Source organism: Chelonia mydas, chromosome 21 (genome assembly GCF_015237465.2).
Source record: "Chelonia mydas isolate rCheMyd1 chromosome 21, rCheMyd1.pri.v2, whole genome shotgun sequence".
Taxonomy (NCBI): Eukaryota; Metazoa; Chordata; order Testudines; family Cheloniidae; genus Chelonia; species Chelonia mydas.
The window spans coordinates 8,845,531-9,083,746 of record NC_051261.2 but is presented as its reverse complement, the minus strand read 5'-3'; the positions used below and the strand labels follow the sequence as shown (position 1 = coordinate 9,083,746).

The following is a 238,216-nucleotide window of genomic DNA, read 5'->3' as shown; positions in this document are numbered from 1 at the left end:
ACCATTGATGGACCTATCCTCCATGAACTTATGTAGTTCAAAGAGTTCCAGAGGTAGACTGTGTGTGGTGTAAGCTTTCCTCTTCTTGCCAATTGAAATAATAGGAAGGGTAAGGCTTCCAGGAACTCTCCAAGATATCGCTACTGGTCTACACTAGGAGTTGAGGTCGAATTTAGCAGTGTTAAATCGATTTAACCCTGCACCCGTCCACACGACAAAGCCCTTTTTTTTCGACTTAAAGGGCTCTTAAAATCGATTTCCTTACTCCACCCCCGACAAGCAAATTAGCGCTGAAATCGGCCTTGCTGGGTGGAATTTGGGGTACTGTGGACGCAATTAGATGGTATTGGCCTCCGGGAGCTATCCCAGAGTGCTCCATTGTGACCACTCTGGACAGCACTCTCAACTCAGATGCACTGGCCAGGTAGACAGGAAAAGGCCCGCGAACTTTTGAATTTCAATTTCCTGTTTGGCCAGTGTGGCAAGCTTGCAGGTGACCATGCAGAGCTCATCAGCAGAGGTGACCATGATGGAGTCCCAGAATCGCAAAAGAGCTCCAGCATGGACCGAACGGGAGGTACGGGATCTGATCGCTGTATGGGGAGAGGAATCCGTGCTATCAGAACTACGTTCCAGTTTTCAAAATGCCAAAACATTTGTCAAAATCTCCCAGGGCATGAAGGACAGAGGCCATAACAGGGAGCCGAAGCAATGCCGCGTGAAACTTAAGGAGCTGAGGCAAGCCTACCAGAAAACCAGAGAGGCGAACAGCCGCTCCGGGTCAGAGCCCAAAACATGCCGCTTCTACGATGAGCTGCATGCCATTTTAGGGGGTTCAGCCACCACTACCCCAGCCGTGTTGTTTGACTCCTTCAATGGAGATGGAGGCAACATGGAAGCAGGTTTTGGGGATGAGGAAGATGATGATGATGATGAAGTTGTAGATAGCTCACAGCAAGCAAGCAGAGAAACCGGTTTTCCCGACAGCCAGGAACTGTTTCTCACCCTGGACCTGGAGCCAGTACCCCCCGAACCCACCCAAGGCTGCATCCTGAACCCGCCAGGTGGAGAAGGGACCTCTGGTGAGTGTACCTTTTAAAATACTATACATGGTTTAAAAGCAAGCATGTTTAATGATTAATTTGCCCTGGCATTCGTGGCTCTCCTGGATATACTCCCAAAGCCTTTGCAAAAGGTTTCTGGGGAGGGCAGCCTTATTCCATCCACCATGATAGGATACTTTACCACTCCAGGCCAGTAGCACGTACTCGGGAATCATTGTAGAACAAAGCACTGCAGTGTATGTTTGCTGGCTTTCAAACAACATCCGTTCTTTATCTCTCTGTGTTATCCTCAGGAGAGTGATATCATTCATGGTCACCTGGTTGAAATAAGGTGCTCGTTCCTGCTGGGCTGTTTGCCTGTGGCTGAACAGAAATGTTCCCCACTGTTAGCCACAGGGAGGGGGAAGGGGCTAGCCATGCGCTGGGGGGGAGGCAAAATGCGACCTTGGAACGAAAGCACATGTGCTATGTATGTAATGTTAACAGCAAGGTTTACCTTGAAAGAGTGTACCCATTGTTCTATAAAACGTGTCTTTTTAAATACCACTGTCCCTTTTTTTTCCTCCACCAGCTGCATGTGTTTCAAGGATCACAGGATCTTCTCCTTCCCAGAGGCTACCAAAGATTAGAAGGCGGAAAAAACGCACTCGCAATGAAATGTTCTCTGAGCTCATGCTGTCCTCCCACACTGACAGAGCGCAGACGAATGCGTGGAGGCAGACAATGTCAGAGTGCAGGAAAGCACAAAATGACCAGGAGGAGAGGTGGCGGGCTGAAGAGAGGGCTGAAGCTGAAAGGTGGCGGCAGCGTGATGAGAGGAGGCAGGATTCAATGCTGAGGCTACTGAAGGATCAAACCTAATATGCTCCAGCGTATGGTTAGGCTGCAGGAAAGGCAGCAGGAGCACAGACCGCCGCTACAGCCCCTATGTAACCAACCGCCCTCCTCCCCAAGTTCCATAGCCTCCTCACCCAGACGCCCAAGAACGTACTGGGGGGGCCTCCGGCCACCCAGCCACTCCACCCCAGAGGATTGCCCAAGCAACAGAAGGCTGGCATTCAATAAGTTTTAAAGTTTTAAACTTTTAAAGTGCTGTGTGGCCTTGTCTTTCCCTCCTCCACCATCCCTCCTGGTGCTTCTCTCCTCCACCACCCCTCCTGGGCTACCTTGGTAGTTATCTCCCTATTTGTGTGATGAATTAATAAAGAATGCATGAATGTGAAGCAACAATGACTTTATTGCCTCTGCAAGCGGTGATCGAAGGGAGGAGGGGAGGGTGGTTAGCTTACAGGGAAGTAGAGTGAACCAAGGGGCAGGGGGTTTCATCAAGGAGAAACAAACAGAACTTTCACACCGTAGCCTGGCCAGTCATGAAACTAGTTTTCAAAGCTTCTCTGATGCGCACCACACCCTCCTGTGCTCTTCTAACCACCCTGGTGTCTGGCTGCGCGTAATCAGCAGCCAGGCGATTTGTCTCAACCTCCCACTCCGCCATAATCGTCTCCCCCTTATTCTCGCAGATATTGTGGAGCACACAGCAAGCAGTAATAACAGTGGGAATATTGGTTTCGCTGAGGTCTAACCGAGTCAGTAAACTGCGCCAGTGCGCTTTTAAACATCCAAATGCACATTCTACCACCATTCTGCACTTGCTCAGCCTGTTGTTGAACAGCTCCTGACTACTGTCCAGGCTGCCTGTGTACGGCTTCATGAGCCATGGCATTAAGGGGTAGGCTGGGTCCCCAAGGATAACTGTAGGCATTTCAACAGCCCCAACAGTTATTTTCTGGTCTGGGAATAAAGTCCCTTCCTGCAGCTTTTGAAACAGACCAGAGTTCCTGAAGATGCGAGCGTTGTGTACCTTTCCCGGCCATCCCACGTTGATGTTGGTGAAACATCCCTTGTGATCCACCAGTGCTTGCAGCACTACTGAAAAGTACCCCTTGCGGTTTATGTACTCGCCGGCTTGGTGCTCCGGTGCCAAGATAGGGATATGGGTTCCGTCTATGGCCCCACCACAGTTAGGGAATCCCATTGCAGCAAAGCCATCCACTATGACCTGCACATTTCCCAGGGTCACTACCCTCGATATCAGCAGATCTTTGATTGCGTTGGCTACTTGCATCACAGCAGCCCCCACAATAGATTTGCCCACTCCAAATTGATTCCCAGCTGACCGGTAGCTGTCTGTCATTGCAAGCTTCCACAGGGCTATTGCCACTCGCTTCTCCACTGTGAGGGCTGCTCTCATCTTGGTATTCTTGCGCCTCAGGGCAGGGGAAAGCAAGTCACAAAGTTCCATGAAAGTGCCCTTACCCATGCGAAAGTTTCACAGGCACTGGGAATCGTCCCAGACCTGCAACACTATGCGGTCCCACCCGTCTGTGCTTTTTTTCCGGGCGCAGAATCGGCGTTCCACCACATGAGCCTGCCCCATTAGCACCATGATGCCCACATTGCCAGGGCCTGTGCTTTGAGAGAAGTCTGTGTCCATGTCCTCATCACTCTCGTCACCGCGCTGACGTCGCCTACTCGCCCGGTATCGCTCTGCCAGGTTCTGGTGCTGCATATACTGCTGGATAATGCGCGTGGTGTTTACTGTGCTCCTAATTGCCAAAGTGATCTGAGCGGGCTCCATGCTTGCCGTGGTATGGCGTCTGCACAGAAAAAAGGCGCGGAACAATTGTCTGCCGTTGCCCTGACGGAGGGAGGGGCGACTGACGACATGGCTTACAGGGTTGGCTTACAGGGAATTAAAATCAACAAAGGGGGTGGCTTTGCGAGAAACTGAATGGCCCCCTCAAGGATAGAACTCAAAACTGGGTTTAGCCGGCCATTGATTTCACAGAGGGAGGGAGGAGAAAATGAATACAAAACAAATCTGGTCTATTTCTTGTTTTGAGCCACTTCATCTATCTTTATACATCTTGCCGGCAGCAGACTGTGCAGTACGACCGCTAGCCATCGTCATCTCCTGGGTGCTCGGCAGAAGACGGTGCAGTATGACGACTAGCCATCATCTTCTGCTAGCTGCAGATTAAAAGACAGTGCACTGCCGGTAGGACTCAGTCGCCATGAGACAAAACAAGGGAAATGACCTGGCTGAGTCACTCCCATGTTTGCCCAGGAGCCCGGTTAAAAGAGCACCCAGGACTATGTCGACGACGGCTACCAGTCATACTGCACCGTCTGCTGCCAAAAGGCAATGAGCTGCTGCTGTGTAGCAATGCAGTACCGCGTCTGCCAGCACCCCGGAGACGTACGGTGGCGGTGAGCTGAGCGGGCTCCATGCTTGCTGTGGTATGGCGTCTGCACAGGTAACTCAAGAAAAAAGGCGCAAAACGATTGTCTGCCCTGGCTTTCACGGAGGGAGGGAGGGAACGGGGGCCTGACAATATGTACTCAGAACCACCCGCGACAATGTTTTAGCCCCATCAGGCACTGGGATTTCTACCCAGAATTCAAATGGGCGGCAGAGACTGTGGGAACGGCGGGATAGCCACCCACAGTGTAATGCTCCGGAAGTCGACGGTTGCCTCGGTACTGTGGACACACTCCGCCGACTACATGCACTTAGAGCATTTGTGTGGGGACACACACAATCGACTGTATAAAAACGCTTTCTACTAAACCGACTTCTATAAATTCGACCTAATTTCGTAGTGTAGACATACCCTCAGACTATCCTAGTGAGAGAAGGCCCATACACAGGCAGACTGTGATTTTGATTCTTTGTTTTTACACCCCTGTAACTAGCTAAGTGATAAAAATACCTAAGTTTTTAAAGTATAGGCTTTCACAGGCAGGCCTATATATCTATATTCTAACATGGTATTGAGTAATTTGCAGCAGGGCCACGATGGCCGGTTGCTTCCCCAGTGGGTAGTCAGGTGTCAGGAAAAAGTCTCTCAGGAGAGCTTCAGAGAACTGCTCTAAAGTACGGTCTATTATCTAGTCTTTTTATAACTTAACAAAACACAGTGACCCTCTACTGGACCATCACCTCTCCTAACTTCAGTAAACTACTTATCAACAAACATTCCTAACAATCTTAGTCATAATAAGCTTCTCTATCAAAGGCGCCCAAATTCAAGGTTTTCATCCACTTATTTTCTTTCAGGCTCAATTTGTTGACTCTTTTCTCCTCTCCTCCCATTCTAATTAGCAGAAACTGCAAACCTACAGGTAACTTTGACCTTGCTTCCAGGAGCTCTGCTTATTCAAATTAACCCTTAACTATGTGGTGTTCTGTTTTATTAATTCATGGTGGCTGAATGAGCACAATATGGTTGCATGACCAAAATCTGGGGTACACTCCTCCCCCCTCCCCCAAATCCAGGGCAACATTAGCACTCTTTCTCAGTTTTGCTTTGGCACATTCATGCCCTCTGACTAGTTTATGAAGCACTTTCCTTTCCCAGCCTTCAGACAAGGGAGTTTCCAACTCTCTGCTCCCTATAGATACTGCCACAGCAACACATGCTCCTCAGTGTGCCACCACAACGGGCCAAGATGCTCCCTGGTGGCAAATGGTTGGATCTGAAATGAGGGGCATTGGGAATTGAAACAAAGAAGCCCAGCTCACAGCCCTTGCCCTGGCACATTTCTACCTCTAAAAGCTTTTCATTCCCTTCCTTGTGCCAAATATAGAGGCCCAGGGACTTTTCTCAGTGGTAAAATGATGGGGCCAAATTGGGCTTTCTTGCATCTGTGAAAACTGTGAGTAAAGGAAGCCCACTAACATCAGTGGAATGTTGCTGGTTTTATGCCACTGTAAATGAAAGCAGGATTTGACCCTTTGGGTCCTTTATGCTGATTGTTTGCATTCAAGCCCGCAGGCTTTGAGGTCACCATGTGCTTCCTTTCCCTCAGACAGAATGGGCTGAAGAAGAATGGGCTGGGAAAGCAACATTTATAGATAGACTCCGAAAGCACTACTAGAATGCAGCTGCTTCTGGGGTGGATGGCAGCAGCTAATTAGCACAGAACACAATACACAACTATGAGGAAAGAGGATATTTTGACCAAGAGGCAGTGGCTAGTGCACCGGTCTGGGACTCAGGAGACCTGCATTATTGTCCCAGCTCTGCTGCTGATCTGCTGTAAAAATCACTGTGCCTCTGTTTCCCCTCCCCCCTTTGTGTATTTAGATGGTCAGCTCTTTGGGGCAGGGACTCTCTCTTCTATGTCCATACAGCACCTAGCACAATAAGACCTCAGTTTCAATTGAGGCCTCTAGATGTTACTGTAATATAAATATTAAATGATAATAAGCAAGTGCTCCGGGGTAAATCCTTAACCTTACAAAAGTGCTCTGGAATCCAATAACTATGGATTATAAAGTCTTATCTAATGGACCCACAGACATAGTAAAACACACACACAATGCTGGAAGGGCTGCATTGCATCTTCCTGGAAATTCTAGTCTAGTCTAAACAGGTTCTTATACCATGCTCATCACCATAATATCAGAGCGCCTTCCAGTAGCACACTAAGCGACAACATGGTTTAGACACGAACTGAACTATGCTGTGGACTGTAGTATCTAATCTCTCTCACGCTCTCCTGCCCAGATTCCCCTTCTCCAGTGGTAGACAAAGGCTGATTTGCAAACGCAGCATTCGCGAGCAAGGCAACCTCTGGTGGACGATGGCATTTCAGTGGACAGTTCCCCACACCCATCAGCTTCATCACGTGAGAGAACCCCCATCCGTCCTGAGTCCTCAGCCATCCTGGCAGCTCTTCTGCCGGCCTGGGCTGCACCTCCGAATCCTGATTCCACTGTAGTCGATGGCGGAACTCCTACAGACTTCAGTGGGAGCAGGTTTCGCACAGCTGCTGTCTGTGTTTTATTCCTAGTCCGTCACCTCTCTAAGGCTGAGTTTGTGTTTCCGTATTAGGTTCTGCACTGGCAACATGTGAAACAGTAACCAGCCTTTGGCAGAACTAAAGCTCCTTAAGTGCAGTCATGGGAAATCAGGAACTCCATGTACTAGGGCTGTTGATTAATCGCAGTTAACTCATGTGGTTAACTCAAAAAAATTAATTGCGGTTAATCGCAGTTTTAACCACATTGTTAAACAATAGAATACCATTTGAAATTTACTAAAAAAAAAATGTGGATGTTTTTCTACATTTTCAAATATATTGGTTTCAATTTCAGCACAGAATACAAAGTGTACACTGCTCACGTTATATTATTTTTTATTACAAATATTTGCACTGTAAAAATGATAAACAAAAGAAATAGTATTTTTCAATTCACCTCATACAAGTACTGTAGCGCAATCTCTTAATCGTGAAAGTGCAACTTTCAAATGTAGGGTTTTTTCTTACATAACTGCACTCAAAAACAAAACAATGTAAAACTTTAGAGCCTACAAATCCACTCAGTCCTACTTCTCGTTCAGTCAATTGCTAAGACAAACAAGTTTGTTTATATTTACGGGAGATAATGCTGCTCACTTCTTATTTAAAATGTCGCCAGAAAGTGAGAACAGGCATTTGCATGGGACTTTTGTAGCTCGCATTGCAAAGTATTTACGTGCAAGATGTGCTAAACATTCATATGTCCCTTCCTGCTTCGGCCACCATTCCAGAGGACATGCTTCCATGCTGATGATGCTCATTAAAAAAATAACGCATTAATTAAATTTGTGAATGAACTCCTTCGGGGAAAATTGTATGTCTTCAGCTCTATTTTACCACACTCTGCCATGTATTTCATGTTATAGCAGTCTCAGATGATGATTCAGCACAAATTGTTCATTTTAAGAATACTTTCCCTGCAGATCTGACAAAATGCAAAGAAGGCACCAATGTGAGATTTCTAAAGATAGCTACAGCATTCAACCCAAGGTTTAAGAATCTGAAGTGCCTTCCAAAATCTGAGCGGGACGAGGTGTGGAGCATGCTTTCAGAAGTCTTAAAAGAGCAACACTCTGATGCGGAAACTACAGAACCGGAACCACCAAAAAAGAAAATCAACCTTCTGCAAGTGGCATCTGACTCAGATGATGAAAATGAACATGCATCAGTCCGCATTGCTTTGGATTGTTATCAAGCAGAACCCCGTCATCAGCATGGACGCATGTCCCCTGCAATGGTGGTTGAAGCATTAAGGGAAATATGAATCTTTAGCACATCTGGCATGTAAATATCTTGTGGCTCTGGCTACAACAGTGCCATGTGAATGCCTGTTCTTATTTTCAGGTGACATTGTAAACAAGAAATGGGCAGCATTAATCACAATTAATTTTTTAATTGCTTGAGAGCCCTACCATGTACTATTCCACTGGTTAGGGTAGTCTTGGATAGGAACAGAGCCAGCAGCTCAGGACATCTATGTGATGGTAATAGCATGTAAATACAGAGCACAAACAGGATCTCTGCCTTCTTCACAGCAACCACATTTTGGCCTGCTATCCCCATCCCATCTGAGAATCTCAAAGCTTATTGCTAACATCAGGGGATGAAACTGCCCACATCCCCTTGCCAGCTAGTCAAGCATCAGCATCTCCATTACAGCTGTGCAAAGAAAGGTCATTCTGTGCTACAGAAGATTTCCTAATAGAAACAAAAGGGGGATTTAATCCATTGTTCTCAATGGGAGCTGCTATGTGCTTAGCTGTTTTGAAATTGGGGCAGAAATGGATCACCGAGAGGTTAATTTCCTCCTTTATACCTAGGTAGCAATTGGTGTGTGTTAATAAGGTTGTGATACCACAAACAAACAGCTGGGCTCATTCTTCACTCAACAAACTCCAAAGGCAACAAAAAGCAATTTGACTCTTTGCAGTTTATTCACAATAATACATTTGGAGAGCACTGATTGTTACCCACAAGCAAGCTAAGGCTGTATGAATCATAGAATATCACGGTTGGAAGGGACCACAGGAGGTCATCTAGTCCAACCCCCTGCTCAAAGCAGGACCAATCCCCAATTTTTGCTCCAGATCCCTAAATGGACCCCTCAAGGATTGAACTCACAACCCTGGGTTTAGCAGGCCAGTGCTCAGACCCTTGAGCTATCCCTCCCTCGCTTGTATGCAAGGTACATTAAGAATGATTCAATCTGTCCATATGAACTCAGTCTGATCCCAACAGTGTCCAGGAGAGAAGCTTTAGACAGGAAAGGGAATGCCTTCATCCGGTTCTGGCGAGGCCTGGTTTGGCTAGGCTGATGGGGCAAAGCCCACTCTGTTGTTAGCCATATCAAAGACAGAATAATATTCCCTAAGGAAGATGTTACCCAGGATCCAGATTGGCTGCTCATTCTGAGAAGATACATAAGTGGTCTCAACCGCAACTCTGCACTAGCCATTGTTCTGTAAGGGGGAAAAAGAGAGAGACACGTCTGTAGGGATGTATAAGCTGCACTCTGACACGCCAGTGGAATTTTTAGAAGCTTTGCAATGGTTTTGATGGGAGCAGGAGCAGGCCCCCATAAGCTCTCATTGTGGGAACACAAACACCCCATCGGTTTTTGAGTGCTGTTAGAAATGACAGGCAAACAGGGCTGCAATGTGGTGGGATGGAGCGGGAAAGGTCTCTGTCTTTGCACAGAAGCTCTGACCCCCTGTCTGACACCCGTGCATGGTTCATTGTCTCTGTAAGATAGAAGTTGGTTTTGCCTTTAAAGTGATACATACATTGAGGGCGTAGACGGAGGGGGGCAGCGGGAACTGGGATCCGTTAATGACGAAGGTGGTGGTCGGCATGTCCTGGACGTTGCTGCCGCCAGCCATGTACTGTGAAAGAAAAGAACAAGAGGGGGTTGAGACAGTTACAACCTAGAGCAGAGGCTGCTCCCAACAGAGGAGAATGGGCACTATACAGCATCTACCATTCCACCCAACTGAGGGCAGAAATTAGAGCTGGGAGAATTGTTTTGCTGAAAAATGGACCAAAACTATTCATGAACTTGATCTGATAGTTTCAGCTGGGGAAAGTTTTCTCAGGGCCAGGAAACCATGTGCCAGTGCTCACACATGTGTTCCCTCTTTATAACCTTTGGTGAGAGCCCTTTCCTGGAAGGTGGGAAATCTACATTAAGATCCCCACCCTGTAGCAGGGACTTGAACTCAGATCTCCCCTGTGCCAAGTGAGTGCTCTAACCACTAGGCTACTGCAAGGTGTGTTTCTCTCAGTCTCTCCTGTTGAAGCTGTTCCATTTCAACATGAGAATCAGGCAGAGAATGATTTAAATCCACACCTCTTACCCATCAGGTGAGTGTCAATAGAGGATTCGCACTCATTCTCTCTCTCTCTCTCTCTCTTTGGCACTATAAATATTTAAGCATTTATACAAAGTGGAAAAGCTTCAACAGAAGCGATCGAGAGCAACCCAGCCCTAAGCCTGTGACTTGACTCACCCCTATACTAAACTAGCCTTGAGTGAAACTCAGGGATTTCGCCACTAAAATTGAGAAAAAATTATTCCAGTACTTAAGGCATCCCCACCTCAGGAATGCCCCTAACCAGAGTTATAACACCAAGGGCTGTAAAATAGAGACACCCAGGTGTTGGGAAGTTTTAGGGGGGATACAGAGAGACCCCAACAAATGGTAAAATAGATCAGATAAGCTCTGACCAGAGAATTTATGCTGACCATCTGCACAAACAAAGAAAGTCATAAATAAGTTACAATTCGGGCATGAAAGATAAAGCACAAAAAAGATTTGAGCAGGGAGGAGGAAACATAGGTGCCAGTGCACAATAGGTTAAATTTTTCTGCCTAGGGGGATCGTATAATGTAATAGGGTTAGTGACGTTAAAGGCGGTCGCTAGTTTTACCTATATAATGCAAATAAAAAGCAATGCTCTTTGGGAACCATCTCCAGAGCTAGAACTCGGACCCCTCTGCACGACCATGACGTGCAGAGGCATCAACCGGCGCCCTCAGACGAGGGAATCCTGATGGGGTGAAGTTTGTCTGTATATTGGGAGTGGTGAGCATAAGAGATTGGCTTGGCGTGTGTGTTCTCTGTACGTTGCTAATAAATAGATGTTCAGAGCGCAGCTGTGTAAGGCTCTTCACTGGGAAAAGATCCCGTGGACCCGTATGGCCCTGAGCACCGTGGGTAAGGGCGGGTACTTAAATTGACCAGGTTTTCCTTGAGCCCCATGAGTAAGGGTAGGTGCTTTACACCTTAAGCCCTTGGTAGGGAAAAGGTGGGCTACCTAAATGAACCGGGGCACGTCTTGAGCCCTCAGTAGCGTATAGATGCAGTGCCCTAGATTTTTGCAGGTAACAGCCCAGAATAGCCTGGCCCTGGCGGTTAGAGCACTCCCCTGGGAGAGAGGAAGATCTGAATTCAAGTCCCTACTCCAGAGCAGCGATTCAGACCTGGGGCTCTCCCATTCCCTAACCATGGGGCTATAGCTTATCAAGGGAAACGCTCACACCAGGTATGATGGCCTGACATGAACTCTTCCAATCTGCTGAACAAATTAACCTTTTTTGGAACAGAACCAAATATTTCCCCCGAATTTTTGGTTGGCTGGAGAAACTGCAAAACCAGTTAGTCACACAGCTCTAGTAGAAACCCCTCTGCAGCACTCTGCCATTACATGGGCAGCAATTCACCAGCCTCACACACGCTCTTCTGTCTGACGTGTGGCCACCTGCAAGGTTACGCCCAACCGGCCTGCTTCAAATCTCATGCTGACTTTACACTGGGCCAGCTCTTCAGAGTGTGTAAGTCAACGTCACTCCAGAGCTACACCCATTTACACCAACTAATGATCTGGCCCACTGACTTGGGCAGAATTGCTTCTGATTTACACTGGGGAAAGGGAGATCAGAAGCTCTCCCCCCAAACTCAGGGGAGACTTTCTGTTCCCCAGATGGAGTTAGTGCTGTCACCAGCTTTAAACCTCTGGTTTAAACCCCTGAGCTCCTCTAGGAATCCTTGTCTGATCACCCAAAAACCCATCAGTCTCATCTTATGTCTTGGATTCCTCGTGTCAGGCACTGCAAGATCCCTCACAGATGTCCTCGGCAGTGTGGCCAGGCACCTCTTGCTCCTCCCTCTCCGTTGGATTCCTGAGCACCCACAGCCTCCAGGAAGTCCCCCATGTACTGCTCTTGGATGGTGAGCAGAAACGTCCCGGTGTCCACAATGCCCTGGCAGCCTTGGCTGCACCAGCCAGTCACCTGCTGTCCAATAGCAAACCTAAGGAGGGAAGCCCAAGAGACTTCACTGTGCACGTCTGTCAGCCACGAGAATGCCTCTGATGCAGGCTGAGCCAAGAGCACAAGGCTTCAGATATTCCGTAACGTGCAGTTCAGAGACCCATATTCTACAGAGCCAAGCACTGCCACTGGCCCCGATTCAGCAAAGGACGGCAGCACACGCTTAACTTTCAGTGCGGGCTTAACTCCCTCTCTCTTCAGCAAAGCACTTAAGCATGCCCCTATCTCGAAGTAGCTGCTTCAGGACTTCAGGACATGTTTAAAGACAATGCTTAAGACCTTCGCTGAATTGGGGCCTATAATAGGCGCTTTTAGCATTACTTGAACCAAAACCCTGGATCCAAAGTCTTTTGAGAGAGTGTCTGAAATCCAGACCCCACCTTTATCCTGGGCCTAGATCAGATCTTGTGTAAGTAATAATCTCTCTAGGCTAGCTAGAGAAGGACACAGAATTCCTCCTTTTTTCAGCCTCTGGCACAGAAAAGTTGAGTTCACAAAAGGCAGCTGACTTCATTAATTACAGCTGGAAAGGCTGCCCAGGGACAACCAGGAAGAAAGGCTCACGCCCATGTTAATAAAGGGGGAGATTGCAAACAAAACTTACTCCTCAATACCAATCTTCCAGTAAACTTCTTGGGTAACAGGAACCCAGGTAATCTGGTCAGAGAACAGCTGGGTGTCAATGCCTCCCAAGATGACTTCCCCTCCGTAATCATACGTTGGTTGCCTGGAAACTCAAATAGTTAAAATATCAGATTCTGACCTCTGGAGCATGGGGCATAAAATACATGTGGATGGGGGGCCGGGTGATTGATCCACTGTAAGAAACCAGACTAAGGGGTAAATATATGGTCAGGGAGAGAGATGGAAATATAGACCGAAAATATATAGGAGAGGTGAGAGAGAGATCTTACCGTGAGAAATAGAAACTGAAGGTGGGTTCAGTAAGCTGGCCCTGCTGCAGCATCTCCTGCATAAGTGTGTTGTACCCCGGTATGGCTACAGAAGGATAAGCCATTCCCAAAATCCCATCGAAATATGTGTAATAGAATGGGCTGCTAGGCTCATCCTGACTCAGACCAAATTCCTGGTGTTCAATGGTGATGTTCTGGATCTACCAGGGAAGAAAATCATTGCCCGCGGGGAGAATTTTATCCTAAATGTTGACAACAAAAACAAGTAACCATTTCATTCTCAAGGGTGGCTGACGCTCAAGACAGTCCGATAAAGCACATCATTAGGGTTAGATCTGATGCTTCTCTAAGCAGCTGCATATGCTCCATATGGGGTGGCAGTCAGTGGAGGACAGTGTCTCAATCAGAGAAGAAATTCAAGGCACAGCAAAATCGGGAAAAAAAACATAGCCATAGAATTTGTGCCTAGTAATGGTTAGTATAGCTAACGTTATTCCTAACTGACCTATGCACTGGTTAACTCGAGGCTTGTCTACGCAAGAAAGGTGCACGAGTATAACTTAAATCACTTTTTAAACCAATTCATATAGAAGCTCTTCTCTCGGTTTAAGAGTGGCTTTATGTCACTTTGCTTAACGAAGCTAACCCACTCTTATGTTCCTGATCAACTTTAATGACACCAAAATAAGCCATTCAAAACAACACAAGGGCATCCACACGGGGGTTTGCGCGGATTTAACTTAATCGGTTTTAATTCACACCTTAAGTCAAAATTGGTGCAAGTTTCTCATGTACACAAGCCCTTATTATGTCCTGTATTAACAGGGTCTAATTAACAACATAAAAATCAAATGTACAGGACCAAATTCACTGCTGGTGTCACTACACTGAGGCCAGTGGAATTTACCTCATAAAGTGTCCTCAGATAAATGTTTCCAAGCCCACTGCAGTTAAACTAGAAAGATGTATCATATTTTCCTGCTGCTATGTGGGGTACACGCTTCAGTAAGTTGCATTCAAGACAAGACATTACTAACTACAACCCCATTAATCCCAGTGACGTCCGATGATGCCAGAGACACAGCTCGAATGACAACGCGTGATGGGGGTGGCGCAAATTTCACTTACTGTCACTGTGTCATAACCTAAAACCACAGTCAGGTCTCCAAACCCATAGTCCAGGGTGTAGGTCACTCCAGTGTCGGGAAAGGTGGATGACTGGCTGGGGTTGAACCTTGCATGATTGGCTAGATTAAAAACAAGATTGCAACATCGTGGTCATCCTCTTTGGTGGCTGCAATGTGATTTGAGCCAGTCCCATTCAACTGCGGACTGAGTGCCCTGACAAGGCAGCATTTCCCAACAGCTGACTTCCCGTGGAGTGAAATGACCAGACAGCAAATGTGAAAAATCGGGACAAGGGGTGGGGGGGCAATAGAAGCCTGTATAAGAAAAAGACCCAAAAATCGGGACTGTCCCTATAAAATCAAGACATCTGGTCACCCTAGAAAGAACAGGGCCAAGAGTCAGCCTGGGAGTTTTGATATGACTTTTTTTAATGCCCATCTTCTTTATTTGCCTACCTTGTACCCAAAACCATAACCTTTAAGAATTATGGGCCAGATCCTCAACTGGTGTAAATAAGTGTCGCTCTACTAAAGCCAATTTATACCAGCTAAAGCTCTGGGTAATAGTTTTGCCATTCATAACATTTGTTGTCTCCCAGCATGACTGCTTAAACTTTAGTATACACACTACAGTATTCTACAGTGCAGTATCTCAGCTGGAGAGTTTTGGACTACTATTTTACAATATTGTAGTACCTTTTTATAAGGAAAGAGTGATCCATACCGTATTCAGGGCTTAGAAAAGAGCTCTAGGAGACTAGCCGATACCTTAGTATGACATTCACAAATACTGTCTGAGAGGATCATTTTTGGTTTGCAAGATGCTGTATCTTCTTGCCTAGTTGGAATTGGACTCTGCTTCTCAGGAGCCATGCACACAGGACATGCATCTACTGAATATTTAACAGCTGAGCAGTACTCACTGCAGGCTTGGCTCTGGCAGTACGTAGAGGGCACCCACAGGTTGGAGGAGCCGGTGTCGAAGAGAACCAGGAAGTTCTGGGGCGGAGTTCCAATGCTGATCTCTCCAAAGTAGAAGGACTGCAAAAGAGAGGAGACGTGTGGGCAGGTGGATTCCTTTGTGTTCTTAATCATTTTCCAACATTTTGACTTCTCTAGCATCTTCCATTTGAAGATGCCAAAGGTCTTTACAGCCTTTAAGGAATTAAGCTCCACAGGGGTGGTCCATTATTTTGCATACGGGGGAATCGAGGTATGAAGAAGGGAAGTGACTTGCCCAATTCACCCAGCAAGTCAGTCGCAGAGTCAGGAACAGAACTGTGACTTCTTGACTCCCAGTCCTGCACTATAACCATAAGCCCAGTCTCTGGAGAAGACACACAATGTGTCCCAGGGAATACACAGCAAACATTTGGGAATGATAAATTAGGGGGGGGAAACAGGGCAACCTAGACTGCTTTTTCTCCAAACAGAAATATAATTGGACGCAGAACTTGTGTGTTCATTGTATTCCGTGAGATTTTTTTCATCCAAACCACTTCAAAATAGTTACAGATTTCCAAAGATTGAAAAGAGGGATCCATTGACTTGTGACCACAGAAGTACATAGATTGACTAGGTAATAAGGTAGGAAAGAAGGCTAGCAAGACTACATAAAGAAAGAAGACAGACGGAGAGAAAGCCTTAATACTCACATCCAGATAGTGGGCTATTGGTACATAGGCGACATTGTAATTATTGAAGTGGTACTTCCTGGCAGGATCAACTTTGTGATGCTTCAGAAAATCCTCCAGAACTCCTTTCTCCTTCATCACCTCTCGCATAGACTTTCCTTTCTTCAGAGTGACTCTGCACAGAAAAAGAGCAGCTCAGGAAATGGTTCGTCCTCCCAAGTATCTCTCATGTTGTTCCCCTCTGTATCCTGCCATAATGCTGTTCCTTCCTCATACAGCTCAGTGTGTTACCACCCAAAGTGGGAACGCCTGAGCAGAGGCAGAAATAGATTTACAAATATCAACAATTACTAGTACTTTGTAAGGAACATAAGGACATGACTTAACAGAATACAGAAATGCTGATCTATTTACTATGTGGGTACTTCTACGCACTCCTCAATACAATATCTATTCTGGAATACTGTACTCACTTCACCAGCCCTTCTGAGAGCCAGGATGAGCCACTTCATGGTGCTCGATTTCTCCACCAACTAGCTCCTGATCCGAACACATTGGTCACTGCCACAAAACTAGGCTGATACATCTGATCAACAGTCCCTACTTTTATATCCTGGGCACTGCCCCCTGCTCCATTATCTGCTGGCACCCAAATTCCCATATCACAGAGCTCACCCACCGTCTACACTTGGTGTATTTTATTTCTCCATGAAGTATGAAGACGTTTGTTTCTTTTGTCGGGTGCTCAGATTGTAAAGCAATTAGCACCTTTGACTGCAAGATCAAACAATTAAGATCTACTCAGAAGCAAACCTCTGCTCACAGCAAAAGAAAAGTGTTGTCAAAATGTCACCACACTGGCACGTTCTGTTTTCTTCAAAACTTCCTTGCCAAAAATGAAGAAATCCGCCGCTGGCTGCAATGAATGGAAATTTGATACAGTTATCTCTTTTTGACCCTAGTGGTTAGCCAAAATTCAAGGCCTAGCTGATTGGTTTGCTTAGGAGAAGAAAGTCACGTTGGAGTCAGGTATTTCTTTGATGCAATCTGGTTCACTTACAAAGACTGTACGAAGTCCTGTTTCCCTGAAAACAACAGGAATCAAACATCAGGAGACAGTTTCTTTGCTCACAGTTCCAAGCCCCTTTCTAGCTAGCACTTAGCCCCAAAATCTCCCTCTTTCTAGGCTCTGTCTCAGAGCCATGCTCCCAGGCTTTTTCTGAATTTGTTTCTGTGGTGTTTCTCTTCTTCCCTCACACACACAGACACACCACTCCAGTTCAATCGATCCCCTGGTCCTGAGTTTATCGGATCACAGTTAGAGCTGTGTGAATAACTGATTTGTTTTTTAAATCATTGGATGTACCAAAAAAAAAATATTTTGGGCCAAAGTGCCTTGTTCAACCCAAAACAAAGCCTTTGGTTTTGCTTTTGAGCTTTTTAATAAATAAAAAACAAATGAACAAACTAGGAGTACATTTCTAAACAAAATTTGTTGTGAATCACTCAAAGTTTATAAAATGTCATAACTAAACACTTGTTTGTTTGTTTTTTCAACTGAAACAATTTGGTGAGTTTGAAACAAATTTTCAAAACGTTTTGGCTGAAACAAATCTGCATTTTTCCTGGAAAATTTTCAGCCGAAAAATTCTGCCCTGCTGTGATCGCAACAGAACTCCCTTTGGGCCTCAAAGCTGGCCCCTACTCCAGTCTTGCCCGTGGTTTTGCTTTGGGTGGAGGCTTCTATTATTTCAAGTATTTATGCCTTAAAGGAGTTCCATCCTGATTTACATTTATCCTGAATGAATGGCCGCTGTTATGCCTACCAGCTTCAAGGAGGTTTAACCCAACCCATAGCAATCCTCATGGTGGAGCTGAGTAGTTATATGAGGTTACATTAGCTAGATTCTGCTCTCACTTGTGTAAATCTAGGCCATCTCCATGCTACCACATGTCGGCAAAACTTATGTTGCTCAGGGGTGTGAAAAAAAACACACAATCCTGGTGACATACATTTCACCGGCATGAGTGGTAGTCCCACCGACATAGTTACCGCCGCTCATTGGAGGTGATTTAATTATGTTGATGGGGAAGCTCTCTGGCACTGGCATAGAGCAGCTACACAAGAAATCTTGGTACAGCTCTGCCACTGGAAAGTCTTTCATATAGACATAGCCCTAGAATAGAATTGGTCGGTTCATTTTTTTTTTTCCTGTAAAAAATTTCCATGTACATGGAAACATTTTATTTCCATCAACATTTCTTCGACTTCCTTAAAAAAACACCCAAACTTTTAAATATTTCAATGTAAAGGTGCTTCGGGGTTAAAACAAAAAAATTTCAAAGAAATCCAAATTTTTGAGGGAGACGTTTTCCATTTTTGTCAAACCAGCATTTGTTATTAGTAAAAAACAAGAGACAAAAAATTTTCAACCGGCTCTGGTCTGGCATACCAGATGTTGTCTTCACGGGAAGCCCTGGTCTTCACTAGGAGAGAAGGTGAGTTCTTAGCTCATCCTAGCTAGCATGTGGTGACTAACTGAGGTAAAATCCCAGTGAAAATAGTTTTAACCCTTGGCTCCCCCACAGCCTTCACCTCGAGACTTGCTCACTGTGACCGGAGTCTCAGGGGAGCCAACTGAGATCACTCAATTGCGGTGAACTCCAACGAATGGGGCAGGCAATCCCCAAAGCTGGTGGATATTCCAATACTTAGATTTACCAAAACAGCTTCTATAATACCCCGCTGGTTACCCAGAAGCCAGCAACACAGTTCCCTTGAAGTAACCCAGCGTTCGGCCTCCACCCAGACACCCAAGTCAAATATGATGAGGATTACTGAAAATCTTATTCATCATATAAAAAAGTTCTACCAATCAAAGGATCGGACACATGACCTCCCAGGTTAATGAATATTCCAGACCTTACCCAAATACACGCTTACAGCCAATCCTTATTAACTAAACTAAAATTTATTTAAAAAGAAAAGAGCGAGAGTATTGGTTAAAAGCTCAGTATCCAGACAGACAGGAGTACAGTTCTGAGCTCAGATTCATAGAGCTTTGTAGCTGCAAAGAGTGCTTTCTGAAATAGTCCAGAGGTTATAGTCCAGGGTCCATATTCAGGGTGAAGGACTGGAGATCTCAGCCTTGTGGCTTAAGCTTCCCCTGCATGAAACATCAAGCAGATCTGAGATAAAAAGAATTAGGACACAAGGCATCTTTATACAGTTTCAGGCCTTCTTGTGGCAGCTCCGAGTCCTTTGGTGAGCAACAGACAATTATGGGGACTTTTGAAGTAGATCCATTTCCTAAGCATCACCGGTAATTAGCTATATGGATTAACAAAAGGCAATTGCCCGTTTTCCATCATTCTCAGGTGATTTGCTATACATTTCAAAGAGACAAACACGGTGATGTACTATGTTTACAATTCATCTAAATATTAATATATCCTTTTGATCTCTGAATCAATAGCTATAGTGACAGACAGGAACTGTCTGTTTATATGGCTAGCATCAAACAAAATATGAGTCCACACATACAATTAGTATCACCTCTAATTTGTAACAATATAGGTTTTCATTTCAAAGTTCTAGCCTATCTACCATGGAATGGCCTTAATTACCATTTACATACTGTTCTAACATCTCTCTAATGGTTGACTTTGAGTCAATTATCCTGCAGGATGCTCATCCCTTTCTGGGCATACATCACACTTTGTATAAGATTTGTTGCAATTATATAACAGTGGTAGCAACAATGATTTGCATGATCATATTTTAATTAGATGACATCACACTCCCACACATGAAAACCACACATTGCCTTGTCTCCACTAGGACTGTACCTCATGTTAGTTACCATGTGTTAGCTAACCTGAGGTAAGAACATACCATCTTTTCAAGTGAGCCAAATCACAACAACTGGTGATGAAGATGGGTCCCTCATCCTGGGGTCCCTGCAACACAGGGACTGGTAGTGACCTGCTCATGGAGATAAAAAAATTAGTTTAAAAATGTTTGGATGTCTGGGGGACATTTATGTGTTTGATTGTTCAGTAGAGGGCTGAGTCAACCGTAGTGCGAGACCGGATCAGTGCACCAGAGCCAACGATATCCAGGAGGAAAAAAGGTTGGTGGTTTTACTGAGCGTAATGGCAACTAAAACCCGTAACTTGCTGCCCAGCCTTACTCCTGTTAGGCCAACCGATGAAAGGTTTGCTGAGATCATGGAAATTCTGTTAAGTCTCTGCTCCTCAATGCTTCCGAAAGCAAATATAAAAGACATAAAGGCAAAAATGGTGCTTAATGATGGGAGCTCATCCACTAACCTTTTGTGATAGGGCCAAAAGGTAGAGGAAGAGCTGCGGCAGTTACAGGACGCTGAAATTGTATCCAAGGTTAACTGCAGTGAATGGAGCCCCCTTATAGCGTCAGTAGGAAAAGAACGGGGCTGTCCGTATTTATGGTGATTTCAAGGTAACACACATGAAAGCAAAACTTCGCCAGGGGGCAATGCCTACATTTTTTCAAGCTCATCCACTACCATTTGCAATACAGCCGGGGACAGAGACACACTTACCGGGCTCTGGAAATCTATCCAAGGTTAACCGGAGTGAATGCAGCTCTGCTACAGAGGCCATTTCCAGGACCCCATAAAGCCAGTATTGCACGTGGATCAGCGTACTTGACATGGGAGAGAGATTATTTTTGCCTCATCGGTTGCGAAGAGCATTTCTCCATGATCAACCTCGCCCAACCCTATCTCCAGATTCACACACATAAAGGCTTACTCCAATATAACAGGCTAGTGTTTGGAATAGTTTGTGCACCGACCATTTGGCAGTGAGCCATGGGCTGGGTATGATAGGGCATTCCTGGCACCCGGTTTTACTAAGACGATAGACTAGTCCTGGCGATAGTTATGAAGAGCATTTTGAGAGTCTCCAAAAGGTATTTGTGAGGTTGGCTGTGCAGGGGCTTAGAGCAAACAAGGGGAAATGTGAACTTTTCAAAGAGTCACTTACATCTTGTGGCCACGCCACTGACCAAGAAGGATTACATAAATCACAAGAGAAAGCTGAAACTGTCCTTAGCACGACCCAGCCACAAAACATGCCCTGTGGTTACATTCCTTCTGGGCCCTGGTCATTTAGTACCATAGGTTCTTACTAGAGCTGGTGGGAAATTATTTGTCTGAACCATTTCCCAAGCAAAACGCCCTTTTTTGCAAAATCATGGGAAATTTTCAGGTTTTGCCAAAAAAAAAGTCAACTCCCTGTCAAGAAAATCTAAGTGACAGCTCCCCAGCAGGCAGGGACACTCTTGTCAATTTTATTTCATCCTGCCTGCAGCTGGAGGGGGCATGGAGGCTGAGCACCCAGGCTTTCTGCCCCTCCAGCCCCAGAGCTGGGTGGGGAGGCAAAGCTGCAGTCAGGATCCTTGTCTTCTATTGCTGAAGCCACTGGAATCCTGCCAGAGCAGCACCATACCCATTGAGCTTGTCTTTGTCTATCTGCATGCAGTTAGTAAACCTGGTTCTTCAGAACTCAGTTGGGGCTGTGTGGTTTCCACATATTCTTAACATTGTGCAGAGAGCAAAGACACAACCGTCATGTTCCAATGTGACTTAATTTTCCAGCAAGGAGCAGCCCGGTGTTAAATTATTCTAGGTTATGTGGGTGTAGCAGAGAGAAAAATCCTCTCTTCAGAGTTCAAAGTGCTTTCACAAATGTCAAAAGAGGAAGCGGCAGGGTTGCCCACCCTCCAGGATTATCCCAGAGTCTCCAGGAATTAAAGATGAATCTTTAAGTAAAGATTATGTCCTGTGATGAAGCCTCCAGGAAGATGTCCAGCCAAAACTGGCAACCCTAGGAGGCTGTGAGGGTAAATTAAGTAAGGAGGAAAGTGTTCCTATCCCCAAATGGCGGAGAGTGAAAGTGACTTGCCCTCTGTCGCATCAAATGTCAGCAGTAGAGCCGGGACTGGAATTCTGGGGCACCGTTACCCCAAGACAGCTTACGAGCGATTCCCACTGATTGCAGCTGAGCGCACTGTACCTGAGAGCAAAATTTGGCCCCTAGGTTTGCCAATGCTTGGAGCAGCTCATCAGGAGTGGCTAGATGTTTCTGCCCAGGAGTTCAATGTCCCATTGACATCAACTCAGATTCTGTAGCAGGAGATTAGGGGCCAATAAGCCCCCAATTCCAGGGTTTTGAAATGTGCCGGGTTCCCTTAAGTTCCACCTTCCTGGTTCCGTTGGCTCTTTGGTGAAATCAGGCCAGATTTGTGAAATGTTGTGGTTTTGCTGAATCAGCAAATTGTTGAATCAGAAGTTTTTCTGACCAGCTGTAGTCTTCAGTTAACAGATGGGCAAATTGAGGCCCACAGCGGGGCCTGAGTTCAGATAAGAATTCAGTGGCAGGGTCAGGAATGGAACCAGCACTCATGATTCTCAGGCCTTTGCCATAACCACCAAACATTCTTTATCGACCTTATCTTAACTAAAGGAGGGGCAATCGTTTTCTAAGTGACCAGCGTTCTGCTTAAACCTCACCCTCCCTGGGCCTCTGTTTCCACATGTCAGAGTGCTTTGAGATCTACAGATTCAAAGAGGGGCATATTATCAAGCCACTAGTCCCAACAAAGGAAATGAAGGTGCAGTGAGCCAGGTGGCGTTTAAACTTGGAGACGCAGCATGACTGAGGCCACTCTATCCTACATCACCCTCTTAAGAGTAGGTGGTATTTAAATGGAATTCCTGTGGTTGGTTTAGCTTTAAATTCACCCTGCTCAGAGCAGCTGCGTGTTTCTGCCCATGACATACCGTTTCGATGCCATGCTTCCCTCAGCCATGTGTTTATTTTGCACCAAGAGATCAAACCAAAACACATTTGCTTCATGGTTTTAGTGCCTTTTATTTATTTGCAGTCACCTTCGAAGGGGAGCCCAGAATCTCATAGCCCAGATTTCACCAAAGAGAGGCTTCAGAAATTTGCAAAAGTTCAGTACAGAGAGACGTTCAAAATCTTTGGAAAGAGGCATGTGGGGGCCACAGTCTCAGCTCAGCAGTTTGGAGGAGAAGCACAAGACGGTTTGGAGCAGCATGGAAGACAGTCGGTGGCGGTTACGCTGCTGGGGCAAAGCCCATCTTACTGTTGCCTACATCGTAAACAGAGTAATATGACCGGAGGAAGACGTCACCCAGGATCCAGAGGGGCTGCCCATTCTGGGATGGCAGGTAAGTGGGTGAGATGCCCACGGCACACTCCCAGCTATTGCTCTGTTGAGAAGATAGAAAGCTGAGTTAAAGCCCTTTGGTTTTGGAAGCTCTGGTCGTAACCCATCACATGGATAACACAAGTATGGGTGTGCCCAGCAGACCCATATCAAATATACAGCTCTCCGGGAGCCCACCCAGAGGAGACTCCACAAGTAAAGGAAGGTGAGGATAGCGCACGGCTATGAGAATCCATACCTGGAGCACGTAGGCAGAGGGGCTCAGCGGGAAGCTAGTTCCACTGATGGTGAAGGAGATGGTAGGCATGCTGTCAATGCTGCTGCAGCTAACCACGTACTGTGGAGAGAGAAAGCGAGAGCAGGTTTACGTACTGTGCACAGCCGCTGCAGGCAAAATGCTACGTCCCGCGTGCCTCTTGAGCCCACACTTCTCCACACAGAGCCGCCTTCCAGCAACCCGGGAAAGCTCTTTATAACAATCACACGGAAAAGGGAGGCAGTCACATGTTTTACTACACTCAAAAGGCCTCAACACCCTGAACAAGCAGAAATTATTAGGTCCACCTTACAGATGGGCAAACAGGCACAAAAAGGTTAAATGAGTTGCCCAAGACCCAACTGAGAGTGAGTGGCAGATCCAAGAATAGAATCTAAGAGTCCAGACAACTAATCACCTGCTTTAACCACTAGCCCACACTTTCTCTGAGCTGTTTCACCTAACAGAAACCAGCTTAGAGGCAAGGTTCTTCCCTTCTTCCACTTTTAAGCCTCCCTTCCTCTCCATACCTCACCGTAGCTGTTCTCCTGAGCACCAATGTCCTCCATCAGCTGCGAAAAGATCGCTTGTGGAGCAGTGAGGAGGGAAGTTCCAGTGTCCACAATCCCCTGGCAGCCATCGCTACACCAGCCAGTGGACTGTCCGTCAACAGAGAAACTAAGGGAACAAAAAACAGGACACTTCAGCAGGAAAATTCAGCAGCAACGTACCCATCTCTGTTGTGTGATGAACCAAGAACATGGGGGTCCTGCCATTAGAGATGTTCGAGCCACTGTTTTGTGTTCTCGTGGGATCTCTGGAACTTGTGAAGTTTGGGTTATCTAAGGTCCCACAGAGACTTGGGGGCAGAGTCGGGAATAGAACCCAGGAGCCGAGTCAGGAGTAGAAGCCAGGAGTCCAGGTCTTGACTTCCAGAGTCCTCTGTCTGATCATGGAGGACAGGTTCATCAAAGGCTATTAGCCAAGACAGTCAGGGATGCAATCCCATGCTCTGGGTGACCTTAGCTGCTGATTGCCATAAGCTGGGAGTAGACGACAGCATATGGATCACTCAGTGATTACCTGGCATTGGCCACAGCTGGAAGACAGGCTACATAGACCATTCCTCCTATCCAGTATGGCCATTCTTATGTTTCTTATTATGACCAAAGCATGTTCCAAAGCCCAATGAAATTAATGGAAGGACTCCCACTGATTATGATGGGATCAGGATGAGGCCCTACATTCCTACAGAAAATACCAATGACAACAATCTTACCCTTCAATTCCAATTTGCCAATAAGCATCCTGGGTGACGGCCGTCCAGACAATCTGACCAGAGTACAAATTGGAGTCAACTCCTCCGAAGAGAAGTTCACCACCATCCTGCATGCCCTCTTGCCTAAACAAACGCACAGGAGAGAAAGTGCCTGGTTATTTATAGCCATCGACAGAGTCCAAAGACAGCCTGTGACTGGAACATCCAGGATCCTAGCTGGAGTTATAGCACAAAAACCTTCTCAGAGATAGACCAAGAACCCTGGTGGCAATGGGGGGGGGAGGGGGGGAAATCAAGCTTATGCAGAGCTTTTGATCATCATGCACCAGACACATTGGTGCTGTGACACCTGCACATTCATCCAGTGAGCTGCAAACCTGGGCAGTCCCCCGATACCATGACGGCAGGGGGGTGCCATTCAGTTTGTAACGGGGTGTTGCAGAAAAGCCTCATCTACTGTTTGGAGGAAATGAATCATCTTATAACAAGGGTGGAGTTGTCAATCTAGTGCCCGGCGTTCAAAGGTGCCATGGAAGTAGCTGAGAGTACTCGGCATCTGGGAGAAAGCTGGCACTGAGTGTCTAGCGCGAATCGTAGGACTGGAAGGGACCTCGAGAGGTCATCGAGTCCAGTCCCCTGCACTCACGGCAGGGCTTAGTATTATCTAGACCATCCTTGACAGGTGTTTGTCCAACCTACTCTTAAAAATCTCCAATGATGGAGATTCCACAACCTCCCGAGGCAATTTATTCCAGTGCTTAACCACCCTGACAGTTAGGAAGTTTTTCCTAATGTCCAACCTAAACCTCCTTTGCTGCAATTTAAGCCCATTGCTTCTTGTCCTATCCTCGGAGGTTAAGAAAAACCATTTTTCTTCCTCCTCCTTGTAACAACCTTTTACATACTTGAAAACTGTTATCATGTCCCCTCTCAGTCTTCTCTTCTCCAGACTAAACAAACCCAATTTTTTCAATCTTCCCCCACAGGTCACGTTTTCTAGACCTTTAATCATTTTTGTTGCTCTTCTCTGGACTCTCTCCAATTTGTCCACATCCTTCCTGAAATGTGGTGCCCAGAACTGGACACAATACTCCAGATGAGGCCTAATCAGAGCGGAAATGGTACAGTGAGGCCTAGAGACCGTAGCCCATGAGGAACATGCTATGTCTGATTGGGTAGAACCTTCACCCCAGGGAGGGGAAGGTGAATGACCTCAGTGAGCTTCCCCATACTGAGCGGTTTGCCCAGCTCTGAATGGGAGAAGAAGGGGCTGCAGAGAAGGAGTATGCACTTGCAGGGGAAGGGATGAAGTCTGCTCCTAACCATTATTCTGCCGTTGGCCCTCCTCAGGGTATGGGAGACCAGAGGAGTCAACACAAAGGGAAAAGGATCATGGGAAACAAAGACAGCACAAGGGCTTAAAGAGACAGGGGAATGGCCTCCTCCTACTTACCCGCTCAGGTAGAAGCTGAAGAGCGGGGCACTGATGAGGTTCTCCTGGTTCAGACCTTGCATCACGGTGGTGGCACCGCCAGCAGCAATGGCAGGGAAACCCAGACCGAGGATCCCATCGAACTGAGCATAGACAAAGTTGGTGCCAGGCTCGGTCTCACTCAGGCCAAATTCCTGTTTTGTGATGGAAACGTCCTCGATCTGCGGCAAAAGAGATAGGAATAGCCATTACAACCAGACAGAGCAAGCAGGCCACTGAACCTAGCAAACCCAGGAAGGAGAACTTTGGGTGCACTTATCTAACCCGCCAAGAAATCTCAGAGCACTTTCTGTGGGTATCATCACCTCCATTTTACAGATTGGGAAACAGGCACAAACAGGTGAAGCTATTTACCCAGCCCATCAGAGGCAGAGTTGACAGTAAAAACCAGGTCTCCTGACTCCCACCACTAGACCACGCTGCCTCTTACAATATTACTACACCATTGTGTTGTTACTTCACTACTAGGACGACCCACTGAGGCTCAGACATTCCTCCAAAGCTCTGCAACTAGTGGATGTCCACGTAAAGAAAGGCTTTCCAGCTACAGGTGCCTCTCCGTACACAGCCCGGGAGTCCGAAGGTTCACGGGGTTGAAAAAGGAATGCTGAGCACCTTGGGTTTTGTTTGAAATACTTAGACTCCCAAACATCCTGTTCCTTTTCTCCAGCCACCTCATTTCTGAAAGCCCACTTCAAAAGCCCAGACTGGATCCTTATCATCTGGAGATTAAAAGTGGAATAGGCGTCTCCGTTTTGGCCCTCGGAAAGGCACCGTTTGAACAGAAAACTCCCCAATGAGCCGTCTATTCACTAGCTAGAGTGAGTGATCTCAGCCCCCTCGTGGCAGGGCCTACAGGGGAAATCAGAGACTTTCCACCGCTGCCTGCTGAAGGAGTTCGGATGCCAGCGCCTGCCAGCCAATGCTAAGCTCTAATAACTACGTCATCTCCTCGGCTGAGGCTATTACTTACTGTCACGGTGTCATAGCCAAAGACCCCAGTAAGGCTACCGCTGCCATATTGCAGAGAGAAGTTCTGTCCATCGGAAGAGTAAGTGGAGGAGGCGCTGGGGTTGAACAGAGTGTGGGTGGCTAGCGGTAAACACAGATCAGCATCAGCTGTCAGCTCGTGCAAATGACAGGTTCGGACTCAGAGTTGAACCTCCCCACCCCCACCCTGAATTGAGCCCGCCATTAATCCCCTCTAGAAAGGTCCAAGAATGGCAAAACTTGACCTTTCTGTTGCACCTTCCCCCGGCAGTTCTCAAACACTTTGCACCCAATTCCTAATCAATGAAGCCTCACCGCTTCCCTTCGAGGTAGATCTAATCACCCACACGTTACAGGTGGGGGATGAAGGCACAAAACAGGGTCGTACCTGCCACTTGACCATTCTTCCCTGGCTTGCCTCTTTCTTCACGTGCAGCCTTCTGAACCTGTCACTTCTGCCTACTCTGATTAAAATAGCTTTTGGGGACCCCAGACACCTCCGCACGCCGTTCTGCGGGGCCGTTATGGAACTGAAAGCGTTGGAGTAACAATTTCTCCCCTTTGTAATACACAGATTGATTTTATTTTTATAGACGTCTAAACCGGGCTAGAAATAACACTGCTGCAGAAGATCCAAGACAGACAACTGCGAAGGGCTGGACACGTGTCTAGAGCAGACGCAGAAAGGGTACCAGACAGGGCGAAAGATGCAAGCAGGCAGAAAGAGAGGAAGACCAAGGATGCGCTGGATGAACATGGTGAAGACTGACAGACAACAAAAAGGTTTAAAAGAGGAACAAAGCCAAGAAGCTGGGACAAGATAGGAAGAGGTGGACAGACTTCGTTCGGCCTCAAGGGTCACAGCTGCACTGACGAATTGGGAACCAAAGAAGAAAAGAAGAAGAATCTGTGTGTCTGTGTGTGTATTATATAATCAAACACAATCTATTTTAAATTATTGTGTGTGCATGTATATCTGTGCCTAAATCAATTATTATTTGAATTCCCGTAAGAGCCTAGGAGCCCCAGTCATGGACTAGCCCCCCACTGTGCTAGGCGCTGTACAAACAGAACAAAAAGAGGGTCCCCACCCCACAGAGCTTCCAGTCTACGTAAATGACGTGCACTTCCACAGCCTGGGCTATCTTTCTGTTTGCAGCGGGACTTCAGAACACTCCTATCATATTGGGATTTGAAGGGTGTCTACATTATTCCTGACAACCAATCCGGATTAGGGCTCGGTCAGTGCCCAGGATGGGATACTGTGATCGAGACCCTCCCTCCATGGTAGAGACATTTCCCTCGGCCCCTTGTGCATGGGGATTACTCACTGCAGGCCTGGCTCTGGCAGTACGTAGAGGGCACCCACAGGTTGGATGAGCCGGTGTCGAAGAGAACCAGGAAGTTCTGGGGTGGGGTTCCAATACTGATCTCCCCATAGTAGGACATCTAGAGAAAAGGGGGCATTCTTTTCATCACAGGTTCTCCTTCTCATGATCCGTGTCACTTGCCAACCAATAATACTATTGAGCATGCTTAAGACAGTCACTGCCGTCTGCACCACATACGTAATCTCAAATCAATGGGGCTGCCAGGTGGGTTGATGGTGACAAGAGACGGTGGAATCTCATGCAGTTAGAGGTTTTGCAAATGACTCCAGCTCTGCTAGAGGGTTTCCAAAAAAGGGCAAGCTTTCCCCCCTTTCATTTTAACCCTTCCCTCTCCCCCAGAGAGATTCAATTTCTTAAATATATATTCTAGCTAAGCGCAGCCTGTGCTCTTTATTAGGGCCGGGAGACCCGTTGGGTCTTTTACTCCTCACGGAATAAAAATCTATATGGAGGAACCACCGGGCACAGCTGAGTCCCAAATAACTGTGTTTACTCACTACAGCAGAACCTCAGAGTTACGAACGGCAGAGTTATGACCTGATTGGTCAGCCGCACACCTCATTTGGAACTGGAAGAACACCGTCAGGGAGCAGAGACCAAAAATAAAGCAACTACTGTACTGTACGGGACTGTGTTAAACGTAAACTACTAAAAAAATTAAGGGAAAGTTTAAAAAAAGATTTGACAAGGTAAAGAAACTGCTCCGGCGCTTGTTTCAAAATGGCTAAAAGCGGCATTTTTCTTCTGCATCGTAAAGTTTCCAAGCGGAGTTAAGTCAATGTTCGGTTGTAAACTTCTGAAAGAACAACCAGAATGTTTTGTTCAGCATTACGAACAACCTCCAGCTATACAGCTCTTAGCTATATACATGTGGCTGCTCTGGGTGGCTGCTTTAGAACACGGTGACCACCACGAGAGGGCCCACAAACTATTTAAGGGGATACTACCCGATTCCTGTACACTACAAGAACCAGCCCTACAGAAGATGGGCTGGTGCAAGTTGGATACCGTATTTTCCATTTGAATTTCTCTCCTCCCATCCCTGCTCCTCAGTTGACAGCCTCCATCATTTCCTCGTCTCTGCTCCATTTTTGTCATTTTTTCTTCCAATCAGGCTCATACTCACATCCAGGTAGTTATCCAGGACCTCATGGTCAATAGCGAAGTTGTTGAAGTACTTGCTGGCTGGGTCATACTTGTGGTTCTTCAGGTAGTCCTTGAGGACGCCCTTCTCCTTCATCACCTGCCGCATGGATTTGAATTTCCTCATGGGAATTCTGCACAGAATGAAAAGACAGTGACCAAGTCTCCCCTCTTCGTTTTCCCTCTTGCTATTCTCCCTCTCTCCTTTTTGGTCTCACTCTTCCGGCTTCTCTTCCATAGCTTCAATAGGTTTGGGATGGGGTAGTTTAGCGGTATGTTTTCCAGCCACTCAAAGAACCCAATGCGCTAGGACTAATTAGTTGGGTTCCACAGGGACTGACTTCATTGTAATTGCAGCAGGGATAAATTTGACCCAATCTCTTCCATAGTCTTGGCTCTCTTAAGACCTCCTTGAAATACGGAAGTAGCACACTGGAAAGCTAAGAATGGGAGATGGACACTGGGGTAATCATGTCAATGTTCAATGTTAAGGCCAACCCTGGACTATTGTTTCCTTGGTCTCTGGGAAAATGCAAAGCCATAGAAGAAAAAGCCGAATGTTCTTAAGAATAGTACTTCACACTTGTACAAGCTCTACTGATTCACCAATCTGCAAGTCTCATAAGGTCAGTAGCATTGTCCCCATTTTACAGATAGGTAAACTAATGCACAGAGAAATTAAGTGATTTGTCCAAGGTCATAGAGCCTGTCAGTGGCAGAGCCAAGGACAGAACCCAGGAGTCCCACTCTCCTTCTCAAACCACTCCCCACAACATTCCTATTCTTTCCTTCACGCCGGCATAATCAGCCGTCACTGTCATGTGGCCATGCTCTTATTCCATGCTCACCTCACCAGCCCCTCCGAGAGGTGGAGACACACCAAGGCGAGGATCAGCCACTTCATGATTCTCTTCTTTTGCAAGCAGTTTCTAAACAGTCCACCACTTCAGTCCTGGACACCAGGCTGAGGTTGGAGTCCCAGGCTCCCTGCCTATATATACCCAAAGGGTGCACTGTTGTCTCCACCTCCTTCTGCCACTATCTCATTCACATATCAGAAGCTTATCAACTGTCAATAACACTTCATGCTGAGGCTTGCACTAACAGGGCTAAGGACCCTTTATCTCAAGAACAGCTGCTTAATCAGAAGGCTAATTGCCATTTTATTTTTAAATTACTCCTTGAAGGGAAATGTTGGAATGATCAGGGGAATCGAAGTTCTTAAACTCTCAAAACACCCAACAACCCACCAGCTTGTTCCCCTTTATCTTCCACTTGCTTGCAGTCTGATAGCTCTATCGCATGTTTTCTCCAAAGGAGGAAAAGTTTGATCACACACAGCAGCTGACTTATAATGGAAAGAACAACAAGATTATAACCCTTTTTGGGGGACCTGCGGTGTGTGTGCAACTGTAGGCTTAATTTGCATTTGCAGTTACACTGAATGTGTGACAGTCAATCAAATCTTTGCACGTAAGCACAGTAAAAATTGGAGTATGGAGGCCAGCTAAGTACTTAAAAGAGATTACGCAAGGTTAGGTGAGACTCTTACATGAAAAAGACCAAACATTTAAGTCATCGTTAGCTCCGCAAATTCCAATTTGCCATCGAACATATTGCCGGGGCAGTGGTAACTCTTAACCTTAACTCTGCCCAGTAGTTACGCTCATGGAGCGGTGGGAGACACACAAAAAGTGTCTTTAAGCATCAGCTTTGTCTAAGATGGGATACCAAACCCTAAAATGCCTTAATCGTAATCTTATTGCTATTAAAAGGTGTCACTGCAGAGCAGAGTTAGTTATTTGGGTTTCTTCACCATGCATTTCCATTTCTTAATAAAAATCTTAACTCTGAATTTCTTGGGCTTGGAGATGATCACAACATCACTGTCATGTTTTTTACCCTGGCCTTCACTGAGACGGACTCTACACCATCATTCCATTTTAACCGTTTTTTTTGGTCTGGGACTTAATACAATACTTAGGATTGCCAGCATGGTATTTCAAAAATATAGGCCAGTTTTCAAAGCGTGCACACACATCGATCCTGGGCCAACCCTGCAGAGAGGTATTCATTTGGGGCGGGATGGCAACTTGCCAAAATTTGGTGCCTGTAGTTTACATATTAATTATTATTATTAAACAACACTCACCGGGGTATTTCTTGCTGCTTTTTGCAGCACTCAACAGCTCCTGATCCTGTTGTGCAGTGAGGAAGAAATCTCTGCAGGGTGCCATTTCAGATTTCAATGTGGGGTGAAGGGCCAACTTTCAGCAGGGTGTCCAGAGGCCACTTTGGCATGACGGAGGAGTAGCCGGGACTAATTTGAGCAGCGCTGAGGCCCCATACGGCCAGGTCAAGTTGCCAACTGGCGGCTCTTCACGAAGTGCCATCCCGGAGGTGGAGCACGGTTCTGCCCCTGATTTCTGGTGCCAGAGTGATGCCCCAGACCACTCTGGCTGCAGGCCGTGCTACACTCTTGGTGGAAATACTGGAGAAAAGGCACTTGGTACTGATTTTTTATTTAAATAAGGGGCATCCCTTATAACATAGGACTGTTATTATCCCTGTGGAGGCACAGCCCAGCAGACCACCGGGGGAGGAGAGCTCTGATCATAAACTCGATCACCCTTGGATCTGCAAGGGAGACTTTATCAATGGCCTTGCTCGGCATTGGAGAACGAAGCCCCCCTGTGCACAGGACAGGAACAGCAACCCCTTCCCCACTCCTCAGCAGCATCTAGCTCAACTCCTGTGTCTGTGAGCTTGAGCCATCACTTCATCATCCAGTTCCCATCAATATCCTCCAGCGTCAACCCCTGCCCTGGTCATTATCACTGTTCTCTCCTGAGCCCCAGGTAACGTGGATTCGGACACGAGCTGCTAGGGGAGCGAATTCCAGATGTGCATCACTCACTAGGAGAAAAACCCCTCTGGACATTTCGTCTAAACTTCAGAGGTTCCAGGTCCAGGGACATCCGTGTTGTCCTGTTGCTGCTAAGTTCAAAGGGAGCTTCACCTGCAACCTTGTGATCGACCGTGATGGGTCTTCCAAAGATTTCACAGGGGGAAGGGTCAGAAGGGACCGTTTCGATCATCTAGTCTGACCTCCTGCATAACATAGACCACAGCATTTCACCCAGTCATTCCTGAATCAATTCCAGTGTCTGGATCAAACCGCCAGCGTGTAACCCTGTTCTGAGCCCATCGTACCTACTTCTGGCAGATAGCTGGGGGTGGGAGGTGTCTGTCTCCCCTCTTCCCCCACCCCACTTTCTTTTTAAACTCACTTTGTCAACACTTGAAGAACTTTTCATGCCAATCAAGTCTTATGGAATTGCTTCCTCCATAGTCTCTTTTCCTAACTGCAGAGGGCTAAACTGACCTAAGAGCAGTGCCATACTTTGCACCAGGTTAGATGTATGATCACCTTGATATCTGTGTGAACAGGGGGCAGTGCAGAGCAGCAAGGAGAAGGAAGACTCTCAAGCTTAGCTGTGCAAGCAGCAGCCCTTACTCTCCACCCCCAAAGATTGTGACTGTTCTCAGCAGAGGTCTGTGCTACGTGGCCCATATCCTGGTCTCTGGATTGTCATTGACAAAGGGCAAATATAAAGATCAGCTCACTCAAGGGGAACTTTATCACCAAGGGCCTAGATAAACAGTGGAAACTGCTCACCCCATGGGCCAAAATTACAGAAAAGCAAATAGAACGTGGGTGGGAAAGGGGCATGGAATAAACCCTGTTCCCCCAACACACATACTCAGATCTGATTTGGTCTTGCAGAATGTTCCTTTCTCCTTCAAGCTTCATAAAAAGAGGGCAAGAGGCCAGGTGCCTGGTTGTATCAGCTAAATTTATTTATTTATTTATCCGCTGATTTATTGCCAACACTAGAAATGTAAGAATTGCTACACTGGTTCAGAGCAATGATCTGTCTAAGTCCAGGATCCTGTGGCCATCATTAGCAGATGCTTCATGGGATACTGCAGTGAACATCATAGTGGACAATTATGGAGTAACCTGCTCCTAAAGAAACTTTATTCCTGACCCTAGGCAGTAGTGGTTGACCTATGCCCTGAAGCATGAAGGTTTATAGTCCTCATACATTTTCTATCGTGTTTGAACCAAACATCGATGTTTCATTATTGATTTAAATATCTACTCATCTGACATCCTACCAGATTTTTTAGGTTCAGCGATCTTTTGTGGCAGAGACCCATACTTTAATTACATACGGTGTAAAAAATGTATTTTCGTCTCAGTTCTAAAATGCACTGCCTTTCAGTTTCATTGGATATCGATTTGGTTTTGTCTTAAGAAAGAGGTTACTAGGGTACATAGGACCACCTGAGACGACGCCTCGATTGCATTCATTATTTCATATTCCTCTCTCATGACCCCTTTTATCCAACTCCTCTCCAAAACAGAGAGTCCCTGCTCTCTTTTCACACCGATGCCTTTCCAGGACTCTTCATTCTATCACCCAGCTCTGCCCCTCTCTCCTTCCGCTAACATGCTTTTTGGAGACGGAGAGACCAGAACGGAACAAATCAGTGAACTTCAGAGCCATCTAGGCCATTTGGCTACACAGCACTCATTTCAATGAGCGGGGGGTGGATGAATCATAGTCAGCTTTGACAATCTCAGCCAGAATCCCAGGTGTGGGTGTAGTGTTAATTGAGAAATCGGCATAACTCCACAGCACTATTTTCAATCTCTATCTTTAGAACACATTGTTTCGTTTTCTGCCCACCACTATACACCAAGCCAGGGTTTTCATCAAGTTGTCCACTGTAACACCGGGGTCTTTTCCTTGCCTTTTTCCATCACTTTAAAACCTAGTAAGCTGAATTTTATCTGCCATCATTAGTTCTTTGACAACTTCTCTGGTCTTAACTAACCTAAATAATCATTGTGTCTGCAAATGTTGCCACTGCTTCGTTCATCCCATCCCATCTCATTAATATAATAAACACTAGCCTTAGCGTAGACTTTTGCGGCACACTGCAGTGTTAATCTTTCGACAGGTTGAAAATTGGCCATTGACTCCTCTTTCTTTTCTGTCTCTTAGCCAGTTTCTGATCCATGAAAGAATTTTCTCTCTCCCTCCTGTGATCGTTCAGTTTTCTTAAGAACTTCTTTGTGAGGGACTTTGCCAAAGGCTTTTTGAAAGCCCAGATAAGTTCCATCAACCAGTCCTACTTATTCACTAGTTGGTCAAACAAGCTCAAAAAATTCCAGTAGATTAGAGAAGCATGATTTTCCCTAACTGGAACTGTCCCCAAGTCTTGTGATATTTGGTGGTTTCCTTAAAGGTCACACCACTGAGATCAAGGGACTCTCAGATTTCATTAAAAATATATATTTATAGCGCTCATGTTTGCAGAGAAACCCTGAAAGCACAACCCCTAAAGGCTCACACATCCGAAAGCACAAAGAAAGTCCCCCAAATACTTGTTATTTTTTTAAAAGTTTAAGATTTTAAGCAATCTCAGGATTTTGGGGGGGTCTGATGTGATTTTCAAATGCTTGAGATTGGCAATGCTGCTACTGCCTGCAGTTTGACCTATTCTGGTACATTTCACCAGCTGATAAGTTCAAACAAGAGCCTTCTATTAAGGGATAGCTCAAAGCTAAATAGATTGTAGCTAGTCTCTTCCTCCATCTCCACCCGTTGTCCTTTTTATGCTTTGCTCAAGGGTGCCCCTTTGTGCTTGGCACAGCCCCTAAAATCCCACTAGCCAAAGAGCTCCCCACAAATAACTTGGAACACACCTCTCTTGCAATGCCCCTTCACTTCCTTTTGTTGGAACCAGTGGGCTCTGTATTGTATTATCCAGGTTAGATTTAAGCTCTTTTGGGCAGGAACAGTCATTCATATTCCACAAAGCACCTTCTATAAACAATGAGAGATTTTCAAGGGCACACATGGCAGGCAGGTGCTTCAATTCCGTTTTTCCTTTGAAAGTCTCCCCCAACACAGCGAATAACCAGGCAGAGGCCATTGCTGGAGGCAGGATACAGGATACATGGAGCAATGGTCTGATCTCACATGGAAAAGCTTATGTTCCATTGCTCGGGAAAGGCACAGGGCTGGAACAGCAGGTGGTCAGAATCGAAGCGCATTGGGGTAACAGTTTGTGGGGAGCCCAGGACTGGTAAAACAGAGCGTAGTGCAGGTCAGGACTAGGGGGCATTGGCACAGCTGGTCACGAGATCAGGAATAGAATAGCAAGTAGTGCTGCAGGCCAGGATTGCCGGATACCGGCAGAGCTAGAGGTGGCGTCCAGGACTGACACAGCAGAGGCTACAGGAGGTTGGGATAGAGGTGCGTTGGCAGACCCGTGGGGGGAGGCCAAGACTGGCATAGCAGGTCAGGATTCGGAGCACCGGCAGAGTTGCATGAAGGAAAGCGCCTACTTACGCTAGGATTGATTCTGGCCAGCACGCCGGGTCTCCAACTTAAACGAGCAACTAAAATTCATCTTTAAACTGGACAATTCTCTATTTAATACCAAACAAGCCACACCCTCCACCAGATAGTCGTCAGATTCCATTTATTCTGTATACATTCTTAGTGCACATTAGAATAAGACAGGAGCGCTCCTCAGCTCACACAGCACTAAGGCTCTTTGCCTTGAAGGTTACACCTGGATGAAATATAAACAGGGACTGAATGGATATCCATAGTAATAACCCATAGAAATAATTACACAGAAAGACCAATCTCTATGGACAGAGCAGCTTTGAATCCCTGGTGACCAGAGCCCTGAAGTGCCTTTGCTTTTCCGCCACGTCAGAAATATTTAGTATCAAAGACACCAGTACAAGTAACAATAAGGAGAATCACACAGGATAAGAGCTTGAGGTTAACACAGATGTGCCTGGGCCTTTTGACTTTAGTCACACACACAAAGGAAGGAAACAAATAGGATCCCCTCTTTAGAACCGGCGTGTTCCCCACACTCACTGCCTGGCTTTCATTTCCCAACCTCCAGCCTACCCTATCCCTTAACTTCTTCCCATTTGGTCCTGTTTGGTAGCAGGAGTCCACTCCCCTTCAGCTACCTACACACAACACTCAGCTTCAGATGAGCCAAGCATGGTGGAAAGACAAACTCTGCAGACAGACAGGCTGCAAGGGTGCCATAACAGGTGAACTGAGATTACTACTAAGCAATTGATGAATGATACTGCACGGTAAGGGTGAAGACAGATGGGGTTGGATAGCATCATGCCTATGGAAAATGGGAAGTGGCTGCGGAGATGACTAAGAGACCTTATGTTAATAATACCTAGCTCTTGTATATCACTTTTAATCCACAGATCTTGAAGTGCTTTACAAAGGAGATCACTATCATTATGCTCATTTCACAGATGGAGAAACTGAGGCATGGGGAGGGGACGTGATTTGCCCACTGTCATCCAGCAGCAAAGCTGAGAATAGAACCCAAGCCTCTTAAGGCCTAGCCAGTGGGCCACGCTACACAGAGGGATAAACAAACAACTGACTGCTCGAGACACACATACCCTCACCTGTCCTAGTGTGAGGCACAGGGGTCTCTGGTGTGAGAGGTATAGAAACATTCCCCTCCTAGTGTGGGAGGAGGAAGATTCTGAGGGTTAGAGGTATTTAGACGGCCACTTCCCACTGGAGGTAAAGACAGCAACAGCTGGGAATTTTTTCCAGTGGACACAGTGGCTTACATAATAATACTTCGTATTTGTGTAATTTTTTTTGTGTTCAAACCACTTTGTAAACATCAATTAATCCTCACAATACCCTTGTAAGGCAGGTAACTATTACTAGCATTCAGACCAAAGGCGTTACAGTTCCTCTCCATTCCTAGAGAGAAAAGTAGGCATCTAGACTGTATAAAACAAGCTAGAAATAGACACGGTCCTTAAGATGAGACCTATTCCCTGGCAATCACATAAATAGATGGCGAGGGAGAGGGAGTCCAACTGCGTAACTTCAAAACCCAAAGAAAAAACACTTCAAAGGTTAAGCTACTCAAAAACTTAAAGAAAATCTCCTCGTGCCGAAAGCCTCCTGAGGACACATGGTCTTTTCCATGTTATCAGCCCCACACAGAACAAATCAGTGCAGGGACGATCCCCGAGGAAGCCCTCCATCCACAGGACAAGCCTTAAGAGATGATGTGCTCCTCATCATGGAGCCAATTCAGTTCAGGGGCTAATTCCTTTTTGTGTTAGCACATGCGAGGTCTCTGGGGCAGGTACTCATCCGTTTACGATGCTGAGCTCCTTGTGTCCAGCGGTGTGCCATGAGCCAGATATATAATGCTTTGGAGAGCACCTTTGACTCTGAGACCAAGAAGGTTTATGAAGGCCACTACAAAAGATGAAACATTCTGGTTTTTGCCTACATTGTATTAGCTGAGGTGGTCACAGCATGTTCGGAGTGGAGACATTGGGATGTGGATGATGGTTCCTAATTTAACCCACATCCAAGATACAGGTGCACAGGCATTTGTATAGTCCAATAATCTGTTCCTTGCAAGGCTCACGGCAAGATGTGCAAGGAAAAGAAAGGCAACCATTAAAAGAACACGATATGGAGGCAAATATAGTCTTATGGAATGAGATGTCCTGTTTTCTTGTCATGAACTAGAAGGTTTCTAACAATGATAATTGGGGCCAAATTCATCTCCTGTGTGACCCCACTGAAGTCAGTGGAGTTACAGCAGGACTGAATTTGCTCCACAGATTACCTCCTCAGGGCAGGGATCTGTGTCTTATTTTAGATCTGTAACAGTGCCGGGAATACCTATGGTGCTCCATAAATATAAATAATTCCAGACCAAAAGAGAATCATAGGATAAGAGATTCCAACAGAATTACCACTGGATTACAGGCTACCTACCATCCATTATCCAAAGCAACTTCTAATCAAACAGATCAAGGAACTTGATGGTGAGAAAAAGTCAAATAAAAAAGGTCCAAGCCTGTTCAACCTGCCACTGAAAACTCCCATCTTCTACCTGAGAATGTCCCACATCGGACCACTAGAGGAAGCTATGAGGCTGGATAACACCACACCACACTTATTAACATGGAAACCTCATCAGCAGGGGCTTCCCTTCTGTTTCTGATCCCAGAAGCTCTCATGCAGCAGAGCTCACACTGTGCTCCGTGAAGTGTTCTCCTGGCTGTCAAAAATGAGGCAACAGGATGGAGACTGGGAAAGGACCTTGTCCACGGAAGGAGATCTCACCCTTATGAAGCTGCCAGAGAATGAAAGAGCAGTGGAGCTATTGGTCTAATACATTCCTGGCTAACTCAAGTCAGGTGACCATGGCTGTGTCTCCCCCAAGCCCATGAGATGACTAACTGCCTTAAGAAGCCTTTATCCATTCACAGTGTGGCCAACTGGTTCTCCCACTTTGCCTGCACAGATTCTCTCTCCATCCCCGGAAGTCTTCCCACCCAGCTCAAAAGCTGAACTTGACCTTCTGTGCTATGGAGACATGGTTCCAATGAGCATTAAATTGTAAATTCAATTCTACTCAGCCATCCCCTAGAGCCAATCTGTCCCTGGCACTTCTCTCTTGAACCTCTTCATGAGATCGGCAGCTTCTCATGAACAAAGCCTGCTGAGTCAAACATTGCACTCCTCTTACACAGGGATGCCATAAGGAATGGAGAATTCGAGAGACAGTAAATCAAGACACAGCCAGACTGCAATTTGTAAAATCAAACTCCAAATCAAACCACAAATGTACTAAATCAGAACCACCCAGGGTGGAATCAGAGGCTTCTTTTCTAACCTCAGTGATGAGAGAACTTCTAGCTACTTCATCTCCCGCACTTAGGAGGTGCATCATCCATTATCAACCACTATAAACTGGATTATAGCTTTGATAAGGCAACCAACTCAAAGTGTCAGAATCTTTATGTACTTATATGGCCTTCATCGCCACAGTACCCCAATCACAAGTGCCTTACAACACCCCTGTGAGATAGGGAAGTATTATCCCCCTTCACAGATGGGAAACTGAGGCACAGGGTAGCGTGACTTGCCCAGGGTCATCCAGGAAGTCGGTGACACTAGACTATCTGAATGGCATTCCAGACCGGGGCATATTAGGGGCTTCAGCCTGTGTGGGTGCACTGGGGGGAAGCCCCACAGAGCCGTGTTGTTAACAAACAGCGCCTTGAAGAAACCAGTCTGATTGATTCCAGCCTCTTGGCTCATTTAGAGTTTTGGAAATACTCATTCAGGTATACTGGCTGTTCCCCACAACTCCCCCACTCTAGAGAGAGAACACTATGACAGCAAACTCTACAACATGGCCCCAGGCCTCACCTATTACATTACACCTGATTTGACTTTTCCCAAGACAGGTAAACTGTACAGATCTGTACTCAGATACAGTTTTACCTGTACAGATGAGTGGCTTTGTGTACACTTAAAGGAACCCAATGTTTCTGTCAAAAGGCAATGAAAGGCCCCTCCCCTTTCCATGGGAAAGGACAGGGTCTGAGATATCTTATTCCAATGCCAGGAACCATACTGATCTTGGGTGTAACCCTACCAAAGCTAAAGAGGCTGCAACCAGGAGGAATTTGGTCCAATGGTCAAGGAGTCCTTTTCTGCTATTGCCGTAGTGTCAAGAGTCCTTTGTGATCTTGAGGTAGTTCTAGCCAATAGCAAGTAGCAGGCCCACATGGGGCAGAATGAGGAAATTTACCTTTTTGTCTGGGACTAGATTAGCTTTGCTGTTAAACCTCCTAGGCCCTGATCCTGCGAAGCAATGAGACTCAGTGGGAGAGGAGGATGCTCAGTGATTCATAGGCTTAGGCCCCACATCACCTGAGGTCACTTCCCATGATTTACTGAAAGAAAGAAAATGGCACAAGCCTTATAAGTGCCTTAGCACCAGATCACATCTGCCAAATGAGTGAGTGCATGACAAATAGCTTACAGGATCTTCTTTCTTATCTCAATCCTTCTCACCCTTCCCTCTTAGCCTTTCATCTCCATCAGGAGATGATCCTGAAGTCCTAGGATTGCCACCACCAGCCACTCCCAATTTTAATATATTATATGTTCTTAAAGAGAGGCACACTTTCTAAATCTTATCAGAGTCACCAACAAATACAGGAAACTTCACAACAGAGTGGAGCTACCACAATTCAACAGGGATGATGGCTCCTGTAACATACTGGTTTTTCCTCTCTCCCCCTTACTCTCAAAGGTGCTGAGACTGTCCACAGTATGACTTACACCATGCTAGTAAGAGCTCCTCTTCAACGTGGGTGTTGCTAGGACTGTTTCCTAGGCCAACGTGGACAGCGACTTTTCCATTTCACCTGCACTACAAATACAGCTGTAAACAGGGCATCAGACACAGGCTAAAGCCTCAGACATTTCCCATCTGCATTACAAGACCAACTCTGCTCTAACTGCATGGGCGACAGGCATGTTGTAACCAGATCCCCTAATACTGTCATGGTGTAGATGGACGCAATGTCCGAGAACTATGTTATAAAATCATGCTACATACAACAACGGAGAGCTAGTCAGCTGGGGTATCCTGTGGGTGCATCTGAGCATGAACTAACCAACCTAGTTCTCAGAAAACTATTGCTGATCAGAGGAATTGTGATAGAGAGAGAGATAGGGCCCTGCTAAAGATGCTTGTTAGCACAACAGTAATGTGGACAAGGCCTGAAAGTCTGCAGTTCACGCAGGCTAAGCAAAATCCAGGACAGAGGGAAGTCAGAGAACATGCTGTTTCTTTTATCCCGATGTTAAGAGCACTCATCTAGCAGCAGGCAACCACTTTCTACTTCGTGGTCATTTGTGATCAACATTATTTGTACACAGCCCCGCTAATCACTTTTTAAAATCCACGTTAGATGTGGTGAAATAAAAACGTTTTATCCTCTCCATTAACTGAATAAACCTGTTAGATCAATACATTTGCTACAGACCAATGAGGAAGTGATCAAGGTATTAGAGGACTAGATTTACTGCTGTGGATGTGTGCCAGGCTCCCTACATACCTAATCATAACAACACTAAGCTAGATAGTTCATCATGCCAAATGCTAGCAACGAATTCCGAGAACAGACTCTGATCCGGGCTGCAAGTGAATGGAATGGAAGGTCTCAGCAGGCTTCAGTGAGTGCTGGATTGGTCCAATAAAGCACTGTAACAGGTAACATTTGCCCATAAAAGGGCAATTCAAAGCCCACCAAAGACAGTGGGAGTTTTTCCATTGACTTTGGTGGACTTTGGACCAGGGCCTACATGAAGACAGATAAAACTTGGCATGGTCAAAGTGGGATGAAATTCATGCTCCAAGATTTGACCGTGAAGGGGTCCATGAGTGCATCTGCAGCATCCGCTGCCATGTAATTCTAACACATTCGTATTGTGACATTTAAAGACATTCTGTCAAGATCAAGCACACATTTAACAAAACCTATATCCTGACTTGTTTTACAAATAATTTTTTTTTTTGCCTGGATGTTTTGCACATCTCTCAGCTGGGTGAGCAAAACTAGACAAGTCAATTTAAATTCAGCAGTTAGTCAGTTTCAGCTAAAGATTCTCAGGCATTCTCCAGCGCTGTAATGTCTGAGATGCAAAAGCTGCAGTGGAGGGTGATATTTAAACCTTTAAAAAAAGCCTCTTAATTGAGATTTTTCATGAAAATATTTTTATACAGTTACTTAAAAAAAAATTCTTCCTCACCCCTAATGAAAATTAAGTTTGGGGCATAAACTACTTGACAGTTTCCCTATAAATAAAGTCAGTTCATATATTAAAAATAATTAGCTTCTGTTATAGAACAAAAAAAAGAGATGGAGGGAAGCATGGAAGACAAGAGGTCAAAGGCTTGCCAAAACTCACTCACTTCTGAAAGTGGTGGTGGTGTGTTTGCTATTTGTAATGCAGACACCAAGCCATTGAGAAGAATCATAACACTACAAATGATAGGGAGTTCCTGACCTGAGAGTAAAGAGATTATGTGGATATCCATCAGTTTTACTTATTTGTAGCACTGTGGCTACATACCTTGCCATTGCTCCTAGAAGGCTCACTTTTCAAGGCAGCACCTCAGCACCAAAAAGAAGCTGGGTCTGTTAGCGCTGGAAAGAATCTCAGTAATCGACAGATTATGTTTGTGACCTCCAGGGCTGAGATATGAGCAGATGATCCCGCTTTTCCTTTTCACCAACTCTAGTCTGCTAACATACCAATGGCAAAGACATCATAGGAAGGTTTGGATGGCTCTGTTTGCCAACCCCGAGAGAGCTTTCAGAAAATTGGATGGCATGATTCAGATCCTGTGGAAGAGGGTGAGGAAGTTTCAAAGCGATAAGGCAGAAGTTAATATAATTCCAAGAGCTCTTTTATGTCTCTCAGAAATGAGAGGGAATAGCAAAGTGGAACCAATGAATGCCTCATGCTGCAGAGATTGGTGTGGCCTGTAGCAAGTGAAACCATATACAGAATGTTATCACTGGACCATCCCACAGTGGAAGAGAAGTAGAATGTCATGCGCAAGTTTGTTTGGTTTTTTTTACAGAAGGGCCTGATGGTTCACATCAAATTCAGCCCTGGGGTAACTGGTTACAACCACTCAAAGCCAATGGAGTTATAGTAAAGCTCAGTTTAGTACTTTGAGCCTACAATACAAGGAAACGAGCCATGCATTTAGCCAAAACACTAGTCAATTATTTCACATGGACTCAGCGAGGTGGTGTGGGAGCAGGCAATGCTCCTTAGATAGGACTCCAAGCTTGGTTGCCTCGCAGTTATGCTCACACTTCCATGTGTTCTGCACTCACTCCCACCAGTGCATTCCAGGTAACTGAGCTTTGAGTCACAGCTACTCTTTTCCCATTTGTGTTCCACAAAGCATCTGGATGTAATACATCACTCTTTTCACCATATCTCCCCCGCCCCCGCCCCAAAAAAGGAGTTGAACACCAAGCAGATCCATTGCATGATGCCACTGGCTTGGCACTTTTAACTTTGATGCAAAAGAACGTTCACAAAATAAAATAAATAGATAGAAAAATAAAACAAATAAACGGGCAGCTTGAAAACATTTCTGAATATCTACAAAAAAAGACAGACAGAGACGTACACACCAAGGGCTCCCTCATCCCAAACCTCAAACTCCACTTGCATTCCCCGTCTTTCCCCCTGCTCCTATGGTTTTTTTTTTAAAACGCTCCCAATACGCTCTCCACCCCTCTGCGGTCTCTGCACCGGCTGCTGACATGGAGGCCATGAAAGCAGGGGGATTGACCCTGGTCCATGAATGACCTGTTCACGTTTATACTCTGCTTGGTGCCATTTCGAATGCTGGCCCCCCACAAAATAACTAAAATAAATAAATAAATAAATAAATAAATAAATAAATAAAACGTTTTCTGCTGCTCTGCAAGGCTTTGAAAACAAAAGACACAGGAGGAACGGAGAGACGGGGAGAGGCAGGCAGACATTTGTAAAGTCTGCGTGATGGAGCTATCCCAGGACGCTGTATTGAGCAATAAGGTTAATGGGGCATCAGGGCAATAGAGAACAAAAGTCACGCTACACGATACACTGAAAGGCAGGTACGAAAGCCACAATGCAGCGCTTGCACTCAGTGTTTCCCTTACACAGGCAAGTCGGTGCTGTTATGCCGAGTTTTCCTTGAAGTCCCATCGTCTCTGGGCAGCGCTCTCTGCAAGTTGGACATGGCTGCTGTCTTTTTAAGGTCAATGACCGCGTAGGAGTCCACCCTGCTGGCCGGATGGGTGGCAGAAAGCGGGGCACAGGGCACCTGGTGGCTCTGGCGCCCCCTGTGGGGGTCAGCCTCCAGCTCTACCTGGATGTAGTTGAGCTGCCGCTGTTGCTCCGGGCCAGGCTGGCGGAAGTCGAAGCTGAAGACGCTGGGCGTGCAGTTGTGGCGGTGCTGCAAGAAGCCATCCCGACGCAGGCCGCTGCGCAGGGCAGCGTTTTCCGAGTTCACGTAGTTTTGCAGGGGGTCGTCTTCGTCTGGCTCGGGGTAGCCATTCGGAGAAGGAGTCAGCACATCCCCAGAGTCCTCGTCCTGCTGCAGCGGCTGGCACTCCCACACAGGAGGCAAGGAAGGCAGGTTCTCGTAGTGCAGCAGGGGCGTCCTGCGGTGAGAGCAGCTGTTTAAGCCCTGGTCCTCCCGGGTGAGTTTCAAGCGCCCGCCACGCCGGAGAGACGCGCCCCCAGCAGGCAGCAGGCCGTTCACATTCTCGTACACACACCTGGGCACGAGGCACTCATCCTTGCACTCGTTGTTGTTGTTAGGGGCGCAGATGTGTCCACCGCACTCCCGATGGTAACGGCAGGAGCTGTCACGTTTCACCATGTGCCTGTGAACTGGGGCAGGGCCCAGCACAAACTTCACCTCCCCTGGCTGCAGGAAGACCTGGGGGTTTCGGTCCTCCAGAGAGCAGCTGTGGTTCCCATGCAGGAAAGGAGGGTGGACTTCAGGCAGCGAATGCATGCAGTGCCGGCCTCTTATCTCCTCCTCACCATTGGTTGTGTTCACATAGGTGTGGGACTGCAGGGAGAGAAGATGCATTTTAGAGGCAGAGGGTGATGCTGGGGAGGGCGACAATGATAGGAAGAGATCAGAGCCAAAAATACAGGGGGTGGAGGTGGGATTGAGTGTAAATACAGCTGATAATGTGAGTGAGGAGACTGAGGGGTCTGGCAGCTGATAAACTGGCGGGGCGGGGGGGCGAGGAGGAGTCTTGAAAAAACTTGGAGGGGCAGTGTGCCGAGAAAGTGGGGAGTGAAACTTGACTGAAAGGGATGCAGCTTTGATAAAATTATGTTTACACATCAACTGTTGCAAACCGAACACCCAGCACCTGGAGACAGGACTGAGTTTTGTTTTCTCTCATGGATGTGAATTTAGTTTCTAAGGGGCAGGATGAGCAGCAACTTATCAGATTTCAATTGTGTTCCCCCTCATACTGCTCATCTAGAAACTGCCCTGAAGAACTGCAGTTATAAAGGGGAAATAATATGGCTCTAAAGCTTCCCCGTTAGTCTGGCCTGATTCAGTTCTGCTCCTCGCTCCCATAAGTCCCCAGCTTCTCCCTTACGATCAGAGCCACTATTCATCAGGGAGCGACGTGTGGCTCTCCAGGGTCAGAGGCCAGATCTACGCTAGAAGTGCTTTGCTGGTATAGTTATGCTGGTATATTACACCACCAAAGCGCTCCTAGTGTAGATGTAGCTTACACCAGCAAAACTGTGCTTTTGCCAGTAAAGCTTATTCTAGCCCCGCCCCCCGCCCGCCCCGCCAAAATGAGCTATACCAGCAAAATTGCAGTTTTCCCAATACAACTACATCTAGAGTAGGGGCTTCTGCCAGTACAGCTTTGTCCGCCACGGATCACGCGTCACCACACCCCGACTGACACAGCCGTGGTGGCAAAAGTTTGCAGCACAGACTTGCCCTCACACAGGCTCCTTTCAACATGAGCAGCTTGTGCACATGAGATGGTTTAAAACAAAATATCGAGGATACATTTTTAAACAGGTCTCAAGTTGAGTTCAAACTCTGATGTGGAGCATGTGAATTTCCACCTACCCAAGGGGAGGGATCTTCTTGAGCGGGCTATATAAAGTATCCTAGGACACAGCAATGACATGAGGAAGGAGCCCACACCTGCCTAGGTTTGTGTGACTCTGAAGCAGCAGCTATCAGACAATGATGGCGACAAGACACTGGGTCTAATGGACTGAGCTGGTAGGATAAATCCATGAGCCTAAACGCAGAGAACGAAGATCAGCTGCCCCAGCAGTGTAGTGGTAGCACACCACCATGCAAGAATCTGAGTTTCGGTATCCAGCCTAGCGTTTAGCTTGGGGCTGGCAGAGACGTGGAAGCAGCACATACAGGCTCAGGAGGGAATTGCACGCTGCTGTCAAACAAGGGGCAGATCATTACTGATCGACCGGGGAAGCTACACCCAGCTCTCAATAAGAGCAGCTGTTTTAGCCAGTAGTCACGGGGGTGCAAATTTGCAACAGTGAAACTAAGTAAAACAGCCAAGAACGAGCAACTGACAAGGTAAGAGGGTCCCTGGGCTTCCTTAGCATCGAGCAGATGTTTGAGCCTGGCACCCCACAAGAATCCTAGAAGAGAAGGGGCGGACATGCTACGAGTTCCCTGCAGCAATGGAGATCGGGAGACCTGGGCTTACCTGCTCATCCGGCCCAATGAGGCCATGTGTGGAGTCCTCCCCAATAGAGGAGTGTCTCAAGCTGTTCATGGAAGGGTGTCGGGCTGTGGAGTAGGATGGGGCTTCCCCAGGGAAGCTGTGGAATCCGTTGGGGAACCCTGGAACAGTGTATCCCAGAGCTGGAGGGAGAATTCAGAGAACGTGCTTTAGAGGCAGAGTATCACACTGGCCCTGCGTACAGATGCAGCTGCATCTGCACCATGGGACAGCTTCTCAAAGGGCCTTATTAAACAGGCATGCTGGAAAGGCAGAGCCTGCTTGGCTGGAGAAGGCTCCTACCATGTGTACACCTGTTGTAAATATACAGGCTAGGTCCCCTGGGTTAAATTTACCAGCACTTAAGTCACGCCTATGAAAGTGGGAAACAAACACACATTCTTCTAGTTGAGGTTCCCCTCAGGAGCCCTCTGTTCCCTAAAGAGGCCACTTGGCAGGGCTCCTCCTGGAATCCGACTGGAGTCAGAGAACAAGCTTGATATTTGCAGTTTTTGTTCCCATTTCCTTGGGAACAAGGTATCACATCTGCAAACGAGTGGGGCTTTAAGCATGCTGCACAGAACATACGTGGACTCGAGGACCCAGCTCAGAGGCCAGACAGATCACACCAGCTGCTTAGGGGAACGTAGCCTGGGCTTGAAGACCAGCACCCAACACAGAGATAAACTTGGAGAAACTTCCTCTACCCCTCCATTCCCCTGGACCTAGCACTCTGGAAGCCTTACTGTTGGGTGTCTGGGGTGTCCGGGATAGCTCCAGCTCAGAGGAGTGACCGCCCCTAGTCATGATGACTGGCTCCTCCACCACATTGATACTATTACACTGCATCAGGTCCTGCAGCAGGTTAAAGATCTCCTCCGCCCTTGAACACTTGAAGGCAAATATCCCTGTGCATATACAAAGAAGGGGGGTGGGGAGAGAGAAGTACAATCTTAGTTTAATCAGAATGTAGTCTCATCCTTGGAAAGCAACAAAACCTAAAATCTGATTGAAAAAGGTTTCTGTTTAACACAACACAATTAACCTGGGGAACTCACTGTCACAGGATAAGGTCGCAAGCTTGGCAGGATTCAAAAAGAGATTAGACATTATATAGGTAATGAGAACATTCACCCTTCCATTAGATAGTACACAAATATGTAAGAGGGATAAACCCTCATGCTTCAGGGTACAAACCAAATACTAAATGTCCGGGGTTAGGAAGAAATTTCCTCTATAAACCGGTTGTTACACAATTGCTCGTCATGAAGCTTCTTCAATTTTCCTCTAAAGCTCATGGTGGGAGCCAATATTTCAAACAGAATACTAAATTAAATTGACAACTCCTCTGACCTTGTTGGGCAAGTCCTGTATTTCTCTACACACAAATTTATGATTTACAAGGAAATATTTTGTAAGATATTGTCAATATTAAAACACCCCCTGAGGTGATATTTCTGTATAGTGTATCCTGTTGTTACATCACTAGAAACATAACACCACAGTTGCTACTGATCAATTAATTGGTGCATCTAATGCCACCTTCACATTAGTTAACTCATCTGGAGATAAGAATGGTATACTGGGTCACAGATGAGGCTCTTCACCTGTAATTTCCATTCTTTTCATTTTACCTGGGGCCTGATCCAACTCCCACTGTCAATGAAGTCTAATGGGAACTGGATTGGGCACCTGGAATGTAGGTGGAAGAGATAGGCAACTGCACCCCACTTTTAAAATGTATCAGATGACACGGTGGCTCCCCAGATAAATAGTTTGACCAATAGCCAGCATGCGCAGAACTAACCAATCACATGCTGGTGCGCACACACATGAATGCACAAAAGCCATAGCAACAAGGACAACAGCATGGCAACAACTGCTGCTACTCTGAAGAAAAATTTGAAAAAATATTCTTGCCAGAAAATATATGCAGCCGTCTTATTCACTGGGTCTAGGGAGGAATGATCCAAACAAAATCAATTAAGTGCAAAAGTCTCCTATGAGCAGGAAAAGAACCAGAGGAAATGTACGCGGATCAAAACAGTATGGCTTCCATACAATTTATCTTTGCATATAGAGGACATGGATGACTTAGCCTGTGCCCTCTGAAAGCTCTCTTTGTAGGTGAAGAGTGAATGTCTCTACCCTAGCTGTGCTATCTAGAGCTCCGTAGAAAACCCGAGTAAATGTAACAGCATTCCAACGACTGATCGGAATCCTGCAAAAGGGAAAGTAGACACACACAAAAAGACACAGGTCCCACCCTGCTGACAACCAATAAGCATGCAATTCCACTAAAGGCAAATCCTGTTTATATAAATATTATAAAAGAGTAGCACACAGCATTGTAAACGCACACAGTACTTTATAAACAGACGCAGAACAGTGACGTGGACTTTATTCAGATATCGGAGGACTTTTCCACACACATTATGCTAATTGGGGGACATAACCGGATTTTTTTTTCTTTTGCTGTGTGCCAAGAATATGCTCATATCTTTACAAGTAATATACAGATAGCCCTTATGCCAAGAAACTTACAGTTTAACAGGCAGCATGGTATAGTGGGAATCAGAAAACAGAAGGCTCTATTCCCAGCTCTGCCGCTGACTGAATGGTGTGTTCTTGGGTGAGTCATGCCATCTCTATGCCTCAATTTCCCCACATGTAAAAAATGGGGCACTTTTGGAACTACCCTCCTCCCACCTGGCAAAGTGCTGCGGGATCAATGGATAAAAAGCAGTCAAAGTAGCAGTACTGCTAAACAAGGCAGATAGAGAAGACAGAATACACTGGAAAGACCAGAACAGAGGACAGGATTTTTTTAAAAACTAACATTGACTCACTTTTTTGGGTCATTGTGCAACAAGCAAGCCTTTTAGAAGGGACCTAAATGAAGACAGAGCAGAGGCTTGGCAGACAGTAGTACAGAGGACATAGATGATGACATGCATGCAAAAGCAAATATCTGAAGTTGAAATATGCTAGGAAACCAGAGCCAACAGCCTCACCCTTGCAAAAAGCACCTTGTGGGACCTTGGTTTCACATCCCATAGAAAGGTGGCATTTCTAGCACCTCATAGAATCACAGAATATCAGGGTTGGAAGGGACCTCAGGAGGTCATCTAGTCCAACCCCCTGCTCAAAGCAGGATCAATCCCCAACTAAATCATCCCAGCCAGGGCTTTGTCAAGCCTGACTTCTGCGTCGGCACTGAGGAGGAGTAAGCCTACAGAATCATTAACTTCTTCCTGGGTTTTCTTTAATGGTCTCTGATCCAATTGAAACCCCACTCCAAAACTGCTTACCTTAAGGTACAATGAGAACCAATTCTAGATGTGTTTCTCAATAGCCTAGTTACTTTAAGTCTATAAACATAAACAAGAGAGCCACAATAGGCCACAAGAGTGATAGCACATGATGTCTCTGCCCTCAGACACAAGCTTCCAACATTAATGTCTTAACTGGGAGTATTAAATGCACATGCAAACACACTACAGTACCCTAAGGGCGTCCTATCGCTTGTGCGTGAAGCAGGGTATAAAGCCGGTTTCCGAGACGTGATAAGCAGGGGAGAAATCAGCACCAAGCAGTTACAGCACTCTGCAACTGAAAGCTTTAGACAGGTTTGTTCCCCCAAAAGACATGACACCTTGTCCGGTCTGGCAGCGGCGTCCGCTCTCGAAGGAGAAGAGGTTGGAGTCATAGCCATAGCGGCGCAGGCAAAGGTACGGCCACCGGACAGCATCGCGCTTGTGTGTGTGCAAGATGAGCTCCATCTGCGTTAGCTCCATAATCCCAGATCCCAGAGCGTTACCCTCATCATCCACGTTTGTTACCTGCAGGGGCACCAAAGCTCACATCAGGAGGCTCACACAAGGAGATGTGACAGATGTAAGTTTGCCTGGAAGCTACTGGAGCCCCAGCACTCTCTCCCTTGACTCATTAACACGCCTTGCTCTCGGATGATAGGGGGAGGTCATTTGGGTGTGAATTCATTGCTGGTGAAAGATGCCACCTTGACAGCCCTGAAGACTGCAGCCCTCCGTCAGCTCAGCTAATGTGCCTCAACACAGGCATTGGGGTGGGGGGCGGGGAGGAGGACACCCTTGAGAGGGAAGAGGAGAGTTCAGTCTCTCTCCAGTTCTTGGCCTCTCTGCTAAGACTGTCAAATGGTTCAACCACTGCCAGTTGTGCTGGTGCTTTTACAACCTGGAGACCTGTTTACGGCCAGTTAGGCTGAAATGCACTCACTCATTTCACACAAGCCACCACATAGCTACCATATGGTGGTAACTTTTGATGCCCACTCACTTGGGCCCAATTTGAAAGGTTGCACAACACATGAGCCATCCAATTTTCCCTTCCCATTGCATCTGTTTCTTCTCTGGCACGGGGAGATTGAATCTCGATGCCAATGCAAATCCTTCTACACGACAGAGGACGGAACCAGCAAGCAGGGGATTCCCTGCTTAAAAATCAGCAACACTGATATATAGAAGAATTCCATATAGAAGAATTCCCCCATAAGAGAAGGGGCTTTAATGTGTAGGTTCCATGACATTTGGATTGTACTTTGCAGGCCTTGATTCCCAGTGGCTGCTGTCAATTGCAGAGCTCTCCCTCTAGGATAAAGGGTATTACCTTAAATTTGGAGGGGTGGTTGTTCGGGACACTGTCTCTGCACAGGTAGCTATAGCAGCTCCCCATGACGTTAGCATACCAGGTGAGCCCTAGAGGGATGTTGGGGGAGGAAAAAAAACAGAGGATAAGGGCACAATTTCATTTGTGTTTTTGATCCATAATTATCGTTTCATCCCAACCAATGACCCAAGCTTTTGAAGTGGTGGAGCAAAGGCTGGGATGGCTCAGCGGAGCACTGTAAGTGTCCTGGAAGTTAAATGCCTTCAATGAAGGGGGGAGTGGGTATGCATGCCAGGGTGCAATGCCACACGCAGGCCACACAGTGCACATATGCATCACCCGGTGATTTTTCTAAGGGTACGTCTTCACTACCCGCCGGATCGATCTATCGGGGATTGATTTACCGCATCTCATCTAGACGCGATAAATCAATCCCTGAATCGACACCTGTACTCCACCTCGGCAGGAGGAGTAAGCAGAGTCGACGACCAGGTAAGTCAAACTAAGATACTTCGACTTCAGCTACGCAACTAGCTGGACCTAATAGAAAAATATTTGGCCTAATAGAAAAATATTTTCATAGTTATGCACCGATGGAGCAACTAAGAATGTGACACAATGGGGCTACAGCAGCTGTTCATAAAACAAAGTTACTCTGGAGTTTCGGCACCAACTACCCTTCTTATGACTAACCACAACGAGGAAGAATTCCTTAGGCACTAGCCAGCTCCACACTAGGAGTGTTTCACCAGTATAGCTCTCCCTGGAGGGTATAGCAGCAAAGCACTCGTTGTGTGGAAACAGCTTGTACAAGCGAAAGCACAATCTTGCCACGATAACTGTGTCTAGGCTAGAGATCACAACGCTGACCAACAAAGCCATGCCAGCAAGAGTTTGTAATGTAGACCAGTGGTTCTCAACCATTTTGGGCTCAGGACCAATTTGTAAATGTTTATGGCTTGTTGTGACTCAGTAAATAGCCTGGGGTGGAGGCCCTGAGGGGTTTCGGTCAGGTCCTGCCCAGCACTCACCCCACAGCGACGGCTCCTGCAGCTGCTGTGCTGTGGGGCTAGCTGGGCTTGGTTCTCAGCTCCGGATATTACAACCTCCAGGGTTGCAGCGCCACTCAGGTTTGGCCCCGCCCCCCTGACTTGACCAAATTTGTGTGAGCGGAGTTGTGACCTGACTCATGGGGTTGCTGTGCCACTCACTCAAATTTGTCCTATCCAGACTCCCGTCATCATAATGGCTGGGCCAACCCTGAGTGGCTGTAGTGTCTGGAGCAGGGAGGCAAGCCCAGCCAGACCTGTGGGACAGGAACCAAAGGAGCTGCCACGCAACCCTTTGAAACATTCTGGCGACTCAATTTTGGGTCTCGACCCCCAGGTTGAGAAACGCTGATGTAGACCTAGCCCTAGTGCAGTGCCTTTGCGATAATCCGTGAGGACAGAAGAAAGTTTGTAACTCTTTAGTCCCGCTTGATTCTTACCCAGTTGAGGCCATTAGGTGGTTTTTGAGGGCGGGGAGGGATTCCCACTTTATTCCCACAGTCCTCTGCTGAGTGTCATGGTAACCCGGCTGTCAAGAAGTCACCTAGAGTTCCGTGGAAACTGTGCCATGTTTCACCTGACAAGAATACAATCAAAGAGATTGGCAGAGAAAAGAAAGACAGAGAGCTAGATTTTTATCATCTCTCTATTAATCTTTCTAAAAAGTTAAGAAAAACATAAATTAAAGCAACAATTTATAAGTGTAAGTTTATGTAACACATTGCATGGACAAATCCAGTGGAGACCCAGGACCAAATCCAGCGGGGACCTGACAAATAACACACACTTTGGGGGTAAATTAGAACGTAGGTGTAAACAGACTAATCCAAAACTCACTGGGTGAGCAAAATGAGATGTACGTCAGCAGGAAATGCAACTAGCAGTTGCTTACTTCCACCTATTGGCTGCTTTTTTCCCCACAACCCTCTCTTGGTTTGTAAGTTACACTCCCTTTGCCTGTTCAGCACCAGGTACCCTACTTTGCCACTTACATCCATTTTCCACCCAACAAATGTCGCTACTGAATTTGGCACAGACATTCACGGGAGTTGCACCACACCACTTACAGCAGAACGAACAAGGCCTGCCAAGCATTTTCAAAGACACACCAAATGTGTGTGCAGCTATTAAGGAATTAGCTCAGCACCATTCATAAATGAAGTGGGGCTGGAAACACAGACAGGCAAATAAAATTTCAGACAAAGAACACAAGCAACTTTCTTTTCACTGGGCAATACTGATCTCCAGAAATAAGACAAATTTTATCTTTTAATTATGGGATCCTGATCCATTACTGGGCCTCTGAGCACTACTTCAATATAAACGGATTATAATACTAGTAATTAGCATCCAAGATACTAAAAATCACATGTATCTGCTGCTACATAACGGTCAGACTTGATTCTGCTCTTTTTTTCTCCTTCCTTATCCATATCTGGGTATCTCTCCATCACACCTCTGAAACACTGCCTCTGCCTGCCACTGCCCCAATCCTACCTCTGATGAATCCTCATCCAGATCTTAAGCCTGATCTACACTTAAAACTTAAGTTGACATAGCTACAGCACTGACACCCCTGAGCTCTGCAGTTCTACTGACCTAAACCCCCAGTGTAGATGCGGAAGAATTCTTCTGTCGACCTAGCTACTATTGCTCAAGGAGGTGGAGTTACTACAGGGACGGAAAAAACCCTTCTGTCACCACAGCGTACATCTGTGCTCCAGGATTGCAGCAGTCTAGCTACAGCACCAGTGATGCCACTGTAGAGTAGACAAGCCTTAAGTATCTTCTCAACTTCATTCTTGCAATGACCTTCTCAATGGCTTTTCTTTGTCCCAGCTCCCCCAACTCCAGAAAATGCAATATTCTGCAGCCTGCCTTCTTACAACCAATACAATCACATCATCCTCAACCCTGAATAACTCCATAGGTTCATGACACAGTTCAAAATTGGCCTCCTTGTTTGTAAAACCCTCCACGAACTTGCTCCAGCAGACCTCACAGACTTCGACCACTAATCTAGCATCAGCCTCCTCTCTGCCTTTCAACTAATCTGATCACTGCTGGCACAAGTAGCCTTCTCTTCTACAACTCCTGCCATTATCAACATCCTCTCCCACCCCCCACCCACACACACCTTATCAATTTTCCACCCTATTTTAAATCTCAGTAGAAAACTTCAACTTTTTCCTTTGTCTCTTTGTTTCTCTCTCCCTCTATGAGTATTTCTGTCACTCAGTTCTTTGGCTCTGTAAAACGTTTGGGATAGAGAGTTATGGCTTCCACTGAAAGGCTGGAAGGCTCAGAACTGAGAAAATGAGATGATAAAACTACCCATGTAACGATCTTTGCAGATTTCCTAGTCAACTAGTCATTGCAGACAATGCCTTGCTGCTGACCATTCTAGCTGTATCCATTTGATGCAGATACCTAGATTCTTAAGACTATATCTTCAACGAGCAATCCTTTGAAAACATGCCATTTTCTGACTATGCTACACATCCAGAGCATATCCTAGCTGACCGAAACAACTTATCTGCAACTGAAAAAACCCACAAGCCAGTATATCCAAGTGGGACATTTTTAGGAAATATTTCATATTGACTACAACATATTTTAAACATCACTTTCTACAAGACAGTGGAAAGAATTCAAGAACCCTCCTTATTTACTGTCTGCCTACATACTGTACACACACAAGTGCTTCAAAGCTCTTTCTGAGCGTCCATCATCCAGCTCCCTTTGCCCACACCAGCTGCTCCAGCCATCTGCTAAATTCCCCCATAGCCTATACACAAGCGAAGCAAAATGCTGCTATCCTTTGTTAAAGACCCAGACGTCAGTTGTGTCTTTGGCATATAAATATCTACAATACCATTTCTCATGGTTTCTTGCTCACCATGCTTAATTGGCTGTACTTTCTGGGGGAAATGAAACCAGCTAGCACTCCTAGCCCTATGCACACCTGTGACTACCTGGGTCAGTGACAAGTGTCCCTACACTGTAGCTGGAAATGTGCCTGCCAGCCAAGCTCTGCTTGAGTTACCATGCTAAAGGTAGCAGGATGGACAGCTAGCCACCCCAGCTCGTACCCACAGGGTCGGGAGGATTTGGACGCAGGTAGCTACCCAGAATTGCTGCCAGTGCAAAAAATTCACACTGCTATTTTTAGCACACTAGCTCAGCCGGGAGGCGCTCTCCCAGCTACATACCCAAAGGGGAGAACTGCCTACAGCCAAGGGAGGGGAGTATTCTCAAAAAGATACAAGATTCCAAGGTTGTCAAAACGCCCAAGGCAGGATTTATATCGTTTTCCATCTTATTGTGAGAGAGAGATTCTGAAATCACAGATGGCAAATTTTCTTGTGATACTCCTGTCACCTTATCAATAAAGGTGGAGATTTTCAAAAGCATAAAATGGGGACTGGGCACCTAACTCCCATTAACTTTCCATGGAAGGTGGATGCTTAACTCCTGCTTGTACCTTAGAAAATATCCTCTAAGCATTTTTTAAAAACTAAGGAAAGGAAAGGAAAGTCATCCACATACAAAACTCCATCCTCTCTGTAATACTCCCCAGCTCATATCTCGGTTCTTCTTATTGAGTGTCCCAGTGCATAGCTCAACTCTTCGATTCCCTTTGGTGTGAATTTGGTGGTCAGCTCAAAACTGTGACAGCACCAAACACCCTCCAGCACTATAATTCACAATAGTGCCATCACCTCCTCTTCTTGTAATCTCTTCCTGTGTTTTTAATATTAATGTTTTTGAGAAACGCGGGTTGAAAACAATCACGTGAAATGTTGACATAGCTCCTTTTCCTGGGAGGATGGCAGATGAGAAATAATTTAATCTTCATTTTAGAATGACACTTTTTCAAGTTTTACCCAACGATGACAATTTTAGGCAGAGGCCAATAATTTCTCCAAGGAGCTTACAAATAAAAATGCACTTCTAACTCAAACGAGTTGACATGTACTGTGTATTGCACCTGCAATGCTAATCTATTGCACGGCTTTGTTCTGTTTCCAAAATTATTATAGACCCTATGTTTATGTGCAACACACAGGTGGAGAGCTCCGGTCACTCCTCATTAGGAGCAGTGGATACATAAGGCTAAATTGAAAGCTTTTGGTTTGCAAGCCAATTGACAGCCAGCATTGAACATGTGAGCGAATACCCTTCCAATTGGCACAACACTACCAGCAGAGACCATGTTAAGACCGATACCAGCCCTGGAGCAAAATGTTAATAAGACACAGACTTTCAGGAGTCTTTAACCCCTATTTATTGTGTCTTCAAATCCCAATCTGGAGATTGCCCACTCTGTGGGTATGTCTACATTGCAACCAGGAGGCGCGACTGCAGCATGCATAGGCATAGCCAAGCTAGCTTTGAAAACAGCCGTGTAGCCGCCAGGCAGGATCATATGCAGGCAGCTAGCCCATGCTGCCTCAGCTACACCACTATTTTGAGTAAACTGGCTTGAGCAAAGCTAGCTCGAGCATCCCAACACGTGCTGCAATCTTGCCTGCCTACTGCAGCGTGAATGAAGCCTGCGTGAAATGCAATGCCTAATCCAGCCATTTGTATCTGGAAACAAGGCGCATATCACTCCCAAGCTCAAAAATTTTCACTGCCTTCCTATCCATTAGAATTCAGATCCAAACCTCCCGGTGAGTCTTCATGCTCCTCCATGGACTCCCCCAAACTTGAATTCATCTCTAATTAACAGTTTTCTTCCGATCTCTAAATATCTCACATTTGTGTCCAACATTCCCCGTCTCTCCAGTGCCGGGGGTGTCGGGGCAGGAGGTGCTGAGGGGTCAGAGGGAGGGGATAACAGGGTGTCGGGGCAGGAGCTGCTGGGGGGGGTCAGGAGAAGGGATAACGGGGCTCAGTGCTGGGGGGTCAGTGCAGAGGGTGCTGGGGGTAAGGGGAAGGGATAACGGTGGGTCAGCACTAGGGAGGGTCGGGGCAGGAGGTGCTGGGGATCAGTGGAAAGGATAATGGTGGGTCAGCGCTGGGCGGGTTGGGGCAGGGGGTGCTGGGGAGGGGATAATGGGGGTCAGTGCTGGGGGGGGTCAGGGCAGGGGGTGCTGGGGGGCCGGGGGAAGAGATAACGGGGGTCAGTGCTGGGGGGTCAGTGCTGGGGAGGGGATAACGGGGGTTCGGCGCGGGGGGAGTCAGTGCTGGGGGGTCAGTGCTGGGGAGGGGATAACGGGGGTTCAGCGCTGGGGGGGGTCAGGGCAGGAGGTGCTAGGGGGAGGGAATAACGGGGGGCCAGCGCTGGGGGTGGGGAAGTGGGTGCTGGGGAGGGGATAACGGGGGGCCAGCGCTGGGGGTGGGGATAACGGGGGTCGGCGCTGGGGGTGGGGATAACGGGGGTCGGCGCTGGGGAGGGGATAACGGGGGTCGGCGCTGGGGAGGGTGCTGGGGAGGGGGTGCTGGGGAGGGGATAACAGGGGTCAGCGCTGGGGAGTGCTGGCAAGGGGATAACGGGGGTCGGCGCTGGGGGGGTGATGGGGAGGGGATAACGGGGGTCGGCGCTGGGGGGGTGATGGGGAGGGGATAACGGGGGTCGGCGCTGGGGGGGTGATGGGGAGGGGGTGCAAGGGAGGGGATAACGGGGGTGGGCGCTGGGGAGGGAATAACGGGGGTCGGGGCAGGAGGTGCTGGGGGGCCGGGGCCCGGGGGTCAGGGGCGGTCCCATAGGGGTGGCGGGTCCCAGGTGCTCCCGGGGGGTCAGTGCTGGGGGGTACTGGGGAGGGGATAACGGGGGGTCGGTGCTGGGGGGTGCTGGGGAGGGGATAACGTGGGGTCGGCGCTGGGGGGGGTCGGGGCAGGAGGTGCTAGGGGGAGGAGATAACGGGGGTCAGTGCTGGGGGGGGCAGGGGGTGGGGCAGGAGGTGCTGGGGGGCCGGGGCCCGGCGGGGCAGGGGCGGTCCCATAGGGGTGGCGGGTCCCAGGTGCTCCCGGGGGGAAGGTGCCGGGTAGCGGGGAGGGGCGCCGGGGGGAGGGGCTGAGCGGGGCGGGCGGGCGGGGGGGGGGCCGGGGGGAGGGGCTGAGCGGGCCGGGGGGGGGGGGTCGGGGGGGGTGCCCGAGGGGCGGGGGGCCCTGAGAAGGGGGCCGGGGGTCTCTGTACCTGCGGCGCTGCCCGGCCTCTGCCGTGCGGGCGCTGAGGGCCGGGCCCGTCCCGCCGGCCGGCGCCGTGGGCCCCCGTTCGGGCTCCGGGACCCGCCAGCGCCGCCTCCCTCCCCCCACCCCAGCTCGGGCCGGGGCCGGGGCCGGGCCCGGACTCGGAGCCGCCGGGAGCAGCGAGTCCGGCAGCCGTAGCCTAGAGCGTCTCTCGCTGGGAGGACCCGGGCGGGGAGGCGGTCGGCCGCTAGGTGGCGCTGGGGACACGCGGCTCCGGCCCTCTGGCGGGGGGCGGGGCTCCGAAGGGGGCGGGACCTTGGAGCGAGCAGGGGGCGGAGCTTAGCTGCGGGGCGGGGACATAGGGCTCTCGGTGTGGGAGGGGGAGCTCTGGGCCTGGGGGCCGAGTGAGGGGATTTGGGGCTCCGAGGGGGCAAGGGAGGGGTCCTGGGGGGCAGAGAGGGAGGGAGAGCTGGCCCTGGGGGCACAGGGAGGGAGGGAGGAGGGAGGGAAGCTGGGGCTCTGGGGGGCAGAGGGAGGGAGGGAGGGGGAGCTGGCATTCAGGGGGGCAAGGGAGCGGCTCTGGGTGGCAGGGGAAGGGGAGCTGGGGTTCAGGGGGGCCAGGGAGGGGCTGTGGGGCAAGGGAGGGGGAGTTGGCCCTGGGGGCAGAGAGAGGGAGGGGGAGCTGGGAATCTGGGGGGCATGGAAGGAGGGGAGCTGGGGTATTTGGGGGGACAAGGAGGGGAGCTGAATTAAAAAATGTTGCACCTGAAGAGAGAAAACAGCTGGAGGAAGGGGCCATGCAATGTACAAACCCCATCCCACCCACCCCACGCTGCACCCAGCTCATGCCACAACAATGTACATACAGCTCACACGCAGGCTCCCCCAACACAGACAAAACCCCGTGTGCACTCCCACGCCGTATACACAAAACAACCTGTACTCCACGCACACTAACCCCACACCACCCACGCACGTTTCAGACGGATCATCCCTTTCTTCTAGCAAACTATTACTATTACCAGTTAAAAACCTCCCTTTGTCCCCATGAATTTAGATGCAGTTAAAAGGTGTGTCCCTGTTTTTCCTCTCCATATATCTTGTTTATAGCTTTCAAATACCTACACACTCCAGTAGCCTCCAGTAATGTCGCAATATTAGCATAAAAGAATAATTCATATTAATAATCGGTCATCCCCACACACCATGGTAAATGCCTAAACAGATGAGATAATATTAATAATATTTTTACAATATTCTTCACTTCCTGTAGTGTAGATTGCTGTCTGCTATTAAACAGCTATCAGAAGCGGCTATATGTCCATGCTTGTCTAGTGATCTCTGGATTGTGTATTGGGGGCTCCTGTGTGATGAAAGATGCTGTAGAAATGCAAGGTGATGTCATGTATTAAATCCTGATTCGGTAGGACTGTTCCCTGTAGTGGCAAAGTGCCCACACATGGTCCATTACCCATGTATCTTGCACCACACCCTTCAGAGGCTATGGGATGGCCCAGTATTCAAACATGTGCTTTTTCCATTTTTTTGGTGGAACGATTGCACGTGGCCAGAGAGACGCACACAACAGATTTCCCAGGGCACTATGTCTCCTCCCCAGCCATTTATCTGCCAAGTACAATATTCCCTGATTGAACTAAAGTAGCAGACGTAAACACGCCAGCCAACCGTTGCCCTGTACCTGCTCACAATTTCCCTACAACCTCTCAGAGTAGAATTACCATTGCATGCAGTCTGAATGCATGGGATACAAATAATAATAATAATTAATAATGCTAGTGACAATTAATTAAAGGTGGGCTTAACATGTTTTCCCTGACTTATGGACAGGGATAGTTTATGATTGTTCTAGCCAACCTACTCTACAACTTCAGAGTTAAATTCTCTTCTGAAGTCAACAGGTGTAACGGAGAAGCTTTTAATCCTGACCTCTGAGAGATCATGTGCGTTTATGTTTTAAACAGGTCTTGAACATGGCTCAGACAAAATATCCTTGTCCACACCAGTCAGGGGAACTAATGTGAGACTTCTGCTGGCAACGGCAGCGATGGAAGTCGCCCGGAGTTGGCATGCTTCTGATCCCGCAGTGAAATTCACCCCTGCAGAGGGGGCCGTCTGAAGGCATATGCGCTACATGTGTCTTCAGAATAGGGCATAATAAATCTGCAAATATGGTTCAAGCCATACTACAGGGATGGTAGGGGGCTGCCTTGTGAGGGAAAGTAGGGAGGTCTGTACATCTGACAAATTACTTAACTATTTCTGTTTTCTCTATGAGGCTGTAACAATGCTATAGACAGAAACTGCCTTTCATGTTTTGTACAGCGTTTACCACAACAGGGGGCCCGGCTGCACTTCAGGCTCTACTGGGGTACAAATAATAACAAACAGCACAGCGTAATGAAAGGGGTTGACTAAACGATTATATTTTCAGGGCTGTAACACAGGTCCCTTAAAGTGCTTAGAACACAGACTGGTTCTGTCTAGTGAGGCAGAATCTTCCACGCAACGGTTGTGTTGTAATGTTGCCAAGAAGACCAATGGCATTTTGGGATGTATACGTAGGGGCATTGCCAGCAGATCGAGGGATGTGATCGTTCCCCTCTATTCAACATTGGTGAGGCCTCATCTGGTGTACTGTGTCCAGTTTTGGGCCCCACACTACAAGAAGGATGTGGAAAAATTGGAAAACGTTCAGCGGAGGGCAACAAAAATGATTAGGGGACTGGAACACATGACTTATGAGGAGAGGCTGAGGGAACTGGGATTGTTTAGTCTGCAGAAGAGAAGAGTAAGGGGGGGATTTGATAGCTGCTTTCAACGACATAAAAGGGGGTTCCAAAGAGGATGGATCTCGACTGTTCTCAGTGGTAGCAGATGACAGAACAAGGAGTAATGGTCTCAAGTTGCAGTGGGGGAGGTTTAGGTTGGATATTAGGAAAAGCTTTTTCACTAGGAGGGTGGTGAAACACTGGAATGCGTTACTTAGGGAGGTGGCGGAATCTCCTTCCTTAGATATTTTTAAGGTTAGGCTTGACTAAGCTCTGGCTGGGATGATTTAGTTGGGGATTGGTCCTGCTTTGAGCAGGGGGTTGGACTAGACGACCTCCTGAGGTCCCTTCCAACCCTGATATTCTATGATTCTATGACTCTATGAATGTCTGCGCTTGGAGGTGGGATCTTAGGTGTGACCGAAGTGCTCCCCTTTCTGGGGGAATAGACACAAGTGACAGTGAGTGAATGGACAAGGAGGACTTAGAGGAGGCAGCAATACTTCAGATTGTGCGGAAACTACACAGGAAAAGTAAAGAAAGGCCCAGCAGCTCAATGGGACAAAGTCCGGAACAGCGAGTAGTCAAGATAAAGCTGACACCAAACCCAAACATAGTAGATTAACTTTCACTGGGTACAAGTTGGTTGAATAGTTCCCTTTAGGACTCTGGTCGAGCTGAATGTGCCTGGATTGAGGCTCCTTTTAGAAAGCCGCCCTGGGTGAATTGAGAGGGGGTAGTATTCTTTGATACACACCTAGGGACTGGCACAGGTCCCTTCTTCTTGTTGTTTTTGACAGGCGGACAGCGCAGGAAATAAAATGCTGTAGAACAGGCATGACCAGATGTGATGATACATATAGGGCACACTGGGGAGGGCTCTTCCCACCTCTGCTACTGCCTGGCTGCATGGCCCAGGGCAAGTCACTTCACAGTCAGCAGCAGCGTTTGAGTTATTTGTGTTGCCGTAGTTCTTAGAGGCCCAGCCCTTCTGCTAGGTGCTGTAGAAATCAACACAAAGGCAATCTGTGCCCCAAAGACCTTACAATGTAAGTATGAGACAACAGGTAATGCAGCCAACAGAGGGGAACCCAAGGTATAAGTATCAGGGGGGAGCCATGTTAGTCTGTATCCACAAAAACAATAAGGACTCTGGTGGCACCTTAAAGACTGACAGATTTAAGGTATCAGTGAGACAATTATGATGAATGTGATTAACCATAGTCAGGGCTCTCCATCTGCTTAACCACTGTTCATTTAATTATTTTAGGCATCATGGCAGAAGCGAGTTTTAAGGAAGGAGTCGCTGATCCGTGCCTCAGTTTCCCCGTCTCTAAAAAGGGGATAATTATCTTGACCTTCTTTCCTGAGGCCTCAGAAGAGTTTGCGATCTGTGTAGCATAATAATCACCACAGAGAGGAAAAGCAACGCACCAGTGAAGCAGGGGGATCAGGCACCAGATGGAGGGAAGGAGAGAGGCAGAGGACAGAGAGGTGGTGAGCCGCAAAGCAGCGCCCAGATCTTTCCCCTGCAGGGTTAACAACAGTCTCCTCTCGCCTCCTCTGCTCGTTTCCCTCCCTGCCTGCTGCCATTGGCTGCCTCTGTAGGTTTAAGCTAAGAAGCCCCGTAATTAGGACCCCAGCTGACACAGGGCCAGGTTCCTGGGCAGGCAGATTTTGAAAAAAAGAAGAAAATCCCTGGTGGAGCCTGGGTGTTTTCCTTTCGCTTTGCTGCGCAACCTTCCCAGCCATTCCCCCTCTGCCCGCGGCCCTTTGAAGCAGGTGGAGAAGGGGGTGACCAGCCATCCCAATGTTATGGGGCTGTCCCAATATTAGGGGCGTTGTCTTGTATAAAGCCACTATCCTCCCCTCCCTGGGAAAAAAAAGTGTCCCGATTTTTTCACCCTTGTTTTCTGGTCACCACTAGCTGGGGCGCGACAGGAAAAGGGCAGGAATACAAACCTCTTTGCGTCTGGGCGAAGCAGATCTGGGCTCCGGCGCTGGAAGGAGGGGACCCCAGGAAGCGGCAGGTATGTGATCTCTTGGGGTGCTGTGATTCCCGGCGGGCAGGTCCTTTAGGGGTGGCATGCTCCGTGGTGCTGGAACAATTTATATAGTGGGGGGGCTGAGAGCCACTGAACCAAACTGTGAACCCTGCATATGATGGAAACCGCTTCAAGCCAGGGGGTGCAGGAGCACCCCCCGTTCTGGCACCTATGGGCATGCTGCGCCAAGCTCCGGGAGCTGGGCTGGCATATGGGGCAAAGAACAGAAGGCAATATCCTAGAGTGGGGGAGATCTCTACACTCCCTGCCTGGGAAGTTACTGCAGTGTGATGGCAGGAGAAGGGGGAAGGAATTGGGGAGGGGAGTTCCCCCTGTGAAAATCGTTTCAGGGTGTATAATAGAGGCAACCCCTCGCTCTTGGGGAAGCTGAGGGAATTCCCACAGAACAAGCCTCAGGAATCCTATGTGGAAGAGGGGACTCCCCCTCACATAAAACAGGAACTGGGTGGCTCAGCTGCTTAGTTGGGGGAGACCGAACTTTTTCACTTCCAGCTTACCCGTCTGCCTGTTTCTGAGTGGGACAGGAAACACCACTGCGACTGGCATGAATTGTTCCCCCTTGCCAGCAGGCAGGCCGAGCGCTGAATGGGCAGGGGTGGACAAAACACCACCCTCCCTACTCCCCAAGAGGTGGTGAGACAACAGGGGCCAGCTATTCAATAGAGCTCAGTGCCCACGATGGGGGCCAGGGCTGTGTATTTGCAAAGAGCCCAGGTCCTATGTAGGCGCTACTCGATTTTCAAAAGAGCCCAGCATGTTGGGCAAATCTGGCTGTAATTGTCACAGCCGGGAGAGGCCGTCATTGGGTGCTGAGTGCTTAAAATGGGCACCTAAATGAAGGGGGGAGCTAAGTGGGAAGGAAAATCTAGCCGTGTGTGTGAGAGAGACAGCGCTGGGTGGGCAAAGGCCATTCAGTCCTGCAGGGATTTTGATATTCTGAACGTTTGCTTTCATTCGGAATGAAAACGAAGAAATTTGAAATATTCCACCAAAGGGAAGGGAGCCCTGGCTCAGGTCTACCGGGTGGGCTGTCTTGGAGCCCCGGGGTCCTTCTTCCAATCCTGACCACCAAGTGGAATGCAGATCTCGAAAGGTCCTGACCCCAAGGCAGTCCACCCCTGCATAGTCACAGCTAGGGTCCCTGAGGCAGGCTGCCGAGAAAGCAGGGATGTGCCAAAACTTAGTGGAAATTGTTCCACGTCCACGGAACATTTTGATGAAACAGCAAATGTTGATTTTTTTTTTATTTATTTTTTTTCCAAAAAAAGTTTCATTCAAATTTTTCTGACCAGCATCAGCCGACACCTGCTCGCACGTTGCTATGGATTCAGAGCTGCCAGCCTGGATCCTTTCACCAGCACTCAACTCAGCAGATTGCTCAGCACAGCTACGAACAAACCTCTTGTTATAATGAATCACAGTCATTTCCCCTAGAGCTTTTAGTGTAGTAGGCAGGTGACAGTAGGTGGTGAAAATGGAGCATAGATCTATATATTCAAAAGTGGCCTGGGATTTTGGGTGCCCACCTTGAGACCCCGACAGCCTGATTCGCAGAGTGCTGAGTAGCTGCAACTCCTGCTGACATTGGGGGTGCTCAGTACTTCAGCAAATCAGACCCCAGGTGCCTCAAGTTGGGCACCCCAAAATGCATGGACATGTTTGAAAATGTGGGCTGTAGTGAGTTTGCAGTAGACAGTACGTAAGCCCCTTCATTTTCTGTTTAAACCAATTTTTACCAAAAAGATTCTGGGTTTTACAAAAAGTATTATTCCCCTTTTGTTGATTTTCACTCTATTTTTGTATCATTCAAATATTATAAAAATAACTTTTTATTAGGACGATACCGTACATGGCATGAAATATATGTGTTATGATAATACGTTAGTCCAGGGATTCTCAAACTGGGGTCGGGACCCCTCGGGGGGGGTTGCAAGATTATTACATGGGGGGGTTGCAAACTGTCAGTCTCCACCCCAAACCCTGCTTTTCCTCCAGCATTCATAATGGTGTTAAATATATAAAAATGTGTTTTTAACTTATAAGAGGGTGGGTCGCACTCAGAGGCTTGCTATGTGAAAGGGGTCACCAGTACAAAAGTTTGAGAACCACTGCATTAGTCTGTGTGAACATGCAAAGCTGCCTGTTGAAGTAAGGTTATGCATTAGTCTAGAAGATACACACAGCAAACAAACAGGCACGCACGCAAGCTCTGAAGTGCGTGTGCATCTGAACGTACTGACGAATCTCACGCCCACCACGTACACATTTGAAGCTGTTAGCAGATAACTGTTTCAAGAGCTGCCACGCACTAAAATGGGAAGAAAACGAAAATCTGTCTCCGAATACATTTCAGAACACAAGGAAGTATTCGAAAGTTTTTAAAAAACAGGAGAAAAGGATGAAGTTGAGGGTATGCGTTGCAAATGGTGTGGCCCAATTATTAAACGTAAATATTTATAGGCTACTAGTTCTAAGGGTACAACAGTAAACTGTTTTTTCAAATGAAAAGTTTTATTTGGGGATTAGAGAGCTATTGTTTTCTTAAACTCAGAGGTGGCGTTGTGTTTTGAGTTCTGTTTTCATTCTGCAGCAAACCACGCTGATGAATGGAATTCAAAACACGAATCTACTGAATACTTTTCCCCCCGTCTTTCCGTCCACCAAAATAAACCCCAATATTTACCCAGAAAAAATTATTAATAGTTTTTTGCACTGATTTTCACCTGTTTTTGTTCTTGTGATAATAAACATTGATACATTCCCCGGAAAAATTAAATAACAAAAACTGAAATGGAAGGGCCCTTAGATTATGGTGTGCACAGAAAGAGAGTGATGAAAGATGAAGGTAAATCCTTATTGTTTTAGTCTTAAACTGCATTTGGACCCAAGGAAGGAGTAGGTTACACTGAGCATGAGTTGAAAGTTAACGTTCCGGTCTTGGCATAAGAGAGATGGAAGGTAGCATGCGTGGCCCATGGGGAGCTAATGTAGGAAAGCAAGATACTATTTCACATTCATGTAGTGCCTTTCATCTGAGGATCTCAAAGTGCTTCACAAAGGTTCATGTCACTACTATTGTGCCCATTTTACAGCTAGGGAAACAAACTCCAAAGGGGGAAGTGACGTTCCCAGGGTCACACAGCAGGTCAGAGTCAGGAACAGACCTTAGGAGGCCGGCCTCACCATTTTGGGTTCCAAGCCCTATGGGCAAATTCAGGCCTGGTGTAAGCAGGAGAAACTCGATGGTGGAGCTGTACCTCCTCACTGCAGCTCTGATTTGGGGACGTAGCTGTTGAAAAGCCCCAGCGAGGCGTGTGTGTGGAGACAACAAGGTACTCTCCCAAGGGATCCCATGAGCCGCCCAGCACCTCAAGTTCATGGCTAGTCTAGTCTCCCCCAGATATTTGTCACTTCTGTGCAAAGGAATAAGCATGCCAGCAAAGAGAACAACCTTGCACCAGAGGGGCGAGCCAGACAAGGTCATTAAATCCTCTTTCACATGGAAGAGCGAGCGCCAAAGCCAGTGATTAATGGGGCTGCCTTCAGAGCGGGGTAGGGGACAGGACGGGAGAGAGACAAGGACATGGGGAAGGAAGGACTGAGCCAACAAATTGAGGAGGGGGAAGGAGCTGAAGAGAAACAAAGGAGATGAACCTGTGGGAGCTGCCTGGTTCCGCCTAGGGAGGTGCTAGCTATTGTTATTCCCTGCTAATTGTGGGGAATTGTCCAGATGGCCAAACTGATTAGTCACATAAAACCCAAACACAGGGTAGGACTCCAGGGGCTGGATTAATTTCTAGCCTAACCCTCCCTGACGGCCTTACTCCAGTCAGGGATACCACCCTGTTATTTGTCGCTAAGCAACATTTACTGCTCTGATGGAAGGTCCCATCCTGCCAGCCCTGAAGTCTGACGTCTGTACAGTGTCAATGCCAGCTCCTCTTATGTTACCTTCACCCCTGAACTGGAGGAAGAGAAGACCTCAGCCTCCAGTCCATCCTTGGCCTCTCTGCTGAGACTGCCAGGAGGATACAACTGTGATGGAAGGCCCAGTCCCTTGGAAACTGGCGTGAAATCACCAGTTGGAATTTCAGTATGATGGCAGCCCGCACCCCAGTGAGAAGCCACAGTAGCAGGAAGAGAACTGGGTATGGTGGCCAGGGTGCAGAGCCTGGGGAGTTTGCTATTTGGAAGGCCACAGTTGGAAATCAAGGGGAAAGGCTGTTCCTGAAACTCTACAGAATTATTAAAAACATAAGAATGGCCATACTGGGTCCGACCAAAGGTCCATCTAGCCCAGTATCCTGTCTTCTGACAGTGGCCAGTGTTGGGGCCCCAGAGGGAATGAACAGAGCAGGTAATCATCAAGGGATCCATCCCATCGCCCATTCCCAACTTCTAGCAAACACAGGCTAGGGGCACCATCCCTGCCCTATTGTTATTTGTAAAAAGAAAAGGAGTACTTGTGGCACCTTAGAGACTAACCAATTTATTTGAGCATAAGCTTTCGTGAGCTACAGCTCAGAAGTGAGCTGTAGCTCACGAAAGCTTATGCTCAAATAAATTGGTTAGTCTCTAAGGTGCCACAAGTCCTCCTTTTCTTTTTGCGAATACAGACTAACACGGCTGCTACTCTGAAACCTATTGTTATTTGTGTTTCAGTAGCACCTAGAGGACCCAATCACGATCAAGTCCCATTGTGTTAAACACTGTAAAGAAACATAGTAAGGCACAGACCCTGTCCTGCAAAGCTTATAGACAAGACAGACAAAATGTGTGAAGCATTATCACCATTTTACAGATAGGAAAACGGAAGCACAGAGGATGGCCCTGATCCTCTAGGCCAGTGTGACTCAAGACCTCGGTGGTTCAGGAGCCAAATTAGTGATGAACATTACCCAAAAGAGCCACAGGAGTGTGAATTCATGGTTTCCTTTACTAGCTGTACACATACATATATATTATTCTCACAGCAAAATGACCAAGTATTCTACAATTGGTTAATAACATAGTCAAAGCATCCTGTTTGGTTAATAATTAAAATCACACATTTTAATATCGTGGGCTGCAAAGAGCCGCAGGAGACACATTAAAGAGCCACTTGCAGCTCCCAGGCCTCAGTCTGAGTATCCCTGCTCTAGGTATTTAGGTGCCCTTAACATTTTCAAAACTGCTGCTCAGCTACTGCCTAACCCCGTAGGTGCCCAAATCCCCATAACCCCTGCTGGACAGCATCCACAAAGCCCTAACGCTGCCCTGCAGCAAACCAGCCGTTTAGACCCCTGGAAGCCCTGAAGCAGGATTCTCAAACCAGGCAAGGGAATTCCTATCTTGTTGGGGGACCTGATCCTCTAGGTGTGCACTGAACACACCTATGACCTGCTACCTGTCAGACCCCACAGTGGAAGGACTGGAGGCAGGCCACCGGTAGGACAGCACATGCAAAAGAGAGTTGGTGGCACAGGGAAACCGAAGGGCAAACGAGAGAGGTACTGAGTGTGAGCAAGAAACAGCAGAGACTGCTTCAGCTGTCCAGGCATGGGCTACCTAAGCCGCTGAGCTGACCTAGGTGCATAACTCCAGGATGGGGTTCAAGGTTGAGGAACCCGAGTGGAAGGAGGCACCGATCTCTGGCCCAACAGCCCGGGGCATCAGGTTAGCCATTTAGGTTTCCAAATCCCTCTCCTCTCCCCAGCATTTCACTTCTGGCGACCATAGGCAGCTCCCCACTCAGGTTGTGGGCTTCTGAGGATGCCTTGCTTAGGTGCCTAATGCTGCCCAAGGGCTGCCACCGCCAAGATGCAAAAAACCCCCAAAAAGCGGCCACTGGCCACCCAACCACCACCAAAAAAGGCCCTAGTACCGCTGGTGGGCTTGGAGTCCATCCTGCTTCCCAGAGCGCTTGAGGGAGTCCCCCTATCCTATTCTCCCCATACATTGTATGGGGAGCTTGGGCACCGTGGGCTGGGACCACAAGGCAATATGGCCCCGAGGGGCCGGGCTAGGTGTTGCAATACTGAGCAGAAAATCTGGGCCAAAGTGGTTTGCCCAAGGTCATGTAGCAGGTCAGTGGCAGAGCCAGGAATAGTGTCCAGATCTCAATCCCAGTCCAGGGAAAGGCTTCTGTCCTCTGAGGCTCATGCACCGGAGATGGAGTTCTGAAGTGCAAAGCTCTCCCTTGCTGGCATTGCAACACCAGTGCCATCATATAGTGATGCCAGCCCAGCCAGTCAGGCGTGCCATTTGGTCGACAAAATGCAGAGATTGGTCAGGCAAGTTTGTGTCTGTTCCCCCCTTTTTTCCCCAGCGGTAACTGTGGTCTCTCTGGAGGAACCACAGATCTCCCTTCCCTCCTCCAAGTTTGCAGGGAATTCTAGAGCCTGCCACTTGCTGCTGCCTTCCTGGGAGCAGGGTGCTGGGAACAAGGCAATCAGTCCTTTTTGTTTTTTCCTCCTGGTCATCGGCCAGTCTGCTAAGTTAATTATTGACCCAGGCATCCAACAGAGAAACCTGAGCTCCCTGTGCTAATTACCTTGGAGGAGCGGTCTCAGGCCCTGAGAGGCATGTGGATGAGCCTCAGAAAAAGAGCCATTCCCTCATTAAAACCAAGAATTCCGAAAAGCTGCACCAGTGGCTGGATTTAAAAGCCCCAGTGCACCCCTTGAGCTCTCCGTCCAAAGCTCGCTCTCCTAGGCACAGCTGGAGCACTCCGAATTCCAGGCTCTTCTGAATGGCGTCACAAAAGAGGGATGGGGGCGGGGGAGAGATCTACTTCACATGCCTTCTGTAAGGCTGATCCTACTCGTGGATGATATTTCTGTGCCTGAGAAAGGTGCAGGTTATCCTGGGATGTGGGCGACAGGGTAGGGGAGTATGTTGCAGACACAAACATTGAAGTGCGGTCTACATTGGAGTAGCATCTGTATTGCGGAAGGGAGTTTGTTGCAGTGGGATAGTGTAGCAGAGGGGCAGGCTGAAATGGCATTGCAGATGGGTACACACTGGTCATCGGGCAGATGCCAAAGGGACGTTGCAGAAGGGGATAGAGAACAAGATAAGAACAGCCATGCTGGGTCATACCAATGGCCCATCTAGCCCAGCATCCTGTCGTCCGACAATGGCCAATGCCAGGTGCCCAGAGGGAATGAACAGAACAGGCCATCATCAAGGGATCCATCCCGTGTCGTCCACTCCCAGCCTCTAGCAGTCAGAGGCTAGGGACGCCCAGAGCATGGGATTGCATCCCTGGTCACCTTGGCTAATAGCCATTGATGGACCTATCCTCCATGAACGTAGCTGATTATTTTTTGAACCCCGTTATCGTTCCGGCCTTCACAACATCCCCTGGCAACGAGTTCCAGAGGTTGTTGGATAGCTTGTTGGAAACGGCCTGGGAGCACAGAGAAGTGCGCATGCTGGAGAGGGGTACGCGTTGGGAATATAGATGGGTCTGCCCATTGCAGAGGGGTGCACGTGGGGAACGGGCTGGGATCATGGCGTGCTGCACAGGTACATATCTCAGGCCGTGCAACTCAAGCACGGTTCACTGGAGTTGGGAGCCGCGTGTGCTGGCTTTGAAAGTTACAGTGTGACTCCCGTCTATTAGCCAAGTCAAGGGAGTTAAGATGGACCCTTTGCTGGGCGCTGACACCAGGCATATGTTACAGCAGCTTAGACTCCCTCTCTGACGTGGGCCTCATGAATGAACTGATTTTGGGGGGGGGATCCAGGAAGTGCTAAAGGATCCCCCCCCCAGCCTAAGAGGGGGGTCCACAGGACCTGGAAATGAATTAATTATGGGGGACAACTAATGAAAGAACAGGGACAGGAGTGCGGTTAAAGGGTCAAACGAAGGGAACCAGACAGGGACACCGAGCAGAGAACCCCGGACAGCGCCCACTGCTTCTCAAAGCCGTCAAGAGAGTCAGTGGACGCCGCCCAGAGGAACTCTGCCCGGAGACGTGAACGGACGGAGGATCAGAAATAGGCCTCACAGTCACAGGAGACTCCATCGGCCAATCTCCTCACCCTGGTTTTATAGATGGCCACTTTAGCCAGGGCCAGGAGGAGGTTGACCAGGAGGTCCCGTGGCTTAGGGGGCCACGGATAGGGAGTGCGTAGATGAGGAGGTGAGGGGAAAAGTGCAACCAAAATCGTAACAAAATATTTGTGAGGAGCCGGAATAGGGGCTGCAGCCTGGCGCACTCCGGGTAGACGTGCGCCAGGGTTTCCCTCACGCCGCAAAAGGGGCAGGTGTCCGGATTGGGATGAACCGCGCCAAGTACACGCCCGTGCTCACGGCCACTGAAGGAGCTGCCAACTGATATCCCCAGCGGGCCTTGGGACCCGGGTGGAATATAGGCCGGCCCACCGGGGCTCCTCATCCTCTACAGGTGGCAGGAGGTCCCGCCACTTTGTGTCGGGGCGGGATGCAAGGGTGACGATGGGATGCCGGTGAGATTTCTCACAGCAGCTCACTTTGTCTGTCCAGCTCTGGACTCTCGCCCAGTGGGGTGACTGGCTGGATACAGCGTAGATCAAGAAATGCCTTACAACCCCCACATGCTGCAATCTGTGTCATATGGCTCGTAAATTCCTCAGCTCCTTCCCCTGGCCAGTGCTGCTGATCAGTCATGGCCCTGCAAACCCACCACCTCTGCTCTTCCTCAGCCCCAGGCTCTCTGGTTTCTCTCTGCTCAGCGCTAGGACAGGAAACCCAGCCGCGGAGCGTCGGCCTCTGGGAAGGCATCCAAGGAACTGCAGGAGCTGAACGAGCGAGCCATCACATTGACATCTCGGCTTTGTTTTGGAAACCGAAGCGCGGAAGGAAGCCAGCGGTGAAAGAGAGACGCAGGGGGGATGGGGCTGGTTTCCACAGTGTAACCATTAGCTAGGAGAGGTGCCCCGTGTCTGCTGGGTTAGGTGGCTGCTTGGGCTGGAGGGAAGGATGATTAATAACAGGCCCGTGGGGGGCTCACAGGGAAAAATAATCATTTTCCACCGAACTGGAATAGACAGATTAAAGCTGCTTCCTGCTGCTGCACTGAGTGACAGGATGCGAAATCATGGGATAACTATGGGAACATAGGGCTCTCACCAGCTGGGGAACTCTCCCCTACCTGGCCTATGTGCACCTCAGAGTCCATTCCAGCTGGGTACAGAAATCCAATTCTGGTTCCCTCCCACCTCAGGGGCCGCTCCCAGGGTCTGTCACGGCTCCCTTTTAATTCCTTCCAGCCATGGCTCAGCACAGAATCCAACCCTCCTCCCCCGGCTTTTCAAAGCAACATGCACCCTTTCCACAGTCATTAGTTGAGCCAGAGAGCTCCTGTTATCTCCAGCTAACTTTCCAAGGTCTCTCTGAATAATCCTTCCTTCAGCTGAAAAATTCCCTTGCCTTTCACTGAAGGCTCAAGACACGGGAGGTTCGGTGTACCCCCGCATTGCTTTGCCTGCTACTGAAATGCAGCTACCTCTGGGGTGGAATTGCTCAAACCCCCCCCCCCCCCCCCGCAGTAAAGACGGAAGGTCCTCTGCTTTTTTTTGATGCCATATGTATATACAGTAGGCTCCATATCAGTTCTGTAAGGCGGTAAACATACGTCACTAAGCACTCATGATACAGGTTCTCCATAGGCTCTCAAGTGTTCTGTATGGGTAAAGGCACCAGACCAATTCTGCAATGCTACCAAGCACCATATAGGTTCTGTATGGGGAAAGAATCCAGGCACTGTACAGGTAACTATCCCATATAGATACCACAAGAGTTCTGGTTCCATATAGGTTTTGTATGACCAGCTGGACCTGGCCTGGACAGAGGTACCATAACAAGACTTCAGGTCCCATCTGAAAGCCCTCCAAGCAGCACCAGCCTGCCTGGACGTCCTGCCTGCCCCATTAACAGCCCTGTCCCATCTCACTTTAGCTTTGTTTCAGTTCTTGCTTCCTGCTGATGTCCCTGCCGAGCCCTACATGGCCCCAGAGAGACACACCTCCCTGCAGTGGGACACTCGCCGGCCTCGCACCCACCTCCTCTTCGGACAGTGACTCCGGCTGCGCCCTGGAAGAGTACCTGGAGCCCGCAGCAGACGCTGCCCCAGCAGAGGTATGCAGAAGTCCTCCTTTGGCTCAGCAGCCCCTGCTGCTTTTCCTCCGCTCAGTGTCCTGTGAGATGGTATCGGTGGGCTGAGACTTTCCCCTAGGATCTGAGCCTGGGCTACTGCACGTGCCAAACAGGCCACCTTCGCTGCGCCTCCCTCAATGAAGCATGCCTCTTCGCTGTTGCGCCCACCTCCGGTCCCCACTGGGTCGCTGTTGTCAGTGCGTCTGGGAGCCACCATGTCACTTACCCCCAGTCAGCTCTGCCACTGCTGGGCCCCCCACCCACTCATTCTACTCCCGTGCAAGCCCTACAGTGGCTCATGCCCAGTGGCAGCCAAGAGGGGAGAGGGCTGCAACCGGTCCCGCTTAAACCTCCCATTCCATCACCGGGTCGCTCGATTGGCTTCCCGGGATCCCCGCAGCACCGAGGACAGAGCAGGGCTAGTGCTGTGTTAGTGGGGTGCAGTCTCGCTGGGCTTCTTTAGGGGCTTGTGTCAGTGGGCGCCTGCAAATACAAGGGAGGGGAATAGTGCTGATGGGGACTGTGCCGACTGCTCTCCGACGGCCCTGCCAACGCGTTTATTTCAGGCCCAGGTTTCTCCGGCAAGCAGGCTGCTAACATGAAAGAAACAAAACTTCCAGGCACATCCTGAGACAATCCAACTCCCTTTATTTGGGACCTAGCTCAGGTCCACAGCACGCCCAGATCTGCATTCTCCTTTTGCCTGTGAGAGATTAACCCAGCAATGGAACTCAATAGCCTTGTTGACACTTAAAACAGGCCAAAGAATGAACCTGGGGTTTGCTTAGGAGCAAGAGTCCCATGCTGCTTTGCAGTTAAGCTCATTTTAAGCAGGGGTTTTACTAAGCAATAACTTTAGACCAGTGGCTCTCAACCTGTCCAGACTACTGTACCCTTTTCAGGAGTCTGATTTGTCTTGCGTACCCCCAAGTTTCACCTCATTTAAAAACTACTTGCTTACAAAACCAGACATAAACATACAAAGGTGTCTAAATACACTTGTACTGAACCATTGCTGAGACTCTCATTTTTACCATATAATTCTAACATAAATCAATGGGAATGTAAATATTGGACTGACATTTCAGGGTATAGAAAATAGAGCAGCATAAACAAATCACTGTCTGAACTTTTAGTTTGTATTGATTTTGCTAGTGCTTTTTTATGTAGCCTGTTGTAAAACTAGGCAAATATCTAGATGAATTGATGTCCCCCCTGGAAGACCTGTGCCTACCCCGGGTTAAGAACCATTGTTTTAGAAAACGGCTGCAGCCGATAGTGTAGTGACAGTAACCACAAAATGTCTTCAGGTGGTATAACACGACGTTACTACCAAAAAAAGAACAAACAATCTCTAATCAGATCTTGCTGAGGCAGCTGGAAAGGTACAAGGGGACAGGGAACTTAGAAAAGAACCTAAGGAGATGTATATACCAAAAGAGGGAAATAGATATGGATTGGAATGATAAACAATAAGAGGTAAGGGTATAATTAGCCTAAGAAATCACAGGGGAAGTAAGACCATCTGCAGAGTGGACACAGGTTGTCAGTGACCGTCTGCCTCTCTGGGTTTGTGCTGTCTTTACTAACTGTTAAATCAATGTATCCACTCAAAGCTGATCTATTCGAGGCTTGTTGTTATTGCGCTAATCCGGACTCGAGAGAGCTCCTCTCACTAAACGGATCATCACCGTTAACATTTGCATCAATTATTGGTGATCGATTATTGACCAATTATTAATCCTTGATTTGTCATTATTAACACCCTGGAAATCTTTTCACGTCTCTCCTGTGTGAATTCCCCAGGTATCTTCGTGCTTCGACTCTCCCTCAGCGGACACGGTGCCTGCTGCCATCAGGAGCCAGCTCCGCATCAAATCCCTCCTTCGGCAGCTGCCCCCGCAGGACTGCAATGTAAGATGGGCAGTGCCTTTCCCATGGGGATTCTGTATGCTGGCTATGGTTCATGCATCCATCACTCCACAGCATGAGCCAAGCTCGCTCTTCCCCACCCCACTGGGCAAAGCACAGGCTTTGCCACCCTCTGCTACTCCAGCCTTAGCTCCCTCTCCCATATCATCCTGTGCACCTCAATCCTGTCCTGGAGGAACCAGTCCTCCCACTCCAAAGACAGCTTTGATGCTTCTCAATCCTGCTTTGCAGCCTCTCTCCCCCCCCAGTACTCCAGTTCTGGGATCCCCCATGTTCTGCTCTGCCAATGCCTTTTATCCCTGGCCTGCTGCTGCCCCTGCTATTCACAGTCCTGGCTCCCCCTGGGGCAGGGATAGCTCAGTGGTTTGAGCATTGGCCTGCTAAACCCAGGGTTGTGAGTTCAATCCTTGAGGGGGCCATTTAGGGATCTGGGGCAAAAATTGGGGATTGGTCCTGCTTTGAGCTGGACGTTGGACTAGATGACCTCCTGAGGTCCCTTCCAACCCTGATATTCTGTGATTCTCTTGAGTAGAAGCCAGTGATGCCAAATTCTGCACTGGCTCTGCAATGTAGACACGTGCCCATGGCGGCCAAAGCTGTGACCACTCCAACCAGTGCTGGTTCGAGGGGCAGGGGAGCAGGGCCTCATGCTGGCCCCCAACTGCTGCTCCATTCGGCTTAGTTCCTCCACTCCTGATTGGCCAGCCGGCCTTTTAGGTTTTTTAAAATTATTATTTTTTGCTCGGCTACCTGGGCTCCCAACTCCATCCAAACTCCTGGCACTTGTGCCTATGCTCCAATGCGATGCCCATCACCACAGCATCCAAGCACTTCTTCCACATTTGAGCACTGGGTTGCAGGGGTGAAACCCCCAGTGTTCCTGCTGCTCTGATGCTATCTTCTGGTTCCTTTCCAGGACAGGTACTGCCCCGGCCTTGGGGGGGAGGACAGGAGGCGACTGCAAGCATTCAGCGCCTGTCGCAGGCAGGAGTCACTGGGGCAGGGATTTGCATGCCTTGTGCCCTCTGCCCGCCTTTGTGAAAAGGTAAGACGTTGCCATGCCCATTCCAACCTCCTTTGTTTCCAGGACATGCCAGGCTGTAGCCTGGGGCCCATCAGCACCTGCAGCTATGCCCCTTTCACTGGCCAGCTCACAGGTCCCGGGACAATTCTCGGGGCTGATGATATCCATTTGCCTTGCAGTGCGGCAGGAGGTTGAACACAGGGGACCTGGGGGTTTTTGCATCCAGGCTGGGAGACCGGTCCTGCTGGCATCCCTCCTGCTTTGTCTGCCACTCCTGCCACCAGCCTCTGGTTGACCTGATCTACTTCCACCAGGAGGGGAAGATCTACTGCGGCCGACACCACGCGGAGCTCTTCCGGCCACGCTGCGCCGCATGCGATCAGGTAGGCACACAAGTGACTGCGCAGGCACCGGGGGCCGTGTCCCACTTGGAAGTCACCGGAATTGCTATGCCACGCTAGGCCTCGGCTCCGTTTAGTCCGGTATCCCTGCCATACTGCACCAGCCCATTGGTCCCTCTACTCCTGCGTCCTGGCTCCAGCCAATGATGCTCAGAGGAAGCTGAAGATGCCCAGTTGTACAATGCTGTCCATGGGGTGTACAGAGGCAGCGGGGGGTTCCTTCCTGACCCCGGCAACCACCCATTTATGCCCTGAAGCATGAAGTTTGATGATCCCCATCTTAGCATCAGAAATAAGCTCAAATCCCACAAAATTTGCAGGAGGAGGGGTTCCAACCCAGATCCAAATGCTACCAGCTTGGGGGCTCCGTCTCCACCTTTGGTGTCCGGCTGAGGTCTCCCTTGTGCCTTCTCTCGCCAGCTGATCTTCACAGACGAGTGCACGGAGGCTGAGGGCAGGCGCTGGCACCCGGGGCACTTCTGCTGCCTGGAGTGCGACCTGCCTCTTGGGGGGCAGAGGTACGTCATGAACGGCGGCAGACCCTGCTGCTGCAGCTGCTTCGAGAGCCTCTACGCAGAGCTCTGCCAGGCCTGCGGCGAGCTCATCGGTAGGTAGCAGGCAAACCGGGCACGGCTCTGAGCTGGCCAATCACACCAGGCGTCGGAGGGGGTACAGAGTAGGCTGAAGGGTTCTGCGGGGGGCTTGGAGCAGCCAGCGTTCCCGGGCGGAGGGATTAGAATGAATGGGAGGCAGTGGGCATGGGGTGGCCCAGCTGAGACCTCCCTGGGAGAGGACGGGCACCACCTTGAGGAAGAGCCTCCTACCCTTGTAACGGCTCTGCGTGGGCTGTCGCTCGTTGTGCTGTCCCTCAGGTGTCGACAGCGAGCAGGCCACTCACCAAGGCCGGCACTGGCACGCCCGGGCCTCTTGCTTCTGCTGCACCCTCTGCCAGAAACCGCTGCGAGGGCAGCCGGTCACGTCCCACCACAACCTCCTCTACTGCTCCGAGGCCTGCAGCTTGGAGAAGGCGACAGGGGCCTCCACAGCCTCGGACTCGTCCGACTCCGCCTTCGTCTCGGCTCCGTCTCCCGACTCGACGCCCGTCTCCCGGGCCAGCAGCGAGGGCGGCAGGAGCGCCCCGGGGCCAGGGAGCGCCCCTCCGGCTCCAGCAATGGGTGGCGATTCCTGTCAACGGAGGGCAGAGGCGGAGGGTACAGTCACGCGCGAGCCGCTTTCGAAAGCGGGGGCGGGGGGCGGAAATCGGGGGCAAGGAGAACGTTGATCCCGAATGGCCAGGACAGGGAATTTTCCCTTAGCAGCTAGAGGCCAGGGCATGTCCTCCTGCCAGCACGTAGTGTCCAGGCTGGCTCGAGCGTAGGACCATTCTGCTCTTGCCCACACCAGTGAAGTCCCTGGGAGGCTGCATGGTCTGCAGGATCAGAATCAGGCCCATAGGCTCTACCAGGGCAGATCAGCCGGTCGGGCCTCGGGAACATCTCCAGCGGTGGCCAGCAGCTGATACCACAGCGTAAGACGTAGGGTGGGGACAATCCTGCCCTGATTTACGCAGCCCCATCGGCTTCCATGTACATGTCAAGGCAGAACTCCGCTTGGGCTCCAGCATTGAGCGGCAGTTGTCATCAAGCGGGGATGGGGGGCATGGTGGTGAGGGGCACATTTGGATCCTTTTCTTTCTCCTTCTCCCCTCGTTCAGAGATGGAGAACTCTCCAGATCAAGCCTCCACGCGCCCCACATGCAGAAGCCAGGATGGCCACGGGACAGCGTTCCAGGAGAGCAGTAAGGGAACTCCCTACCCCAGTGCGCTGGCACAAGCAGCTGCCGCTCCCCTGGGGCAGGAACGATCCTCCACCACCCTGCCCGATGAACTGGGTCTGAATGGACCTGGGGCCTTGGGCGACCAGCTCCCAGGGAGCACGCTCGCAAGGCTTCCCCCAGGCCGGGGAGCTCCGCGCTTTAGAATCAGTTCATCCACTGACCCCAGTCCGGCAGCACGACAGAGCCCGGGCCCATCGCTCAAGGGTGCCCGCCCACCGGATGTCATGGAGGAAGAAGATTCCTGGTGCCCGACCTGCTCTTCCTCCTCGGACTCAGACTCGGAGCAGGAGGGCTTCTTCTTTGGGAAACCGATCCCGAAGCCTGGGCCAGCCCTCCCCGACAGGGAACGGAGCGGCCTTGGCAGGGCGGCAGGAAGGAGCAAGCACTTGGCCAGGCTGCAAGGAAGCCGCAAACACTGCAGCATTTCCTAGCATGGGGAAGGCTGGGCAAAGAGCAAGGGCTCCCCAGGCAGCATGGAAAGGACAGAAAGGGGGTGGACAGCAGGAGGAAGAACTTGTTACTTAGCCAAGTGTATTTAACCAGAGGGTCCCCCCAGCAGACAAGCCAGGGGACCAGAAGTAGCCCCATGATGAAGAACAGGTACAGCAAGCCGGGGAGGGGAAGTCAGACAGCCCTCAGGGGGAGGCACAAACATCCCCTCTCGTACCTCACACCCAGACATGGGAAAAGACAAACCAGCCAGCCCTGTTTGTTCTCCAGAGCCTGATTCACTGTGAAATGCAGGGGGGGCGGGGTTGTTAACACAGCAACGGTGCCTGCAATCCAAATCTCTCCATTGCCCCATCGAAGGATTTTGCAAGCACTGGAGAGCTCCGAGGGGCAGGACACAGGTGGCTCGGTTTGGCTGCTCCGGCAAAGGGGAACTCTTGCTCTGAGGACCTCCCTGCTGAGAATCCCGTTCAGGCAGGTGCGCACATTCAGGGGTGGCTTGGCCCCTTTCGCCAGCCCACCGGGACCGATCAAAGATGGACACCGGATCCTTCAGCTCAGGGCCAGGTGCGGCTTTCTCCCCCACGGTGAAAGCTCTGAAGGAGGATGACTGGACTTTGGAGAGGGAAGGGGGGTTTTGAAATCCTACAACCAAACTGTAAGCAACGAAGCGCCCCCAGCCCGGGGCTGGCGAGGGGCAGACTGTGAATGTGCCGGAGTATTCAAGAGATCAGTTCCTAAGCTTCACCAAAAAAGCTCAACATGGACCTGAAAGGGGTTGGGGTGTGAATAAGAGAAGCAGGTCTGGGTGGGACATGTTCTGCCACCTGCCTGACTGCTGCCTGCAGGAGGAAGAAGGAAAGGGCCTCACTGCATTAAGGGGGTCCAGTCGCTGCTCGCAAGGGGCTTCCCTTCCACTCAGGGTACGTCTACACTACAGCTGCTGTAGAAGCCCAGCTCTGTAGTGCTTCCCACAATCGCGGAAGGAATTTTTTCCGTCCATGCCGTTAATGCACTTCCCTGAGAGGCGATAGCTGCCTTGATGGAAGAATCCTTCCGTTGGCCTGCCTGCGTCTACACAAGGGGTCGGGTTTGGCCTAAATTTTAGGCGTGGACCAGATCTAAATATGCTGGCGGTATAGAGCACAGCTTTTAAACAGGAGGGGGTGAGAGTGCTGCAGGGCCAGCAGAAGGAGCCCAGGTATGGAAGAGCAGGGGAGCTGCAAGTCAGGAGCGAGGTGCATCAGCAGAGCTGGGTGGGGAGTCCAGGATTGCAATCACAGAGGAGCAGGGCAGCCATGCTTCCGTGGAGCTGCCTTGGGACTGAGGATTAAGCTGGCCTAGGGCCATATTTTTAGAAGAGTCCAGCTCCGATTTAGGCAGAAAATTAAGCGGACAGAGGAGCCCAGCACACTGGGTGCTGAGGGCTTGAAAATAATCCAGCCCTGAGCTCCTTTAAAAATCCCACCTCCTGTAGCTACCTGCATCACACCTTGCGCCAAGCAGAGCCACCAGTTCCTCCTACGGGAGAAACGCCCCAAACTGAATGTTTTGAAACAAGCGTGTAACGGCCTCAGCCGAACAGCTGCTGCTTTATTTACCAGCTTCCCCGTTAACTCCCCTCAGCGGCTCCGTCTGTGAGCGGCTGTATTCACACTCGAGCAGACTGACACAGGAACGCTGATGGCGCAGGGGCAGCTGCAGGGGGCGCTCTGCCCTTCACCTGCCATTTTATTTTTCAGAGATAAAACAATTTTCTCCAGAAACAAACAAACAAAGAAACATTTCAAAGTTCAGGGAAGCCAAGCGGGGACTCCTCTCCTTCAAGGAGACCATGAGGCTCAGGGGCCCCGATCCTGGCCGGGTGAAACCGCTGCAAGTGTTATCCCGAGGAGGCTGTCGCTCATCACTCACAGCCTCGGCTTCTGTCAGCCCCGCCCGAGAACCCTCCACCCATCCCCAGCCCCTCTGGCACCACTTATCCATCCCCACGGCTACTGACCCCTTCGGCCCTACCCCCCAGGCAGTCCCCCTCCCCTCCTAAATTACGAACCCTCCCTGCTACTTCAAGCCAATGGCCCCTTTCCCATTCCGTGCCGTTGTCCCGCATCAGCACCGTGATTGCAGCCCTCCACGCTGGGGGCTCTGCTCCACCCCGTCATCTCCAGCTGCAGCCGCACAAGTCCGCAGCTGCTGGTTTCTCATCCCAGCCAGGCCCGCTGCTGGGGCTCCAGCCCCAGTCCTTAGTAGCGCTCCCCCCCCTCCCCGCCATCGCTCTCACCCACCACCCATCGGGCTCAGAGCCGGAGCAGACGTTGGCCGCTGTGCTGCCTCTCACAAGCGGGCGGAGCCCGAGTCGTAGCTGCTAATGAAGCGCTCCAGCTCCCGCAGGCAGTGGCCCCCGACCTGGCGCAGGTTGGCCCGCAGCGCAGAGCCCATCGCCGCCTCCATGGAGGGCTCCTTCTGCAGCAGCATGGCGGCCACCACAGCGAAGGCCAGGCTGGACTGCTGGTAGGACTGCAGGGAGGGGAGAAGGGGAGCTTGTCAGACGAGGCGGTGGGCAGGCAAGTCCCTAAACTCAACCTGGGTGCCTGAGATTCCCCCCTGAGGCCCGACGGGCAGCCCCGTGAAAATGATCAGAGCTACCCTACGACTCAGGCCAGTGGCACCCCCTAGGGCTGGGGCAATAATTAGTGCTTTCGTTGATCCCTGCCACTGTCATGACACACCTCTGCTGGGCGGCCCGAGGACCTCTCCCCGCTTCTGTTTGGACGGTCCCTCCCTCCGCCCAGAACATTTGCTACCACCAGAGCCTTGCAAGGGATCAGGCTCTGAAGCCTCAGCCTCAGGGGCGGACAGATGGGCCAGCCAGGCAATCACCAGGGAGTGTTAAGACAACAGGGCCAGCCCTCAGACTGCCCCCAGCCCCTGGCAGTTTAATCCACTCCCCAGCGGAGTGTGAATCCAGGAGGAAGAATATTTTTCGCATGCCGTGACGGCCACAGGCACAAGAAAAAGCAAGGAGGAGGACGAGGGTAGGAGTGAGGTTGCTTTGACTTCCTGGCACCAAACTCACTCGTCCTGAACTGCTCCGGGCTGGCAGTGGGGTTTTGCCTCCAACCTCATTCTTCCCAACCCAGGATCACGCTGGTCATTCATGGATAGCAGACACATGAAGGTCTGAGAGGCCCCCCCGAACCTATTGCACCTGCTTTGAAGCCCTCACTGCAGCTGTTGCAAGGGATTTGGGGCAAGCCATGCAGATGGCGGAGGTGGTTCGAGAGGGGAAGGGAAACCTAGATTCTGCACACATCAAGAGCCTCAATGCATCTAGGTCCTACCCTGCTCCTGGGTGAGCAAGAGGGGACAGTTAGAACTTACCAGCTCAATTTCATGCTTTCTGGCCAGTATGGCAGCAGAACGAAGGTACTCCATGGTCTCCAACGGGGCAGCCAGAGCAGAGCAGGCCTGGTAAGGATAGCCTGCGTCCTCCTGATGAGCGGCCAGCTGCTCCTGCGTTGATTTCAGACAGGGTGAGGGAAGGAGGTTAATCTGCTCGGGGGGAAGACAGGGTTGGGCGTTTGCAGGTACCTGAGTGAAGAGGGCTACTGACAAATTAAATCGTCCCAAAGTCAAATCCAATAGTCATGAGTGGAGAAGCCAGGGATAAACTCTTCCCCCTTATCGCTTGCTGAAAGTGGGAGCATTAGAGGGATGGCTGCAGACTATTTTAAAGCATTTTTCTGAGCTTTACGCCACTTGCCCCAGCTTCCTGTCTGGGTAGCAAGGGGCAGTTTCCCTTTAAAAAAAGAACAGGGGATGCCAGAGACGGGCACCAGTCCAGGTCAGCTGCGATGCAAAATCGCTACAGTCGGATCGCTGGTCTTGTCCCTTGCGTGAAGGGAGGTTGTGATAAATGAAGCGGGAGGCAGCTCCCTTTTATGGACACCCAGCTAGCCAGTTAGCTATAAAATCCCTCTTAGTAGCTGTTCTCTACTTGCTTTACCTGTAAAGGGTTAAAAAGTCCACAGGTAAAAGGAAGGGAGTGGGCACCTAACCAATTCCCTTTGTCTGGTCTGTTGTTCTCTGGAGAGAGGGGACAGAGCAGAGACAGGGCTGTAAAAAGCTTTTTGTCAGGTATGGAAATCATAGGATCATACCTAAAACCTACTCATGAATCAGAAAATGTCTAGAAAGACACAATTAGGTTTATTTCTGTTTATTTCTTATTGGCTTGTGGACTGCTCCGTGGTAACCCCAAATGCTTTTGTTTGGCTTGTAACCCTGAAGCTGGACCTCAAGAAGGTTATTCTTGATGTTTAATTTTTATAAGTGGGTTTTTTAAATCTAGCAAAAGCCTAAGTTCCAGATGTATTTTCATTCTTTTTGTTTTTAATAAAATTTACCTTTTTTAAGAACAGGATTGGATTTTTGGTGTCCTAAGAGGTTTGTGCACATGTTGTTTAACTAACTGGGGGAAACAGCTAATTTCCTTTGTTTTCTTTCTCAGCTCTTCCCCGGAGGCGGGGGGTGAAAGGGCTTGAGGGTACCCCACAGGAAGGAATTCCCAAGTGCGCCTTCCTGGGCTCCAAGGGGTTTTGCATTTGGGTGGTGGCAGCATCTACCCATCCAAGGTCAGAGAGAAGCTGTAACCTTGGGAGTTTAATACAAGCCTGGAGTGGCCAGTATTAATTTTTAAAATCCTGGCAAGCCCCCACCTTCTGCACTTGAAGTGCCAGAGTGGGGAATCAGCCTTGACAGAGGTCGACGGCTCTCAGCCCAGTTCACAGTGGGCAGGCACCCCTGGCAAAAAAGCCAACACCACTGGCAGCCCTAGCAGAGCTGCCGAGAAATTAATGGCTCACGGGGGATGCTTCCCAGAATCTACTGCCTTGGCACCTGCTTTGAAGCACCCATGCAAAGGATTCTGGGGGTGTTTTAGGAAACAAAAGTGGGCTGGACAAGGACTTAATCCCTCCCAGGCCTAAGGTGCCAACCTGGGAGAATGGGGGCAAACAGGTCAGTTCATACCAGCTCAGTTTCTTCCTTTCCCACTGGAGGCAGCTCCTCTGTGATCTCAGACCAGACTGGAGGTAAAGTAGCTAGAGCAGAGACAGCCTGGCTGAGAAGATCCGGGGCCTTCAGGTTGTCTTCCAGCTGGAGCTGTGGAGATTACAGAGGGGGCGAGGGAGGTTATGCCATTCCAGAGCATGGGGGCTGTGGGTTTGCCAATGCACAGAGTGAAACGGCGGCAGCAAAGACACTGACAAATCAAAGCCAAAAGACTGGATGGGCCATGGGAACGTTCCCCAGAACCCTTCAGGCGGGTTAGTCTTCTTGCCTCCACTGATGCACAGTTGGGATAGTGCAGAGGATTCTGGGAACTACAAGCGTCAGTTCCACAGGATGGGGCAGGCAAATGGAAGCAGATAATGTGTGGGAAGAGGGCATCAAACCCCACCTTATCCTAAGGCCCCAGAGCATCTGATCCAAGGTGAAGGAGAAGGGTCAGTTCATACCAGCTCAGTATCTTCTGTTCGGATTGGATAAAGCTCCGCTGTAGTTTCAGGTGGGGCTGGTGGCTCAGCAGCTAGATCAGAGCCGGCCTGGCTGGGACGGTCTGTGGCTTCGTGGCTGGCTTCCAGCTGGACCTGTGGAGTTTTCAGATGGAGGGAGGAACAGTTAGATTGTCCCAAGGGAGGGCGGGGCTGTGCATGCATGAACGAAACAGGAGCACCAGAAGCTTCAACAGTGCAATCAAATTTTGCAGCTTCAGGGGCGTTTCTGCAGGAATAAAATCCCTTTGTTGTCTCACAGCAACTGGGAGACTACTGTAATAACAATCCCTAGCGCTTAGCTAGTGCTTTTCATCCCTAGAGCTCATAGTGCTTGACAAAGGAGGTCAGTGTCATGAGTCCCATTTTACAGACGGGGAAACTGAGGCACGGGGAGGGGAAGTGACTCGCCCAAGGTCACCCCGCAGGCCAGTGGCAGAGCTGGGAACAGATTCCAGATCTCCTGAGTCCCAGTCCAGTGTTCTAACCGTTAGACAACACTGCCTCCTGTTCCACACCATGGAACACATGAAACACACTTGTGACCCATGCGCCCTTTTATCCATTCGCTACGTTAGCAGAGGGGGCAGACTCCTATCTCAGCAGCCTTGCACCTCGACATCACCAGGGATGGAACGGTGCGACTGCTGCTGCTGGACAAACGCCCACATCGCATTCCCCATCATCCCTCTTGGCTGCACTTAGCTGTCTCCTGGACTGCCTTAGCGGAGTCCAAAGGACTGAATGGACCATGCAGATGCTACCCACAAACTTTTGCGCCAGTCGTCTTGGAAACTCCTTTGACGTGCTACTGCAGCTGGTGCTAAGGATTATGGGGGGCGTTTGGGAATTAACGGCAATCCATTGTCAGTCAATGCCAGGTGGGCACGAGGAAGGGACTTCAATCGCATCTCTCGCTAGAGCACCAACACGTCTAGCCTCGGGGAAGAGCTGAAAGTGGGGGACGGATTAGCTCATACCGTCTCTATTTCTTCCTCCGGGAGACAAAGATCCCCCGGGGTGTCAGCCAGGACTGAGTCAGTCGCCAGAGTGCAGCCAGCCTGGCTGTGATTGTCTGCAGCCTCCAGACTGGCCCCCAGCTGGACCTGGAGAGATTTCAGATGGATGAGGACTGTCCCAGGGCAGGATGGGACCTGTGGATGCAGGACTGAACAGTGGCCCTGGAAATGGTGACAGTCAATCAGACCAGGGAGCTCTGGGGTTCTAGAGGAGATTCAGCAACCAGAGAAGCCCGGAATAAAATCCGCCCCCATCCCATTACTCTCTGCAATGGGGAGTGTTGCAGAGACGCACGCAGAACATTCTCTGTGTACGATTTCCAGCTTGCTGCTGCACTGGGAATTCAGGCTCCCCCTGAAAACCAGCCTATTGAATCAGAGCCATCTGGTGGTCTGCGTGAAGCGAGTTCGGTGGGTCTCAGCCCGAACTGCCCCCGGACAGCTGCCCACGCCACAAAAAGCTGCCATCATAATTAGCCTCCTTTACAGTCAGTCTTGGCAAAGTGTCCAAAGATTAAAGGGGAAGACGCTCCCCAGAATCCTTCACACTGGCTACTTTGACACCCTCCTTGCTGCACTGCCATAGACATCACTAAGGATGCTGGGGTGCTTATGAGATCGAAAGGGGAGCCCTGCACAAGTCAAGGTGAGAGAGTGAAAGGAAGCGGCGCGTAGGGACAAGGAGAACCAAATTCCATCCTGTCCTCCTTAGACTGCAAACGCCTTTGGGCGGCAAGTGTCCCTTTGTTACAGGTACATACAGCACCTAGTGCGAGGGGGCTATTGCAATGCTCTAGGGCACCAACACATCTGCTCCAAGCAGAGTGAGAAGAGCTGGGTTAGTTCCTACCAGCTCAGTTCCTTCCGTTCTCATGGGATGAAGATCCTCTGTGGTTTCAGGTGAAGCTGGGGGTTCAGTATCCAGCGCAGAGCCGGCCTGGCTGGAAGGGTCTGTGGCTGTCTGGCTAGCTTCCGGCTGGACCTACAGAGGTTTCAGATGGGATGAGGGAAGGAGGTTAGACAACCAGAGGAGGACAGCAAGCAGGTGAGCTTGCCTTCCCTCTGCCCAGGCTACAGCTTCACGCCATGATGTTGGCCATGAGGCTGCCAGTCCAGCACCTTTCACCAGCACTTAATTCACACCCTCGCTACGGCAGAACAATCACCAGCCTGTACCTGGGCCTAAGAAAGGGGAAACGAATCTCCCCCTAGCAGGCTTCTGTACCTGAGGTTCACGCAGCATCTCCAAGAACTCGACTGAGCCCTCAGCAAGGAGATGAAAGGGGAAACCGCACCAGGGACTTCTCAGCTGGAACAGAGGGAGGTGCAGCCAGCAGCTGCCTGCTGCAAAATGGCCCTGGTAAGGTTGCTGCTGCTTGCCTTTGCCAAATATAGAGGGCCCATCCCAGCAAGGCATGCTGGGAAAAAGAAGTTCCAATAAGACGGTGACCTTGCTCTAAGAGAGTGAGTAGGCACCAAAAAGTCGCTAGGGGAAGGGGCTGTGCCGGTTATCTTCTCCTATGGCCCCACCTTAGATTGGATGCTCTTTGGGCAGGGACGATACCTGCCTCTCTCCCCATACCCTGTAGCACCTGAGTGTCACACAAATCCCCCTACACCCAAGGGACTTAAGACACAACCTCGTCCTTGGGACCCATCCATTGACCAGGAAACCCAGCCCGTTCCTGCCCCGCCGCCCTTGACCTGGGGCGGTTTGGGTTCTTCCACTGGAGCTGCGGAGTCTTTCTTGGATTTTCCAGGCTTCTTGGGCGCTGCTGTTTTCGCTTTCTCTGTCTTAGATGAAACACTTTTCTTTCTACTCGACTGGAGGAAGGAAAAAGAGCAGAGGCTGGAATCTCTCTCTCTCTTATGTCTTCCTATGGCCCTCTATTACTGCTCTATCTTAGCCCCTCAAATTCTTTACTGTGTTTATCCTTGCCACACCTCTGTGAGGCCGGGCTAAACACAGAGAGACTATGTGACTCGCCTAAGGTCACACAGCGACACTGTGGCAGAGCAGGAATTGAACCCACGTCTCTGAAATCCAAGGCTCAGGCCCTAACCACTGGGCCAGCCTTCCCCTCCTTGGCTAGCAGCCTGCAGGCTTTTCTAGCTGTGGTTGGGGATTCCAGTGAGACTGTGGGCATCTCCCTTCCCCTCCCTGGCCCACGGACTGTCCTCGGCTGAAAGACAGCGGGTGAGACTTCCCAAAGCCGCCTCCAGGGGTTGGCTACCCAGTCCATATTCGATTGCCGCAGGAACCAGACATCCCAATCCCTCAGTCAGCTTTGGAAACGCCAGCCCGTCTTTCCAGGCTGCAGTTCACCGGGGGCAGCCAGGCTCTAGCTTTGTGGGGCTTACTGCTCTGGGGAATGCCCACCACGACCAACTCCACAGCAGCTAAGGGCCAAGTTCTCCTCTTGGTTACGTTGAGGCAGCCCCATTGACTGTGACATGCTCGTGTAAGGGGGGGGAGGATTTGGTCATGCATGGGGGGTGCCCACCCTGCGTCTGCTCGGTGGGTCCCCACGGGCAGTCACCCTTCAGGGCTGGCCAGGCAGCGCAAGCAGGAACCCCAGCCACAAGCGGGTTGGGTATAAGACCAATTCCTCCTCACCGGCCCCTCTGCCCCCTGCCCGGCTGGGGCGCAGAGAAGCATGAGGGGCTGGACTCCAGAACCTGGCTCATCCCCTCCGCCGCCCTCCTGGCGGGAAGCAGAGAGACGCCGCTCTCCTCTTACCGCCGAGCGTCTCTCTGGGGAGCGGGAGGCTGACGACCTGGACGACTTGAACTCTTCTGCAAAGAGACCAACAGGGACAGAATGAGGCAGACAGAACCAGGGGGCAGCAGGGATGCTGGGCCTATGGGGGCCGGGCCACGTTCCTCCTCCTGAGTGAGGGGCAGGAGCTCTGGTTTTAACACTGCCCTCCAGTCCCAGCCCCATGCTGGGTGGAGAAAAATCAGATGGGTCCTCCTGGGCCACTCCTCAGCCCAGGCAGATTCTGCCACCCAGCCTCTCCTATGGGCTTCAGTCTTCCTCCTTCCACCCCTGAATCTTTCTCCTAACAGAGCCACGTGCTGACAGTCAGCTGTGCTCCATACCGCCCTGCTTGCCGCTCTTCCTGGGACCCCTGCGATCGATCCCCGGGGATCCAGACCCTGCTCTCCAGGCCAGAGAGACCTCCATGGCAGGCAGAACTGGCAGGACTTTCTCACTCAGTGCTGAGACCCTGGAATGCAGCTCAGGATGGGGCATTGCCACCCAGGGGCTGTTTCCGGGGCTAAGGAGCCCATATGGTGTATGGCCTAGGCCCCCCAAGGGACTGACCTCTGGAGGAGCAAGACTGAAAGCGCTGGTAGTGAGGGTCGAATTTCCCCCGGTAGCCGCCTCGGAAAGGGCCGCGATGATGCTTCCAGGCGCGGCCACGATACTTCCTGGGGAAGAAGCCTTGCTCCCTGCGGAAGGAACAGGTGGCCCTGTGAGTAGCTTCTCTCGTTCTGGTCAAAAGCAAGTGTTAGCCCTGGAGGCTCCATCCGGGGTCCAGACAAAGGGCAGAGCCAGGTCCCCACTGGTATTCAGATCCCACCCTGGCGCTCCAACCTCCAGGGCTGGCCGGCTGCTTTTACCTTTCCCCAGGCCGGCACGCCCATTTCCTCCTTCCCCTGGTATTTACCCCCCTGGCAACCCCACCCGTGTCCTTCCCCTTCTCCCTCCAGATGAAATTATCCCCCTTAGAGTGGTGCTGCCCGGACAGTCACAGCTGAAAAGTGGCAGCGGTGGGAACAGCCCAGCCAGAGATGGGCCTGGGAGGAGTGGGCTATCCTGGGATCACTTGACTTGAGTGCAGATTGTGGGTCACGCCAGCACTGCAGGGTGATTGGATGTGCTCTTTGGGCAACCCTCGCCTGGGATCCGGCCCACTCAGCGAACCTCTCTGTAGGCCAGCCTTGGAATTTCAGAGCCTCGGCCCCAGGCAATAGGCCCATCCCCGCCAGCCAAAGCACCCTGCTCCCGCCGACACCCACGTGCGTCCCCTGCCGACACCTGCCTGTCCCAGGAGTTGCCATGTTCCTCCCTTGATATTGACTTCGGGCAGTGCTGGTTAGGTGGCGTGGCCTGAGAAAAGGGACACGTGTTACACAGGTTGTGGAGATGGCGGGGTAACTCCGGGTGCTTTGCACAGGGTGCTTTGCAGAAGCTCAACAAGGCAGAGCAAGGGGAGACCTGCTCGCTCACTCCGCCTCCCTGAGCAAGGAACAGAGCCCAGGCGTCCTGGTTCCCAGTCACCTGATCTAAACACCAGGCAATGCTCCCCTCCCAAGGTCTGGGGATAGAACCCAGGTGTCCTGGTTCCCAGTCCCCTGCTTTATATAGAGTTGACCATGCTACTTCTCTGGAAGGGACTCTTCTGAAATTTGACGACGCAGAACAACAGCAGTGGGAGACAACGCGCCAGCTACAGTGCAGTGGAAGAGGGGCGAGGGGGGGTGCGCGCACACTGGGGACACGTTTGCTCAGCTCCAGTCCCTCAGCAAAGAGCCCTCAGGACATGGATGTACATGGGTCGTGCTCCAGGGGTCAGTGCAGGGAGCTAGGAGCCGGGGGCAAGGCAGATCCAAGTGGCAGACGGACAGATCTGCAGGCTCGGACTTGCCACATTCACCAATGTACAGTGTGCCCCATGAGAGACTGTATACAGTGATAAAGAAATCAGCTCCAATAGGTCTCCTGCAGAACATGACAGAGGACAGACTACATGGCGTTTCTCCCCGAGTTTGCAGGGTGGGAGCAGAACATCCCTCTGGTTTGTCCAGCACAGGAAGGCTCCGTTCACTTGGGATCCCCAGCACTGTCACCAGCCCTGCAGAGATTATACTAGTGTTATCCTTTTCCCGCCCCCCAACACCAGTCTGACCGCTGCCCACCTCTCGCTGTCTGCATGGGCACAACGGTGCCCTGCGCACCAAAGCTCAACCCCAACCCCACTTACCAAGTACCACCCATCCCTGAAGCCTTCCTCGTGCCTCCCGGGTTGGTTCTCCCACCTAGCTGGCTGCGGATGGTCCTGGGGTGCCCAGCACCCACTGTTGTCACCCCCGTAAAAGTCAGCAGGATAGGGTTCAATGTCTCGGGAAAAGGGCTGCAAAGACAACACGTGGGGTGAGGGCAGTCCTGAGTGAGATACGCGGGGATGCATGACCTGCCCTTGTGTCACAGGGACAGAGATCTCATTCGCAAAGATTGCCAGACTGGATCAGACCTGGGAGGGGGGCCATCTACTCCAGCATCCCGTCTCCATCAATGACCAGCACCAGCTGCTTCAGAGGAAGGTGCAAGAACCCCTGCAGTGAACACTATGGAATAGCTGGCCCAAAGGGGAATTTTCTGCCTGACCCCATCAGTTAGTGGCTGTCTCCTGTCCTGAAGCCTGAGGATTTGTAGCGTTTACATGATATTTTTATCCTATGGACTACAACTGTGGAAGCTCTCACTGCCCCTATAAAGGTCTCATCCTATTGGAAATCCTACAGAGCTTTTGCCCTCAGTATGATACCTTGTGGCAATGAGTTGCACAGGTTAATTTATACACCCGGACTAAACAGTGTTTCCTTTTAGGAGCTTTCAGTTTCCTTCCAAGGTCATTGGCTGTCTTCTTGTTCTTGGACCGGGTGGGAAGGTCAGCAGGCACCCCCCCCCAAATCTACCATCTCCCCCATTCATTATTTTACAACCCTCTCTCAGGGGTTCCCTCCTTGTTAAATCACAGAGGGAAGGTGTGCGGGGGTGGTTTCCCAAGGAGCTCCCAGGGCTGTCAGCTGGAGGAGTGCTATTTCACAGACGGGGACACCTAAGCACAAAGGTGCAGAGAGTTGCCAAAGGTCCCACAGCGAGTCAGTGGTAGAATCAGGAACAGGACCCAGGTGTCCTGATGCCCAGGCCCCTGCTCTAAACTCCAGACCAGAATGTGGAGTGAACTGTACAAAACCGGATGGCTTGGGACGGCAGTACTAAGAGGAACACCGTCAATGGGGGCAGGGGTCTCGGGTCCAGATATAAGCCTCCGGCCCTTTCCCTCCCAGGCAGGTGGTAATCATCTTCCTCTGCCCACCCCCCTTCAACTAGGGGGCATTAGCACTTCAGGCCCTATCATCCCCTCCTGCCCCCTTGATTTTGCTGGGAGAGAGTCAAGCCCGCACCGGTGTAACACCTTGGCCTGCTCCCAGACTTCATAGCCCTTGGGAGGCAGAGGCTGGTCAGGACTCCAACAAGAGGTAGTGCTGACCCTCAGACCCTGCCGGTGCTCCCCATTCTCTGCCCTTTGCTCCTGACCTGCCCCCCTTCCTCCGACGGTTAGTTCCTGACCCCCTTAATACTGTGGTCTCTGAATTCCTCGTTCCCTACCTCTCAGGGAGGCTCTGTTCATGGGCATCCCTCCCCCGGAGCCGTGACCAGCTCAATCAGCCAAGCAGAGCTTGCGTTGGTCACTTACAGACAAGCCAGGAATTCTCTCTGCTACCCACAGCCCTCGCACTGTCTGCATGCACACAACAGTGCAGCAAGGCTCAGCCTGGACCCCACTTACCGAGTGCCAACCACCCCTGAAGCCTTCCTCATGCCTCCCGGGTTGGTTCTCCCACCTGGCTGGCTGCAGATGGTCCTGGGGTGCCCAGCACCCGCCCGTGTCACCCCCGTAAAAGTCAGCGGGGCAGGGTTCGATGTCTTGGGAAAAGGGTTGCCAAGACCCAACACGTGGGGGGAGGGCAGTCCTGAGTGAGGCACGTGGGGATGCACGACCTGCCCTTGTGTCACAGGGACTGAGGTCTCATTCATAAGGATTGCCAGACTGGATCAGATCTGGGACGGGGCGGGAGGGGGCATCTACTCCAGTATCCCATCTCCGTCAGTGAGCAGCACCAGCTGCTTCAGAGGACGGTGCAAGAACCCCTGCAACGAACACTATGGAATAAGTGGCCCAAAGGGGAATTTTCTGCCTGACCCCATCAGTTAGCGGCTGTCTCCTACCCTGAAGCATGAAGGTTTGTAGCCTTTACGTGGTCTTTTTAGCCTGTGAGTGTAACTGCAAATAGTCACATTATCCACATCAGTAAATGTCTATTCCCCTTTGAACCTGACTGAACTCTAGGCCCCAGGTTAATTACGGGTAGTGTAAATAAAAGGACCTGCTCCAATCAGTTTAATCAATGTCCCCTTTTTCCTGGGCGATGAAGGAAGGTGAATAGGAGCGACCCATTTACCTTCTCTCAGCCAGGCACTGTTTTGTGCCTCTCCATTGCTGCTTTAGGGCACTCAACTGCGAGGTAGGTGGGCAAACCCTGTTTGCTTGTGGTTAACTGCTGGGGAAACCGAGGCAAGAAAAGGTCGAGTGACTTGCCAAGGGTCACACAGAAAGTCAGTGGCATGGCCAGGATTAGAGCCTAGGTGTCCAGCCACCCAGGCCCCTGCTAGGGCACTTGGGCTCTCTGGGAGTGAGCAGCAGGAATGGCCTGGGTGGCCTGGAACAGCAGCAGTCAGAGGCAGGTGACGCAGCTAAGATGTTCTCCTGGGAAGCATTAGCCGGAAGGATACTGGCTGGTCCTCAGGGGGTGAATCAAGCCCCGGGCATGGAACAGCTTGGCCTGTTCCCATGGCTTGGTGGGTTTGTGACCCCTGGGAAGCAGGGCCAGATCAGGACACCTGACAGAGCCAGTCTGGACCCCCTAGCCTTCACAGGGCTCCCTGCCCGTCTTCCTGACCAGCCTAACATCCTCCCCGCCACTCAGAAAGGCTCCACTCATTTGCATGCGGGTCACAGAGCTGTGCCCAAGCAGCGATTGCTTATGCCTGCCCCAAGAATTCTCCGCGGGACATCGTCCTAACTACCCACGTCCCCTGCTCGTGCCCTAGCCCCAGCTCACCTGAGGACCACCTCCCACGCTCTGCCTGGGCACAACGCCCCTCCAGGCTCAGCCCAGACCCACTTACCGAGTGCCGCCTGTCCCTGAAGCCTTCCTCGCATCTCCTGTGTCGGTAATCCCAGTTGGCTGCCTGCTGATGGTCCTGGGGCGCCCACCCCATGTCCTCGTCACCCCTGCGAAAGTCGGCAGGGTAGGCGGAGGGGTTGATGTCCTGAGGGCAGGGCTGCAAAGAGGATACATGTGGCACAGGGGTGAGGGCAGCGATGAGCATGACACATGGTGAGGCAGGATCTTCTCCTTTACCTCAGTGACAGCGCTCTCCTTGCTGCCTCTCAGCAGGTGGATCGCGGGGGGCACAGTTACATGGGTGGGAACTGGCACATTTTTAACCTACCCCGGGAAATGATTCTTGAAGCAAAGGGGAGACTGAAACTCCTCTTATTCCACATGTTCTTCCCATTCCCAAAGCATCACAGCAAACACGAGACACAAGTCAGCAACGAGCCCCCTGAATCAGCTGCAGCTTCTGATGGAGGCAGGCCAAAGCTGTTCCCAGTGCCATGACACAAGGCCTGGCTGAGACTCGGAGACAATGGATTTACACCAGAGATGGAGCTTGCTGTGTAGCTCCATGGTCAGGAAAGAGGTGTGAGTGGCCCCCCAAGTTCATCTCAACTGACCATTAACTCTGGAGCCTAATGACGGGGATGTACAATATTTGACACCATCAGCCATTTCGCTGCTGGATGTATTGGTGGAAACAAGCCAGCTATTCAGGGAGCCTGGCCAGGGACTGGGTGGAACACCACCATTTCCCTCCCCCATACACACTCTGACTCCCGCTTGGAAAGCGAGGAAAGTAGACTGAGAAGGGAGAAAACCAGGCGCCTCCCGTCACTGGTGACCTTATCGTTCTGTCCATGCTTACAACTCCCTCCTCTCCCCAGCCATGTCCAGAGCACGCTCAACCATTTGGAAGTTAACTCTTTGTCCCCCGGGGAACGAGCAGACTCTGCAACGGTCCCATCTCTTTCCGCAGCACCAGGTTACACCATCTCCTCCCCTCCGAAGCCACTTACGTGGAAGAAACCATTTGGGTGCCCTCTTCCGGGGAACATCCTGTTGCTCAAGGCGAAACCCCTCCTCGTTCAAGCCCTGGGAGAAAAGGGGCGGGGAGGGAAATGTTGTTGTGAGTTCAATTGATTAACAACTGAAACCCCACATAACTCAATCAATCAGTCAGCACAGACAGACCTCAGCCCTTCATAGCCCACTTGTTTATCACCGCTGAAGCGTGGCGGTTAGCTACACTGACTTCCTTTTCCATTTCGGTAACACCCCTCGCTTCCCTGCCCTTAGGGCACGTTTTATACAAGTCAGTAGGATCGCAGACCTGTCTGCCACACCAAAGTCAGCTGCTACCAATTTTCCACGATTTCTCTTACCCCAGTTTGTTGGTAAACCGTACAGTCAATTGCTTGACCGCACTTTGGCTTGTTACGAAATATACTCAAGAGAGTACATAACCAAAGTCAGTCAGATTTACGGCTCAAAGTCAGTAATAATGGAGTAGAGGTAAAAAGTTTCAATACAATACCCGTTTCCAGGAAGCAGTGTGGTTACAAAGAAGGCAGGGGTCCAAAGTTACACCCCTCAAGCTATCCTTTTTCTGTCCAACCCCTCCACAAGTAACGAGATACTGTATGCATCATCTGAGGCTAGATTTAACCAATCATCTTTCTACTTTGTTTTTCTGGTACCATGCTGTACCTGTTAGCATTCTGTTCTGAACTCAGCCATTCCAGATACCAAGGGCGTGAAGGCATCCCCTGGGCTTGTGTCAGAGTAGAACACTCATATATCTTGTCCTTATCTTTGAGACATTCTGTTAGACTTGCAACAGAGGTCTCCCTACGGGATGGGGAATAGGCAGATATCGGACACAGTGTTGGTATATAATACTCTAAAATGCTCTTTTTTGATTACAAAACAAACCTTACTCACTCCACATTCACTCCCCAAACATACTATACCAGAGTCCAAAGGTTAGAATGATCCTGATGGCGAGATTCCTTCTGATCATAAGATTGTAAGATGATGGGAGCCAGTGAAAACCACATCTATATCCACATGGGACTCTAGATCAATAAACGACTCCGATTTGTAGAAATCATAGGCAACCATTTATAGTCCATTCCATCGCGTCATCGGTTCTTTGCCTTTGTTTACTAGGCCTTCTACCCACACAATTCCAAAGACACTATCCAGGGCGGGCCGCCATGATCCAAGACGGGCCGCCATGATCCAAGACGGGCCATTTCCTCCAATTCTTATACCATTTTATATCAGCCCAGCTGGTATTGTTTCCATATCTGCTGATTTTCCGTATTTTTCTCGGAACATAACAAGATTGTTTTTGCACAAATAGTTCTAATAGTCCTTGACCTTAAGTTCTTGCTTCGGTTGTCAACTTACAATGCATGTATTCATGTCAAGCATGCGTCATTCATACCAGGCCTCAATAACCTATAACATATTTCTACATAAAGATATAAATCACAATGTATATTGATATATATATGTATATCCCAACACTTCCAGGATTGGTCAGAGAGAGTAACTCCCTACCCGTTACTATGGTAAAGCATCCACATGTTCTGTTCCTGACAGTTTTACTATCTTCTTAAGCCGAAGTTTACTTCAGCTAATGCAAGGTGCTGCAGGATACTTAGCACAAGTGTACAGGATTATAGAAAGACAGAGGCCAATTCAGGCCGTGTAACTGCTTGAAATATACATATAATCTAATGGCACAGAAGAACCTCAGAGTTATGAACACCAGAGTTACGAACTGGCCAGTCAACCGCACACCTCATCTGGAACCGGAAGTACACAATCAGGCAGCAGCAGAGACAACCCCCACCCCCACACAAAAAACACCCCCCACCAATACAGTACGGTACTGTGTTAAAGGTAAACTACTAAACAAAATAAAGGGAAAGTTTTAAAAAAGATTTGACACGGTAAGGAAACTGTTTCTGTGCTTGCTTCATTTAAATTAAGATGGTTAAAAGCAGCATTTTTCTTCTGCATAGTAAAGTTTCAAAGCTGTATTAAGTCAATGTTCAGCTGTAAACTTTTCAAAGAACAACCATAATGTTTTGTTCAGAGTTACGAACAATCCCCATTCCCAAGGTGTTCATAACTCTGAGGTTCTACTGTATGTTGATATTGTTACTCCTGGGGGAATTCCGCGCCACTGCGCAATGCAGAATTTAAGGTTGTGCGTTCAGAATTTCCTTTCCCCCCCAGAAATGGGCTGCAGTACTGCTAGCTGCCACTAGCACATAGGTGACACTGCTGTGGGGAGGGAGCTAGAGGAATCCTGGCAGCTGCAGTTCCCAGCATGCCTTGAGGGAAGGAGAGGGTGGCACACAGGAAACTCAGCCTGGGACCGAGCATCACTCTGTTTCTCCTTCTGGATCCCTGGGCTCTAGGGGAAAGGGAGGGAGTGGGTGTCTGGGCAAGGGGGGGCCCTGCAGCTGGGCTCTGGAGGGAAGGGCTCAGGGGGCGAGAAACTGGCTTGTCATAGGGGTTTCTTTAACTCTCTACTCCTCGGGGAATTTTTGCGTGTGAGTCTGTATTGTTACAGACATACTTCCTGACAGGTATTTTGAAATAAATTACCAAAATAACTGAAACTGGCGTGATTATGTAGTGTTATTTTGACAAATAAAATTTGCAGAATTTTAAAATATTGTGAGCAGAATTTTTATTTTTTTGGTGCAGAATTCCCCCAGGAGTAAATTATTGTGTGTTTAATGCATATTGATATCCGTAGCCCAGACAGTACATATTGATCATGTGATATGTATTTATTAGACCAGCATATATTGGTCAACAGGGGAGTCATCCGTTAGTAGGTAGGCCAGAGTCACCAGATGACAGGGAGAGAGAGCACTACAGGGGGGTAGAGCGCGTTGGGGAGGTTGAGGTTGTATATTAGGAAACACTTTTTCACTAGGAGGGTGGTGAAGCACTGGAATGTGTTACCTAGGGAGGTGGTGGAATCTCCTTCCTTTGAAGTTTTTAAGATCAGGCTTGACAAAGCCCTGGCTGGGATGATTTAGTTGGGGATTGGTCCTGCTTTGAGCAGAGGGTTGGACTAGATGACCTCCTGAGGTCCCTTCCAACCCTGATAGTCTATGATTCTATGTCCCCTTCCAGGCCCTGTCTCCACAGGTTCATAGGGGGTGGCTTTCAGCCCAGCTGGCTCAATGGAGTTGGAGGAACATGACTGAGAAGCCCCCTTACTGCTCATTGTGAGTTCACACCGGCTCAGCTCTCAGATGGTGGATGTGTGGAGCCTACATGACACTTGCCCTTAATGGAAATCCACTGCACGTGGTCAGGAACAGCTCCGGAGCACGTGCCCTAACTACCATCCCACTACGGATGAAAAGCACTGGTGACAGGCGAACACACACCTGATACAAAGCCTACCGACACCAACTGTCCATTGACGGGGCTTTAGGGGCTTGATCCTACCACCTTCATTCACGTGAGCAGCCTTGCGAACTGGCCTGGGCAACTCCGGCAGTACAATCTATCATGCCGAGCGTCTGCAGTGAGAAATATGAAAAACCCTCCCTTGCCCCCCAGCACTGGCCTTAAGAGGTCGCATGTGCTGAACACTCCAAAAAACCGCCATGGGCCCAGTCCTGGACCTGCGGCACACTGCAGATTGTTCTCACCCCCTACTGAAGGTGATAAGCGCTGAGCGTACTTAGCCCCAGGAGGGGCCTGGGGCCTGTTCTATTTAGCAGCTCTCATTCACTACACTGCCCAGGACTATCCCCTGCAATTTTAAATGGATGCCTCAGATTTAAATTTGGCCTCAGCTAGACACACTGTAAATAGAAGCTTTTATAAAAGCTATGACCAGTAGGAAGGATATTGCACGCACAAAAATCCAGTGAAAGCTGTTTGAAATAGATAAACACTGTCCTGCCCTCTGCAGTCCAAACACTGGCCCATTAAGAGCCTGAAAGCGAAACTGACCATAAACAAAAATGAAACTGACGTCATCTATTTGCATTGTGGGAAATGGGACAGGAAAGAAAACAAACTGGATGCAACAACAAACAGCAGGGGTTGGGAGTGGGGGGTTATGGTTCTATTCCAGCTCTGGCACTGGCTCACTCTGTGACCTCACATCCCCTCTCCAGGCCTCAGTTTCCCACCTGTAGAGTGGGCATGATGAAACTTCTGTGCCTTCACAAAGCGCTTTGAGAGCAGGGGTGGGGGGACTGGCCATTCATTTTCCCAAGACACATTCAGTACTGCTAACCCCAAATGTTCCAAAATCATGGAGTCAGGCCACCCAAAATCATGAAATTTTTTAAAAAATAATATTTTGGGGGGTTCTTTCTATTTTCCTTCTGTTTTCTGGGCCTTCAGGATGCATTCGGGTCACAATTTCACTTATTTTGACTTTTAATGAAAACTAAGATTCCCAACTAACCATGCATCTCTGAGTGCTGGAGCTTTAACGCAAACAGGAAATATTGCAATAAAATCACCAGAGCAGGCAACACTGCCTTGCCTCTCAAAATAGACCACTTGATTCCGGGACCAATTAACTTCAGTTTTTGAATAAGGAACTTGAAACAAGTAAAATGCCCAGGCAGGTTGAGCACAGGGACAAGGTCAGTTTTTATAAATGCCATTTTTATTTAAGATTGGTGGGGGAAGCCTTTTGTTTGAAACTTTCCCAATAAAAAGTTGTGGACTTCCAAATTGTACATTTAGGGCTTGTCCACACTGGATAGTTAGTTCAGATTAAGGTAAGGTTTGGAATGAGAGCATCCACACATGGATTTTATCAGGAATAGTTTCTCGCTTTAAATTCACACGTTACCTTATACTGGATTAACTTCCATGTGTAGACAAGCCCGAGCGCCCAGGAATAACACTAGAATAGCAATTCCTCAATAACTGGCTCTCTCTTGTTTCCACACAGCACCCAGCATAATCAGGGTCTCTGGGCATTACTACAAGCCAAACCCTCAGTGCTAGTCCTATCGATCTCGTCTGGCCTGCCTTTCCACAATGGTGTAATTAACAACAAGAACACCTGGCCCATATTCCAGCCCAGGAGCAAAATGTGCTCTATAAACCGCGAAGCAGGGCTTCCCAAACTGTGGGCACAGTCCTGGGTCCTCTGCCATGATGGGCAGAGTTTTTTTGTGGGGGGGCCCAGCAGTGACGCCAACCACGCTGTGCGTCCAGGGCAGTTTCCCCATACGGGCTGGGTAATGGCCACCACGCCCTCCAGGCTCAGACAGATGTAGACCTTGGTGCCCACGAACCGCTGGGTGCCGGTGGCCACAGTAACAGCGTAGGACCGGCACGGCCCGGCCGAGCACACACAGAGCCACAAGGAGTGGAGATTCCCACACTGTGCCAACCAGGGACTGAGTGCACAGCTGGGCCCCGCAGCAGCACCCCCTCGGACACAATCCCTCCCTACATCCCCAGCTACACCCCTCTCCGCACACAGCCCCTGGCTATCCCATCCCTGCCCCCTGAGCTACACCCCCCTCCGCACACAGCCCCTGGCTATCCCATCCCTGCCCCCTGAGCTACACCCCTCTCCGCACACAGCCCCTGGATACCCCTATAAGCACACAGCCCCTGGCTATCCCATCCCTGCCCCCTGAGCTACACCCCCCTCCGCACACAGCCCCTGGCTATCCCATCCCTGCCCCCTGAGCTACACCCCTCTCCGCACACAGCCCCTGGCTATCCCATCCCTGCCCCCTGAGCTACACCCCTCTCCGCACACAGCCCCTGGCTACCCCTATCCGCACACAGCCCCTGGCTATCCCATCCCTGCCCCCTGAGCTACACCCCTCTCCGCACACAGCCCCTGGCTATCCCATCCCTGCCCCCTGAGCTACACCCCTCTCCGCACACAGCCCCTGGATACCCCTATCCGCACACAGCCCCTGGCTACCCCATCCCTGTCCCCTGAGCTACACCCCTCTCCGCACACAGCCCCTGGCTATCCCATCCCTGCCCCCTGAGCTACACCCCTCTCCGCACACAGCCCCTGGATACCCCTATCCGCACACAGCCCCTGGCTATCCCATCCCTGCCCCCTGAGCTACACCCCCCTCCGCACACAGCCCCTGGCTATCCCATCCCTGCCCCCTGAGCTACACCCCTCTCCGCACACAGCCCCTGGCTACCCCTCTCTGCACACAACCCCTGGCTACCCCCTTTCTGCACCGTGAGCTATCCCCACAGCCCCCATACAACCCCTAGCTACCCCCTGCCTGCACCCTGAGCTACACCCCTCTCTGCACACAACCCCTAGCTACCCCCTGCCTGCACCCTGAGCTACACCCCTCTCTGCACACAACCCCTAGTTACCCCCTGCCTGCACCCTGAGCTATCCCCCGACCTGCACGCAGGCCCTAGCAACTCCCTGCCTGCATCTTGAGCTGGCTGAAAGGCTGAAAATGGAAGGGGAGATCAGCTTGAGTCTCACGAACATATGTCCCCAGCTGGAACACCTGTGCAAGGAGAAGCGGGCACGGCCATCCCATTAAGAGGACTCCTGGTCTGCAAATTATTTTACATCTGGATTTACCCTATTTTTTTCTTCTCTAATTAGTAGAGAACAGGGTTGGGTCTTTACTCACACCGCACAGAAATGTAGCTATTCCGCTTAAAAAAAAAAAAAAAAAAAAAAAAAAATCAAAGGGCACCGTGCGGTTTTCAACAATGCTGGGCACACGGGTGCGTGACCGAGCGTTCAGGTTTTATGCGGAAGGGTGCGCTGACCACCTCATTTGGCTCTCAGCACTTGTTCCCCGTGGGGGTTTTACAAAACCCGGGCGGCTTCCGAGGTCTGGCAGCATTTCTCTGCGGGCAGCGTGCCGGGGAGGTCAGGCAGGGCAGCGCACAGGTAACGGGCTCGGCGTTTATGTGCAGGGGGATGGCGTGTATGGATGGCACACCGACCATTCACCGTTTCCCTCAAGAAGCGGCAAGGGCGGGCCACAGGCTGCAGAGGTAGGCCGCGGGCGGCGGGGGAAGCTTGGGAACCCCTGCCAGAGAGACACGAAGGGACCCATCACCCTGCAGGAAGGGCGGCAAGGGGGCATTTTGCTAACAACAGCCAGGGCAGGTGAAACACTTTGCTAACCAACATTCTCGCTACCCTTTGCAAGCAGGACAGCAGTTGCTATAGGGCAAGGGGGATGGGGGTGGGGGAGTGGAGCAGCCCCTTCCCGGATTTTTTTCATAGGTCTATAGGCTCCAGTTCGACACAGGCGCGCACACCCTTTGCAGGATGCAACACAACCAGGACGCTGACACAACTTTGCAAACCTCCCCCCCCCCCCCACACACAATTTTTTTCTGCAACGATCCCCAAGGCTTTGCAATGCACTGAACAGGTCCAAAATACACTCAGGCCACTCTCTGAATCTTGCATCCCGGCTTTATTCCCCCGCCCCCCCAAACCTCCAATTCACCCGAATTTTGGATCTGTCCAGTAATGCGGGATGGGGCCCACGCAGGTCACTCACCCCAACTCCAATGCCCGTGGCTGGGCACCCGGGTACAAATCAGCTGAGCGAGAGTAGGCAGGGAGGGGCCGGGGCGGGGGGGCTACTCCAGGCCCCACAGCAAAGCAGGCGTGGGTCTAAGGCTCGACGGGAGAGACCTGACTCCCCACTGCAAGGCTAGCCTAGGGATAAAGAGCACATCACAGGCCCTTGCTCCTGGGCAGCTGGGGGGCAGCAGCCCCCTTAGCAGCCGTGTGCCTGCGGGCCCTGGCTGCAGACGGCACAGAGCAGAGGGGAAGCGAGAAACGCGAGTTTCCTTCCAGCGCAGGCTGCAGGAGACTTGGAGTATTTCTGACTCCCCTGCACTGAGCCTGCGGGCGGGGCTGGGGGGGACAAGCAGGCCGGCGGCGGCTGCTGCTGATTGCCCTTGACGGGTGGATGTTGTGGTCCCACCCAGGCGCTGGCTGGTATATTAACGTCTGCGGGAAGGGAAGTGGTGCTGAGGTGTTCGGGGTTGCACCTTTGCACTTGCTGGTGTGTGACACTGGAAACAACTTCCCCTGAGGCCCAAGGACCAGGGCAGCAGGCAGCTAAACTGAACTAAACCCTGAACTAAACCCTTTGAAACTTTCCTCCGGGCGTGTGGCCCTTCCAGGGTTTTAAATTCTGCAGAAAACAACATACATTTTGAGCAGGGGGTGGGACTAGATGACCTCCTGAGGTCCCTTCCAACCCTGATCTTCTATGAGTCTATGACATCTCTCTCTACAGATCTGTATCTATGGCACCCTGGGTGTCTGCACGGCCCTGGTTGAGAGCCTTTCACTGGGGCAGAAGACCTCAAAAAGCTGTGTCTTGATGCAAATATGCCAGCAATCGATGTAATGAGGAACTAATGAGGAGACCTGCTGCCCCCCTCTTCTGGTTCCTGAGTGCCTACAGGGAGTATTGCCTCGTGTTGGAATGCTGGCTTGTGAGGCTGAAGTTGTCGGTTCTGTTTTTGGCTATGACCCAAGGAGATGGGAACAGACAAGCACTTTCTATTCCAGTGTCCCAAATACAAGGGAGGGTGAGAAAGATACTTGCTTAGATGATCAGGACCTGTAAAAGACGTCTCACTGAAAAGCAATGAGGACAAACTGTACCCAACTCTGGGCAATGGAGAGAGATGGCACAGATGGCATTGCCCTAAAAAGCCACCTGCCACCAGCTCAGGAATAGACATTGCTGACAGAGGGACACACGGGATGGAACCCTGACCACAGCGCGTGACTCTATCCCGGGTGAACCAAACCGGCCTCTGACAGATACCTGAGGGGGGCTGTCCTATCCTTACACGCTGGCAACCCTTGTCTAGCTTGCCATTGAATAGAATTCACAACGCTGTGGGACCTTGGGCAAATCGTTTGGGTTCTCTGTACCTCAGTTCTCCAGCTGTAAAAGAGGGATGAAAACTGATCTGGCCTCCTGGTTCTTTTCTGCTTTACAAATAATTAAGATTGATGCGGAGGCCTGTTGGGTGAAAAGCCCAGTCCCCATCAATTACTAACCTTCACTAGTTTAAAGCTTTAATAAGAAAACATCCGGCGTGTATATCACTGCCTGAATCATGCAGAAGAGAGAAGTAAAACAAACAGAGCAAGATAGGGTAATGATCAGCTACCCAGTCCTGGGCACAGGGAGGCTGTTTCTGTCATCATCAGGTCGGTGTTGGTCCAGTTGAGTGGGTGCCCTGTGTTGCTCCACACCCCTTTGTTACACACACATCCTTTATGCCGGTGCAGATTATTAAAACGAGTTTAACTATAAACATTCTATTCTAAATATTGCTGGATGAGGCATGCCACACATCCCTTGGGTTTCTTAATTCAAACCTTTATTTGAACCAAAAGCATGGCCTTGTGTTTACAATTAGAAAGCAACGAATGACAGAGATACAGAAAAAGATATTGTCCAATTACCTCCTTCTGGGGCATAGGCGGGTCATGATGGATTTCTCCCACTGGTCTCCAACCATGTCCTTCCTCTCTAGCAGGTTTATGCCTTTTCCACAGCGTGACAATCCAATAAACCTTACAATACGCATCTGCATGCTATAGTTTACTTAATGTTTGCTGACCTTACTATTTTCATGTCAGCACATCACCTTCCTCCAGACAGGCACTTTCCTGTTTTTCCCAGTACAGTGACTTTTTGGCCAGTATATCTGGTGTATGAAGAGGGTACTGATTAACTTCATTTTATCTCGGCCTTTCAGCACCTTACCAAACATCACCTTTGTCCTAGCAGCGACATTTAAGCAAGCGCACACGAGGCGACACTCATGTCAAGCAAAGACCAGGCAGAGTTATTGAAGCCGTGTTGGTCCCAGGATATTAGAGAGCCAAGGTGGGTTAGGTAATATCTTTTATTGGACGAACTTCTGTTGGCGAGAGAGACGAGTTTTCCTTTCCAAGACCTGAAGCAGGGCTCTGTGGAAGCTCGAAAGCTTGTCTCTTTCACCAACAAAGTTGGTGCAATAAAAACAAAGACTAGGCCAAAGTCAGTTAGCTGAGCAAGCGTATTACCCTGGCCTGTATACATGACCCAGGCTTATGATCTTTCCAACAATATATTTTCATGCACACAACATAATAACTAATCCCAAATCCTTCTAATACATTTTTATTTATCCTGGTTGTGGTAAAATTTTAACTGGTACTTGCTTGTCTTTTTTAAACCATTACCACCCTCCTCGTGACTCAATCCCACTGTCTTTTCATTGCTTTTCTGTGTTCCATTATTTCTTACCACGGTCTTATTCTTACTTATCTGCTTCTTGTGGCCTGGGAGTTTCTGGATGGCTAGTTTTGATCAGTCACTGTCGGTCTATGACCTAGCTTGTCTTACTAGGGAGATCTGCACCTGGCTAGTAAATCATCCATTTGTCTGGGTTGCTTTGCCCTATTATCTACACAGACCAAGAACCCACTGTAGATAAGACCAGACAAACCAGCTTTCTGTTTTTTACAACCTCTGAAGTTGTCTTAGCAGAGTTTTGAGAGCTGTGTCAAAAAGTCACACAAAGAAAACAGAAAATTCCCTTTCACATTTTCTGATAACACTGTTAAATAGATACTAGCTACTTTGCTAACATTATTTAATCTGCATTTATCTAACACAGTTAATTATACATTTTTTTTACAGATGAAAGGCACTGAGGCAAAACACAGCTCTGGTTGCCTCAGTGTTCAAGCTGTTAGTACACTGCCATCTGCTGGCTTTGGAGAGATTAACATCCCCACGTCACTGAGGCTGTGCTTAAACTGGCCAAACTTCCATTCATTTAAATATTATTATTATTAATTATTATTATTATTCATGTTTATTATGGAAGTGCCTGGGGATCAAACAAAGCCAGGAGCCCATTTTGCTAGGTAATGCACAAACACTGCTCACAAATGCAAGTCCCTTATGCTTTTAATGGGACCTTGCCACTTTTACCAGTTCAGTGCAGGTTTATGAATCACCAAGGGAAAAACTACTTAAGTTTTCAGTAGAGTAAAATGTTGTTGCTTTTTAAAGCCTCCTCTCCACCTTTCAGAGACTTTTAAAGGAATCCATCTGTGGCTATAATGATAAGCAATATATGCTCTGTATCCCATAAAGCCTCGATCCTACAAATCTTTATGCAGGTGCTTAACTTTACTCCTGTGAGCGGTCTCCTGCCATGACTTTAATGGAAGTAAAGTTAAGCACCTGCATAAGTGTTTGCAGGATCAGGAGTTAAACCAGAAATGCCTGAGCTCTCCAACTATAGGTACGACTATTATTGACAGGTTTCAGAGTAGCAGCCGTGTTAGTCTGTATCTGCAAAAAGAACAGGAGGACTTGTGGCACCTTAGAGACTAACAAATTGATTAGAGCAAAAGCTTTTGTGGGCTATAGGCCACTTCATTGGATGCATAGAATGGAACATATAATAAAAGAAGATAGATATATATATATATATATATATATATATATATATATATATATATATATATATATATATATACACACACACACACACAGAGATAAGTTGGAAGTTACCATACAAACTGTCAGGTTTCAGAGTAGCAGCCGTGTTTAGTCTGTATCCTCAAAAAGAAAAGGAGGACTTGTGGCACCTTAGAGACTAACCAATTTATTTGAGCATAAGCTTTCGTGAGCTACAGCTCACTTCATCGGATGCATTCAGTGGAAAATACAGTGGGGAGATTTATATACATAGAGAACATGAAACAATGGGTGTTACCATACACACCATGCATCCGATGAAGTGAGCTGTAGCTCACGAAAGCTTATGCTCAGATAAATTTGTTAGTCTCTAAGGTGCCACAAGTCCTCCTTTTCTTCATACAAACTGTGAGAGGCTAATTAGTTAAGATGAGCTATTATCAGCAGGAGAAAAAACCTTTTGTAGTGATAATCAAGATGGCCCATTTAGACAGTTGACAAGAAGGTGTGAGGATACTTAACATGGGGAAATAGATGCAATATGTGTAATGACCCAGCCACTCCCAGCCTCTATTCAAACCCAAGTTGATGAAGTGAGCTGTAGCTCACGAAAGCTGATGCTCAAATAAATTGGTTAGTCTCTAAGGTGCCACTAGTCCTCCTTTTCTCGTTTGAATATTAATTCAAGCTCAGCAGTTTCTCCTTGGAGTCTGTTTTTGAAGCTTTTCTGTTGCAGAATTGCCACCCTTAAAACTATTATTGAGAGACTCGCAGGGAGGGATCCACGAAAGGACTTAGGCTCACAGCACTAAGCGTCACAGCAACTAACCTCGGGGTGCCCAGAAAAATCACACGAACAGCACTGCAACCCACACAGCCGAATTAAGCACTTAGGCTCCCTGGACAATGACTGGGGAGAGAGAAGCGCTTTAGAATGTGATCCACAAAGCAGCGTACTAGACAGGGAATCACCTGAGCTAACCAATGGGAGATGCTGAGTGTGTGTGTGTGTGTGTGCGTGCACACCCATGTACAAGCCAAGCTTTGCCCCTCTCTTTCGGAGACTAGGCTGCAAGGAGGCCCCAGACTCTGCTTCGCGATCAACGAACGGGAGCCTGCCATCCATGGTGTTTCTTGCAGGACTGAATTAGGCCCTCAAAACAAAATGGTCAGAAAAGGAGGTGGTGTCGGTGCACAACCGAGCAGCTTTGCAAGATCAGGACCTTCTCCCCTGCAAACCTGAGCTGCAAAATCCTGCAAATCCTTGCGCACTTTCTCAACTACCGTGAACCATCCCACCAGAGAAGGCAGTGAAGTTAAGCACGTCCGTGTGTGCAGGACTGGGGCCTTACTGACGTCTTTGCTGCTTCTGGCTGTTTTTTGGTAGTGATTTTTTTAAGGCACGCTCCTCTTGCTCCTCCTTGGAGCTGCTGCCCTCCATAGGTCTTTCCTTAAAAACATGGCTGTATTTCCTTAGAGGGGCTGAATGGATTGAGAACTTGCCATTAGTATTCATTATTTATTAATTATTATTATGTATATGACAGTGATGCCTAAAAACCCCAGCCAATCTCAGGGCTCCCTTACGCTGGGCACAGTACACACACGGAGTAAAAGACAGCCCTGGCCCTAAAGAGTTTGCAATCTACATAGACAAGGCAGACAAAGAGTGGAAAGGGAAACTTGAGGCACGGAGCAGGGAAGTGATTTGACCTCGGTCACCTGGAACCAGACACAGAACCCAGTTCTCAAATGCTAATGCAGGGCCTTGTTCACTGGACCATGCTACCTCTCAGCATTCCCGAGGGCTGGACTACCTTGAAACTGTCTGTGTACTAGAGGTTTAGGCCCCAATAGTGAGTTCTACGGAGAAGTTTCCCTTACTGAAGTCCTTGCAGGCTCAGGGCTTATATCCCATTATCTAAATATGCTAGATGAGGCTTTAGCCCCAGTTAGTTCCTGTTTTATGCAGAGAAGGGGCATATTGACAAACATTTTCAAGTTAATTTCCGGGAGCATCCTGAAATCCAGCTCCAACCACACTACCCTCCTGTTAACCCCCCACTAGTACCCTCATTCAGTCTCTCCCCTCAATGCCTTGTACTTCCTGGTGTTAGTAGATATTAAACCTCTATCATTCTCTTAGACCTATACTAACCACAACCTTTGTATGCAAACCAAAGAGCATTCTGCCTTCTAACCCAAAGCATTTTGTCCTTTCTCTGAACTAGGATGTATGTCCAAACACTGAAGTATATAGGATCAACAATGAAATCTCTTACCCTGACCCCACTGACCCATGAAGAATACGTCCAGATGTTCAGGCACGGACCCCTGGCAACGAACAAAGGATGCCTGTTACCACAGGTGTGTGTTGTGATGAACAAGAAGGTATGATTGATGAGGGGTACTTATGATCTAAATATGTTCGGTTATTGTAAGGGGTATGTTTATTGCGTGTTATCTGTGATTTAGGAAATGACCCAGTGAAAGGTGTTCTTAGCTCATTGGGAACGACTTGTTGCCACAGATGTTCTTAGTAATAACAACTGGGTTAGAAATCCCTTTAGTTGATCACTCATGTAATCTGAGATACCATAAAAGAAGTTCCATAAGCAATTAGGTAAACTGAGATATCGAAAACAGACCACAGAGTGGGATCAATTGTGAGAAAGTAGCTTCTCTTCCTCACAAAGGAATTTCTTTGTCCCACACACTATAGAAAGGAAGAGTTTGGGGGAGTTAAGCTGGAGGTGGACAGGCAGCTATCGCTGCCCTCATGCAGAGGGGCTGGTAAAGGGTGCTGTTCTTTCTGTACTCTGCTGGATCTACAGCTGACTAGTAATCTCTGATTAAATAATTCCAGCTGACATCACACATTATTATGAATCAGAACACGTACCGGTAGAACACACAGCAAGGCAAGAAGACTTGCAGTCCCCGCAGCTGGGACCTGGACCTGGAGAGGCTTTAATAAGCTTGGCAGCATTCATGGAAGCAGGGCTGCAATTACACTCAGAGACGTAGACTGCTCTTTGCTGGGTGTTGCAGCAGAACAGAACCAAACCATGCAGGCTTGCCTCCCATCCCTGCTGCCCCAAATCCTGAGGGGGCTTTAACCCCACCCTTGGGAGGCCAGGATAAACCCCTGCTCCTTACCTTTCCATTACTGACCTACCTCCACCTAGCCCACGTGTCTTCAAATCTACCACCCCGCCCTGCCATTGGATGCCGAGCTCAGACAAGCCCACCCCTCCTGCAATCCCATTGGCAGAAGGGAGAGCAACTACATTACCTAAAAGCTTGTGCTTTAGCCACACATACAAATCACTCTCTTTCCCTGGCTCAGGGAGAGAGGGCTTGGTGCGCATATGTGGCTTGATGCATGTGGTTCTGGGTAATGTAGTTTTTAAGGAGGGTGATAATAACATTACTAAATAGGGAGTTTGGGGGTTGTTGCAAATGGGGGTGTCCCTGACATGCCAGGAGGCTTGGTCAGTCTGAGCCCTAGTCTACATTACAGAGTTAGCTCGACGCAAAACAGCTTATGTCGACTTAACTGCATAAGCAGCTACACTAAAATTTTGCTTCCGCTGATGTAACTCGCCCACTACACCGACTCAATAACTCCACCTCCACGAGAGGCGCTGAGACACAGTCAATGTAGCTAGGTCAAAGCAGAGTCAGTGTAGACACTGCACTGCTCACACCAAGTGTTGCTGGCTTTCCAAAGCTGACCCACAATGCCCGACACTTACAGTTCACTCGGTGCAAGCGCTCCTGGTAAGGACATGCCCCACCGACACAAGGAGCAAAATGCAGACGTGCAGAAGTGATGTAATTACTTCGGCGGCTGTATGCCAATGTAAATTAGGTCGCCTTAATTGTGTAGTGTAGACATGCTCTGAGAGAAGGTGCCTTGTTAATGTGCTGTTCGTAGGAGGCATTTGGATCCATGAATAATCTTGGCAAACTTTCCAAGTGATTGCCATTCTACCTCTCTCCATCACTCACATCTCAGTCCATGTCCTTTTCTTCTTTAGTCCCTAGCCCGCCCATATCCATGTTCTCAGAAAACCATATTCACGTCCTATCAAAGCTAGTGGTTATTTCTTTGGGTGTTCATGGGTTTGATCCTACAGACATTTAAGGATGCAACTTTATGAACCAGAGCAGGGACTTCAGGGTCAAGGCCCTGGACTAGCATTATTTATATTCATTTTTCCCTATTTTATCTTTCAAGGGCTTGCACTTTGCACGCGGGGCGTTGCACGGGCCCTTGCACTTTGCACCCAGGGCTGGCATTTGCCCTTGCACTTTGCACACGGACGCTGCACGTCACTCTGCCCTGTGCACATGGCCTGGTCCCAGGCGTGTGCTTTGCACACGGAACGAGGCTCGGGGTCCGCACGCTGGGGTCGCACTTTGCACGCGCAGTGCTGCCGGGGGGGCCCCCTTCTTTGTACGTGCACGTGGCCCCTGCGCACGCGCACGGCTCCAGGCCGCCACGCGCTCCCACGCCGCTTTCCCGCGTCGGCCCCGCCACGGAAGTGACGGAATGGGGCCGAGCCATGAGCAGGATGTGACGTTTTATCCGCTGGCCGCAGGAGCTGCGGCGGCCCCGCCCCGAGCACGCGGAGCAGCCATGGCGCCGGGCGGGCAGGCGGGCGGCGGCGGCGGCCCCGGGTCCCCCCGCGAGGGGCTGCGGGACTGGGTCCGGAGCGCCTGCCGCTTCGCCGCCGACAGGAGCGACTTCCGCAGGTGCCCCCTGGCCGGGCCCCCGGGCTGAGCGCGCTGCTGTGGGGAGAGGGGGGCCGTGACAGCGCCCCCCCCCCGCCCGGCGGGGAGACTGGGGGTCCCCCCCGGGAGCCGTGACAGCGCCCCCCCGCCCCCTCCCCCCGCCCGGCGGGGAGACTGGGGGTCCCCCCCGGGAGCCATGACAGCGCCCCCCCGCCCGGCGGGGAGACTGGGGGTCCCCCCCGGGAGCCGTGACAGCGCCCCCCTCCCCCCGGCGGGGAGACTGGGGGTCCCCCCCGGGAGCCGTGACAGCGCCCCCCTCCCCCCGGCGGGGAGACTGGGGGTCCCCCCCGGGAGCCGTGACAGCGCCCCCCTCCCCCCGGCGGGGAGACTGGGGGTCCCCCCCGGGAGCCGTGACAGCGCCCCCCCCCCCCGGCGGGGAGACTGGGGGTCCCCCCCGGGAGCCGTGACAGCGCCCCCCCGCCCCCTCCCCCCGCCCGGCGGGGAGACTGGGGGTCCCCCCGGGAGCCGTGACAGCGCCCCCCCGCCCCCTCCCCCCGCCCGGCGGGGAGACTGGGGGTCCCCCCGGGAGCCGTGACAGCGCCCCCCCGCCCCCTCCCCCCGCCCGGCGGGGAGACTGGGGGTCCCCCCCGGGAGCCGTGACAGCGCCCCCCCGCCCCCTCCCCCCCGCCCGGCGGGGAGACTGGGGGTCCCCCCCGGGAGCCGTGACAGCGCCCCCCCGCCCGGCGGGGAGACTGGGGGTCCCCCCGGGAGCCGTGACAGCGCCCCCCCGCCCGGCGGGGAGACTGGGGGTCCCCCCCGGGAGCCGTGACAGCGCCCCCCCGCCCGGCGGGGAGACTGGGGGTCCCCCCCGGGAGCCGTGACAGCGCCCCCCCGCCCGGCGGGGAGACTGGGGGTCCCCCCCGGGAGCCGTGACAGCGCCCCCCCGCCCGGCGGGGAGACTGGGGGTCCCCCCCGGGAGCCGTGACAGCGCCCCCCCCGCCCGGCGGGGAGACTGGGGGTCCCCCCCCGGGAGCCGTGACAGCGCCCCCCCGCCCGGCGGGGAGACTGGGGGTCCCCCCCGGGAGCCGTGACAGCGCCCCCCCCGCCCCCTCCCCCCGCCCGGCGGGGAGACTGGGGGTCCCCCCCGGGAGCCGTGACAGCGCCCCCCTCCCCCCGGCGGGGAGACTGGGGGTCCCCCCCCGGGAGCCGTGACAGCGCCCCCCTCCCCCCGGCGGGGAGACTGGGGGTCCCCCCCGGGAGCCGTGACAGCGCCCCCCCGCCCCCCCCCCCCGCCCGGCGGGGAGACTGGGGGTCCCCCCGGGAGCCGTGACAGCGCCCCCCCCGCCCCCTCCCCCCGCCCGGCGGGGAGACTGGGGGTCCCCCCGGGAGCCGTGACAGCGCCCCCCCGCCCCCTCCCCCCGCCCGGCGGGGAGACTGGGGGTCCCCCCCGGGAGCCATGACAGCGCCCCCGCGCCCCCTCCCCCCGCCCGGCGGGGAGACTGGGGGTCCCCCCCGGGAGCCTTGACAGCGCCCCCCCGCCCGGCGGGGAGACTGGGGGTCCCCCCCGGGAGCCGTGACAGCGCCCCCCCGCCCGGCGGGGAGACTGGGGGTCCCCCCCGGGAGCCGTGACAGCGCCCCCCCGCCCGGCGGGGAGACTGGGGGTCCCCCCCGGGAGCCGTGACAGCGCCCCCTCCCCCGCGACGGGCTGTGACCTCAGTGTGGGGGCAAGCTGCTCTTCACGTGCCCTTGCAGGATCTGAGCTGTGGGCCTGTGGCTCCCCCCAGGAGTCAGGCCTGGTTCCATGGCACTTACTGGAGCTGAGAGAGGGGGGAGGCTCTACATGTGCCTGGGACCTGCCTTGGTCGCAGAGGCTGCGGCCCCCATAGCCCAGGAAGCGCGCACAGGCCTTTAAGCTATGACCGGGGTGGGTGACTGCAAGGGATGGTGGCAGAGTTGGGTCAGGACATGGGGAAGACAAGTTAAAGGGAAACATTGGATTCAGTGAAAAATGCCGTTGGGGAAACAGAGTCTGGAGCAGTGCTGTCTCGGCCCCATTGCTTTCAGCAGGGCAAGGCCCCTAACTGACACATTGAGAGGAGTGAGATTGTAAGGAGAAGCAGTTGTCTGGTAGCCAGAACTGGGGCCTGGCAGTCAGAGTTCCCTGGGTTCTGTTCCCCTCCAGCTGGGAGGAGGAAGACTGTGGTGTTGCAGCTAAACCAGGGAATGGGGCACCAGGAGTCCTGCAGTCTGTTTGTGGCTTTGTTACTGACTTGCCCTGTGACCTTGGACCAAGTGACAGCCTTCCTGGGGCTCTACTTCCATATCTGTAAAAGGGAGGAGGATTGTGGGGGGGAGAAGAACCTTTCCTATCTAGTAAGGAGGTTGAGGATGTATGTTATTTCCTTTCAAATTTAAAGCGCTTAATACATATTGTTATTCAGAGTAAGAGTTTGGTACTTTAGGGTAAAGATCCCAGACATGTGAGGCAGGTAACATTTATCCTTTTACACAACGTAAGTCAAGAATAATCACAGGGCATCTCTAATAATTTTAAGCCTCTGTTGAAGAGAATACACTCCTGAAATAATTAAAAAAAAAAAAAATCAAATTAGAAACAATTAAATCCTGTTCTCTGCATTTGCCTTTTTTCTGTTACCAAGATCTCTGGTATGTGAAAAACCTGACATCTGCTTGAGTTCCTCTGATCCTGCTGCTTATTCCCTACCTGAAGTCATAATTCTGCTTGCCATAATTGTGGCAGCAGCTAGTTACCATAGGAGGGGGAATAAGCAGCAGGAGAAAATTATTTCTTAAGACAAACATCCTGTTTTCATGGAAATCTCCCTAATATAGGATGAAGCAGGGGAAATACAGAATATAGATGGGAGTAGAATGGTTTCTAAACAGCAGGCCCTTCCTGAGGAGGCAGCAAAAAGGGAAAACCCCACCCAAAACTAACATTGTTGCTTCTTCCAGCTATAGCATAGCTTGGCAATGAGACTTAATATTTGTTTGTTTTAAAGCCATCAGTGCTGGAGGTCTTGCTCTGTACATTTACAGTTAGTATTCTAGGTAGGAAACACTTTAATGTAGGCCAGACAACACCAGTTGCTTCAACAAATCTAACTTACTATGTATTTGTTTCAGAAACCTCATAGTTAACCTGGGGCTTTTTGCTGCCGGAGTCTGGGTAGCCCGAAACTTGACAGACATTGATTTGATGGCTCCTCAACCAGTTGCATAGCAGTACCAGTGAGTACCTGACATTGTGAAGGTGTGGAAATACAGTTGTTGTTTGAATAATGAGAGGAAACAAACTAATCAGGATAATCAAGGGTTTGGATAAAGGAGCAGCAATAGATATGGGAAGTTCTGGAGCTTTTGCATGACGCAGGATTAAAAGACCGCAGTGCATGATTTTCTACAGAGGAAGACTGCTGCAGTCAAGTTGTGGGAACTGCACTTCTGGCTATCAAACTTCAATATTCAAGTCTGTTTTGGGGAGGAGGAGTGTGCAAGCTAGAACTGGACTACGGGGCTGCGCAAGAGACTTCTTTAAAGTTCCAGGGCCTATGTCTCAGTTTCAAAGACTTGCATAAATCTGTGTCCGCTTCCTTTGTAGGAGTCTCCCCTCCACTGCTTTATACTACCCCTTAGAGCTGTCAACAGCCTTCCACTTCCTGTGGATTGAGCTCCTCCCCCTCCTTTTTTCACACCTATTTTAGTGAAGCTGTACTAGTGTGATTTGCTCATTACTACATCCTTTTTTGCCAAGGCCTCAGGGTAAGGATGTTGTTTTGTAAAGGGCCTTCTCCAAATATGTTGCGTATCTAAGACATTCTGATTAATGTAACATACGGCAGTCTCAACCTAGCCTTATGGTCAGTAATGGATATTACAACCCAGCTGATTTTTAAGGTTACCTTAGGCTCCAAAATGCCCTTCAAATGGGCAGCAAAATTCAAATTACATAGATTTTTCCTTGATCCACATAATTATATAATCAGGTGAACATGCAAAAAGGTAGGCCCTGTAAAACTATAGGTATTTACATTGTGCCCTAAAATACAGTGTTCAGATACAAGACTGAACACCACCCATGCATTACCATCAACAGTAAGGTGTTTCACAACTCAAAGTGGTATTCTAGGGGAAACATGATTACCTCAGTGACTTCTCACCCAATGTCATTTTGTTACACTAGACCAGACACTTGGCTCTCTAACCCATCCTTTGTCTGATCTTTAATTGCAGATGTGAATAAAGTGTACCTGCATCAAGTCTGAAGAGCTTCTAATCCCAGTGTGACAGGATGACCAAAATGATGATCAGAAGAGCTGTGTGGTTTTTGTTGCTTTTGTTCTAGGTAACTGAAAGTTCAGCAGCAGTTCTAAAATTGTATTTTAATTCAAGCATAGCTATCATTCCACAATGAACAGTGATAAGTGAGGAGAAGCCATTTAACGCTTGATGTTTGTTGTATATTCAGTTCACCCCACTGAGCTCAATGTCTATTAAAGTAATCAGTTATATTTTCAAGACTTGTGAAGCTGTTGCATATTGAGTTTAATTCTGTACCATGTCTAGAAGCTTCTTATTAAATTATCATAATGTGTGAAATAATGACATTCTATTGCACTGGCATTTTATTCTTTTAATAGGAAACTTCATCTTACAAAACAAGGTGTAAAAAAGAGTAAAGATTTACAAAAATCATAAAAACATGATTCATATTTCACACCCAAAAGAGAAAGGAACAAGTCCTAATCCTGTGTTGTAAGCAGGACTTGTCAGCTATTTATTCAAAGGGAAAACAACATTTTTAAAAGCCCTAGGTAAACTCTAACCACCAGAAATGTACACGGATAAAAGTTCAGACAGGATAAAGCTGGTGCATTTCTTTATCTTAGAGGAATTATGATTGTATGTTATACTTGGGGAAGAAGCTGTTTGGTGTTGCATAGCATTTTAGTGCCTTGGACTGGTTCTACTAGTTGCCACCATTAAGCTGCTGTTGGAATCCAGCTGATCTTGGTGAGGCTATTCCATGGGAGGTGAAAGTGACGATATGGAGGACAGGCTCAGAAGCACTGCTCCTTTCTAGCTTTAATCACATGCATTGTCATGCTATAGCTACAAACAGTAGCACATGTTCCAGCCCTGAGCATTATGCAGCACCACTGCAGCATGGCTTCAGATCCTTTGGAATTTTATGCATGAGTTCATCTATTACTCTGTGTTAAGAGGAGTCCTACACAGCACAGCCAACAGATTCAGGTTTCTGTTTTTTGGTGGGGGTATAGTGAGGGCCCTTCAGAGCAGATGGAGGAAATAAGTCAATTTCAGCTTTATCTAGTAAGTTAATTGGAAATAATCTCCACCTAAATTTTCAGAACAAGTATCAGTATTCAGCAAAGGATGCTCATTATGAACTTAAGTCTCACTAAACAGGAGATATGTCCTCTTCCAGCAAAAATAAAAAGGGAAGAACATTGGATAGATTTAAACTTGATTCCTAAAGGTTTTTGACTTAACACCCTAACTTCTTCCTAGAACTTGGGTTCAGACAGGAGCCAGGTTATGCAGCTCTAGGCACACAATTCTGTCATGGTGAGTTACTTGGATGTTGACTGAAATAGAGCTCGTTTACATCTATGCACTGAAATGGCCAGCAATTAGTTAGATTCCTAGCTATCATCTATGAAAGTCCTTGCAGCTAAGACAGCCTTGTTAATTACCAGAGCATGGTGTGTATCAGCTTAGGTAATTATTGATCAGGTAGCAGAAGCCTGTACTTACAGCTACACATAGCTTTGACTTAAAGCTCCCCACAAAAGTCACTGAAAAGCCAACGATCTGGCCAAGTTATTTTTTTCCCCTTCACACTTTGGGTTTCTCGCTCAAAAAAGCAAAAAACATCCATCCTTCATTTCTGCTTTCAAGAGAATGTTTAGTGTTAAAAGAAAACTCTGTTCTTTCCAGCCTTGGCAAATATTTAAAGGACAGCAGTCTTCCAAGGATCACCAAGCAAAGCGTTACTTTATAATGGGATTTTAAAAAGTACTTGGCCCTGGTTTAACTGCTCCTATTGAAGTCAATGGTGTAATTCCTATTGATTTAATGGGAGAAGAATTAGGCCAATCCAATCTTCAAAATCCCATACTTAATCACTATTCCATAAAGAAGCTTGGAAATCCATGATCAGAAATTGTAAATGAAGTTTACAATCTGGATCTAGACTGTTCTCAGTGGTAGCAGATGACAGAACAAGGAGTAATGGTCTCAAGTTGCAGTGGGGGAGGTTTAGGTCAGATTTTAGGAAAAACTTTTTCACTAGGAGGGTGGTGAAGCACTGGAATGCATTACCTAGGGAGGTGGTAGAAGCTCCTTCTTTTGAGGTTTTTAAGGCCCAGCTTGACAAAACCTTGGCTGGGATGATTTAGCTGGGGATTGGCCCTGCTTTGAGCAGGGGGTTAGACTAGATGACCTCCTGAGGTCCCTTCCAACCCTGATCTTCTATGAAGTTTATCTGTTATGTGAACGTTTAAATCGGATTTTAAAACATTAAGAAGGGGAAGACTATTGGAAAAAACATTGAGGGGGATTTTATTTCAGGCAAACAACTTAGCTAACTTTTATAACTTTCTTCCTCTCATATGAGCTCTCTCTTTAATGGACACTAATAGTTATGGCATTAAGTAAGTTTCCCCCTGAATTTGTAAATGCTTATTTAAAGCTAAGTTAAAATGGATCAGTTCTACTTCACACCATGGGCTCCTCATGGTGCCAGTATCAAGGTCACTTCTGATTGGCAGCAGCCAGCAAGGGGCCCCTCAAACACTTACTCAAAGTTGAGTTTTCACATATTTGTGTGGTTTATTTGAGGCAGGGGGAAATCTATACCTATGTGAATTTTAATTGTTAGGCCAAATGGTACTGTCAAGTGGTAAGGGCTTTCTACTAAGATTAGGCAGGAGTGTATACAGTTGTAGCCTTGCCAGAGCAGGAGTACTGAGTTAGACAGATTAAAGGTAGCATTACTTATCCAATCAGAAAGGTGCCAAGGTGTATCTAGGCACCTGTTTAAATTAAGGGACAGATTCTAGACTAGAGCAGGAAAAGCTGGCAGAAAAAGTCATTCACTTAAGGCTCTAGCTTGTCTCTTTTGATAGATACATTGTTAGGCCTTGTCTACACACAAGAGTTGTCGTGGTTTAACTATACTGGTATAGCTAAAGTGGTACAATCCCCCCACTCTCCAGTGTGGCTGCTGTTATACACGTATCCCACTGCAGCTTATTCCACAAATGAGAAGGGGAATAAGCCATACTGGTTTAAGCACTTTTCACCCAGCCACACGTAGGACATCGTATCACTTTAGTTATTGGTTTAAAAGAACCAAACCACACAACCCTAACTAAAAGTTATGCTGATAGAAAATGTGTGCAGACCAGACCTATTAATGTGCAACACACAGTACACTTCAAAAAATTACACTCCCAGAGCATGCATTACCCCACCATGTAGACAAGCTCTTAGATTGAGACTCTAATTACAAGTGCACTAAATGCTGTTCCATTCTCAGGCCCTAGATGTTTTTTCTGCTCATCAAGCAAAAAGCCAGCATCAGAAAGTTCTCTACAGAGTTTAATTTTAACATGAAAAGAGTTCAGTTTCTCTCTCATATCTAAGGCAATAGTTTTCTACCCTGAAATGCTTAACCATAATTTTTTAATATTAAATCAAAGTACAAGCTATTAGTTGTCTATTCATTCCTTTTTTACCTCCAAGTGACCATTGTGGGGTTTAAGCAGGTGACTTCCTTTATATTTTTCTTTAAATCTCCAGAGAAGTGAGTGGATAGTTTCTGAGAAGGAATAGTTTTCCATTAAACTTAACCATTCATTCTACAAAAAGTATAAGTGGCAGGCCCTCAAGGGTTAGGATTTTGCTGCTGATCAGATTCCATTCTTGGATTTTATGCCCTTTGCTGCCGCCACCACCCACACACAAAAGCATTCACTGCTGGATCCTCTGGTGATTAAACTCTTCCTGCCTCATCTACATATACTCCAAAACGTTTTACAGTGGTCACTTCAGCTTTGTCAGTGGGTTGTTTTTTTAACTCCTTCCCTTTCCCAAACTCCAACCTGAACAGAATTCAGTAAAAGAGCTGTTCATGCACAAGCTTCAAACAATAAATAGTTAACAGTGGTTAAAGTCAGTCTTGGGCCCATTGGGTTGGTCATTTTTTTTTTCCTTTTGGAAATGTAAGTTGAAAACATTTTTAAGAAGACTTGTTCCAGTTTAAAAGTTCCTTTTGAAAGCATTTTGGCCAACCATACAAATTATTCTTAGAACAACTGGAACTCATACATACACACAAAATAATATAAGCACAATGGAAGGAATGGCCCAAGGCATACCCTAAAATTAACTAAGACAACTAATTACAAATTGGTACAGGTAAACTAACAAATGCAGTTTTTGATCATGAAACCTGTGCTGTGGTTTTATAAATTTAAAAACTTGCAAGAATGCTTCACATTCCCACTTGTAAATACATGGATATCAATATTAATGTAATAGAAACCAAAAACCCTCCCAGTTTAGGTTTTATATTCCCACAGGCAAGAAATTCCTACTCAACTCCTTCCTCCCTGGCTAATCTCAAACAAGGTGCAGAGATTAGACACAAAAGAAGGCAGCATTCAGAGCAGGAGTTGGGATTTTATCATCTACAGTTTAAGTAGAGATATTTAGCCACCTTAAACAACCGTGCATCTTGCATATGAAACTGCAGTATTGTGGGATTGTTTACTACACTGCTAACTGGTAAATCTGTGCAAACAGTACCATGTCAAAGGTAACTATCTCTCCCCCCGCCCCCCTTCTTAAGTCTCCAATTATCAGTCAATATGTTTAAATCAGAAAGGCCTTTCCAAAACTCCTACTACTCTACCAAAATGCTGCAAGTGGAGATTTCATCCCTCATATAACACAGGTCTTATTATAAATAAGGTTCTTGTTTTGAGAGGTGTAACCTTACTGACCTGATTGGAAGTGGTCTGAGTAACATAGAAAGAAAATAAAAAAACAAACAAACATGTTCTGCCTTTGAACAAGTAGTCATTTGAGTTATTACAAACACAGAGATTTCAGACATGTACACCAAAATACACCAAGTTCCGAACTTGCTGGTAAGAACTGTTTTTCTTCATTCACATACAGATATGAAATGTAAAAATGTCAATGACACTGAAAAGTACTTGTAAAAAACATACAGATTTGTCTGCCACTTGAATGATGAGAGGGGAAATTCTTTTAAAACTCCCAACTTTTCGGTCCCATGCAAAATGTAATTGGATACAAGGCACCAAATTTAATGAATCATATAAAAATTAGTTCACAAAGCTTTATCAGTAGGTAAAACTAACCCCTTTCCCAGTCTCCCATTCCTGCCCCCCCTTTTTTTTTTCAAATTTTTCTGTCTGTAATACTGTTGACCTCTCCCATTTTATGCTGGGGTATTTTGATGGCAGCCAACACCCACTTGCTTGTCTCTCCCACTGGGAAGTAACTAAGCATATTCTATCAGAGCTTCTGTATGGCAGGGAGACTATTTACACTAGAAGCCTTGGCTTTTAAAAACAAAAATAATCTCTGCTTACGAGTCCATAGGACACATTTAACATTTTTACCATTTCCAATTTTATTTCTACACTCAAGATGTCTGGAAGTTCTTAACTGTGTGGAGGTGGTCCTGTCACCTGGAAGGGAACAATTCCAATATGACAGCTCAGTCCCAGACTGTTTAATATGCATTATTCTATCTACTGCCTCACCTGTGACAATGTTTGAAGTTATCAAACTGGAGTTCATCTAGTCAGTAGACAACAAAAAACTTTGTCAGCTTTCAGTATTTTGCATTGAAATTCCTCTTCGCCCAGTGCATAGTGTAACTTGGCAGTGCAGGCAGTAAGAGAGTACGGTACTGGGAAGTAGTTGTAATTAACTTGCTAGTGGTGAAGTTAGCCTAAGACAATGTTTTCCAACTACCTCAGCAGACCTTGGGACTTAAAATTTACAACTTCATGGTCAGGTTAAGATTTTCATATTTAAAAAACTAAGTGAAATAAAGCTGGTTTACTTAAGATTTAAATAGATTAAGGAGGTGCTGGTGGTGCCTTCATATTTCAAGCTGCACATACGTACGAGTATAAGTAATTCATTAATTTACAGCAGCTTCCTATGCTTCTAGAGGCCTATCCTGCAAGGTGCCAATCACATTCCCATTAGCTTTGGGTGTTGCTCAGCACCACTGCTCTCAGGAGGCTCTGTTCACCTGACAGGATTGGGCTCCTAGAAAGCCACAGGAGCAAAGGTAGGACAGAAAAAATGGTGACAATTATTTTTCGTCTACTGTAGCACTCTAAAGGTTTAAGGCTAGCATTAGTTGCTGCTTCAGAGCCTTACAAATTTGGTCATCGACATCCTTGTATTTGCATATGCAGCAGCGATCTCTTGCAAACGGTTTCCATCAAGCCAATAAACTTGTACAGAGCAGGCACAATTTCTTATTCATCCAGTCATTTAAAAAAGAATTGAGATATTAGCCTGTTCCACCCATTTTTTCTTTTTTAAATTGAAGAATTTTAACTACCCATACAGGACCAAATTCTGCTCTTAATTACACCAATTTAAGGATCTGATTCTGCCAACATAACTACTGTACATAACTACTCACATGAGTAGTCTTATTAAAGTAAATGGGACTACTTGCATGATTCAGGTAGCACCCATATGTTATGTGTTTGCAGGATAGGGACCTAAATCTGCAGTAATTCAATTGACTTCAACTGAGCTACTCTAAGTATATGCCAGTGTCTGAGCATAATTTGACTCATAGGATTAAGGAGGGACAAAGTTTATTTGATAGGTTACACTTTTGTCAAGCATTCACTTAAGTGGACTTCACTGTAATTGCAAGTAACATCTTCATCTTATCGACCTAGACATGTAACTTCCAATCAGAATTTCTGGCAACCAGGACACTATAAAACAGTGTACAGCACAGTGGGAGCACTGGGCGATGCTTATATAAAGAAGCCTGCAGTAGACAAATATAAACCAAACAGCATAAAAAATGCTATACGCTATCGCTTCCAAATAAAAGCTAAATATTACAGAAACCTCACAGTGTTGGAAAAAGCAAGTTTAATTTAAAGTATAATTATTTCCTTCCCTACCAGGGTAAGTCATTTTTTCTGACTGCAATTTCTCCACATCTCAGCACTACTGGGTTAATGTCATATGGAGAGGCCACTAATCTCAAAAGATGTCAACAGCAAATGCTACAAATCTGCTTGGGAAATCTGATACATTGATGGCTAAATGTACACCCTCCTTCCAGCCTCCCTTCCCTCTCTGCAACCTACTCAATTCAAGTGACAACTGTATTACTACCTGAATTCAAATATTAATGCAACACACTCAGTCAAAAGATGAGCATTCATAGTGATAAGTCTAGGCTCACTGCAGTAACAATTGTAATGCTGCATTGTGGTTTGCCTTTATATCATAGACTTTTCTATAACAGCGTTACCATGGCAGGAGTTTTCAGAAAGTAAATTTGCCATTATGGTCATCAGTCATGGTAAACTGTGAATCTGCTGTTTAAAAGCAAATAATCTACTTTCTGTTAAATAATGGGTCCAATTTCATCTTAAAAGAACTGATAGGCTTGGAAGGATAATCAGTGCTTTGGAAAATATCTATTTTTCCCTCCACCCCCAAAAAAGATTAAAAAGGTATTTTAGTACTTCAGCTTTCTCTTCTCTACTTTTTTCTTTCAAATATTGTTTGGACTAATAAGTATGTACTTTTTGTATTAGCAAAGAACCAATCATGCTTATAAATATTTGATAATCACAGCTGCATGATTTTGTTTCTAAATCTTACGGACCTCAACTTTTACATTCCCTGGGCCAAATTTGGACTGCAGTGAATTTAGTGGAGTTGAATCTCCTTACATTCTGTCTTAATTTGGCCCATTACATTTTGAATAGTTACTATCTATGGGGTTTGTTTTTATTTCCTTGAATTGCCCCCCAAAAAATCAGTACATACACCTAGGAAATAAACAAATACCTGTCAGAATTCATAAGAAATAAAAATCAAATCCTTCCAAGCCTAGTTACAGATAAGGCTTTTTTTTTTTTTTTTTTTTTTTTTTTTTAAACAAAACAAATTTCATTAGCACCTATGGGACTGCCTCAAATTGCTCTGCCTCCAGTGAGTGAAAATCTAGAATTCTGAAATTACAGTTACTAGCAAAACAAAACCAGGCGATTTTTGTAGGCTCCAAAGCAACACGTTGCTCAGACATACAGGAAACATGGATTCTTGAGCAACTCCCACTCTCCAGGACAGTGAAGACCAGTGTCTCCTTGAGGTGACACACTCAGTCTTTGCTCTGGCGACAGGAAAGGAGTTGGTTGTCTGCCCTGCCATACTGCTCCCTCCCTCCCTCCTGGATAGTTGGAGTGATTAACAACAACCTGAGAGGAGAGTCTGTTTTGCCCTTAAGACAGGAGGTTAATTGTCATGATAGTGGCAATGGCAAGAGGGTATTACTTCAGGAAATTTATCCCACCCTCTAGAACAATAGGATGGCTCTGCCAATTAGTTTATATCTGGTGGGCAAATGCTGACAAGAATAAAAGGAAAGAAGGAAAACCAATGATTTCAGGACTTTTTATCTGGATTTTAAGTTTAAATTTCTGAGGTTTAAAATGTCCCACTGGATTTTTAAATTGTTTCCACCTTAGCCATCTCCACCAAACAAGACTGACTGCACAGGGAACAAGAGACCCTCTTTCAAACTCTCAGGTCTGATCTCTAAAATTGAACATGGACAGCACAATCCTCAAACTAAATAAATGTTTTAAGTGTGGTTCTACTGGGAAAAGAGACAAAATGGTACCGTGAGGCCCTATGGTTGCTGTGTTTCAGTGATTTCTATACCAAGCTCAGATTGCAAGTATAAAGATGTTTTTACAAGTCTGCAGCTCTGCAAACTCAAACTGGGATTTGAGAGCCAAGATGTGGCTGGCCAAATTCTTCCCTCCATTCTATGTAATCTCATTGTCTTCAACAAACTTGCATAAGCGTAACAGGTTGGAATTTAGTAAGCAATTGTGTTTATGCACAAAAAAACCCAAAATCCAGCACATTCCCCTATAGCTGCATTGGCACTGTAGCGCTAACAGGAATAAAAAACAACTCACACTTATTTTTGCTGCTAACATCTGCAGACAGGATTCTGAACATGTACTGGGGCAGATCTGATCAAGCAGAAGGTTCCACTTTTACATGATCTCTCTCCAGAGCAGAACCACATTTATCACATTCCATATCAGAAGTGAACACTAAATTTCCAAGTCAATTCAGTCCAGTTAAAGAAAAATGCTGCCATGTGTGTACCAATGCTAAATTTAGGCCCTGTCAATACTCAGAAAATGATCCGTTGCTGACAATGGAAGTCAGTAAAGGGCATCCTCTAGTCCCTTTCTCTACTGGTGGTGTTCTATGTGCACTAATCTGTTTTCAGAATGTTTTCAGCACTGTTACAGACAATGTGATTAAGGCTTGGTGAAACATTTTCCTAGGGCAAAGGGCCTTAGAAGACTCTCCAGCAAGAATGCCTTTTGAAAAATACAACTCCACCTATTCAAGGTATTTTGGGGAAATTGAAGCCACTCAGACAAACACAGGTGGGAAGGGACTGGGTAAGTGATTCACACCAGAGAATATCATTGACATCAAGGGAATGAAGGTTAAGTGAGATTCTACTGTACCTCTATTTTTTCTGGAGATGTTTTTTGTAAGCAGTATTAATTACTAGCGAATTTGGGAGTCAGTTTGATAGGTTTGTATTCTGGATGAACAAATGGGTTGTACTTACTTTTACATGCTTCATTTAATTTCTGTTTGAAATAAGATGAACGATACTAGGCATCTGTGGCTGTTTTGAGGAAAGTGAGTTTTACCAATTAAAAAAAAAGAAGAAAAGATTCTGACTACAATTTTCTATGACGGAATTGCACAGCCTGATAGGCATTTTTCCGGACCCTGGGGTGGCAAACATGGTGATTTGATCTGTTCCTGCAGTAAGCCTTTATTCCTACGAAGAGGAATGATGTGTGAACACCAATGGTTTAAAAAACTGAGAGAGTCAGTTGAGTTATTAATGCTTCCCATCATGGGAATGTCAGTCTTCTGTCCTTATCGCTGTTTTTGGACGGCACCTGAGCTTGGAGTTGTGTTTCTGAGATTCCTGCTTTGCCCTGCACTGTTCTTTGAGTGTAAAAAAGAATGTAGGCCTGGGTTTTGCACACCTCCTCCACGCTACATACATTCAGTTTGGAATCATTGCAGTGGACCCAAAAACCTAGGAACCAAAGGAAGAAAGAGGACATTAGTAACGAGACCATAATCCTTTTGATTGTCTCTTATAAACGTACCCTAAAAACAATCACAAGAAATGGGAATTTCCAGGGGAGGGGGAAAAGAGAGGTGTTTTAACCTGCAGGTTAGCAGGCCTACATAGCATTTCTATGCTATTAACCCAGTTTACCACTATATGGTTGAGCTGTAACTTGATTTTATATTATATCCTAAAAAAACCTCCTCAACTAACAAAAACTAAAAGCTTTCAAGACAGGCCCAGTTATAATTCTCCCTTCTCTGTAATAAGGTGGGGAAGAGTAGTATCAATACTCATGCTGTGGAAAGAGGTAAGTGTTCGGGAATTTAGAAAAACACTGTGGATGTTATTCATGACTAGTCCAGCTCCAGTTTCAGCACATTTTCTGTGTTATCTCCCCATCCCAAGTAGGGTCAGAAAGATGCCAATCAGAGCAGCACAATCGAGTTACGTAGCACAAGACAATGAAACGCTGATGGTACGAAGCAAGCAGTAAAGCCATCCCAGTGGGCTACAAGGAAGGGAAAGGAAAAGCAGTCTTTGGTCCTTATGCAAATACATGCTACTGGAAATAAAGCTATGGAATGGCAATAAATTTTATTTAAAGCTCTGACTATAAACCTTTAAAATACACTAAGTCTATGGAACAAAATATTAAACAGACTTTTAAAATCTGTTTCCCCAGTAATAAGGCACACGCACCTCCCTCTGTGTTGTAGCAATATGCTGTGTAGTGTCCTGAGCCAAACCCTTTACCATGATGCATCACCACAGCGGAGAGGTCATAGACAAAGGTCTCTGTGTCAAGAGAGGAGAGAGAGTCCCTGCAGCAGTAAGGTTCCATGTTTAATACCTGGTCAAAGAGGACATGGACCCCAATCTTCTCACGGTGATTACGTCCAGACCACCTGCAACAGAAATGCATGCAATCAAAATAAACCCCCCCAGACACTCAAGGACTTTACAAAGAAATAAAGTGGTAGGGAGCTGGGGAAAAGTGGGGATGGGACCAGTAACCTGCTGCTACTAAGAGATTTTGAAGAATTTTTACCACTGGGGAGAGGTAGACGTTAAATATGTTTTTCTTCTTGCTCCCACTTTGAAGTCTATTATAGTTTGTAGACTGTTGTGAAATAATCCCAGGAAATGCTCTAAGTGTAATATAGCCCCATATAAAAGTGTTGTCTCAGCACCACTTACGAGATTCAGTTATGGATATAAACTTCCCCAAATACGAAGCATACTCCCCCATAAACCCAGCCCTAGTGTACTTGTTATCAGTCAAAGAGACACTTTCCAACTGTAGTACCAGCATCTGTTATATTATGGAAAAAACAGAACAAAAAACATGACCTAGAAGTGGCAAAAGTGGGGGTCAGATAAATTACCAGGGGGAGCAAGTTCCATAGATGAAAACCTACCACCGTGTTTCCAAAATGAGATGCTACTCTCAATAGACTGCAACTTTTCATGATTATCCCCACTTTTACCAGAGCTTAATAGATATTAATGTTGATATCTAAAACGGTCATAATCAGAAACTCCATTGAATGAATAGAGTCAATCTGGAGCTGTTTCAGGCTGCTGCAAACTCAGGCAGGCATTGAATGCACTGCACAAAGGATACATAGTTGTACTATATTAATATTTACACACGTTGACCAGTATTTGTATTTGCAAAAACATTAAGGCTATGTCTACACAACAGAGGTAGGGGTGTGATTCTCCAGCTCGTGTACACACTTTCACGCTAGCTCTCATCAGGATAGTCCAAATATAAATATCAGTTCAGCCACAATAGCATGAGTAGTGGCAATAAAAGCACGGGTGAGCCGAGCCACGTACATATTTGCCAGTTTCAGGTGGGTTTGTACTTGGCATGGCTCAGTTGTGCCCCCGTTACCCATGCCACTGCGGCTGCACTGTTATTTATACTTGTGCTGGCTCAATGAGAGCTACCACAAGCATGTGTACATGAGCAGGGGAATCGCCCCCCTAGCTTGAAGCGGAAATGTAGCCTAAGAGCAAGATACCCATTTTAATAAGGACACTACACTGAGTACACAAGCCTCCTGTGCTGTGAATTAAACATTTGCTGGTGTAAGATGTTTTATTTGCTTGCACGATGCAGGAAATAAGATAATTTCATAGTGTGTATGAACCACTCATGTCCAAAAAGAAGGTAGCACATCTTTTCCATGCAACTATTTCCCTTGCTAAACACAACCTGTGGCCTGCAAAACTCACCTGAATCGTTTAAGGTGCAGCCGGAGGACCTGAGGTAGTCTGTAGATCATTAACTGCTTTTTAGCTTCACTCAGAACAAGAGGTTTAGGAGAAGACTTCCGTCGTTTGCCTACAAAAAGTTTAAGACAGACATAAAACATAGGTTGGGTTGTAAATTGTCTTCAAAAGAGGAAGCGGCACATGACAAACCCTTCCTTCTTCCTTTTTAGTCAGGTCAGCTCACAGCAAAGACTTACCAGCGAAATACAAAGTGAATAAGGATAGAGGTACACCAGGGGAAGTTTTGCTTACAAACACCTGCATCTGCAACTTCTAAGCAGGAAGATTCCAACCCCATGGATTTATTGGAACGGTAAACCATGCTGTTTAAAATATTCACAACTTCACATTTTTGTGCTGCTTATAATCTTCATGCCTTCAGTTATCAGTTTCAAGCTGTTTCTGTTAACATTTCACACTGCGATGTACAACAGGGCAGATAAAGAGATGGCTGGGACCATAGAGCATACAGCTAGTGTCAATGCTAAATAATGCTAGGTTGTCCCCAAGTTATTGAAAAAGCATTGTGGGTATTTTTTTTTTTTAAATACAGCACCAGAACTGTGTACGGAGCTTTACAGGCAGATAAAAGACAGTGTTCCTGTGCTGAAGAGCTGATAGTCTAAGTTAAGATAGTTTGACAAGAAATTGCAACAAATATTGTGAGGACAAGGGTTACCATGGAAAGATCATGTGGTTACTGTGGGTTAGCAATGTGCGTATCTGGAAGATTTTTCACTTGTGACTGTGAGAGGGGAGAGTAAAGTGTATATGGCTAAATGGAAAAGGGGTGTTTTAAGAAGCCACTTGAAGGAGAAGAGGGTGAAGGCCTGGTGACCAGATCAAAGACGCAGTTTCGTGTGTAGGGGTCCACAAGGGAAAGAATGGAGAGAGTGGGAGAATAAAAGCAAAGGGGTAGTAAGGTGTGCGGCTTGGGTGAGCAAATGGAAAACAGAGGCCCTTAAGTTCTCATCTCCACAACCACTCACTGTCAACTTCTATTTGCTATTTTTTAAGTAAAATTTTGATCACTAACAGGAATGTAAAATTAAGAGGTGGCTCCTTATGCTGCCTTGAGCCCAGGGTTTGCAGAGCATGGATTCTCACTTTGGAGTGTTGTAATCCACGCCATAAAGTACAATCAACAAGAATAAAATAATTTATTCTAATTGGAGTGATTTGTTACAGTGCTGAGTGGAGCTACCACTGCAGAGCACAGATTACAGTACAATGAAGGTGCCATAATCAACACTTTGCCAACAACGAAAGCAATCCGAGAACGAACAGTAAAAGAATCAAAAGGATTCTTAGCCACTATTTACATTCTATCAACTAGCAGATTTGTTATTAAATTAAAAATATAACTGTCCCCATAAACCCTGTAGAAGTAGCTCTCTGATGGGAGAGAACAAAATTATAAAAAGCTACATTCTAAAAACGTTCTTTGTACTTCACCTTAAACAGGTTTGAATTAAACTACAATGAAGGGGCAAATCCTGATGATTGCCTCTCCATATTTACTCACATAATTGCGCAGGCAAAATTGTTGCCTTTATTGCATCAGGATTTTGTCAAAGCCAAGTAAGGAGTTCAGAATTTGTATCTAAAAAATTAACCAATTTTTATTAACTCTGCTTGTGTTCTACTAATTAATCCTTATAGAAAGCGATGTATCCCACGTTTAACCATAAACAACAAAGAACAAATGTCACGTGTTTCCCAATGGGCTATCATTTTCATGTTTAAGCGAGTTGCCAACAAACTGAGGCGGAGGGAAAGTAGTTTCAAGGCAAAAATAAAATAAAATAAAAAGCCACTCTATTATATATCTAGCAAACACCTCCACCCCCACCCACTGAAAGCAAAGGTTCTGAAATGTGCACTTCATTTTTTCATAAAGAGAATACAGAGATAACTGCTTCATAACAGACCTTTGCTAACTCAGCCTCCTCTGTAACTCAGCATTCAAACAAGGAAGGAGTATCGCATACAGTCATGTTGGCTAGCTGGCTTTATGCAGCACAGTCTATCTTAAATGTCTGATGCGTGGTTTCTCAAGAGACTGAGATGAGATATTTTATGTTGCTTTTCAAAAAAAAATGTAAAACAGCAAATATTGAAACAAAATTTTCGATTACCAAGGGCTGGGGGGAGGAAGGAAAGGTGTATTTGTTTGTTTGTTTTTGGAAATCACTAGAGCTAAAGCATTATATGCAACACCCTACACAATCCATTTCTGTCTTCAACATTTTTGTTTTTACCTCCATCCAAAAGGACTGAATATCAGCTTGCAAAATCTGGCACTGTGTTCTACTGACAGACGGATCTGACTCACTTATACTGCATAGATAGAGCAAGTAATCCTGCACTTCACTATCTTTGGGGGCGGGGGGTGGGGGCAAGGGAGGAGGATGAGATTCATATGAATCAAGTTAGAGATGAGAGCTTTCAACAAGATACCAAGCCTGGTAGGGCAGAAGGGAAGTGTGCCTGCATACGGAAGCAAGTTTACTCCAGGGTAAAGACTATTTTAAAATTTATCGACAAAAGATGGGATAAAAGGGGGGGGGGGTGTCGGGTGTCTTTTTTTTCCTAATCGGAACCTGTCAACTTCACCAGGGCACAGAGGACACAGCTTAGAAAAAGGGAAGAAAAAAAATGGACAGGTGACAGCCAGAGCTTCCAATAAGAAATGTACCTGTTAAGTGGATTTCTGCATCTCACTGAACCAATTCAGAACAGATGGGTTGCTCCTTCTCTTTATCACTTCTGACAGGCAGTACCACCAATGATTTTTGGCATCTACTGGTAGGACTGCTGCCTCCCACTAGGACTTGCTTTTTTTCAGTTAATGCTTCCTTATCCGATTCAATTATAATCAGCAAACTTTACATCAGCAAACTTTAGGTCTGCACAAACAAGAACTGCAGAATACAAGGCTAAGACACAAGCCAAACTGAACAATACTGATCAGATTTGTGTGAATGATTCACAGCAAATAATTTAGCTGATGAAATTAGTTCCCTCTTTTGCTTATAGACTATCCACAAGCAGATGGCTATTTCCTCAGATTTTTTATCTGAAAGTATTTAATAAATTTGTGATTAAAAATACTGATTGCAAATCCCTCCACACAAATGTTTGCTATTTCAGCTGTGCTGATTAGTTGTGACAGGTCAAATAAGTCACTCTGTTTCCTCCCAACTGGATGAACATATAATGACGCCATCATAAATAATCACGTATCAGAATCTGAAATTCAGTTTTGGTGAATGCGGGTGCAAGTACAACTAAACCGCATGATTATTCACAAGCTCAAAATTACTTCGTTCAAAAACGTAAGCAAATGTTCTTGGAAAGTTTTCTGCAGTATTCATCCAGCCCTAATATTAATCCTCAGACCACCAGGAAAGCTAACAAGAGATATATTCTAAATGAGAGTAGTGAGATGCACATGTTCACTTAACAGAAAATACACTAATTTGAGAGTCAAATAGCAATTTCAGCTCATTGGTAAAGACACCTACTAGTCACAAAGAAAGGTGAGCACCTTTTCTCTGACATTGTGGCCCTTTAGAACTCTTTGCCTGAAAGCTACAGCTGCAGAGACAAAAATGCTCAAGTCTACAGTGCCTGAAGGAGACATGATGCTAAGCCTACACTGCAACTCACCAAGACTACACTAAAACTCACATACTGCAGGACAAACAACAACACACCTGGCCAGGACAGTTTGTTCATTTCTGCCATGACAGGGAAAAAAAGAAGATGATAAACTTCCTTTTGTACCTGCCTCCACAATCTCACCTCTCCCCCCCAAAATTACTGTGACTGATTTAAGTGGGGCAGAGGAAGCAACCAACTAAAGAAAGTCATAGTAGGAGGGAGCAGTTATAGATGGGGTCAAAATATATTCTTAGCAATCTGTGCTGCTGAATGTAAGGAATGATAAAAGGAACACCTGGTCAGTTCTGAACTGGTACACAGAAGGTGCAGAAGCTATCAACAGGAAGAACCTGCACCAGAACAGAGTAGTGATGAAGGGTGTGGGTATTTTTTTAAAAAATATAACAAACACACCCCTCTCTCACACATGCATCGAGGTACCAATTTTTAGATTTACACACACACACACAAAAGTGCACTATGAACATCTCTTACCCGGAACAATGGACAGTGTATCTAAGCTGCAGGTAAAGCATCAGCACTTCACTTACTGTTGCATTGGTCACACGCATATATCCTCCCTTCCAGAGCTTCTGTTTCTGTGAACTTGGCCAACATTTCTGTCAGCATGCACTCTGTCTGGTTAACGGGGACAATCCCTTTCTCAATAGAGTGATAGCGTTCAGGGAATTCCAGGGAAAGATCCCAGAAGGGCTCAATGGTGTTGGATTTGTAGTTGCATGTTATGCAGGTGACCTGGAAAGGAAAGGTTTATACACAAATGATGTTATGTGTACACATACCTACAGTATAGGCATTTATATTCACGTGGGCCAAAGAATCGTTTGGTTATGCCCGTGTGGCAATCCAGTCCAGTGGACAGGAAATTGGGCTGGCAGTCCAGAGAAACGGGTTCTATTCCCAATATTGACCATGACTCATTGTGTGATTTTGGTCAAGCCATTAAACCTCTCTACGGCTCTTTCACAATTTATATGGGGATGATACTTATCTTTGTAGCGTGCTTTGAGATCCTCAGCTGAAAAGTGCTATATAACTGCAAAGTATTATTATACATGTCTCAATAGTTCTGAACTATTTTCTAATACTGTCGCCCCTTTTTGACCCAAGTGGCTAGTCAAAGTTCAGGGCCCTGGAAATGTTCCCATTAGGAGGAGAAATCAGTGGTAGTCAAGTATTTCTTTGATCCGATCTTGTTTATTTACAAGGAACGTACAAAGTTCTGCTTCTCCAAATGCAGGAGGAACCAAAAACAAGACAAGTTTCTTAGGCCTTGTCTACACTGCCACTTTACAGCGCTGCAACCTTCGGGTTCAGGGGTGTGAAAAAAACACCCCCGAGTGCTGCAAGTTTCCGCACTGTAAAGTGGCAGTGTAGACAGTGCACCAGCACTGGTAGCTACTCCCCTCGTGGAGGTGGGTTTTTTTTATAGTGCTGGGAGAGCTCTCTCCCAGCGCTGGTACTGTGACTACACGGCAGCGCTTTAATGTTGCTAGCGAAGACATGCCCTTAGCTTACAGCCCCAAACCTCTAGCCAACAGAGCCAAAAGCGCTCTCTTAGCTTTTCCAGGGTCACACTGGGCTTACCAGCTACCTCTTGGCTTGGCTACACTTGCGAGTTAGAGCGCATTAAAGCAGCCCCGGGCGCCCTAGCTCACTACCCGTCCACACTGGCAAGGCACGTAGAGCGCTCTGACTCCATGGCTAGAGCGCTCCTGGTACTCCACCTCAGCGAGATTAACGCTTGTTGTGCCTTCGCTGAAACGCCCGGGCGTCAGTGTGAATGAAGTGTTGTATTACTGCGCTCTGATCAGCCTCCAGAAACGTCCCATAATCCCCTTAAATCAAGTGGCCACTCTTCTCATTGTTTTGAACTCGCTGTAGGAATGCGGATATGCCCTTTGAAAGCTCCGTTTCTGACAGCCAGCTGCTTACGTGCTCCGAGACAAAGCAACCATTACTGTGGGATGCTGTGTGTGTGTGGCGGGGGGTGGGGGGGGTCTGCTGCTCTCTGAACTTACAAGACAGCATGCTGACATGCTCTCAGCCCCCCCCCAAAACCCACTCTCTCCCCCACATACACACAACACACTCCCTGTCACACTCCAGCCCGCTCCCCCGCATTTGAAAAGCATGTTGCAGCCACTTGCATGCTGGGATAGCTACCACAATGCACTGCTCTCTGTGGCTGTTGCAAGAGCTGCTAATGTGGCCACGCCAGTGCGCCTGTAGCTGTCAGTGTGGACAGATTGCAGTGCTTTCCCCACTGCGCTCTGCAAAGGCTGGTTTAACTCAAAGCACTCTACATCTGCAAGTGTAGCCATGCCCTCTCCCTCTCTCTCTGTTCTTAGTATCTGTGTCTTCTGCTTTCCCTCACACTCACTCACTCTCTCTCTCACTCACACATCCACCCCTTTACTCCTGGTCACAATACCCAGTGGAACCACCCTCTCCCCCACACCACATGGTGTTAATTTCTGAGCAGATTCTATTAGGCCTTGTTTTAGGTGTGGCCCCTCAAGTGTTTCTTACAACTACCTTAAGGAAAGGGCACAGTCACACATTAGTTTAAAGGGGTTTTAACTCAACCCATAATAAGGTTTCACCCAGCTCATAACAATACAAAGAATTCATGTTAACATTTAGGGCCCAATTCTCACCATTTCTTCTGTTTGTTCACTTGTGGATTCAAGAATACCATCTATACTCACTTTCGTTGTTATGGTCAGTTTCAGTTCCTGTTTCATGCACTAGCCCTATGAAATCACTCATGCTCTGCTCTGGTAGTGTGGAGGAGGGAGCTCAAATGCACACTGTTCCTCATGTCCTGCAAAATGGTGCTGACCAATAACAAATTGCAGCAAAGTTAAAACTAAAACTAAGGCAGCAGCAGGCAGGGGCATGCAGAGAGAGAAAGGGGAGGAGAGTATATTCATGCAGGTTTGGTGTTACTCTGGGTTCTACTCAGTTTACCGAGCTGGAAAATGACCTTTATGAAAAAAAAAGATTTCTTGACCTTGAGGTATGTTCACTTACTGAAGGGCAAATGTAATTGGTCAGAGGGAGTGATGACTAGCAGTTAAAGCAAGGGACTGAGAGGGAAGACTTCTGCGTTTTATTTTGAGCTCCGTCACTTGCTGTGAGAGACTTTAGGCAAGACACTGCATGGCTGTGTATCTCAGTTTATCCATCCATAAAGTGTAAAGCCTCATATGAGGCTTAATGAAAGAATGTTTGTAAAGCACCCTGGGAGAACCTTGGATGAAAGATGTGATGTGTAAATGGGAGTTGCATTGTCACATATATATAATAAACCTCTTGGTAGGAGAAGCATAACAAATAAAATGGCTCAAAATATATTCCATCACACACATTGCATATAACTCCATAAAGAGTTGTTAATACAGAAGTCTTAAACACTGTGGCTACATCTATGACTCTAGACATGTATTGAACCGTTATAAACAACTAGGATGATGTTTCTGAACACAGAACATTTCGTTAAAAAAAAGGGTATGAAGAGTATGTGCACCGTAGACACCTTTCAAAATGAACGGTGATTTTAAATTAACCCTTGCTTCCCAGAAAACCCAACGCCCATATCTAAAGGGTATATATATTCTCCTTTAATATGCAAATAGTTTCTATTAATGCTAATTCAAGATAACCAGCACTGGGAAAAAAATGGTAGTAACAATAATAGTGTCATGTGTTCATTTTTATGGCCCAATCCTGCAAAGTGTCTCTTGCAAAGTGCTAAACACCTTCAGGGCCCTTTGACATCAATGGTAATTGAGGGCTTGCAAAGACACACAGCAGCTCTTATCATCAGACCCTTGGGGAGTAACGTGAGATACTCAAGGGGAAAATACATCCACAAAGGACCAGATATTGAGAGATGCAGAGCACTTGCAACTCTCACAGAAATCAACAAGAGTTATGGGTGCTCAGCACCTCTCAGGATCAGTCTCAAAATGCCTGCAAATATTCATTTTAAAACAAACTTTATTCTTTTTGAGACACTAAGACTGGATTCTCTGGCCCTCTCCCACAACTCCCCTCCCCCTCTTTTGAGCACAGAAACAAAACAAAAAAGCCAAATTAAGTATAAAGACATTGTGTAAAACAAAAACCAACTTGCACTAGGGCTCAGGTCTTGTCTACCCTGTGTGCAACTGTCATCTTAAAGTGATAAAATATAGCTAAATTCTGATACCTTTAGATGTGGGTTATATGCTGGAAATGCCAACAGATCCCTAACAGCTCTAATACAGTGCTGCAATGAATTCCATCTTCATTAGGGTCACCTACCTAAGCTCTGTTGAGTATCCAGTGGTTCCACAGAAAACAGAACCTCTGCTCCCTGGCACTGAAAGCAGCAGCTGGTTTCAGTGATGAGCTATGTGCATACCTGACTGAGCAGCTGCCCGTGAAAAATGGTGTTCACCACCTTCAGGACCTGCTTGGTGAGCTTCCTCTGTGAGAAAGGGATGAGGATCCTGCGCTTCGTTCCTTCCGACTCCAGCTCCTGCTGCACTTTGTCCAACAGCTCACAGAGAAATTCCTGAGCGTCCTGCTGATCATAACCTCGAAATGCTGGAATCAAACTCCACACGGAGTGCAGCATGGCAAATGGAGACACTAATGCCCACTTCCCAGACCACATGACTCTGAAGAGGGTGTGCAGTTCATGACAGAGAGAAATGTGCTTTGAACTCGGTTCCTTGGGCTGTATTAGTTCTAAACTCCTGCTTATTGAGGACCCACCATTTAAGCCAGCTGGCAAGCTTTGCCTGCCATATGACCCCATTTTATCATTCCTCCCCGACTCATTAGCAGCAGATCCATTTGCCAACTTGCCAGACATTCTAGACTTTCCATTCACGGTTTTGGCTAAGAGTTCTTCAGTTTCACAGAGGTCAAGTGTCAAAAAACATTCTCTGAACTTCTGGAGGTGACTTAGCACTTGAAGGATTGAGTTCATGTAGCATGTGTTTCCCAGATTCCTTAAGCCAGTCACACCAGGAGTCATTAGGGGCTTACGCCGGATGGAATAAAACTGTCTGAATCTGCTGCTCTGCACTCGCCTTGAGGTAGGGGAACTTGCTGCCATCTCTCTAAACTTCCTTGGAATCAAATTCTCTCTGTGAACGTGAGACAGAAGTCTCGCACTCTTTCTAGGAGGAGTGTTTGCCAGTTCCTCCAAAAGTCGCCGTTTCATCTCTTGCCGCCTCTGCCTGGCTGCTTCCTTCTTTCTCTCCAGTTCCTCCATTTGTTTCTTTTGTTCTAGTTTTAGCCGGCCTCTAGAACTCTTATCAAACCAGGTCCGCAGTGCTTTTGCTAGCAAAGATTGGCGCCTGTGCCAGAGAGCAGTGAGCATCTGAGGCTGTCCCTGAGGGGTCCTTTGATGGCTATACACATCCTCCCCCAAAGCCATTGATCGCAATGTCCTCCCACTTCTTGCTGATGGATCATGCTTCTGACTTCTAATAGCAGAAAGCGAGCTTCTTAACAATTTCAAATCACCCTCAGGATTATCATTCAAGACATAGTCTTCACAAAGGTAACAAAACACATACAGATCATTAACTTCCATAGCCAAGGGATGCTTGGTCTCTTCAAAGTGTTTAAGTGCATGTTCCTCAATGTACCTTCCACAGGCCACGTGGGAGCATTTCAGACAAGCCCATATAGACTCCGTGGTGTTGCAGTCTTTGCAGTGCCACTTCTGGGGATTCAGGATAGAATGGTCCTGGGCAAGTCGTAGCCGCCCGACATGTTTGCATCTATCCATGTCTTACAGAAGGCTCCACTGCTGTACCCTTGCAAGACAAAAGGAAAAGGATTTTAGAGCCACAGGACAAATTTAAAGTCACGTCTCTTTTGTAAAGATATAAAAAAAAAAAAGACCTAAAAAGACAGACGTGTCACGTCTTACCAACTCCAATTACAGTATTTCCTTTCACAGACTGAAATACCTCTGGTAGCAATTTTTAAAAGCTACTTTTAGTATCAGTGAAAGATACTGGGTTGACAAACTCCAAAGAATGAAGCTGACTATCCACCTACTGCCAACAGCCCAGGTAGTGCCACTGCAAGCTGACAACATGCCTTAGTGAGCCTGCACTCTTACGATGGACCATTTTAAGGCCAATATTGAAGATGTTTTTGTGACAGACATACCTGTCCACTAGGAACTTGATTGAGATTACAAACTTTTTTTTATAAAAGCCACATAGATGCCAGATAATTGTCATGACCAAACTGGACTATATTTGAAATGAAACCTGAAAGGTAAAGGCGCTATATCACACTATTGGTCTCTTGAAGTCTCTCATTTCCCACCATGTAATATTTTTTTTCTGAGTTGGGCAGGGTGCAGGAGCAAGAGTTTCAAATATTTCACTAAAGTTGAATATAAAAATTCAGCCATGACAAAAAAATGAAATGCAACCATCACATTTATAGGTCTCATGTAGTTTATGCAGTCATATTATGACAACATGTGTCTGTGATTGTATTTGAGCAGATATGGGTTTGGTTTTTGGCTCTTTCACTGAATTCTCCTCAGCAAACCTTTAATTTAAAGGAAGACTTGCAAGCAATATGAGTCACAGACTCACCCTACAAAAACAATTGGATAAATCTTCAGCTGGTGCAACTGTCATAGCAGTATTGACTTCAATGGGGCTACAACAATTTACATCAGCTAAAGATTTGCCTCTATACTTCTAAACTAAGGCCAATATATTTGTTTTTAAAAAGTTGTTTGCATATTACAGCCTTGCACAGAAACTGCAGGTAGAAAATACATTCCAGATTTTTCACTTGTGCATTCTGACATAATGCACAATTGAGTATGTCTGCACACAAAAGAAAAGACAACCAAGTTACTCTATTTTTAAATAAAGTGCAAAGCAGGGATACTGGAATACTAAAGAACCACACGCTTCCAGTTGTGTCTTCTACATCCATATGTTTTATAAATGATTCAGTTATGTTCTACAAATAACATAACCACAGAGAGTTCTTCATGCTAGTAAAATGGTTTCTTTTGTATAATCCAGTCAGTGATCGGACACAAATGGAGAAAAATTGGGATGAAGATGTGTCAGCCAGATACATACATACAATTCACTACTCACTGTGTCATCTTTAAACATTCTTTTTTTCGCAACTCAATGACCAGAGCCTGGAACATCCCCATTTCAGCCAATAGGAGACTTGGCAGTTCTTCAGGAATTTAATTACTACTTAGGTCTTCATCACAAAGCAGCACAGCTTCAAAGCCCTAGAAAGAGAATATTCCTGTGATACATGTAAACAAACTAAAAACAACATAGTAGGGCTGCTTTAGAACATGATTAATCCCCTCAATGGGAAGAGCTACCGCAGAGAATGTATTCATAACAAGGAACAGAATTAGCTGGAAGTCATGACATTAATGCATCTAATAACCCAAATACTCGGTTGTGACAAAATGTCAAATGGAAAAGGGTACTCCAGAATTTCATTTTTCTGATTATCAATAAATCTGCTGATCACACACATAGCCTCTTCTTCAAAAGTTTTTCATAGTGGATAACCTACCATACGGCATAGTAAAATCTCAACAGGAAAACTAAGCAAACTTATACACCTCTTGTGACCACTTTAATTTTGGCTATGCAGCAGGAAAAACTCTCCGTTTTCTATATGTTTTTCACAATAAAAATGTATAAATGGAGAGCTGTCAAATGTAGATGATATTAAAATAAAACAAGCGTAATGGGAAAAAGAGGGGGGGTGCGGGAGATTGTGAAATGCATTCTGTCCATAATGGAACAGGAAAGGTTAAGACAGAAAGAGGGTTGTTATTTATTGTAATAATGAAGAAAAGTCGATCTCACCTCATACACACATTGTGTGATCACAGTACCTCAATACAACACAAAGTAATAATAGCCAGCGAGACTAGCAATATACACAACATAGTTACAGACTGTCATCATACCATTCAAAACACAGTTACAGAACTGGCATGCAGAAAGCCTTATTTCAAAATTCGGAATGCTATTTTATGGGGAATACAGTTGAAATGCAACTAAGGAAATAGCATACTTTCCAGGACATGTAAGATGAGCACTGTAACAGCCAACTACAAATAGTATGCAGACTGCACATTTGACAACTCCATGAAAATACACCTTAGGGTCTCTTAAATTTATTATGCAAGTTTAATTTAAACTTTACTATTAGCACCACCATATTAAGGATGGAAGATTTCAGAGGAAGTTAAACCTTTTCCACTCCATCTTTTGTTCTCCTCTATTTGAAAACAGCAATACAAGTGGCATCTTTAGAATTTGTATGTCTCTGCAACAGAGATACTTAAACATCAGAGTAACTTTTTTTTTTCCCTGGCTGTTTAAAACAGCTCTGGATTTAACTGTGCCTTTTACTTGGGCTGCGCTAGTTCATTCCCACATGCCAAATAACTGGTAAGGCACTTTCAGAAATAAAATGAAAAACAAAGAATGGGAATGGTCTATTTATAAATAAGTTCAAACTGTTCCCCACCACCACCACTTATTTCTCTTTCTGCCTTTCTTTCCTTCGTTCTGTTCCCTCTCAAATCTTGTCTGAAAATTGTGGAATAATCCGGTCTAGTCTTGGTGAGACTAAGTGGCATTGATTCCAGCTCGAAAGAAAGTAGACACTATGGTAACATTGACAACCTTCATTTACATAAAAGAATACTAATTATGTTGCATCATCAACATCTGCAATTCTGCTCACTGCCATATGCGACAGTGTTGGGAATTTAACCCTTAAGCCTCACAAAAGGTGCCCAGAACTGCTCCTTACAACCAAAATAAATGTGTTTCAAACAGTGTCTAGAATTTCTTATTATAAACAGCAGTGAAGTGCTTCCTTCACCGGTTTCAAAAAGACAGTATTCTTAAAAGGCTTAAAAATTACCTCAATTTTCCAAGAAACCAAGAAATCCCAGTAGGTTGTTGGTTTTAAACAAAAACAAAACAAAAAATATAGCCACGAATAAGATACAGCATCATACTATAGTGTTTAACAATAAAAACATGCTGTCCGTGTTTGAATTACAAGGCCTTTGACAGGTTTCAGAGTAGCAGCCGTGTTAGTCTGTATCCGCAAAAAGAAAAGGAGGATTTGTGGCACCTTAGAGACTAACAAATTTATTTGAGCATAAGCTTTCGTGAGCTACAGCTCACTTCATCGGATGCATTTGACAGTTTCTTTTATTTTTCCTGTGTGGACTAGTAAGATTTCCTGCTATTAAAATAATTTTATTCTTTTAAAATCGTGGTCACTTAGCAAAATAGGCATTTGGAGAGCTAGATGCATTTATTCACGGCACACAGATATTCTCAACTTTGCATATAATATTACAACCTCCTTTCTCCTTATATAGCATATTTTCTTGCGAGTGCAGGCCTAGGAGCATACACCAATTATATGTAACTGCTCTGGAAGTGACAACAAAGGAACAGTTTTTATTTACTCAAAACTACTTAAACATACATCATCTTTCAGGTTTACTCCTCCTTCAGCGTCTGTCACCAAATGAAATCTTTCCCCCTTCCACCACATTGGTTTTCATGTCAAAACTAAAAAGCAGTCTGCATAGCCAGCTGGGGTGTCTGAAACGTCTGCATTGCTCACTAAACATGCCCTCCCCATCTCCAAAAGCAATTTAGACTTGCCAGATACTATAATCTGAGCTTCAACTGCTTCCTAGAAGCAGTCAAATCCCTTCTTCAGAGCAGATCATGAATTATTGACTCATGTTAGCCATGCTCCTTCTGAGGTCTGAGTTCTCAAAGTATGAGTTTCTCAGCAACAAGTGTAATGAAGGGACCCACCAATGTCTGGGGCTCCTGTTCTCGCCCACAGACACATGCAGGTAACTCTCATTAATGAAGTTAGCAAGAGCTGTATGCACGCAACTGAAGACAGAGGTCAGCCCGTCTCTGTTTTTATGCAACTATTACAAACAACTGCCAGCTACTTCCTACTTCAGAGGAGAGGATGAAGTCAACATGGACCAAAGTAATGGGGAAAAATAAAGAGCAGAGCTAAAGGAACACAAAAAAGAGAAGAAAACTGTAAGATGCAAATAGTTCCAGAGAAAAATAATTAATCTTATTGCAAAGCCTGTAGAGAGCTGAAGTAATTTAAAATGTCACGACTCTCAAACATTAAGTCATATGGTTGAAAAAGCAGGCCTAGTATAAACTGAATAACGACTGTTTTAATACCAGAAAGTTAACATCCTAGCACGTTTTCTTAACCACTTAGAACAAAAAGCGAGTTAGCTCTTTTTTGGTGAGATTACAGTAACTTAGTTTTATGGGCACCTTTTATCTAGCATGGGACATCTCAAACTTTTCCATGCTGTGGATCTCATTTTAACAAACACTATCTCAGAGACACCTCCTCTGCTAGTTGCTGACTGCTTGGGCTATTTTCCTGCCTCATGAATAGCTGAAAAGCAGTGATTGCTCTGGATGGAGATATGATACTAGGGGAAGTGCTAAACTTCATTAAAATACACCTAAAAAATACATTAAACAGATGGAAATAAAGAAAGAGCCAGCACCACTCAACTAGCCAGCTCTCTGGTGGACCACCAGCAAGGGTTCCATGAACTGTTGTTTGAGCAACTATAATCTATAAGGATCCGATAGTGCTTAAAACTGGTGCCAAATCCCACTTTCCTTACTTACATGGGTCCTCCTAACCCCGTAATTTACCTGGAGTTAGATTCTCTGCTGCATCTCTAAGAAGCATAGCACAAAACCCACAGTCCCAGGGAAAAAGGGGCTAAGGTGGCTTTAAGCCACTTTTTCAGTCGCTCTATACCAGGGGTGGGCAAACTTTTTGGCCCAAGGGCCACATATGGGTATAGAAATTGTATGACGGGCCATGTATGCTCACGAAATTGGGGTTGGAGTGCGGGAGGGGGTAAGGGCTCTGGCTGGGGGTGTGGGCTCTGTGGCAGGGCCAGAAATGAGGAGTTCAGTGTGTGGAAGTGGGCTCCGGGCTAGGGCAGGGGTGTGGGAGAGGGGGGAGTGAGGGCTCTGGCTGGGGGTGCGGGCTCTGGGGTGGGGCTGGGGATGAGGGTTTGGGGTGAAGGAGGGTGCTCCGGGCTGGGACCAAGGGGTTTGGAGGGCAGGAGGGGGATCAGGGCTGGGGGTGAGGGTGTGGGCATGGGAGGAGGTCAGGGGTGCAGTCTCCGGGCGGCGCTTACCTCACGCAGCTCCCAGAAGCAGCGGCATGTCCCCCCTCAGGCTCCTATGTGGAGGCGTGGCTAGGCGGCTCTGCATGCTGCCCTGTCACAGGTGCCACCCCTGCACCAATGGGAGCTGAGGGGTTGGTGCTTAGGGTGGGGACAGCATGCGGAGCCCCTTGGCTGCCCCTATGCATAGGAGCTTGAGAGGGGGGAACATGCTGCTGCTTCTGGGAGCCGCGCGGAGCCACAGTACGCATGGAGTGGGGCAAGCCCCCGACCCTGCTCCCCAGCTGGAGAGCTGGAGCGGGGCAAGCCCTAGACCCTGCTCCTCGGCGGGAGCTCAAGGGCCTGATTAAAATGTCTGAAGGGCCGGATCCAGCCCCCAGGAGCTGTAGTCTGCTCACCCCTGCTCTATACTAACCCAGAGCTGTCCCAGGGCTTGGAGAGCACACACCCTAAGCTTGTGGCCCATCTAAGTTACAGAAGCCTTCCTGGGCTTCCCTACCTCCCCAGTGCTGTAGCATTTAGCGTTGTGTCTCACCCCCAACAATCCACCCTCCAGGCTGGGGCTTGTGAGAGGTTCTGTGTGAGGCTGCCTTATAGCTGTCTTCCACAGTGCCTGCACCAAGGGACTCCTACCACACTACTCCACTGTAAAGGGCGAGAGCAGGGGGAAGGATCTCACCTTTATTGTCCAGTCCATAATGCTTACTAGCATGGACAGTTAATGTAGAGTGAGCAGGATATTGCTGATGCATTTTTAAAAGGACAAAAACTTCACCCACCACTGAAATACAGCAATCTCTGGGTAGAACATGACAGCAATGTTTTGTGGTCATTTAGGGCAGGAAATGAACAAAGTTTCTTTAACTTGTAACACTAAAGCATACAAAAACATGAAGCCATTTAGCCATGTTTTGCTCTAACAGTATTTACTGACTATCTGAGAAGTATTTTTCAGCGACTAGATGTAAGAAGTGTTTATAAATGAACATGTGGATATATTATTATCCTTTGTATTGTACCTTTCCTGTTTGTGTCACATATTTGGAAACAGATTGAAGAAATCTATAAAGATTTGGCAATGGCCACAGTTTTGTTTTTAACTTATGTGTGTGAGAGAAACATTCAGCAATGATGAGGAGTGTTGGACTGACAGCCCTGGAAACTGAAAGTTCTCCATTTATTCATGGGAAAGGTACTGAGCAGGGAGCAGGAAGGTTCCTCCACACCAACCTACCAAAGTCCCTCATCCACAATCTGGAGACCACCTTTAATGGTGGGAGGAAAGTTCACCCTCAATGGCCCTTTCATTGATTTAGTCCACCCACTGAAACTGGCAAGAGGAAAAAAGAGCAGTGGCAGCTTTGCTGTTGTAGACACCTGTCTACTGTGAGCTGAAGTTACATTAATACTGACTGAAGGGGTTTTTTTGTTTTTGTTTTAAATAAATGCGGGGAGGGGATACATGTTTGAATCCCACCAACAATAGAAAAACAAGGCTCAATTTGAGTCTAATTAGGCCAGCTAATTTTAAAATTCTGATGGAAATTTTTTTAATTTGTCCCTTTACTTTGATACTGGAGCCTACTTTTCAAACATGCAGTCTTAGTCTTATACGGCAGAATTTTCCCTCTGCTGCGTACGTTCAGAAGTTCTCAAACTGGAGCTGACAACAGGGAGAAAAGAGAGAAACGTGTCTAAAATTGTGTGCCGATTGTTTAACCAATCCTTTTGCAAGGATCACATACAATGGCCGAGCGTCTATGACTGTACATGGATACTGAACGTCTGAATCTATCATTCTGTCAAAACTGGGCATGTAGCTATCAAACGTCTCACAGTTAAAATGGTAATTGGCAAACTGAGAAGCATACCCATTCTGTTTGTTCACTGCTGCAAAGGAAATGAAACAGAGCAGGAAGGATGAGTTTTGTGATAGCCTCCTGTAAAATGCAATAGAGTAACATGTTTCTTTTCTTGAAGGAAAGTGAACCAATATATTCTTATTGTTTTAACTCTGCTGACCGGACTGCTTGGTTTTATTTCATTATTCATAGGAAAATGCTGCAGGAGGGTGTTTCCTAAAAACGCCGGGCTCTCTGAGATAGTGTTTCTGTTAGTCATTTTACAAGTGAAATTGATCTAGACTGTTTTCTTTAGTGAATTATTGTGCTTAAGGCATTTGCGTGTGTTCATGAGTGCAGTTCACTTGTTGGTATTTATAGCAAGTTAGACTTTTCTATTGCACTAATTTATATTTACTTTTAGTACTATAGTTTGGGCAATATAATTCTGCTTCATTTTTTTCTCCTCCAGCCTTAAACTTACTTGCACCCCCTAATGTCCAAGTGTAACTTAACTGCATGAACAAGAATACACCACGGGATTACTGTTAGGTGTGTTCTCATTTCTGCAATCCTCATTACTCTGACATTGGTCTGACCTGTTCTTCTGGACAAGTAGGGATGGACATGAGCTTTAAAAAAAAAAAAAAAAAAAAAAAGCCATCTACCTGGTTCATAGTCAGTCAGGTACATTACTGGTGTACTGGCCACCAGAATCATCTGCTGACTCATAGTACATGGTTGCTCAGTTAAAAACCAAGCACTTTTTTCAGCTTTTCTTTCTCCATGGAGTAGTCACTTGACACTGAAATCCATTCTCCCAGTTAGACTCTTACTTGCTATTCGTAAGCTTTCAAATCCCATCTCTAACAAGTAGTAACAGTCTTAGCAATTTTTTGGTCTGTACCTAAAGCATATTTTCTCTAAAGCTGTCTGCTCTATGTTCAGTGATTGCTGGATTCTCTCTATTCAAGATGACAAATTCTCAAGTAAATGGCCTGGAGGCAAATTAATACAACTGCCAAAGAAATAAAAAATAAAAAGAAAAGAAAAAACATTAGCAAAAGCATCAGAAGATTGTGAATATACTGCATCTTTGAAAGGGGAAGGGCAATCAGACCAGAGAATTAAATAGCTGCTGTAACTCAGAATAGAAAAACACCAAAGAAGTCTGGTAAATAAAACTCAAACCCCTAGTACTTGCTCAATTCTGAAACATACTTTGCTAATAACACACACAAAGAGGCCCTCAAGATGACTAGTGCTCTCTGTTTATTCTTTCTGAGTTGCAACAAACTCATGCAAGTGTTATCTTACCTCTGTATTTCAATGTACAAAACACTTTAGCAAATCTCAGGGCCTAATGCACATCTTTCTGCTTTCAAGAGTCAACTTAAGTTTGGAACACAAACACAAGAGCGATGAACTAAAACTCAACCTTAATGCCAACTTCCACAACAAGCTCTATTTTATTAACTCAAAGGAGTTCACTATAACCATGTTGGTGTTAAACAATTTCTGGGAGTTCATATTGTGCTGTAAAAATTTGGTCTGGGCTGAAAGCTGGAATCTTAGAATTTTCAAATAAAGGTGGCCATTGCAAAATGGGGGAGGGGGGAAGTGTGGAAGTGTTAAAAAAAAATCCTATTTAATTTGACTTCCACCTGAGAATTTCAGGTTAGTAATATGGCCTCTGTAGAATTTAGCCATTCATACAAACCAGGATGAAAGAAGCTAAAAGTGAAGGGGCTGTGGGTGGATACTGGAATTCTGTGTGCTTTTCATTCAATTACAAATCAGTATTAAACTGAGTCTAAAAAAACCCCCAAACCCACAGTTATTCCAATAAAGAAAGGGACATAGTAAGGCTCTAAGGATGGACTCAAATTCTATCTGAAAAGGCACAGCTGGACACTGGGAATAGTGTTCCTGCCCTGAAAAGTGCAGATATTTTTGAGAAGGATGGATGGAGATATAGAGATAAAACCTGCCTCACACTGACAAGATAAATAACTTCCACTGTTGAGCCTCCTGAATAATCATTCTGATTCCATTCAGAAATATGAACAGAGATTCTCAACAGAGATACTGAGACCCTGTGAACCTACAACCAGGGGGGAAAAGTCCACCAGATTTTGGGGGACTAAAAGATAAGTGACCAAACACATTTACCTCCTCTTCCTCACTCTCAACTTCCATTCTTCAGGTGTGCAGCTAATTGACTGTTAACTGATTTCATGCAGGTAGTGTATATGTATATTACAGCACCAGACAAATTATTAAGTCATAAGATTCTAGGAACTACACAGACTCAAAAAGGGCTGAATTCAGTTAAATACCCCCCCCCAGTCTGATAATTTCCACTTTAGTAAAAACATGACCTGTGTGCCCCTTTAGGCAAATGACAGGCTTATGAGCCATAGAAAGCTTTTAGCAGATTGTGTCGTGTCAGATGAGGGACAAAAATGAAAAGCATCTCTTTTTTCCTTAGACTCTGGAAGCTGAGAGTACTTTAAGAAAAGGATTGCCGTCTCTGAAATTATTTTATACATGAGGAAGGCACTACACAATTCTAACTGTTTTTGTTATGCTAGAATAAATTTGGAGCTTTAAAAAATCCTCGTGTCTTCATGGAACAAAAGGTCACACCTCTAAAACACAAGCTCATAAATGCTTACGTTTGAAACCTTGTCTTCTAAGTGTACAATATCATAACACATCTTTTCCTGCTGAAACAGCTGCTATCTTATGGGCCAAAGTTGATATCCACCAGGAACTTAGCTGACAGTTTATGGGTTGAAAATAATCACACAAAGGCAAACAGAAAAGGCGGATTCCTTTAGCTCTCAAACCCATTTCAATATAGCCCTCTTAAAGGTTGAGCACACCACATTTTGCATTGCTGTCCCTCTGCTAACCAATCTCTATTGTTCCAGACACCCTTTTAGAGCTATGTCCATTTTTCAAAGAAAGACTCTGACATCTTATGATACATAAGAATGGTCTCAACAAAAATTATGTATTTCTCTTATTTCCTTTACAGACAGGAATATTTGCAATAAAACCGGATATTTAAGAATTGATCTGCTCCTGTAGGGAAACAGCAGCAGGAGCAGATGAATGCTTAAAACAAAGATCCTGTTTTTTTGTTCAAGATCCCTACTGAGGGAAGAAAAAAAATCCCAGAAGACATGTTACACAGGAAGAATTATTCTGAAGGGTAATTGTTATCAGGGTTTTCCACAAGGCATCTGTTACTCTTTAAGAGATTCCCTGTGTGGCTGAATCCTCTTCACCAGGATTATAGTCCTTTTCCCCATGGCTATGACACTGCTCGGTTGACTTTATGAATTTTTGATGCTGAAATGACAGATTTAAAATATTTGTGGCCATGCGAAGTACCACCCTGACTTTCCCCCGCTTGTCAGCTAGCTTATCAACAGCCTCCTGAATAAGGAAAAAGTATATCATGCCTGCAGTCAGGACCTGAATCCTCATTTAATTTCAGGCTCCTAGACACCATACACAGGGGGGCCTCTTCATCCCTTAGGGATGGTCTACATTACCCGCTGGATCGACGGGCAGCAATCGATCCAGTGGGGGTCGATTTATCACATCTAGTCTAGATGCGAAAAATCTACCACCGAGCGCACTCCGGTACTCCACCAGGGTGAGGTGTGCAGGCGGAGTCAACGGGGGAGCGTCAGCCATTGACTTACTGCAGTGAAGACACCGGATCTAAGTACGTTGACTTCTAAGTAAGTAGCGTAACTTAGATGCCCACCCGCCCCAGTATAGACCAGGCCTTAGAGTCCCAAAGATTTTCTCCACACCTTCTTTAAATCCCCACTGAAGCCCATCAGTGCTGCCTACTTAGCCAAAAGTTGCTGTTAACATAATGAAAATGCACACTGAAGCCTCTACACTTAAAAGTTTTGCAAGCGTAACTATAGTGATTAGGAGTGTGAACAAAATAACACCCCCGCCCCACCTCCAACTGACAAAGCTGTGATGGCAAAAGCTCCAGTGTAGATGCAGTTATACTGGCAAAAAAGTGTTTTCCAATAAAGCTTACTTTGTTCCATGAACTGGTATCGGCTATGCCAGCAAAAGAACAATTTTGCTGGTATAAGATGCATTTCCACTAGGAGGGCTTGCCAGTATTGCTATATCAACAACCCTTTCTAGCGTCAATGAGGCCTGAATGTACTGCTCTTGCAGAACACCTTCCAAGAGGGACATTCAGACCTGAAATCGAACTCAGATCTTCTTTAGGGCAATGCAAAATGTTACCACTAGTTCAGGATCAACTTCTGAACTTTTTAATTAAGTTCTTTAGCTTAAAGAGCCTACGATCTGTACTCAATCATACACATCTCCTTTCATAATGCAAAACCAAGGATTAAAAATGGTTTTGGAAGGTAGAGAAATAAATGTAGGTACCAAAAGGTGGAGGTAGCCCTGGAATTGTCCCTGGAACTAAATATTAACTAGACTGCTCTTCCATTTTAGAGAAGAAATTCGTGCAAAAATGAGCCTGTTCTTTTAGCTGATTGAATATCTGATTAACTCACTTTGCCATAGCTGGAGTCTAACTCAACTGTCCATTAGGATCTGGAGAATACCAGAGGGACCGAAGAGTTCCAAGTCTGATCAGTCAGAGGATGGGCCAATAAAACCAACAGCAATCCATGCCAACTTCCTGTGGGGAAGAGAAAGAACGTGATATGGCTAGGTCATTGAGGCCTTTTTTTTCATGGCAGAAACTACTCATGATATTACCTTATGAGGATGTTAAATTATTTTTAGATGACTTACTTCTCCATGCTGCTTCTTGTTGCAGTAGAGACAGAGCCAAATAGATACAGGCACAACTCCCATTTATTGCTTACAACAGAGCTGAATTTCTTCCCAAATCTGAAGACCAAACTGCAGACTTGTCCCTGCTCCTTTCTTTTGCTGGAGAAATCACCACCTTTCAGATCTTCTAGGCCTTTAATAGGCTGGAACCTGGCTATCTCGGGGGATGCCTCTCTCTGAGACTGTGACCCTTCAAGATAAATGCATTCATCAGCTATGTTGGAGCTTACTTTATAGGTAAGACTCAAAGATCCATAAGGCTGGACTCTTAAAGCAAGTGGCTCACTGCTACCAAACGCACTCATACCAGTTATCAGGCTCATCATGCATCTCACTCCCTTCATAACAAAATGCCAGGTTCATATCTCCACTTTAACTCCTCCCTTCTACTACATCTGCAGTAACTACCCTACGAGGGATTTGGGGGAGGAAACAAAAACCACAACACAACATTCTATCAAGCATACACAACTCTATTATGAGAGGAAAGGGTCATGGATACAGTCTGATTTTTTGTGCTCAGACTCAATATTACAAGTTTTCTAATTAGTTTTCTACCATTTTCTACCATTCTGTGAAGGAAAAAGTAACTATCCTTCTCTATACCACATTACATACAAATATTACTTTTGTAAGAAAACTAACAGAAAATTCAACCTTACAAATCAGCCTTACTTTTGAATTTCATGTGGGTTTTATTGTGTTCGTATCACAGCCTCCATATTAACTTTCTATTTTTCATTTAACTCAAAGACTGTTGAACCCAGTGAGCCATGAGGTAGAACTCTGGCTGCTAAGCAAGGTTTTGATCGTTACACCTGTTAAACCTTCAAGTAATTATTCTGACTCGAACTAATGAGCTAGGTAATTTTTCTCTATATAAGAGTCTCAAATTACAGAGCTTTGGGAAGCAACCTTTAATGCAGTGAAAAGATCACACAAGTCTAGAAGTTTGTTTAGAAAGGGACTCCCCTCAAGGTTCACTGGCTCAAAATTTTGATTTACCCTAAAAATAATATTTTCTGTTTCAAATACTTAACACACTGACAGTCAAATTTGGAGGTCCTTATTCAGTCAAGCTCCCATTGACTTTTACACCTAAGTAGTGGATGAGTAAAAAATTAATAAAGATTTGCTCACAAAATAGCTACATTTTAATGGGATGATCAAACTTTGAACTCACCAACTTTGAGAATGGCTGTTGAGAAACTGGGTTTCCCCAATGCTATATGATCATGGAGTGAACCAGTACCTTTGTTTTAACAGGGTTACCAAGAAAGTATAAAATGTGAAAAACCACCATTACAGGTTCCGAAGGTCCTTGAAAATGCTTAAGTTAACTGAGCATCAACCGTGGATGTTATATTGAATTATTGGAATGCTGTGTAATTCTCATTTTATGGCAGTTTAGAATTTATAACTGTTTTTTACTCACATAAATAAAACCTTTTCCATTAATTTTAATAGGCTTCTAAGATGTTTTGTTTTTTAAATCAACATCAAGTTGAGAATCATGTCAGAGTAGTCTGCATGTGTGAAATGTATACACAGATATACTTAGTAAGTATTAAATACAAACATTTCACTTGTTTCCTATAATCTCCATCATTGGGATTAAAGGCGAAAAGTCAAGGCACAAAATTCTGCTATTAGTTACCCTGTATAAACCTTGAGTGACTTCAAAAAGAGATAAATGACCAAAATCTGATATGGAAAAGTGCTCTGAGTTAGAATATTTTTTTGTTTTAAATCTAGCTGTACAATACAAAGAAATAATTGCGGCTCTCAAAATAACAGCAACCAGGTTTTAGAATGTATAAATTCAGTGTTTTCTATTTCCATAACCTATGCCAACATCATCACAGATCCTGATTCACAAACAAGATTTCTCGAGAAGCCCCCTCAGTGTAGAAACCGCACCATTCTTTAATAATTGTAGTTTGTATTATTGTAACATGTAGGAGACCCCAGTCATGGCCCAGGACCCCACTGTAGTTGGTGCTGTCCAAACACAGAACAAAAAGACAGTCCCTACCCCTAAGAGCTTTAAGTTGTCTACACATTTTCTTCCCTTAACATCTCCTTCCCTTACACACCAAAATTGTAACTACCAAAACAGACGGGGCCAGAACATCATGTTGTGTAAATTGGTGTCACTGCACTAAAGAAAAGTCAGTGGAACTATGCCAATTTACATCAGCTAAAGATCTGCCCCCCAGTTTTTACTTTCCCACATTCTCCAAACTTTCAGGGTGCAGACTGAAAGAGATAACTTTCTGCCTCCCTCTGCATTTACTAATGCCCCAATCCTACAAATATATGAGTTTGATAAAATTAAGAATGCCCCTAAGTGTTTACAAGGTCAGGATCTAAATTCTTGATGGAAATCCTGGTGAACAAAAAGCCTTACAAATAGTAAAGTGCTGCAGAAATTAAACAAAATGAGCCATGTTGTATTTCTGCAATGTGCCATTTTCCTTGATACTCTGCACTTTTTAATCACGGCCTACTATATTTCAACAGAAAATATACAGATGTTTTAAGAATGCAGAAACCAACATCTTAAAGATGGAAGATAGATTTTTAAATATATACATATGTAGATATCAATGATTGCATTTCCTATCATCTGCTGTGTAAAGCATAGATTCAAAGCTGAAGTTAATTCTCATAGCTCAGACATTATGTTAAAAATACTTCTGGATTTCACAGGCACTTTTTCTAAGAATAATTTGAACAGAATCCCTCTGGCTGTTTTGTCAATAATATTCATTAACAGGATGACTGAACTATTTTCCAGTACTGGAAACACTTTAAAGACAACAACAACAACCTTGAATGCCACATGTTTTGATCTACTGCAGAAAGTGTTTTAACTCATCCCTTAATAACTGTTATAACAGATAATTACTTCCTACTGTAGTATTAAAATATGTATATGTAAGAGTTATAAGAAACAAACGTCTCAGAAGTATGTTTTATAGCTAGATCACAGAGAATTCTCTCAGTGCTGATCACACATTCAACTGGTTCAATTTAACAGCCCTCATACATACAAGCAGGCCAACATTCTCTTCAAGAATCTCCTCACAACAGACACAAAAGATGAATTATACTAGACAGTGAGGATTTGGTAAATTATGGCCAGTTTTCTTCTGCTTTTCCTCCTTCATTTTAATTCACATTCATCTTGGCAAAATCTTAAAAAGACTATTAACTAATCTCCTAAAATAACATCACAGCTGACACAACATATAAAATAAACAGTCAGTTAATAACCCAAATAAGCATGCCAGGACCAACAACTCATGTTATTTTAAAATAATAATATATAACAACAACATCCCCCATCACAAACTATCAGATTGTGGTTTCATTGTTTTCACAGCCAAAATGAATAACCAGCCATCCATATTAGACTTAGTTACAGCATTAGATATATGTAAAGGATTTCTGAGTCACATTTTGGTGTACTTAAACAGAAATGGGTTTCAAAGGCTTCTTCAGTACATGTTGTTTGAGACATATTAGAGATTAAAACATCAGAATACAAATGCTCAGTAATCTAAGTCGTTTTTCCATCTTTTTTTGCTTCACTTACCAATAAATAATGGTATTTCTCTTTTAAATCCCTTAGAGGAAAAAAAAAAAAATCAAAACACGGGCTTCTTTTACATCCTCTAAGAGTTTTTAAAAAGAAATACTGTTGTTAATTGCCAAATGAAGGAAAAGAAAATGACAGGAAAATGACTGAGACAACTTGTCCAAGGACAACCTGGATTTCAAAATCTTTTCTCCAACATCATCATCCCCATGTATTATTATTTGTACAAAGCTTGTAAAAAACTATATTATATGGATTTTGTACATCTCCTCACTCTAGGGGAGGCTTCTGATCTGATCTGACCCGCACTTAAAAATCCTGGGTGAACCTACTGCTATGCCTGACCCAAGGCCCCTCCACAGTTTTCTAATTAACATAAAAAAGTAGAAAAACAGAGATTTGCCTGGCACTTCGCTAAATTCCTCCTTTTGCTCTGTTCACCCATTGTGCCCCACTTAAGCGAGAATGTATATGGCTTACTTGCACTGTCCCAAAATGTAAAATAAAATGCAATTGCTTCTCAGTGGTATTTACAAGGAAACTAAGGCAGCAGGCCAGCTTTCATTCTAAACCTCAGGTCTGGCAGGCTGGACAGTCAACGCACAAAGAATTTTTGCATCCCTATCAGCAGATTTTCTGGTAAGGCAGAAAGTAATACAATTTCGCTTGTTCAGACCTGTTGTTGTTCCAGACTGCCTGACAATAGGGTTTTCCTAGCTTGCATACTATGGGTCCATCTTAGCCTGGCCGGAATCCTCTCTGAAGGCTTATACCAGATGTCTCTGAGAAATACACAATCCCCCTCAATAATACACCTAGATATTTGTGATTCTATAGGCAGAAGGCGGGGATTGAGAGCTTTGTCTCGGATATGACACCACAGGCAATTGGTCTCCTTGAACAATTTAAAATCAGTTGAGATCTGATTCTGTAATGTCTGTCATTTTAACAGATGATCTCAGTCAGAGGTTTAGAGCTCACCGACTCAGTTAATTTGTCATCAGGTGACTGGTAAACTGGAGAAGAAATAAGAGGAGGAAAGGCAAAGAGGTTATTTGATTGTGATGTCACAGTCCCACCATCAACAAGCAGCTGTTCATAGGCAGCACCACGGGGAAAGGGTTTCACTAAACACATTTCTGAGTGTATACCGTACCCAAAGAAAAATTCTCACCCACTAAATGTGCTCTTTCTTCCCTATTACTCAAAACTCATGTATTAGGTTTCCTTCAACCTACTACCCAGGGAGAAAAACGAAATGTATGAGCAAATCTTGGCGTATGCAAAAAAAGCAAGGTGAAAAGCAGAGTATTACAGTTTCATATTTTCAGCCTGCCCTTTTAAAAAAAATAGTTGCCAGTTATTTTCATTCTTTATTTCATCATGAATGCCATATTTTCTCAAAAGAAAAAAAATTGTGAGACAGATATTCAGTTCATGGTGTACCTGTAATTCTTAACTAATTAAAATAAACAGACCTCCTTACAATCTTGGTCTGATTACAGATTAACCCATGACTGGCAGCAGGACATAGATTTACCTCCTCGACTAAATCACTTCTGCATCTGTATTACAACTTATAGTTCTTTAAAGCTTAGCTGAACAATTTTTAGTATTTCCTGTTCATTGTATTTTCACAAAATAAATGACTAAATTAAATGTTTAGTGACTTTAAATCTCAACCTCTCCAAAGCTCAAATAAATGACATGCTCAAAAAGTTGTTAGGTTTCTGAGTAGCAGCCGTGTTAGTCTGTGTTCGCAAAAAGAAAAGGAGGACTTGTGGCACCTTAGAGACTAACAAATTTATTTGAGCATAAGCTTTCGTGAGCTACAGCTCACTTCATCTAATGCATTCAGTGGAAAATACAGTGGGGAGATTAATGCACATACAGAACATGAAACAATGGGTGTTACCATACACGCTGTAACGAGAGTGATCACTTAAGGTGAGCTATTACCAGCAGGAGAGCAGGGGGTGGGGGTGGGGGGAACCTTTTGTAGTGATCATCAAGGTGGGCCATTTCCAGCAGTTGACAAGAACGTCTGAGGAACAGTGGGGGGTAGGGGGACGGAATAAACAAGGGGAAACAGTTTTACTTTGTGTAATGACCCATCCACTCCCAGTATCTATTCAAGCCTAAGTTAATTGTATCCAGTTTGCAAATTAATTCCAATTCAGCAGTCTCTCATTGGAGTCTGTTTTTGAAGTATTTTTGTTGAAGAATTGCAACTTTTAGGTCTGTAATTGAGTGACCAAAGAGATTGAAGTGTTCTCCGACTGGCTTTTGAATGTTATAACTCTTGACGTCTGATTTGTGTCCATTTGTGTCCAAAAAGTGGTGGTGTTTTTTTTAAAAAGCAAGGGCATACCACAATTTTACCCAAGCTCCTCTCTCTTGAAACACTTAATACCATATTCAAGCTTAGAACTCTCTCCCCGCCCCCCGCAAAAAATGAAACCATATTCCTCAAATCCTGAACAACATTAGGAAAGCAAGAATAAATTTTTCTACACATAAACAACCTTCACTATTCTCCCCAGAGTTAAAAGGCTAGCCAGCACAACCTGCTACTTTTCACTCGTCTGCTTTTATTATCCCTTACAATCTGCCTAAAAACATAATGACCATCTAATTCCATGAAGCTTGAAGACTGGCAGTCACATTCAATAATAAGCTAATGGTTCCTTTCTACTGAGAAAACCGGTCAGCTGCCAACCTGAAATAGATTTTTATTTTATATTTATAGAAATACTGTTTATATTAAATAGCAAACGTATAAAATTAAATAATTCTCAGCGTGCTTCCTAGTGGACAAATTTCCACTTCACAAAACCACAACTGCCAATAGGGGAGTCAGCAAAGAAGTCAAGGATTAAGCAGACATCAAAACAGAATTACCCTTTCACCCACAGAGGTGTTCTCTCCAGATGCATTAGTGGGAGAAGTTTGTCATGCTGTTTCCCATGCTATGCCAGTTTTGGGAATTTGAGATCCTATACTATCAGATGTTGAGCAACTATTCAAAGGTGCTAAGTGTCCTCAGCTTCTTCTGATTCCAACAGGAGTTGAGAGCGCTCAAAGCATCACAGGTTCCAGAGTAGCAGCCGTGTTAGTCGGTATCCGCAAAAAAGAAAAGGAGCACATGTGACACCTTAGAGACTAACAAATTTATTTGAGCATAAGCTGTAGCTCAGGAAAGCTTATGCTCAAATAAATTTGTTAGTCTCTAAGGTGCCACAAGTCCTCCTTTTCTTTTTTCAAAGCATCACAGGATCAGTTCCAAAAGGGGGACAAAAGAACTATTTCAGAACTATTGGTCAGATTGACACCTTTCACCAGCACTAAGTTTCCTAATAACAGTAAAATAAATTTGAAGTTTATATATGTCTAGGACACTGTGAATAAGAAGCATTCATAAAAGGTAAAGACTTGTCACCTGTTAGATGAAGTGCCAAAGTTGCTACTTTCCAAGGCCATCCTTCCCCTCTAATTAGCCGTTTCCAAAGTTTGTACACATTGCAAACGATTCTTGAAGCATTTACAGAACTTAACTGATTAAAACAAAACAAACAGAAGTTTTTGCAACTCAGAATTAAGGTCAATGGAAAGTGAGACTGCAGGTCACAAAGACACTGAAAGAATGTTTAGCTGGAAAAATTCTGTCCAATTCAGTTTAATGGAAAGGGATCATGCTTTGTGCATCACAAGCCAAACCAACATTCTCAGAGATCAAACATTTCATAAGATTTGAGTACCACTGACGGTATAAGTTTGGCATTAAGAGGATTCTTAGTCTAATGGAGTCATGTTGAGTAAAGAATGTTTACAGTTTGTCAACTAACAGTTTGACTTCATAGGCTTCAGCTAAGCAGTAACAGAAATTGTGCTTATATAGCACCTTTCACAAGGGCAGACCAAGGTATAACAAGCAAAGCTCAGTCAATCAGAGTACGCAAAAGAAACCAGCAAAATTTGAGTTTGGATTGAAAAACAGAGATAAATAGACCATGTCAAACTTGCACAGGCAATGAATTCCAAATTCAAGAGGTGCAGTAGCAGCTGGGAAGCATGGCATCTCAAAGACTTCGATATAAAGCTGGGAGCTGTCAGGAAGCTAGTAGTGCAAGAGATCTCAGAGGGCAACCATGCATACAGGAAGGCAGCAGGTCAGTCAGGCAGCATAAAGAGAGCTACACTGTTGTATCATCTTTAAAGTTAATGTTGTGATGATGAATTTAATGGGCAACCAATGCAGTGACCAAGTAAAAGAGTAATGCTCTGTCACGTCAGAATGTGCGTGACAAAAACAGACAGGTCCTTCCACCACCACATTAACTCAGGCTTTAAATGTGCTGGGTAACCATAAGGATCACAGTTTTGTTAAAATGCCTTCACAATTTCACTTCCCCACAGCAGGAGAGTCACAACTTCACTAGAACAGCGGGGGCTGCAATCTGTGCTCAGCAGTGACAGTTTGGAGCCTCTTCTCAACTCTTCTGCCATTTGCTAAAGGGATGGGGGTTGAGTGGTGGGAAGAGGTTATAGCTTTCTATCTCTCTTCCCCAATGAGCCTGCAGCAATGGGAGGGGAAGGAAACTCTGCCTTCTGAGCCAATGAAGACAGCTACTGGGAGTTAAAGCAAGAGGTTTGAAGGAATGTGTCTCTTTCCCTTCAGAACTGCTATAATGGCTCAATGGGAAGGGGTAAAACAGGCATCTCCAGGGAACAATACGGCAAACAAGGGTGACAAAAGAGACGCGGGGGGGAAGAGGGGGGCAAAGAAAACTCACAAGGGAAGAAAAGCAGCTAGGCACCTTGCCTCAAGTCAAAGTCCCAAAGGGGAGGGGGCAACAGACCAGCATGAGGTGGACTGGGCAAAATAAGGCTGAAAAGGGAAAGAGACTGTATAAGGAATAAGAGAGCAGAGACAGACAAGAGGTGATGACTTCATCATAAAATCCAGGAAGGTGGGGGGCAGAGAATATCTGAGCAACAGTGAATTGCTTATGTTTGGGTTGAGTATTATAGATGCATTTTTTAGCTATCAATCTAATTATCTCAGTTCAATAGAATGACAGTCAAAATCATTCAAATAATGCTTCTCTCTAAATTCTTTACTTATTCCTTCTCTATCCCCGCATTAGGAAAAGTGTGGGGTTCAGAAAGAAGAGAGCCCCTCAAAGATAAAAATAAATCAGAGCCCAATATCTGCTGATCAAGAGCCACAAAAGGCAAAGTTGGAGACCAGGTGAAGGAGAGAGAGGCTTTAAGTGAGCCTGCTGCCATCCATGTTCCCAGGTTGCGCTGAACTCAATCAGTGACCACAGGAAGCTGGGCCACCTGGAAACTCTATCCCACAGTCTGCAAACTCCTGATTTACACAACAGTGAAGAGTGTGTTTTGAAGCAGATGACCAATCAAAATTCAGTTAATCTATCATTAAATACTTCTCTGGCTCACATTAAGTTCACCACAGTTTCCAAAATAGAACATCTCATTTTTCATTGTTCATGAATCAGTAAAAAACCCCTAAATATCCCACAGCAGCTAGTGTTGCCCAGTCATGGAGATATTTTTGGTGTTGACACATTTCAAAGAGAACTGAATGGATTCCACCTGTTCTATCTAATGTATAACTAAATCTTTAAGTGCTATTATATGTCTGCCACCTTCAGGAAGAGATAGTTGCTATTTGGGTTAAAAAAAAAAAAAAAGAATGTACAGGGCCTAGTCCTATAAAGTGCTCAGCCTCCTTTGACGTCTATAGATGTTGAGAGATCTGTTTCAAGAGATCAGACCCCTACTGGCAACATACATTGTTCTATACTGAAAGCTGTGTTGGCATTTCCATTGTTAGCTCTTATTTTCCAACTCTTATTTTGTCTGAAACTTCTCAAACATCCCTCAGAATGATTTAATTTAAAGTTCATTTCTAAACATTACTGGAATGTAGAACATCACAACCACAGTAAATAAAAACACCCAAAATGTTGTGGGCATTAAGAGGCAGGCCACTAGCCTCTCAGCTAAATTTGTGTCTAGAAAGGAAACAAAAATTATAGAAATCAAATAGGCAGTGGATTCAACTCCTTATTCATCAGCCCTCAATTGCCTGGCATTTTTAACCAAAATTAAATTAAAAGGTAGAGAAGATTAAAAAAAATGAAAGCCACCAATTTATATAGACAGCACACAGGAATACTTAAGAAAACAAAGTACGTGCCTTGCACAAGAAAAGATTTTCAGACTCAGGAGCCAGGACCATACTTGGTGCTAGTAACAATACATACCAAATAAAACAACACTTTCATTCAAGACATCTCTATTGCCAAAATGGCTATTATTATTATTTAAAACATTCATTCTGAGCCTATTAGAGTAAATAGGATTATCTGAATCAGTAGATATTATTCAAGTGAATAAGGGTTGCGGAATCTATCCTTTTTACTTTCTAGACTATCAAGTAAGGAGAACAAAGCTTAACAGCCACATCAATATTTGGGGAGGGGGAGGCGGCTTTGAGCCAATATAGTTTAGTTGAGTGGGAACATACTGAAAAACCACTATCAAATACTATTGAAAGTGTTTAAATTGCAAGTAGCTTCATGTAATAGAACTTTGAAACCTTCCAACAAAGTAAAAGGTCAAAACTACAACTGTCTCTTTAGATTGAAAAGTAACGTATCAAACAAGCCAAAAAATACTAACAAGCGAAAGGATACTCGACACAAGTTTGATCTCCCCATGTTTGGAGGCACAGACCAATTTGAGAGATTCATGACCTGATACACAAACTGAGGGTACAATAATCAAGGGAAGTAGCATTTCAAAGACCTTTGTAAGAACTGAAAAAAGAAACTACGTTTCCCTTCTGTGCAGCACCAAATCAATTCCTCTTAAAGCAGCAAATCATATATTGATGAAGGGAAAAAAACCCACCTGTAATTTAGTCCAGCTGCCAACCGCCAGAAACATGTTAAAGGACAGACTACAACACAGGTTAAATTTGAAACTCTGACACTGAAACAGAATAAACTTAAGTGCCATGCAAAGAAGAGCTAGATGTATATTTAAAAAAACAAAACAAAACACCACACACCAACAAATGAAGCCAAAAATCTTATCTACCAACACCCAATTTATATTAAAGGGAAAAGGTGTAGCAAAGTAAATACACATTAGAGAAAGTGTGAATTATTTTGTTCCTAAGCCCACCCAGGCTAGCATATAATAATGTAAAAGGTTTCTTTACCCAAGAGCTGTGTATGAAAAATGATTTGTTCTTATAGACCACAGTTCAATATTCAGTAAGACAGATATTGCTCTAGTTAGAAGTCAACCACAAACACCATGTAATTTCCTTAGAACACACTGCCCTTGTTATAATTCAATTGGAGCATGTTAAGTATGCAATAGTATAATGTGAAATTCTAACCAAGTTATTTTAAGATTCTACTCTTATTAAGTAAACTTGGTTGCAGAACCAGTGTCAAGAAGCCAACCAGTTCATATCACATTTATGGCAAGAATGAAAGCTTCAATATAAAATCCCCTTTTTTTAAAAAAAGGGGGAGAACACATCTATTATGAGTCTATTGGAACAGAGAGAGGAGAATATGGGATCAGAGCCATTGATCCTTCTTAGGAGTCTGGGGAACAAAGCAGTTAGTGGGACAGAAACACAAACCAGCACTGACTGCTCTTCCTTTCTCAAGACATTCATGTAATATTTCTGACCAAATGGCACTTCTCTTTCAGGTCATCTGCATATCCACTTACAAAGACTGCAAGAATGCTTCCCCCACCCCCTTTCTTTTTTAATTTAAATAAAAGCCTTGAATACGTCTTCTGAGGCTTTCCCTTTCATAGTATGCACGAGAGAGAGAGAATGCAACTGTAGGACAGTATTTCTTAATCAGATCTAATGCCACCCACTGAAACTGAATGGGAGAATATGATTGCAAGGCAGCACTTCTTGATCAAGTGTACGGATCTGCCTTTCAAAGTGAATAAGGCTGTGGTCACCATTTTTTAATTGGCTCAGCTGATACCCTATACAAGTTCTAAATGGAAGAACACAGCTGTGGCCTATAATTCTTGACTTGATCTTCCACAGAAAAGACTGAAAGAACACAAATGCACTAAAGCATTTACCCTATTAAATCAGTTCTGCTTTCAAAATATTCACTGGATTCACCAGGAGAATGCTTTATTTCTTATTCAGCCACACATGATAAAGTGTTCAGTGTAAAAGCATCACTGCTCGCACCATAAAGAGGCAAGACGGCTGCTTTTGTTCAGGTGTTCTTGGGTTTCCTAACATCACAATCTTAATTTCAATTTACCACAATATCTTAAACTGTACTATTTTCACTTTTTTACAAAATATTCACAAACGTCTCATGGAGGAAGTTAAGGTTAAGGCATTTATTTTAAAAAGAAACTTCCCCCCTTAATTCCTACAGTATATAATTGTCTACATCAGTGTTTCCCGAACTTGTTCCGCCGCTTGTGTGGGGAAAGCCCCTGCCGGGCCGGTTTGTTTACCTGCCGCGTCTGCAGGTTCGGCCGATCGCTGCTCCCCGCGGCCGCGGTTCGCTGCTCCAGGCCAATGGGGGCTGCGGGAAGCGGCGCGGGCCGAGGGACGGACTGGCCGCCGCTTCCCGCAGCTCCCATTGGCCTGGAGCAGTGAACTGCGGCCAGTGGAAGCCGCGATCGGCCGAACCTGTGGACGCGGCAGGGAAACAAACCGGCCGGCCCACCAGGGGCTTTCCCTGCACAAGCAGCGGAACAAGTTTGGGAACCACTGGTCTAGATATAACTTACATGATTTTTAAAAATTCCACCCAAAGAAACACTTTTTTGTGGTGCTGACAGTGGTTTTTCTCTCTGAAATGAAAAAAGGATGCTTCACCAGAAAAAAAGTGCTTGTTACGATTTGTATGTTATACAAGTAAAATTTCAAGTGAAAAAAACTCATACTATTCCTGAGATAACAGCAACTACATATATCAATTTTCTTTCTCTGTGTATGGAAACACTGTTGAATTATACAAGCAGGGTAGCGTGGGACATAGGAGCTTCTGCAGAGGAGAAATAAAAGATATTGGAAAAGGCTTCTGCCATTTCAGGGCTAAAAATGACAGACTTCTCCCTGAATTGCATAATAATTACCTAATTAATGAAACCCATCTATTAGGTTTTCTTAAAAATGTCTTGACTGCTGGAGAGGTGCCCCTAACAAGTATTCCATTTTCTCAAAGATTTCACACTCTGATCTTTGGCTGCCAATATACTGTAGGTGTTACAGTTAATGTATACTCATTACCATGCTGTGAACAAAAACTGATGAACAACACTTATCACAAAGCAGTGAGTTTTCTCCACACAGAGGAGGTAAAACAAAGAGAGATACCAATCTCATGTTCACATTTTGCCAAAAATTTACGATTTTCTCAAAAGAAACAGTAACCGAGTGCAATGCAGTAAAATACATTTTATTTTGTATTTTGATATATACTGCATGGTGATGTTAAACATCATGACTGCACAAAGAGCTCACCATAGGCAATCTGAAAATTATCACAGGGTGACAGAGTGTCAAAAGTAGGGAGCTTGACATTAAACCTGCCACCTTTGTTTCGGTTTCTATAGCACATAGCAGTTGCCTCATCTTTTTCTAAGGTTTTCAATATCCTGCCTGATCTCCATTTTTCTGTATTTCAATACTGCCACTCACACGAATGAAGCAAGCAAATACAACTGCATTTTGTAGATCATCTTTCCTACAAACCGTACACAACACGGTACATGACATATGCCTATCCATGCACTGGGGTATGGGGGCACACCAGTAACTGCAAAGGAACCAAAAGCCTCATATTTGCTCAGAGTAGTTCCCCAGCTGAATTTGAAAAGTGAAGATTTTATCTACATTGCAGCTCTAATTTTGGGACTACCAACAGATTTTTCTGGATAAGCATGAGGTCAATTTAAAAAACAACCACCCTGCACTTTTGTTCTCATCAATCTTGACATCCTCTCCTTATTTTCAAACCCAAGACCTTTCAAACCTTTCTCTACTCTCCCTCTGATGTCACACATCCTTCATATCTGGACCACCGATCATGCAAATGATCCACTACCCAGACCTGAGAACTTTCTACATACCACCGTGGTAAATTAGATAATTCTTGGATGTGTTAACTCCCACAAAAATAACATGACTCAAGGGACATCAGAAAGTCCTGGATCTCCCCACAAACAATAAAACCCTCTCCTGCCCTTCTTCTCCCACCCCTACTTCTCCAGGCCCACTCTCTTTGTTCCAATCTCCATGCACCAAATAATTTCAAAACAAAATTTAAAATTTTGCATTTGGCAAAACGTTTCCATGCCTCCTCCTAATCTCCTCTATGGCACTGACTACACTGGCGATGTTTCTATGACACCACTTGTGTCCCATTATGCCAATACACTGGATGTGCACTGTAGTTCATATTGCAATGTGCCTTGTGTTTGGCACAAGGCACTTTCCATAGTGAGTTTTCAAATACAAAAAGAATTAATTTCATCACAGGGAGACCAGAGCTCTCCCCTGTACAAGTCATGGAATCTATTGGCAGAGCTTGAAAATTCTACTTGCTTATGGCAAGTAAGTCACAACGTTGCCAACTGTCACGATATTTGGTGCGAGTTTGTTTCTGTTTGTTTTTAAAGTCTCAGCTCCTGGAAGCATGTGATTAGATGAGAATTCTCAACTTCCTTTTTTTTTTTTTTTTTTTTTTTTTTAAGTTTCTAGCCCTCCTGACTGTGGAGAAGAGCTTGAAAATGTTACCCAAATTCACCTAAAGGCACAAAAACCAGAACATGTTGGGGGTTTCTGACTTTCTTTTTCTTCTTACTTTAAATCATGATTTTTAACCCAATCTCATTTTTGGAGGGCTAGCAATACTGATTTTACCATGCTGCAGCAGAATTTTGTCTGTTTTCACCCTGGTATTTTGAACCCTGCTGGCAACAATGGAATTGACAAAAATCAGGTCTATTTCACTCTGTGGCTGCTTGTAAACCACAGCAGAGGCAGGCACTGGAGATATTCACTGGGGCAGAGGATCAATAACTGAAGTAGTGAGAGGTCTGTCTCCACAGCCAGGAGTTCCAGAGGGAAGCAGATTAAAGACTTGTCTACATGGGGAGGTTTTTTACATGGGGTTTGTTTTTTCTAATTAAAATGATGTGCATCAAAACAATGCAATCCCTTCTTGCAAGTTAACTGGCCAATTATTATGAATTAGATAATCCACTTTGAAAGCGGAGTAAATTCATTGCAGAATGAGTAAGATTTGTATGGACACATTTGTATTTTGCAATTACTTGGCAGTCCTCTAACTGCTATCCTATGCTGCATCGTTTCACCCTAAGACTGACCAGCAAGGAGAGGGATGTGGGAGGTATTTCAAATTTTATCAGACATCTAGTAGACCAAGAGAGAGCGCCTCTGAGCAGGGTCCAGAGACAGCAACCTAACAGAAATCCCAGCACCCTCCCCTTTCCTTCCATCTGGCAAGTGAGGGTTATTTTCTCACCTGGGCATAAAGAGCAGAGCCACTCATCTTTCATCTTAAATCTTAGGCTGGCATTGTTTAGTCCTCTCTGACTTGGAGACATCTGGTAACATTTCCAAGCACTAGTGTGGGTGGCTGGGTGGGAAAAAATGATGGGAAAAGTTACAAAAAAGAAATGAGGAACTGAGAAATTTCTGTGGTTGGGAAGAAGAAAGAAAAGAGAAAAATATCAGTGAGAAGAGAGTGAATGGAATGTGGGGACAGAGACATAAATAATGGGGAGTGGTTAGAAAGGAGGAAAAGAAGTGACGGATTTGTGAAAAAAGAAAAGATACACAATAATCTGTTACAGAAAAGAAAATGGAGGAAAGCAAAGAAGGGTAAAGAGATGTAACAAAGATAAGGGATGTTGTAAGATACGTTTTAAAATGTATTAAATAGAAAGACAATTGACAATGTTAGAATTAAATACAATACACAACTGTTTATTTCTTTAAATTGCCCAGGGGCATGGTTTCAAAGTCATGGTACTGTGTGTGGAAGAGAAGGGAAGAAGCATGGCAACATGGCACTTTTCACCCCCGCTGGCTCCTGCATTACTAAAACAACGTTGGTTAAACTTTTCAAGCGCCTGAGTACATGTGTCTGCCCTCCCCTCTCAGCAACTTTTCCGGCAACTATACCTGGAGTATCAGACGTTTCCACACAGGGCAGGTTTATACTTAAAACACTGCATTGGCACAGCTGCACTGCTGCAGCGCTTACATGAAAACACTCCTACGTCAACGGGAGAGCTTCTCCCATCGGCCTACTTAATCCACCACCGCAAGAGGTGGTAGCTGTTTTGATGGGAGAAGCTCTCCCGCTGACATAGCACCATCTGCATTGGGGGCTAGGTCGGTATGCCTCTGTCGCTCAGCGGTGTGGATTTTTCACATCTCTGAGTGATGTAGTTATACCGACGTAAGTCTGTAGTGCAGACCTGGCCACAGATATGTTAAAAGAACTATTTAAAAGTGTAAACTGCTAGTTAGCAAAATGGATGCCAAAAAGATAAGGTCACAGTCACAGAGTAGGGTTTTTATTTAGTCGGTCATGCTGCAAACGGATCCATATTCTACCCTTCATATTATAACTAGCCTCACTTTTCAGATTTGGGATATATATTATGTTCTGCAGTTGGAATGCAAGGAAACAGAAACTTCTCTTCTATCACTTCCCCTCTCCAAGTCATCCAACTTGCTGCCAACATCCTTTCCCTTTTCTGCTGCTCCAATATGACTATTACCATCTCAAATCCCGTTGCTGGCTTCCCAAAATCTATTTCATGCTTCTTCTCTTCCACATAAAATGCAAGATTCTTCTCCCTAAGGCATGCCACTGCCAAAATCTCTACCCTCATCTCTCCCTATGCCCCCTCCATCCAAGTGTTACTCCTATTTGGTCCATTTTTCTCCACTCACTCCCAACAATAAAGTGCTTTCTCTACCATCACTTATGCCTAGAACAGTCTGGTTATAAACATGTGAGGTTCCCTCACTCTCCTACTTCAAAACACTCTTTACAACCCATGTTTTAAATGCAGTGCAACTACAATAAACCATTCTTCTCCTGGGAACCAGCTCCACCCTCAAACTGGGGAGGACTGAGTACACCTCTCTGATATAGGTGCCGATTTGTTCCTGGATGATCTTGGTATTAGGTTTGCCAAACTTCCAGGTAGCCTGTGAGGGGTGGGGTGGAGGCAGCCAAGGTGATGCTGGCACCTGCTTCTGGCAAGTGCCTAGTGTAGGAACTCACTGATTTAGGCTCCAGATCCAAAAAGTTAACATAGGGGGCATCCCGAGGGCATCTCCTTAAGGGATAGGGGCAACACTTTTAACCCCCTGGGGCCAAATGCAAACCAGGGGCTGGGACACTAGCCCACCAATGTGCTTTATGGCACTGCTGGCTGGAGTAAAGGCACACTCTCACCTCAACCCTTGAAAAAGGGGAGGAATGTCAATGGGCAGGTGGAGGTGCCCAGAGAACCTCCTATTGCAATGATTGGCTCCCCCTGTTGTGGGAGCACCCCAAGAATTGGCAAAGGATCAATGGGATGCAAGTGACTGCACTGAGCAGTCCTCGACGGGAACCTTGGCTGTAATTTGACTAATAAAGTTGCAGCCTGGCTAAAACCCATGCCACGTACCCTTGCCTTCTTCCGCGCAGGAAGCACACCAATAAACCAAGCTTTTCTACTCCATTTCTGGGTTGTATCTCTAGTTTAGCACTGAACCAGTTTGTGCTTTTAGAATGTAAGCAAGCGACCGCCCTACACCTCAATTTCCACCTGTATAATTAGGATAATAGTATTTCCCAGATCAAGGGATGTAAAGTGCTATATAAGACCTAAGGATTTTTATTACATACACTACGTACATTTACAAACAAACACAATCAGTACATTTAAGTCTTTAAATATACTAGGATTTGTTTTTTAAAAAATGTATGAGTTTGTGTTTAATCAGCTGAAATTTTACATCACTGCCCATCCCTTTCCAAAATAATACATCTTTTAAGTTTTTACACTAATGAGGGAGATCTTCCATTCACTGAAATAAGGGGGGGGGGAATACTTTGTTCTGTAAAGCATGCCACAATCAAATTAACTGTTCATAGTGGCTAAGTGTTTAGGACTGTGAACTGTTAATTACCTTGTGTGTCAACAATAGGGCAGTTGAGACAAAAATCTCTGAGGGTGTGTGTGTCTGGGCTTGTTTTTCCCCCCCAAAGAAAAACTTGATATTCAGACTGATAGCCACAGCGTGTGCTACATCAAGTTAAAAAGCAGTGGTTCCACACAGGTGCACATCCTCCAGCCCTGAAACTGCACCCTAAACCTTTCTTTCTGCAGTGAAACACAAGGAGCTATGCTCTTCAGCTTGCATGGCATGAATCCTCTGCACAGGCTCCCACAATCCTACCTTTTCCTCCTCAAGCAGCAGCACTGTATTGACTGATTCTGCTGCATAAAGGGTTTTCCACACCTGGAAGAACAGGAGGCCATAATTTGGACCCATAATAGGATCTTTTATTACACAATCCACAAAATATATATGCAATACTAAATGCTATACATGCATATCAAAGGTTATATAGAAAAGTGCATTCAAATGCAAGAAAATTTTAAATTTTCATGAATTCTTGAATGGTGCACTGGATAAATTTACCACCCAATAAAGATTGGCAACTAGGCTAAAATAGCGTCAGATAGGATGGTTTATTATTATTATATTTATAAATAATGTGAGGCACAGAAATCCTACAGCAATTGGCAATGTAGGTAAATACATTTCAACATAGTCACTGAGTTTTACTGGAGCAACAGTAGTTCCTTTTCATTATATTGTACTTGCTGAATATTCACATTGCTCATTGTTGCATGTATGCCTTACAATAAGGTCTTTCATGGCAAGATGATAGAAATGGTCAGAGCTAAGGTTGCTGTGGAAACTTGATCTCTGAATTTCCTGATTTTTGTGCAATTAAAGCCTCATCCTTACTGTCATTTTAACATACTTTGGGGCTTTAAAAAAATCTGTATAAATGTCCTTTTTATAATGCATTTCAATAAATATTTTGTCAGAAGATACATTTGCATTTATTTTAATGACTGGTCCTCAAAAAGAGTGTTTCTCCAAACTTCCTAAAACAGTATTTCACTTAGGGGCCCCAAGAATAATCAGGAGGAATTTCAACTCAAAACGCAGTAATTCAGGAAAGTCATAAGCCACTAAGAATGACAAATTAGAAATGGGAGATCCATCCTTTATACCATCTTATGCCAAGGCAGAATTATTTCTCACAGAGTATTCTTAAATGTTTTGCCTCAACCATGACTAATAAAAACAGCTAATGATTAAGTGAATTCTGGCAAAGAAAAAAAAAAGTTGCAAAGCCTGATGTGGACAGGACAGAATACTGAAAGGATTCCAAGTGAGCAAACATCAAATGAAGGATTATCCTTACTTGTGAGGAATCCATTGCAGCAAGAAATTGAACCAGAGACCTTCACATCCAGAAGCAGAAGGGCTACATATTGAACTAAATGAGAATCTTCTTTTTCTGTCAGTACTAGTCCTATGGCTATGATTAACAATATAGTGCACAAAAGATACTTGTTTCAAAGACTTCTCTTTGAGGTCCCCAGTCCAAGTATTAACCAGACCAAGCCTTGCTTAGCTTTGCAGGCCAGATGAGGCATATTCAAACCTTATCAGTTCTTAAAAACAGCCAGCAAATGTATTGTCAACCACAACATCCTGTAGCACTTATAATTCGAGTCATCCCAGAAATCACAGTGAAAGATGGCTTAATTATGCAAAAATTAATCCTCAGATGCACACCTGCTAAAAAAATTAGTTTGTTAAATTATCAGTTTTAACATTTTATAAACTATTATTTGAGATGTTGACAATTTAAAGGAGCTATTGTCGAGCAGAGTTCACTCTAAGCCAAAGGGCAAAGCTCTTTATCAATGAATGAATGAAACTTGTATGAGGCTAAGAAATATCTACAGATGTGAAAAACTGTCAGTTCCAAACCACTCCTTTTTCACTTGTGAAATCATCTAGAATTGTTAGTGAGAATAATTGTTAGTGAGAAAAACTAACTAGAATTGTTAGTGAGAAAAACAAGCATCTGCCTTGGGAACATTTGGAATGTCACACTTTGGTGCATGCTTAAGTAAGAGAAAAGTTATACATTGTGAGTGGTCAGCACAGGATTTTCAAATATTCACACCTTTTTATTTTCCAAACAATTTTTTTAAAACAAGCACAAATTTGCATTTCTCATTCAGAGGGGACAACGTTTAAAACAAAGCCATTTCTTTGTTACCTGAGCATGAAAACAGATTCTGAAAAAAATTTCAGCTGATGAAAAATTTCGCTCCTGATTCACACACACAGTTTACTCAGAACTGCTGACAGGCTTTTATGAAAAAAATTTATAAACTCCCTTTTAGGGTGAAACCAAGCATGAGAAATTTAAGTACAACAAATATTTTGAGAAATATAAGTGAATGAAAATAAGGGTTTGATATGCATGTGCCATTCAACTTTTATTGTGTTGCTACAGTTATATGAGTCCTTTCAAGCAAAGACGCTCAGAAGATGACTACACAACTGAGAGAACTAAAAATGGAATATTTCATATTTAACTGTGCCATAGGATCCACCTGTCAAGAGTTCAACTTGACTCAACCACATGATATGGGACAGAACCATATTTGTGAAATCTGCAGTCTCAGAAAGCAGAAACAGAAAGTCTAACAACAAATGATAATAAAGCACGCAGAATACCAGCCGACAGATTCCAGTTCTTCAGCTTTCAATTTATGCACCTAAACTTTGAAACTAAAAGTATGAAGCAAAATGACCCAGATAAATAGAGCCTGGATACCTACTAGATATCAAATCCTCCTTCAGTTTAGCTCAAAAAATCTACTGCATTGTAAACACTATATAATAAATATATATATATTTTTAACAATCAAAGCAATGTGTTGAAGATGCCATTGTCAAATAAGTCACGGCAAGCTCCAAGTATAGCTAGTTATCTTAGACATACACCAACAGAGATCAAGTACAAGACACCAGGGCCAAATTATCCACTAGCTTAAGCAGTCTGCTATTCTATTGACTTCAGTTAAGTAATACCCACTTATGCCAAAGGTGAATTTGTCCGAAAGTATTTACACAAACTGAGGGATTTTCATATTCACGATCTCATCCATCCACCAACTTATCTGCTCTAATTCCTTCTGCTTCCCCTCCCAATATCCACTGCCCCTTTCATCTTTTTCCTACCCTTATCCTCTAGCCTTATTCATGCTGTTCCCTTCTCTTGGAGCAGCGTCTCAGATTTCATCCACCAAGAGCCTTCTCTTCCCATCCAAATATCACTTTAAACTTGTTTCTTCCAAGAATCCTTGTAAGCTTATTGTCCATTCCAATCATCCCTTCTTACCATCCTTAATCTAATGTGTGGTCCCCAGTTTTTGCCTAGTCTTTCTATGGGTCTGATCTGTATTTCCTTAAGAAAAACTTCCTTTGAAGTCAGTTAGAATTTTGTCTAAGTAAGGAGAAAGTACTGCACATCAAACCTCTTCACTTCAAGCTCTTCAGGGCCCAGCAAGCAACTTAATCTATATTCTGTGAAGCAGCACTATGCAAAAAGGACAGATCTTGCAAACCCACTTCAGGGGTTTGTGGAATCCAGCTCTAACGGATTATTAAAACAAAACACAGCTTTTTTTTCTTATGTTCATCTATATAATCCAAAGAGAGCTGACACTCCTTAATGAGAACTCAGAATTCTTTCATAAACAAACATTTCTTAAGATTAGGAATTATTTCTTTCAGGAACACAAATTAGCATGTTTGCATTTCCAATGCATTATAGAACACGATATAGCAAATATCTATTTCTGAAAATGAGCAGCTTTTCAAAGATCTACTCATGTTTGTGTATGCAAATATATACATAAATACACTGATAAGTGTATTTAGAGAACAGAGATATTAGCAGACAATGTGTTTATTCCTACAAAGCAGACAACATATAAATGTTTTCAGACCTATCCCTTGTGAACAAAACAATAAATCTGGGATTTTCTAAATCAGATAAAAGGGAGGGGGACCAGAAATAATCTAAAAAACCCCTTCCTTTGCATATCACAAACTTTTAGACATTGGGCTTGTAACTTCAAATTCACTTATAAGAACACTAAGCTTCTTGCATTCCCAATAATTATGTATTCTTAGAGTCTTTTTACAAGTACTCCAGAAACTAAGCATAATCTGAATTTACTTTTCTTTATTGACAGGGGGGAAAGAGTACATGTTTGTGGGAGGAGCACTCAAGCTGCTGCCAGTTCTCCAGGTTGCAATTATGTTTTAAACGTGATTTAAATGTGGGTCTGGCTTCTCAAGACTGACAGTAACAATCAAAAGAACTAAAAGGAGATGCCTATATTTCTGCCCCTCTGCTATTAATTTCTATTTCTCTCTCTCTGCAATGCTTTTGGAGAATACTGTTTGTATCAAAGAGGCTAAATCAACTAGTATGTATTTCTCTTTGTTAAAAACCTGTCAGTAAACACTCATTCCTCCAACCTCAACTTCTTCCCCCCTACCATCACTAATGCTCGCTCCTCCCAAATAAAACAAAACAGATGGAAACTTCAAACAAAGTGAACAAAAGAGATTTTTTTGTTCCCTCTTTTCTAGAAGATAGAGGATAAAATCGTGGTAGTTGGAAGAAGAAAATATTTTGTGTTCCATCCTACAACATTTACTCAAAGCACAGCAACTTCAGTGGGACACGTGAGTAAGGACTACTCATGGGAGATAGGGATGCAGGTCTCTAGTAGGTCATCTAGTCCATCCCCCTTACAATATCGAATTATTTCCCTTAGTATGCATATACTGGGGCTTTGGATAAAATGAGAGTTAATCATTTTATTTATAAAGAAGCACCCAACACACTCTCTGCCATTGCTCTGGTTAGAGAGAGGGGGAGCTTGTGTGCCACACATTTAAAATGAACTTTAAATATTGTTATAAAACTATATTAATTTGTTATTTACAAAGTATCACCCTCACAGCCATTATATTCCAACAGTAGTATTTACACAACTTAAATCCTGTTCACCTTAAACTCAGAGTCACACAGACTTCAATGGTTCTACTGGTGTGAATAAGGCAAGAAGGATTTAAGGAAAAGTTGTTACACAATTAGGGCCCAATTCTGGGAGGTTCCTGAGGGACCTGGCCTCTTCATAGTTAGCTCTTGTTCCAACTCCCTACCCAGCAACCCATGGTTCCTCTCTATATTGCCTGTTCCAATCACCGAGGGCCCCAACCACTGCTCAGCCACCATCCTCACCTCTCCCTTGATCCAGCCTCCACTCATCATCTCTTTCTCCCAGACCTACCTTTCCCCTTCAACACTTGCCCCAGCCTCCCTTATAACTTCTGTGCCCAGGTCCCCTTCACCTCCAGCACCTGCACTCTCTAGTTTTCAGCCCATCTCAGCTCCCTCAAACACACCAGTCCTCATCCCCTGAGCTCTCCCTCCAGCTCCCTGAGCTCCTCCTCCAGTCACATGTACCACTCCAGGGCTGAACCTCACCCTAGCCCCAAAAGGGCAGTAAACTGTCCCTTGGCCTCCATCACCAGCTTCCCCCCAACCTCACATTGTAGGGGGTGACCCCCCCCAGCCTCCTTGTCCCCACTTGCTACTGTGGGCATGAAGGCCCCTTTAGCTCCTGCCTGGGGGGGTGTGAACCCCCCGTGGAGACGAATCCTTTCAGCTCCCTCCCGCCCCCCGTCACTCTGGGAATAAACCCGCCTGATCCCCCGCATTGAGAAATGAGGCACTTCACCCTCCAAACTGGGGATTAAACCCCTCAGCCCCCATGGGGGGTTATGCCCCCCCCAAGCCTCCGCACAGGGGGGTGAAGCCCCCACACACCTCACCGCCCAAACTGGGGGGTAACCCCTCCTGTCCCCAGCCCCCCTGGGGGGTTAGACCCCCCCCAAGCCTCCCCACAGGGGGTGAAGCGCCCTCGCCTCCCAAACTGGGGGTTAACCCCCCAAACCCCTCCTGTCCCGAACCCCCCTGGGTGGTTAGACTCCCCCCAAGCCCCCCCACGGGGGGGTGAAGCCCCCTCGCCTCCCAAACTGGGGGTTAACCCCTCCTGTCCCCAGCCCCCCATGGGGGTTAGACCCCCCCAGCCTCCCCAGAGGGGGATGAAGCCCCCTCACACCCCACCCCGGGGCGTTAGACGCCCCGTACCCAGCCCCTGCGGGGAGGTGAAGCCCCCCGGACCTCCTGCTATATGGGGGGCTCACACCCCCAGTTTGGGGGTTGAACCCCTTCTCCCCAGCCCCCCTCGGGGGGGTGAAGCCCCCTCCCCCGGGGGGGGTCAGAGCCCCCCTCCCCCACTAACCCCTTTATTTACCGCCATCATCAGCACGCGCGAGCTGTCACCGAGCGCGAGACACCCCAACCGGGGCCAGCCCCGCCCCCTCCCCGCCCATTGGCCGCCAGCCCCGCCCCGCCCCCCGACGCCATTGGTCGGAAAGCACGCCACACACTCCATCGTCCCCGCCCTTCGCTAGCGCTGTACGCCCCATTCACCGACACCACTTACGCCATCTCCGCAAGGCTCTTGTGAGCGGCCCTGCGGGGTTCTTCGGCGCTTTACGCCCGTGGCCGAGCAGAGCGGAAACTTTCCTTTATGTTACGCCATTTACGCTGCCCCGGCGGCGAACGTTTCACTAGTGTACGTGAATGGCGTAGGCTTTGCCGCTGAATTCTCCGCGGCTTTACGCTGCTTGCGTTGCCCGAGCTTTCGAACGCGGGACTAGCTTACGGCGCTTGCGTAGCCGGCCGGGGGGCAGGCGCTTCAGTGGCTTAGGGCAATTGCGCTGCGGAATGGGAGGGGGAGAAGGGCGGAGGGGCGGGGACTCCATAGCCCCACCCCCGGGACGGTGACGTAGGCGGGCTTTGTGAATCGCAGGCTGAAGTTTGGTTGAGTCACACGAGGGTAAATAAGGATGTTTCAGAGACAAAGAGACTCTTAAAGGGGCAGGAGCGCTTTGTGCGGGCCCCCCCGCGCTCAGAGGGGCCCAGGCCTCAGCGCCCTGGCCTCCCCTCCCCCTGCCTCCAGGCCACTCAGTGCACCTGGGCAGAGCAGCACGGGGCTGGGGACAGGGGGGCAGCAGCACAGGGTCCCAGCCGGGGCCATGGCCACATCAGGCACGTCACCATGCAGGGGCCACGTCCGGCCGGGCCACTGCCCGGGGGCCACGTCCGGCACCACCATTGCACGGGGCCACTGCCCGGGGGCCACGTCCGGCACCACCATTGCACGGGGACAGTGCCCGGGGGCCCCGTCCGGCACCACCATTGCACGGGGACAGTGCCCGGGGGCCACGTCCGGCACCACCATTGCACGGGGACAGTGCCCGGGGGCCCCGTCCGGCACCACCATTGCACGGGGCCACTGCCCGGGGGCCACGTCCGGCACCACCATTGCACGGGGACAGTGCCCGGGGGCCACGTCCGGCACCACCATTGCACGGGGACAGTGCCCGGGGGCCCCGTCCGGCACCACCATTGCACGGGGACAGTGCCCGGGGGCCCCGTCCGGCACCACCATTGCACGGGGACAGTGCCCGGGGGCCCCGTCCGGCACCACCATTGCACGGGGCCACTGCCCGGGGGCCCCGTCCGGCACCACCATTGCACGGGGACAGTGCCCGGGGGCCACGTCCGGCACCACCATTGCACGGGGCCACTGCCATGGAGCCACGTCCAGCATGCCACCATTGCACGGGGCCACGTCCGGTATCACCATTGCATGGGGCCGCTGCCCGGGGGCCACGTCCAGCACCACCATTGCATGGGGACAGTGCCCGGGGGCCACGTCCGGCACCACCATTGCACGGGGACAGTGCCCGGGGGCCACGTCCGGCACCACCATTGCACGGGGCCACTGCCATGGGGCCACGTCCGGCACCACCATTGCACGGGGCCACTGCCATGGAGCCGTGTCCGGCACCACCATTGCACGGGGCCACTGCCATGGGGCCCCGTCCGGCACCACCATTGCACGGGGCCACTGCCATGGGGCCCCGTCCGGCACCACCATTGCACGGGGCCACTGCCATGGGGCCCCGTCCGGCACCACCATTGCACGGGGCCACTGCCATGGGGCCCCGTCCGGCACCACCATTGCACGGGGCCACTGCCATGGGGCCCCGTCCGGCACCACCATTGCACGGAGACATTGCCATGGAGCCATGTCCGGCACCACCATTACATGGGGCCACGTCCGGCACCACCATTGCACGGGGACAGTGCCATGGGGCCACGTCCGGCACCACCATTGCACGGGCCACTGTCATGAGGCCACGTCCGGCACCACCATTGCACGGGGTCACTGCCCTGGAGCCATGTCCAGCACCACCATTGCACGGGACCACTGCCATGGGGCCATGTCCGGCACCACCATTGCACAGAGACACTGCCATGGAGCCATGTCCGGCACCACGATTGCATGGGGCCATGTCCGGCACCACCATTGCACGGGGACAGTGCCATGGGGCCACGTCCTGTACCACCATTGCACGGAGACACTGCCATGGAGCCATGTCCGGCACCACCATTGCATGGGGCCATGTCCGGCACCACCATTGCACGGGGACAGTGCCATGGGGCCACGTCCAGCACCACCATTGCATGGGGACAGTGCCATGGGGCCACGTCCAGCACCACCATTGCACGGGGCCACTTCCATGGAGCCATGTCCGGCACCACGATTGCATGGGGCCATGTCCGGCACCACCATTGCACGGGGACAGTGCCATGGGGCCACGTCCTGTACCACCATTGCACGGAGACACTGCCATGGGGCCATGTCCAGCACTACTATTGCACTGGGCCACAACAGGCATGCCACCATGCACGGGCCAAGTCCAGCACCACCATTGCACGGGGCCACATCAGGCATGCCACCATTGCATGGGGACACTGCCACGGGGCCACGTCCAGCACCACCATTGCACTGGGCCACCACTGGCATGCCACCATGCATGGGCCAAGTCCAGAATCACCATTGCACGGACACACTACCATGGAGCCATGTCCAGCACCACCATTGCACAGGGACACTGCCATGGGGCCATGTCCAGCACCACCATTGCACTGGGCCACCACAGGCATGCCACCATGCATGGGCCATGTCCGGCACTACCATTGCACGGGGCCACTGCCATGGGGCCACATCCCACAGGGCCACTGCCACCAGCGCACGTCCAGCACCACCATTGCATGGGGCCACATCCGGCACCACCATTGCACAGGGCCACTGCCACGGGGCCACATCAGTCACCACCATTGCATGGGGACACTGCCACAGGGCCACTGCTATGGGACCATATCTGGCCCCATCATTGCACGGGAACTTTGCCATGGGGCCACATAATCTGCTGCCACACCGCATAGGCCACGTGAGGCACCACCGCTGCCCAGGTCACTGCCGTGGGGCATGGGAGGTGTGTGGTACAGTACAATGGCGAGTGAGACAGGGACTTTTTCTATCATTAGCACCTACGTTGGCAGCCTCAGTCTTGAAGAAGGCAGAACCATTCCAACAGAAATCCAGACTGTCCTGGCACAGTGGATCCCAGACAATCTCAGAGCACTTCACAAACACACACAAAAACTGAAGGAGAGGTCATCTAAATTGCCTTTGGATATGACTGAGCCTCTTTGTCGACTAACAACCTCCCTTTCCTCATTAAAATCTCTCCTTGAAACTCACTTCTTCCAGGAATCTTTCAAACTTTCTTCATACCATCACCTTTGGCCCACCACTGGTCTATTTTAGGCCCTGGTCCTAAACAGAGATCCACCCTGGTACCCTGGACTTGAGTTGGGTTTTACCCATAGAGTGCAGCCTTGGACTGTGAACTGCAGCCAAATTCAGCCTTGGTGTTATTCCTTTAATGTCAAAAGAAGTTAAACCAAGGGTTATTTTGGCCCTTTATATACTTATTCACTTGGTAAAGCGCTGCATCAACATGCAGGCACTGTATAAGTATGGAGAATAAAGGTACGTGGTAAGAACATAAGAACCGCAATACTGGGTCAGACCAAAGGTCCATCTAGCTCAGGTTTCAGAGTCTCTCAGTATCCTGTCTTCTGACCGTCGCCCATATCAGGTGCCCCAGAGGAAATGAACAGAACAGGTAATCATCAAGTGATCCATTCCCTGTCGCCCACTCCCAGATTCTGACAAAGAGAGGCTAGGGGTACCAACCTTGCCTATCCTGGCTAACAGCCATTGATGGACCTATCCTGCATGGATGTATCTAGTTCTTTTTTGAACCCTGTTATAGTTTTGACCTTCACAACATCCTCTGACAGAGTTCCACAGGTTGACTGTGTGTTCTGTGAAGAAATATTTCCTTTTATTTGTTTTAAGCCTGCTGCCTATTAATTGCATTTGGGTGACACCTAGTTTGTGTGCTATGAGGAGTAAATAACACGTCCTTATTTACTTTCTCCACACCAGTCATGATTTTATAGACCTCTATCATATCCCCCTGTTAGTCATCTCCTTTCCGAGCTGAAAAGTCCCAGTCTTATTAATCTCTCCTCATACGGAACCCATTCCATACCCCTAATCATTTTTGTTGCCCTTTTCTGAACCTTTTCCAATTCCAATACATCTTTTTTGAGATGGGGCGACCACATCTGCACACAGAATTCAAGATGTGGGCATATTATGGATTTATATAGAGGCAATATGATATTTTCTGTTGTCTTATCTGTCCCTTTCTTAATGATTCCCAACATTCTGTTCATTTTTTTGACGGCCTCTGCACACGGAGTGGATGTTTTCAGAGAACTCTCCACAATGACTCCAAGATCTCTTTCTTGAGTGGTAACAGCTAGTTTAGACCCCATCGTTGTATATGTATAGTTGGGATGATGTTTTCCCGTGTGCACAACTTTGCATTTATCAACACTGAATTTCATCTGCCATTCTGTTGCCCAGTCACCCAGCTTTGAGAGATCCTTTTGTACCTCTTCGCAGTCTGCCTAGGATTTAACTATCTTGAATAGTTTTGTATCAGTAATAATAGTCTCATAGTGCTATTGGCTCCCTCCCTGAAGCCACTATTGAATCAGGAGACAGATTCTGTTCCTGTCTCTGCCACTGAATTGCAGTGTGACCCTAGGTAAAGTCATTTAACCTCTTTGTGCTTCAGTTTCTTCAGTGGTAAAATGAGGATAATAATACATCCCTCCATTCAAAAAGCACTGAGATCTAGAGTCGATCACTGTTACGTAGAGCCCAATCCTACTCCCATTGAAATCAGTGGCAAAGACTCCCAGTGACTTCCAGAGAAGCAGAGGCAAGCCCCAAGTTGGTGCACAGGAGAGCCTCCCTTTCAAAATTGTATGTGCACTCTGAAAATGCTGCAAAGTTGCAGGGAAATCTAACCTCCCAGGCCCTGTACTGACAGGCAAAAATGGTAGAGTTTTCAACTGCGTTGGCTCAATAAAGTTAACATGACGTGACTGAAAAACCTTCTTAACACTCAGAGGCAGACTACTGCTGTTTGAAGCCAAGTCAGCTGGCCCTGGAATAGCCTTGATGGGAGGGGGAGAAGGGCTAATAATTTTGCCCATCAAAACAGGGGCCCCAGAGAGCAAAAGAAATGTCAATCCCCTACTTTAGAGAAGGCAGTCACATCAATGGATGCCTTTTCTAAGAGATAATGGGCCTAGATCCTATCTTCACACCCATGCAACCCCACCGACGTCACTGGAGTGGTACAGATGTGATTAAGAGCAGAATTTAGCCCAAGGGGTCCAGCTCTGTGACTGCAGAACAGTAACCGGCTTTAAGAAGAGAACGAACACCAATAAGATCCAGCACACACATTATACTCTTTAAAGACATATGACTTTGGTTACAAAATGCATCTGAGATACCAAAACTTTTTTTGTATTGAAAGAGACATTTGCAACATTTGATGTGCCTAATCTTCCAGTCACAATTCCACAGCATTTTCTTTAATAAAAAAAGATCCTAGCCACACTTAATTACACAGAGTAATAATGAGCTAAGGGCCACACACTGAACGCTTTACTCACAAGACTCTCCCCTGAAGTCAGTGAGAGAATTAGAATTCAGTGAGTAACATGCATTTGAGTTGCAAGACTGGACCCCAAACTAGCTCCCCGTGCTTCCAATATGTTCAAATTGCTAATTTATTTAAATACTGTTTGTTGCAAATCATTTAACCAGGGCTTACAACACTCACTGCCAAGTTATTTAATTTATTCAGAGTTAAATAATAATAATAAATGTCCATATAACAAGCTCTAGGTGCCGTAACAATAATGAATTACACTTACAGACATAAATGACCCCCCCTTCAGCAAAAAACACAACCAATCATATATAAACGATGAATTAACTAACTCAGCCAACCAGTAAATCAAAGCAACAAAACAGTTGTTCTCTCTCCAATCCTCCAGAAACATATCTTCAACCTTCCTCCCCAGACCCTGTCCAATTGCAGCTTGCCTGGAAGATCATTGGGTTTCTTTAGGTCCAAGACTTCTGTTTTGCCCAGTTTACTTTTTAGACACAGGGCTGCAGTGCAAGTTCCGTGTATGGGCTGGAGATGCAGAATCTGCTCTTTAAAGAAGGCACACTCTGGTCCCTCAGGTTACTTGCTCAGACTGGTGTGACATAAGGCATGATTTAAGGACGGACAACCCTGCAAAGCCTCTGGACATGGAATTCCCACTGACCTCAATGGGAGTTCAGCAGGAGGAGTGGCTGCAGGGCCAGGATAGTTCTGCTCATTTCAAAGACGCAGAATTCTGAAATTAAGCAGAGAAGATCCTTGCCTTGCAGCTATTTGCTTGTGAAGTTCCTTGGGAAGGCGTTTCAGGGAAGCTACACAAAGGTCTTGCAGCTGCAGAACCGAGGTAAACAGGCCATGCTGCTATCTATTTAGCAAACACCACAAAACACAGAAAAATATAAAGAGGAGAGAGGAAATTTACATTCCCCAGCCAGGCAGCTACTCAGTGTTTAGAGCCAAGGGCACAGATGGTTTAAAGGGAGGGAATTGCCCTAGCTTTCCATCCAGATACATAAATCATTGCTGTATGATATTCAAGCCCTGCAGTAAATCTTCAGTCTGCCTCTTGCAAACCTTTACTCACCTCAATAGTCCCACTGAAATCAATGGGACTTCGCAGATGAGTAGAGATTTAAAGCAAAGGGACCTCTATCCATATTATCAGATCCCTTTCTAACTATGAGATAGGGTGGCAGATACTTTGTTTCAACAGATGAGAAGAATCCTTCAGGAAGGCCAGACTCCATTTGTATCATCGGAGAGCCAGAAGGTTTTAATTCACTCATCAGCTATCAAAGATGATAGCAAGTTAGGAACATAACCGCAAGGGGACAGCAAAGAATTGATAAAGATTTTTGTCACAAAAGGAAATTATTTGCCATCGAGGGTGTGAAGATAAACGCGGCTAAGACACAACTTCTGCACCAGAGAAAAATTATTAAAACTTGTTACAAACACACACACAGACTGACAGACTACCCTTGCTGGATAAAGAGACTCCACATCCTTATATGAAAATAAGCCTTTTAAAAATTATTATTATTATTAAAGTGGTACCAAAATGCTTCCATACGAATATCCCCCAAACCCACATTCACCAGTCAGCCGCCAGGGAAAATAAGGGACAATAAAACCCTGCCTGTGTGCACACACAGCTGGATCTTCTACTTTATCCTTCTGCAGAAGAACATTTATCCCCAGAATCAAGCATTGCCGGTGCATTGAGACACACCAGCGCCAATGGGCTAACCACTGAATGGAGCGATGAAACACACACTATATTTGAGACCAAGCTTGGAGGTAGGAAAAACTGATTCTACCCCTGCTATATGGAGATGAATGGTGCTTTTCTACAGGGGGAGACATCTTTAGGACATTACTGAGCAAGGGGATCCACGAGGACAATTGGGGAAAAAAGAGGATAGTCACTTTAAGAAAAAAGAACGGTCTCTTGGAGTCTTCTTCATCTGATCCCAGCTACAGGCACCTGCTGCTGTTTGCGGATCTTGTTGAACAGTTCCATGTACTGAGCCATTGTGTCACCTGGGCTGTAGATGCTGTCGTGCTTGTTGCCAAACACAGATGGGATTCCAGGCGTGTGATTCCCCATGAAGCTCTGCATGAACTCCATGAGCAGGTTCCAGCAGTCGTTGGCTACCACACACGGGCAGTATTCCACCTGGCAACAGAAACAGGAGCACGGAAGCACGGAGCAGTGGATGGGAACCACACAGGAGACAATTAACTTTGAACCCTGATACAGAACGCGTCAATCCCTTGGGGACAAAGGGATATACAATCCTCCTCATATATGCAAACTAAAAGGAGATGTTTATCAAATAAGCGAAGGAGGGAAAAAATTAAACCAGCCAGCACCCTGGAAAACATTCAAGGAACTCACCTGAATTTTACTTACAAAAGCAATGGGGATGAGGGAAGTTAAAGATTATCAGAAAGCTACAGATGCATCATTATTAAATGACCTAGGTACTCCAGGGGTTAGATGGCACAGCGGAGGTTAATGCACTAGCCTTTCACTTCTGCAGACCTTAGTTCAAATGCCACTTTGCCCAGGAGGGACTTGGGTCTGGAATAACAAGGATGTTGCGTGTCAGAAGTGAGGTGGATTGTTAGATTGTGTGTGTGTGTGTGTGTGTGTAAAAAACAAACAAAAAAAAAAACACATACATTTTTGATGTACCCCAGCTCTCCATCTTGTTTGCCTTGGTGTTTTGGAAGAAGGGGTGAGGGTGGGGGTGTTGTTTATAAGCAGAATTAAGACCAGACACGTACTTTGGAAACCCTGTTTAACTAAAAACAAGACAGGCAGCTCAAATTGGGTCCCAAACTCAAGTTTGGTATAAGGCAAGCTTCTGCTAACCCTAAGATCAATAGAAATGCTGCTATCATTATGGCAACTGTGTTTATTCTACAGAAATATAGAATAATGCTATTGACTAGGCACGCTGAAACGCATGTTTAGAGATGTCCAATGAGGTGATCAATCAAATATTTGTAAAACAGGATTTAAAAGTGTTTAGAAAAAAAAAAAGACAAAAATCTGGCTCCCCTTTTCCACTGCTTCTAAAACAAACCACTCATCTTCACTTTCAGGGGCGCTTCCTAGCTTAGCACAGCCCCACCTATCCTCTCATACACACGACTGAGCCTTCAACACGTGCCTCTACTCTGCTAACGATGCCAGTTGTTATTACCCATTAGTCTTATTTTCCCCTCAAACACCTTTGCACTTTTTCCCGGGTCATCTCATACACACTGGAAGATCTCCCCTTGAACGTCGGCAAAGCCATGGCATCGTCCTTCAAACGCACCTCTGTCGTGATGCCTGCAAAGTACTTGCCCATATTTAGGCAGCTGGTGTGCTGGGACTGATGCTCCTGACTCTAATCGCAATCCTCTCATTGTTAGATAGAGGGAGCACAATGTCCCTTCTGGTCCTACGATTCTGTGATTCTATGTTTCACTGAAGTCAATGAGACTAGCCACCTCAAGGAACGAACAGCCTTACCTCCACAGATATTCCCCGGGCACTGGGCCCCATGGTAACAGTGCCAACCTTCACCAAGAAGTCACAGTACTGGTACCGCGTACCCCGGCTCTCTATCTTGTTTGCCTTGGCGTTTTGGAAGAAGCCTTTCAGTTTCACCATCAGGACGTCGAAGTTGGCATCTGCTATGAGGCAGGGGCCGTTTTCAAAGAGAGCGAAACAGCTGAGGGGATATTCAGAGTTATGCATCACGTACATCAGCTTGCCAGCCTGCCCTGGAACAAGAGCAATGGTATTTTAACTGTAGAAAGGATGCCTCTTCCCTCTTGCATGCTTTCAAGAAGAAACAGCTGTTACAATCAACAAAGACAGGGACAAAAGAAACGCTATTTCAGGATTTCTGTATTCCTCATGAATGTTTAATGAGATTCTGGACACTGGGCGTATTGGGTTTGTTTTATGATCTAAAAACAAAACATAAAAAAAAAAAAAACCCTCAAGCTGGTACATTAAGCTTTCTGCCATTCCAAAGCATGCCCTGATCTCTATATTTCCTGCACCCACTGAGATGTAGGAGCCCAAAACTCAAATTTATAAACATGTTTTGCACCAATTACTCAAGAGAGCCATCTGACTGCTAACTTTACTGCCGTGTCTCCATTTACCAATTCACTCACTCATACATACGTATGTCAGCTTGGGAAATAGGACATTTTACTGGGGAAGGGAGGTGGGAACGGTCTACTAACTGAAGATAATTAATGTCTAATAAAGAGCGCGCATACTGGATGCCCTCCACCCTTTGTAAAAAGAGAGCCCAACTTGAACAAATTCAATATTTGCAGCCAGGTTTCCTTTAACATTCCATATGAACGGATCGAACCGTTGACCCACCACAATGAAGTCTCAGCAACTTTACTCCTTAGGGGCACCGTCAACTCATGTTTGGGCCAAAATTTAGGCACTGGGGAGAAACTAAGAACCCTTCCAACACTTCTGCAAAACTGAACACAAATAGGAATTGGTTTTTTTTTAAATCCCAGTGGAAACAGTTTTTTAGATAAATAACCCCTGCTCCACTCCCACAGTACGCACAACCCAAAACCTGCAGTGCTGAGACAAACTGACGAGAGACAAAAGTGACCTTGATTTATGCTGCCCAGGATGAGAGAAGTGTAACATGTAAATAAAGAGCATGAACACCGAGGAGTACATAGATTGTTAAAGCAGAAAGAATATTAGACATCCAAAGGGCCAAACTGCGAAAGAGCAGTTATACAAACAGCCCCAATGAAGTCAACGAGATTAGCAGCATGAGTAATTCCTCATGCACAAAAGGGGGTTCCAATGTGGCTCGAAGGCATTATAAATAACATAGGTTGTGACTTGCATTGTACATCCCTGCACGGGAGTTAGGGGAAATAAAGAATCCCCCTTGCCCATGTAGATCTGGGGTCTGGGCACCTGCTTACTGTCCTTGTCCATCCCTGGAGCAGGTGTCCAAGGGGATAGGTGGAGTCTAGTCTTAACTCTCATTCACCGAATCATCCTGTCTGGCCGCCTGTATATCACAGGCCACCATACCACCCAGTCACCCACACACCAAGCCCAACAACCAGAATTAGACTCTTAATGAGAGCTTAACACAAGAAATGCCATACCACGTAGCCTTTACTTAGCTGTGAAGGGAAGTTCTTTTTTAAAGATGTTACATAGGAAAATACCCAAAACTATATTTTTGATCACTGTTGATTCATTAACCACTAGGGCATGCCCTCAGCAGAAAGCTGTTTTGGATATTCAAGGAAAAGTGTACGCTTTATAACTGCTTTACATCGGGCTTTACAACTAAGAGCTAGGATACTGTGCAGCTGCCTATTTAAAGAACTAGCCCCTTAGCAGATTTGTGGAGACAAGACTTCCCTCCATGGAAATCACAAAATATATATATATATAAAAATCAAACTTCTGTTACTTTTCTTCCAAGCTGTTTGCATGTAAGTGATCAGCAAAATCCAACAGCAGGGCAAGGTTGCAAGAAATACCTTGAGCCAGAGAGCCTAGTGTTCACAGAGAACTCTGCACAGACAACATTCACAGACCAGACAGATACGCGGATGCACAGGCTCACTGCTGACCTCTAGAGACACTTATAGCAAAGCTTAACACCATGACAGTTGAAGGTGAGACTAGTTGCTTGAGTCACCTTTTTAAAGCGCTCTGTAGTCTACATGCTTGCTCAGATGGTCTTGAAAAATTCCCGTGCATCCTGAGGAACCAGGGTAGGGCTAGGGGTTTACATTTGAAGTTGCTTAAGAAAGGGTGCCCTGAGATAGAGCCCCTCCACTTAAAAAGAGTGACAACACCATTCTGTGGTCTCCCTAGGAAAACTGTCCCCTGCCCTCAGTACCACCACTTCCTCAAAGAACAAGGGAAATTCACGACCTAAAATACTTGTTAACAGTTAACCTTGACCAGCATTTCCTTGTACCCTTGCAGAATGACAAGCAGAAGGACCGATTATTACTGTCTGTAACAGCAGGTTTGGGGTGTCACTCAAAGAGGGTAGTATGAAGGGTGCAGGACTGGTGAGTACCATAACTCTGTACTTCCTGGTTTTCAGCAGTCTAAGTACAGATGCATTCAGAAGGTACGAGGCATTGCAGGTCAGTCTTAACTCTGTGTTAATGAAGTTTTTGGGGAGTGAATCATAATCTTCATTGATGTAACATCTTTCATCCAAAGACCATCAAGCGTTGTATTATCAGCAGTCAAGCCACCCAACCCCATGTGAGGTAGGTCAGCATTGTTATGTACATTTTAAACATAGGGAGAACAGAATGCATGGATTCTGAGAACAGAATCCATGCATCTGGTCCCTATTTTACTTTTCTTCCCTACAGCTACCACCAAGTTATTGCAGTAGTGACATCCTGAATAATTGGAGAAAAGAAGGGGGGGAAAAAGCATTAGTGGGATTGAGATTCAGACTCAGAGCTGGCATTAGACGTCCCTGTCAGAAAATGAGAGCGCAACTACTTCCCCGAACATTACTCGAGTGGAGTTACACCAACTCCAGCCATCAGCCTTAATCAGCGCCACAGGGCGCTTTGATCGCTCCATGAAAGGAAGTGAAATGCAGACCTTGGTTGCCCATGGTGGAGGCAGCGGTGTGGTAGGTCTCACAGTCCACACAAAATGTTCCTTGTTTCTCTGCTCCCAGCAGCTCCAGTTTCCTCGTTAGGATTTCAACGGTTTGCTGGACGCTCTTCCCCTCTGCCACGGGCATCTGAGACACACTGTCATAGAAGACAAGGAAGCAACAGAAAAGATTCAGTAATCGCATACATAGAGATATGATAACCAAGTCAGAATCAAATTCAGCCAGTCAATGTACTTATAAAGTCTAGAATAGAGATTAGAAGCCAACATACATGACAGTTATCTGATCTGTAGAGTACTTGCATACTTGACTCATTCACTTTAAGGCCAGAAGAGAGCACTGTGATAGTCCCGTCTGACCTCTTGAATAACAGAGAAAAATTACTGGCTGAGTTTTCCTGCCCTATCAAACCCATACACTTCTTTTTGGCTACAGCACTGCTTTTAGAAAGACATCCAGCCATTAAAGCAGGGGTGGGCAAACTCTTTGGCCTAAGGGCCACAACTGGGAATAGAAATTGTATGGCGGGCAAATTGAATGCTCGCAAAATGGGGGTTGCGGTGTGGGAGGGGGTGAGGGCTCTGGCTGGCAGTGTGGGCTGTGGGGTGGGGCTAGGACTGAGGGGTTTAGAGGGTGGGAGGGGGATCAGGGCTGGGGCAGGCTCAGGGGTGCAGGCTCCGGGCGGCACTTACCTCAAGCAGTTCCCAGAAGCAGCGGCATGTCCCTTCTCCAGCTCCTACACGGAGCTGCGGCCAGGCGGCTCTACACGCTGCCCCATCTCAAGGCACCGCCCCAGAAGCTCCAATTGGCTGCAGTTCCCAGCCAATGGGAGCTGCGGGGGCAGTGCTTGGGGCGGGGGCAGCGTGCAGAGCTGAGCCCCCTGGCTGTCTCTATGCGTAGGAGCCGGAGAGGGGCCATGCTACTGCTTCCAGGAGCTGTGTGGAGCGGCCCCCGACCCTTCTCCCCGGCTGGAGCAGGACAAGCCCCAGACCCCACTCCCCAGCAGGCGCTCGAGGGCCGGATTAAAACAGCTGGTGGGCCGGATCTGGCCTGCAGGCCATAGCTTGCCCACTGCTGCATTAAAGAGATAGGTCAGGAACAGGATTTGAACCCATGGCTCTACAAGGAAGCTAGAACACCCAGGAGAGGATAAGAAGAGCTTTGAATCTGGCCTGTTAGACCATTCGGCCGTCCCAACTCAGCTGTGACGGGCATTTAAGAAAACCCTAAGGCACGCAGAGCAAGTGTAACGGGCATCGGCACCGCACAAAGAACCACTGCAGTGGGTGCTGGCCAAGTGCCAGGACAGCTGGGACACTGTAAAGATCCATTTTCCTTGTCACCCTATAAACATATAAAACAAGCATCACACAGAAGGTTTTACACAAGGTTTTTGCTCTGTTACGCTGGTAGCTCCAGATAACCAAGAGCACATTTGACCACAGATGTTCTTAGAGCTCTTCTATTTCCCTCTTGAGCAGTATAAAGCCTTGATCTCCTGTTTTTAAATACATGTCCTCCATGCCCTTAATGTCCATTGCAATATTATCCCATTAGGTTATATTACCAGCTGCAATATGGACATAGCTTGTTGAAACCTAACGAAGAGAGGGAAGAGTATCTTCGCAGGCAGGCTGGCTAACCTAGTGAGGAGGGCTTTAAACTAGGTTCGCCAGGGGATGGTGACCTAAGCCCTGAGGTAAGTGGGATACCGGAAGGAAACACAAGGAGGAGGGTGCAAGGGAGGAGTGGGGGGGAGCTCCTGATTCATACTGAGAAAGCAGGGCCATCAGCTAGTTATCTTAGGTATATGTGCACAAACGCAAGAAGCGTGGGAAACAAGCAGGAAGAATTGGAAGTCCTGGCACAGTCAAAGAACTGTGATGTGACTGGAATAACAGAGACTTGGTGGGGTAGCTCACATGACTGGAGCACTGTCATGGATGGGTATAAGCTGTTCAGGAAGGACAGGGAGTGGAGGAAAGGTGGAGGAGTTGCATTGTATGTAAGAGAGCAGTATGATTGCTCAGAGCTCCAGTATGAAACTGGAGAAAAGCCTGTTGAGAGTCTTTGGGTTAAGTTTAGAAGCGAGAGCAACCAGGGTGATGTCGTGGTGGGCGTCGGCTACAGACCACCGGACCAGGAGGATGAGGTAGACGAGGCTTTCTTCGGACAATTAACTGAAGTTTCCAGAACACAGGACCTGGTTCTAATGGGGGACTTCAATCATCCTGACATCTGCTGGGAGAGCAATACAGCAGCGCACAGACAATCCAGGAAGTTTTTGGAGAGTGTTGGGGACAACTTCTTGGTGCAACTACCGGAGGAACCAACCAGGGGCCGTTCTCCTCTTGACCTGCTGCTTACAAACAGGGAAGAATTGGTAGGGGAAGTAGAAGTGGGTGGCCACCTAGGCAGCAGTGATCATGAGATGGTCGAGTTCAGGATCCTCACAAAAGGAAGAAAGGAGAGTAGCAAAATACAGACCCTGGACTTCAGAAAAGCAGACTTTGACGCCTTAGGGAACTGATGGGCACGATCCCTTGGAAGGCTAATATGAGAGGGAAAGGAGTCCAGGAAAGCTAGCTGTGTTTTAAAGAAGCCTTATTGAGGGCGCAGAAACAAACCATCCCGATGTGCAGAAAGAACAGCAAATATGGCAGGCGACCAGCTTGGCTGAAGAGTGAAATATTTGGTGAGCTTAAACACAAAAAGGAAGCTAACAAGAAGTGGAAACTTGGACAGATGACTAGGGAGGAGTATAAAAATATTGCTCGAGCATGCAGGGGTGTAATCAGGAAGGCCAAAACACAACTGGAGTTGCAGCTAGCAAGGGATGTGAAGGGTAACAGAAGGGTTTCTACAGGTATGTTAGCAACAAGAAAAAGGTCAGGGAAAGTGTGGGACTCTTAATGAATGGGGGAGGCAATCTAGTGACAGAGGATGTGGAAAAAGCTGAAGTACTCTATGCTTTTTTTGCCTCGGTCTTCACAGACAAGGTCAGCTCCCACACTGCTGTCCTGGGCAACACAGTATGGGGAGGAGGTGAGCAGCCCTCAGTGGTGAAAGAACAGGTTAAGGACTATTTAGAAAAGCTGGACATGCACAAGTTCATGGGTCCGGATCTAATGCGTCCAAGGGTGCTGAGGGATTTGGCTGATGTGATTGCAGAGCCTTTGGCCATTATCTTTGAAAACTCGTGGCAATCGGGGGAGGTCCCAGATGATTGGAAAAAAGGCAAATATAGTGCCCATCTTTAAAAATGGGAAGGAGACCCTGGGGAACTACAGGCCAGTCAGCCTCGCCACAGTCCCTGAAAAAATCATGGAGCAGGTCCTCAAGGAATCCATTCTGAAGCACTTGGAGGAGAGGAAGGTGATCAGGAAAAGTTGTCATGGATTCACCAAGGGCAAGTCATGTCTGACCAACCTGATTGCCTTCTATGATGAGATAACTGGCTCTGTGGATATGGGGAAAGCTGTGGATGTGATATATCTTGACTTTAGCAAAGCTTCTGTTACAGTCTCCCACAGTATTCTTGCCAGCAAGTTAAAAAACTATGGATTAGATGAATGAACTGTAAGGTGGATGGAAAGCTGGCTAGATTGTCGGGCTCAATGGGTAGTGATCAACAGCTCAATGTTTAGTTGGCAGCTGGTATCAAGCGGAGTCCCCCAGGGGTCAGTCCTGGGGCCGGTTTTGATCAACATCTTTATTAATGATCTGGATGATGGGATGGATTGCACCCTCAGCAAGTTCGCAGATGACACTAAGCTGCGGGGAGAGGTAGATACGCTGGAGAGTAGGGACAGGGTCCAGAGTGACCTAGACAAACTGGAGGATTGGGCCAAAATAAATCTGATGAGGTTCAACAAGGACAAGTGCAGAGTCTTGCATTTAGGACGGAAGAATCCCATGCACTGCTACAGGCTGAGAACCGACTGGCTAAGCAGCAGTTCTGCAGAAAGGACCTGGGGATTACAGTGGACGAGAAGCTGGATATGAGTCAGCAGTGTGCCCTTGTTGCCAAGAAGGCTAATGGCATATTGGGCTGCATTAGTAGGAGCACTGCCAGCAGATTGAGGGAAATGATTATTCCCCTCTGTTATGCACTGGCGAGGCCACATCTGGAGTATTGCGTCCAGTTTTGGGCCCCCCACTACAGAAAGGATGTGGACAAATTGGAGAGAGTCCAACGGAGGGCAACGAAAATGATTAGGGGGTTGGGGCACATGACTTATGAGGAGAGGCTGAGGGAACTGGGCTTGTTTAGTCTGCAGAAGAGAAGAGCGAGGGGGGATTTGATAGCAGTCTTCAACTACCTAAAGGGGGGTTCCAAAGAGGATGGAGCTTGGCTGTTCTCAGTGGTGGCAGATGACAGAACAAGAAGCAGTGGCCTCCAAGTTGCAGTGGGGGAGGTCTAGGTTGGATATTAGGAAACACTATTTCACCAGGAGGGTGGTGAAGCACTGGAATGGGTTACCTAGGGAGGTGGTGGAATTTCCATCCTTCAAGGTTTTTAAGGCCCGGTTTGACAAAGCCCTAGCTGGGACGATTTATTTGGTGTTGGTCATGCTTTGAGCAGGGGGTGGAACTAGATGACCTCCTGAGGTCCCTTCCAACCCTGATATTCTGTGATTCTACAATTACAAGCCCAGCTAGATCCCTGACCGAACATGACCCAGTTCCCTCTTTGCATTCCCTGAACAGCAGCGTCTCTTCACACAACACACAGTCAACCTGTGGAACTCTTTGCCAGAGGATGTTGTGAAGGCCAAGACTATAACAGCTTCAAAAAAGAACTAGATAAGTTGATACAGGAGAAGTCCATCAATGGCTATTAGCCAGGATAGGCAGGGATGCAAAACCATGCTCTGAAGTGTCCCTAGCCTCTGCTTACCAGAAGCTGAGAATGGGCAACGGGGGATGGATCACTTGATGATTCCCTGTTCTGTCCATTCCCTCCAAAGCACCTGGCACTGACCACTGTTGGAAGACAGGATACTGAGCTGGATGGATGATTGGTCTGACCCAGAATGGCCACTCTTATGTTCCACACCCTCCTAAACAAGAATCCTGCCTCACCCGTGTTCTTCTCTGCGGGGTGCCTTCTCCCGCTATCCCCACCGGGACTCATGTGACGATGACCAAGCGGGGGCAGCATGGTGGTGCTGGCTCGCCAGCGCCAGCTCAAACACCAACAAGGAGCACAGGCTGAAGAAGCTGCCAGGGTACACTCCCAGCAAGGACCAAGGCAGTCTGAATCAGCATCCCTGAGCTCATCCTTCTGAGGAACTAACCTTTCAGGGCTCGGTGCCAGGAGCTCGCCCCACCCCCCGTGCAATGATGGGACCTAACCTGCCGTCGCAGAGGTGCTCCTGGCAGACACCAGTCTACAAACCTCATGCAGTCACATTCATAGCAAGTCAATAAAGACCCAGCCACTGGCATGCTTTTTAACCACGCAACATAGAAAGTCCTACCAGGTGACTCCCATGGTTCCTGAAGTCTGCACGTAGGGCTGGACTAGTCCCTGGGAAGGAGAAGGAGGCTCAGCTGATACTATGTAGTCTTTCAAATATATTTGCAGCAGTGACTTGTATATGGATGCCTCTGTCTCTCTCCTGGGCAGGAAGCACATTTGCTAACCCAGCAGCCCCTCCCTGTCCATATCCCAGTGAACAGCAATAAGCAGGAAATGATGTAATCAAGAGGGGAGGATACCCGTCTCAGGCCAGGCCCCCTGCCTCTCTGTAGGTCACGGTGCTACCTTGCTCCTCCTTCTTGCAGATCTGTAGCTAAAGTCTGTGAGCGGCAGATGGCAGTGAACGCGAACAGGGGGGGGTTAGATTAAAACCAGGTTTTAAGAGCCATGGGGCACATGACCACTGATGCTAAAGATTTGAACGAGCCCTAGTGGAGATCTGGTATGTGTGCTGCGGATCTTGGTCTCTCCCCCCTCGAGTAGACACTGCTTGGCACGGGACTGCAGACCCAGGGGACACGATTCTTGTGTCAATGGTCCCCAGTGTCCCAGGAGGAAATTGACAAAGGCCTGAGGGAAACACGTTGCAAAATCCTTCATCAGAAAGAGGGCAACATTTAGGAGGGGCAGCTTTTCTAAAGAACTATTAAGCCCCTTCGTTTTCAGTTTAAACGGATTTTTACCAAATAAAGCCTGAGTTTTACAAAAAGTATTATTTTTTCCACCCTACCTTTGTACCAGTCAAATATATATATAAAAAACTTGTTTGATTAGGAAATACAATACATGGCATGAGATATAGCTGTTGTGATAATACATTAGTCTGTGTGGATAAGCAAAGCTGCCTGCCGAGGTAAGGCTACATATTCGTTTAGAAGATACACACAATAAACAAACAGGCACACAAGCTCTGAAGTGCGTGCACATCTGAATGTACTGATGAATCTTACGCCCACCAAGTACACATTGCAAGCTGTTAGCAGATAACGGATTAAAGATCTGACACACACCAAACTAAAATGCTAAGAAAACGAAAATCTGTCTTAGAATATGTTTCAGAACACAAGTATACAAAAGTTTTAATAGAACAAGAGGCGAAAAGGATGGTGTGGCCTCAGTATTAAACGTAAATATTTATAGGCTACTGGTTCTACGTCTACAACAGTAAACTGTTTATTCAAATGAAAAGTTTTATTTGGGGATTAGAGAGAAGTATTATTTTCATAAACTCAGAGGTGGCATTGTGTTTTGAGTTCTGTTTTAGTTCTGCAGCAAACCACTTTGAATTCCATTCATCAAAGCATTAATCTACTGCAGGTGTTGGCTACCTTTCAGAAGTGGGGTGCCGAGTCTTCATTTATTCACTCTAATAATGCCAGTAATACATTTTAACGTTTTTAGAAGGTCTCTTTCTATAGGTCTGTAATATATAACTAAACTATTGTTGTATGTAAAGTAAATAAGGGTTTTAAAATGTTTAAGAAGCTTAATTTAAAATTAAATTAAAATGCAGAGCCCCCTGGACTGGTGGCCAGGATCCGGGCAGTGTGAGTGCTCCTGAAAATCAGCTCGCGTGCCGCAGGTTGCCTACCCCTGATCTACTGAATATCTTTCCCTCATCCTTCCATACACCAAAATAAACCCAGATATTTACCTAGAAAAATTATTGGTTTTTCCACTGATTTTCACCTGTTTTTGTTGCTGTTGTAATAAACACCAATAAATTCCTGAGAAAAATAAAATAAAAACCAAAAATGTAAGGTCCTAAGAATTATTTAGCCAAGTAACCAATATTCCCTACCCCTCCACCAATTTCTTCCAGCCTAATGTATCTCAATGGAGTTAATAGGTGGGTCCAGCCCTTGTCTCAATAAATCCACCTTCTCTCTTTGCTGCTTTGAAAGCTGAACTCTCTCTGGATGATGAAGGACTCCGGAGGCTGAAGAACAAGAGTACTTGTGGCACCTGAGAGACTACCAAATTTATTGGAGCATAAGCTTTCATGGGCTACAGCCCACTTCATTGGATGCATAGAATGGAACATATAGTAAGAAGATATATATATACATACAGAGAAGGTGGAAGTTGCCATACAAACTAAGAGGCTAATTATTTAAGATGAGCTATTAGCAGCAGGAGAAAAAAAAAAAACAAAATCTTTTGTACTGATAATCAAGATGGCCCATTTAGACAGTTGACAAGAAGTTGTGAGGATACTTAACATGGGGAAATAGATGCAATATGTGTAATGACCCAGCCACTCCCAGCCTCTATTCAAACCCAAGTTAATGGTATCTAATTTGCATATTAATTCAAGCTTAGCAGTTTCTCCTTGGAGTCTGGTTTTGAAGCTCTTCTGTTGCAGAATTGCCACCCTGGAGGATGAAGGACTCCGCCTGAGGAGAGGTTCCCAGAAGGCACTTGTAAAATAGGACGGCTGCGCCTTTAAGAGCCGAGCCTTGCGACAGGGCTGTTGCCACTTTTGGAACGGAAGGCGCCGCAACGTTCCAGGAGCCCATGCGCTTTGGTGGCGCCTTTCCAGCCGCTCCTCCTCTTCCCTTGCGTACGCAAGGCACACGTGGGCTTTCTCGGGGGGGATCAACATGCCTAAGGCCAAGCGGCGGAGGGGCGCAGGGGAGGCGGCCGGGAGCGTGTCCCTGGCCGAGCAGATCGTACAAGGGGACGCGGTGAAGCCCACCACACGGGTGAAGAGGCGGGGCAGAGGCGGGCAGCATGGCGGTGGGGACCAGGAGGACCAGTACGTGGATGAGAAGCTGTCCCGGAGGATCCTGGAGCAGGCGCGGATCCAGCAGGAGGAGCTGGAGGCCGAGCACTGTCCCGGCAGAGGAAGCGGGCCGAAGAAGGAGAAGACCACGGTGCTGGGTGAGCGGGCGCCGAGCGCGCCAGAGGGGTGGGGGAGCGGGGCTGGGTCTGCTCGGGGTGGAGGCCGCTCCTTATGGAAGCGCGGAGCTGGCTCTAAGCACACCCGCGAAGCGAGCGCAGGGGTGGGCTCAGTCCCTTATTAACGAGCCTGGTCTCTGCTTCTCAGTTCCGGCCGGGTGGGCACAACCCAGCCACCGCCCCCCCATCTGTTTCCCTTTGACATAGCCGGTTTGATGGGGAAGAGACGCACCCCCTGCTGAATTCTCATGGGAGGTCTCTCTCCACCCTCCCAGGCCCGGAGAGTATTAAAAGCTAGGCCTGGATAGACATACTATGGTCTTTCCCAGGTTTCCCCAGAAGGCTTCAGGAAGCGGTGTTGGCAGTTCAGTAGGTGGCAGTGCTCACCTTAAATCCGTTTGCAACAAGAGTCCCAGCATAGTGGAAGGGGGCGTTGGGCTGCCTTGGCTGCTGCCTTTCAGATGAGCTGTAAAACAGAGTGTTTCTGGCTCCTGATCATGCAGCGAAAGTTATAGGTGTGTTCACCTGGGTGCCTCGGCTGAGTTGTGTCCTGGGAAGGCATTCTGTCTCCCTTCATTCCTCCTCTTCCACTTTTATCCGCCTGTCTGTATACTTAAGCAGCCCTCATCACTATAGTACCTGATCCTTTCAGCACCTCTCAGACAAAGGGAAGTATCCTTCCCGTTCAGCAGCGACACAGAGAAATCTAGGGACTTGCCCAAAGTCACACAAGAAATCTGTGGCTGACTCAGGAACTGAACCCAGGTTTCTTGAGTTCTAGTCCAGTGATCTGTTCAACAGACCATCCTTTCACTTGGGTATGAGGTTCTTCCTTATTTCCTGTCCCAAATCATATATTGTTTTTTACGGTACGTTTGACAGCACCTGGTGTTGAGTCGGTTTAATGGTCACTTAAGGCCAGCTTTTTAAAGGTGTTGGAGTTGGGCACCTAAATACCTTTTACAATGTGAGCCTTAGTCGGTGATCCTTCAAATACGTACACATGTGATTAGTTGCATTAAAGTGTGAGTATGAAGTTCAGTATGTGTTTGCAGGATCAGGGCCTCAAGTCAGCTTTCTGTGGGCTTGAGCGATTTCTTTCTATGACAACAGGAGAGAGAAAAATTAAACAAACAAACCATGGTTAGAATCCCACAAAAACGAGCAGGGGGGACTTAGGCACATGTGTAGGACCTGAAACTGCTTTTAACTCTTTAGTTGGTGAAGCTTCAAGTTGGCAGGGTAACTTTTAATTGCACGGCTGTTCTCCAACCTTATTGGTTGATCCCGGTAATTGGCAATTAATTAGGCAATTGGCAGAAGATAAGCAAATCTTGGACCTGGATGTTAATTCTGACTGTCCCTTCAGATGGACTGCCCCTGGAAATCTCTGGTGCCCCTTCCCATAGCGGGTGTTTGACTACTGTTAGAAAGGGCTTCTGCAAATTCACCTCACTAGCCACACGAGAGGGTTGGAGATCAGAGTGTGGAGAGCTGAGTGGAATGTGCTTGTGGGGCTGTATCTTTGCAGGCAAGCTGCTCTACCCCCTGACTTGTCCAACCTTAACTGTGTCTGGTTTATTCCAGGGTCTGGATCACACGATGGGGATTCTGACGCAGAGGATGATGAGTGGCCCACACTGGAGAAGGCTGCTGCATCCATGGGAAAGGGGGAGTACTGTGAGGAGGTGACGGTGGACCCTGAGGACGAGAGAGCCATTGAAATGTTCATGAACAAGAATCCGCCGCTAAGGTAGGAAACAAATCCCTGAGCCATGGGATAGAAGTGTTTCCCTGCAGCCTCGCAGCATTCAAATAGGGTTCAAGTTCAGAACAGCACTTTGAAGAGGTTAACTGACCTCTGGGAGGTGGGTTTGTTTAAAGCTCTGTCACTCTTCTATAGCTGGGCAGACTGAAGCATAGGGGAGAATTGTCTTGCTCAAGCTCATAAGGCAAGTCTGTGGCAGAACTAGGAATAGAACCCAGGAGTCCTGACCCCCTGTGTTCCAAACAGTAGATAATGCTTCATTTCCTCTCAGATGACACATGCACGGGGCCATACGTAGTAACTCCTATTACTGTAGTGCCGAGAGAGAGGCCCAGCTGAGATCAGGGTTCCCTTTGTGCTTGGCACTGTACCCATGCTCAGTAAGACAGTCTCTACCCCAAAGATATAAACGCCCTATGCAGACAGGAGAGAGCAAGGGTGGGAGCGGGAACAGAGGCACAAAAAGGGGCAGTGTCAGCCAGCAGGCTACTGATCAGCAAGTCCTCTGATTCCTGTTGCAGTGTTCAGTCCCCTAGGCCCTGCTGCCTGGTTTGCCAAGGAACAGGCTGATGCTCTTGTAGGCCAGAGACCAGCTCTACATAGTTTCCTTCCCCTGTGTCTGCCAGGCTCACGCTCGCCGATATCATCATGGAGAAGATCACGGAGAAGCAGACAGAGGTGGAGACAATGATGTCGGAAATATCCGGCCACCCCATGCCTCAGCTGGACCCCCGCGTACTGGAGGTCTACAAGGGTGTCCGAGAAGTAAGAGCAATAGCATGTAATGTAGCAGCCTCCACCTTCAAAACGCCGTCCCTCTGTGAGGAGCCAGGTCGAATCGAGCCCAGCGGCTCCAGCAGTCAGTATTCGTAATCGTTGTGGCTTGTGTCTTTATCCTCATGGCCTGTGCTGAAAAATATCTTCTCCTGCGGCTGGCGTGCGCCCATCTCCAGGGCAGAACGTGACAGCTGTCACTGTACAGCAATGCTGTGTAGCTCTTCAGGGTAATTAAGGAGATTGCAAACTCGGCAGGGTGTGAGGTTTCCATGCTATCGTTATATCTACAACAGGCAGAAAAACGTGGGCTGTTAATTATACTCTTACGCTGAGAGACTTTTTACTGCTCAGCTGGCAGTGAGAGTGCATTTGAGAGCTGGCTTTAAAATTCTCTTTGGTCCAGGAGCCCTGAGAAGCGTGTGCGCCTGTGAACAGAGAGGAATTTCAGGATGATTCGTTAGTGTTCACTAGGCATAGACTCCTTCTCTGCAGGCTTCCAAATGATTTAACTGCTGTTTACACTGAGTCTTTCATTCAAGGATCTCAAGCGCTTTACAAATAACGATGCCTCCCAAACACCAGCGTTTTGAGGAAGGTGCATTGCTATATCCATCCTGTGGATGGAGAAAGTGGATCCAGTGACTTTCTTAAGGTCGTTGTAACAGGGTGGGTTGCCCCTTAAGGGCTGGAGGCCTGGCGCCATTGATGACTGAAATAACTGCCCCAGACTACTCCATCCATGTTAGCAGCTTTGATGGGGCCTGATGGAGGACAGCTGGTTCCTGTATAAAGGGCAGCAGGAGGCTGCAGAGAGTGGGGCGGGATTGGGAAACTACAGTAAATGAGAGAGGCTCCTGCAGAGAAGACCCTGACACCAGGGGAGTTGAGAAGTGAGAACTAGAAGGCTGAACTTTAGCTAGGTAAACCTGGGAGTGACTGTTGAATTAGAACCCAGCCCCGGGAAGGAGGGATGGGGACTTCCTACTTAAGGGGAAGAGACACTGATTGCGGCCTAGAGGGCCAAATTCCTGCTTGACGAGAGAGAGGCTTTGAATTGGGACCCAGCTATAGGGAAAATGGTTGGGTATTTCCTACCTTAGGGGAGAGAGACACTGAATTGGGGCCTGGGATAAATTGGACTATGGGAGGTGAATGTTTCAAGCTGCTTTGAGTGAGGTATTAAGGGACCTTGAAGAGGGGAACAGAGGCAGGTGCCGCAGAATGACTTCCGGTCATGAGGAGGTGCTCAGGAGACAGCTGACCCTGTTAATTACACATTGAGTTAGTAACGGTACTCAGCGGTCCTGGCTCTCAGGTCCCTGTTCTGACCACTAGGCCACATTCCACATACTTTTTGTTTTAAAGGTGCTATCCAAATACAGGAGTGGCAAACTCCCCAAAGCATTTAAAATCATCCCAGCGCTGTCAAACTGGGAGCAGATCCTTTACATCACAGAGCCAGAAACATGGACTGCAGCTGCCATGTATCAAGCAACCAGGTATGATATAATTGCCGTGGTTTTTACTGATTGTGGGTTTTACGGGGGGCTTTCCGTGGACTCCTGCCATGTCGCTGAAATCCTAACCAACCTCTGGCTCTCAGCTTAGGCGAAAGACAGAGGAAGCAAGCTGCTTGCCACCTCCGGAAACCCATGCTAGTGCTGTGGATCTGGCATTTCATGGATGCTAGAGAGAGTGGAGATTGACTCCATCCTGATCCAGTGTACCGTTCCCTTCAGTGTGTTCTCCATAGCTGTAACCACTCCTAAGTAACCTGCCCTTTAGCTTGGTGCTCGTCCTGCCTGCAGTTGGGGTGAGAACTGCAGCCTGTGACACTTGAAGCTGGAAGCGTGTCCGATTGAGATATTACAGGTTCAGATCCCAAACTGTGAAACGTTGCATAACACTGGTTGTTTTACTCTGGGCTCTGCACAGTCAGGCAGGGGAGTACAGGGCTGGAGTCTAATTGAGTAGCCGGAGTACCCGTCTTTAAAAAGAAGCTGTTTAGTCACTTCATTGATTCCCCTGCACTCTGGTACTAAGCCCGGCAGGTAACGCAGAGCGTTATACGCTTTTAAGCACTTCTTAGCCCAGCTCTCCAAGCCCCTTCGCTGAGCCTCAGGGCCTTCCCCCTCTTCGGAGGGTAGGGCGTATTGTTCCTGCTTTATAAATGAGGCACAGAGGATCAGTTCACCCTGCGAGTCAGTGGCAGAACCCAGGAGTCCAGACTCCTCATCCTCTATTAGGCCACCCCAACCCAGCCTGGATTTCAGCAGGACGCGTGTTGGGCTTCTCCTACAGAAGCTTCAAACATGGGGTAACAAAACCACCACCAGCAAACTAGGATGGGCCTGGTGGGAAAGGGAGATCCTCAGGTGGGAGTACTAGGCACTGCTTCCTGCTTGACTTCATTGGGGCCGCTGGGATGGGGGCTGAGACTTCAGTTCAACTTCCCGCTCCCTCGTTCCTGCCAGGATCTTTTCCTCCAACCTGAAGGAGAGGATGGCCCAGCGCTTCTATAACTTGGTGCTGCTTCCGCGAGTGAGGGATGACATTGCTGAGTACAAGCGCCTCAATTTCCACCTCTACATGGCTTTGAAGAAGGCTTTGTTCAAGCCGGGAGCCTGGTTCAAAGGTGAAAAGAAACCAGGTGGCAGGAAGAGGAGGGTGGGTCCAGCTTGCAGTGCAGTGACCTGGCTGGGTTGTGTAAGCGTTCCTGGTGTCACAGCTAGGTTAGGAGTTGTTCTCTGGGAGGAGGGTGGTGGAGGACTTGGATACCTACTTGCTCTCTTTGGCCTTCCAGTAGGGGCACGTTTAACCTTTTCTTTTGCACAGTGAACTTTTCGTGTACGCAGCAACCCCGAAATGCTCTCCAGAGTTGAACAGCAGCAGCAAAGGGAGGGAGGCTGAAACCATGAGAGCAAAAGCAAGTGAGGTGCAGAAACCTGCTTGGTCCTTCAGCTGCAGGCAAGAAGCCTGTTGAACCAGCAGCGGCTAGATCAGAATATTCAGTTCACTAAAACGCTCTTGGCACCATCAGCTGTATAAGTGCCAAAAACAGACAGCCCCCTTTGGTACCTGTCAGAGGTGGGCGAGATTTATTCGCGGCAGGTGACCCATAGCTGGGAGTTGATCCCCTGAGTCCATTTGTACTGTCCGTTGATGAGGCTGGCAGGGGCAAAGAGTGCAGCCCATCCTGTGCTTCCCGCAACACTCTGTGCTCGGGTCCCAGGGATGCGGCAGGGATGCGGCATCGATGCCCCTCTGGAGAGTTCATTCTCCCAGGCTGGACGTGCATGGGGATTGGAATGCGTGGGGCAGGGGTCAGTCAGCTGGGGTAGGCTTCAGGCTCTGAGCCCCGCAGGTCCAGCCATCTTGTGTTAAGAGCACTATTGTCAGACTCTCTTCTCCCTCCCTCCCTTCCAGGGATCCTGATCCCCCTGTGTGAGTTGGGGACCTGCACGCTACGGGAAGCCATCATCATAGGGAGCATTCTTGCTAAGTGTTCGATCCCCGTCCTTCACTCCAGGTAACGTGGGGAGGGCCCCAGGGGGAGGATTGTGCAGCGCTGGTTCTCCCATTTCCTCAGGGAGTCCCACAGCAATGTCCCAGCTCTGCCAGAAAACCTCTCTGGCATTTCACAGAGCTAGGAAAGGTCCCACCTACTCCAGCCCGAGCAACGGGCTTCCATCACTGGGCAGACTGTTCCCCATTCTCATGGCTCTCCCCCTTGGCAAGCTCCTGGGCCAAGAGCCACCAGTTTAGCCACAGCTCCACGGTGCTGGTAGCTGGGAGTTTCCTAGCTCAGCAGCACAGTGAGAGCCCGGCGGTCGTGTCCCTGCTGGGTTATCCCACCCGTTCCAGTGGCAGTGGAGGGGATTTGGCGCTGGGCGGGCCCAGACCCTTACTGCCACTCTTGATTCTGTCTCTCCGGGGTAGAGAAGCGGAGCGAGCGCTAGGGTCATGCCTGGGCGCGTAGCGAGATGGTCAGATGCCACAGCGCAGTCTTGGGGTGGGGACTTCACGCCCTTCCGGCTCAGTGGGAACAGATTTATGCCTGCAGGGCCAGGTGGGAGGAGGGTGTGGCCCGCTCTGGTAGCTGATGTGCCCTGGGCGCGCCAGCCTTCAGTCCCTGGCCCTAGACGGTGGGGAAGTTTACAGGCCGCCAGGGGGAAGAGCGATGGTCACAGACTCCAGAAACAAATGTGCTCTGAAGTGGGAGAAGGGGAGGCCTTGGCAAAGCCTGTCCTTGAAGATGCCATAGGGGCAGGGTGCCTGTTCGTGTTGGAAGGTGCCCAGACCCACTCGCGGGTGCGGCTCCGCACTGTGTTCGGAGTGTGACCGACAAGCACCTACCCCAAGTCCTCCCCACCCTCGCGCACACTTCGGCCTTGCTCTCCCCCCCGCAGTGCTGCCATGCTGAAGCTCGCCGAGATGGAGTACAGCGGCGCCAACAGTATCTTCCTGCGCCTGCTCATCGACAAGAAATACGCCCTGCCCTTCCGCGTGGTGGACGCCCTGGTCTTCCACTTCCTGGCCTTCCAGACGGACCGGCGCACCTTGCCTGTGCTGTGGCACCAGTCCCTCCTGACCTTCGCCCAGCGCTACAAGGAGGACCTCTCCTCGGAGCAGAAGGAGTCCCTGCTGGAGCTGCTCAAGTTCCACGGCCACCCGCAGATCTCGGCAGAGATCAGGAGGGAGCTGGTGAACTCCAAGTCTCGGGACGTGGAGGGGCTGCAGCCGGTGGCGATGGAGTGAGGCCGGGGGAGGGAGGTGGGGCCTCTTTCTGTCAGGGAGGAGTGGCAGCCCAGAATTTGTCTGATTGCTCATGGCTTGCTGGGGACGCTGTCCCATGGCTGCCTTCTTCACCGGACGAGGGGCTCAGTTGGCGAACTAGATCTTCGGCTGGAACAAGCGAGCGGGTGTCCGTCACTGAGATCCCCCTAGACTCCTTCCCCGTAGCCCGGGGGGGTGGAAGCAGGCCGTGCTCTTCACCTGGACCTGCCCTGGGAGTTCAACTCTGCAGTGGTGGAAGCTGCCTGGCTCAGATCTGAAGATGTGCTTACTGGCCTGACACCAGCAGGTGTCTCGGGGAGGGTGAAAGAGCTCTGGGCTGCTCCTGTGTCTGAGAATAAAACCTTTCCCCGGGACATTCAGAGCGTGCACTAGTGTCTGGTGGAATTGAAAGGATTTAGTTGCAGCCAGTGTAAAGGGACAGTCAGGTGGCAGGGAGCCGGCTCCTTCCTTCTTCTGGAAGAGGTGGCGCATTCAGCGGCGGTCACTGAGGGCACGTGCAGTCTACTCCAGTCCCTGCTCCGCTGTCCCCTTGCTGCACGCTGAAGAACTCTTCCCTTCCTCTCGCTGCACCAAGCCTGCCTTCTGTCTTGTCCCTCGTTTCACTGAGGATACATTTGAAAGGCAGCCCTGGGTTCCCCTGCACGGCAGGGAACGAGATGGCGCGCTCCTACATACATCTTGGCTGCTGGCGGGCGATGCCCCGGGGAAGGTTTGGTGTCTGGGTTGGCAGCTGCGGACGTTTCAGTTCAGTGAGCCGAATCCGTCATTCCCCCGCCTGAGGTGCCGTCGGCACCATGCTGCTTCGGCAGGCACGGGAAGAGTAATGCATGCGACGGGGGGTCAGCTCCAGGGGAGACGGATGGAGCAGTGGGTTTGTTTGTAGAGAGCTGGCTCCCTCAGGACAGCCGCTCGCTAGCACGGAGATTACTGAACAATTTGCAGAGCTCCCATCAATCTGCTCCGTAGCGTTTAGCAGGAACGGTCACGGGGGAAGGCAGCTACTCTGTAATTACCCAGCTTCACGTTGAAAGGATTTCTCTCGGAGTAAGTGACTGATAGCCGCCTGCAAGCCAGGAGGGGTTGGGGACAGAAAGGGAAGCCAAAAGCAAGGCTGGGTTTTGGTATCAGTTCGGCACATTGTGGAGGAGGCAGCTGGGAAGAAGCCACAGGGAGGAGGTGACAGAGCCAGCACTCCGGGGTACAGTCTCTAGTTGCCACCTCGGGGATGTCACTTGGGCACACAGGGTGTAATGAAGGGGGAGCGAGTATCTCCCCATGTCCTTGGATCCCCACCCTAATTAAGCACAAACCATGCCTTGGCTGTGTCCCTTCGAGGAGATATGCTGATACAGGAGAGCCCAGAAAGCCTGGTTGAACTTTTCCTCTCCATCTGGCCAGCTGGAAGTTACTTCCCTCCCCGCCACCCATGTGGGGCAGAGTGTGGGACTCACCTGTTAAAATGATACGTGTGCTGTTCACTCCAAGGCTAAAGAAGAGGCCCATAACTGATCCTACCCAGCCATTCAGGGCTCAGTTGTGATGTGCACTGACCACCCCTCTCCCCCGCCCCCATTCTCATTGATTTCAATTGGCTCTTGCTCCATGGTTACTCCTTTAGAGGAGGGCCCTCTTCTCTTTTACTGCAGTCAGCGCCTTCCATCTCAGTATTTACTGGGGCTGCCGGAGGCAGCTGAGAGAGGAGGTGGAAGGAGACAGGAAGTTTGGGCTTGGTGACTGCCTTTGTCAGGGTCTGTACAGCTGAGGGCTTGAAATCAGTGGAGGCCTTAGTCCTTCCATGGCCTTTATGGCAATTGTTCCCCCAGCAACACAGGAGGCTGAGAGTCTGTGCCCTAGCCGGCTAAGCCAGCTCCTTGTCTAGTTATCTCTCTGCTCACCGGCTTTCACGCTGCGTTGAGCTAAAGGAAGTTGGGGTTGATCTCTCACAGTCCCCCACGAGGTGGCAGAACACAGCAGGCACAGCGGCCGTCAGATGGGGCCTTATGTAACCCCTGCTCTAGACAGGGCAAAGGGCAGTTCCTTCCCTGCGGGGAGAGGAGAAATCCTCCCACTGCTGCTCCTGACTGCAAGAGAGCAGGATGCAAAATCATCAGGACGCCTGGGTTTGATTATTAACTCCCGCTCGCCCTGCAAGCACACTGAGCCTCACGTGTCCTATTGGGATCCAGGAAGTGGGCGGGCAAAGTCTGCCCACTGCTAAAGGATCCCCCCCAGCCTAAGAGGGGGGTCCACAGGACCTGGAAAACCAAATAATTACAGGGGACAACTAATGAACAACAGGGACAGGAGTGCGGTCAAAGGGTCAAAAGAAGAGAACCAGATGGGGACACCAAGCAGAGAACCACGGACAGCGCCCACTGCTCCTCAAAGCCATCAAGAGAGTCAGTGGACGCCGCCCAGAGCAACTCTGCCCGGAGGCGTGAACGGACGGAGGATCGGAAATAGGCCCCACAGTCACAGGAGACTCCATCGGCCAACCTCCTCACCCTGGTTTTATAGATGGCCGCTTTAGCCAGGGCCAGGAGGAAGTTGACCAGGAGGTCCCGTGACTTAGTGGGGCCACGGACAGGGAGTGCGTAGATAAGGAGGTGAGGGGAAAAGTACAACCAAAATCTTAACAAAATATTTGTGAGGAGCTGGAATAGGGGCTGCAGCCTGGCGCACTCCAGGTAGACGTGCGCCAGGGTTTCCCTCGTGCCGCAAAAGGGGCAGGTGTCCGGATTGGGATGAACCGCGCCAAGTATGCACCCATGGAGGAGCCGTCAACTGATATCCCCGGCGGGCCTCGGGACCCGCGTGGAATATAGGCCAGCCCACCGGGGTTCCTCACCCTCTAGAGGTGGCAGGAGGTCCCACCACTTTGTGTCAGGGCGGGACACGAGGGTGAGGACGTGAAGGGTGTGGAGCTCAAGCGTGTATGGATGTTTCCATGGTGTGGTCGGGAAAAGGACTGGCTGCAGCTCATGTAGCCGGCTCACGGTGAAGGGGCGGGGGCCCAATGAAAAGGTCCGGAGGGCCTGGGGTGGAGGGTGGGCGGGGCACGCCCTCCCTTAGGACCCGGTCGAGGTAAATCTGAGCAGTGGGCGGCAAAGCGGCCCTCACCTCCTGAAGTACGCACCGGGGAGTACCTGGTCTGGAGAGCCCCATGCGCTGAGCGAGCATCAGGGGATGCAGCCAGTCTCCCCGGTCGTAGTCCAAGTGGTCTCCGACTCTGGTGACTTCTGCCAAGACCAACCTCTGGCGCACCGAGCGGGACTCCGCCACCTGCACGCGGAGCTGGGGGTTGTGTAGTAGGGGCGCCGCAAGGAGATCTTCCCCCAGGGAGGCCGCCACAGACCTGGTCACCGTGAACAGTTTCTAGGTCTGGAGGAGGTCCTGGTAGAAGACCGGCAGCCCGGAGAGGACTCGCAGAAGACCTCTCGGATGGAGATAAAGGAGCTGTCGGTCATATCGGAGCCCTCAGAAGTGGTGCAGGAAGGCGTATGCCAGTACGCTCCACACCGGACTACCTGCACCATAAAGGAGCCTCAGCAGGGCTTGGAGGCGGAAGACATGGACCTGAGTGTGGGGACACTTCAGGCCCTGCCCTCCCTCCTCCAGGGGTAGATGGAGAACCCCTGCAGAGACTCAGTGCAGTCCTGACCAGAAGAACTCCAGAATCAATGTTCGGAGGTTGTCCAGGAAACCCGGGGCCGGGACCAGGGTGTTGAGCCGGTACCAGAGCATGGACAGGACTAGCTGATTAAGCACCAGTGCCCTCCCTCAAAGGGAGAGGCACCGGAGTAGTCCTGTCCATCTTTGGAGTCGCTCTACCACCCTGCCCTCTAAACCATGCCAGTTCTCCGGCGGGGACGGATGCGTGGCAGAAAGGTAAATGCTGAGATAGAGCAGCGGACCCGCACTCCACCGGATGGCCTGAAGCGCGGGTGGGAGGGAGCTCGCCTGCCACCAGTCCCCTACCACCAAGCCAGAGCTCTTGACCCAGTTGACCCGGGCGGAGGAGGCTGCCGAGTAGATGGCCTGGCAAGCCTCCACCCGTGCCAAGTCACCCGGGTCCTGCACCACGAGGAGCACGTTGTCGGCGTACGCCAACAGGACCAGCTGCAGCTCCGGCTCCCGCAGCGCCAACCCTGTCAACCTCCTACGGAGGAGACAGAGGAAGGGCTCGCTTGCCAGAGCGTACAGCTGGCCCGAGAGGGGGCACCCCTGCCGTACTCCTCACCCGAAGCTGACTGGTTTGGTCAGGCTCCACCTGAGCCTGACCAGACACTCTGCGGAGGTGTACAGCACCTGAAGAAAACCCACAAACTGGGGTCCGAAGCCAAACGCTCGCAGAGTGCTCAGGAGATACCCGTGATCCACCCTGTTGAACGCCTTCTCCTGATCCAGGGACAGGAGGGCGAACGACGGACCGTCCCTACACCCGAGTTCCAAGAGGTCCTGGACCAGATACAGGTTGTCGAAGACGGTGCGGCCCAGGACGGTGTAGGTCTGGTCTGGGTGGATTACGTCCGTCAGCACGGACCCCAGCCGCAGCGAGATGGCTTTCGCTACGACCTTGTAGTCCGTGCTGAGGAGCGAGACGGGATGCCAATTTCTTATATCGCGGCAGTCCCCCTTCGGCAATAAGGTGAGTACGGCTCGCCTGCACGAAAGAGGGAGGACCCCGCTCTGCAGAGACTCGGCCCAGACGGTGACTAGGTCTGGGCCGAGGATGTCTCAGAACACGCGGTAGAACTCCACGGTCAGCCCGTCCATGCCCGGAGATTTATTGGTGGGCATGCGGCGGAGGGCTTCCGAGAACTCGGCCAGAGTGAGAGGCAGCTCTAGCCAGTCTCGGTTGCCCGCGCTGACCGTCGGGAGTTCGTCCCAGAGCACTCTGCAAGCGTTAGGATCGGTCGGATCCGGGGAGAAAAGGCCTGCACAGAAGGCCCTGGCCCTCCCGCACATCTCCGCCGGATCCGTGAGGGGGGTGTCATCCTCTGCTAGGAGGCAGGTGGCATGCTTCTTGGCCCCTCTCTTTTTCTCCAGGGTGTAGAAGAAGCGGGAGCCGCGCTCACTTGTGACGGGCAGGGATAAGATCTACCCTATAGGGAGCAGGAAGGCATACAAGTGCTTTGAGCTCCAGGCTAAAGCCCTGGAGACTGCGGCGTTGGGGGTGTCAGCCGCTGTGCTGCCAGGCATGGCTTGTCCTGGTGAAATCACCTGCTGTGAGGACCCCCTCCCAGGAACAGGGCTTCTGTGCTTACTCAGCAGGCTGCCAGGAGCTGGCATGAGGGGGAAGGGAAGGCCCTCGCAGAGCAGATGCCATGACCTTAGGGGAAGAGCGTGGTGGCTCAGATGTTTTTAATACCCTAAAGAGGTTTTAAAAAAAAAAAAAAAAGTTTCTCTTGATGATGGAGGATGTCCTGCAGGCTCGGCTGTTACCAGGCAGAATGGCAGGGAGGAAGCAAGGCGCGAAGCCGGCTTTCGCTTCAGCCCTACTTCATCCTCCGCTCAGGCAGCCGGAGCCCAAACCCTCCCGCTGTCGCCGTATCCCCACAGCGCTCTGTGGAAAGTACACGCAACGGCCACAGGCAGAGCCGAGGAGGGGAGTGTGAGAAAGCAACGTGGCGCCTTTTGAAGGGGGGAATCCCCAAATGCAAAGAGCTGAGAAAGGGGGAAACCTCCAGTTGTCAGCTTGTGGTACCCATTGCTAAACAGTCACTCCCGGGAGCAGCTGGGTGCCTCGCAGGGCCCTCCCTGGGGTGGGCCAGTCCCAGCTCCCCAGTGCTCTTACTCTGCACCCCCATTCTCTGGTGTGTGCCCATACCACACTACAGTGTAGTCCTTCCCTGCCACTCCAACTACCCCTCCTAGCCAGCGCTCTCTAGTGCATGCTTCGACGCAGTTACTTCAGTCACCCTGATTAATTAAAGCACAAGCTTTTCAGAACCACTAGTCAGCTCACCTTCCCCGGGTCACCCAAGCCATGTACATTCGTGTTCTGCTTGGCTTTCTAACCCAAAAGCTTCCCCCTTGTACCCGGATTTCACATGGCCGTCGCTCCACTTAAAGCTGGGCCTCTACGAGCTTTACTCCTTCCTTTGGAGCTGCTCAGTCATGCTAGCGTAGCAGGATGATCCTACTCTCGCAAAATGCTCCCTGCTAGAATTGCTCTCTACCAGTGATTCTCAGGGGCGCCCCATTCCCATGCAGCTGGGTTTCCCCCACTAACATTTAGCAAAAGGGGAACGGCAGGGTGGTCATGACCCCCCCAGCTGCCTTGTTTCCAACCCTCAGGGAGCTCTCTAAGCTCTGAAAAGTGACTCAGCCATCATGGGGTTCCATGTTTGTCCCAATCAAGAATTCACCATTTACGTGTAAAAAGCTCCTTTCCCTCCCTCTGTAATAAAACATGACAACTTGTAAACAGCCTGGGAGCTGAGAGTCAAGCTGGGTTTCCTCTGTATGCGTTGCCACCAGTCAGAGGTTCTGCACACCACATCCTGCCCTCAGGCATGGATACCTTCCTTATCTGTCACTTAGGCTCTCAGTGACATCTGCGCAACCCTTCACACAGGCATGAGGGGTTGGCCCCATCACTGAAAGGTAGCAGAATATTCTGCCTGTGATGGACAGAGGTGCAGACTCCAGCTCACGCTCCTGGGGCTCTGCAGTATTGACAGCATAAAGGTTTCTAACACCTGCAGCTCGCCTCTGCTCTACAGAAGGAGCAGAGCTGTTGAGGACGGAAGTGCCATTTTTGAATCATGTTGAAATTAGGTAATTTGCCTGGAGCCTGTCCACCTGGGACTGCCCCTTTTCCTACACTCCCTGATGTTCTCTCCTTCCTTTAAAGTCATAACAAGTAGATAAGATGAAGACTCTAGACTCTCCTTAGTGAATGCTAAGTTGTATCTGCTGTACTGAAAACCATTTGGCAAAGATACTTCAGAGAGTCAGTAGATGGTTGTAAAGTCACTATCTTCTACAGTGTGCCCCCCCGCCCGGCCTTGTTGTCCTGATCCAGGTATCCTCCTCCCCCCCCGCCAAAAAAAAAAAAAAAGCTTTTAAATATATATTTCTACCTTGAGCTCTGTCCCACTTTCAAGCTGGAGCACTGTGTTCATCCAACCACCTCCACACCATAACCTAGCCTCTGACAGGTGCATCAACAAAGCAAGTAATAAGGTACTACACAAAATTTGCCCCAGGCTGTAGAAGGGTGGAAGCCTGCATGTTATTAAGGACCCCAGTTACTGGAGTGCCCAAGTCCTGGGTATATTCAGGTACTCCCGCTAGGGCCTATTGCTGGGGTTCTGATCATGGGGTAGGGGAGTGTCTTTCTCTAATATACATTTCTGGTTTAGTTGAGCCACATCTCAAGTGAGTTTAAGGCCGGTTGATTTTTTTTCACCTTGCCATCATCCACGCTGCTACTGTCCAGGACATCCCACTGAAATCTTCCCCCTAACCCAACTTCCCTCTTACCTGCATTAGATTCTCAGCCTCAAGGCCTTGCCCATTTCCACCCCATCCTCCAGTTTTTCTCCTAATCCAGTGTATGCTTTTCCCTTCACCATCCTCTTTGGCTCCTCCCCACCTCTTCTTTATACCTTCTCCCATGTGAGCCCTACTGATACTTTGCGCTCCCTCCTTCAAACTCGCTTCCTCCCCAGTGTCCTTCAGGAACAATGCACTTCATGGACAATGACATGGCAAATTAGCCCACAGCTGAGGAATCAGTCAAACTCTGGATCCCTCACCTGTGAGCCATGTCTGTCTGAACAACGTCACCTGCATTGGGTTGGGCTGTAAATTCTGGGCTAGGGATTAGAAAGGAAGAGACAGCTATTGTTTTTGTTGCTGTTCGGAGTGTAAGAACCTGGCTAAAGAGATCTCTTTGTATACAGGGCCATGCCCCGCTCAGGCACTCAAAAAAGAGAGATATAATCTGACTCGGGAAAATTCAGATGCTTTAACTTTTTTTAAAAATTATTTTATTGCAACATCATATGCTCTCATCTGGTTTTCCCAGCACTGGGATTGCTACAGATGGATAGTTCAAACAATTTTATTTTTAAATTAACTCATTAATATATATATATATATTTTTCCTTTTATACAAACAGCCCCCAACCATCATGTAATTTCTATCCCCTCCTAACTTTAATAGCTAGCAGAAGTCAGTGGCAGACAGCTTTCCTTTTTGGCAAATCAGGCTAAGCACAATGGGAGGACGGGTGGAAGGAAAAAGCAGCCTGACAAACAAGACTGTTTCCAGTGGCAGCCTAGGAGGGAGTTTTTCCCCCCTCTCCTCCCTGGAGGGCGACATAGTCACAGAGTAACACACCATCAGTGCCCAGAAATCAACGTAAGCAGCAGTGTCTACCTCCCATCCTAGCGGACAAGAGTCCAGCTGGCTTCTGCCCTTTAATAAAATAGTAATCTGTAAAAGTCTCTCTGATCAAAGCAGCATTTTTTTAAAACTTTTTAAAAAACTAAAACAGGAACAACAACAACAACAAAAATCTTTTCTCCGTCCATAAGTGCTTGGAAGTATTGATGGCCTATTTTGTGTGTGTGGTGTGTGTGTGTGATCTATAAAAACACTCTGTATTTGCCCCCTCTCTTGCCCTCACCCTCCTGCTTTTTATTTTTCCAGTTGGATTTGAGACCTTCTGGAGGAGTTCATAGAAATTTAGGACTATAGCAGCACATTCAGTATATACTTAAAAATAAGAGTGGTGTCTGAACTAACTCATCTCCCCGTGGGAGCCCTGGTGGCACAGCGAATTGATGGAGGTATGTGGAAGGATGCTAAAGGCACTGTTTGGGAAGGCGGGGGGGAATACACCTCAGTTTCCTGCCAGGAAGTTGCAAATCATCTTCCATTTCTTCTTCCTCTGTCTAAGCAATTGGTTAACACCTCTTGGGAGAATGGCGGAAAGCAAAGGTGGTTTAAGGTAGTTCACGTGCAGTGAGTACAATTCCAATCCTGCACCCAGTGAGCCTCACACTAAAGGTCTCCTTCTTCCCAGGTACCAGCTCTTAAGACTTATCCCCAAATCAGGGAGCACTTGCACAAAGCAAGCACAAAAAACAAAAAGCCAGACCCTTTTTCTCCCTGTTAACAATGACAGAAGCAACCCTGCTATTCCCTGCCAGGAGGAGAAACCCAACCAGCCTGGTGTTGAGCAGTGAGGAGATGGATTCACCCACTCCTCTTCTTTTCCTCCATGTGGCTCCCCCTCAACCCATCTTCTCAGCCCCAAACCAAGCCACCATGTTGTACTAGGGACTGAGGTTGAGGCCAAGGTTCCCTAGGAGACAGCAAACGGCAATGGTGCACCAACTATGTTTCAGACAAACAAACTGAAAAACTCTTTAAAACTGAAATTAGGCTCTTTCACCCCCTCCCCAGATATATTTTAACCCCTGCCCACCACAAAAAGTCCCCTCCCCCATCTGGTGAGGCAGGTTAACAGTGTGGACAGCAAACTACTGCCAGATGCCGACCTGCTTGAGCCTCCTCTTGAGAGGTCATCACCACCTATCCTCTCACCCCCACCTCTGATGTTACTGGGCTGATGGGTGGACAGCTGATGGGTCCTTGCTGCCTCTCAGGTGAGTGGACCGAGTCCCTGGTGTGTTTCAGACGGACAGAATTAGTGGGCAGCAGGTTCCACAAGGTCTCTCCCCTTCCAGTGTGAGGTCCTGTTCTCATGGGGCTGGGTGACTATGGGGAAGGGGGGTTCATCACAGGTTGATGTCTGTGACGTCTGTAGGCGTGCTGGTCATGCTGACGTCCTGGTTGGCCGGGTAGTCTGGAGTCTTGCTGGAGCTGTATTCCTGCTGGGGTTGGGAAGCCTGTTTCAGGCTCTCGGCTAAGGCTGCCTCAATCTGCTCCTGACACGCTTTCAGGCAATCCTGCGAGAGAGGAAAGAAACAAGACCAGAGGCTTCAATTCCACTCTGCCTCTCGGAAATCAGAGAGCCCTGCTGATGTCTCTAAACAGGTGCAGGGCTATATTTCCACGCCCGAGCATCTAGATGGCTGGACGGGGCTTAGTCCTAGACACAGCGTCTCCAATTTTTTTTATCTGAGTTTATTCTTTAAGCCCCTTCTAAGGCAATGCTCTGCAATGACTCCACCTCTTCTCCCCACTCTACTGGATTCTCATGAAGGTCCCTGCGGAGGGGTGCAGGTTGTTCTGGAGCATTAGGAGAGGTTGGAAAGGTAATTTCCCTAGACATGACCCCTTCTTCAGCTCCACAATATCATGGCTTTTCCTACGTTTGTTTCCTCTCTCAATGGAAGTAAACAGCTTCTGCACTGTTATTTACCTATATTAATAACACGGAGCAAGGACCTGTGTCAGACTGCATACACATTAGCCTAAACGCGCAGAGAAGTTTTTCAGTACTTCCAAGAGAAGCTTGTTTCTTTAGTCACCTGGGCCTTCCAGCAGGTGCACACATATTCGCTCTCTCTCCCATTTGTCCTCCTTCAGAGCTCCCAGTCTCTGACCGGGCTGCCTAAGTTCTTGTAGAGCCCCGAATCACCGTGGTATCTGGCACCTTCTGGGGAGTTAAATTAAACCCCCAGTTTTTGGTCCTTCATTTCGGACAGAGGACCAAGCTGTGCTGTGTGGGGGAAATTAGTAAAGTGAGGAACACTTGGGAACAGTTTTCAACTTAACTCCACGCCTTCCTTCTGTGAAAGCTAGACCCAGACTTCTCAGACTCCAGTCAGCTATCCCAATCCAAGGGTCTCATGCAAAGCTCTCAGTTTTTGCAGAGGACATTAACACGTTTAGGATGCAGGTACATGTACATGACGAAGTATGTTCCTCACTAGGCTCTTACACTTTCTATACCATCAGAGAGCTTCATCTCGTTTTCCCTAGATTCTTCATGCACTGGGAGCCCAATACTGCGTCTCCTAGCAACACTGTGCAGGATCCTGGGTCCAGTGCATTGCTTGGTGCAAGGGAAATGCCCAGCCTCAGGGAAACATTGAAGCAAGAATGATTTTAATTAGCAGAGCCCGGCAAGTATGGAAGACAATCTCCCTAGAGCCTCTGCAGGGTGAGGAAACTCCTCCAGTTTAACACTAGATTGCAGTGACTCACCAGAGTGCTGCACAAGATGCAGCGGAGTCTGGGACCTCCTGCATCTATAAAGGGCAGAGGTTGCCCTCTGCCCCCAGTTTCTGATGAGGGATGGTGGCATTTTGCACATGCGAGGGCTGGGGTTCTGGCCAGAGCCCGGCTGGACTCTGGGCCGTCTCTGTTCACAGGATTGTGTCACACATAGAACCTCTTACCAGGAATCCACAACTGGTTCTTAGAAACTGACAGAGGATGTGGCAAGCAAAAATAGCAACACCCACCTCCCCTTCCCCAAGTCATTTCCAGTAAGCGTAGCCTCTAGCCTTCTACCCGCAGCAACGAGGCGAAAAGAGCTGTACACGGGGCCCCAGCAACAGCCATTCTAAACCCCCTCTTGGCCAGTTCCCTGCTGGGTTAGACCCAGGGCAGGAGAAGGAGAGAGGACAGCTGGCAGGCCATGTCTATGGGCTGCAGGGGCAGGGGATAGACAAGGAGACCCTGGTTAGAGTTCAGCCCAGGTCAGCAGTAACCAGAAGCTGCCACTGTTGGATGGCCTCTCTGAATTCAGCAGCTAGGTCTACTAGGAACCGAGACAGAGGTCTGTGTCTCATAAAAGCCACCACTGCAACCTGCCCGTTGCGGGTGATTTCGGCAGAGATACTATGGACTGTCTAGGCATCGAGAGGGAGCTCTCCTCTGGCTCTCTGGAGGGGCCTTGCACACTGGCCGAGTATGCTGTGGGATGCTTGCCCTGCCCCTTGCCCCTGCAATACTTGTTGTATAAAGGAGCCCAGAATCTAGGGCTGTCACCTTCCACCAGATGCCTCTTTAAAAAATGAGGTATGGTCCCATGCCTTACAGGAAAGCGGGAGGAGGACTCTATCCCCAGGGAGACAGGCAGGTTAATGCTGCACCCTCCTATTCAAACCTTGGATGGGGCACGTTTATCAGACAGCAAAGACTTGTTAAGTAGTAAACGGGCAGCATCTAATCCCTCGGTGATCATACGCTAAAGATAAAACCATTAAGGATTAACGAACCTGTTCGATGCTTGAGGCCCTGAGTCCTTACGGCCCAGATACCCCTGGCAGGAATTTATCAGCCTGGTAGCAGAGGCAGAACAGAGCAATGCAGCGCAGCCTGCAAAATGCTAAGTCCTTGCATGTCCTTAATGCCCCTGCACCACTGCCAGCATTCATGAATTAAGCCTCAAGGGCTCAGGGAAGGAGGTTATCACCATCCTCTATTTAAGCAGTGGAGACGCTGAGTCACGGGAAGGGGAAGAGACCTGGTCAAGCTCATGGACTGAATCAATGGCGGAGTTGGGGCCCAGGAACCCAAGCTTGGAATCCTTCCCCCATGCTCCACCCACTAGAACTCCAGTGGAAGAAAGGTTACTGCAGCTAGAGAGGACATGGCTGTCTCTTGGGATAGAGACCGACTTTTTGCTCTGTCTGTACAGCACCTAGCACAATGGGGTCTTAGTCCAGGAAGGGGGCTTCTAGGTACTGCAGTAATACAAAGAATAAACAACAACAGCCGAAGCTCAGGAGATGGGCCCTGAAGACAGGACTGGCATGAAGAAGTTGGAGTGAAGCCGAAGGAAACGGGGAGGGGGTTGGGAGAAAAGACTGCACTGAGCGCACACGCCGATGGGGTTACATAAGGGGAGGCAGCCTAGTAACAGCTCTGGGTCTCGGCGACTCCAGTGCCCTCTAATCTTTCCTTTGTGTTCCCCCTCGCAGGCCTTTGAAATCTTCCCTGCTTCCCACCTGTTCTCCTCCGCCAGCTCCAATTAACTCTGCTCCCAGGGCAGCATTCAGCCGCTGCCCCATTCACTGAAGCAGCTTGCGAGCAGCTGGCTGCAGGCAATTCAAAGTTACTTTTTAAAGGCTCAAACAAAAACCGCTAAGCAAATAAAGTGAGCCCCCCCCCCCCAGCCCTCCTCTGACAATGCTAGGCTGTGATTATCCCTCTCCCAGCTCCAGTACAGCCCCAAACCTCCCAATTCCCCAGAGCGGCTATTGGGGGAGGGTAGCGAACTCCACGCCAGAGTTCAAGCATTCTGTGCCTGGGCAGACGCCGAGATCAAAGGGGCTCCCGAGGTCCAGTGCTCAGAGCAAGGGATGACTGAAGACAGGGAACTGAACCATCCTAGTTCAAGCCTCCCACATGGTGCTGAGGGTCGAGTTCCCCTCACTCCTGCCTTACGGCTCCTTGCGCATCCGCCTTTGATCACGAGTCCCGGAATGGCAAGCCGCTTCTGGCTCCCTACCCCCCCACGCTTAGAGCAGCAGCAATCGGACACTGGGCAAGGTTAGCAGCTGCCGAGCCTGTTTTCCCCCAGCACCGTCAACCCAATCCCGTTAACACCTGTCCGCTCAGGTGAGCGGGTGCCTCCCTTTGTGCCTGCTTTTCAAAGGCTTCCTGCACGCCCCCCATCACGCGGGACAAAAGGAGAAAGCGATCCGGGCCATCGTACGACCGGGTAGTGGGGGAACAGACCTCGGCACGCAGCAGCCACGCACCCTGTTGCATGCTATGAACTGGAGTAGTACCTCGGGCTAGCGTAGTTATGCTCTGGAAAAGGCAGGAGAGGAGCGGCATCTTTAACGCTTCCTCCCAGGGCATCCCTGCCAGTGACCGCTGGCCAGTGAAGATTCACAGCCTCTTGCGCCTACCTAGCCATGGCAAGGGCCAGCACTATTTGTATTACTAATTATTTGTATTATGGTAGCATCTTGGTGCCCCGGTCACGGCCCTGGCCCACACTGTGCTAGGCGTTGTACAGACTCAGGCCAAAAAGCCAGTCTCTGCCTAGCTTCAGCCACAGTTTTCTGAACCAACATGGTGCGTGGAGAAGATACGTTCAGTCTAAGGACAGCAGCTGGGGAGGAGAGGATGGGGCTGACGAGATGGCAGCCATATACAGCAGTCTGCAGGAGGCCACACTGCCGCCCCTCCCAGCATTGTAATTCCGGCAGCAGGGAGAGAAGGAGCAGACGGTGGGAGGCTGAAGCAGCCCTGAAGGAGGGGAAACCAGATGCTCGGGGAGAGACTGGGGACTCCAAAAACAAAAACACTCAAAGGGTTACCACAGTCTGGACATTTGGGTGGTATAGTGTAGTCAGCATCCCTTCCATGACTGCTTAGTCCAGGCCAGGACGAAGGGAGACCTGGCGTGAGGACACTAGGCAGCATAGACCAAGTTAGTCTGGGAGCTAGAGAGAACCACAGGGTCTGCCTGTGTCCAGCAGCCTCAGTGAAGAATCCCATTCCGCTCCATTACGGCCAAGCCCTGTCCCTTCTCTACTTTGAAGGTCACTTATGGGGGGCGGGCAGCAACCCCTATATCTGAAGCTTGAGAATAAAAGAGACCTAGACCCCAAACCTGACTGTGAGAAAGAGAACTATCCCTCCCTCCCTGCAGAATGAGACTTCAGGCCTGGGCACTGAAGCCCTGTAACAGTTCGTGGCTTGAGCAGCTACTTCTCCCATCCCTGCCTGGCCATTCCTGATGACACAGGTTTCTCTCCCCAACGTATGTATGCAGCCTCTCCTCTGCCTTAAGCCGCAGCCCATGCACCTCTGCTGGGAGGCTAGGAATAAGCACAAATGCCTTGGGACCCTCTAGATCTAGCTTAATCCAACTCCCCAACAGGGTGAAGGTGACAGACTTTCCTTGGCATAATCGCTTAGCCCCCGTGCTGCCTTCTTAGATTCCAACTCTTTACCCCCAAACAGAGTCCTGGTGGTCTCCCCATCCCAGAACAGCAACATCCAGTGGTCTGATCAGCTTGGCAGTGCCTGGGCAGAGATAATAAATACTATTTTGCATTATAAAACACCTTCCAGCTAATAATCCCCAGGCCCTTTACATAGGTGGGCGAGCAGCATTCTGGTGTCCATTTTACAGATGAGGAAACTCAGGCACAGAGAGGGGAACTGAAATGCCCAAGGACACGCAGTGAATGCAGTAACCGAATCCTCAGTCCCCTGACTCCCAGACCTCTGTGCCGCACTTCCCCCAAACCAGTACTTACCACCTCTGTGCCAGTAATGCTGGCCAGCAGCTCCGTGAGTGCCTCGCCGGAGAAAGAGTTAGCCGAGACAGACAGGCCGTGAATCGCTGCGCCAATGCTGCCCGTTGCAATCATGGACGGAGGGTACATAGCAAAGGTGTAATCTACAAACCCAGGCAGGGAACGGAGTAAGGAGCGTTAGCAAGGATCCTCGTGAATGTGGCTGCGTCCTGCAGCAACCTTGTCAAACTAACGAGTGGCGCAGTCCAAGACAGGAAGAGGCATGGCTTACAGTGGTGCAGTAGATAGGACTAGGAAACAAGGGGTAGAACTAAGGGCTTGTCTACACAGGGAAGTTATTCCACAATAAGGTCGGGTGTGAATTAAAGTGCTATAGCTATTCTGGAGTAAGACTCCGTGTAGACAAGCCCTAAGCAAAGGAAAGCGTAGCCTGAATGTCAGGAATGCACTGCGATCTCAGCTCTGCAGGGGAAGTGCTGGAAACCGCATTGCTTGGGTGGTTAGATCTAGACTGGAGAGCACCCAGAAGGGAGTGATGCTGCACTGGCCTGGGAAACCCCAACAAGCCTTTGCCATCTCTAACTTTTGGAATCTGACATTAAAACTCTGGCCTAGAGCCAAGGGGCCAGGTGGTGGGGGACGCTCAGGAGTGGCGTGTTTGTGCCGTTCTCGCCACTTGAGAGGCCCAGCTGGGTGGTTAGAGCGGACGCTGACCACAGGCAAAATGGTAACTTTAGCAGACAGCTGACTGCACCATGCCAGGCTTTAGCCATTGTAATAATATTCATATTGGGGCTTTGCCCTTCTGTGGCGGCTTCCAGCCAAGGGTCTTGAGGCAGTTTACAAACATTAGTGCGCTCAGCCTTGCAACCCCATGTATTATCATCCCCAGTTTTTCAGACCGGGAGATGAACTCACTGAGAGGTTAAGGGCCTTGATTTCCCCAGCAGATGTGGGTGCTGAGCCTCTCTGGAAATCAGGCCCCAAGTGACTTGCTCAGCAAGTCAGAATGGCAGACGCAGGAAACAGAACCAGGTTCCCTGGCTCCCAGTCCTGCGATGTAGCCACCAGCCCGCCCTCGTTGCTTGCTCTAGCCTGGCCGGTCCCAATGAGACAGCGCTGCTGCCCCCAGCACGACAAGCAGCCCCGTACCTGTGGCACACAAGGCGATGAAGGTCTGTGCGTGCTTCTTCACCAGCTCTACCTTTTCCCTGGGCAGCGGGAGCCGATGGAGGATGTGAACCAAGAAGTCATTCGCTATCACCGACACCAGGTCCCACTTTAGCTTCTCAAGGACGAGAACCTCACAGTCCTGAGCAGGGGACAGAGCGAGCGTTACACAAACAGGTCAGACTTTTCTGTACAGAAAGCGCTTTGCTACAGAGAGAGTTAGCGAGAGCCAAGAGCGTGAGAGCACGGTGCTTGGGGAGGAGCCAGCCCTGCGGCACACCATCCATGCTGCAGTGCTGTGAGGCAGGACAGAAAGAGGGGAAGCAAAGTTCCTGCCAGGGGACTCATCTCCGCCCAGTCTGACTGGGGGACAAATCCATGCCTGCACTGATGCACAGCCTTGCGTAGGGATCAAGAGAGGAAGCAACAGGCCTCTCCTCTATTTAACTAGCGCTAAAGGCTTCCTTAACTTGCAAACCTGCTGCAATAACCCCTCTGGGACAGTGCAGAATAAGCAGGGTGTAGGCACCCCCTGGCCACTCCCCCTCTCCGCTCCCAAAATGTCTCCCTGAAGTAGGGGAACAGAGATGGGTACACCTCCTCTGTGCTTGCTGGAGACGCCCCTGGCTTATGACTGTGCAGCCCGAAGGGGCTATCAGGCACGGATGAGTTCTGCACCTAAGAAAGCTCACAGTTTACAAGGGACGGCCCTGAATATTCCAGCAGTGGATGCAGTTTAAATGCTTACAACAGCGAGGCACAGAATGAGTGTGCAGCTAAACCAAGCCCACCTACGGGCCAAATTGCACAGTCCTCACTCAACCTAACCTCCCACTGATGGTAATAGGTGTCTGCCAGAGTAAAAAAAAAATCACAGAATTCACCCTGGAGCATGAACCTTAATACCCTCTATCTCTAACCACTTTATCGTTGGACCGTCTATACTGACTGCTTCACGGACTAATGAAATGCAGCCACCTCTAGGTTGGAGCACTGAAGCCATTCTACAACCGCGACACTATGTGATGCATTCCTTGTTTTAGAAAAGGAAGAGTAACTTTTCCAACGGCATCTATAGGGATGTTTAACTGGGGGATTACGTTCGAATTTGGCTACAATGCCAAGCTTAGTATCCAGTATTACTGGGGAACAGGGCACTGGGGTCTTTAGTGACAACAAACGGTCAGGATGCCTACTTACATCACCTCCAACAGTACCATGCCCCCTAGCACCAGGCTGGGTCACTGGCTCACTACCAACTCGTAAAGAAGAGCACAACCCAGTCACCACCCCACTTCCTTCAACACCTTTCCAGAAGGGTCTCTTGTCCAACAAACTTGACCCAACTTGGCTCGAAAGACCTGGTGAGACCCCAGCGTGAGGCGGGATGACAGAGTCTGCTGCAAGAGCAACTTTTAAACATGGAAGGACTAGAAAACAGACAGAATGACAGGGACCCTTTCGAACACGAGCCTGAAGCATTTCTATAGCTCCTTCCAGAAGGTGAGCTCAAAGCACTGTATGGACTCTGGGCTTGATCCCTAGAGGTGCCATGCCCTAGCACGCCCGTTGATTTCAGCTGGAGTGGCAGCTGCTCGCCCTCTCTCAGGATCATGCCAATGGAGCTTCCAAAGAGCCCCCTGAGCCTTATTCCCACTTCAGAGGGGGAAAGTGAGGCACAAAGAGGTCAAGCGGCTTGCTCGAGATCACACAGCAAGTCTGTGGCAGAGCCAGGAATAGAATCCAGGATCTCCTGTAGCCAATAGGTGTCACTTCCTCCTTTTGTTAAAAAACAAAACAAAAAAACAAAACAAAACTAGCCCTTTCATTCCATGGCTACCTCAACAGGAAAGATGACCTATACAATGGGGAGAATAGCACTGCCCAGCCCCACAGGGGAGTTGTGAAGACAGGTATATTAAAGCTTGTGTGAAGCGCTCTGATATTACCGGGATGGAGGCCATGTAAGTGCAACAAATAAAGTGGTGTCTCTACCTCTTGACATCACTTGGCCTTAACTAGGTCACTTGATTTCAGAGTGTAGTTCCCATTACCAGAAGTCCCATTATCTTTAAATGGAAAAAGATTACGGGGTTGATTTTGCCCCCCCAGAGAAACTGACAGGGCAGCCAATTCTGCCAGGATAAGCAGTTTTGAAGAAGTGAGATTGATTTTTCAGAAGGATCTGGCTTAGCTTATTTAAAAGCAAAAAAAAAAAAAAAAAAAACCAAAAACCCCACCTTTCCTCCTTACACAACAGTACCAGTTCTGAGTTGTTAAACAACAGCATTGCTCAACCTGTTTTGAATTGCCCACTGGGCAGAACGCATGGCATCATCACTGTGTGGTTGCAAGGCCGTTTCCTGCCAGTGGATGGCATTTTGCTAGAATCAGGGTTGTTTTAGGGTGTTGGGTCCCCGTCCCCACATGGGTTTCCTGGTCTTTTATACTGACCAGCTTACTTTCCACCTTCGCAGCACATAAGAACAGCATCTACCCAACAACCTATACACTCTTCAATTAAATGCAGTGAGGAAAAGCAAGGAGCAAGTAGAAGACTGATTGTAAACCACACGTCTTGAAGATCACAGGAAAAGGTCATTTGGGATGCACCATATTACAGGAGAATATAGAACAGACATCAGGCTTGGCTACAGACAGGGGAGTCTGAGCTGCTGAAGAAGACTAGCAAGAGGACCCAGAAACAGACCTCTGCTGGAGAGCCCAGGGATCGGGAATGGGATGCAGAGCTCTTCCTAATTAGAACACAGCCTCGGGCAGTCCTGACTGAAAGTTGTTACCTCCTGATGGCTGCCTGCCTGTGTGAAATGAGCTTGCCGGGGCTCAATCCAAGTCTTTGGGAATCGGGGTTCGAATCCCTTTGTTGCCAATGTCACCGGGAAGGCTGACGTACTGAAGCGAACACTCCCTTTTGCCCCGATATGTAGACTGTCCAGGTCAGGCCCAAGGCCTCTTTGTGGGGTTGGGGCACTGATGGGAAAGCAAGCATGGCTACTGCTCAGATTTGCTCTGTGGCTAATAAGATATGCTTTAGTCAAACAAGTTATTGGGCTTACCACAAGAGTTACTGGATGAAATTCTCTGGCCTGTGTTACACAGGAGGTCAGACTAGATGATCTAATGGTCCCTTCTGGCCATAAACTCTATGACTACTAACAGGAGACTGAAGCCTCAAAGGTTGTCAGTCTGGGACCTCCCACCCAGCACCGAAGAGACACAAGCCATACCAACCGCGAACAAGAGACAGAGGGAGCCTGTCCCAACTGCAGGAAATGTTTGGCAGAAGGAGATCATCCCCTTTCACCTACAAGGAAAAACTGTAGCCCAGCTGAGAAAGCTGGCGGCCCATGGGAGCTCACCCTGGACACACCAGGCCAGGCTTAGAGTGTGTGGAGGGTTATTTCCCCCCTGCAGCACTGACACTGATCTGGTTTTATTACCTGTCTGGGTGACTCAATCTGTCCTTTCACGAAGGACAAAGCAGCAGCTCTTCCCAGGGTATGCAGGGAGGCTCAAAACAGTCTTGGAGCTACAGATTCTCAGCACCTCAAAGGATCATTCTCATGGAAGCTTTGCGCCACCCTGTCCAATAAAAACTTCTCACTACTCTCTCTGCCCCCCACCCTCCCTCCCTGGCTTCCAGCTTTGAACTGCGTGTCAGAATTTCTTAATCACTAGAAGAAGCACAACAAAAGGCTGTACCAGAGAGGAGAGCAGCACACCAAAGCGACAGTGTTCTCAAGATCACAAACATCCTTTTCCTGGAGTTTCCTTGGCATCTAATTGGCTTGCTCCGAATGGTTAAAAAAAATTAAAAATAGGAAATTATCCTTTGTTTCTTTAGACTGCAGCGTTTATCATCGCTCTGGAGAGCCATCAACACTTCCCAGCTAGCTCGGCATTTTCTCTGTACTGGGAGAAAGTCAGGTCCCAGTCCTGCAGGATACTCAGTTTGCAGAACACCCCTCCACTTGGCTGGGATTTCTATGCATGGAGAGCACACACAATCAGGTTCTTCACCAGCAAATCTGCTCTCTTGATCTCTCCCCACTGCATCCAGTACTGGTTTTAGTAATGCAGCTTCCACTGTGCGTTACCTCCCCTTCTCCTGTCAAGATGACACCAAAATGTGGTTCTACTCTGAAACACAGCCTCAAGGGACCCTGTGTTTAATATGTCTCAGTGATTTCTAGCTCAAGTGCTTACGTGTATAAAGATGTTTTTACTGTTTTGCAGCCCTGCAAACTCAACCTGGATCTGAGAGTCAAGCTGGATCCTTTCCTTCTTGTAGATCTTCATTCACAATAAAGATGCTGCAGGTCAAATTTTACCCTCAGAAATACCTGTGCAACCTCACTGCCTTCGATGAGTTTGCATTAGTTTAAATGACCGGACTTTAGGAAGCAATTCTGTTCAAGACGCCCAAGGAGGAATGGAAGCCGGCTCACTTTCCCATCACTGTGCTGGCTCTGCAGGAGTAATGGGAGATGAAGTTCATGCTAATTTTTGTCACTACAGTCAGCAGAGCTGATGAGCAGCAAGATGCCACTGTAAATTCACTTTTCACAGCAGACCCGCACTTTACATTAGAAACAGCAGATCTGAGCAGCTCCGACCTCCTTCCTCTACGTTCGTTCGGCTGACTCAAGAAGTGAGTGGGAAGAGACTCCAAAGCTGCAGTTGGTCACCTAGCCTACTTAGCAACAGATGCAGAATTACTGAAATGAGCAGCACGTGAAAGTCCATTTGCAAATAGGAAACTCGGGTTAACTCTTTGTGTCTGTCTCCTGTGAAGGATCGGAGCTCAGGCTCCAGTGTATAGTAAAGGCTGGAACAATTTCTGCCCCCCTCCAACTCCCCAACAGAACGGTCACATCAGTTGCACCCAAGAATTAAGCAAAACTTGCCTGATCTGCTTTCCTTGGAAATGCTCTGCCAAGAGCAGTCATCACTTCCCACAGTCTACTGCTGTCTCTCTTTCCCTATCTCTACCTACCATGGGCTGCTGGCACGATTCATTGTGTTATCTGTCTAAGGGTACCCTCCTGCTTGGGAGCTCAAGTGGAGGATGCTTGGCACCCTGCAGGACTGGACCCTTCAATCTAAGCTCCTCTAAGAGAGGAACCTGCCTTTCCATAGGTCTCTAGAGCACTCGAGCTATACAGAATAACTCTCCCCCAGCAATGGCCGTATTTTCAAGGGCTTAGCTTGGAGAACGGGACAGATTTTTAGAAGAGCTCTGCACCCAATGTGCTGTGCTCTTCTGAAAATCTGGCCACTTATTTTGATGCCTAAATGGGTACTGAGCCCGTTTGAATTCTGACCACAAATGCCTTGCCGTCAGGAAGTCAGACATACTAAGGTCAAAGCCCAGGAGTGTGCCATACCAGATAGCAGGTCCTGAGCGGTCTTTGAAGATGGCAGCTGGAGAAAAGCATCAGTGAATGGGACTCTGGGAAGAGGGAAGGAGGAAGAAAAGTCAATGCTGCCACCTACGTTGGAGAATCAGCAGAGATGCCGGTAAGGTCTTTTGCTTGAGACACTTGCATTGATTTTGCAAGGCTGGAGCAGCAGGAGCTGGGATGGCCAGGACAAAAGCAAGACTCCAGCTTTACGGCAAAGACATTGGCAACCCATTGGCAATTTCTTCCCTCCCACACCATGCGCTTCAGGCTAACAGCCCAAGTGAAACTGCCTTGGGCTGCAGCAGCACAAGTCATCTTCATGCTCATCTCCCTTCTGCTGCCCTGCAAAGAGCACATGGGTTATGCACAAACCGTTAACGCCTCTGAAACCTCAGGGCAACCAAGATGCCAGGAAGCACCATTACTCTATTGGAAGCCAAAACTATAATCTCTTTATTACCATGGTCTCCAATACCTAGGGACTGGGGGTTTCTTAGAGGACGAGATAACAGGACAGCTAATAAATGAACCAGGTCCTACCAAGCCAATGGACGGTATGACTTGCTGACGATAGCTGCTCCCTCCAACCATCTTGTGGCTAAGTACCATCCTGCACATGCAAGAAAAGCCTCTAGCCTTGTGGTTTAATGAAAAAAAGAAAGATGGTTAGATAACGCCCTTTGGCGGAAACCCAACTTCCTCCAAGTGGACAAGTCCTTCATTTGCATCATTTCCTTCTGCCAAGAATAACTTAATCAAGATTTTGTTTTAATTTATCCTTTTTAGAACTCCAAGCTTGAGCCAGGCATCCTCTCCAAGAGGAGGAAGTGAACCCGCTGGAAAAGTGAGCCAGCTTCCCTTACAGGAGCCCAGGAGAGTGCGCCGGAAGCACAGATTTGTGCTAAGAGGCCAGGATGTATCCATTGTCCGAACCGTGATGAAGAAGCTCTCCTTCCCCTCCCTACCCACTCTCACTGCAATGTTGTGAAAGAAGAGAAGTCGATAACATTATTAGCACACAGGAGGAAAGCAGCAGCTTTCTCTGGTTTTGTAAGCAGAGCATTAACTCTGTCACATCCCAACACAAATGCAAACCTCACTAGTTCCATCCAAGGTTATCCTGGGGAGTTTGTAATCCTTCTTAGGTCGTGGAGCCTATGACCCAGTAAGAGGAGATAAGAGTGGGAAGTCATACTACCGTCTGTTCCCAGCTGGGCTACAGAGTTTACCAAGAGCAGGACTGGTGTGACTTTCAGATCACAGCCTTACAGCTGTCTTCTTTCCCAATGACCTTCAAAGACAAAGCCCTTCTCCAGGCCCGCAACTGCTCTGGTCTACCTGCTGCCCCTAACCACAGTGCAGCTCACCTTCTGCTCAATCTCCCCGAAAACAAACAAGTTAACCCCAATTACTAGAGAGACAACTGCCCCTGGAGCTCCACGCTAGTGTGTGGGGGGCTCCACTCTTTTGGCCACGGACACATGCATGAGAAGCCCATCTTTAGCACCGTAAGGCAGGATGCTTGGCGCCAAGGGTGAAACCGTTCTTGCTCATCTCAGCTGGGCATTGATGCTGAAGCCTATTGGTGAAAATGTAAATGTCAGCACTCTTCACTATTTCACAAAAGGAAATACTCTGATATTATGGCGATGAGTGGTAATACAAGAACTTAGATGACAGACAGAAAGGAGAGGTACAGTCGTATGAAGAGCCACACGATCCACTGAGCGCGGTGTCTCATTTTGGTGTCACAAATAGGCGGAGCTTGGGTTGTGGGAGGCACCTGGCAGAGTACCACTACTTATTCTCCCCCGACAATATAACCGTGTGTGTGCGTGTGTGTGTGTAAAAGAGAGAGAGAGTGTGTGTGTATTTAGGCACATCTTACCCAAGATTCCTTGCTTACAAACCCTTGAAATGGCTCCAGGTGTGGAGCCCTGAGCATTTCAGTTTAAGAAGAAAGGAAAACTTCAAGCTTGGTGCCTCTTTCACAGCCCAAGCACGCCCAGAACTACCTGCCATTTTGGCCCTCCCTAACTGAGCTTTCAAAGAGTAATGCCTGTTACACACGAAGCCTGAACAATTTCATTTAAAAAACCCAAACCCACAGCCAAAAATCAAAATGATTTTATTTTGCACTTCAAGGCAGCTGAACCAACCTGAACATTGTTCAAGACTGGTGTCTGGTGGCAATCAGTCCAAATTTCTCAGCGATCACAGAAATAACTGCAACGGACACTACCTAGCTTCCACTGCTCGGTGGGCTCAGAAGAGAGACAAAGGATTGCCTGGGCCATGAAGACTAAACCCCCACCTCCGCCCCAGCGCTCGGGTCAGAAATGGAGATGAAGCAACATGTGGGAGAAAGCTTGCCTTGCTGCAGCCGAAGCGCCTTCGGTCTCCAGGACTGGCAATTGGGCATCTTTCCCCAGCATTAAATCCAGACACGCAAACAGGCCATGGAATCGGAGCATTTTGACCTATCCATCCCATTCTCTCCTGTGGGCATGGGGGAAAACATCCTTCCCAGCTCTTCTTTTAAATGCACCCCACCCTCCCAGAAGATAACTCGTGCCCCCGCTCCTGCTCAGGTGCTCGGCCTGCTGCCCCTGCAGCTGCCCCAACCTTTGCAGGCCCAGGTGTGAATGGAAACTGAATCTGTCTCTCTGCCAGATGGCAATCCCCATCATCACCACAGGCCCACACACACACACCAGCCTCTAATTTGGAGGCTGATCCAGAAATGAACTCCAGGCACGTACCTCCCACTATAATCCATGGGATTTACACACATGGAATATATTCAAGAATCAGGAAGTGCTGCAAGGGGTGAAGATTTATTTACAGTAGAGTTTTCATGCCCAGCAGGACCCTCCTCTACAGCAGCACGGGCAAAGAGCTGCATTCCAACCATGGGGCCAACTCCACAGTCACAATGTGCACCTGCAGCTCCTGTGGACAGCCGTACCTGGCCATCACATATGGCAGAATCCACCTACTCTGGTTGCGAGCATCCTCCACCCGCGTTACCGAAGCAATAGCAATCCTCCATATATCTCAGGGGAAGTCGCATGGAGGTGAAGGGAACTTCCCCCAATTCTCATTTGCATGATAATAAAAAAAGTTCTCCAATAACGAGAAATGTCTATCAGCTCCCACCTGAAAGTTTAGTGCGTCCACTCCCCACCCCGGGGACGAATCATTATTACATCATCTCACCACCCCCAGTCCTCAAAAATAACCTAACCAGCAGATGACTAACCCTAGGAAATTCTGTTTGACAAACCGTCCTAAGGGATGTTTGTTACATTGAAGTCAGGTGGTGGTTCCCTCTTGAAGGTCACATGTTCCAACATGGCTGAAGCCCTTTCACATTCCTCCCCCATTGACTGAGCTCCACCAAGAAGACTCCACCCCATGGGACACCCAGGCAGCAATGGAGTTAAGTGAATAAGTCCTAGTGTCACTTGAGACCTTGTAAAAATGGCTTCATTTCGTTCCCATTGCACTATTCCTGTCCTCCCACACACGATCCCAAATGGCAGCAAGTCCATGACACTTCCCCTAAATCATACCCAGCCCCCTCTACAGCGCCTACCACCTTGGTCTCTGAGTACCAAGGACTGTGGTCTCCCGGTGGGCAGGCACCTAGGTCACAAAAGCCCCCCCATCACAACTGGCCCCCCTGTGGGCAGTCTCAGAAGAAAGAGCAAGGGTGAGAGGACATGGAAACTCAACTCCCCTCTCATCCCCAGAGATGAAGTGCCTCCTGGTTTGGGCAGATATGCATATTGACAGGACCTTCCCCATCCACTGCCTTTTGCAGTACCTGTTCTGTGAATAAGGGCCTTTGATCTCTCCAGGACTGTTGATCCAGAGCTATTAAAGCCCCAACATGGGACACAGTGAATTTCAATGATGGGGATGTGTATTTAACACAGGTAATGTTTTGTATAACCTCAGTGTCATGATTCTGCTGATCAGAGTAATCAATGGGGAGTAACACCAGGGCTGCATGAGGCCGAGGCAGAGGTGGCGGGTCTAAGTGAGGGGTGCAGTTCTACCTCTCCAAAACGTAGTGTGTCCACTTGGGCAAGGAAGCAGAGAGGCTATTTGCAGAACATGGGGGAAGGCACTTGGGGAAACAGGGGAAGGAAGACAGAAGGAGCCACAGGGCAGGTATGTCACCAAGCAGCAGCAGCATGTAGAGGATGAGAGAGCTGGGAAGTGGGGTGAAAGGCTCTATTAGGCAGCGTGGGGAGGTTACCAAGAGTTGCTGTGGTGTGATGGAATTGTCTGTGTAAATGCAGAGTTTCTCCACAGTCAGGGGCATGGTCTCTCGCAGCTTGGAAGCCAGGAGCATGCAGACAGCCCCCAGAAGCTGCAAGTGACTTTTTCGAGTAGGGACCGAAGACAGGTAGCGATCCACGTAGTTCATGGCCAAGGGGAAGACCTCCTCTTCGCACTTCTGCTCCTCACACACCTGATGAAAGCCAAACAGAAGAAACGAAGTGTTTTAAATGCAGGACTCCTCAGTTCTTGTCCATATCAGGACTTCAAAACTACTAGTTATTGTGGAGTTTGGCACTTCTGTGGAGCCTTTCGTCTGGTGCTCTCAAAGCACTATTGGCCTTAAGAGCCAAATTCTCTGCTGGTGTAACTCCACCACGTCACCAGCAGAGAATTTGGCCCAATGTCCTACAACTCGCCTCACCTTCCCCTGGGAGGTAGGGAAAATAGTAAAATGGGTATAATGGAGCACAGAGAGGTTAAAGACCAAAATCTTCTAAAATGTCCACTGATTTTGAGTGCCTCTGTTTCTGATTCCCCGACTTCAAGCATCTAGGTCTTAATGACCAGATGTGCTGATCACTTTCTGCTCTCCTTGAATGGGGGTGCTCAGCACCTCTGAAAAAAATCAGTCCCACTGTGGCTACAGCTGGCCACCCAAAAACTGAGGCACCAAGAATCAGTGGCCACTTTTGAACACTCTGGGCTAAGTGACTTGCCCAACATCACAAAAAGAGTCACTGGCAGGGCCAGGGATAGAACCCGAGTTCAAACTCCTGGCTCCTCTCCTCTATCTACACCACACTTTTTATGACAGGCATACACAGAACCCAGGAGTCCTGAATTTCAGTCCCTTGTTCTAGTCCCTCAAGTATGCTGTTAATACACCGGCCATATTTATTTCCTTGTTTTAACAGAACTACAAAAATATTGAGGTTTCCCCTTGTGCTATAGCAAAGATCATCCTTCTCTTTCAAACTGTAACTTTGCCTCCCTATGTACTCTCTACCCACATAAAACCACATGCCAGAGACTTTCTCCTTTAAAAAAAAAAAAAAAATAGACTCACTTCTCATTTCACAGATTTAATTTTGGCTGCATTCCCCCTCACCCTCATTTAAAATAAAAAATGAAGGATTAGCGTTTAGAACTAAATCCGGCTGCCACTGAAGTCAATGGAAGTTGTGCCACCGACTGCAATATGACCTACATTTGGTCTTAACTCAAATCCTATTAAACCGCACCCCTAGGAAATCCCAGTGATACAGCTTCTAACTTTACTTTGGGCTCCTTCAACTCCTACTGAGTTCAGGGTCTTGCAGGATCAGGCCCCAGAGCAGCTTTTAGTCAAGTAACTATCTCAGAAAGCACATTTAAGACAGAGGATAATTTAAAAAGTTGGAATCGGCATGTGCTTAAAAATGGAAACGGGCAGTTTGTTGCGACAGCCGGTGGGGTGGAGAGATCGACAGACTGAATTCAATCCAGATTCTGTTTCTTCCTCCTGTAATTTCATTTTCCTCTGAGTCTAGACTATTCACTGCTTGATCATTTATGAAAAGAGACAGAGACATCTCAGATATTGTCCTCATTAAGTTGTTTAATGCTGAGGATTGCATTCCTTTTAATTCAGCGGAGTGGGAGGTTGTGATGTTTTTCTAACCAGGCTCTCTCTTACAGCTGCATTGGAACCCCAGCTCTCTAGACTGACAGTTTTGGGGACTGGGGTAAGACAGATGGGAACCCTAGAGGAAAAAGCGCACACTGTCAGGGCATGGAAGAGAGCATGCTGTCTGGGTGGGGGTGGCCCTCTCGGCGCAGAAGGAAATGCTGCAATTCCCCATATGCAGAGGGGGAAATCATGCTCCCAAGCACCCCGAGGCTATCACCACTACAAAAACCAGGGGGAGGGAGGCCTCTTTCAAATGCCCTCTTATCCCACTATTCCCCCTGCCTAACCATCCCCCCCCCGCAAAAGATTGGCCACCAGACCCCTCCCACCACAGACTGAACCCCCACAAACCACAGGCCTCTCTCCCTGCCCCATCAGACTCTCTCCTTTGGAGCTCATCCTGCAGCAAGTGACCCCCTCCAGGCACCCCTCCCAAGCTTCCCCCCTCCCAACTGACACAGATCCCCCAAACCGAATGACCTCCCCACCCAAAAAAAAAAAAAATCTTTCCCCTCCCAATTGCCCCCACCACTAGGTGACCCCACTACATCCGCTCCTCCATTCACGCTCCAGTGAGATCGGGGTGGGGCTCTCTCTCCCCCACACCCAGCCCCTCTCGCCTGCCGGAGCCGGGCAGCCGGTGTCTGCGGTGGGGACAAAGGAGGTGTTGGCTGGATTTGGAGGGTGTGTGTGGGGGGGGGGGGGAGGCAGGACCCGGGTTTGGGGGGGGCCGGGGGTCCCGTACCTCCAGCATCCAAAAAGCCAGCATCTTCCGCATGTACGGCTTGATCTCCTTCTGCACGCAGTGGAAGTAGGAGACCCGGGGGCTATAGCGCTCCTCCTGGCTCAGCAGGTTCTGCAGCACCCGCCGGTCCCGCAGCAGCTGGAGGTCCCGCTCCGCCCTGGGCACACGCGGGGGGCCCTCCGCGCACAGCAGCTCCATGGGCCTGGATCCCGGGGGGACGCTGGGAGAACTGGGGGGGGGGGCTGCAGCCGGGACACGGCTCGCAGGGGCGGGAGCCGGCGGCAAGGCGGGGGCGCTCCCAGCCGGGGAGCGGGGCGAGCAGGCAGCACCGACCCCAGCCAGCGGCCGCTTTGCCCCGCGCTCCCGGCCGCACTGACAGCGCCGGGGCCCCTGGTAACAGTTTTTAGAACGTCGGGAAGTGAAGGGGCGGGGCCGCGGGCGGGCCCCTCCCCGCCGGAGGGGAGGGGGAAAGGAGAGGGGCCCGGAGTGGAAGCCCCCTGGCTCCCATGGTGGGCTAGGCGGCTGCCCTGCTGCAGCAGAGGGGGTTGTGTCCCCGCCCATACGCTCTAGATTGGGGGGGGGGAAAAAAGTGAGATTCCCCCTCCCACAATTTTCCTTTTTGCAACCACTGCACTGGAAAGCCATGTCCCCCCCACCCCCCCCAAATCCCCTCCTCCCCTCTGATTTCATGGTCTCTTGCTACTTACTGCAGCTACTCCCCAGCCAGTGGAAAGGCACCGACTTTTCACTCCACCCACTGGACACAAGCTCACCCATGGCAGCCTTGCAAACACCTAGGGTGACTAGATAGCAAGTGTGAAAAATCGGGTTCGGTGTGGGGTAATATGCGCCTATATGATAGAATATCAGGGTTGGAAGGGACCTCAGGAGGTCATCTAGTCCAACCCCCGGCTCAAAGCATGACCAACGCCAACTAAATCATCCCAGCCAGGGCTTTGTCAAGCCTGACCTTAAAAAGCTCTAAGGAAGGAGATTCCACCACCACCCTAGGTAACCCGTTCCAGTGTTTCACCACCCTTCTAGTGAAAAAGTTGTCCCTGATATCCAACCTAAACCTCCCCCACTGCAACTTGAGACCATTACTCCTTGTTCTGTCATCTGCCACCACTGAGAACAGTCTAGATCCATCCTCTTTGGAATCCCCCTTTCAGCTAGTTGAAAGCAGCCATCAAATCCCCCCTCATTCTTCTCTTCTGCAGACTAATATGTATAAGACAAAGCCTCGGATATCGGGACTGTCCCTATAAAATCGGGACATCTGGTCACTCTAGGAAGATCCTGCATCGAGACATCAATCGCTTCGATACCTCATCATGCTGCAGTGATGCTAGGTGACAAAACATCGCACGGAATCCATCAGTGTCACGCTGCCTCAGATAACGTGCTGGGTGCTGTACATAAGGCACAACTGAATATTGCCCTGAGTCAAAGAGCTTACAGTCCAAATAACAGAAAGAAAGAAGAAAGATTGGACTGGGGAAACCCAGATGAGGGGGGGTTGTTTGTTGTTGTTATTTATTATTAGCATTAGTAATACTTTACTACAGTATCTGGCTATCATCAGTGCAACCACCAATGTTATCCAGTTGTGTTAAAACCACATCAAGTTTCAAGATCCGTGAGCACATTATGAGTATTCCTCATGGGGCATGGGTTCCCCTGGTTCAAAACAGGACAATCTGGAAGTCGCAGAACAATTGCCCGCTCTGTTAATCGATTATTTCAGTCTCTTCAATATTTAATTCTGCAGCTATTTTTATCTAGGACTCCTGGAAGCTCTGAGAATAATCAGATGTGAGTCTGTTGAAAGGATGTCTGCACTGGGCTTTCTTCCTCCAAAACCTATCCCATTATTACTAATACTAGTGCAGCTTCCCTGGAGATAGCAACATTGGGAGCTTGTGTAGACGAGGCTTCCGCAGCTACTGGTGTTTTTAACAGCATGTAATAATGGTTTTGAAATAACATTCGGAACTTTTGAAAACTATCCTGAGCTCTTGCCTATTTAGACTGGAGACTCTTTAGGGCATGGGCTATCTCTCACTGTGTTTGTAAAAGTGCCTAGCACAATGGGGTCCTCCCCTGATCTCTGTTGGGACCTCTAGACGCTACTATAATACAAATAATAAATAATAATAATTAATAACAGGCTTATCTACATGAGTGTTCCTGATGTTGCTAACACTGTTGGAGCTGCACTAGTGTTAGCAATGATGGGAGATTTTTTTTTTTAAAGCTTTTATTACGTGTCTCTGCATACTCAAATCAAAGCCCTGCATATGCTCAGCACATGGTTTTCACACACGGTTTTCAAAAGTTCATAACTTCTTCTTTTAAAACCATTTTTTTTCAAATTTAACACAGATTAGCTCGCTTTCCAGATTACCTAAATGTCAAGTGTGAAGATTTAACTGTTTTTGAGTTATCCGAGCTCCAAAGAAAGTCAAAATGCATCATTTAAAATGGAAAACATGTTCCCTTCACACGTAAAGAATTAGAAAAAGAGCTGAATGGAATTTCTTCAAGCTTTCGAATTAAAAAATTAAAATCTTCATCAGATTGAGAGTGAGCATGAGAAATTTCAGCCCCAAAGGTCAAATTTTGAGAAAGTTCTGAATATGAAAGGGAAAGGATTAAAATGAAATGGCCAGCTCAGATGAACTTTGAAACTACCACAGTGCTGTAATATGGCAACTGTAGGAACAGTTGGAAGCTGGATGATTAATCATATAATCATAGAGGTTAGTGGTGGAAAATACTTTCTAGATCATCTACTCCATTCATTTGTTCCTGACTCTATTTTCTAGTGCTTTATCCAGCCTGGGGTTAAATGTCTCAAAAGAAGGCGCTTTGCTTTATGCTGCAGTGTTACTCTGCTAAAACCACATTAGGGGTGCTGAGGAGCGGTAGCTGACCCATGGATTTACACTGGGGTGGCCAAAGTTCAGTTTATCTGAAGCAATCCCTACTAGGAGGCTTGGAAAAAGGCTGTGTAAATCACCATGTTCAGGAGAAATTGAATACACCGATATCACGGACATGTTGGATGAAGTGTCATGGATCTAAGGTGGAGATTGTGATCAGTAGTACAGGCACTAGATTAGTATAAGGCATTCCAGGACCATTCTCCTGGAAATATGTTTGTGTAACATTTCATCTTAAAAGAATGGAGGATCAAAGAAGTTAGAGATTGAATGACCAACCAGATCTTTGAGTTTATTCTTTCTCTCTTCCCAAGTTGTATTCACTACCACTTTGAGGCATCTAATACTTTTGCTTGACCTTCTAAAAATCTATGTTCAATCATTATAAGAAAACAGTAACAAGAACGAACACATTTTATAAACTTGTTGATTTTTGAGCATAAGCAAAACAAGACAAAAGTCTTTATCTGCCCTGTTCAGGAACATTGACCCTGAAGAGAAAAAAATCTTTTTTGATCTGAGGCTTCAGAGTTCAAAATACTTCTCATTTTACATCTCCATAAACATGAAGGTCATGTACATGCCAGATTTGATATAAATCACACCCTAGTACTTAAAATGTCCATTTACTTCAAGGAATATGGGACCAAGCATTAGATTGATCTATCTATCTATCTATCTATGCCATTTCTAATGATCCCATCATCATAACTATCATAGTATCTTGGTACTGATTGTATGGTGTGTTACACAATGCTCACACAAAATCTTACAGCAACATAGCACAAAAGAGGAGTAAAGTGGCGAGAGTATGTGGAATTATATTGATTCTATTCCAGTCCTAAAATGAAAAAGGGGAATTTCAGTAGGTGATATTAGAGAGACAAGGTGGGTGAGGTAATATCTTTTATTGGACCAACTTCTGCTGGTGAGAGAGACGAGCTTTCAAGCCACACAGAGCTCTATCCTGGGACGGACCCGGCTACAACTACACTGCATATAGTAGGTGATATGACATTCCAAAAATATACCTCCCATTACAACTTTCTTCCACCTTCCTTCACTTCCTGCTGTGTGGGCATGAAATATTTGAAGGATCCCTGAGAGCATTTCTGTAGACCAGTCGGATGGATTTAAACCAGGGTGACCCCCGCCCCATTCCTTTATTGTTGGCGGCATCTTTTGTTTTGTACACAGAGTGAGGAGGGCCTCAAATCCCACATTTTCAGTAAAAATAGACAGCAGCTATTTTCTTTAGCCAAGCAAAGGGAAACCACAGCGCTGGGTTCTTGGTCCCTACATTTTCTGGACTATGTCCTTTGAAATTGAAAGTTTCAGGTCATATACCAGACATAATGGTCTCACTCATGTTTGCTTAGTGTCCCATGGGTGGGTTTAACTCAGCCTGATTGTTAGAAATATGTTGAAGCTGGAGTCAATGCAGTTGGGGTGGGGTGGGGGGAGCAGTGGGGAAATGAAGGCTGTTGCATAAGAGAGAAAGTGTTCCTTCCAGATGATGACTTGGCAAAACTGATGCATCTGCCAGCCACATTATCAGGCTAGAAAGGCAAATTACAGACTTCAAGAGTTTGTGTGGAGGGAAGGGAGTACATTCCCGGAAAACCAAATTCTGGTCACTGTTGATCATGGATAGACAACTTCCTGGCTTCAGTGGTAGAGAAGTCAGAAATGTTAAAAAAAGGAAATTCCTTCAGAGAAAAAAAAAATTGAGGGTTTCTAGACCTCCTGGATCTCAAACCAGCAATGTTTTCCTTTGCTGAATCACATGGGGGATCATTTTTTTGGTATGCAGATGATGTATGAACAGTCACCAGCACTAGGAGCTTTTAAAGGGGCACTGAAGCTACAGGGCCAGAATCTCTGTGGAGGGGGCAGCGGGTACCAAATTCACATTCTGACCACCATTAGGAAGAAGGCTGGAGAAATGTGTCAGGCTGTTCGTTAAATAAACCGATCCAGTTTGGGCCAGACTGTCAGTTGACTTTGGTGCCATTGACATTGATGGCGCTACACTGATTTGCACCACCATGATGTTCGTTCATAGACAGGATGGGGTAGCTCTTCCATCCTTCTCTCTTTGCCTTTTGCAGCCACTATTCATTCAACTTTGAACTGCCCAGGACGAGACTATCCTCTTTCTTCTCTGTCAGACCTGACTAAAGCATTGTCAATGATGTCATAGTGAAACTGCTTAACGTACATGAAGGTCCCGAAAACCAAACCCACATGAATGAGCAAATAACTATAAAATTTACTGTAGGAAATACCCAAAATGAGACTAAAAAACAGACATATTTCATGAGAGAGTTTAATAATAATACTGCATACTTTTCATCTTAGGATCTCAAGGCACTTTACAAATCTTAATTAGCTAAACTTCATGACCCACTTCACCCCTTGCGGTAGGCTCATATGATGCCCATTCTACAGAGGGGAAAATTAAAGGTACAGAGAGGTTAAGGTTAAGGTTACACAGCAATTCATTGGTACAGTGAGAAGTACAAACCAGAAGTCCTGGCTCCTGGTCCCATGCTTTAAACACAACCCTTAAAGGGGTCCTTGATGTCCTTTCTCATAATTTAATCATCCTCATTAAAAACTCCCACAGACTTCAAGGAGAGTTTGGCCTAGTATTGCAGGATTTGACCCATGGGATGTATGTCCTAATGCTATTTCCTAATAATGGCAACTATTATGCTCCATTTCCTCAGACCTTGTCAAACTTTTGAGCACAAGTAACTATTTCATGGTGATATCATCAGGATGAGCAGCAGAACACCGAATGTCAGCAATCCTTAACTGCATCATGTTGTAGAACAATCCCTCTGAAGAAGACAGCTCTCTCTTTGGTCTGGTCGACACACAGCTGATTAACTACTTCTGTCAGGGATGTGATTTTACACCCATTATAATTATATTGGTACAGATTCCAGTGTGGATGTAATTATATCAGTATACGAGTGCTAATACCATAATAGTCTGGGAATAATCTATATCAGTATAACACCTTTATACTGGTATAGCTGTGTCCACACAAGCGATATCGGTTTCTAAACCAATATAGTTAAAGCAGTACAAAGGCTGTCTGTACACAAACACATACCTTGGGATGCTTGCAGAACAGACCTAAATAGCGATAGGAAGTGACCACTCTTACGAAGAGGGAAATCATATGTCTTGTATTTTTACCCTATAATGGGGCTTTGCAACCGACTGGCTGTAGGACCTTGTACAAATCACTTGGGTCAAAATTTCCAAAAGTGGCTACTGATTTTGGGGGTCTCAGTTGTGGGGTACGTTGGGCCTGATTTTCAGAAACGTTGAGCACTCGTAACTCCAAGTGAAGTCAGTGACTTCAGCAGAAATGGTGCTGATGGACGCCGGTTGAGGATCTGGTCCAATGAGCACTTCACCTGACTTTACAAAAAGCATCAGTACCTATTGCCTTTAGCTGTTCATCTGTCACTTTTAGCAGCTGTTTCTGTGCATTTGTTTCCCTTTTCCTAACACGATCTAAAATTAAATTGCATTTTCATTGACTCAGAAATGTACAAAACTCAGGCATCACCTGGTGAATGGTTGGTTTTGTCTCTGAACCAGGCCTTTTAGAAACTAACCAAATTCAAGTGGGAAAGAAAGAAAGATAGTTGAGTGAAACTAACCAATTTCAGAAATCAAACTGAGGCTTGGAAAGCCCCCAAATTGAGATTATATTTAGTTAATTTTAGGGGATTATCTGTGGTTACAGTTCATGCAAATTAAAAAAAAGAGCTTGTAAATTTTACATATAAAATATATTTTTTAACACACCCTTCCCTTGTCACTCCTTCTTCTTCCCTTCCCCCACCCCAAGTAGATCACATTACCCAAGATTTGCACACAATATTTTGTGTCCAGGATGTTTTAAATCTTTTTTTTTTTAAATGACTTTTGGCTACATGTTATTTTTGTTTACATGGCAAAGCCAGCAAAATGCCTCTTGACTCGCCAATCCAGCCATTGATAAAATGGCGTGGCCCAGTCAATAGGGCAATAAGCTGGTGGTTAGGATGCCTGGGTTCTGTTCCTGGCTCTGCTGTGTGATCATGGACAAATCATTTCCCCTCTTTGTGCCTTGATTTCCCCATCTGTAAAATGGGGGTAAAGACACTTACCTGCCTTTGTAAAGTGCTTTGAGATCCTCCAATGAAAAGAGCTACTGTAAGTGACAGAAATGAATGGAGTCTGAATTATTACTGAAATATTTATTCATATTCATCCCTACCCCAAACAGTTTATAGTCTAAGGCAACACTACCCTGCCTCATTACAAGGCTGTGTGCTGTTCTGCTCTACAAGAGCCTAAGGAGATGGTGGGCACTCTACACCCCCAACGTGCCTCCTCCATGCAAGTATACACATAACTACGGATCCTCCAGCGCTGCCCCAAGCTGTCCCTTTGGAATTAGTGTAACTGGGACCCCCCCAGAGCTGAGCTCAACCCCTCCCCCAGTGCAGAACACAGGAATCCTGCCTCCCCAATGTTGTGTGACAGAACCTCATTGGTTCAACTGCTAGGGGACACTCTGAGGCTGCGGGGGAGAAGGCAGGACTGGCCCCCAAGTGTTTATTTCAATGATGGGCCCAAGCCATAGAGTCCAGATCTAGATCTGAACCTTCCTCAGATTTGGAGGTGTTAGTCATAGTGTTTAGTTTTGATCCATTATAGACACTGGGGGGGAGCAGCCAAAAAGTTCTGACCCAGATTCAGATCCAAACTTCTGCCACAAAAATATCTGCATGTAGGAGTCAGGGTGTGCAAGGAATGTATCCCTTTACCCTAAGGAAAGCAGGGCTGGACAGTGGATGGAGGGATGTC

General features: G+C 47.7%; 8 protein-coding genes and 1 pseudogene across 54 annotated transcripts; 3 read left to right on the top strand and 6 right to left on the bottom strand.

The window, feature by feature from the left end:
• Positions 1-8,903: 8,903 nt before the first annotated feature.
• On the bottom strand, positions 8,904-16,448 carry LOC102941121 (annotated as a pseudogene).
• A 6,167-nt stretch (positions 16,449-22,615) lies between these two features.
• Positions 22,616-58,986, bottom strand: LOC102941343 (gastricsin). Of its 6 annotated transcripts, XM_043533438.1 has the most exons (16): positions 58,814-58,986; positions 53,109-53,245; positions 51,620-51,708; positions 50,628-50,814; positions 47,719-47,880; positions 46,958-47,115; positions 45,002-45,300; positions 44,381-44,884; positions 29,711-29,861; positions 28,525-28,642; positions 27,177-27,295; positions 26,165-26,364; positions 24,712-24,834; positions 23,963-24,110; positions 23,415-23,513; positions 22,847-23,219 (listed from the first exon to the last, which is right to left on the bottom strand). In XM_043533438.1, the coding sequence occupies exons 3-16, from the start codon at positions 51,683-51,685 to the stop codon at positions 23,064-23,066; spliced, it is 2,490 nt and encodes an 829-aa protein (XP_043389373.1). In that variant the 5' UTR covers positions 51,686-51,708; positions 53,109-53,245; positions 58,814-58,986; the 3' UTR covers positions 22,847-23,063. The 6 variants fall into 6 exon arrangements, with proteins under 6 accessions (XP_043389375.1, XP_037740762.1, XP_043389371.1 ...); XM_043533436.1 differs by having other exon boundaries at positions 22,844-23,219; positions 44,381-45,300; positions 58,814-58,984; XM_043533437.1 differs by lacking the exon at positions 58,814-58,986 and adding an exon at positions 57,339-57,532 and having other exon boundaries at positions 22,844-23,219; positions 44,381-45,300.
• Positions 58,987-63,254: 4,268 nt separating this feature from the next.
• On the top strand, positions 63,255-81,007 carry PRICKLE4 (prickle planar cell polarity protein 4). Its single transcript, XM_043533308.1, has 9 exons — positions 63,255-63,377; positions 63,523-63,625; positions 73,598-73,766; positions 75,591-75,698; positions 76,633-76,761; positions 76,920-77,123; positions 77,562-77,748; positions 78,014-78,352; positions 78,856-81,007. The coding sequence occupies exons 3-9, from the start codon at positions 73,614-73,616 to the stop codon at positions 79,407-79,409; spliced, it is 1,674 nt and encodes a 557-aa protein (XP_043389243.1). The 5' UTR covers positions 63,255-63,377; positions 63,523-63,625; positions 73,598-73,613; the 3' UTR covers positions 79,410-81,007.
• Positions 81,008-81,109: 102 nt separating this feature from the next.
• LOC114020692 (periphilin-1) lies at positions 81,110-102,864 on the bottom strand. Of its 19 annotated transcripts, XM_037885039.2 has the most exons (15): positions 102,520-102,864; positions 95,690-95,830; positions 94,999-95,074; positions 93,987-94,142; positions 90,994-91,143; positions 90,052-90,119; positions 89,331-89,458; positions 88,743-88,798; positions 87,707-87,826; positions 86,853-86,984; positions 85,964-86,164; positions 84,948-85,079; positions 84,460-84,591; positions 82,810-82,980; positions 81,110-81,945 (listed from the first exon to the last, which is right to left on the bottom strand). In XM_037885039.2, the coding sequence occupies exons 3-15, from the start codon at positions 95,035-95,037 to the stop codon at positions 81,763-81,765; spliced, it is 1,668 nt and encodes a 555-aa protein (XP_037740967.1). In that variant the 5' UTR covers positions 95,038-95,074; positions 95,690-95,830; positions 102,520-102,864; the 3' UTR covers positions 81,110-81,762. The 19 variants fall into 19 exon arrangements, with proteins under 19 accessions (XP_037740967.1, XP_043389237.1, XP_037740966.1 ...); XM_043533302.1 differs by lacking the exon at positions 90,052-90,119; XM_037885038.2 differs by lacking the exon at positions 95,690-95,830.
• Positions 102,865-111,073: 8,209 nt separating this feature from the next.
• On the top strand, positions 111,074-115,844 carry TOMM6 (translocase of outer mitochondrial membrane 6). 4 transcript variants are annotated; one of them, XR_006286787.1, is made up of 5 exons: positions 111,074-111,237; positions 114,364-114,490; positions 114,839-114,881; positions 114,929-114,999; positions 115,471-115,844. XR_006286787.1 is itself a non-coding variant. In XM_043533309.1 (3 exons), exons 1-2 carry the CDS (start codon positions 111,122-111,124, stop codon positions 114,458-114,460), a joined length of 213 nt encoding a protein of 70 aa, XP_043389244.1. In that variant the 5' UTR covers positions 111,074-111,121; the 3' UTR covers positions 114,461-114,490; positions 115,471-115,844. The 4 variants fall into 4 exon arrangements, 2 of the variants coding, with proteins under 2 accessions (XP_043389244.1, XP_037741013.1); XR_006286786.1 differs by having other exon boundaries at positions 114,839-114,999; XM_043533309.1 differs by lacking the exons at positions 114,839-114,881; positions 114,929-114,999.
• A 5-nt stretch (positions 115,845-115,849) lies between these two features.
• USP49 (ubiquitin specific peptidase 49) lies at positions 115,850-174,317 on the bottom strand. 17 transcript variants are annotated; one of them, XM_037884839.2, is made up of 11 exons: positions 172,508-173,058; positions 167,776-167,838; positions 164,831-164,944; positions 149,594-149,825; positions 149,350-149,477; positions 138,823-138,968; positions 136,089-137,499; positions 132,208-132,412; positions 127,952-128,060; positions 126,407-126,612; positions 115,850-125,668 (listed from the first exon to the last, which is right to left on the bottom strand). In XM_037884839.2, the coding sequence occupies exons 7-11, from the start codon at positions 137,469-137,471 to the stop codon at positions 125,478-125,480; spliced, it is 2,094 nt and encodes a 697-aa protein (XP_037740767.1). In that variant the 5' UTR covers positions 137,472-137,499; positions 138,823-138,968; positions 149,350-149,477; positions 149,594-149,825; positions 164,831-164,944; positions 167,776-167,838; positions 172,508-173,058; the 3' UTR covers positions 115,850-125,477. The 17 variants fall into 17 exon arrangements, with proteins under 17 accessions (XP_037740767.1, XP_037740766.1, XP_037740772.1 ...); XM_037884838.2 differs by lacking the exons at positions 167,776-167,838; positions 172,508-173,058 and adding an exon at positions 173,820-173,877; XM_037884844.2 differs by lacking the exons at positions 167,776-167,838; positions 172,508-173,058 and adding an exon at positions 173,820-173,877 and having other exon boundaries at positions 126,558-126,612.
• Positions 174,318-179,307: 4,990 nt separating this feature from the next.
• Positions 179,308-191,909, bottom strand: MED20 (mediator complex subunit 20). Of its 4 annotated transcripts, XR_003565473.3 has the most exons (5): positions 191,690-191,903; positions 186,188-186,342; positions 183,065-183,318; positions 182,224-182,346; positions 179,308-182,122 (listed from the first exon to the last, which is right to left on the bottom strand). XR_003565473.3 is itself a non-coding variant. In XM_007065137.4 (4 exons), the coding sequence occupies exons 1-4, from the start codon at positions 191,845-191,847 to the stop codon at positions 181,499-181,501; spliced, it is 783 nt and encodes a 260-aa protein (XP_007065199.2). In that variant the 5' UTR covers positions 191,848-191,909; the 3' UTR covers positions 179,308-181,498. The 4 variants fall into 4 exon arrangements, 3 of the variants coding, with proteins under 3 accessions (XP_007065199.2, XP_037740943.1, XP_037740945.1); XM_007065137.4 differs by lacking the exon at positions 182,224-182,346 and having other exon boundaries at positions 179,308-181,714; positions 191,690-191,909; XM_037885015.2 differs by having other exon boundaries at positions 179,308-182,346.
• Positions 191,910-194,025: 2,116 nt separating this feature from the next.
• Positions 194,026-202,293, top strand: BYSL (bystin like). The gene is made up of 7 exons (XM_037885116.2): positions 194,026-194,574; positions 196,180-196,345; positions 196,987-197,125; positions 198,503-198,636; positions 199,612-199,772; positions 200,564-200,666; positions 201,547-202,293. Exons 1-7 carry the CDS (start codon positions 194,295-194,297, stop codon positions 201,893-201,895), a joined length of 1,332 nt encoding a protein of 443 aa, XP_037741044.1. The 5' UTR covers positions 194,026-194,294; the 3' UTR covers positions 201,896-202,293.
• Positions 202,294-210,420: 8,127 nt separating this feature from the next.
• On the bottom strand, positions 210,421-231,105 carry CCND3 (cyclin D3). Of its 2 annotated transcripts, XM_043533745.1 has the most exons (6): positions 230,702-230,735; positions 230,394-230,609; positions 227,954-228,169; positions 218,243-218,402; positions 217,091-217,233; positions 210,421-211,864 (listed from the first exon to the last, which is right to left on the bottom strand). In XM_043533745.1, the coding sequence occupies exons 2-6, from the start codon at positions 230,589-230,591 to the stop codon at positions 211,694-211,696; spliced, it is 888 nt and encodes a 295-aa protein (XP_043389680.1). In that variant the 5' UTR covers positions 230,592-230,609; positions 230,702-230,735; the 3' UTR covers positions 210,421-211,693. The 2 variants fall into 2 exon arrangements, with proteins under 2 accessions (XP_043389680.1, XP_037740685.2); XM_037884757.2 differs by having other exon boundaries at positions 230,394-231,105.
• Positions 231,106-238,216: the final 7,111 nt, after the last annotated feature.

Bases quoted from the DNA above. Each gene is read 5' to 3' on its own strand.
- LOC102941343 (XM_043533436.1), bottom strand. From the start codon at position 51,685: ATGGGGAGCTGCTATAGCTACCTGTGCAGAGACAGTGTCCCGAACAAC. The intron at 50,815-51,619 runs GTAATACCCTTT...GTGCCCCTGCAG, and splicing joins ACCACCCCTCCAAATTTAAG to GTAACAAACGTGGATGATGA. The intron at 47,881-50,627 runs GTGTCATGTCTT...GTATATGCACAG, and splicing joins CCGCTGCCAGACCGGACAAG to GGATATTTGCCTTCAAGTGT.
- PRICKLE4 (XM_043533308.1), top strand. From the start codon at position 73,614: ATGTCCCTGCCGAGCCCTACATGGCCCCAGAGAGACACACCTCCCTGC. The intron at 73,767-75,590 runs GTATGCAGAAGT...TGAATTCCCCAG, and splicing joins CAGACGCTGCCCCAGCAGAG to GTATCTTCGTGCTTCGACTC. The intron at 76,762-76,919 runs GTAAGACGTTGC...TTTGCCTTGCAG, and splicing joins CTGCCCGCCTTTGTGAAAAG to TGCGGCAGGAGGTTGAACAC.
- LOC114020692 (XM_037885036.2), bottom strand. From the start codon at position 94,379: ATGGGAAGAACATGTGGAATAAGAGGAGTTTCAGTCTCCCCTTTGCTT. The intron at 87,827-88,742 runs GTAAGAGGAGAG...TCCTTCCTCCAG, and splicing joins CCCCAGAGAGACGCTCGGCG to TCGAGTAGAAAGAAAAGTGT. The intron at 86,165-86,852 runs GTAGGAACTAAC...CACCATTTCCAG, and splicing joins GAACGGAAGGAACTGAGCTG to GGCCACTGTTCAGTCCTGCA.
- TOMM6 (XM_043533309.1), top strand. From the start codon at position 111,122: ATGGCGCCGGGCGGGCAGGCGGGCGGCGGCGGCGGCCCCGGGTCCCCC. The intron at 111,238-114,363 runs GTGCCCCCTGGC...TATTTGTTTCAG, and splicing joins GACAGGAGCGACTTCCGCAG to AAACCTCATAGTTAACCTGG.
- USP49 (XM_043533287.1), bottom strand. From the start codon at position 137,471: ATGGATAGATGCAAACATGTCGGGCGGCTACGACTTGCCCAGGACCAT. The intron at 128,061-132,207 runs GTAAGTGAAGTG...AACTTTTTGTAG, and splicing joins TGCGTGTGACCAATGCAACA to GCAAACGACGGAAGTCTTCT. The intron at 125,669-126,406 runs GTGCGTGTGCCT...TTTGGTTCCTAG, and splicing joins TTGCTACAACACAGAGGGAG to GTTTTTGGGTCCACTGCAAT.
- MED20 (XM_007065137.4), bottom strand. From the start codon at position 191,847: ATGTGCTTCCTGCCCAGGAGAGAGACAGAGGCATCCATATACAAGTCA. The intron at 183,319-186,187 runs GTCTGCATTTCA...CTCTTGTTCCAG, and splicing joins CTCCACCATGGGCAACCAAG to GGCAGGCTGGCAAGCTGATG. The intron at 181,715-183,064 runs GTAAGGCTGTTC...TTCTGTTGCCAG, and splicing joins CCCGGGGAATATCTGTGGAG to GTGGAATACTGCCCGTGTGT.
- BYSL (XM_037885116.2), top strand. From the start codon at position 194,295: ATGCCTAAGGCCAAGCGGCGGAGGGGCGCAGGGGAGGCGGCCGGGAGC. The intron at 194,575-196,179 runs GTGAGCGGGCGC...GGTTTATTCCAG, and splicing joins GGAGAAGACCACGGTGCTGG to GGTCTGGATCACACGATGGG. The intron at 199,773-200,563 runs GTGAAAAGAAAC...CCTCCCTTCCAG, and splicing joins GCCGGGAGCCTGGTTCAAAG to GGATCCTGATCCCCCTGTGT.
- CCND3 (XM_037884757.2), bottom strand. From the start codon at position 231,083: ATGAAATCAGAGGGGAGGAGGGGATTTGGGGGGGGTGGGGGGGACATG. The intron at 228,170-230,393 runs GTACGGGACCCC...GGCTTTCATCAG, and splicing joins TGGCTTTTTGGATGCTGGAG to GTGTGTGAGGAGCAGAAGTG. The intron at 217,234-218,242 runs GTACGGGGCTGC...CTGGGTTTGTAG, and splicing joins CATCGCCTTGTGTGCCACAG to ATTACACCTTTGCTATGTAC.